At 34.8% G+C, this 288,358-nt stretch overlaps 2 protein-coding genes across 3 annotated transcripts; both read left to right on the forward strand.

Annotated features, from left to right (window-relative positions):
• Nucleotides 1-17,128: 17,128 nt before the first annotated feature.
• Nucleotides 17,129-171,655, forward strand: LOC138714925 (toxin Tbo-IT2-like). 2 transcript variants are annotated; one of them, XM_069847211.1, is made up of 3 exons: nt 17,129-17,328; nt 166,497-166,560; nt 169,395-171,655. In XM_069847211.1, the coding sequence occupies exons 1-3, from the start codon at nt 17,244-17,246 to the stop codon at nt 169,558-169,560; spliced, it is 315 nt and encodes a 104-aa protein (XP_069703312.1). In that variant the 5' UTR covers nt 17,129-17,243; the 3' UTR covers nt 169,561-171,655. The 2 variants fall into 2 exon arrangements, with proteins under 2 accessions (XP_069703312.1, XP_069703313.1); XM_069847212.1 differs by having other exon boundaries at nt 17,130-17,328; nt 169,422-171,655.
• A 74,900-nt stretch (nt 171,656-246,555) lies between these two features.
• On the forward strand, nt 246,556-260,140 carry LOC138714926 (tubulin alpha-1 chain-like). Its single transcript, XM_069847213.1, has 4 exons — nt 246,556-246,702; nt 249,372-249,594; nt 257,060-257,361; nt 259,161-260,140. Exons 1-4 carry the CDS (start codon nt 246,700-246,702, stop codon nt 259,983-259,985), a joined length of 1,353 nt encoding a protein of 450 aa, XP_069703314.1. The 5' UTR covers nt 246,556-246,699; the 3' UTR covers nt 259,986-260,140.
• The last annotated feature ends 28,218 nt before the right edge of the window (nt 260,141-288,358 follow it).

The raw sequence follows: 288,358 nt of genomic DNA on the forward strand, positions 1-288,358 counted from the left end.
ACACGTTCTATTCTTCTCCATATCTACATTTAAAATGTGTCTAATCGCTTCCCTTCACTTCGTCGTGTGCATTAGGGAGTCATGCCACGATCTAGCTGGTGTCTAGAATGACGGATTGCCTGTTTGCTGATATCGGATGTCGGCATGTCAGATGAGTACATCCGGGACTATTCCTCTTGTTGAGGTTACTGGAGGCTTGATGATGAAGGCATCAGCTTAACACATTTGTTATGATCTTGTGTGCTCGTTCAATGTTTATATTGATTTTTGTTGCGTAGGTGAACTGTAGATTTTTTAATGACACTATCAAGTATTTTATGTATACCTCTTTGGAATGTCTCTTGTACATATTAGCTTGGCTTTTACGTGAATCGGACACGGCACGAGTCCGTATACTCAACCCTAAAATTGACAAAGTATCCTATAGTTAATAGACTAACTATACATAATTTGAATTAGTAATGGAAATTACGGGAAAACGGCTGAACGGATTTTAATGAGTGACCCCTCATTTTCATGCCTGGCATCCAAAGTTTTTCGGAAAAGTAGTAGTTTTCAGTGAAATGTCAATTTTCCTACATAATTTTCCTATTTTCCAAAATCCATCTGTTGTCAGTTTTGAGAACTAATTTTATTCAATCACGGCCGACTTGATTGAATTTATGAACAAAACACACACTACAATAAACAATAGGCTATTACACGAAGGCCATGACCTGCAGGATTGCCGACATATTTAGAGCTCAATTCTATTTGTTATTAAAAACTGATTCTGCAATGTATAATTTTCTGAGTACAGCTCTGTATAGGATATTCAAATCTACGAAACTTGAGGTGGTTTGATGACATTATTATCATTAGAAATTAAATATTATTATAGCTAATATCATGATGCGTCTATTTTTCATTAATTGTATATAATATTGATGCTATATTGATGACATGAAAGTGAAACGTTTTGAGGTTACGTAAGTAAATGTAGAGAATATCTTAATTTAGATCTTCATTTCTATAATTTACTGAGTGACTGCTATATAACTACAAAACTTAAGTAAGATAATAATATTGTTATTAAAAATCAAATATTTGTATACTTATTAACCCAGTGGGGTTGGGTCTTTTTCATATACTTAATGGCGATGTAGTGTAGATATTGATATGTGTCATTGTCTTCAGTATTGGCTCGAGAGAGCGCAAAAATTACAGTTCCTAAGGAAAAATAAAAATGTATTAGGCCTACTTACTGATAAAATAAGAGGCCTAGAAAATTTTGTAGTCTCCAGATCATTTCAGCAAGATTTCTTAGTAGGATAAAATGATTTTACACTCTACATTTCAAATTATACATGCAGCAGCTATACGAAAATGCCATTTTTCGAAAGCTTAGCAAACCTGACATTTTTTTAACTTTTGTCTACAATCCACAATGACCTGAAATAGCTACTGCTATCGTCCTGACATTGATACTTGCGTTTTCGCGTTGAAACTCAAAAACTGAAGTTGGATAGGTTCAAGAAAAAGTATTTGGCCTAAAAAAATCCATTCAGAGGGAGTATGTTTCATTATTATGGAAGCAAATAACCATCAAAAAGACAAGTATTCTTCATTGAAAATAAATCTGAAAATTTTTTATTTTAACGTCTAACGAACTTAGTTTGCAGGAGCATTTACTGCACAAGCCACTAGTATGCTATGATTTTAATAGAACAATGGAAAAAAATTGGTAGGAAAATTAAAATTTCACAATACTAAGTTATAATATTGTACAACACATAAAATATGGACATTGCGATAGTTGTTTTCTTTATGGTCCGATAAGGTTTAATAAACTAGTGTGAGAAATGAAGCTTTGCCAATTTAAGGGTTAAGCACGGTTTGGCCTACTGTGCGCCCTTGTATGCGGTGATTGTCCAAGTTCGACAGGTGGCCTGGGTGGGTCATCCTGTCTCAGCCCCTGATAGAGCCAGATTCTGTTCACATACAAGTAGTCCCAAATCCTTCCTATAATATAAGCATCGGAAACCGTACTATCCCTAAGACTTCACCCAAGCCTATTTTTACTATTGTAGGCGATAGATGAAATGAGAGGGAGGTGGAGTGTGTTGGTGGAATGATAGAGGGAAACGGGAGTATCCCGAGAAAACATCTGCAACGTTGCTTTGCACACCACAAATTTCATCACGACCTGGCCGCGGATCGAACCCGTGCCTCCTGAATAGAAGGGCAGCGCGCTAGCACTATAGCCACAGAAGCGGCTCTTGTACATAATTATATTATGTCTGAAAGAAGTAAATCTTAAAAAGTGATGTAGTGAAGTTTATCAAAGATGATCTTAGTGATAGTATTTTTATTTTCTATAGTTTTTTTTCTGAGTGTTGATTGTGGTTAAGAAATGAATGATCAAACTAAAGTGAACTAGATACTCATATCAAGAATTAATGAGATTAGTATAATGAAGTGTATTAGATAGAAAAAAGATCCCAATGAGTATAACCGAGTTAGATGTAATGTAGAAAGACGGAATTATATATAAATTTAGTTAGCAAGATTAGAATGCTGAAAAGAACGTAAGTGTGGAACGAACAGATGGTGGACATTTAAATCGATAAGAAGAAATTGACTGTTTGGAGTTAAGTTAATAGCGAGAATAGATGAGTTATTAGTTTAACAGGCTGTCGGGATTGCATGCTAATTGTAGGTATAATATGTAATAGAAAGTTATGGTGAAACCCGTATACATAAGTTGTGGTACACCATAACTAATATGAATGTTGATGACAAATAAATATCTATTCTAATATTCTATTCTAATATTGTCTAATCTATTTTTGTCTCAATTTTCCCGTTCATGTTTATATTTCTGTCTATTTGGGGCTATGATTTGAGGTGTCGGATTCCAAAATCCTTCTTATCTAGGCTAGCTTCTGTGATGTTCCATAAACCACAAAAATATTTTTGTAAGGTATTTTTTCATAACATAATTAAGAAACGAGGACGGGTTTTTTTAAATTTCCTATTTGGTGTAAAACTTTTTTTTGTATGTAGAGAGCTCATGGCAATAGCAACTCAGCCAAAAATAAACATTTTGAAAAAAAAATATTTGGGCGCCCAGATTTAAAAAAATGTACCCGCTGTAGGATTTTACTAAAATCGATATGTCTAAGCCATTTTTAAATTTAAGTTCAAACAGTTTTTTACAATTCACTTGTAAAAGCTGTCTGTAACAAAATTTTGGTATTAGTCCCTACATCTGTAAAATAAACAATTAAACTTCAGTAAATTTTTTTATTTACTTTTTTGCAAACAGACAGGCATATTTTTTAAATGAAATCAATTAGCAAAATTCTCTTACAAAGAAAAGTTTCCTAACAGTCTAGAAAATGTGTTCAAAATTTCTTGATGTATCTATGATAGAATGGAATAGAATTTAAGTGAGGGGGGCACGGAAGGCCCAGCACTGCGACCTGTTGAGATCTATTGCGCTAACACTCGATATAGAATGAATTGCGTGCCATAGATCCCCTACGCGTACCAACCCAACCACGTGACTCCCTAACGACAGGTCCCACAGCCAACAGAAATCCATATATCATTCCTGCTTCGGCAACTTCCCCCAAGGCCCCCCTGTCGGTCCAAGGTTAAACTCCTCCCCCGAGTAGGTGTAGAGTGATCTGAAAAACCAGAAACGGGATGATGAGGAAAGGATGATGGGGGAGGGAAGGAAGTGGGGTTCCAATGGCCTGATAAAGTTACCGGTACCTGATATTCATCCATAGGATGTGAGGGAAAAACCCCGAAAAAAACCTCACCCAGACAACTCGTCCTGATCGGGAATCGAACCAGGGACCGTTAGATTCGGAATTAGACTCGCTAACCCCTCAGCCACATATCCATTTGTACCTAGCAATGTAACAAAAAATGAAGTTACCGGAAACAACAATCAAAGTGAGTGTGTGATTTAAAAATCCAGAACCCAAGAAGTTTAAAAATGGCGTCTTAACTTTAGATACTGACACAAATACCCACAAAATGTTATGCAATGTATTCCACACATATTTTAAAGAAAAACAATTTTTTTAGAAAATGTACTAATTTTTTACCAAAAAAATACCGTCCTCTCTCCTTAAACGTAGGCCTACGTTTTAAAAAAATCAATAAAAAGGAAGAAAATCAATTTGCAAAGTTTCATCCTTCAAACTTTTAAAGATGATAACAAAATATGACATAATATCTGGAAAAAAATGTTGATTGGAACCTTACACTGAACGATGCAAATTCTGGAATTGCAACTTAGAGATTTGAGGGTATCTGGAAACAAATTTGTCTTCTCTCTTCAAAAGAAGCTACTTATGTGTATGTTTCTTTCTGAGTCTTATAAAATATTAAGCTGAGAAATATTAGTATCATTACTGAAAAAGTAACGAAATATCATTATCTCGAAATCATAACTTAAATAATATGTTATCGTAAGTCACCTCTTGAAAAGAAATAAATGAAAAAATATCTCTTGAGCTGAAGGTAAGTGCAAAATGTAAAATCATCATCATCATCATCATCATCATCATCATCATCATCATCATCATCATCATCATCATCATCATCATCATCATCATCATCATCATATCCCTCACGTATTAGACCCTACAGGATCTGTTACGGTCTCATGCCAGCGCTTTCGTGGTCTTCCCAATTTCCTCTTTCCTCTTGGTACATAAGTAAGAATCTGTTTAGGCCATCTAGTGCGATCCATCCTGTCGACATGTTTTTTCCACTGAAGTCGATATTGTTGAACAAAATTAACTATAGGATCCATTTTGAGTTCCTGCAATATGTCCACATTTTTACGGTGTTCCAGCAAGGAGCAAAATGTAAAATATGAATATAAAATAGGAAATTGATAGTGCAAAATTTAACTTATTAACCCTTAAATTGATAAAACTTCATTTCTCACACTAGTTTATTAAACCGTGTCGGACTGTAAAGAAAACAACTATCGCAATGTCCATATTTTATATGTTGTGCAATATTATAGTATTGTGAAAGATGCAGTGCTGATAGCTATGAAAGTAATATAAAATTTCTGATGCAACGATTGATGCCATAGGATCTCACGTGTTAAAATCATCCTTAGCTATAATTAGTAATCATTTGTACCCAACAAAATTTTTATTGTAAATTATTTCCACGTTTTCTTATCTTAATGTATTTTCTTTTTCTTTCCAAATGTCACAAAATTGTTTTGTTTACTTATTATTCTTTATGAATTGATTAGTAGGCCGATCTATCGAACCCTTATTTAGGGCGGCTTTTGTTTAAACAAATTTCATCCATACTACTCTATTTCAATATAGGATTATGTTTATATGGAATATACCTCTGGTTAACGCTGTCGGATAGTATTTTTAATTGGTTACTTTACGACGCTTTATCAACTGCTATAGTTATCTAGCGTATGAATGAGATGAAGATGGTAATGCTAGCGATATGGATCTAGGGTCCAACACCGAAAGTTACCCAGCATTTTCTCTTAAAGGGTTGAAGGAAACGCCGGATAAAACCTCAACCAGTTAACTTATCCCAATCAGGATTTGAACCCGGGTCCGCTCGTTTCACTGTCAGGCATGCTAACCGTTACTCCACAGCGGTGGACGTCGAATAGTGTTACACCTGTTCCATATCTGTGATTTTGTAGGTTTTACCCGAATAATAAACGAGCGGACCTTATTGTTCTGAATTCTCCATCATTCATGCTTAAGACACTGGAAAAATTAAAAAACGGGCTCTCAAGTGTTGTCGGAAAAATTCGCCATTAAAATGGGACACACTCAAGGACAGGAGAACGCGAATTCGATTATGCGCACTGTTCAAAACATACAGAGGTGAGCCTGCCTGGAGGGAAATAAAAAATAGGTTGCAACCGCCAAATTACTCTTCAAGGAACGACCACTCATATAAATTGAGGGAAAGAAGACAGAGGACGGACACTGGAAAGTTTTATTTTCTCAATCGTACTATCAGGGACTGGAATGCTTTACCTGCAGACTTACTAAAGGCTTTACCAACAACCAAAAACGTATTTAAAAATAGACTTAAGGACTTTACTAATAGACGATAATTATACACAGTATGTAAAGGATGTAAATGATATTTTATTATTGAAGTGTTGTATCAGTGAAGAATTATGTTGTGTCAGTGAAGTGTATTGTGTCAGTGAAGTGTGTTGTGTCAGTGAAACGTGTTCCTGTCAGGGAAGCTTTATAGTTTATAGTGGTAGTGCAAAGTATTTGAACAGTGAAATGTTTTTGAAGTGTTAGTGAAATCAGGATAGAATCAGTGAAATGTGTCGTAGTTCCAGTGCAGTGAGTGAGTTGACAGCGAAATGAGTGTAATGTGGAAAGGTACTTGTGCAGATATGAACATATCATACTCGAGGGTTTTAGTTCGAACATAGATTTAAGATACAAATTAGATTTATTTTAAATGTTATTTTAAGTGGTCGTGCTTCATTTAATTTAGGATATTCCATATTCCTATTTTTTCGTATAGTTTCATTAGATTTCACGCATTGTATGAATCTCTTCATAAAAATTACTTTGACATTTTTGTTTGAAATGATAGAAAATAAACAGGATAATATAAATTCCTGGCTCAACATTGATATTACTGTCAATCTGATAGTCAATAATTTAAATAACTTATCATCGGTTTAGACACTTTGAAAGTATTTTTTTGTAACTTCAACTTGACAGAATTCTCACTATTTTTCAGTCTTCTCTTACGATGACTTCTCCCCTCACATTCTTACCTCGTAGGTGTCGGTACTTGAGAAGACATTTATATGCTTCCTGCGGTTCAAAGATCGATCCTCCGGTGCTTATTACTGCATGAAAATCAGTTTTAACTTTTAATATAACTTCGTTCCTTATTATTTATGAACTTCGCTCTTCAGTACATGACTAGAGTCTTAAATTCCTGGAAACCTGAATATGAAATACTTTCTTCTCCTTTGGCATTTTATCGTCGCCATTATTTGACTTTCTTTGAAATCAAGTATAGAGACATCCCTTTTCTAAGAATTCCTGTTTTCTCAATATCTTCCCAACAATTCAGAGCATTCTACGAGCATTCACGAAAATACCCGGATTTGACGCACATCTCAGTATTCAAGTATGCGAAGTACTTCGTTTTTAAATCTGTTATTCAACGCGAAATTATCCACTGTTGATAGCGTTGGTAATATTGAGGTAGTACGAGATTTTGGTAAGACAAGAACGAAGATCCGCAATAGTATTACCTAACATTCACCTTACAGAGGAGGAAACCCTCGAAAAAATATATATCAGTACAATCGGGATTCAAAATCACACGCAAGCGGAGCTTAAGTAATATGTTAAGGGGTTAGGTACAGCTTACAGCAATAAAATTTTGGAAATATCCAAAATTTTTTTCTTCCATTACTGTATATTGCACAATAAGAAAATTAGTATCTGTAAAACACTGTCCTTCTGCTATATGAAACAAATATTTTTACAATTAAAAAAAATTATTTACACTTTTCTTCAGTGATGAAGCGTTCCCACATAACTCAAAAAGTATCCAACATTATGTGATGAATTTTTTTGTGTGTATTTATGCACGCTATATATACAATATGATGCAAGATCACCTCTCTACCTTTGATAGATTGTCTGATAAAAAATAAATTCATTTAAAAAAATGGTCAAATATCAGTATTTTCTTCTAACACAAAATAAAAAAAAATTATTTATTAAGGAATGTAGTTGAAAGAGTATGATATTGTAAACATGAGTTTCAGCAATAAAATAAATAGAGAGAACATGAAAAAGTTAACAAGTTTATGAGTTATGAGGGAAATGCTTCATCACTGCACAGTAAACTGCCAACATTTTGAATTTTGAAAAAAAAAATATATAAATAATTGTTTTAAAATCGTAAACATATTTTTTCATATAACACAAGGACAGTATTTTACACATATCAATTTTAATTATTGTACAAGATACAGTAATGGAGGAAAAAAAATGTTGAATACTTCCAAAAATTTTACTGCTGTAAGCTGTACCTAACCCCTTAACACGTAATGGAGGATAAAGACATTTTGTTCTGAGATCTTTTTAGAGCAACTAAATAAAAATAGCGGACAGTTGAATGTTGTATTATTAAATTATAGGCTAAGCCACCGGCGTAACTCAGTCGGCTGAGAAGCTTGTCTGCCAATCCGGAATTTCGTTCGGGCATGTGTTCGATTCCCGCTTGGTTCTTTTTTCCGAGTTTTTCCCAACCGTCAGGCGAATGTCAGATAATCTATGGTGAATCCTTGGCCTCATTTCGCCAAATACCATCTCGCTATCACCAATCCAATCGACGCTAAATAATCTAGTAGTTGATACAGTTTTGTTAAATAATCAAGTAAAAAAAATATTAAATTATGATTGGCAACACTTGACCTTTAAGCAACAATCGGAGGAATTTGTGAAGGGAACAGAATTATTCAGCTCAGCGTACTACTGTATTCTGATAGCTTCTACATTTTATTAGCTACGGCTATATTGGACAAGACCTGAATTGCGTGGCGCATAACTAAGATTCTCGTCCTCTGCGGTGTAGCGGTTTCCTATCGTGTTTGAAATAGATTCGAGGTTAGTGGGTTCAAACCCGTCATATGACGATGGATTTTTAAGAGCTATACAAATTCTTAGCATTACCTATCCTTGAATGGGAGAGATTCTTGAAATTTACCACTTATTTCCCTCCCACTCGAAATTTCCCTCCGTTAGAAATAACAATAATTATCTTCTATTGCTGTCATCTGGAACAACGAATTATTGTGCTGTATTATTCCACAATAGATATCCGGCTTCGTGTTTATGCAACACTGAAGGAGGCGCATTCCGAACCTACATCAGCTGATTCACTAAAATTCGCTGAGTTTCCAGGTTTCGAGCAGGCAATCCCACTCGCCCCTTGACAAGGCTCACCGCATGTCGTTAGCCGGCGATCGGGGAATGCTGTAGAATGATAATGGAATGGAGATCTCACGGAATGATGTTGACGTCTAACATGGGGAAATGAGAGAATCCCGACGCCGACAGATTTAGTGTAACCACAATCTGGATGTGAAGTCTTATACATTAAGCTGCAGAATCCTTGTTTAGCCCTACGGTAGCTCAGAATTAGAGCGCGTGCTTATTCCACAAACTCGGTTCGAAGCCAGGTGTACACTACAGCTATACTTCTTACGAGAGTTGATCCCTATGCTGTAGCCTGACCCATTTATAGTTAAAAAATAAATCTTATCTCATTTTTCTACATAGTCCCCTAGTAGATTGATGCACTACTCCCAGCAATGCTCCATCACTTCTACAGCTTCCTGTAAAAAGGTTGACCAATCTCTGCAAACTGCTGGTTTACGGACTGCATGATTTCATTATTGGACGAAAACAGAAATAAAATTATCGACAAGATGTAGCCAATTTATAGAATTACGAGGTTTATTAAGGGCTTAGGTACAGCTTACAGCTGTAAAATTTTGGAAATATTCAACGTTTTTTCTTCATTACTGTATCTTGTACAGTAGTGGCAAAAAAACCAGACCGACCCTTGCAGCTGATTTCAGAGCCTTGTTCACTCCAGAGCACGATAGACTGGTAACTAAGACTTTCGTGGTTCGAATCCTGCCTGGGAAAGAAACTTTTTTTTGTTCCTTATTCAAATTTATTCCCAATACTTTTCGATTGCTGGTAAAATTCATGTTCTGGGAATAATAAGTTAACTAAGTAGTAAAATATCGCTGCAATCCAAAAGTATTGGGAATAAATTTGAATAAGGAACAAAAAAATTTCCTTCTCAGGCAGGATTCGAACCACGAAAGTCTTAGATACCAGTCTATCGTGCTCTGGAATGAACAAGGCTCTGAAATCAGCTACAAGAGTCGGTCCAGTTTTTTTTTGCCACTACTGTGCAATAATGAAAATTGGTATGTTTAAAACACTGTTCTGCTATATGAAAAAAATATTTTTACGATTTATAAAAAATTATTTACATTTTTTTTCTTTCAAATTTCAGTTCACTGTGCAGTGATGAAGCGTTCCCCACATAACTAAAAAACTATCCAACATTATGTGATAAAATTTTTTACGTGTATTTATGCATGTCATATCTACAATATGATGCAAGATTACTCCTCTACCTTTGATAGATTGTCTGATAAAAGATAAATTCGTTTAAAATATGGTCAAATATCAGTATTTTCTTCTAACACAAAATAAAAAAAAATATTATTTATTAAAGACTGTAGTTGAAAGAGCATGATATTGTAAATATGAGTTTCAGCAATAAAATAAAAGAGAGAGTTAAGAAGTTTATGAGTTATGAGAGTAAAGCTTCATCACTACACGGTGAACTGCCACCATTTTTAATTAAAAAAAAATATATATATATATTTAAATCGTAAACATATTTTTTTCGTATAGCAGAAGGACAGTGTTTTACACATACCAATTTTCATTATTGTACAATATACAGTAATGGAGGAAAAAAATGTTGAATATTTCCAAATATTTTACTGCTGTAAGCTGTACCTAACCCCTTGAAATCGGTCCAATAAGTAGGTAATTTTATCGAGTTCTTGCAGGTGGATGGAGAGAAGATGCACCTCCTTACGAATGCACGAATCTAAAATTCGAGTTTACTATTTTTTTTAGAAAGAATGACGTCAGGTAACTCAGTTGCTTAGCGACGAGTTATTTAAAACAGAGACCCTGAACGTCTTGACAAAGTACACATGTGCTAGGTTGTTTGTCTAGAACTCTAGAGTAGAGAATGATTTTTGGTGGTAGAACATCAATAAAACTGCTTTAAGTTATTCATACTGTCTTGAGCCAGCAAGCACAGACTTGGATTTGCTGCCATTGTAAACAAACAGATCAAATTTCCAATATTGACCATATAAACATGCCTACACCGTGTAATTGATATCACATTATGTTGTCATAGCTAAGGAAAAACAGATGACTTCAGCCAATGGCCATGAAACTTGTCCGTGAGCTTGAAAGACAATTGTTTTACTTCTATGGCTTTAGAATCACAAGTCGTTTTGCATTTGATATGGCAAGTATAAAAATGATTACCAATACAAAATTGTATTGAATTTCTCTTCCAATAGTACTAAAATAGTGAAGGAAATTTCACCACCATCACTATTATTATTATTATATTATTATTATTATTATTATTATTATTATTATTATTATTATTATTATTATTATTATTATTATTATTATTATGCTTTCAATTGGATTCGAGGTCCACGAATTCAAACTTGGTTGAATCCACTGTATTTTATGGGCAATGATAATCCTCAGTATGTTTCCTCCAGGAGGAGAGTAAACGTGTGGGTTCCCTGTCGTAGATTTACAGCACGATGTAAGACATTGTCGCTAATACAGGTTTTTTCTTTTTGCAAATTTCGTCGACGATTTCTAGCCCATATTTAATTATTTTGACGTTGATTAATATTTATGTCGTCAAATGAAAATGGTAATAATGATGATGATAATAATAATAATAATAATAGACCTAATAATAATAATATTTATTAGTATTATTATGAGACTGATCTACGAGCTCTCTCCGTTAAAGTAACGAGCCAATTATTATTATTATTATTATTATTATTATTATTATTATTATTATTGTTTGTTGTTTAGTCTATTGTCCGAAGACAGGTTCAAACCTCGTAAGTGATAACAAGAAGTCATCACTCATGAGGCAAGTAAGCCAGGAGGTAATGGGGTATGATGGTCAGTTCTTTTCCCTCTCCTTTGCATATATGTACATCGCTGACTAGTAACATATTACACTAATCAGACTTCAAATACATACAAAAAATTGTTCTTCCTCTCACACATATCGTCAAGTGAGATGTACTGCCTGATAATAGATGTACAGATAGCCTACGGAATTGAAATTTGGAGCGAGATTGATTACAGATTGAGCGCTAGGTCCAGTTATCATGGATGATGCAATTTTTTCATGAAATTTCAGCTAGCGTATGAGATAGGTGCCCACCTAATATCATGAAGAATTTAGGGAGCTACGATAGTAGCGAAATCCGGTTCGGCGAACCAGATAAAACAGCTGGGAGGATGATCGTGATAATCACATGACATACCCGTACTGATTGGATAACTATTCACCTCTGCTGAAGCGTGTGGACGTGAGACCAGCTGTCTGCTGTCGTGCACAGGATTATTAATATTTTGATTGTTATTATAAGTTGTTCATGTCACGGGAATAACATTGGTTTTATTGTTTAATTCTTGCCATAGGAACAGAGGTGGAGAAATGTATAGATTGTCTCATATACATACAAGCAGTTAGTTGGGAGGCCTATCTAGGTTATTGCAGGCGAACAGGTTTGTCTACAATTATTTACAGTACGTAGAATAACAGGTATCTATTGTGAACATAGTTCATAAATAAATGGTTTAAAATACAGTATTTATAACCCTTCCGATATATCTTTATCAGTGGTGTTATCAGTAACTAACGAATACGTCATGCTCTTGATAGCTGTAGAACAGAACTGGGACGTCAGCCTTGCGTGTGAAAATTCACATCAGGTGTTCAAATAAGCCCCGACACAACCCGCAACAAATAATTTCTATTACTACCCTACAAAGGCTATAAGTCGTAGACAAATATGTTCGCCTGTAACAACCTACGTAAGCCACCCAACTAACTGGTTCGCCTGTAACACCTACGTAGGCCACCAAACTAACTCTTCTGCATATGTCTGAGACAACCTGTACATGTGAGTACATTCAAAATTCACTTCACTCTTGTTCAACGATCACCATTCTTTCTGCGGCACCATGACCACCCATACTGTTAGTCTCTACTATTCAAGCGTTGTCTTCTTCGAATAAATATGAAGAAATAATGGACTGCGAAATGAAACTACACTATACAGTGTCTTTCAAATCATGAAGATCTTCATGAATTAAAACATGGGTGTCATTTTCAGACAAAATTCTGAAATTACGTGGTTAACTCCACCATTAAGAAATGAGTCAGCTTCGTTTACTCAGAAAACGTCAATGATTATTAAGTTGGAAAAATGAGGCAAAGTCATATATTTTCTGCCTGCCACTTTCTTTGAGTCCGAACACTGGTTTTAGTTTATATGGGTAGAGATTTAGATATTTCTTAGATTTCTCTAAACTGCGCTATACCTCACTGAAGATTCCTGGACATCTGACACTCCTAATTCCAAAATAATTATTTCTACTTATTTCATTACTAATTGTCTGAACCACCTCAGTAGCAGTAACATTATGGATTACTATATCTTGTCTTCCAGAGTTTACTTAGCTATAACAAAACCAGTTTCCTCAAATCCCTGTAAATACGAATGAAATTATAGGACATCTCTTACATTTTATTGTTAAGGGGTTAGGTACAGCTTACAACAGCAAAAGTTTGGAAATATTCAACATTGTTTTCCTCCATTACTGTATCTTGTAAAATAATGAAAATTAGTATGTGTAAAACACTGTCTTTCTGCTACATAAAAAAATATTTTTACGATTTAAGAAAAATTATTTACATTTTTTAAAATTCAGTTCACTGTGTAGTGATGAAGCGTTTCACATATAACTCAAAAACTATACAACATTATGTAATGAAATTTTTGTGTATATTTATGCATGCCATATTTACAACATGATGTAAGATCACTTCTCTACCTTTGATAGATTGTTTGATAAAAAATAAATTCATTTTAAAAAATGATCAAATATCAGTATTTTCTTGTAACACAAAATAAAAAAAAATATTTATTAAGGAATGTAGTTGAAAGAGCATGATATTGTAAACATGAGTTTAAGCAATAAGATAAAAGAGAGGGAACAAAAAAAGTTAACAAGTTTATGAGTTATGAGGGAAACGCTTCATCGCTGGTCAGTGAACTGCCACCATTTTGAATTAAAAAAAATAATAATAATTTCTTTTAAATCGTAAAAATATTTTTTTAATATAGCAGAAGGACAGTATTTTACACATTCCAATTTTCATTATTCTACAAGATACAGTAATGGATGAAAAAAATGTTGAATATTTCCAAAAAGTTGTAAGCTGTAAGCTGTATCTAACCCCTTAAGTGTTCTACATTTTCCCAGTCTTTGACAAAGATTCCCACGGCTTTCATAATAGCAATGTCAGTTGTATGGTCAAAATTTAATTATAGAATCATGGCTTGAAACTTCAAAATTCTAGTAGCAGTACTAATAAAATATATTTACGTTTTAATCAACAAAATTTCAAATATGGAAACGCAAAAAGTAGCAAATGAAAACTCTATTGTTTGCCCAACACAGTAATATTTTTTATCTGCCTAAAATATATTTTTAGAAAGCTTTAAAGTTTTGCAGCGAATTTTAAGAGGCCCTATATATTATAATTACATAACTATGTTATAGATCACATTATTATATACTATGTAATTGTAGTTCTGCCGTTCAGCCAATAGGAAAGACATGTACGATGGGCATGGCCACTTATAAGACTGGCCCTGTAAGATTAATCCTCTTTACCTAGACGCAAAAAGCTCTAGTCTACGTACATATAAATGTTTTCGCATTCCTCTACACATAATATGACTCGAGGATAAGTAGTGATAAAATAATAAAAAAAAACATTTGGAATTCCTGTAAAAGATTCTACACGTGCTCTAAATACATATCGTCGCGATAATGCAGACATTCCAGATGTACTAGATATGCATGCGCTTAAACACACATACATAGAGATGAAGTTTCATTCTGTTTTGTTTCCATGGAAACGTAGCGTACATGGGAGGATTAAATATGCTAAACAAAAGACATGGTAAATCGCGCAAACAGCGCCTTACGTAAGTTCATGTACTGATGATCTGTGAGGGATATTATACAGGGTAAAATATGAAACCCACTGTTACGCAATTTTCTGCTCTTTCATACATCTGGATATCACTTGGAATTTTAAGTATTTAATAAATTACGTAATTAGGCTTAAGTTCTGTGTCATAGTATTGACAAACTCTAGTAGATCACAGGCTGCACAATTTTTTTTATTTTATTGGGTTATTTTACGACGCTGTCTCAACATCTAGGTTATTTAGCGTCTGAATGAAATGAGAATGATAATGCCGATGAAATGAGTCCGGGGTCCAGCACCGAACGTTACCCAGCATTGGCTCGTATTGGGTTGAGGGAAAACCTCGGAAAAACCTCAACCAGGTAACCTGCCCCGACCGGGATTCGAACCCGGCCCACCTGGTTTCGCGGCCAGACGCGCTGACCGTTACTCCACAGGTGTGAACGGCTGCACAAACTAAGCTATATTTTGTGTAATGAAGAAAAAGAAAGTGAATAAATTATTTTCGTTTACTGTAGCATTATGTATTATCAAAAAGAGAAACTAAGCTTATATATATATATATATATATATATATATATTTTTTTTTTCAATTAATGTTCTACCCTTTCACTGCAAATCCTGCTTTCTCCATTCTTTCCTATTTTCTGCCTCCCTCTTTGTTTCCTCATATGATCCATATATCTTAATTTATTTATTTTAGTACGTTATTTTACGACGCTTTATCAACAGCTTAGTTTATTTAGCGCCTGGATAAGATGAATGTTATAATGCCGGTGAAATGAGTCCGGGGTCCAGCACCGAACGTTACCCAGCATTTGCTCGTATTGGGTTGAGGGAAAACCTCGGAAAAAACCTCAACCAGGTAACTTTCCCCGACAGGGAATCGAACCCGAACCACCTCTGCTTTCGCGGCCAGACGCGCTGTTACTCCATAGGTGTGGACCCATATATTTTAATGTCGTCTATCATCTGATACCTTCTTCTACCCCGAACTCTCCTCCCATATTCTCCACAGCTAAAGCTGCAGCTTGATGAATTGTACTGTGTTGTATTGCACGAGCACAATCACCACCAACAATATCGTGTGTGTTGCTTCATCAATTTTACTCTCCACTGTAGGTAAATTAGCCTACAACACCAGGACCTATGACGTCAGGAATTCCAAGTTAGGTTTTTACGTACGTCTTCACTTTACACCAAATGATCTCGATTGGATTTAACATTGGAAAATAAGGTGCCAACCGTAACTTCTGAATTACAAATGATAGTTTCTGAAATACAATTGACAAATCTGAAATACAACTGATGTTTTCTGAAATACAATTGATACTATCTGAAATTAAATTGACTAATCTGCAATACAAATGACAAATCTGAAACACAATTGATATTTTCTGAAATACAACTGGAAAAGGTGTAGTCGCTTCTCTTCACTTCGTCGTAATGTCCATATTTCTGCCCCTTATACAATGCTATACTCCAAACAAAGCATTTCACTAGTCTCTTCCTTAGTTCTTTCTCCAGAAATTCGAAGAAAATGCTCCTTTTTCTATTAAGACTGCCTTTGCCATTACTATTCTCCTTTTGACTTCTTGGCAAAATATATATATATATATATATATATATATATACTGTATATACATATATGGAAAAAGCCATGCAATGCTTGACTGCTATAAAAGGGAGAATTGGATGACCTAGTTGAGGGGAGTGAAATGAAAACAATTGCATAGCATTATGTTTTGGCGTAGGTAGTAAGATTGACATATCTTTATAATAGGAGGATCATAAAACGATGTTAGAGTGCATCAAGGGTAATTATTGTCACCTCCCGTTAGAACCATACGCACTAAAAATACTAGGAATAAAGCTAAAAGATTGTGAAGCCATGAAAGACACTTCTCTTGATTTTAATTCTCTCGCCTTCCGCTATAAACAACCCCGTGCGTCAAGTGATTTTCCACCCCAACCCTCGCTCAGTTAAGAGACAGACATGGCCATTATCCACATACCTACATTAATACTGTAGTATGTGGGTGTAATTCATGTTTTCTATTTTTTTTACATCAACCCTCTCTCTCCCCTAGTCATATAAGGGCGGTGCCTGCGTGACGATTGGGTGTCCGACGAGGAATCACTACGCACGCGCGTCTGTGCGGCGGGCTGCCTACGTAGGACTCGGTCCGGGGCTGCATATGGGTTCAGGGGGGCAGTAGGTTTGGAGATATAAACCCGGCACCCGCGCTCACCCAGCCGACTGACGACCGACCGACCGCCGCGACTACCTGTTGGAAGCCTCCGCCATGAGGACGCACCTACTTGTGCTGGCTTGCGCGCTCTTGCTCCTTGCGTGGCCTGCCAAGGCCGGGCCCTACCTGGACGATGGCGGTGAGTTGGACTCAGCATGTAGTTGTAACACGTTGCTTAAAATTAAGGCTGTTTTAAAGTTGTGTACAATGTCATTTATATCTCCCAGAATAATTATTTTTATCGACAAAGTCGAATTTTAAGATTGTTTCGGGCATATTGGCAAAAAAATAAGAACATGTTTTGTCTGCATGAAACAACTGACTAACAAATTGAGTGTTTTTAGTATTTTCACAAAAAAACGTTATGGATAAAATCTGTAATTAAAAGCAGACCTATTTGTGGGGAACAAATATATCGTAATTATTTATCTATAAGTTATATCTCCCAGAATAATTATTTTTGTCGACAGAGTTGAATTTTAAGATTATTTCGCTTATATTCGCAAAAAATAAGAACATGTTTTATCTACATGAAACAACTGACTAACAAATTTAGTGTTTTTAGCATTTTCACAACAAAAAAAAAGTTTTGGATAAAATCTGTAATTAAAATCAGACCTATTTGTGGGGAACAGATATATCGCAATTATTTATCTATAAGTTTTAAACGAAATAAAGTCTACATATTATGTGATATGTCGCAGCACATGAACACTTAAGCAGACAAGACATTACTCCCGTGCTGATTACATAAAAATCTTCTGCCTTAAAGTTCTATATAATATCTGCTACACATTATTCCATTCGTGGGTAATAACACGTTCATCTTTGTTCGCACGTATTCAGATCTATTACAGAACAGTTGTGTAATGGCTATATTCTTCTTATGTGGAAAACTGTCAATTGATAGGTTTACCTTTCAAGATAGGAAGTTGATTATATCACTCACGTTAACTGCATCCTCATATCTACAATCGTTGCTGTTGATATTTAGTGCACACTAGTCTGTTGTTTAATGGTTATATTCGGTTTACCTGGCGAACTGTCAATTGACGTCTAAACCTGTCAAGATAGAAAGTCGATCATTTAAATACGTTAACTGCATTCTCATATGTATATACATTCGTAGCTAATATTTAGTTTATTTTTCTCGTCTTAGTGAACTCTGACAGTCTAGCAAGGGGGTTATGCTTTTTTCCTTGTGTACGGAGGGGGAACTCGAGGGCTTGTACTGCACCCTGAGGCAAGGGGGTTGTATTACATAGGGTTGACAGGTTGTACGATTTTCATAGTCTTACGTTTACTGGATGCTAATGTGGCCTTACGTTTCTTATTCCCCTTTACAACACTTTCTTCCTTTATTTCGAATTTAGTGTTGTTAACAGTAAAAATACTGTATAACAATTTCTATTAAAACAGTATAAATTTTGACATGCCCTACAAAGAGTTTTTAATGTGACAGTAAATTGCTAAATGAAACTAATCAGTTTCAAAATATGAAAGTGTCGTTAAAAATTAGATACTAAGACACAAAAATGTGAGTCTGTGTACAATGATTGTATGTGTTATCCTTTAATATGCAATTTTAAAAAAAGAAATTAAGAAAGCATTAGTCACTAAAAGGTCGATAAAATCTTCCTTTTTATTTTGAAAAATTGGCAACCCTAGTGTTACAAAAATTAGCTCTGATTTCGTATTTACTTTTACCCCTATTAAAATTTAGACATACAGCTGACATAGCTTTCTTCTTGAAGTAGTTATGCCTTAGGAAGCAGGTTATACGTATTAGGCCTATATACATTTACTTAGTCTCGTATCTAAATTCCTGAAATTTATCTTAATAAATTGTTGGTAGCTATATTATCAATCGGTGACCTGTTTGTTGTTTGACAGTCAGCGATGTCAGTTATATCATATAAATCAACTTTATTTCCGTATCTACAGGCTATTGATATGTATTGTTTAGAATGAAATAAATTAATGTCTATTCCTGTTTTTTTGGGGGGGGGATCAAGAATGCTAATTATTTACATAGATATATTATTTTATCTTTATTCACATGTAATAACAATAAATTTGAAACTGCTGTCTGGCGACTCTCTCCGTCACGAAATGTATTTCTCTTATCTATAGTGCATAATATATTTGATTATATATATATATATATATATATATATATATACTCTGGTATCGATAGTCGTTTATATTAATGTTCAGCACATAACGTGTTTTACCCTTATATCCGTCTTGATTGGTGAACTCTTATTTGAGAACTGCACTTGAATCATGCGCAATAAAATTAGCACAAAACAAATCTTTGACGCCTAATTTTGTACAGAACAGATGTTTTACAATTGGTATAAAGTACAAAGGTCGACCATATTGTACTTCACTTTCATATGTATATTTGTGTTACGGGATATTTGGCGCTTTACTTGACAAAAAAATAAAATAAAATAAAAGGAAAACATTCTTAAACTACTAAAATATAGTAAGTTACATTTTATTAATAAAAAAACTTTGGGAAATTGTCTATAATGTCAGTTACACGAGAATATTATATTTTAATTCATTCGTGTATTATGTTGTTGTTTAGTCAACTGTCCGAAGACAGGTCTGAACCTCACAAGTGACACCAAGAAGGCACTATTTATGAGGCAACTAGGCCAGAAAGTAATGGAATAGGGTGTCCAGTTCCTTTCCCCGTCCACTGCATACATCGCCGACTAGCTACATATTACACCAGTCAGATTTCAGATACATACAAACAATTGTTCTTCCTCTGATACATATCGTCAAGTGAGATGTACTGCCTGATAATAGATGTACATTCGTGTATTATGTAGTTATGTAATAGTAATTTTTTGTTTTACTTAACTATGTTTATTTCAAGAACAGGGCAGGTGTGACGGTAGTCCCGTCATAACGGAAAATTATTATATCACAAACGATAACTATACTATCGTATATACGTTCACATTTTAATGTTTAATATAAAGCAAATATTTCAAATTATACCCACCACTATACCTAAAAAGTTCAGGGAATAAGTTATATTGCATACACTGTAGATACACTGTATCTCTCACCTTCAAGTATAACCAAAGTTATCATGAACTAGATGTCTCAGAATTATACTCCTTATAAAAGGGAAAACAGTGCAAATTGTAGAAGAATTTCATATGTTAATTTTGTTCTCATATTTCAAATTATACCCACCACTATACCTAAAAAGTTCAGGGAATAAGTTATATTGCATACACTGTAGATACACTGTATCTCTCACCTTCAAGCATAACCAAAGTTATCATGAACTAGATGTCTCAGAATTATTCTCCTTATAAAAGGGAAAACAGTGCAGATTGTAGAAGAATTGCATATGTTAATTTTGTTCTCATATTCGTGTTTACTAAGTCTAATATAAAACAAGTTCTGTGATACTTGTACTTCTCTCGCTTAGAAATTGTGCGTTGAATGGCGTCTATGTTGCAAAAATTTAATTTAGAGTATTACTAATTATTCGTTCTATTCTCTCTACGATTTCCACACGGAAGTTGTTTAAATGCTACACGTGTTCTTCTTAATAATCCCGTTTAGGTTGTCAGTTATATCTTTTTTAATTACCGGTACCTAAGCAATGTTCTTTTTTATATTTCTTCCTTTACACGCATTTAAATTTCTACATATCCGGATGACAAAAATTATATCCTAACATATAACCGGAAATACACATGAATTTACTTATAGGCTATCATATGAATGCAGGTTTTAAAATTATAAGACTTAAAAATACGTAAGTAGATTAATTTTCTTCTCATATTTTTGTGTGAAATGTTATTTAGAACATACTTTTCGACTGATACACCCATCCAGCTTAAAACATTGTTCAGAATGCCCGTCACAACAACATTTATCACCTTTCTGTCTTATTTCATTCATAGGGTATAGGTTGGAAATACTGTGATACGAGTAATATAGCGATAGTTCTTTTTGAGAATTTATTACCAATTTTACTGAGCGAGAGAAGGACCGGTTTTGTGCAGCAACTTGTCCACGCACATTCCCTTAATACGTTGACGCAAAAAACATCTTCCTCTCGCTCAGTAAAATTGTAATCAATTCTCAAAAAGAACTATCACAATATTACTCGTATCACGATATTACCAACCTTTACCCTATGTACCATTTTTAGTAATAAAACTATCTTAAAAAACCATCCTGTGTATAACAGAAGATTATTCTCACAATAAGTCTACAGAATATAATCACAGCAATAGAAACAATAGAAATATATATAGAAATAATACATCAATATAAAAATCATAATACAATCATCTTGGTGAATTCTCGCTTGATGTCTATAGTAATTCAGGGGTTGGATGCAAGAAAGGCACTTCTCTCAAATGCAAGTTGAAAATTCAAACCCGTAATAATGTGATCTATGCACGCCTTTACATTTTGGGTACTCCTAACCTCTATGATCACAGTATTGAACTACAACTTGGTGATCATATGCATAACAGATCAGAGAACACAATAAAGCATTTTACTCAAAAAGGGCACATCCTCTAAAATGCCTTTCTTGCACCCAGCCCCTAACTTAAGATATAAAGATGTTTATATTCTGTAAATTAACTTAGTTCTCATATCTGCGCTTCTGTGTATTAAATTGCAACTTATTTGATAGTTCATTCGTTCTGCACGTATGGGCGAATCCAGAAATCCATATAGAGTGTTAGTTGGGAGGCCGGAGGAAATAAGACCTTTGGGGAGGCCGAGACGTAGATGGGATGATAATATAAAGGGGGAGGTGGGATATGATGGTAGAGACTGGATTAATCTTGCTTAAGATAGGGACCGAATGCGGGCTTATGTGAGAGTGGCAATAAACCTCCGGGTTCCCTAAAAGCCATAAGTAAGTAAGTAATTATTGTATTATGATAATAAATTATTGAAATAATTTTAGTATTGTCTCTTAAATGTGCAGAAATTTGATTCCGAACAAACTTAGGCCTAACTTTTCGTTCTGCAGAGGTAGTTTAGAATGTTACATGTGTTCGCATCAGTTTCCGCACATTTAAAAGACAAAACTAAAATTCTTTCAATTATTTATTACCATAAGACGCTGCTCTCTTAAATTGACTAAGCATATTTGGAATTAAATAAATGGTTTTCCCAAAACACGCTACGAAATGTTTCATATAAAACAAATTTTATCTCGAAAAGGAAGCAAAAGTGAGCGAATATGTATTACATTTTGTTTGAAATATCTCAAAGAATAATCCCATGAAATTAATGACATTACTTGCGGTTCATCTTATACCTTCCTTAGGTGTATTTACGTATTACAGTATTATTTACCTAACCATTAGAATGGAAACAGAGGGACGACAACCTGAAGAAGTTCATATTGAGAAGAAAAATGTCTACGAGCCTACAATTAATTACGCCTACTTCAAAGAAAAAAAACCATCTTCAACATCTGGAAGTGATAGATCTTTTAATTAGGTCTCGAGATGTTATTAAAAAAATGGAAACTTTTCGGAAATAATTTGGATTACCCAACTCACTAACGGACGAAATTGCAGTTACAGTTTTTAAAAACTCTTGTCAAATATAAAGTCAATATATTCATCGTATTTCTTAATAATAAGATTTATTAAACACAATGCGTACATTGTTACATTTAATCAAAAGTTGTCTTCTTTCTTCTGTCGTATTTCTTAACAAACTTCATTTCTGACACTAATTTATTAAACCGTGTCGGACTGTAAAGAAAACAACTATCGCAATGTCCATATTTTATATGTTGTACAATATTACAGTATTGTGAAATTTTGGTTAAATTTAATTTTCGTACTAATTTTTTTCTATTTTCCTATTAAAATTATAGCATATAGCCTATTAATCTGTTGTATCCTATAGGATACTTTGTGAATTTAAAGGTTAATTGTATTTATTTTATTTACTATCATATCTCTACTTTTCCAAACAAAATTGTAGTTTCATTGTATCAATGATACCTGTGCAAAATTTTGTGAATGTACTGAGTCCTATGGAACTACCTCCGTTGGGAGGTAGTTTAATAAAAAAAGAAAAGTACCACATGGAATCTTCGTTTTTTCCGGATTAATTTTTCATTAGCTATATGTACGATTTTTACAAGTAAGTTAATTTTTCAAAAGCTATATCGAATAAATAAATATCTCTTATATAATATAATATTCATTACCCGATAATTTTTGCTTATTTGTCTTTACCATTTGCACTGTATACAATAACTGTTTGACGCCTACGCTCATATTATTTGGGGAAACTGTTTAGGATGTCAATTATTTAGTACTGGTTGTTCATTTTCGAAATGCCAGTGGCTATTTGCAGCAACAAATTACCATGTCATTCGATAACCCAAGGCTGACATGTGTAACAGTGGCTGTAAAAGCGTCACGAACAGAGTAAGACTAAACGGTTTAGCAATGTCCGCAATTAGGTAGAACGTGCTTTATAATGAATAAATGCTATTAACCAACCATCTATTAGTATTTAAGAAACTTTGCTGAATACATCCGTTATAATTGCTAAGCAGTTCGTGTTCTGCTATCCGATTAAATGCTTCTATTTTTCCTCAGACCTCCGCTACCTATAATAAGGATAGGAACAAACAGTGGCTGACTAGCCTGAAAGAGGCAAGGGCAACCCCATGTGAACGCATCATACGAATATACAGGTTGATTCAGAACTTATGTCACAGGAGACTATGCTAGATAGAGGAAGATTGTGTACCAATATGCCTGGGTTAAATCCCAAAATCTCTCCGCAGTGGATATGAAAAGAAGACATATGTCACTGTCGATAGTGATTCATCTGTCGGACGGAGACGTTAAGCCTGGCGGCCTCCTTGGTGCTACGTGCCGGCACCAGGTTTCCCCTTCTCCCTTTCTCATCTTCATCATCACTCATTCCAGACACTACACTTACACGAACACTTACGCATACTCTCACCCTAGTACACGACATAACTCTCCACAGTTACACATCATGTACAGTGTGACCAGCCGAAGTAGTGTACAACAAAATGGGTCAGTCCTGCCGCAATATGCGGAACCCGAATCACGTAAAGTGAAGTGGATAGGCATTGGATACATACATACATACATACATACACACATACATACATCATACATGATATATAAAAGGTACTAAAATTAACATTTTTCATTAAGCAATGTGTCTCCTATCTCGCATCGGTGAGGCGCTGCACTTGTTTTAGTATTTGACTGGTAGGCAATTAGTCATACAAGGACCAATGACTTGACTCTCTGCTGTCTGAGCTTTCAATGAAAAACAGCAGATAATAGCACTTAACAACAGAAGAGCTTGGAACCGACGTCCCCTTTCTTGTAAACAATACTGGCATCGCCGAAACATTGACTGGCGCATCCGTTCAAATATGCCACTGTAATAGGTATGGTGTTACAGTCATCGACAATCCGTGGAAGAAAATCATCGACTTGGTCTACAGGTGTGGCGTACACTAGGGTCTTTAACTGTCCCCACAAAAAGAAATCAAGCGGATTAAGATCTGGCGATCTTGCTGGCCATGGGACGGGAGCTTGATAACCAATCCATCTGTTACCAAATGTTGCCGTCTGCTGTTGTCTTGCAGCAAGACTGAAGTGCGCAGCAGCTGTCATGCTGAAACCATATCCTGGTGTGTACTGTAAGGGGTACCTTTTCCAATAAAACGGGCAGAGTGTTTTCCAGAAAGTCTCCGTAATTTTGCCCCTTTAGGCCAGGGGCGGGAAACCCGTAATGTAAATAGTGCAGTCTGCATAACAGCAGAAAGAGAGTGAGTCCGAATGTCTTTGTTAGCCTATCTGGCTTTTAAGTTATTTGTGCCAATAAAAGTTGTCTGACAGTAAATCTTCTGAGACTACAAAGAAGATATTATTCCAACAATATAATTCATATCTATAAAGTATGGGATTTATGAGCACACACAATATTGTAATTTATGTAAATATCTTAAATGTGGCTTATTGCCATATCTGAATGGACCCTTCAATTATTTAGAAACCATTTGAGAACCTCAAAATAAGCTGAAGTTGGTGTCAATGCCTATATACTGCACCATCATAACAAGTAAAGTTTAGAAAGAGCGCAACAACAGGTGTTATTCCTTATTTACTTTGGAGCTGTATGGTATTGTGAATAAACATTAAAAACAATAGAAGATTGACGTGAGCGTCAGCTAACCACAATGTTGTTAATTCGTTATCATACAAGCTGCAGTTGCGTTTCCATAGTCACCACACGCTTTTGTCACAGAATATTGTCCAGTGATTAAATGAAGTAATAAGGAATACTATCAGGAGATAGCAGACTGAGGGCATTAATTCACCGCAAAACAAATGACTAACTGGGTACATGTTGTAATAACGTAACCATGGCAACCACACGTTTTTAGTATGAAATACTGGTTGAAATAAATCAATAATAATGAAATATAAGTATAAAATTATCTCGCAACAGATTTACATAGTAAAACAGATATGATTAAATTATGCATTATCTCATACATTACCATAATAATAGTAATAATAGTTATATTCATCTTTGTCATTCACATCGTGAGCTGTTGACCTGTTCCAGTTGTGGGAGTTTTTGTTCTGCTTGCGAATGAAGATCTTAAATATAAACAAAAATTACAACACTAGAAGTTGAAAATTATAAATTAAGTCATATAACGTCATGATCTTGCAATTCCAATATTTTTAAATCCTTACTATTTAGAAAGAATTCTTTCCTCATCACAATTGCCAAGCAAACGGAACTTGGGTTGCCTTTCGTATTGAAGGATTAGCTATTTGATCTTTATTGTGAGTTGCAAACATTATGCTTTGCATTCGAAAGGAAATGTCCATAGATTATTTTCAAACGCGTGAGTAGTTCACAAGTAACACAGATTCCATTAAAATGGATTTATACCTTTTAATGTTTATATACATTTTTATTAATTAATTAAGGTTCCTTTATGAAAACGTTGCCAGATTTGACAAAGCATATTATATATAATTTGGAAAACACACATAATACAGTGGAAATTAAAAACAGAATTACACAAATAAAACAAGCAATAAATGTTCTAAATTCTATTTGATGGAAGAAAAATATTACACAAATTAGAAAATTACAAATAGGCTGTATACATAGTCCAAAGTATCCTAACATATGGAGCTGAAGTTTGGCAAATTCCAACTAGGGAAACAAAAAGGATTTTAAGTACAGAAATGGATGTTGTAAGAAGATCAGCTGGGAAATCTAAAATGGAAAAAATAAGAAATATGCGAATAAAAGAAATTATGGAAGTGCAACACGAGCCAGACATTGTAGATATAGCTAATATAAAGGAAAAGGTTACAGTGGTGTATGGCCATATCAGAAGAACGCCAGAACAACGATTACCAAAAATAATTATGGAATGGATCCCACCAGAAAGAAGGAAAAAAGGACGACCAAAGAAGACTTGGATGGAGGGTGTACTAGCAGCTATGGATGCTAGAGGATTAGAGCTAGGCCAATGGACGAACAGAGAGGAGTGGCGTTTGGTTTCCGGAAGACGGCGACAGCTGTTATGACACGGAATGATTAATTGATTGATTGATTGGAAACACATCTAAATGGTAAAAAGATTTACATTTGAAATGGTTAGGGAATGGAATATACCGGGTGTTTCAGACAACCCGTATCAGCCTTTTTTCTCGAAAACTATATGATACTGGTTGTTCATAAAAAATGTTGATAACCAAAACCTATCTAAAGAAACGGTTGGTGGTAGTACCATTTCCCGTAACAAACCGGAAGTAGGGGTGCCTGTGGTCAACTTCGAAATTTCAAATGAGAACATGGGTCATTGAAGGTACAATTGAAAACTACTTTTGGAAAGAAACTACTTTTACTGAAACTTTATTTCTAACTTTCATTGTTTACTCACAAAGCAACAAAAATAGTATTATTATTATTATTATTATTATTATTATTATTATTATTATTATTACTTATGCGTAATTCTTGGATTTCTCGCCAAAATGTATATGTTTATAGGTGAAAAATGTTTCAAAGAGTGAAAAGGGCTTCCCTATACAATTTTGTTATTCTACATTTAATTTGTAATTCAGTAAATATAAAATATTCTTTGTTTCTCTATGATAAATTATCTAGCTTTAATTATTCAGGTAATCTTTTCGTACTTTGATTTTATTGTAATTGTAAATTTAATACTAACTGTAATATTATTTGTAATTGTAATTGTAAATTTAATACTATTTGTAATTTTATTGTTGATATTGTTGTTGGAATCTCCTGGTAGAGGGGCAGAGAAGGCCTGACGGCCTTATCTCTACCAGGTTAAATAAATAAATACTACTACTACTACTACTACTACTACATCAAAATGTTATTAGTACCCACACATCATATAATAAAACGTCAGAAAAATTTATACGGTACCTAAGTAATACTGATTATCATAAAAAGCAAATAAAATATATATATAAACAAATATAAATAAGTGGAAATTTGTAAATAAATTCTTACATACTGTACTTAAGCCTTGCTATTTACAATAAGTTAAAGAAAACAAATAAAAAATTACTAATTTCATCATAATTACAAATAAATAACAATTTAATAAAAAATTCCAATAAAATAATTAAATATAAATAAATCAAACCCTAAAAAAATAAAATTATCTGATTTTTTATGATTATAAAAATACGTCTAGAAAACGAAAATATTTCTCTTTCGGCTTCATTTATATGTGTTTTAAATAACAGTTCAACAGAATGAACTACAAACAGTTCTGTCATTTGTATCATGATATAGTAACTGAGTTCTTGCGAAACACGTAAAACGAATAATTAGGAAGCATGTGACACCTTCGTGACAATCATTTGCTTTTGAAATTGATACATTCATAATTATTAGCATTTTAAAATTACCTTTTGATTTTGAAGGGAGTTTCTGCAGATCATCTTCATAATCCCGCGTTATCTGTCTACCTGCAAATAAAAGAAAATGTATATTATTATTATTATTATTATTATTATTATTATTATTATTATTATTATTACAGCCGTAGCCGTGTGATCACAGGCGTCATATCTTGAACTAGTGTTACAGAAAGATCACTAGTTCGATTCCTTATGGGTAGAAGAAATTTCCTCATGAAATTTTGGCCAGTGTGTGGGACTGGTGCCCACCCAGCATCGTGTTGAATCTGGAGAGCTACAAAGAGTAGCAAAGCCCGTTTTCGTTTGCGAGCAATAACGCCTGGGAGGATCGCCGTGGTGCAGTTCTGTTTCCGTAAACTTCCTTTATTTCATTTCATCAAAACTTCATTTCATTTGATCTTTGACATTTTAGTCAAAATTATCAAATTTTCACCTTCATGCTTAAAATACTCTAATGCGTTTTATTTAATGGAATATCATAACTTTTGTCCTGCGGCATTTTTAGAACCCGTGCGGGGCAGCATACAGTGCCGAACTATTCTAAAATCAGTACATGATGTTTTGTTTATATCCCATTTTCTCTCTTTCCTTTTTTTATGTGTAAAATGCTCGTTACTTCACAAATTTTGTCGTATCATATTGAAACTTTCAGGACATGCTCATAAATGTATGATTAACTGAATTTGCTATGAGTTTTAGTTTAAATTATATACTGTATAACTGAATTTTCAAATGTTACAATTACAAAAAGATAGGAAAAATTGTGAAATAAAAAATTCAAACAAAAAAATATTGCTATAACTGAAACATATTAATCGCACAACAAGCAATTGAGACATTCTCTGGAATAACAACTTAACGTACGTTACGTCGTTCTTTCCTTTTCCACTATCTAGTGAATCCTTCTTGTATTGACTCCCTCCAACAAACATAGCACCCTTTAGAAACATTTTAATGTCGATATGCGCAATGCTTTTATACGAGATCTAAAATGTTTTGCTCTAATATATTTGATATTTAAGTTTAGATTATTAATATAAATCTAATGACAAAATTCACATTACAAAAATATTAGATAGAACTGCTCTGTATCTCAAATTCTATATTCTATATTTCTAGTTACGTTCTCCATAGAATATCTTAAGTCTTGTCTGCTTGTAATAAGTACTGACCAAATTTTAATTAAAAATAAAAATTGCCAGAGACCAATACATAAAAGATAAATAAAGCTAAAGGTAGTCTATTGTGTCCCTAGAAGAGCAAAGCCTCCTGCTAGAAGGAAAACTAACTTTTCTAACGCGATGAGCTAACCCGCGTTAGAAGTTGTACTTGATTTTGTATTGAACATTATTTTTGTAGTGTTGTATGGGACGATAACAATAAAATATTATTAGTCAATAAAAACCTGTTAAACTTATATGAAGTTCAAATTTTTATTATAGCACATCGCACTCCCAGTAAAATACTGTCGTATATAGAAAAATCACATTACTTTCGTAATTTTTTTCCAACACTGTTTCACAAGTTGGATGTATGAAATTCTAATAATAAAATAGTCAGTTATCAAAGGTTTGGTACCTATTTATTAAAATATTTTTACAGCAGTGTTTTACTAGAAAATAACATATCTTTACAGATTACGATTTTCGAGTTATGAGATTATTTTACTAGGAGTGTGACATGTTAACTGTGTAAGTGTATTATAAAAATTAGTCCTCCGAGTAAGCTCTGTAGTAGCGTGTCTGCCTCCAAACTAGCCGGCCCGGATTCGATTCCCGGTGGGGTCAGAGATTTTTCTTGTACAATTTCTACTTCGGAACTAGGAGGAACGGCGGTGCACAACTTCTAATCACTAAATTGTACACCAATATGCCTGGGTTAAATCCCAAATCTTTCCGCAGTGCATATGAAGGGAAGGCACTGTTGATAGTGATTCGTCCGTCGAATGGGGACGTTAAGCCTGGCGGCCCCGTTGGTGCTATTCGACTGGAGTAGGCTACGTGCCGGCATCGGGTTTCCCCTTCTCCCTTCTTCACCTTTATCATCATCCTTACCCATTCCCTACACTACACTTACACGAACACTTAATATACACTCACCCTAGTACACGACATAACTCTTCACAGATACACATCATGCATAACGTGGCCCGCCGATGTGATGTGCAATTTGAAAATGGGTCACAGTCCTGCCTTCTATCCCCAATATGCGGAACCCGAATCACGCAAGTGAAGTTGGTAGGCATTAGACACACATACACATGATAAAAATTTGAAAAAGATTGCTTCGGAAACAAAGAAGTTAAAATTTTCAGTGCTAACCCCCTTAACAAAATTTAATTTTCATAAAATACAATATAGCACAGCATGCGTGCGAGGATAGGCGATACCATAAATGTACATATTCAGCTTAATATAAAACTTGTCTCTAAAACACGATCCTGGTCTGGAACCACTAACGTGGGAAATTAGTTTATTTCGCAGTAATAGCAGGAAAAGTGCAGGAGGCAAGATCAACTGAACAACAGATCAACAGTTAAAACTGATGAACTTTACGGACGTGTTTGAGCCATCCCTATAGTATCTCTCTGGGCTGCAGATCCAACCCTCGGGTTTTACTCACCTCATGCCTTTGTCTTTCTGGGATTGCAAGTACAATACGGTAGGCCTATATAATTCATTAGTCGCAATGCGTAAAACTTTCGTAAATAAAAAACGAAGGGATAGTCGCATCAATTTGGAGCCGTGATGCAGGAACCATGAAACCTTACACTTCAAACTAACTGTATTTTGGAGTACATTCAACTTGAGCTGCACAAGCAAATAGAATTGATGAACATTCCAAGCTGAAAGAAAAAGTGTTACAAGTTGAAGCTGGTAGTGAACTTGCAATGCTATACAGCCGAAATTCGAAGTTTCGTGTTGAAGATAGAGAACCTATTCAGATAGGAGACAAAAGGCTATAGATTCGCTCTCAGGACGGGAAATCTTCCATTTCAGCATTCGCTTTCGCTTGTTTCTTTGTCCACTGAGTGAAGCTCTCTCTTTCTAACGAATTTACGCACAAGTATTTCACACATATCTGTACGTCCTATAAAAAAGTGAATGTCGGGAATGACGTACGATTTAACTGTTACCATGGAAATAAATTAGTGGACACAGAACATGGACGTTGTTAATAGTTTTTTAAAACGTTTTGTGAAAATCGGACGGTTGTCATGTGTAATTAAAAAATATATTTCACAGTTTTCTGCCTAAGGGCAAGTCTTAAACAATACTACTACTACTTTTTAGTAGATTATTTTACGACGCTTTATCAACATCTTAAGTTATTTAGCGTCTAAATCAGATGAAGGCGATAATGCCGGTGAAATGAATCCGGGGTCCAGCACCGATAGTTACCCAGCATTTGTTTATATTTTGTTGAGGGAAAACCCTGGAAAACATCAATCAGGCAACTTGCCCCAACCGGGAATCGAGCTCTGGCCACCTAGTTTCGCGGCCAGACGCGCTAACCGTTACTCCACAGGTGTGGACTACTACTACTACTACTACTACTACTACTACTACTACTACTACTACTACTACTACTAATGCTACTATTACTACTAATAAGAATAACCGATGATCGAAATGAAAGTATCACCACCATCACTGTAACTACTATCACCATTCACCATCACCACTTTCATATGATTATTATTAAGTATTAATGGGAAATTAACATTGTACACGTCATGTAAAAGTCAAAATTTTAAAGTTTAAAGAACTAAGTTTCGGAAAACGTATTATTTCTGTTGCGATGCCAGACATCGTTGAAAATGGCAACGAAAACAAATTCAGCAACAATCATACAAAACTTGTTTCTTTTTTAGACGTTTTCGAATTGACCATATACCACACCGTTGGATTAGATGCCCTACCACCGCCAGTTACTGCGAATTACGAGTTCACGAAAAATATATTGCACGGGTTGTTTCTTGGAATCTAGATGCTGGCAACACAGCAACTCAAGCGGTAAGCTTCTGTCACGCGAAGTGTGTTAGACGATCCATTTTACTAGAAATTTGTAAGACAGTGTGAAGTATGTGAATGCAAAATTTACTGCGAAGTTTTGATGCTAGACAGATGGAGAAGTGCATCAACCTCGGTTAAAAACGCAGTAATCATAAATTACGAAACGACAGTTAAACAGTAACCGTGGTTAAAATGTAATTGCTGTGCACAATCACCGATTACTTAAACATGGTTAGCTGACACCTCATTTAACCGGAGTAAAGTCTGTGATGCTACACTGTTTCTACAAAATGACTAAAGGAAAGCATCCATACCTCTGCAAAGATAATAGTCAACGTCTGAAAACGACTGCGCTTACTCCGTTCTACATCGAAATGAACGTGTCCTATATTTTCGCGTTGCATTTGTTTGCCTTTGGGCGCTGTTATGTTTGCGAGTTGCTTTTCTTTGTTTTTCAGTCTCCATTTACACCAAGGAACTGTGCGTTATCCTAAGATCCATCCATAACTTCTCTTCGTGACATAGAGAAAGAGATATTCGAGTGTTCCCTCTTAAAATACAGAAAATATCAGTTGCATAGAATCATTACCGGTTTATAAGAGGCCGAGCCATAGGAGGAATATGACTGTTTTTGTGTTATTTCAAGTGATTCCACAGTATACTGCGGTGATTCATTTGTTGCAGCAGAAATGAAACTGTAGATTTCGATAAACGAAATCCCTTCTGAAATTTTCTGTCACTTAATTCCTCGCAAGAATTCTCTCTTTCCACTAAAGAAACTTCACGCTCATCATCATCTCTATCCAAGTAATTCAAGTACTGTACAATAATAATCGTTTTCGAAATAATAACCTGTGGATCTGGCCGCCATTTTGCTTTACTTGGCCTACTAATCACTGGTTATCTCCTTTAGCTGCTCGAATATGGCCGGTTAGAGATTACCGCGGTTAACCTCCTATTTAAATCCTAACCGAGGTCGAGGCACCGTAAAAATGCTTAACCAGCGGTTAGGTGGCAATTTTAACCGGTGATTACACTAAAAGACGTTTATGCTCGCGGGCAAGAGCCTGAGTTTGTAGGATTGAATTTCACTTCGGGCGTTGATGTCTATCAGTTGTCAATGAGGTGTTCGCCGTCTTGTTTCGGAGATCCAACTTAGTTCTGACTCCACGTCAATGAAGTCTTACATGTCTAATGTATGAGGTTGAAGTTGTCTGAAAGAAAGAAAAGATTAAACACTAAAAGGGGATAAGTTTCTGCATTTATTTCTGATGCCGTGGTGAGATTCTGATCTGGACGAAGGCATGCGTACGTATCTTCTCTAACACCTAACCAAAGGAATACAAGAAATCCTTTAAAATTTTGGAATAATTTTTGCTTTCTTCTGCTGCTGAGATTACGATAGCATTTTATATTTATCTTTCTGTCCCTCATATTTCTTTGTGACACCTACAAGACCTACTTTTTACTTTCTTACTATACTAAGCATAAAGAGAAAATATTTCGATATAACGAAAAAATTAGTCTTAAAACATTTTATTCAATATATTTTCAACAATCCTGATAGTGGAAACTGTTTTGAGTATACCTTATGTTTCTGTTTTCGCCCGGTGCAGAGATTTATCCTAAACTACTGCATAAAATTTTAAATTATCCGGAAATGGTGCAAATAAAATATAATTTGACGTAGCACTACGTCTTCCTCCTCATGGCTCGTTCATAATAAAGCTGGAACGGAAACGACAACGAGAACGAGAACGGAAATATTGTTAAAATAAATGTATTTATACGTAAGAATTCACAATTAACTATTGTGAATGCTCAAATTTAAATACATTTATTTTAACATTATTTCCGTTCTCGTTCTTTCCGTTCCCGGTTTATTGTGAACCAGTCTTCACTAGGTATGGGCGTAACTTTGAATTTACTGTCACATAAAAATGCAACACCCACTAGTTCTACTTTTATTCCCCTTGTTCTCCTTGTATTCCCCTTGTTCTACTTGTCTTCCCTTGTTCTCCTTGTATTTTTCCTTGCCTTTTACTTTTTCTCCTTGCATCCCTTGTTTTCTTTGTCTTCCCACAGTTCTCCCTGTCTTCCCTGTGTTCTTGTTTTCCTCTTGTTCTCCTTCTATTTAGTATTATTTCTGTCTTACTCTTGTTCTCCTTGTTTTTCCATTGTTCTCCTTTTCTTCCCAATGTTCTTCTTCTTTTTATTTTGTTCTTTTCTCTTCTCCCTTGTTTTTTGTATTACTTTTGTTCTCCTTGTCTTCCCTTTATTGTTTTCCTCTTGTTCTTCTTATATTCTCCCTGGTCTTCCACTTGTACTTCTTGTATTCCCCTTGTTCTTCTTACATTCCCCTTGTTCTTCTTACATTTCACTTGTCCTTGCATTTACTTTGTTCTCTTTGTAGTTCCATTCTTTATTGTATTCCCCTTATTCTACTTTTCCTTCCCCTTTCTCCTTGTTTTCCTCTTGTTCTCCTTTTATTGGCCCTTTTTACTTGTTTCACTTTGTTCTCCTTATATTCCCCTTGTTTTCATTGTACTTCCCTTATTCTCCTTGTCTTTTGTTTGTTCTCCTTGTATTCTCCTTTGTTCTCCTTGTATTTCCCTTGTACTCCTTATATTCCCCTTGTTCTCATTCTATTTCCCTTGTTCTCCTTGTCTTTCGCTCGTTCTCCTTGTATTTCTCCTTTGCTCTTCTTGTATTGCCCTTGTTCACCTTATATTCCCCTTGTTCTCATTGTATTCCCCTTGTTCTCCTTGTCTTTCGCTTGTTCTCCTTGTATTTCTCCTGTCTTCTTCTTGTATTTCCCCTGTTCTCCTTATATTCCCCTTGTTCTCATTACATTCTCCTTATTTTCCCCTTTTCCTTCTTTTATTCTTGTCCACGTTAAATTTCGACACTGAATTACCTCTCTAGTTGAAATCGTCATTAAATAAAACAACTATTACTACTAGAACTACACTACTACTGCTATTACTACAATTACTTCGGAAGTGAGAGAGAACCTTAATTTATTTATTAGTGTGTCGCAGTGACGCTCTGGAAAGTGACTCAAAAACAGACATCCTGGACTTTAAAATGCGACCACTTATCAATACTTAGAATTTATAATTTGCCACTACTCTCTCTTTCTCTTTTTTCAAAATAGGTAATATTATATTTCTATAAAGTAATTTTGGAGGCATACTATATTTCGTAAAAATCAAGAAAAAACATTTAAACCAATTCTGAATAAATTACCTATTTTGTTATTCATAAAAAATATACACACCATTAGCTTAATGACAAAATTTATCGCAAACTTGTCTGCATCATTTCCGGATGAATAGGTTGGTGGTTTACTGAACGTAAAGGCCTACATGTAAAATATTCATCCAGTACTAGTTTAATAGAAATGGCTGTACTTTTTATACAAATTTTCACAGACCAGAAGCCATTTTCCTAAAGTTTTCCTTTGTTTTACAGTTTCCTTTCTTCTGTCTCTTTTTTCCCTTAAACTAATACAAAACAGCACCCATTCCCGAGAAGGAAATTCCATAAAAATGATTATGACAACTTTGTATTCCTATCCATCGATTTGAACCCGAATCACCTGTGTAAAAAGATGTCATTACAATTCCTTCACTAACGTTGTATAGTACAAATCTTGTACCGCATCTGCAAAATCTATAAAATGTGTGTTCCGTTTTCTAGATTTGAACCTTTGTAAGAAAAGCGCGTACTAAAACATAATTCAGGACGTACCCTAGCATTAAAATTATTGGAGTAGCCACAAACCGAGTAATATTTGCGTAATTGCGTTCACCTCGATATTCAGCTATGTAATTTCGTGTCAAGGTGTTGTAAAACAAGCTTGTTGCACATGATTAAAATTCATTTCGCATCTGTTTATCGCCGCTGTTGAATCAACTAATTCAATGGTTGTTCTCTTTTGTTTTATGAAATGAATGTTCTGTACTATTCTCGACACAAACAGCATTAATGCGTTACTCTGTTGTTACTAAAAATGACTGCTAACACTAGAAACTACGCATTTCAGCATGATTATTTAGTATGCAGGGTATTTATTGATTACATCTAAAACATTAACATTAATTTTAGTTTATTTTTTTGTAAGTTTACTTTTATTGATCTGTAGAACTCGGATAGTTTAACGATTTTGTTTTAATATTACTTGGAGAGACTGTCGTGTTTTCCATCAGATTCAAAGTTCGCGGATTAAAATACGCTTACGGATTTTAAATAGCGATTAAAATCCCCAACTTGGTTTCATTCGGAAGGAAGATTACGTTAGAAAGTTTATAGAATAATTTCAAGGCACGTAAAATATTTGTGTTCTGGAATAACAAAGTTGCAGACAAAATTTGACGGTTATTTTCTCGTGCACATGAAGATTAAAATTTAAATTTTTTGAGTTATCATTCTCTTCAATCATTCTGTAAAGGGTTAATGAATTCCAAGTTCCAAGTCGAATTCGACACTACGGTTGCTATTCGTAGACATTTCGCTAGCCCGCACTACGACCGTGCTAAATTAGCCCCGACTATCGACTGGTTACTTGTACGGGATTCATATCATATCATATCGCTAATACTGGTTTACGAATACGAAATGTTAGTTCGCTGATCATCCACCGGAAGCCCGCGCTAAGAATGTCTATGACCTTACTAGACTAACAGGAATCCAGGAGAGTCATCAATGATTAACCGTAAATGCAGGATGTAAACGATATAAACTGCGAAAATTATATAGACAGTAGGCCTACATATCGGTCTACTGAACAAAATATCTAGTGAAATTTACAGTAATTATATGTTTTTAAGATTGATAGTAGTTTAATTATTTGTTTACATTTCGACTGAACGTAAATGTTATTGTCAATGACCTTGCACCCAACACCCAAGACCCAAGACATAACGATACACATCACAGCAATAAACGACTGTTTCAACGTACATAACGGGAAAAGTAGCATAAATAATGACTATCTAATCTCTTTTCCAAAAAGTTAAAATCAAAAGGCAATTTTTTTTTTCTGGGAAAATCATGACAGTTGCCGAAAAACATTTTACTTTTTTCTCCAGTAATTTATGCTCTACCACTAGTATTTTCTTTTTTTGGCAGTTTATATAATACTAATCAATCAACCAACCTTAGTTCCTCAAACTAAAAGTAGCAGTGGAACCAACGGTTCCGGTAGGCCTATATAGCCTATCGATGTAAATACGTTTTTGTTATGATAATTTAAGAAAATAATTTGTTATCAAGGACAGCCATGTCTACTATCTCTATTATGATGATGTAGTATTTAAGCTATTATTGTTAACAAACTACAAATGCTTCATATGTGAATTATAAGCCTGTATACTCTTAGATTTAGGTATGCATACATACATGCATACATACATGCATACATACATAGTGGAGTAGTTGGCGTAGCGTTGGCCTTCTATCCTCGAGGTTGCGGGTTCGATCCCGGCCGAGGTCGAGGGCATTTAAGTGTGTTTAAATGCGACAGGCTCATGTCAGTAGATTTACTGGCATGTAAAAGAACTCCTGCAGGACAAAATTCCGGTACACCGGCGACGCAGATATAACCTCTGCAGTTATGAGCGTCGTTAAATAAACCATAATTTAAATTCATACATACATACATACATACATACATACATACATACATACATACATACATACACGTACACATATACAAAGCACAATATTACGCCGAGTCTAAGAAAACATGGCATTTGACATAACTGTACACGCCTCGACGTGACAGTGTAACAAAATGACAGTTAATTCTCCTGTCACTATCGTTCAAAACACGCATGTGATGTCTTTTGTGCTTTCACTCATGTCCAACAGAGTGCTCTGCGTTAAACGGTGTACTTTCTCTCACGCTTTTGTTAACAGACTAATCCTGCAGCTGACACCATGGTTACCGGTAGTCTCTCTCTCTCTTTTTTTATGTTTGAGGCTTAAAAATGCTTAAAACTCGTTCATAATATTTAACTATTCGCAACGAAACAGGCACTAATGATTCAGCCGCAGAACAGTCAGGAGATTATTTTTCATCCTGTAGCAATATCTGCCGATGTGACGAGGTAGAGGTTCCAGATTAGTATGAAGTATTTACAGGTCACGAAAATTTTCCGATACGAAATGTTTCCTGTAGCAAAGAAATGAATATAAAAAACTATCTTAAATTGGCCACGACCTGCTCCTCCTGCATCCCTTTCTTCTGATTAATTTACTATAACTATCAAGAAAAAACTGGAGACAAGATCTTAAAATTTGTACGTGACCAGAGAATTGTTTTTTCCGTCTGTTACGGTGAACGGGCCCAACGGCTAGCACTGCAGCTTCTAATGGGATTATTGTGCCTTACAGCTCCTATCGTAGAAATGTTGCTTGTAGTTCGAACGGTCGCGCTCTTGTAGATATCGTGACTTGGCTGTGTGGTTACCATCTGTCGTTTCAGCTTGTACATATGTCTTTGGTGTTCCGATGGAGTCCCAGTGCAGTGTCCTTCGTTCCCTCAGGTTGGTGCCACCTATATGCCTTTTTCAAAATTTATTGTGCCTTTTTTATGTTTTATTGCCTTTTTTGCCTGCCTATTTTAACTGCTATAAATATCTAAACATCCGGGCTTTACGGATTACATTTTAACTTTAGTACCGTATTTGCTCGCATACTTTGCGCCCTATATTTTTGAAGGATTATTTTGAACTTCAATTTTGCTCCGTGTATTTTCCGCACACATTCTACGTACAATTTTCTTTTCAGTGTAGTATGAATTTTCCTTCCCTAAATTCCATTGCCAATACTTGCATTCCACAACATTTTTCATTCACCAGTACCCAACTCAACTACCTGCTTCACGAAGAAACCCTAAATAACGTCACTTCAACACTGATCCTTGTCCTTGTAAATTATCCCTAAGGGCAGTGACTGTGACAAGTCCGAGAACAGTAAATACCATTCGAGGTTCCAATAAACGTTTTTGGTTCCAATACAGATAATTCTAGTAGTTTTACTGTTTATCATGTATCGTGCAGTTGTCACCGCAACATGAAGAATGCATCGATCAACCACCTCTAGGCCTATAAACTCATACAATGTGCTCAATTAAAGACTACCTATTGAGAATGCTACGACTACTATATACTTTGCATTCATTATGATTGTCACATACCCAATTTAATTATTATTTATAATTCAAGATTACCAGCAGTCTTAGGGGACAAAAGTACTGTATTCTTAATTGCTATATACTTGAATAAAACCCAAATGAAGAAATCTAATTAAAAAAAAATCGCATATTTTACGCACCCAAATTTTTCAAACAGGCAGAATAGGTTAAAAAGTGCGCAAATTACGCTAGCAAATACGGTATTTAAATCAGTAATATTTTAGATATTTTATAGATAAAGGAATGTTGAGGAAGATAATATGTTGTTTACACTCCTCTATGCTGATGATCAGGTGGTAATCGCCCAAGAAGAGGAAGATATAGAATACATGATCAGAAAATTACACGAGGAATACACAAAATGGGGTTTGACAATAAACTGGGATAAAACTGAATGTTTGTGTTTAGGGGGTATGAGTAAAAATTTAAATTTGAGTAATAATATAACAATAAAATCATGTAATGGATTCACATATTTAGGAGTAAAATTTGATAATACAGAAAGATATGACAATATGATAAATTCAAGAATAATTAACGCCAGAAAAGTTACAGGAACACTAAATTCTATTCTATGGCAGAAGAATATTAGGACAAGAACAAAAATGATGATATATGAATCCGTAGTTAAAAGCACATTACTCTATGAATGTGAAGTTTGGCAGATACCTGAGCGTATGAAAAATAAGCTTCTATCTACTGAAATATATTTCCTGAGAAGATCAGCCATGAAGTCAAGAGTAGATAGGATCAAGAACGAAGATATTAGAAGACTTGTGCATAAAGAAAAAACAGTCATCGAAGAAATACAAAGAAGACAATTAATTTGGTACGGACATGTTCAGCGGATGGAAAACGAAAGACTGCCGAAAACTATCTTGAAATGGGTTCCAAATGGGAGGAGGAGAAGAAGAAGAAGAGTGCGACCGGGAGATACATGGATTAAAGGAAGAGGATGGTATTTTTGATGAAAAACGACTAAATTTTCAAAAAAAAAATCTTTAAAATACCCTTTGACATGTGTGGAATGCATTGCATAACATTTTGTGGGTATTTGTGCCCTTATCGGATGTTGAGACGTCATTTTTAAACTTCCTGCGCTATGGATTTTTAAATCACACGCCCGCTTTTATCGGTTTCCAGTAACTTCATTTTTTTTGCTACATTGCCAGACAAAATGGATATAATTTCTGAACTATTAAAGATACATGCATGGAATTTAGAACACACATTCTTTAGACTATTACGAAACTTTTCTCTATAACAGAATTTTGTTAATTGATTTCATTTTAAAAATACGTCCGTTTGTTTGCAAGAAAGGAAATCAGAAAATTGTTACTAAATTTTAATTGTTTATTTTACAAACGTAGGGACTAATATCAAAATTCTGTTACAGACGTTTGTAGAACATACTTTTGCAAATACATTGCAAAAACTGTTTGAATCTATCTTTAAAAACGGTTTAGATATATCGGTTTTAGTACAATCCTGCATTGGGTATATTTTTTTTTTTTTCAAATTTGGGCTCCCAAATAATTTTTTTATATTTTTATTTGGTTGAGTTGCCACAGCTATGAGCTCTCTACATACAAAAAATTAATAATTTACACCAAATAGGAAAAAAGTTAAAAAAATACCATCCTCTCCCCTTAAAGGAGTTAAAAACGCTATGTCACAGAGAGAGTTACAAGACGGTGATTGGGAGGACAGAAGAAGATGGCAACTAGGATCCGGAAGGCGACCCATCTCGCTGTGAAGCCGGATATATATATATATATATATATATATATATATATATATATATATATATATATATAGATAAAGGAATACTACAATTTTTAATCCCGTGATAATTTATTATTAGTGATAAAACTTGTTTAATTCCTACTACTGTATGACCATTTTTTCTGGATTAAAATATATTACAGCTGTACTCTGATAATATTAAAATATTACTTGAATTTACAACAGGCACCAAGTGACGAACTTAGGAAACACATGCGTCCTAACTCCGCCAGTTGCATCGCACTGTATCGTTTGTTTTTATACGAGAAGGATTACCTTATTCCTTACGAAATATTTATTTAAGATGCTCTTTAGTATGAATATTGCAGAGAAAATTTTTTATACATTCGAAATATGACTTCATTATCGATTTAAAAATAAATTTGCTTAAGGTGCCGAACTTAGGGAAGCTTACCTTAGGGGAGAGTTGGGTAGTATCGGACATCGTGTAATATCGGACAGTGCGTTTCGTTCATCTACCAACAGATGGTAGTACCTGAATGACATGGTTACGTTTCTGTATGCGACATCACAGAAACGTAACCATGTCATTCAGGTACTATCATCTGGTGGAAGATGAAAGAAACTCACTGTCCGATATTACCTGATGTCCGATACTACCCAACTCTCCCCTATAATTTATTTTGATTTGGGCTTTGTTGTATCTGATGACGGAAACTCTGAGCCCGTTTCACGCAAACAATGCATAATCCTCCTGAAGTTTTTCTTTTTTAAACAAACCTTGTATAATGATATCAGAACGTGTCTCTCACAGCAGCAGCTATCACGCACGGATCGTTAGGCGTTAAGGGAGGAATAAAAGCGTTGTGTTTTATTCTGCTGTATGCGTCGCTTCCCTCATTTTCACAATATATCAGTCACTGGAATCGCCACGTGTCCACTCAAATTGAAACATTCAATTGGCAAATCAATGGACGTAGTTCTTCATCCTATGAACGACCATGTAATGTTGATATAGTAATATAATGGTTGAATGAAAATAGCCGACGTACTCGGATGAAGTGTGTTCTAAAACAGTTTTAATTATCACAAATCTGTGTTTGTAGGGGGATCGATTTCACTTTCATTTGTTAGAAAGTCTGTTAGTTTACCATAAATGGATTACAGGATAATTAGAGGAGGCACCTGGTAGTGAAGTTCTCTTTAAATATTCTGTAACAGACATTTAATTTAAATTGTTCATTAGTCACACATATAAAATTAACTTAACAGGGATTTTACTTTTTTATTTTTGTACAGGATTCGGCACTTGGTTCTGACAAATTTCAGCATGCTGTTCTAAAGTTATTATAAGGTTTAGAAAATATGTAAAGGTGACAAACTATGGCTTGAACAATGCGTTTTATTGGCATGCTATTATTTTTTTTAATTACACACTTCAAGCGATCCTCTAGGTATCTCATTGTTTTGCTGCAATCTTGGTTCTGATGAGTTTTGCGGATCTCTAATACAATATGAGAACAGCAACTATTAGACGTTGTCTAGGCACTGCATGAACGGCCATTACACAGTGAACAGGTGCCCTATGGTGTGCTGTTTCTGATATATTACCACAATTTCGCAATAATTTAATCAACAGATACTGCACCAAACCTACAAAAATTAATTTTATTCTATGGTTATTATTATTATTATCATTATTATTATTATTATTATTATTATTATTATTATTATTATTATTATTACTACTATTATACACTTTGATTACACAACTTTTAACACTGTATCACTTCGGAATATGTATGGTAATACTTTCCTGTGTTAATAGTATTATTACTGTTACTATTATTGTTATTATTACTATTTATTTATTTACTTATCTAATGGTTAGTAATAAGTTAACATAAGAACTTTACAAAAACATTAAACAGAACTTTATTATTATTATTATTATTATTATTATTATTATTATTATTCACAGTTTTCTGCCCGGAGGAAGGTCTTTCACTGAAAACCCAGCATTCTTCAATTTTTCCTATATTCCGCCTTCCTGTTAATTTCAGCATAGATCTATGTATCTGAATGTTTTCCGAACTTTTCTCCCGTTCACCATCCCTTCCAGTGCATCCTTCAGCAGACAGTTTCTTCTTATCCAGTGACTCAGCCAATTCCTTTTTCTCTTTCTTCATTCATTCAAATAGCAATTTCTTATACCACTCTTGATTAAATATGACTTCATATACCAATAATTAGAAATTAATAGAAATTGGCTGATGTTAAACAAAAAGACTGAAGGTAATATAAAAAGAAAATTAACTATGCTTACGAAAGTAATAATAATAGTTGCAGTAGTAAATAATAATGATAATAATAATAATAATAATAATAATAATAAAAAATTCAAGAAAACACTCAGAATAATATCGTCACTCTACACTTCACACTCACACAATGTTCAATGACATAGAAAACTGCAGGGTGTGGATATATATGTCCAATGTCACCAGGTTGGCTTTTGACATTTCTAGTCTCTTGTGGCAGTGGCTTATTTGCAACCCACTTCTAAGGTTGGAAGGCGGAATTACGCTGCCCCGATGATATGATATGAAGTACTAGGAGAGGTCTTAAACGTAAGCCTAAACTAATTTCCAGACCATGGACGAACACGAGAACTTTACCCTTTAAGGAAAAATTCCTGTTGTAACCAGCAATCGAACCCGGGACCTCGTGAACTGTAGTCAGAAGCTCTGACCACTAGCCCATGATGTTGGTGCAGAAAAGTGTAGAAGGCAAGAAAAGTAGAATTACACTGTCGCCAACATTATAACATGGGTTCCTGAGAGGGGTGTACATGCACCCCAAGCGCAATTTAATTTATTTGTGGGCACATTGCTGGCAAAATTGGAGTGGTAAGAATTGGAAATAACGTAATAATGTTTTTATGACACAAAATAATTAATATGTATGCTGAAATCACATATCGTCACCTGAATGCAAGAACTAGATACTCAAATTTTCTTATTTTGAGATATTGCCTATTTACTTATTTATTGCACTAAGGAATATGTCTCAGTTTCTCTTACCTATTTGTTACATTGGAAAATAGATGTCGCTGGTATCGTTCGATCAGTTACCCAGTTCTTGGATTACATTCTGTGCGATTTTTGCTATGCTATAACAGAGATAACTATAAAACGCAAATTTCGAGTTACCTAGTTCTTGCATTCAGGTGACGATATGATGATATTATTGTTCAATAACTAAAGCTGGGGTGTGATTACACCCCTCATAGGGATACGAAGGTTTGCCAACAGGCAAAGCTATATTAAAATTCTATTATATGCGATTGCTAGGACTAAAACTGACATAAAATACCCTCAAAGTTGTTTTAATTATTTATTACAGATATAAAATGTAATTCAGCTTTGTTATTAATATGACTTCATATTTCAGAAATCTTGTAGAGTTTAACAAAATTGCTGTGAGCCGGTTAATAAGACTGACTTTAAAGTTAAATTGTAATAATATGTTATAGTCATAACGTGAACTCAGCGATTTTCTTAGATCGCTCCTGTAACTGCTCGAAGTTGAAGTTGGTGTACAAACAAAACCTCTGTGAGGGCGGAACCCCAATTCTGTCTGCCCAGGCTGTAAATTGTGCTCCATTTGGACCACAAAGTGCACTTGTGGGTGTCGTTAGACTGTCTCTGTAACTTCATCTGGCTCTAATATACCGAACCCAGGGGTTGGACTGGATTTGTTTCGTAGATGGTGCAGACTAAATTCTCGAAAGTCCGGGCATTGTATAACCAGCGGCTCCTTGGAGAACTTGCGAAACTGCAGCTAAAATCTTTGTGCAATGATCTGACAGAACCGCTACCTCTTTCACTTAAATTTTTCTTCATAATTATACAGTGTGTAGAGAAAGTATTGTGACGCTAAAAAATCGATTATGAGATGTTCAACAAAATATGTTTTTAGCATGCTGTCTACCTCTACGTTCGTTCATCTATTTACAGACTTTTTACTAAATAAATCAAATAACCTGTTCATACTTAGTAGGCCTACTTGTGTGTCCATTTATTCAGAAAGTATGCATATTAAATATGGGCATAAGCACATTGGAATTATTTGAAAGCTTAAGGGGATAGTTAACAAGAAATGACAACTTTTTCCCTAATCATTTTGTTTTGAACAAAATTTTGAGAGCATGTTTACTATGTAAAGAACTAACAAAATACAAATTTTGAACTCGCAAATGTTTTTGGCTTTTGATTTATTTTTTTTCTATCTTTCTTTTTTATATTTTCAAACCCAAGTTTTTAGTAGACGTTCTCAATTTTTAAGCTACCCTTTTTAGTTACATTCACAAGACATAGAGAAACATTTCTATGTACTCATTTTATGAAATATCTCATTTATTCACTTTCAAATTTTTTTACATTTTAGAAAATGTTATTTTTTTATATAATTCATGAAAAAATATCAATAAAATAAACTAACAGCATTTCTTACAAAATAAATACATAGAAAAATGCAATTACCTCATAAATATTTGCAGTAAAAAGTTCATCCAGATTGATTAATATTTGATATATAAAAGATGGTGTTGAATCAAGAAAAATAAGCTTACGGAAAACTGGATTTGAAAGTAAAATGAATAAAACATACCGGTACCTATTAAAATTCTACTCCGCTACATTCACCTAATAACTTCGGGAGCAAACTTTAGAACAAAAAGTTACTAGGTTTGTAATCAGAAATTTGTAAAAAAGAATTCTTTGGTGAAAAAATAATTTTGACAGATCTTTAAAAGCCATACCTCCTTACAGCCTTAATTAAAAAACATTTTTAACATATTTGTAGTCAGAATTGAACTAAATCCATTTGTAGTATGAAAATATACATTCTAAAGAAGTGAAATAACCAACAAAATTTTTTGGAAAATTTTCATGAATTTCGAGAGATTTTCAAATATGAAAACATGAATAAAAATTACAAATGCCAACAGATTCCTCTAATTTCTTAAAAAAAAAAAAAAAAATGTTAAATTCATGTGTCTGCACACATATCTATCAAAAGTTTCATGGTCCTATGCAGAGAAACATAAGTTTGTTAGTTTGTTAGTATTTGTTATGTAAAATAAATAAATAAATAAATAAATAAATAAATAAATAAATAAATAAATAAATAAATAAATAAATAAATAAATAAATAAATAAATAAATAAATAAATAAATAAATAAATAAATAAATAAATAAATAAATAAATAAATAAATAAATAAATAAATAAATAAATAAATAAATAAATAAATAAGCCCTAAATAAATAAACAAAAGCGAATTGACTTAGTTGGTTCTAACGAATTTATTATATAAAATACTCGTAATTCAAGGTGAGAAGTGCATGCCGTATGTAACAATAAATTCTTAGTTCATAGCAATGAGGAAAATGCTTAAATTTTATTTTTCACTGAAAATTAATTTATTTTATAACATGAAATAATTATAAAACAGTTTCATAATATTATTAAAAGCTCAAAGGTTATTCTTTCGTCATTGAAGCACAAATTTTGTCAAAAATTTATTTTAAATGTCACGTGACTGCAAAACTCTATTTCATTAGTGTGACAACAAGGAATGTTACTTCAACAGTATTTATTCGTTTAAGACATTACCACTTATTTTTTCATTGACTGTTGCGGAAAATTACTTCAGCTGAAAATTTACACACGTAAAGATCTATATATAATGTCCAAATAAAAAAAAAACACATCGTCCTATGCTCATCTAAACGAACTTACCATTTTTGTGATTAACTTCAGAGTATCTTATAATAGTGTCCCTATAATTCCTCCATCAGTACTGCTTATAGAGTTAAGCAAAATAAAGATGTTTTTAATTATCTCGTTGTATAACAATAGACAGGAAATTAATTTTCAAGAAGAGATTATGTCGGTGCCCACCATGGTGACCTTGGTGCCGCGAAATTAGGCCATCACGAAGCAGTGATCCTCTTTATAAGAAAGTTATCATAAACGAATTATCAATGGTGAATTATCAGATTGCACCTTTGTGAATCTTTCGTCAGTCATCGCTCTGGTTTCGGATGCAAGAATAATGAATAGTAAAATGCAGCCAACAGGCCAGTTAGAACTTAGGTTCCAGTTGGTATGTCTGCACAAAGTTGAATGTAAACTGTGACGTCGAACCTTTTTTCAAATACCTCACCAAAAGTAGAACTAAAATATTGTATAATATAACTTAGAAACGAAGAGGTATTTTGCTTAATTCCTGCAGGTTTCACCTTTAATTAAGCGACATAAACTCTATTTAAAATATAGTGCATGCTGACCATTGTAAGCTGATTTATTCTCTATATCTCGTGCTAGTTAAAGAATGTAAGGTTTCGAAGACTGAAGTTGCTCCATCAACAAGCTCATGACTGAAAAGTGTGACAGAGGTTTGAAACTGTGTCAGCTTTTGAAGTGGAGCTATTCGCTGTTATTGTATGATGTATACAGTATTTTAATAGCTGAGTGTTAAAGTAGGTACAGAATGCAATTATAAATGTGTGAAGTTCCAAAAAAGGGATTTGTAAGAATATGTTCGTCGATGGTTTGACGAATATTTAATATAACGATTATTTTAACTAATGCCTGATATACGGAGTGATTCACAAGGATTTACCGTCCTTTACGGAGCTTATTTCTGAAGACTTTTTAAAGACATTTTGAGCAAAAAATGTCATATAAACATAGTTCCTACTCTCAGTATTTTCAGAGTTACACTAATTTAAAATTGTTTGTAAAATACGTTTTTTTTCTTTAGTTTGAAGGTAACAGAATAATACAAATAGAGAATGAATAATTCAGAAGTATCATTTCTTTAAATGACAAGTATTATGAAGCTAAAAATGTGCTGTGAACTCCTTAGTTGCTTCGTACAGACATATTTTTCTATTTTTAACTAGAAAATTACATTATTCTTACGGTACGTACTTATCACAACAATTATTACAAATCACACCACTTCCACCGACTTGATTATTTGCAGTTCAATTTTGCATCCTAATTTACAGTCTTGGAGAGTTTACAACACATTAAAAAAAATGTCGCCGTCCGCTTGAGTACACTTGGCCGCACGCTTGTGAACGGCACTCGTCGCTCTACGTAACTGCATACGGCTATCTTTGATTTTCGTAGCGCTCGCGCTGGCTGCTGACTGCACGTTAACCAAGATTACGGGTTCACAGCAATGCGTTCCAATAACGAAACGTAACTCTGTAAATATTGAGAATAGGACCCATGTTTATATGACAATTTTTGCTCAGAATGTCTTCGGAAATAAGCTCCGCAAAAGACGGTAAATCCTCCTGAATCGCTCTGTATATTGTGAGAAATTGTCTGTTTCTTCTCCTACTAGATATTCTAAGATTTTAGTTCACCAACATTTTCATCACCAGGATATTTAAAAATTGGCCCTTTGGCTCGTTCTGCTCTCAATCGTTCTCAGGATTATGAACCTAAACTATAAATTTACAAATAGCGAGACTTCTTAGTTATATGATCGTAATTTCGCTCAACCTTCTTTAAACCAGATGGAGATCTTTCTTTTTGGCAACGTGAGATGTATATATTCGACCTACTGCTGCTCGAAATATTTGTGCCGTGTACTGGGGTGAATGCCATCGGAGAAAGCGCTGCAAGAAAATGGTTCTGTCGTTTCAACACACAATATTACGTACAAAAGTTAGTATCCATACACAGAAGATGATATTATGCGTCTGGTGGGATAAAGAAGGGGTCATCTACTACGAATTGCTTTCTAGCAATGTAACCATAACCGATGAAATTTATTGCTAACAACTCGGACGCCTTGCGGCTGCAATTGAAGAAAAACGACCGGGAAGACTGCATCAAGTGGTGCTGCAACACGATAATGCACGCCTGCACTTCGCTAACATAAAGAAATTAGCTATGCAGGAGTTTAGTTGGAAGGTGATTCCACATCCCCCATATTATCTCAATCTTTTCACATTTTCCGTTCTCTATCCAACAGTCTTCTAGGGAACGCCTTTGATAACGAAGATGTTTTACAAACTTGGCTTGACGAGTTCTTTAACTCCAAACCAGAAGATTTCTTCAGACGCGGTCGAAAAACTACCCCAGCGTTGGTAGAGAGTCATAGATAATGTAGGAGAATATATTACTGATTAATATCTGTATATGCATGTCAAATAAAAACTTCTGTCACAGTGAAAAAGCGCTATGAACTGTTTCATTAATATAATATTTGTTGTAATCTGCATTTAAAAGCGAAATACATTTTAAAAAAGTATTATAACTTGCTTCAGTGATTAACGCATGACGAATGTGTTTATGATAGATTATGCTAAATCTCGAACACTAAGGCTACTTACTATTCATAGCCTGGTTTGTTGTTTCCTGAGGAATTTTGAAACTTCGAATATTCGAAGCGAAAAATATAAATCATTTTTATATTATAATAAAATTAATGTCTTTGAAACACAGGGATCTGTGAATATACTGCATTCATCATTTCATTTCTCTCGTCATTTTAGTTAAGAAATGAAGTTTAAAAAATCGTTAACAACTGCGTTTGAGTAATTCTCAATTGTGTGATTTTCATTTCAAATAAAAATCCATTCAATATTTAATAAAACATATTACATTTACATGTGCATCATTCCACAATAAATTGACTTGTAGGTATTGAATGTTAAAAAGAAAATCGACCAATAGCTAGTTCAAGAGAAATTGCTGTACACAGATAGACGGCATGCTCAAAACTTTTCTCTTTGTATCAGCAATGTTTAAAACGTGTATTTGCGCGAAAATGTCAAAATAATTTATTTATGGCATCATAATACTTTCCCTTTATACTTCGTATATTAAATGTTGTCTATGAAAGCAGAACTTTTAAAGATTGTTGAACGAATTTTCGATTTAGTTTCCCACACTTGATAAGTTGTCGCCTGGGAACTCTCAACCATGTCATACACCCTGTTCCTGCTTTTTGACAGTTGGTTACTGTGGCAACAAGAAGTAGATATCATTTGTCAATGTTTGAGGTTGTAGCAAAGAATACCAACATGCTTGTCTTTCTCTCATTCGCTTTCAAATAACATTTGTTTCCATAGCAACTAGGATAAGGGTGTATCACGTGATCAGTGCCAGTGGATTAGGCGTTGGAAAGTTTCGCAGCAGATAAAAAAAAAGCAACGAAGACTACGTGGGAAGTTTATTGAGTCACTTCACGTTTTTCTTTCCGTAATAATGCAATACAAGTTCCAGAACTTAGACCGGCTGCAGAGTTTCTTGTTATCAGTGTACAGTATGTTTTGCGAAAGGGTAGAAAGGGAGGGTAAGAGAAGCTTACTTACAAATTTAAATTAGGTTTATAATACTCAGACGACTTTCTATGCCGCAGACTAGGGTTCAAATTCCAGCAATTTCCATTTGTGTGTATATACTGTAGACAGTTGGTTTTCACGGTGTCTTTTAATAACCCCTGCTATTAATTGAGAAATTTTCTAACATCATCCAAATTTACCGCCTCATAAGAAAGTGCTGGGTTCGATTCCCGACTCTGCCAAGGGATTCTTTCTTGATTAGGAATTGGATGGTTCAACTTATCAATAATGAACTTTGTTTCCTTGTGCTCTGGAAACAATTGAGAGTTGACGCCAAGAATGAAACCAATGCTGCCATAAGTGGCCATATTATGAACTGTACTTTGTTGTAGCTCTGAAAAGTATTTACTTTTTCAATAATGTACTGCATGCAAACCCATAAAATATCAAAACGTAGACTTGGTCTACTTGTGCTCTGAACCATCCAATTGTTCCTCGATATGTATGGCCTAAGTGTTTGTGTTGTTCTTAGGTTTAAGGATAAACAGACGCGAAATTGTGACAAAAATGGACATTTTTCTATCGCTTTAATGAACAGGACATACTTTTCTGTATTAAATACTGAAATATTTTGCTTGTCTGAAGAACTTAAGTGATCTTTAAAATTTAAATACCACATCGCGGCGCAATATGCCACTCTTCGTTTCAGTAGTCATTTTGCAGTTTCTGTGTTATAGCAATTTTCTTGGAATTTAGACGGGTAAACTATCTGATCAATGCTAGGAAGGCTGTGGCTTACTACTTCCTTATGGATACGGAGAACATTGAGTGCACTGTGTGAGATGAAATAGTAGATAAATAGTACTATACTATATAACCATTAGGAATAAAAATATGAAATTTTGCACACAAGCTTAAAACTGTATTATCTACCGGGTGTTTCAGAAATACTTTGACAAACCTTTGGGGTATGTTCCTCGCATCAAAACAAGAAAAAATGTTCATATAAACATATGTCCGAAAATCCTTAGTTTTTTTTAGTTATTAATGAAAGAACATAATGAAACATCTGTTAGATATTGTCAGCTGGGTAGCAAGTGTTTTAACTTTAATCAATTCAGAAACTCATAACAAATGTACAAATGACAAATGACTGTAGTAAACAAATCTACTTGGCAACACAATGAGTGCATGAGCAGACTTGTATCGATAACATCATTCGATTGTCTAATAAAATTAATATTATTATCGGTTACAAACTTAAGTTAAGTTGTTGGATTGTACCTCGAAACGCGTTGAACGTAAACTTTCATTGTTATGTGTTTCTAATTGATTAAAGTTCCAACACTTGCTATCAAGCTGACAATATCTAACAGATGTTTCATTATGTTCTTTCATTAATAATTAAACAAACTAAGGATTTTCGGACATATGTTCGGACATATTTCCTTGTTTTGGTGTGAGGAACATGCCCCCAAGGTTTGTCAAAGTATTTCTGAAACACCCTGTATAATTCCCTGCAATAAAATTTTGATTTGTTGATATTTGTTAGTTTTATACATTATAAAACTTAAGAAAAAAATATAAAAGCTTGTTTCGTATCTAATATTTTTTAGAAATAATATAAAGCCTAAATGAAATATTTGGTTGCAGAGAAATGTTACTTTAGGTGTTGGTAACACACGTGCAAAGTTTTAGAAAATTGGTTTAGCAAATTTTTTAGGAAAGGTACATACTTTTTTAATTTTTAAATAAAAAAATTGAGAAATAAAAACTGAACTTTCGAAATGTCTGTGGAACAATCCATAGATCTTTAAAAAACAAAACAAGAAAAGATACACGGATAAAATTTTTCAATACAATCGCAGTACCTATGCTAACTTATGGAAGTGAAGCCAGAATAATGACAGAAAAAGATAAATCAAAAGTCCAGGTAGCAGAAATGAAATTTATGAGAAGTACACTAGGATGTACAATACAAGATAAAAAGAAGAACATAGATATACGGAAGAAATTAAGGTGGAACCATTGCTGGAGAAATTAAAGAGAAATAACAGAAGGTGGTGTGAACATCTACAAAGGATGCCGAACTACAGACTGCCAGCTTTAGCAATGGGATATAAACCAAAAGGAAGACGAGATGTAGGAAGACCAAGAGCGAAATGGGCGCCGGAACAGGTTCAACATGAACCTAATCCTTGAAGTGAAGAAGAAGAAGAAGAAGAAGAAGAAGAAGAAGAAGAAGAAGAAGAAGAAGAAGAAATAAAAACTGTTATTCATAAAATTATGAAAAAATCGAAGGTAAAGAAAACCCTGTTTTAAATTAATATTTAAAATTTCAAGGTCATAGGTCCAAAAATGTGAACGTTATAGCGAATTCAGTAACATAATGTTATTTCTCATTTGTCAAAGTATTAAGAGGGGGCTGGTGCACTCTACAAAAGCCGCAGTGAATATCTCCTTATACCAGGGGTCGCTCACCACCCGATGGACTTACATCACTCTAAAAGTTATTAAATAAATTAATGTATGAGTGGATGAAAGGTAGACCTGAATAACCTCATTAATTTTAAGAGCCGGAAAATGTTATATTACTGGTTGTGCATTAGTTCTCGGAGCTGAGGAATATTCCACTGTGACGCAATAATCAGCGGGGTTATGAAACCTACGGTATCCTTAATTACAGGAGGGCAAACAGTTTTGCGACACGCATCGACTGTCAGATGTTTCGAGGGGGAGCAAGTTCTTCATTAAGCTTTGCACGCAACGTCATCACATTCAATGGTTCGGCTCATTTTGTTTTCTCGGAAAAATAAGATCCCCTGACATTAGCTGCGTTGGGCAAAACTGCCCTACGATGATACAGCTGTAGTTGTCAGCTGACGGTTTCTCACCAAAGGGAATTTGTTCGATTCCGAGCAGAATGAGAGGTTTCTTTCTTTGCTCCAGGTTGTATTGTAATTCAAGGTTTACATAATTGAGTTTGAACTCGCAAACCAATGAGGTCTGAACTGTTTTCCTCTCTAAGCAGAGACATTGAGTATTATTTATTAGATCCTTTAAAAGGTAATGCTTTGTCCAGAACACCTTGAGACTCTAAAAGATCAAATTTATATACGTCAGATTAGGATTAAGGGGTTAGATACAGTAAAATTTTGGAAATGTTCAACATTTTTTTCCTCCATTACTCTATCTTGTACAATAATGAAAATTAGTACTGTATGTGTAAAACGCTGTTCTTCTGCTATATATAAAAATTAGAATTAAAAAAAATTATATTTATTTCAAAATTCAAAATGATGACAGTTCACTGTGCACTGATGAAGCGTTTTCCTCATAACTCAAAAACCATCGAACATTCTGTGATGAATTTTTTGTGTGTATTTATGCACGTCACTTCTCTACCTTTGATAGATTTTCTGATAAAAAATAAATTTCTTTTAAAAAATGGTCACATATCAGTATTTTCTTCTAACACAATATAAAAAATATTGTTTATTAAGAAATGTAGTTAAAAGAGCATGATATTGTAAACATGAGTTTCAGCAATAAAATAAAAGGGAGAGAACATGAAAAAGTTAACAAGTTTATGAGTTATGAGGGAAAAGCTTCATCAATGCACAGTGAATTACCACCATTATGAATTTAAAAAAAATGTATATATATATATTTTTTTTCTTTTTTTAAATCGTAAAAATATTTTTTTCTAATAACAGAAGGACAGTGTTTTACACATACCAATTTTCATTATTGTACAAAATACAGTAATGGAGGAAAAAAATGTTAAATATTTCCAAAAATTTTACTCCTGTAAGCTGTATCTAACCCCTTAAAGGGTAATGTTTTGTCCAGAAGACCTTGTGGCTCTAAAACATCAAATTTATGTACATCAGATTAGGGTTAAACTAGAAGAAGAAGATTCATTCCTAAAGTACAGTATGCGCTGTTTGTGTGATATCGATCTTATATGAGTGTTTTGTGTCTAATGTTTGAGCTTATAGAAATTGTACACACAAGCTTTATATAATTTTAATTAAAGATTGGTCTACCGCTGCGGAGCAACGGTTAGCATGTCTAACCGTATCCCTCGCCGTGGCGTCGTGGTCTAAGACATCCTGCCTAGGTCTCGCGTTACGGAATGAGAGCTGGTTCGAGTCTTCATGGAGGAAGTTATTTTTTCATGAATTTTCGGCCAGTGTATGGAACCGTGATGCACTTGGGGAGTTACGATAAGTAGCGAAATCCAGTTACGAAAGCCAGCTATAACAGCTGAGAGATCATCATGCTAACCATACGATACCTCCATTCTGGTTGGATGATCGTCTATCTCTGCTTCGGCATGTGAACATGAGACCAGCTGCCGGTTGGTCGATCTGGGCCCTTAAAGGGTTGTAGCGCCATTAAAAAAGCGTCTGACAATAAAACGAGCGGGTCCGGTTTCAACTCATGGTTATGGTCTGTCCAAAACTACTTCCGACCTGAAAAATGGCGCCTTTAGCATGTTACCATGGCAACCATTCAAATCAACCAATCACGAGACACGCGTAACCATGGTAACGGGACGGTGTTGCCGTGTCTATGTTTACAAATTGTACGTGAATACCATGGCCTAGTGGTGAATACAGTGCCCGGGATTACTTTGAATTGGCTGATTAGCGCGTGCTTTGTGTGAATTAAAAATATTTAGTTGTATTACTGTTTTAGTGTATCGATAATTATTGTGTTTAAATTATATTACACGTATTATCTTCGTTGTCATTGGTGGAGTATGTGACTAGTGTGCGTCTTCTAGTTTCTGCGAGATTTTCTAAACAGGTGACTTATGCAATGTCGGAAGGAAGAAAAGGCAGGCGAAGAACAAATAATTTTGGACAAGGTGCCCCGTTAAAGGGTCAAGCGCGAGAGATGGTGTGTAATGTAAAAGAGTATTTTGAGAGGAAAAAAAGATAATGGTGGGCCTTTTTTTACCGTTGGCGCAAGTCGTATTGAGACTTGCTGCTTGTGTTAAAATTAATAATAATAATAATAATAATAATAATAATAATAATAATAATAATTCTTTTGACTCTGTTGACCCTCTATAGGGCTTTAACTTAATTTGTATTATTTTCATCAGTGTTTATATTTCTTTTTTGTATTTATATGTGCTATCTGGTAGGATGGAAGAGAAGGCCTTATGGCCTTAATCCTGTCAGATTTAATAAATAAATAAATAAATAAATAAATAATAAATAAATAAATAAATAAAAATAATAATAATAATAGACTAATCAAAATAATAATGTACACTAATTTTAATGCCTAGTGTTCAACAAATTGGTTAGAAATGTGTTCGTTCATGTCAGCCGTTCATTACTGCACTCTATCGGCAGCGGGCTCGCTTACACGAAAGATGGGCAACATGACAACACTGCTCCCCCTTCTCTGTAAGCTGTCAAGTCGGAAGTAGTTTTGGTCAAGGGTTTTCCCTTAACCCATTAAGAGCAAATTCTGGGTAACTTTCGGCGCTGTCATTATCTTCATCTCATTCGGACGCTAGATAACCATAGCAATTGATAAAGCGTCGTAAAATAAACCAAAGATAGGACAACAATGATATAAAATTTTTATGCAGAAAGTGAAACTATAACTAACTTGACGAAGGTGAGGCAGATGTGGTTATGGAACATTATCCCAAAAATATAGTTAAAAAGAAATTTCCCTGGGGTTAAGACGACTGAAGCGTATTGCTGTCTTTCTGACGAGCAAAGCCCTAGGGTCTTATTCCTCACTCGGAATGAGTAATGGCAGGCAGGCACTCATTGTGTTTAACCTCGCAATTTTTCACGACGTGAGATCGATGGGGCTGATTTAACGCTACAAATTGAGTTCGTCGACTTCGCTCAAGTTTCTTACAATGGAAAACCACACCTTCGCAACTCCACCCCATGCAAGACGCTGCGGTCATATTTCTCTCGGACACCCACCATTAATAAGAAATAGCTTGCATTAAAATACAAATTTAATGAACGGAAAGCTTTAGAAATAATACTCGGAAACTTGAACCATACTTTAAATTGGTTTCAACTAAGGATCAGTTTCAACAACAGATGTTAACACTTAACAGGTTTTTATACTATTTTAACACTGGATTTGACAAATGAGTTGATGTTAAAATGACATAACCGCCACTGTAAGCCACTTTCGTTTTTTCATTGCCTTTGAATTTTTATCTGTGTTAAAGAGGCATGTCCACCAATATCCCATATGTGGTTGGAGACATATTAGTTTCTTTGGTTTAGATAATAATAATAATAATAATAATAATAATAATAATAATAATAATAATAATAATAATAATAAAAATAATAATAATTTTTTGTGTTTTCTCACAACTTTGGCTTCATGGAAATATGCCCTTGTAACAAATTAACGTTCAAATATCCTGTTTTATCAATCGATGTTATGTTTGGCATGTTAAACTAAGTGTTAAATTAACATCTCTAGTCCCTTGTGTTAAAAGTTTTAACAATTGTTAATCGCTTAAAATGGCTGGTGCAAATAGTGCTTTAGATATAGAAATATTTTTATTTGAACATTCTTAATATTAGTTCTGAGAGAGAAGGAGCTATAACAAATATTGTTTTTAAAACCTAGCCTATCAGAAAGTTTTGCGCAGGTACACAATATTAAAGGTTATTTTTAGCAAGGTTGTGGACGAAACTGAAAAGAAATTAGAAAATAACATATGCAAATAAGCTTCTCTCCTACTCTGTTTGTACTTTTAACATCGAGATTTTATGCCACAGGCTTTTGTTTACTTAGAAACAAAAAGAGAGATTACTTGAAGGAAAAACTGAATTAAGTAGAGACAAATAGTAAGGATAAAAACATTAGAGATTTATATAAAGGCATACAGAAATTTAAGAAAAATTGTCAGCAAAGGGTAAACGTGATAAAGAGTGAGAATGGCGACTTGCTTGCAGACTTTCATTTTATACTGAACAGATGGGAAAACTATTTTGGGCAACTATTAAATGTACATAGGCCAAACAGAAATGATCGGATCGAAATTCAAATGTAAACTGCTGAGACATTTATACCTGAACCCAAACTTTCTGAAGTCGAAATTCCGATAGAAAAGCTGAAAAAGTACAAGTCTCCAGGTATCGATCAAATTCCAGCAGAATTAATACAAGGGGTGGAAGAGCATTAACTAGTGAAATCTAAAAGCTTGTACTTGCTATTTGGGAAAAGGAAATTGTACTAGAACAATGGAAGGAGTCCATAATTGAATCTATATTTAAGAAGGGGGGGGGGAAGACTAGTAAGTTTAGAGGAATATCACTTTTATTGACGTCGTACAAAATTTTGTTCAATATTCTTTTCAGAAGATTAACTCCATATGTAGATGAAGTTATTAGGGATCATCAGTGTGGTTTCAAGCGTAATAGATAGACTATTGATCAGACTGTATTCGATATTGGAGAAGAAATGGAAGTACAACAGTACATCAGTTATTCATAGATTTCAAAAAGGCGTATGATTCGATTAAGAGTGAAATTTTATATAATACCCTTATTGAATTTCGCATTGCTAAGAAGCTAGTGCAATTAATTAAAATGTGTCTCAGTGAAACGTACAGTGATATTGCTTACAGCATTGATTTGAAAACTAGAGATTAACTTGCCCCAGAAAGCTTAACTTTTAAGAGAGAAAAAAAATGAATAGTAATATCAAAATTCATAACCATATTTAGTTTGATTATGTACACACTGCTGTAATATATATGTCTTCTTACATTCAACAATTATTTTTTTAAATTTTATTAGTAATAATTTTATGAGCCTCAAAATTAGCGAGTCATGCCAATGTCATTGGTGAAATTTAAAATGTACGCGAAAACGCGTTCTTAGCAAGGAAAAATGGGGTTGAGGGAAAGTGTATGTGAGCATGAAGCCCGTTGGACTATTGTTTGACTCCGATTTTCGCCGTTCCATGTAAGGAACATTGGAGAATTTTGAAGGGAAAAGCCGAAAATGAACGTACTCTAATAGCTCTCGCACGAGGAAAGGATATGGTGCCCTATATTTACTGGACGTGAAAATGAGAGATGGCCTAAATGTGCATGGGTGTTTGTCTTACACTCTCCCTGCGATCCCATTAATCCAATATTGACTAATGCATCATGATTCCTGACAACACTGTGGTAACACTCAACTGAACCCTATTTCAAAACAGATAAAGCCATAACATTGATATCATGAGGGTAAACAAAACAGGTATAATGTTTGGAATTCTAAGAAGTGATGTACAGAATTTAATGGCTTTAATGGCACAGACTTTGCAATAACCAGAGTTCAGTTTATCTATACGAAATTAGCTAATGCAATTAATGAGTATTTCGTGTCAAAACTGTGTTAGAATCGCTTTTTTAATCTTTTTTTTTAAATTCTAGTAGATTATTTTACGACGTTTTATCAACATCTTAGGTTATTTAGCGTCTGAATGAGATGAAGATGATAATGCCGGTGAAATGAGTCCGGAATCCAGCACCGAAAGTTACCCAGCATTTACTCATATTGGGTTGAGGGAAAACTCTGGAAAAAACCTCAACCAGGTAACTTGCCCCGACCGGGAATCGAACCCGGGCCACCTGGTTTCGCGGCCAAATGCGCTAACCGTTACTCTACAGTCTGGACGTTAGAAACTCTGAGACAGTCAAAAATATTAGAAAAACAATAACATACAGTACATAATTACACAGAAAGGAAATGTTTGCTCCCACGTAATATATATATATATATATATATATATATATATATATATATATATATATATATATATATATATATATATTGAGAGCGACAGGCGATGTATACATAAAAATTATCTCTACAATCTTAAAAATTGCAATTAAATAATCCCTTTATTAAAATTACAATAAAAGATTTAAATAATACACGTAAACATAATCCATCTCCAAGATTTTTTGTTATATATAAATATGCAATGATATATAACCAAAGAAAATTGAAGCGGTGAGATCAATAACCATTCAAGTCCACTTTTGGCCATTCATTTTTTGCAAATTTGAAATTCAATTTTGGTTATTTCCACAAGTAATACGACTTTAAAAGTTGGTATACTACTTTGTCTTGATCTCTAAAACAACAGAAATATTACGTGCAAAAATAATAATTAGCTAAGAAATAAAAACGGTTTTTTGCATTTTTCTCGAAACTTGTGTAAATGGACTTGAATGGTTATTGATCTCACAGCTTCAATTCCTGGAGATGATGCAAACATCTGAGTCTCTTGAGTATAATTTCAAATTATTGGCTGATATCACATTTTGTAGTCGATCCAAAAGCAAAAAAAAATAAAAAAAAATAATAATCGGATAATTAATTAGATCTATTTAAGATGAAATACGTAACTGTACGTGTTTGGGGTGCAGTTAACCTATATCTGTATTTTTAGACACGAATTCTTGATCATTTTCAATTATTCGAAGGTTTGGTATTAATGAGAAGTTCTGCATAAATACAAAAATGAATTTCAACAAAACTACTTGCGATAGCACATTACACAGAATTAAAATTATGCCCATCTAAATATAATACAGGCTTCGACAGGAACCTCGAAGTGACAATCAGAATGTATTAAAAATGTATTTGCATTATTCTGAGATTATCTAGTTATTCACCAAATGAATTCATTAAAGGTTGTGTGCCTGAATAATGTTGGTGCATTATGGTTCATTATGGCCACATATTGAAAACAAGTATGCCAGTCACATTCAACTAAATTTCTTGGCCTAATATTTTGCACCTAAAATTCCTAGCTTACGTATAATCTGAGTGTAGATATTTCAGTCAATATATTAAACAAATGTCCTTATGCTCAAGGCTTTTGTTGTTTTTTCAGAACTATTACCGGACAAGTCAGCTTCGGTAGCGCAGTTGGTATAGCGCTAGCCTCCTGTGCTCGAGGTTGCAGGTTCGATTCCGGCTCAGGTCGATGGCATTTAAGTGTGCTTAAATGTGACAGGCTCATATCAGTAGATTTACTGGCATGTAAAAGAACTCCTGCAGGACAAAATTCCGGCATACCGGCGACGCTGATATAACCTCCGCAGTTGCGAGCGTCGTTAAATAAACCATAATTTTTTTTACCGGACAAAATAGCTCCCATTTTGCATTGACCTGTTAAATTTTATTAGCAACTTCTTGTAATATATTTGTGATTTAAGTCTTTAATTAAATTATAATGTTAAAACATGCCCAGCTATCTACAGCGACTTGTAAACAAGTTTCCCTCAAAATGTCCCAAAATACTACATGTGAAAGTATAACGAAGTTATATATGCGTAAACTTGAATCGTCATCTTTTTATTTCATAACTCTAAAAAGCATCACCATCCTTTCTTATGGAAAATCACGTTGCATGAAAGCCAATTCAGTGTAATATAAGTTGCTATGAAAACCAATCCAATAAAAATTCACTGTTGTAGTTATGCAATGTGTTCAAATTAGTATGAAACTCGGGATAATAATTGAAAATGGCCCAGAACACATGATATTGGCACATTTCGTACTTTTACGGAATGAAACCCAAAATCCTGTGTAAATTACGGGCCGTGTATGTTATTTGAAAAGTTACGAAAGCAAAGCAGATTTAATGAAACATAATATCGTAATACACGTTGGTGATTACGTGAGATGGTTCCAGCTAATACGATTGGCGACTGTCGCGCCCTCTCTAATTAGCACCTCATCACGCATGCGCAATGAAAATATTAATTAGGACCCTAGTTTATGACTCTTCATGACCAGCCTATAACAAGCACGAAACTTTCATCTCTTCACTCTCTAAAACGGAGTATTAAGTTAATTTTGAAAGAGAGAGAGAGAGAGAGAGAGAGAGAGAGGGAGAAAGATCAAATTTTGAGTTTATAGGCCATTAAGTTCCGATAATATTTTAATTCACCTTGCGTTTGTACTTAAATAAGTTGACTGTAGAAATATGACATGATGTAACAATTGCCGGAACCTCATTAAATATAAAAATGAGAATAACTAAAATTATTAAGAAATGACGACCAATTTATTTCATGCTTCACAAACGAAGCATAGTTCTTCAAGATAACAGCTGGGTTACAGGAATTAATGTCCCTGTTTTATGGAATTATATCTACAGGGTGGAAGGGGAGCGATGAACGAAAATTTAAGAGCTGATTCTACATGTTAAATACGGGGTGAGCAAAATAAAACTGCCCCGCGGAAAATATATATGAAATATATAAATTTATATGTATAGGACTGACGCGAAAATGACCCTGACAATGCAGGAAACCGTGATTTCGATGTAACAATGGGTTATTAGATATTAATTAATATTCTTCAAAGAATATTCATTGTTAGAGACCCACAATACATGTAAATATTACAGATTTTCCTGGCCAGCTTTACTTTGTCCACTCTGTATAACAAAACTTTTATTACACTTTTGCTTCGATGAAGCACAGTCAAGCAGGAAAAATATAGTCTTTGCTCAATATTTGCAGCGCTGTATTGTTGTAATAGCCCGAAAGAAATGGCTGATTTCTATACAAGCAGATACAGTAGGTAAAAATAATCTGAACAGTTAATCTTGAATCTATTTTTGCAAATTAAACCGTTTAGTCATGAATTTAAAATTAATAACTGCAAAATCATTAAAATAAATATTGCAACGCAGCGTGTGTTACCGACTGAGTACAGAACAGGTGGAGGGGAAAATAAGGAGTGCAGGCCGCGCTTGCTTAGAGTTATTTCAGTAGCCGTGATGTTGCCAAATGCTTTATGAAAACCAATGATTTCCTCTAAAACGGGGAATGTTAGAGAAAAAAACTTATTTATATTTTTCAAATCTCTCCTCATGATCTAGGCCTATTACCAGTTTCATTTTGGTGCAGAGATTACCACCCATTCCGTATATATCGTCGTTGATTTTATGAAGCCTCCTACGTGACAGTACAGAGCTACATTACATAGCAGAATCGCATGCTAGTCCACCCACTTAGTCTATCTATGTATTGTACGATTGTGTATAGCTAAACTAAAATTGAATTGGATTAATCTGCTTACTACGTATTATCTATTTTTTATATCTCAACTGACTGAATTGTTTATGCATTTAAATTAAATTCGGGAGGCGTTCCTTGGGCCTAAGAAAATATATCCGGGATTGCTCACAATTAACCCACAATACAAAATTTACGTTACAAAACAATATTGCATATATCATTCTGGCAGAGATAGAGTACATACTCGAAGTGTTTCTTATGGATCTCAATGCAAGCATATGCATGTCACATTATGAAGTGACGCACATTTTCGAATATTCCTGTCTATATCGGAACAGCGTTACGGGCGGCATGCACACATTATTCAAAAGTAGGCAGATCAAGAACCGGTTCGACGTACGTGCAGTTGCCCCCACAAATAATCAAAGGGATTTAAGCCATAGGATAGGAATCACCTTCCGAAGTTCGTCGCCATATTTTGGAATCACCCTGTAACTTATAAGTATATTTTGAAATCATAAATTCAGCATGACAGTCTTCATTTCCCATTGGTTTTTATGATGTTTCGCAAAATTCTAAAGTCCAGCTATTGTGCCAAGTAAGTTTACTCAGTTTTCCCTCACCGCAGGAGATGATATAAAAGAATTCACAAACGAGAGACATACACTTCAAAGAAGTAATTTATATGGGTGCAAGAGAGACTCGTATTCCACTTTCATTCCTCGGAATCTTTACCCATTCCATTGCCACGGCGACAAACCCCAGCTCCAATAGTTGGCTTCTTAAAAAATTCAACTCTTCATGTGTTATGAAACAGGTCATGCAGAATATATCTGGTGCGAACTGATCTTTGCGAGAAAATGTAACATAAGGAAGCTGTAGACGCTGAAGTCTCTCTCACAGTTTCCACCTTCCACTTTATTATGCAAGTCATTCATTCTTTCGCACGTAGTTTCTTCTTTATTTCAGCAGTAAAAGTAACAAAACTATTCTATCGAGATGATAAGTTCTAAAGTCTTTGTTTCTCCTTGGATTCTAGAGTTGTAAAGGAATATCAGTACTACGACATGAAATATTATTTGTGTTTCATTCTCACTCTTTTCAACTATGTACTGAAATTATTCCAAAAATTATCACTCACAAGAGGAGATTGAAGAACGGCCAAAAATTCCATTTTTCACTTTCAAATGTCATTAAATATTTTCCCTTTTTTTCTGAATTAGAATATACTATACAGTGCGTTTCAAAAGTCACGCATATTTTCTGCTACAGCTAAATGGAAATGTTTTAGAAAAACGCTCGGACACGCAAACAGTATATTTTAAAAGACACTTTTTCACAAAAACAAACCATTCTTGATATCCTTGTTGTGCGAGTTGTGACGTCATGGGAAACATTTTTAAATGACACTCTGAATTTTTCTGTACACCATCTGAAAGATTTAATTATTTTCCATGGTTACAGAAGCTATCAATTGTTTTATACAACAAACGTTGCTATGACAAATAAATAAATAGATAGATAGATAGATAGACAGACAGACAGACAGACAGACAGACAGACAGACAGACAGACAGACAGACAGACAGACAGACAGACAGACAGACAGACAGACAGACAGACAGACAGACAGACAGACAGACAGACAGACAGACAGACAGACAGACAGACAGACAGACAGACAGACAGACAGATAGATAGATAGATAGATAGATAGATAGATAGATAGATAGATAGATAGATAGATAGATAGATAGATAGATAGATAGATAGATAGATAGATAGATAGATAAATAAATTAATATTATATATAACCTTCATCGTCATTTTTAATTTATATTTGATAAGTATGTTGACAGCTATAAGATCAAGTGGTAAATGTTATGAAGTTAAGATGGCATTTATTCTAGTATTTGAAATAATATCTTATTTTAGAGGTTTATTACTCGTAGTCAGTTTTATTCATGAAACAGTCCTAAACAAATACAACTCGTAATTTTGAACTTCTCTAGTTAAATTCGTTCGTCACTAAAGTGACTCGCGGGCTGACCGAAACGTTCAAGATCATTCGTGATATTACAAATTATAACTGTATAGTACGACACAAAGCAGCCTCTCTTGTTAGGAGTTAATTCAGATGAGTATCTGGCAGCCTGGAAATGTTAATACAGCCCTTGGTTTTGACATATAATACCCCGATATCAAGTTATAAAATATAATTCTATAGAAAAAGCTGTAGTTGAGTTCTAGATAATTACTGTGAGCGAAAGTTGTATGTGTTCACAAACTCCTGGTGATAATCACGACCAACTATTAAGAGTACCCCTCATTTTCATTAACGACTGGATAATGCAACATATAACCAACTATTTCAAACGCTTATTATCAAACTTTTTGTAGTCAGCTTCAATGTGACGATTCAATGCCTTCATCTGTTTCAAAGTCGTCTACAGTTTTGTGTGGGTATCAAACAACCTGAAACAGTTGAATAAGCGAATCTGCTGATATTACAGATTGACATTTACACTTTCATTCAATTTATCTCTCTCTCTCTCTCTCTCTCGCTGTCTCTTCCACATACGGGGACTGAGTAAAAATATTTTCCGTCAAAGGAATAAAAGCTTTGAATTTTTTTTTAACATAAAGGGAATTGTGTTTTATCGCAACAACTTTGATTTTAGGCTTGACATATTTAGATAAAAGTCCGTAATTTCAATTTCAGTATGAATTTTTATATTCATGAAAGTAAAATTAAATTGCCATATCTGTGTTTGTACATAGGCTATTTAGGAAATCTTGTTTTGTACAGTTTGAGACTCGTTCACTTTTTACAGTACGATAAATTATTATTCAGATAAAATTATTTGTAATAAATTATAAAGGAAAAAAAGTTGAAAATCAAAATAAATTAGAAGAGAGCAAAATATGAAACTGAAGAAAGGCAAAGGAAGGAAGAAGGAAGAAAACAGAGCAAAAAATTTATTTTTAGAGAATCTATTATTGCTACTACTTACAATAAATTTTAAATCTTCTAAGAATAAGAATAAGAATAAAAATATCGATAAATTTTCTATTACATTCATAATTATATTCAATAAAATATGCTGGGTAACTATCGGTGCTGGACCCCGGACTCCTTTCACCGGCATTATCACCTTCATCTCATTCAGACGCTAAATAACCTAAGATGTTGATAAAGCGTCATAAAATAACCTACTAAAATAAAAATAAAATTCAATAAAAGAAATTCGCATCTCCAGAAAAAAAAATCATCTTGAAAAAAAATGAAAAAAAAATCGCAATAATCAGCATAAGAATAGCTTGAATACCTTTCTTTTTATGCATCTGAAAATAAAGCTAAATATTGCCAAAAAAAACTAAATTAATAGAAGATTAAACGTGTAAAATTCTACTCTTTTGGGAATTAAATGGTCTATTTATTTCTATGTAAATCTTTTATTAAGTTTTAGCGATTTCCAAAGCGTCCTGACTTTAGGAAAACTCCATATTGTTCAGATGTCAGCAAATATCCCTCTGGTACGGATGCAACACTACGTTCCAAGCCACGATAGAGTGGTGAATCCCGCTCTTCTATTGTTTTTTAAGTTGATGGTAGTTGTTTCCTGTATGAAACTTCCGCTGCCACATCTCGAGTGCCTCCTTTCCTTAGAATCGATTTCCTGCTTCACACTTCCACTGGATACAGCTTTATTTCCGTTGTTGTTACTCGTTTCATTTCACTCTTCCTGCTCGTTGACGTTGCTTGTGACGTAAACAGGTTCAGAGGGAAATTTAGTTTCTCTCCTTTTCTTCTGAAACACCCATATTATATGACAATGCAGGATTTTAATTGAGATTTATTATTATTACTATTAGATAATAATAATAATAATAATAATAATAATAATAATAATAATAATAATAATAATAATAATAATAATAATAATAATAATAATATGTGTCTCAGTGAAACTTACAGCAGAGTCCGTATAGGCCAAATTCTATCTGATCTTTTCCAATTCACTGCGGGCTAAAGCAAGAAGATGCACTATCACCTTTACTTTTTAACTTCGCTCTGGAATATGCCATTAGGAAGTTCAGGATAACAGAGAGGGTTCGGAATTGAACGGGTTACATCAGCTTCTTGTCTATGCGGATGACGTGAATATGTTACGAGAAAATCCACAAACGATTAGGGAAAACACGAAAATTTTACTTGAAGCAAGTAAAGCGATAGGTTTGGAAGTAAATCCCGAAAAGACAAAGTATATGATTATGTCTCGTGACCAGAATATTGTACGAAATGGAAACATAAAAATTTGAGATTTATTCTTCGAAGAGGTGGAAAAATTCAAATATCTTGGAGCAACAGTAACAAATATAAATGGCACTCGGGAGGAAATTAAACGCAGAATAAATATGGGAAATGCGTGTTATTATTCGCTCGAGGAGCTTCGTCATCTAGTCTGCTGTCAAAAAATCTGAAAGTTAGAATTTATAAAACAGTTATATTACCGGTTGTTCTGTATGGTTGTGAGACTTGGACTCGCACTTTGAGAGAGGAACAGAGATTAAGGGTGTTTGAAAATAAGGTTCTTAGAAAAATGGGGCTAAGCGGGATGAAGTTACAGGAGAATGGAGAAAGTTACACAACGCAGAACTGCACGCATTGTATTCTTCACCTGACATAATTAGGAACATTAAATCCAGACGTTTGAGATGAGCAGGGTATGTAGCACGTATGGGCGAATCCAGAAATGCATATAGAGTGTTAGTTGGGAGACCGGAGAGGAAAAGACCTTTGGGGAGGCCGAGACACAGGTGGAAGGTTAATATTAAAATGGATTTGATGGAGGTTAAATAAACCATAATTGAAGGGTTCAGAACCATATTGGGCCATATTAAAGACGTAGAAAGATGGGTTAAAATTAGGTTAGGTCTATTACCATAATTCAATGGAAACATATAGCAAGTAATATAGAGTATGCACATTAAAACTAAATGATATGTCAATCTTCATTAAACTATGGTATTCACTTACCTTTAACTCTTACTTTCTCCGTTCTTAATAAATGGCGCTTGGCCCACTATGGCTCTGAACCCTTCAATTTTTAAAAGAATAAGGAAGAAGAAAACTGAGTGAAAAATGCCCTGGTTAGTATAGATCCATTAATAAAATTAATTTGCTGGAATAACTGGACCCGGGATAGCTGGGTTTGTAGCCTGAACACGAAACCACGTTTCAACCCTTAAAAAAAAGCGACCGACGGCGACGTGAGAATTACTTCTAAATAGGTCACGACTGCTTCCTATAAAATAGTCATTGTCAAGAAGTGCTGAATAAACTTCTAACAATAAGTCGAAATCGTAGTTAAGTAAAGTAAACCGTACATTATATCCCTCCCCTGTCGTTCGATTGCCACGACCTACATACGAAAGTGCGAAACTACGACGAGTATCGGGTATCAATGTTTATTCCGCGGTGCTTGTGTTCACTCCTTTGCGCAATTTGTTGCGCTGTCATTGATTTCCGCCTTCGTCCCACGCTTTGAGTGTCAATTTCTCATTCCCCTTCCCACCACCAAGTTAGGCCCAACATGCGTATCGAATAATGTTAGCCGCAGTTTTTCTTAGTGCTCCTACGTTTTATTGGCACAGTGGTTTTAACTTGTTCTGCTTACATTAGCGTCTCTCAATCTATGGGTTGCGGACCAGTACGCGTACAGGTGCTCGAGGTGTAGTTTGGCGTACTACAATGTAAAACTTGTTGGAAGTACAAAGTTATGCCAAAGTCAGTTCCTAGTTTGGAATGACTATATTTTTTGTACATATTAAAAGTTTAGTTCCATATAGATACCATTAGGCTTTGAAGGGATTGCAATTTTTTTCGATAAGCATTTCGTTGCTATAGTAACTGTGTCACACTTAATTGTAAAAGAATACAGACAACAATAATTTTTATAGTGGTTTAATTGCCTTTACGAGTTCGTATTGGCCTCATTCAGTGCCATTACGAATGCAATAGACAATATCCCAACGCATTTAGAAGATTTCGAATATTACATGGATTGAGAAATGGACCCTGCTCTGTAAAATCTTTAATAAGTTGGTGAACAAATTTGAGGAAAACTGGTGTAGTTACCGAGAAGAAGCGATCGGGTGGTCATATTTACATTTTTTTGTTTCTTGTTTTTCCTTCTTATAATAGACTTAAATTTATTTATGAACAAATTGATATTTTTGCTTTTGCAGAATCTAAAAATTTACCGAAGTTATGACCCTTTGAAATAAGTACTTACTTGAGAATAACATTTTATTATATTATATTTACATTACGTTACGTTATGTTACGTTGAATTACATTATATTAAGCCTACTATGTTATAATTACTGTATATCGATGGTGTTTAGATAAAAACCTTATCCCACAAAAAACATCAGGAACAACAAAAATTAAATTTTAACACATTGTTATTAATTATCTTATATGAAGGAAAGTAAACATAATTGAAAAATATATATATGTTAACGTTTTAAACTAAATTTTACTAATTGCACTAATTACAGCAAAAAAGTCATATTAAAAAAATAGGGTTAAGCCGTTTTATCTAAACACCATCGATATTATATTATGTTATAGGCCTATTATATTATATTATATTATATTATATTATATTATCTCGCAAATTCTTAGAGATTCCCTGCAGATTATATACTTTCACTTATACCACTCAGAAGCCCTTAATTAAGGATATGCTAATTTTAAATAAAATCTTTTACTTATAAGTATAATTTTATAGTCATCTTCTAAGATTTTATTTTATAATTGATAATCAATTATTATTACATTATATTTTTATAACAATATTCATATTTTATTGATTATATTTGTTTGCTATTAATTTCCGGATCCTCATATTATATTATATTATATTATATTATATTATATTATACTTTAGCTAATTTAAAGTAGGTTCGAAAGTTGATAATCACTGACGTATTATTAAGATAAAACAATTTGATGAGAGGGTTTATATAAAAGAAGTAGACCTACAGATTGAAAACTGATATCACTTCAGTCAAAATCAGTAGAAGAGATCCAGTATTGTTGAAATATCAGCATTGCAACCAATTTTCATTAAGGCCTCGGACTGCCTAAAAATGGTTATTAAAAACTTGTCGAAAAATATTTACTTACTGTAAATTTTAACCATTGTTAAAAGGTTTAGACTATTACAATGCAGGGGATATTAAAAATAAATTATACTCGTATACTTGTTAATCCTACAACTAACACGAGTTTTGATCCCTATCCACTCGAATGAATTCGATAGACATATTAAGTACGACAGTGAGAGCGCAAATGAAAAAATTATTGTGTGGATATTTCAATACATTAATTTATTGTTTGCTGTCATGTTTAATGAAATATTGTACCTATTTGTGGTGATATAACAGTATTTAAATCCTTTATGGTACCATGGCTCAATGTTTCAAAACGATGATATAGAGTTTTGAAAATTAACGAAAGATTTGAAAGTTCTCTTTGTTAAGAAGTAAGTTTGCAGAAAACTAATAATACTGTTTTGTTCATAAAAGAGTGGGATTTTTTATTGAGCTTCTAGGCTACGGACGATTGTTTGTATTTGTTCTTGGTATTGTTCTGAAACACATTTCAAGAGGCATGCATATCTATTTGCGGTTACAGCGCCTCTTATCTTCAGTTTGAATTGAAAATGCGCGACGACACAGTCGCAATTCGAGTGCAGCTGCATGTAGAGGAAAGGGAAGTGAAACATACAGTCTTGGTGGAGTGAGAAATTTTAAAGTGAGAGGGAAGGAAGGCAGAAGAACCTGGAGAAGAACTATCTATCTTTTCTCTCACAGGTATTATTCCAGTTAACGCCAAGGATCAAACTCGATTTCGCAGAGCTATAAACTCGCGTTCTAGCACTAAAATGTCATTCTAAAAACATTTACAAATACATAAAATTTAAAAGATGCTAAAAATTAAACGTTTTAAGATAACCAAAAAGTGTAAAATGGTCAAAAATTATTATTATTTTTTTTGTTTTTAGATCTAAAATATTTACATTTCTCTAGGATTAATTTGATCTCTGACTTATTGCAAAAAATATTTGAAGCCTATAAGAGAGTTTTAAATTATTGATGTGAGACGCGTGTATTTAAATGGCCACACCCTCTTTCAGACTTTATTTTTCAATCCTGAAATAGTTTTAAAACAGGATTTTCTCATCATTATTCTGAGTTTTGTGTTTCAAAAATGGAGACGTCCATCTCTGTTTCTTTAAAAAAAGGACAAAAGTGAATCTTAGTTTCAAAAGTGGACAATGTAATGTTTCTTAATTTCCCGTAAACTTAATTTTTCGAACTAAAATCCAATTTTTCTCAGGATCGGTTGGAGAAACTTTGCACATACATTATTCACTCATGTCTGAATTCTGTAAACAAAAATTATTTAAATATTTTAATTATTTCATAGAAGTTCATGCCATTAATCACTGCAAAATATAAAGAAAACTACATTAATTCTTCAAATTACCAACAAAATCAAATAATTTCGAAACCAATACAGAAAAATGATTCTAGTTCCCAAATTAAATTATGTCTTCATTGTATGTCAAAAAAATTTCATTTCAAATCACTCCACTAGTTCCTGAGAAAAATTGGCATTTAGTCCTATATTTCATTGCTTTCAGTTCCTTTTCTGTAGTGTTTATTTATAAAGCATTTTATTAAAATTTTTATGCTCGACCATGCCGAAATGTAGTAATTATACACCTGGTATTAGCCCTTTAATTCACCTCATTAAAGTACACCTATTCATTATAGTTCAGTTGTTCAGCCAATGAGAAATCACCATTGTACCATTATAAAAGCGCAAGTATCGATTATTCTCGGATATGCAATCGAAAGACAACTAGCGAAAAGTCACGGAGGCTGGAAATCCAATACTGTCGCAGAAGGTTATGTTCTGTTACTATAATAATTAGCGCTAATTGTAAATAATATTCAAATAAATTCAGTTTGTCATCTCGTTTTTCAATACTAAATCAATTTACAGGTTATATCAAGACTAATGTTAATGTTATTCTCTAGATTATATGAAGGGTCAATGACATTCGTTCCTCGGAAAAAATCAATAGGCTACTTTCGCGTCTGCGCACATCTCACAATTTAGAAGGTCAGTTCCGTTCCTCACTTACATAATCATAACATGAATACTTATGAATAATTTCAAGTTAGAAATATGGTCGAGCATAAAAAGTCGTATGAAACTTGCCTATAATGGTAATTAAGATGCTCGTATGAAAATTATGAAACTCGCTTGCGCTCGTTTCATAAACAAATATACTCGCGTCTTAATTACTACCATTATAGGCTCGTTGCATAATGTACTATTATATGTTTATTAGAATATTAAAACTTATAGGTAATGTTCATCAGAATTTTCTTTATCCGTCTTAAAAATTCCAAATATATTGCTATGATAGTTCATGAGCTACAGAAAGAAATGTGCGCTGCTGTATTTTATAGTGGATTTACACTTCTCGGTTATCTAATAATAGTAAAAAATACGAAGGAAAGATAAAAAGAAATAAAATACAAAAACGAAATAGTAAAAAAGCGTATCCTCTGCCGCTTACTGACCTGTCATACGAGAAGGATGTCTATTAAAATTTATATCAAGCCTAGATTTACAGACACTTCAGAGCTAGAAATCGAATATCCAGCCACTCTGAATCAAAGTATGTTCGTCTGCTCAACGCGCAGAAAAATTGAGCTTATTTTATTTATGGAAGATTTATCAACTGTGAATAGATTTAGTTAGTAGCAATAAGCGTAAATTCTCGCAACTGTTCCATGAGGCAGAAAGCACGAGATAATGGTAATAGCTTTCCGTTGGGCCGATGCTGTGTCACTATATTACAGAATCCCTTTCCGCGTTATAAAATGCCGGCAATGAATTACTCTTCATTTATTTTCCTGGAATCTGCACATAACTGCCTTCGTGGTCGTAAATCATTAAGCTTGCGGCGAGAATGAGATCTTGCTGTATGTAGTAGGTAGTCCAAGACACTACGTTTTCTTCATGTTCTCGCACTGTTGATGATATTATTATTATTATTATTATTATTATTATTATCATCATCTTCTTCTTCTTCTTCTGCCAATACACAGTTTTGGGTTGTTTCCCGTCTGTCAACTACAAATGAAATTGGTCCGTCCAACGTCGGTGAGGTCTGCCTAAATCTCTTCGTCTTCGTGGATGGTAATACAAAAGTCTATTTGGTAAACGATTTTCAGGCATCCTAAGAAGGTGGTTTCTCCATTCACGTTGATAATGTTGGACGTCTGCGGTCATCTCCTCAACTTCCCACTGATTCCTTATGTCTTGACTCCTAATGCGGTCCCGCAAGGTAACTCCTGTCAGTGATCGTAGAAATCTCATTTGTGATGCGTTGATTCTACTTATTTCCTTTTACCGCAGTGTCCAACATTCACTGCCATATAACAGAGCTGGTTTTGATATTACGTTGTGAAATCGGATTTGGACCTCTTTTCGCATTTGTTTTCCAAAGTTCCTTACCATTTAATTTATTATATTTCAATATATTTTTATTTATGTATTTTTGATAATTATACAAAGAAATATGACTTCCTAAATATACAAAATCTGTCACTTGTTCTATTATTTTGTTATCAACCACTATTTTTGCTCGTATAAGGTTTTGCCAGAAACTGCCATTACATTATTATTATTATTATTATTATTATTATTATTATTATTATTATTATTATTATACTAATCTTATTGTACTAGTATATTATTGACTACTTGATATTGGTTAGTAGGTTAATAAGAAGTAGTTGAAATATTTATTATTAACTTTTACGTGTACTTTTGTGGAGTAACGGTTAGCACGTCTAGCCGCGAAACCAGGTGGCCCGGGTTCGATTCCCGGTCGGAGCAAGTTACCTGGTTGAGGTTTTTTCCAGGGTTTTCCCTCAACCCAATATGAGCAAATGCTGGGTAACTTTCGGTGTTGGACCCCGGACTCATTTCACCGGCATTATCACCTTCATCTCATTCAGACGCTAAATAACCAAAGCTGTTGATAAAGCGTCGTAAAATAACCTACTAAAAAACTTTTACGTTCTAACAGAATTATGAACTGCAAAAAGAAAAACAGTGGAGTGTCAATATTACAAAACTAAACATAAATATAATGCTGGCATGAAATATAGGAACTATACTACGAAAGTAACTATTGACATACCTTCATGTAGAGGTACGTGTAATGGCATAAGATAGAAGTTTTGTGGCACGAAGGTTTTAGCCTAAGTCTAGGCCAAACAAAGAATTTAGACAATCATGAGAAAGAAGTGACATTGACAAGAGAAAGTCGAGAATCGAATAAAAGAAACCAATCGTGATCGAGGTGACTTCATTTGATGAAAGATTAATTATTTTCTTCCAAGAAGACAGCCCTGGAAGGTACAAGGCTCCGAGCAGCACTACAGAACTTGTTTACAATGACGAAAATAGCTCCATTATATCACTATCTGACTCCATTACGTAGAAAGTAAATAAAACATATTGCCTTGACAACAGACGATCGACTCTTGTCAATCGATTTCATCAATCGGCAAAACCACTCGGGACTGATTTTATCCCTTAGACATACGTTCATCTTTTAGAATGATCGACATATTACTTTTGTTTTAAGTGTTAATTTGCCAAAGATGAACGATAAGTGAAATTACAGCAGAAAAGAAAACAAAAGTAAAACGCGGTCCTCATTTGATATTTTTCATTACAAATTATATTTTGCGATGTTATAAGGAACCCAATTACTGGGTAAATCGAATGCATGGCTGCGTACTGTTTTTGTTTTGTTTTCCATATTGCTCGTTACCAGGCAACGGAGTACCGGTACGTTTTCATAAATTTCTAAGGGTAAACAAAGTCCGCGGAAACACTAGATCTTTAGAATAAAGTATTATGCTGTATATCACAGAGAAAGAATATGTGAAGATGAGAGTACAAGCAACATAGATAACCTGAAATGCAGAGATACAAAGCTGAGAGATGAAATTGTAATGGAATTTCACTCGAGAGACATAGAGATTGAAGATAGAGGAAGTACAGGCGAGTTCAAACGGAAATAAACACAGTAGTTGCAATTCAGTTTAAAGATAGGATAGTTACAATTCTGAGACACAATTAAAAGTCACTGGTAACACAATTTTTTATTTTTAAACATAAATTGAGTGCGTACTGATGCGCTTGCATATTAGACCTACATTGTAATAGGCCTATATACTTACTTACTTAAAAATGGCTTTTAAGGAACCCGCAGGTTCATTACCGCTCTCACATAAGCCCGCCATCGGTCGCTATCCTGTGCAAGATTAATTCAGTCTCTATCATCATATCCCACCTCCCTCAAGTCCATTTTAATATTATCCTCCCATCTACGTCTCGGCCTTCCTAAAGGTATTTTTCCCTCCGGTCTCCCAACTAACACTCTATGCATTTCTGGGTTCGCCCATACGTGCTACATGGCCAGCCCATCTCAAACGTCTGGATTTAATGTTCCTAATTATGCCAGGTGAAGAATGGATTCGTTTTTACGGTGATGGGTTGTTAGCCCTTGTCCAACCCCCAAGCTGGAGGACCACCCCTTATCGGCTGTCCACGACTGCTTATTCAATATATTCGCAACTACCCTCCATATCTGGAGGCTGTCTCCTCTATCCGCAACCTGAGGACGCGCCATGCGGTGATGATAGGGACCCACAATACATGGAATAGGCCTATATAATAATAATAATAATAATAATAATAATAATAATAATAATAATAATAATAATAATAATTGGTTGCATGTAGTTCATACTTGGTTATTTTTACGACGCTTTATCGACTGCTATGTTTATCTAGCGTCTGAGTGAAATAAAGGTGGCAATGGCAGCGAAATGAGTCCATGGTCCACGAAATTCACCCAGCATTTGCTCTTAATGAGTTGAGGGAAACCTCGGGAAAAACCTGAATTAGATAACTTGTCCCAACCAGGATTGAACCTAGGCCCTCTCGTTTCATGGCCAAATATGCTAACCATTACTTCATAGCGATGGACTTCATTTAAGTTATTATCAGGTATTTATGGAGATTAATTTTATCATTTGTGTTTTTTAATATTGGTGTCGGCGGAGATTGTTGGAGATTGATTTGTACTCTTGGCGGAGATTAATGGAAATTTTGGAAAATACAATTATTTTGGAATTGGAGTATTAACTCAGTATGAATATTACTTTCCAAATAATTAACACTAAATATTCGTTGGATTTTGGTAAAGATGGGTATGTCCAATAGACAATATTTGTTGGATTGAGACTGTATTTAACATGCACTCATTAAAAACGAAAAAAAAAAGAAAAAAACTTGCAGGCCTCAAATTAACACTTTCAAATTATTAGTGAAATGTTGAATTCTCCATCTTTTGAGTTCGCTAATGCAATCAGAACACCTGGAATATCACGTAATGTAGCCTACTTGGATATATGAGGGATTCACAACCAGAGTGGACCAAGTCTTCTGGAATAATTTTGAGAAATTGAATCTTAAAGTTCCAGGCTCACGCTTAGCAACCTTCACCTTCCATAGGAAATGCTGCCCTCTGTGGAGTAACAAATGAGTTATAGACTTTGTTTGTTATGGCAATGAATAAATCTAAGTTTTCTTCATCCGAGATTGTATTAATCCACAAATAGACCACTGGTGGGCTTGGTGCACTCTTGTTGTGAGCCCCTCATATAACAAATTCAAGTGAAAAAAAATCCGAAAAAACTCAGAATATGAAATTCGCTATAAAACGACTCAATAGTAATAATTCGCGAATGTGTTCATATTTCGCTTTTAGAACTCTATTTCGCGATTTGTCGCGATGTTTTTATCCGCATATTATTAATCATAATCACTTAATTCGTAAAGATTAGTAAAAATCTATTGTATATCTATTATTTCGTGATTTTCGCTATCTTCATAAATACCCGTCCCTGGTTATTATCTACCAGTCAATTTATCTTTGAATTATGGAAATTAAACAAAAAAATTTACAGTAGAAAACCAATTTCTCGTTTACTTTTAGGATCATCTTCAGTCGAGTGACTTAAAATGTCTGATTTCCATGCCTAAGGTCAGAATTGTAGTTCTTACCAGTCCAACGCAAGTTTGCTGTATGCAGACACGTTGTTGGGAGCAGATCTTATCTCAGTGTTTCTATTTTCCCGATCACTATTCAACCTTCTTTCCATTCCCTTATCATCTCGATGTAATATATCTCATAATGCACAGCGGCAATGTTGAAAATTGCTGTAGCAATTACAGCGTCGCGTGTTAGACCTAGAGGAAGACGACTGATATCAAATGTTTGAGAATTAAAAATACTTGCCGTTGGGAAGAAAATATCCATACTTTGTACAACTGAAAAGTAAGAAACGCCTGTCTATTTCAGGAACCTGGAATATGAAACTGGCCCAGTAGTAGACCGTGAAAATTGGTAGTATTATCCACACTCGTTAAAATATGATATATAGGTTTCAGTGCTCCGCTCGTGGGAGTGAGGTGTGATTGTGTTGAAACAATGAAGCTGCAGGTGTGCGAACTCGTGCCTCAACAAGTTTACCGCAGGAGTACATTTTCCATTATCTTACGAGAAAGAAATGTCACGTGGGAGTTGAATTCAAACAACGCCTCCAGGACTATAAGCGTCCCACATGAACTAAGCATATACAGGGTGTCCCATTTATCTTGTGTACCTATTATAACTTTTTTGTTTCGATATGTATTACAATTTTTGTTTTTGAGCGTTGTGTTAGAACGAGGAGCTAACATGAGTGTGGAGATTTGGTGCACGTAACTACATTATGGTACAAGACACACGTGACGTCATCAATTTTTCAAATAGCACCACATACTTTAATCATGTTACATTGATTACACACATTAAGACGAGTTAAAAATGTTTTGTATCTATGTACGATGAACACTCGGTGAGATTTCTACTACAGTGGAGTCCCTTCGTTGTTTATAAATGGGGGTAATAACTATTAGCCAATCGAAGGTCATTTTATACGTTTGTACGTACTGTCTATTACATTATTAGTCTTCTGTGCCCGCCTCTACCTAGACGATGTAACCACTGCTGAACGATGAACTCAGTGACTGGTAGTCAGAGAACGTGGTGTAAGCAACAGGGTGAGTACAAACACTGTACATACTTGTCTCTAAGCGTTGGAGGCACCACGCAGCATATTCCCTACAAGTTTCAACTTAATGTTTTGTCTGAGTAAATGTATTATGAAAGGGTATCAGTCTAAATGACTTAAAAATATTTTTGTCGTTAACGTTAAAACATTTATTTTATTTAGAGAAGTTACCACTGTAATTATTTACTCTTATATTTGTATGTATTACTAAAAAGTCTTCTTATATTTGTATGTAGCCTATATGAAATTTGTTTAAACAAAAGCCGCCCTAAATAAGGGTTCGATAGATCGGCCTACTAATCAATTCATAAATCCTGATTGCGAAATAAAACTTATGGATATTTTGTCGTAGGTTTACGACAAGTACATCCTGATAGTGAAATAAATGTTGTGGATTTTTGTCGTAGATTTACGACAAGTAAATCCTGATAGCGAAATAAAAGTTGTGGATTTTTTGTCGCAGATTTACGACAAGTAAATCCTGATACGGAATAAACTCTTATTTAACTCTTAAATTGGCAAAACTTCATTTCTCACACTAGTTTATTAAACCGTGTCGGACTGTAAAGAAAACAACTATCGCAATGTCCATATTTTATATGTTGCACAATATATATATATATATATATATATATATATATATATATATTTTTCTCGTTGTTATTTATACTCGCTTTAACATCTTTGGTCATATCGCGAGTTAATCTTTGGTTGAAATCCGAAGGCCTGTGTACTATTGTTGAGACTGGTTCTATTGTTGTGGACTAGATGGCGACTGTATATGTATTACTGATTTGTTATGAATAAGATTTCGGTGATGAATGAGGCCGGTGATTTTCAGGGATGTTGTGGTCCGAATTTCCTGGCATTTCCCTTACGGTTGAGGAAAACCCTGAAAAACCTCAACCAGGAAATTCAACCCGACCGGGAATCGAACCTGGGCCCTCTGCATAAGGGACCAGCACGCTGACCCTACACCACAGAGGTGGTCTTTGCACAATATTATAGTACTGTGAAATTTTAATTTTCCTACCAATTTTTTTTCTATTGTTCTATTAAAATTATAGCATATAGCCTGTTAACCTGTTGTATTCTATAGGATATTTTGCGAATTTAAGGGTTGTTCGTAATATTTTCATGTATAAGTGAAAATTAATTTCTTTCTTCTTCTTTACTGTATCTTTTGATGTCAACGTCGAGCATAAGCAAAGTGATCACCTTATCAATAACGTATTGCATAGTGTTCCTGTAGTGGGAGGAGTCAGCTAGCTTTCCAAATTAGAAGTTTCCATAACAAAAATTTCCAACAGAGGGACTCCACGGTATATCATGTGAGATTAGCAAGGCACAGAATATTATAGTGACAATGGGCGTATAACCAATGTCGAAGCGGGACTTAATCCTATGACCGAAGCTTCTCAGCAAAGTTAAACACGTTGACAGTTTTTCATTCCCCTTCCAAAAAGGTTCCTTATTTTTGTTTTTGTGAAGCTGGAATTATAAAGCGGCTTACAGGTTTTAACAGGCGTATATTTATTAAATAATTTGGTTTCCATCTTCAGATCTAACACATACGCTAAATATAAAACCAAATGGGTTATACGTCAATTCCAATGTTTGTGTAATGGTGCCATAGCTTTTTTTTTTGTTCCGAGTTAAAAAAAGAGAATAACGACATTTGACATTTAAATAAAAGAGCTGAATGCAAAGCCAATGAACAGTGACGAACAACACAGACGTGAACAAAGTCGCAAATGAAACCGTGGCATATGAATTTCACGGCCCATTAAATTCGTCGTTTTGCAATGCTATATCCAACTGATGGAAGGGAGATATTTGGTTTTTTAAATAGCAGCACCTAAATTGGACTGGTACGGAGGGATATGGAATTATGCATTAAATTTTACAATTTTAAAAGCCGAGGGAATGAATTTGTACTTGCGAATAGAAGTACGATGGCGCTATTTCACATTACACAGTCGTCCTCTGTTGTCTTGCGGTTACACCAGATCCAAGGGTTGTGGGTTCAAATTCGGCCGTGGGAGATTGCTTTTAGAGGGTCAAAAATCCTTAGTATGACTTCCTCGGGGAGGGAAATAAAAGTTGTGGATCTTCTGTCGTAGATTTACAACAAGTAAATGATGACAAGAAAATAAAAATTGTGGATCTTTTGTCGTAGATTTACGGCAAGTAAATCCTGATAGCGAAATAAAAGTTGTGATCTTTTGTCGTAGATTTACGACAAGTAAATCCTGATAGTGAAATAAAAGTTGTGGATCTTTTGTCGTAGATTTACGACAAGTAAATCCTGTAGCGAAATAAAACTTGTGGATATTTTGTCGTAGGTTTACGACAAGTACATCCTGATAGTGAAATAAAAGTTGTGGATCTTTTGTCGTAGATTTACGACAAGTAAATCCTGATAGCGAAATAAAAGTTGTGGATTTTTTGTCGCAGATTTACGACAAGTAAATCCTGATACGGAAATAAAAGTTGTGATCTTTTGTCGTAGATTTACGACAAGTAAATCGTGATAGGGAAATAAAAGTTGTGGATCTTTTGTCGTAGATTTACGACAAGTAAATCCTGATAGCGAAATAAAACTTGTGGATCTTTTGTCGTAGATTTACGACAAGTAAATCCTGATACGAAAATAAAAGTTGTGGATCTTTTGTCGTAGATTTACGACAAGTAAATCCAGATAGGTAAATAAAAGTTGTGTATCTTTCGTCGTAGATTTACGACAAGTAAATCCTGATAGGAAAATAAAAGTTGTGGATCCTGTGAAAGATAGAGGAGAGTGGTTAAGGACTCTACACGAGGCGAAGGCCCGTCTTGGGCTGTAGAGCGGTGTAAGAAGAAGAAGAAGGAGAAGAAGAAGAAGGAGAAGAAGAAGAAGAAACAACCTAAACAATGACTTTTAGTGAATTAATTTATTTATCATTCTCTCTATGACAATCAACACATCAGGCAATAATAAAATCCTTACAGTCATTTATAGCTGTTTCATTAAAAAACATATTACAAAGAAAACACGTACAATTTAAAATTAAATTTAGACACCAGTCATTAAATTTACGTAGATAACAATAATGAAATTTAGATACTAGCAATGTATAAAATAATGTATAGCACATGAGAGCAAACAGATTTTATACCATCGTGGAAATTAGCATCCTTTGCGTCGCCTCCAAAGCTAAAGTTTCCACTCGCGGATAAAATCTAATTTTACTGTCTTATACGATAAATTTACTATTACAGTAAGATTTAAGTGTGTCTAATACACTGCCTACTTTAGTTAAGAGAATGAAGAGAAACAGTCGATCGTATTTTGAAGTCGTGTTCGGTTAGAGACGTATTTTATAGTTCCTGTCAGGGCTTGTATACGTTATAAGTTGAGGTTTGACTACATAGCTGTTGGATGAAATATACGTTGTGTGTGTTATGTGTCAGAAATTTTATATGCGAAAAAACTCGGGCGACATCGGACTTACATCAACATGTTCATGAGGGAACTGCTGCGGTTGTCCCCTCGTGACTGCAACCAGTCACACATGGCGAACTCTCAGGGGACATGATACGATAGATGGGAACAGGCACGTGGGAAATACATTCAATTGGCTCCTAGAGAATGGGCTGAAGTGAATTAATATCTAATAAACAAATAAAAACTGCAGGGTATATACTGCACTCTACAGTAAATATTTATTTATTTTAGTAGGTTATTTTACGACGCTTTATTAACATCTTAGGTAATTTATCGTCTGAATGAGATGAAGGTGATAATGCCGGTGAAATGAGTCCGGGTCCAGCACCGAAAGTTACCCAGCATTTGCTCATATTGGGTTGAGGATAAACCCCGGAAAAACCTCAACCAAGTAACTTGCCCCAGACCGGGAATCGAATCCGGGCCACCTGGTTTCGCGGCCAGACGCGCTAACCGTTACTCCACAGGTGTAGACCTCTACAGTATATAAATAATGATTTGATTAAAATGGTAGAGTTTCTAACTACAATTCAGAGGATACGTATTCGATACCCGTCTGAGAAGTGTGAACATTTTTGTCCCAAAGGGCTTAAAGAGTCTGGACTGTCAATTAAATTTGATCAGAAAAACAAACAGAAAGGTCTGTTTTTCTATATTACAGATCATTGTCAAATTGTGCAGTAATTAATTACAGTGAAGCCCCTCTGTTGGAATCTTCTAATTTGGAAAGCTGGCTGACTTTTCCCACTACAGGAATACCAGTCAAAACGTTATTGATAAGTCAGTCGCTTTGCTCATGCTTTGACACTGACATCAAAAGATAACCTACAGTAAAGAAGAAGAGAAAATGTTTATACAGCAATTAAGGTAATTGAATTGGGATAAATAAATACAATTTACTGTAAGATTTAAGTGCGTCTAATAACAAACTAATTTGTTCTGATTTCTTACCTAATTTAATCATTTAACAGAGCAGTAACTGAACGAAACTGAGAGGGGAAACCGAAGTATCTACAGTTCCAAAGCGACTTTGTGCGCGAAAGTTGTAGCAGTATAAGTATGTCCGGGTATTAATTAGGCTATCTACGCTAATCTTGGTCTTCTTTCACGAGAAGTTTTCATCTGGGTTACAGCTATTTCATGTAAACTAGAGCAGTACGAAATTCTTTTATTGGAAGGCTTCATTATTATTGCTGGAAAAACGACAGAATTTTTACATTAAATTAGCATTGGAAAAATGTTTACCCTGAGAGCAGAATAAAAGCTACATCATGCAGTTGATTTAGCACAGTTTACATAGCAAATTTTAAAAGGCAAATAGTTAATTTCTGAACCCGCCAACCTTTTTTTTTTAAATTAATCTAGTTAAGAGCGTTACCAACTTGGGGAATGTTTGCCTTATGAATGGAATCTAAGTTTGCCTTCCTCTCCCCTCCGACCTTTACAATATTTACGTGTGAATATAGCAAATGGGGTAACCTGCCCTCATTTTCCCATCGCAACAATTTTCTTGGCTTCAACAGACGAAATTAGGGCTCAGTGTAATAGCGGAAAGCTGCTCCGAGCACGTTCACAAATTCACCTCCAAGAAACTAATAAAGACACGAACACAGAGTTGCCAAGTCTCTTTCTTTAACGTTGCAACAACAGCGATTAAATTTAATGGTAGCCTTACATTGGATTTAGAACATCTCTGACTGTCTAATTAATCGTAAAATGACTTATTTTGCCTTACTTAAACATAAGAAATGTTTACTTACAGTATTTCCGGGTTTAGATCTGAGAGTATAGTATACTATACCATACATGGTCCACCGTTATGGCTGAGGGGTTAGCGAGTCTAACTCCGAACCAGAGGTCCCGAGTTCGATTCCCGGTAAGGACGAGTTGCCTGGGTGAAGTATTTTCGGGGGTTTTCCCTCACTCCAATGGATGAATATCAGGTAACTTTATCAGACGATTGGAACTCCACTCATCTTCGCCACTTCCTTTCCTCCCCCATCATCCTTTCCTCATCATCCCGTTTCTGGTTTTTCAGATCACTCCCGAAGCCACTGGCTCTCTCGACCGGCCTCCGTGGAATGTAGTTAAGCGACGTTGGATGGGTTCTGCAACGAGAACCCAAGGCGGATCTACTCGGGGGAGGAGTTTCGCCTCGGACCGACAGGGGGGCCTTGGGGAAAGTTGCCGAAGCAGGAATGGTATAGGATTTCTGTTGGCTGTAGGGACCGGTCGTTAGGGAGTCATGTGGTTAGGGCGGTGCGCGTAGGGGATCTCTGGCACGCAACTCATTCCATATCGACGGTTAGCGCAATAGATCTTAATAGGTCGCAGTGCTGGGTCATCCGTGCCCTCCTCAGTTCAATTCCATTCCATTCCATCTGTGCGACAACACTTTTTTCTAAGACTGTACTGTGTATATAAGCCAGAACCTGTCAGAGGTTGCATCTATTTTGTGTAAAATGTTGTGATAAATTGCACATAGGCTATCTAGGGTACTTAAACCGTACAATGTATAAATAATGTAAACTATATTAGGCCTACTTTTCGGATATATAGAATACCTACGTACAATGCAGAGAACGAAAGTTCATCCTTTTCAGTGAATATTAAATGGTTTTATTTAAGTATTTTCAATAAAAATAAATTAGGCCTACAGTCTAAACATTAATATCATTCGTAAGATGATAAAGAAACTGAATTCTTGAAAAGCGTAAAATGTTTAATAATAAAATATGTGTCAACTTCATACACTAATTTTTCTAAAAGTATTATAACATGCATTATGCATATAATTCCAAGTTATTTTAAAAAACAAACTACGTTACTTTATCGTAGAAATCGAAAGCACTCATAGCTGCTTCAGATAGGAACATCGATCTTCAGATGTTGAAGATATCTCCTTGGTAACAAAAATTGAGTTGCTTCAGAGCCGCAGATATAGCAATGGAATCCTCTCAGTGTCCATACACGCTGCAGCTGTTTCCTCCAAACAATAAATCACAGCCACACAAATTCCCCGAGTAGACCGTCCACGCCATTGTGCAGCCACTGCGTCACCCGTTTCTCGTCTGTTATCACGGCTCTACATCTCGAGAGCGCCTCCAATACGCAAAGTAATTTGTAACGTTAAATCTGGGTATGAATCAGATTAGGTTGCAAAGCACAACGACATCCTTTATTCAAGATGCTCTGAGTCCACGTTTTCTAATGGTATGAATTTAATTTAGTTCGGGAATTTAACTGCAGACGCAATTTGCACTGCGGAGCACGTACTCAAATCCCAGGGCAGTACTGCTGTGTTCAAACGTTCGCCATAAATGGTTTTGCGTTCTTAATCTCTATAGAGCCAGTAATGACAATACGAGAGCATAAGATAGTTATCTCTGCTATTCGTGTACCATGTTGCCATGGTAATTGTTCACTTCCTATTTTTATTTGTAAGGTGAGTCTACTCCTTTGAATAGCCTATAGCAAGTTCGTAGCTTTGCCATCTATTTTAAAGCTAGAGATGATAGATTAAAAAAAGAGCACTTTAAGAGGACACTCAACTATATTTTGGAACTTTTTTCCTATTTGACCAATCTTTTTCAAATTTGGAGAAAAAGTTTAATATACACATGGAAAGTAACATGCAAAATCTCAGCTCATTAGATCCAATACTTTTCAAAATAAAAAATATTTCAATTTTTAATCAATCATTAATTGAAATATCACTTTTAATTATCATTTTTTTATTTTTTGGCTTTGTGCATTTGACTGTGACTTCTCAATGAATAGGGGAAGAATTCTGGGTATTGATTTAGTTCTGTCACGTAAATTGGTGTAGAAATTTAATTTTTCATTTCTATGACACTTTTTCTGCAATTTTTAAGTTGAGTGTCCCCTTAAATATTCAAATTTAACATTTCATAACATGTCCGCTGAGTTATCTCTGTGGTAGTGTGTCTGCTTCCAGACTAGCCGGCCCGGGTTCGATTCCTAGTGGGGTCAGAAATTTTCATGTAAAATTTCTACCTCGGGACTAGGAGAGATGGCGGTGCGCAACTCTAATCACTAGATTGTACACTAATTTGCCTGGATTAAATCCCAAAATTTCTCCGCAGTGCATATGAAAAGAAGGCATGTCACTGTTGATAGTGATTCGTCCGTCGGACGGAGGCAGTTCTAGTAAGGGAAAATTCGGCTACAAAACAATATAAAAATGCTTGCTTTGAAATAGGGTTCAGATTAAATCCTAGGGTGTGGCTTCCGTGATACTGTGCATATTTATATGTCGGTACTATACATATGATTAATCGATTATCTCTGCTGTAAAGCTCGATATTTTATCAAAATATCGAATTTGTATCGCCTCATTAAATACTGGCATAAGCCGATTGTTCGCTGGTTAACTGGAACAAAATTTTCAATGACTAAACACAAAGAGAGGAAGATAAGAGTGAAATAGAAATCTGATTACAAATTATCGCGGCAATAACAAAATACAATAAAGTATTACAATACATAACTGAACAATATTACGATATCAGACGATAAATGTTTGCGAACTTGCTATATATGGTGCATACAATACCTTATTGTCTAGCGGAGTGTGCTGCAAAGCTTGAAATATACTGTAAAGATTCTAATAATTTTCCCTCAGTCATATACAGGGCTTTCATTTCAAAGCGTCCCAGTCCCAAAAAAAACTACTTATTTCACTTATATTCAATTTATCGAAAGACACAATGAGATATTGAGGGAGAAGTTTAAATCCAGTGTTAATTGCATTTCCCGCTCTCCCTTTTAAATTTCCCCTTTCAGATTTAAAATCGCATCCCTATATTTTGATACTTAAATGTGAAAGAGTATCCAATTATTTGTACATCTCATTAATTCGTTTCACATCTTTTTCTCTCCAACGTCGCCTAGTAACCTGGATTATTGTTATTATCGGTTGTAGGATAAAAACACAGTTTATTTTGGATAATTTCCTAAATTTGATTGATCAAATTTACTAAATTTAATTTTTAAAATGCGTTCCTTAGCATAATATCAAAATCATTAATAAATAACGTAAATCTAAACTTCGGCTTTTATTATTGTCAATTCTATTTAAATTGTTAAAGAATAGGTTTATAATACACAACCATAATATTTCTCAATATTAGCTAATTGCATCTGAAATAACCTGTGATCAACAAGACTTTTTTGCAAGATCGTGGTTTTTTGTTCTATTTACAGCTATTATTGTTAGGCTTTGAAAGTTAGAATTTCCACACAGAAACTTGTTGCTAGGGAAACCATTCTTCATAACATAGAACTATACTGAAATAGACCCATTACAGTGCATTTATTGTTACTTAGTTACCATTACAGTATAGTTTTGCGAAGAATTTGGAATAATATTGCTCTAAAATTTCAATGCCAAATATATTGTATTTGTAATTTTAAAAATATGTTCGTGTAAAAATGTTGTACAATACACGTTTGTGAAGTGCATTACAAAATCTCGGAAATTGAAAAACTCGTTCTGCTCGTTTTTCAATCTTTTCCTCGATTTTCTAAAAAGCGTTTTCCTACTTTATATCGTAATATAGCCTCCACATGCCATGCTGCCTGAAAAACCGAGGAGTTCTGCTACACGTGAATGTCCGGTTTTTTTATTACAGGATGTTTCATAATTTCTATTACACACTACTAGGGATGTAGAGGGTAGTTGGTATATAATGTTTTGATGTGGAACCCATGTCCGGAAACGTACCGTTTCGGTGCTACAGGGATAATAAGAATGAAGATCTCAAACCTCCCGCTTCGTGGTAGGCAACCCAAATTGACAAAGAGCTACGTCTTTTGTCATCTGATGCCACATACATTTTGCTTACAATCTGACGTACTGCTTCGACTTTCACTTCACTTGCCATTCATTTGGTGAAAATGGTACATCACAGGATGGTTGCATACACGTTACCAATGTGGTTTCAACGTGATGGCGCGCCAGCACACTTTTCACTTGCAGTCCGACAACATCGCCACCAAACTTTCGGGGAAAGGTGGATAGGTCGAAGTGGACCAATTGCTTGGCCAACGCCAGATTTAACTCTTCTCGACTTTTTCTTTTGGGGCCGCATGAAGAGTGTTGCTTATGAGACCCCTGTACAATCGGAGAAATATCTAAGTGCACGAATTTTAGCTGCGGCAGAATAGATTCAGCACACACATTAAGTATTTTTGAGCGTGTGTATGGGAACATTCTTCACAGATATAATGTGTGCAACGAACGTCATGGTCACCACTTCGAACAACTCTTACAGTGCACGCAGGTAAGAGCTCGTTGACCAAGATGAAGCGGAAGATTTGAAATTGATTCTATCTCGTCATCACTATAGCACTGAAACGGTACGTTTCCAGACATGAGTTCCGCATTAAAACTTTATCTACTAGTGTCCTACAACTCTTAGAAGTGTGTAATAGAAATTATGAAACATCCTGTATAAACACATATGAATGGTGTCAAATATCTCATACATAAAAAGTAGGAGAAGATGATACATAAGTTAAGTAAATAAATGAAATAAAATTATAATTATATAAGTGAGACAAAATATAATTATTGACTAAATTAGAGATAATTAAATAAGAAACGACGCAAAATTATGTAGATGAATGTACAGTAGTAGCAAAAAAAAAAAAAAAAAACAAAAAAAAAAAAAAAACGGACCGACCCTTGTAATTCATTTCAGAGCCTTGTTCATTCCAGAGCACGATAGACTGGTAACTAAGACTTTCGTGGTTCGAATCCTGCTTGGGAAGGAAACTTTATTTTGTTCCTTATTCAAATTTATTCCCAATACTTTTCGATTGCTGGTAATGTTCATGTTCTGGGAATAATAAGTTAATTAAATAGTAAAATATCGCTGCAATCAAAAAGTAATGGGAATAAATTTGAATAAGAAACAAAAAAAAAGTTTCCTTCCCAGGCAGGATTCGAACCACGAAAGTCTTAATTACCAGTCTATCGTGCTCTGGAGTGAACAAGGCTCTGAAATCAGCTACAAGGGACAGTCCGGTTTTTTTCCACTAATGTACGAGTATATAAAATGGCAATATATGAAGAAATGAGCAAACAGTAGAGGAAAAATTTTACCAAGTAAGCAGGTGAAAAAAATTAATGAGAAAAACAGAACTGTATGACATTAAGAACGCAGGATTGCTCAACCTTTCTAAAATAAAAAAAAGTATCTTCACCCTTAAGTACCTGACGTCAGGTAGTGGGTGGATGAAGGATAACAACCAGACATCAAGCCACGTGGGGTATCGATTGGATACTTTTCAAGCATATTGATTGAGAGCTGGAGGGGTTCCACGGAGGTCTACCGCTGCCACTTTGACATTCGACAACTGTCAAGACTTCATCCCACCACTGATGGCATTCGTGAATGACACATCAATTTTTCATGCAATTTGAAACATACAAAGCCAAATCCTTTCCATTAGCGCTCAAGCGAGATCGCTCGTAATTATTTTCACTGAGATTAAATATTAAAGAGAATAGGAAGCACGTGTACCTTGCCATTAGGAAAAATTTTCCTTAAAATAGTTTCATTGTTGTGAATGTATTCAAAGTACATTATTTCGAAAGTTTGACCTACTTTCGTCATCGCATCAGGGGGAAGGCACTTACAGAACGAGACAGTGTACATTAAAGCGGTAAATTGGTGTAGTGAATCTGAAAGAAAAAAAAACACGACGTTTTGAATATTGGATAATAAGTTTTTGGGAAGAATCATTTCATTGGGACACCCAGAAAATTGTAATATTCAAGCCTTAGAACTAACGATATTTCAACAGATTTGCCATCGTCATATGAAGAGTGACTTTCAAAATGGTGTTGAGTCAAAAAAGTTATTTTTTTCAGGAAACGTGACTTTTTTTATAAATGGAAATATCTTGGATATACTGAAAGGAGACTTCGGCAATTAAAACATTATAGAAAGTGAGCTTTATTGATAGAATTTAATTTTTGGAAATTGATATTGTGCTAGGTAGCAATGCTGTTAAACATTTTAATATGTTCCAAAATATGCTAAGTCACTTGACTTATGTAGGGGAGAGTCGGGTAGTATCGGACATCGGGTAATATCGGACAGTGAGTTTCTTTCATCTATCACAAGATGATAGTACCTGATTGACATGGTTACGTTTCTGTGATGTTGCATAGAGAAACGTAACCATGTCATTCAGGTACTACCATATGGTGGCAGATGAAAGAAACGCACTGTCCGATACTACCCGATGTCCGATACTACCCGACTCTCCCCTATGCTTATTTGAACATTTTTGATTACATGTAAAACTGAAAGTAGACAACGTCTTAATAATAATCATCACAAAGAAAATAATATGTTTATATCCGATGCTACATAAGAGTGTCAAATAACAGAATCTATAATATTACCAATGTCCACTTTGAAAACATGTTGTTCACTAATTATGTATGTTTATTTTAACATTTTACATTACAAGTAAAACTGAAAGTAGGTAATGTCTTAATAATAATCATCATTTTAATATCACATCACAATGACTTAGCACAGTTCGGAAAAACTGTGAGCTTTTAAGGCGACTAACACGGAACATAACACCGTTTGGAAAGTTTCAAGTCTATTCCTATATAGATGTGCGGGAAATAATAGCGTTAACCTATAAAGTAATTGATTTACATAATACACGTCACTGTTCGTTAACAGAAAACCACAATTTAAGTCACACAGAGTTAGTGTGCACTCAATGTTGGTTCCTTGACGGTTGTCAGCCCACTTTGAGGTCTGTGGATATAGAGGGAAAAGTTGGATCGGTGTCTGGTAGAGTTCCCGGGTAGCTCAGTTGGGAGAGCGTTGGTACGTTTAACCAAAGGTCCCGGGTTCGATACCCGGCCCCGGAACAATTTTTCCCTCAAAATTATTAAAAAAATAAATTGTTTTTAAATGACTAGGACCGTTTGAAAAATCACTCTTCAAATGTGAAAGACAAAAAGTCAATTGAATAGCTGTTCCCATCGCATCAGAAGAAAGATACTTACAAGATGAGACAGTTATAAATTACACCAGTAAATTGGCATAGTAAATCTTCATGGGCTGTCGTGCCTCGGATAAAAAAAGGCCCCCCCGCGCTACAGATCCCCCTGCGTGCCGCCACCGTACTCCCCTAGCCTGCATGATCATTCTATCTTTCCGTGTAGGTCTCACCGCGGTCCCTCGTCCCCGTTCCCAAGAGCCCACGGTACATAGCACTACCAACAGCAACGAATGACCACATATCCACGAGGTCCAAGTTCGGTGGCGACCCACAGCCGACTCTACATCGGATCAAGCCCGAAATCTAGGAAAGAATCGGAGAAGAAGAAGAAGAAGAAGAAGAAGAAGATGATGATGATGATGAAAGGGAAAGTGTAATCATGACGACGAAATGAGTCCGAGGTGCAACGTCGAAAATTACCCACTAATTCTGCTGCAATTGGTTGAGGGAAAACCTCGGAAAAAAACTCAATCAGGTATGTAAAGGCCCATTCACAAAGAAAATTAAACATAACCGTAACATAAACACAGAAATTTGCGCCCAGGCTACCAAATGGGATCATTCACAATGATTCACATAAGCATTGACATAAACATTACCGTAAGACGTTAACATGAAAGTTTGCAAACTCCAAACTTTCATGCTTATGCTTACGTGATTTGCAAACAGAACATAATCGTGGAGCGCTGAAGTATACGACAGAATATGAGGAAATGGCGTCGTTGTTATGTTTCCATGGTTGCCAAGTATGTTTGCGGTTATGTTTATGTTCCCATCGTGAATGATGCTATGATTTCTTGATTTTACCGTAACGTTTATATTCTTAAGTTAACGCTTACGTTATGTTTAATTTTCATTGTGAATGAGCCTTAACTTGTCCCAACCTGGATTTCAACACGGGCCCGCTCGTTTCACGGTCAGACGTGCTAACCGTTACTCCACAGCGGTCGATATAACCGGTAGATACTCCGCCACCCATAGCACGCACTCGGAAACGATTACAAGTCTCTCAAGGAGGTTTATGATAGAAAAATCGAGTACAGGTTGGCTTTCTCGAGTACTACTGCTTTTCTTGCCATTCTTATAATATGACGATTTCATTCGTAGTCCGAATAGCATACAAAGTTTAAACAGGATGTTAGAAATGAACTGAAACACAAATTATAAGCTAAGATGGGAATCTCTACTAGAAATACAACAGAAACGAAGCTCCTGGCGCAGAACGTGCCTGCATAGTCAAGATGTATGTCCCCAATGTTCTAGAATCTCTCCGAAGGACAGTCTTATTAAAGAGCGCTTGGGGAGCAAGATAGTCACTGACAGGTATGCGATCCCGGGCTTATGTCACGCTATCTCGCCGTTTTGGTTGTTGTTCTTTAGAGCCTCATGTAGAGTATGTAAATCAAGTTCCCAGAAGGTACGCGCAGAATGCCTCAAACTTGGAATTCGTTTAGAGTCATCTGTTTTGTATGCAAGTCCACATAACGTTCATGTCGCTGCATCGTGTAACTTTCCAGGCGTTGCCAGGCAACCCACTCTCTAAATTAGTCTCCAAACACCCAGCGCTTTCTAACCCAGCTCTGTACTATCACCACCACACCATTATACCATCATTATCTTTACTGAAGCTTAATTGATAGAATTTCTAGATATAAGTTCAAAGGAATCTAGTTCAATTCCCGGCACAGAACTGTAAATTTATTATTTTAATAAGGATCTGGGTATGTGTCTCTTTGTCTTTATCTTTTCTGCGTTGTCTTGGAGATGATTATCATATGACCAGGCAGCGCATTTTCATTCCCAAACAAGTTAGAGAAGTTATCGGTTAGTACATCCTGGCCTTTCAGAGTTCAATCTCTGACGCTAAATGCTCACGTCAGGACGCTACGAAAGGTATAGTTCAGTTCATAATAATAATAATAATAATAATAATAATAATAATAATAATAATAATAATAATAATAATAATAACAATGGATGATGACAACTGTAAATGGGATGCTACTAAATTGAATTGAACTTTTTTACCACATAAACGCACTGAAACTTCGAAACTAGCGCTCTAAAAATATTAGTGCTACTTACGATAGAAAATATAATTAGATAATAATACTGAACTAGTATATAGAATATATAATATACAACATAATAGTAAACATGATGCACATTAACTGTATATATTCTATATACAATATATGCAATTAATTCCTGTAACAAAATCAGTTCCGTTATGGTGAACAAAACATATATTCTGAGATTATGAAATTCATATCTTTGACCATAATTATCAGCAAAAAAAATTGTTTAATTTAAGAAAATGTTCTTCTTACTTTACATGACGTTACAGGGACACAATATTATAATAACAAAAATCAATATATAAATTATCAATATTTATATTTTACACAATATATACAAATAATTCATTTGTCAAAATCTATAGGCTACGCGTTGCAGTGAACGAAAACATACATTCTGAAGTTATGAAATGCAAATCTCTTATGAACGTCATATATAATTTGTTTAAACTGAGAGAATGTTCTTTCTACTCACATGACATTACAGGGGAATATTTATAATACATTACATCACAGCACAGATCATCATTTCACATAAATCATAGTAAGTTTTCATTTCTTATGCTGAAATAATCCTTCCGAAATTCGAATATAACCAACTGTAATGTAGTAGGATTGTTTAATGTTGGAAAATAAATATATCTGTAAAAGATATACAAAACTTTCCAAAATACAGTAGTTATTTTAATTCTTACGTAATATACATAATGAGAAATTGTGTACCAGTTGATGACACTCATTTTTCTGATTTGAGAAGACACCTCAATTACTTTGTTCTAAAGTTGTATTAAAAACTGAGGAGAAAGAGTAAGGCCTTGATATTCATTTCCTCGGAGACGCGAAATTGGTTTTTTCATCTAATCATAAAAAACATATATTTCCTCACAAGATATCGACACTATCTAAAGTCTCACATAACCGGAAATGACGTAGCAATCAGTGGAGATGTGGTTTCTAGTTTCGGTGTAAAACAGATGACCCGGGGAGCCACCCTCGGGATGAATGTCACTCGCGTCAGACCTCATTACAGGCTCGAAGCGACAGCGCATTCTGGTATCACATTTCCTATTCCCCAGACTCCTTAAAAAACAGCAATTTTCCAGTTCTGATGATACTCCAATACGGGGGCCATGGAAAATGCATTACCCTTCCCTGTAGCTCGACTTGACCGCGTGTGTTGCTATGGTAACGAGTCCTGACCACTAAGAGAAATCCGTTGTATAGGTAGGATTCTCTTTTTTCTTTGCATACTACGACATTATTTTATTTGCGCTTTGTACAGTTTTATTTTCTTTTGTCTTCCTTCACTTTTTTCTTTCTTTTAATTTCATTTCTCTCTTTTTACGCTTTCCATTTCCTACTTTGTTTCTTTATTTCTAACTTATTACCAATATTAGCTACTGTTGTTTCTTTATTAAAATGTTACGTAATTTTTATGTAGAATTCTATTCTTTTTGTTTATTTTTATGTTTTATTTGTTAGTGGTTTATTTTACCCTACTGATTTTTTATTTCATTTTGTTTTCTTTTCTTCACTTCTGTCTGCGTGTTTATTCATTTCTTCCTTTGCCTTATATCTTCTTCCAGTTATTTTAAACGTTTTCTTTCTTCATAACGTTGTCCACTCTTTCATTCTTATTATTTTCTTCCATTTTCTTTTTCTCTTTCTGTTTATTTCCCCTCTGTTCCTTCGTTTATTATTAATGTAGCTTCATTTTATTTTATTTAACCTTCTCATTTTCAGTCATAATTTGTTTTTATTATTCCTTTTCAATAATTTTCTTGTTTTTCTTCATTATTTTCCTTCTTTCTCTCTCGCTTTTTTTACCCCACAAATCACATTTATTCCTTAAAAATCCCACTTGAACATACGTGTAATTTTATTATTATTATTATTATTATTATTATTATTATTATTATTATTATTATTATTTTCAATTTCTCTCTCTCTCTCTCTCTGTTTACTTCCCCTCTGCTTCTTCGTTTATTATTAATATAGCTTCATTTTATTTTATTTAACCTTTTCATTTTCAGTCATAATTTGTTTTCATTTATTCCTCTTCAATAATTTTCTTGTTTTTATTCATTCATTCTTCCTGACTCACTCAATGACGCAATACACAATCTTAACGAGGACCTTGAATCCATATCTGCATGGGCCAGAAAGTTTGGTTTGACTCTCAATGCAAGAAAATCACAAGCAATCCTAGTGGGACACCAACGTCTATTATGCAACATTACTCCTGCTCTTCCAGTCAAGTTAAACGACACAATAATCCCTTTTGCTTCCTGTGTTAAAAAACTTGGAGTTTACTTTGACACGCATTTAAACTGGAATTATCAAGTAACCCATATTATCAAAAAAGTGCTTTCCATACTACATTCCTTAAACAGCATTCGAAAATTCCTCCCGCTATCACTCAAGAAAATACTAGTGGAAACACTAGTAATGCCTACTTCGATTATTGTGATTCTCTACTGACCGACCTCAATGTCAACCAGTCGCAAAGATTACAACATGTTCATAATTCTTGGGTTCGCTTCGTCTGCGATGTCCGTCGCCTGACCACATTACCCCATCCTTCCAAACTCTAAACTGGCTACGGCTTAACGAACGTAAAAATTTTCATTCTCTTGTTCTCCTTTTCCAAGTCCTTCACACCTCTACACCTACCTACCTTGCCTCCCGTTTCAGTTACCTGTCATCATATCATAATCTCTTCACAAGCACGCAAAATAGCCTCATACTAGCCATACCAACACATAAGACATCATCGTATTCATCATCATACACAATCTTGCTTTCGCTCTTGTGGAATACCCTACCCAGTGACATCAGAGACTGTCGGAATTTAGTAGCGTTCAAAAGCAAACTTATTAAGCATTTTCTTACTGCGTAGAGTAGGTTTAATTTTTACTTAGTTAATAAAAAAACTTTTCTCTCTTTTTAATTTTTACAATGAACTGTCTAGCTTTTATTAGTATGTTAATCTTTTAGTACTTTGATTTTTATTGTATTTGTAAATTTAATATTAATTGTAATTGAATCGCCCCATGCAGAAAGGGCTTCAGTCCATTAGACCAAGTTTTGAGAAAACTAAAGAAATCATTCTGTACACTGTATTCCTTTCAGCATAGAACTCTGAGCCTGACGCTTCAGTTTCTAACTTTCCAAGCATTGGACTGAATACCTTTCTGCACAGGCCGTTGGAGCCACCCATAAAGATATGATTTCCATCGATATATCGATTTTTTTTTCTTCAAAATTTGTGACTGAAACCCTTTCTGCATGGAACGATTCAATTATAATTGTAATTGTATTCTTAATATTGTAGTTGTAATCCCCTGGCAGAGGGGAAAAGAAGGCCTGATGACCTTATCTCTACCAGGTTAAATAAATAAATAAATAAATAAATAAATAAATAAATAAATAAATAAATAAATAAATAAATAAATAAATAAATAAATAAATAAATAAATAAATAAATAAATAAAATAAAATAAAATAAAATAAATATTTTTCGTCTTCCTTTCTCGCTTTTTTTACCCCACTAATCACATTTATTCCTTAAAATTTCCACTTGAACATGCATGTAATTTTATTATTATTATTATTATTATTATTATTATTATTACTATTATTATTATTATTATTATTATTATTAATATTTTCTTTCAATTTCTCTCTCTGTTTACTTTCCCTCTGTTTCTTCGTTTATTATTAAGATAGCTTCATTTTATTTTAATTTAACCTTTTCATTTTCAGTCATAATTTGTTTTTATTTATTCCTTTTCAATAATTTTATTGTTTTTCTTCATTATTTTCCTTCTTTTTCTCTCGCTTTCTTTACGCCACAAATCATATTTATTCCTTAAAAATTCCACTTGAACATGCATGTAATTTTATTATTATTATTATTATTATTATTATTATTATTATTATTATTATTATTAATATTATTATTATTTTCTTTCAATTTCTCTCTCTCTGTTTACTTTCCCTCTGCTTCTTCGTTTATTATTAATATAGCTTAATTTTATTTCATTTAACCTTTTCATTTTCAGTCATAATTTGTTTTTATTTATTCCTTTTCAATAATTTTCTTGTTTTTCTTCATTATTTTCCTTCTTTGTCTCTCGCTTTCTTTACCCCACAAATCACATTTATTCCTTAATTTGTAGGTCTACGGTGTGCTGCTGGCGGTGTCAATGAAAGTCTGTTCTGCTCATAACGCAACCAATACCACATAACTATGGGGTAGTACATCGACTCTTGTTCATGAGAGACGAAATTTTACTCGACGAAACCACAGATAGCTACTTGTATATCGGCTCATCGTCATTTTATTACTTTCGTATTGTTGTGCCATCATCGTCGTACTTGACTCCTATAACTTGTATAGTTGACACCGTCGTTCAATAACGTACCTCCCTACGCATCAAACTGACGACGTTGAGTAGCATACGTTCTACCTCGAATGCTCTACATTCCGTTTGCTAACACAACACTAACTTATTTATACATCCACTTGATAAACTGCTGTGAACTGTAATGCATGCACGTGGATGCGAGTACAAACTTTAGCTTACTAATTACAAGTAGTGAACTGGTATGGCACATTACAAGAGGGCTGATGAAACGTAATCTGAGAGTAATTTCTATCTTCTGGTTACAATACTTGCCACTGAACCAGAAGTTCATGTCGGGGCAGTTTATTTTTCGGACTGTTTTAATTCCCTGAGTTTTATCAGTTATTATCATCATCCTGTGAGGAAGTTCCCGGTATTGCTACTCACAATTTTAATATTAGGGTCAAGTAAGGCTAATATGATACAGTAAAAAAAAGTCTAGTTTATTTGATACAGACTTTAAAATGTACCAAATGCTCAGTTTGAAAATGTTGAAAACTGTGATTATGGAAGTACATTTTAGGCTCTTTAAGGGGCAATATTGAACAAAGTTTAGAAAAATCATTATCAGCCTCATAAATACATTAAAATAAAAGGCAGTTTTGTGTGTTGAAAAAACTTTGATGTTTAGGCCTACTCTGTTACTATTGTTATTGCTCTTGAATGAATAAAGATAGAATAATTTTTAAACTTTCCTTTTACTTAGTATAGTGTCTGCTTCATTTTCTTCTGAAGAAAAACAGTGAATGGTGATCAGTCTAGCAGTAATTAGTGTGTGAATGAGAAGGGCTGTTATGATACACATTTTAGGGCTTTATGGTACGCTAGAAGGGCTATTATACAGTGCGTTTAGAGATACAATGAACCTCGACTGGGCGAGAGTTGCCGCATCTACTGCCAAATACTGTCTACTCTATCTCTAAACGCACTGTATTATTATATTTACAAGGAAATAAATTTACCAAGTTGGTCAATTTTCTCATTTAAAGTAATTTATTACCTCTCTCTTGGGGGATGTTTGAACTGACATGTTGACATGGCACCTACAATACAGTACAAGTTAAAATATTTCACATATAGACTTAGTTTTACTTATTTACCTAACAATTTCAGCTTAGTAATCATTTTTCATACTGCTAAACTGTAAAACAACTTCGGACAATATGTACATTCATCATTATTCTAAAAACGTATTTTAATTTATTTTAGCAATACAAATTGTATCATAATTTTCTCAATCTATTTCCTTACAAACAAAATTCTTTGAACATATTGTAATTTCCTAGCATTGGCAGTAAGTGTTAAAATTTCAGTAAATTGTATAAATTTTTATGGCAAAAAGGTCATTACAAAAACTGTTAAATCTTACTCAATTTTAATGTGATTTCTGTCAAACTTTTACACGTGATACATTAAGCATATGTGTTGTCACAATAGCCTTACTTCATTGCTCTGGTGATCGAGCACAAATAAATGAAGAAAAAGTCAAATAATGTTTTTCCGTAACTGCCAAGGTTTCTCCAGAAAAAAAAAATGTGTTTCGTGAATCTAAATGTTTTAAAAATGAGAATAGACAGTCATTACTTACTCTGCCCCATGCGTACATTAAAGCAGTCGTTTGTTTCTCTGTTGTGTATTGGTATGTGTTGGGCGCAAGGTCGTTGGAAATGGCATTCAGTTAAAGTCGAAGTGTAAACGAATAATTAGATTACTATCAATCTTAAAAAAATGGTATTTCACCAATTAAAAGTAAAATTATTAAATATAATTAAATTTCAATATATATTTTGTTCAGTAGATCGATATGTACTGTATATATATATATATATGTATATATATATATATATGTATATGTATATATATATATTGTCACGTATAACTTTAATCATAACATTTTCCATGTGTAGCTGTATCAAATTAGAGACGCAGCTTCGAGTCCTGGAAGAGCTAGACAGCTAGTGCGTCCACCTCTCTCTCCCACATCCACCCACACGCGTCGAAATGTAAACATTACTTAGCTTAGTGTTGACGCAAGGGGCGTGGCCGCGCGTAACCATAGTGATCGCTCGCACTTGTTTCTATTACGTCAATTATTCAGCATTCTTAAATACATATGATAAACAATAGGCTACACAAACGTGCAAATGCGAGAGAATTCAGGATGTGTTGCTATGCAGATTTACCACCCAAGGGCTATTGTTTCTAGAGTTTAGTAAATACCAACCACAGTGTTTGTAAACGTGGTTTGATGGAGAGAACAAACTGAAAAGTTCGTGAAAGTTTTAAAAATGCTTCCGGGACCAATTTGAGACATCCAGAAACAACATATTTTCTAGGATTTTTTCCAAGAAAGTAATGTTCGTTCTCCTTTTTTCCTTTTATCTATATAGCATTTTAAATAATAATAATAATAATAATAATAATAATAATAATAATAATAATAATAATAATAATAATTATTATTATTATTATTATTATAATAATAATAATAATACTTATTTACTGGCTTTTAAGGAACCCGGAGGTTCATTGCCGCCCTCACATAAGCCCGCCATTGATCCCTATCCTGAGCAAGATTAATCCATTCTCTATCATATCCCACCTCCCTCAAATCCATAATAATAATAATAATAATAATAATAATAATAATAATAATAATAATAATAATAATAATAATAATAATAATAATAATAAAAGGCACAACAGCCCATGAAAGACCATGACCGACCAGTCAACTGCTGGCCTCACGTACACTTGCCGAAGCAGAGGTGGACGATCATCCAACCAGGATGGAGGTATCGTGTGGTTAGTACGATGATCCCCCCAGCCGTTATAACTGGCTTTCGTAACCGGATTTCGCTACCTACTTCAGCTTCCCAGTGCATCACGATACTGGGTGGGCACCGGTTCCATATACTGGCCGAAATTTCATGAGAAAATTTCTTTTTATGGGCATTTAAAGGGCTGTAGTGCCACGGATTATTTTATATTAGTTTATTATAACTAACTAAATAACTCTGTTAATAGAATCCATGAGGGGGCCCTTTTATTATTTATGGAATAGTCGCGACAATTAAATCAAATTGCATACTACAATAGTCTATTTTCAATATTATATCATTCACCGCTGTGGAGTAACAGTTAGCTTGCCTAATAATGAAACGAGCTGGCCTGGGTTCAAATCCTGGTTGGGACAATTTACTTGGCTGAGGTTTTTTCCGGGGTTTTCCCTCAATCCATTAAGAGAAAATGCTGGGTAATTTTCGGCGCTGGACCTTGGAATCATTTAGGTGGCAATATCACTTTCATATCATTCAGACGCTAGATAACCATAGATGTTGATAAGACGTCATAAAATAACCCACTAAAATAATATTGTATCACACACTCACACCCAATTTCAGAATTTTTATTTGAAAGATACTTTTAAGTTGGAATGAAAGAGAATTTCTGGAGGAAGGCACTACAATCCAGCACTGCGATCTTTCACGATCTATTGCGCTAACCCTCAAGCTAGGCCCATTCACAAACCCACACCGGCTGAGTACATTAAGGTTCACTGTGTACCCAGGTTTCGAGCAGGCAACCCCCCCCCCTCGTCCCTAGGCCAGCCCCCTCCGTGCGTCGCCAGCGAGCGTTCGGAGAATGCTATGGAATGATGAAAAAATAGATAAATATTGACGGAATGGTGTAGATATCTAATATGGGGAAACGGCAGAACCCTAAGAAAAACTCCAACTGCGACCTTGTCCACCACAAGTGTCGTTATGGATTTTTCAATGAAAAATTCCAGGCCTGGCCGGGACTCGAACCTGGACCGCCTGTGTCATAGGCAGAAGGTCTGACCACACAGTCACCACACTTAATCAATGTACAAGCCTTGTCATATTTGGAAGGTTAAAGATATAGCTACACACAAGTCTGTGCGGTGTAGCAATATTTGGCAATTGGCCTAAATGGAAAGATATAAAGTAATGCTCGGTAGAACTTCCAAAACAAGAGTTTGCAAACGACAGCTTGACTTACGACGCAGCAGGACTTCAAGCCTCGTATCAGCAACCATTTATAAAAAATTGCTGGCAGTTAGTTCTACCACTGATTGTGCGGTGATCCGGAATTACAGTATGTTAGATTTATGAGTTCCGTCCGATAAGAGAAAATGATCAGCTTCATTATGGGTCGTAAAAAAAAGCCAATCCAACAGGGGTTGGAATAATTCAGGTGCGGAAGATCGACGATCAGGCCAGTCTCATCGTTGATATGTGACATAATAATAATAATAATAATAATAATAATAATAATAATAATAATAATAATAATAATAATAATAATAATAATAATCAACTTTTGTATCCCTGTGTCATGGAAGTCTGCCGCCTATGATCGGAACCAGTGTGTGACAGCCGTCTGCACCTGTCTGTTGATCCCACGGAATGACAAATGTCTTAGTTCCGGTGGGGAATATCTGTGCCAATATATCTTTCCATGAAATTGTGTTTCCTTTCTGTAAACGGTCTCAGGGAAACTTACTTTCTTGACGGCCTTCGTAATTACGTTCGAATGCCAAAATGTGTGTAAGCATTTGTTTTGACATTATTAACATGGTGGAAGGAAAAAAATAACTTTTTACCTGCCCCATGAGAATGTTTCCTTGTTAGGTATAGGCCTACTTGTCGACATTTAAACACGTATCTTTGGCCGAGAAAGTTAATTAATTTAACGGTGATTTGACTATTACTGTAAGTTGATAATCTGACGATCATGATCAGTCATTCATATTCATTCATATCCTTCTGTGCCCTTAGGTCGTCTTTCACTGCAAACCCAGCATTCTTCAATCTTCCCTATTTTTTGCCTTCCTCTAAGTCTCCACAAACGATCTATACACTACATATTATCTTAATGTTGTCCATCACCTGATATCTTCTTCTGTCCTGAAAATTTTTCCCGTTCACCATTCCTTCTAGTGCATCCTTCAGCAGACAATTTCTTCTCAGCCAGTTACCCAACCAATTTATTTTTCTCTTCCTGATCATTTTCAGCATTATTCTTTCTTTACCCACTCTTTCCAACACAGCTTCTTTCTTATTCTCTCTGTCCATTTCACACGCTTCAGCCTTTTCCATATCCACATTTCAAATGCTTTCAGCCGTTTTTCTTGACTTCGGTGTAATGCTTATGTTTCTGCTCCCATACAATGCCACAATCCACACAAAGCATTTCGCTAGTCTCTTCCTTCGTTCTTTTTTCAGAGGTCCGCAGAAGATGCTCCTTTTTCTATTAAAAGCTTTCCTTGCCATAATCATGATCAAATTATTGATAATGATAATATGAAATTAATGTTATAATACTATTAATATATTCGTTGTAAGAGAGCTTAATTCAATTTTCTTCAGAAATTTACGGTTATTTGAGTGACCGCGATCCACAATTTGGAATTCATTTATTTTTACAATTACATTTAATAGTTTCAAACTGTCTGGAAGCGGGAACACTGTTTTTTGTCTGTAGACTGTAAGAGTCCGGCTCTAGAGCATCTCATTTGTATTCCACTGAAATTTCGGAAGCAGGCAGTTCTGAGACAGCCAGAAAATTCAATCTTTATTGGCCATTTGCGTTTCCTAATGGAAACGCATGTTTGGAATATGTAATACGACCGACAGGCACACGCATATTTCCATTTACTTTACATTAGTACAACTAATAAGGGAAATTTTCATGTATGAATGTAACACTGGCAATATTAGCAGTAACAGAATATACCAGCAAAGATTATAATACAAAATATATACCGGTAATGCAATACTTATTTTGTGTAATGAGAAAGTTGAATGAAAATAGAAATGTAGATGTAAGAAATTTGAAAAAAGTAACAAATTTCAATAATAGGCCTACCAATAGTAAACAAGACGAAGAGTTACACAAAAGAGGGCCAATATAAATTTGGAGAAATTAATTCTGCCTGATAAGTGATAACTTATAGTTTTATAACAGAATTCAGAAAAAAAGTTTTACCAAACAAATACCACAGTAAGAAAACAGTCTATTGAAGAACGCAAGATGTAAGAACAATATAAATTTTTTTACGATAAAAAACTAAAATATTTTCACCCATGTTTTATGCAATACGAGCAGGTTATAACATTATTACAGTATTTATCATACATTATAAGCTATATTAATTGAGAGTGTCCACACCTGTGGAGTAACGGTTAGCGCGTCTGGCCGCGAAACCAGGTGACCCGGATTCGATTCCCGGTCGGCGCAAGTTACCTGGTTGAGGTTTTTTCCGGAATTTTCTCTCAACCCAATATGAGCAAATGCTGGGTAACTTTCGGTGCTGGACCCCGGACTCATTTCACCGGCATTATCATTTTCATCTCATTCAGACGATAAATAACCTACGCTGTTGATAAAGCGTCGTAAAATAACCTAATAAAATAAAATAAATTAATTGAGGGGTTGGGTGCAAGAAAGGCACTTCTCTCAAATGCAAGTTTTGAGAAAATTGATGTTGAAAATTCAAACCGTAATAATGTTACCTATGCACGCCTCTACATTTTGGGTACTCCTGACCTCTATGATCACAGTATTGAACTACAACTTGGTGATCATATGCATAACAGATCAGAGAACACAATAAAGCGTTTTACTCAAAAAGGGCACATTCTCTAAAATGCCCTTCTTGCATCCAACCCCTCAATTAGGCTTTACAATATTAAAATATAAAATTATTATTATTATTATTATTATTATTATTATTATTATTATTATTATTATTATTATTATTATTATTATTATAACGGAATGGTTTATCAGCTTTGTGCACATAGCGAAGGTTATACCAAAATACGATCGTTGCTTAGCGACATGGGTGAATGGTGAAGTTGCCAACTGTCTAGCGATATCTATACAGAAGACTGACAAGAGGAACGGACTTCCTTTGTTTCCTCTAGAGCAACCTCGTTATCTTGCAGAACGCGAGAGGACAAAACGCTGTTACCATGGTGATGATGATGAATGATATGCGTTATTATAACTTGAATAGTAAAAATAAAGATGAATTAGAAATAGTAGCAGTATTAGTAATGCGAATAATAAAATCAACACAATGTCAGTGTTAACGACAACAATAACAAAGAAAATAATGTATAATATTGATCTGACGGAAATAAAATTAGAATCCTGTTAACAGGAATAGCAATAACAACAATACCAATAATAATGACAAAGACAACGGCTATAAGCTAAAATAATTAAAATACTAAATAATAAATAACACGATTGAGAAAGAAATAAAGGAGTTAATAAAATAATAACATCAGTCACCTGAAATACAAATGTTCTGTCAGAAATAATAATATTGCAGGCAAGCCATATTCCAAAAAGACGTCCTTAGTCTTAGATGAAAGCCTAACTGACCTGATAGCGGGAGATTGTCTTAAAGAGCCGAGACTAAAGTAATACACTAAATGATAAGATAATTTATTAATAGTTCACAAGAAAATATTACAGACACAAAATAATTATAACTAATTTAGACATCATTCGTAATTAAAAAAAAAAGAAGAAAAAAATAGAATTTAATAATGATCGTACTCATTTCTCGTACTTAACGGAGTTGTTCACATGCCTGGAAAGTTGATAATACCACATGTTGCCTGGTTGATATACAAACAATATAAAAACAATGCTGTAATGGTCATTTACCGTACCGCACACTAGTATTGTAAGTACAATGATTTCAAAGGGAACCTTTATTTAGAAAAATTAAAACTGATATTACAGTTTGTGCTGTTACTGAACGTTACGGGAGCAGTATTGTCCATCTTTTGAAACGTAAATTTCTCCAGACGTTGATGGTACTGCTATCCAAATTTAACTGCCCGAATAAACATGTGTGTGTATCTAATGCCTACCCACTTCACTTGCGTGATTCGGGTTCCGCATAGTGCGGATAGATAGCAGGACTGTGACCCATTTTCAAGTTGCACACCACTTCGGCGGGCCACGTTATGCATGATGTGTATCTGTGAGGAGTTATGTCGTGTGCTAGGGTGAGTGTTATATATGTGTAGTATAGGAAATGGGTGAAGATGATGATGAAGGTGAGAAAGGGAGAAGGGAAAACTCGGTGCCGGCACGTAGCCTACTCCTGTCGAACAGCACCAAGAGGGCCGCCAGGCATAATGTTACTAGAATTTCAACATTCTTTGTCGTCAGTTGCTTAGCAACGGCAATAAGTTAGTCAAACTATTCTAACTCATTAAAAATAATTTTTCCCTTGAAATGATTCGAGTCTGCTTCATAGCGAGCCTTATCCGGAAGTTAGGTTTGCATATTCTAAAGTCAGTTGCTTGGCAACGGCAGTGAGTTAAGTCACACCATTCCGACATAAGTTGTTTAACAACGGGTCAGGTGAAATAGTCTGCAGTTGTAAATACATACTTATACAGACATAATAAATTAATGATATGTATATTAATAAAGTAATAAAGGGAAATAAGCTAATCATTAATAATACAAAACATAAATTTCATTAGATTTATTTCGCTCTGAATCCTACTCAAAGTCCTTACAAATAATAATTAATTCGTTAAAAATCGAATTATCACAACAACCAGTTGAGAACATTATTATATCCTACATTTTACGCAATGACAGGGATCTTATGAGTCTCTGATGACATTTTTTTTCTTTGTACAAATTGCTTTGCTTCACTTCTTTTCTTTTCCTAAATAATTCGGCACTGGCTCTTGTTTTTTTCTAAAGCCAGTTAATCCTCGCCATACTCCTTTCTCTACGTTTCCTTCCACGTTCTCCATTGCATAGTTTTTTAACCTTATTTTTCTTGTCGAGTCTGTTACTTTCATTGTCTTAAGTAATTCCCCTGTCCTATTATACTTCTATTCTAGCTTCTCACGCTTTTTACTACATTGTTAAAATACTCGTACATCTTTGTGAAGTGCTTTCCTGACACTTGTTATGAACACTCTATCACACAACTCTGCACAAAAACTGATAGTAAAATTAATTGAATATACTTGATTTATAATATGAACATAATACTTAAAATGACTTTCTATATTAATAGAAGTTGTGAATTGACGCAGACACTTTTTACTAAATCCCTTTATGCCTTAAGCCATATCTCTGATGTAACTAGGCCGTAGGCACCTTTACCTAATATAGGGATCAGGTGCCTGCATATACACCCGTCTGCCATTTTTCCCCTTTCCAAAGCCTCCTTCACGGACCTTAATTCCTTGTGGATTACAAAGCCTCCTTATATAAACATCTGCTACCTCCTTGCGATGTTCTCTTATTGAAGATACAGTTGCTATGGTAACATTGTTCTATTTGTTCAGCTCAAGGAAATCACAAATACACGGTCATATGCAATGTTTGCTTTAGAGATAGGCGGCTTAACAAGATTTCCCGTTGGGTAACTTACCATACGTATGTGGTTACTATGGATACGTTGTTTTAGCACCAATTTATACTTTGTCAATATTTGCCACTGAAACTTCGGGATTTCTGCAGAATGTTCTAAATTACGTTTCAATAAAATAATATCTTGGGCTTCATACAGGGTCGTTAAATAACCTACTGAAAAAAAATTCTATAAATTCGTCTCTGAATAGCATTTTTAGTTCATAAATTTTACACCCATTTTTTGTTCCGATAAGTTTGTTAATTTATCAATGTTTTCCTTAAGTTTATGACGGACTTAAGGAAAACATTGATCGATTTTTAGTTTAAAAATGTGGTAAGTTAAATAAAATAGTTATTCTAAAATTACGACACCTTATAAACAATAATGTTTTGAATTTAGTAAGTTCAAAGATTTTATGGCACTCTGTAATATCTAGAAGTTCCCTTTCGGTATTCATCCATGACATGTAAGCATTTGGGAATCTCAGGGTGGAGGCTTCGAATGGTGAAAGAGGTGTGTGATTACTGTCCGTCTTTTCATTGGAAATCGATCCGGATGTGGGGAATCCAGAACTGTTGCCTACCCAGCGTTGAAGAAAAGCGTTACCCGTGCGTGAACCACAAGAAAGAAAACGTCACTAACAAGTAATTGGCCGTTAGGAAGTGCGCTATTTTTAGCGAAATCCTTACTGAGTTGTAGGGTTTGAAAAGTGAAATGAATTATAGGCCTACATGGGGTTTAGAAGTAGACGGTCGGCCATTTATTAAATTATTTATTAAAATGATGATATCATCAGGTCATCGAAGGCGTTCTGGAGCCTGAAGTTCATATGGATGGACAAGACAATCAACCGCAATCTCAAGTTCGAGGCACTAGAGACATGTTTTGCTATACGGCTGCCAAACTTGGACACTGTCCGAGAGACAACGCTCAAGTATACAAACATGCCAGAGGAAGATGCAAAGAAGTAGGCATCACGCTACGAGACAGAATGACAAAAGAAACACTACAAAGACTGACGAACACTACTGACGCAGCATAACGATCCAAGGCAACGAAGTGGACCTGGGGGGGGGGGACACGTGGCGAGACTACACCAGACAAGATGGACCCATGCAGTCACGATGTGGGACCCCTACGTCGGAAAGAGAGGACAGGGAAGACCACGGCTCAGATGGTCTGACATGTTTACTAAAGAAGCGGGGAAACAGTGGTCGAGGACAGCAAAGAACAGAGTTTTGTGGAAGGATAACGTAATCGTGTTAAGATATTGTAAATAGTAAAGTCAGTGAAAGTGTGAGATAAATTTTGTAAATAGTAAAGTCAGTGTTGAGAAAGTGTCAGTTAAATAGTGTATATAGCAATCAGTGTTTGTCAAAGTGCTGGTGTTAGTATTATGTGGATAGTTAAAAAAAATGAACAAAGAATAGAGTGCTGAGACTAATTAAAGTTTAACAAGGTTATTAGCCATGTCATAAAAGTAGTATACACGACAAGCTCGTCTGGATTGGCTCACCAAGCGAGTACACTTGAGCCATACCTGTCGAGGGGGTTCTAACCCCATCACAGGAGGCCTGTGCCCAACATGGGACATCATGGCTAGCATTCATTCATTCATTCATTCATTCATCCATTCATTCATTCATTCATTCATTCATCATCAGGTCTCTATCTGCCATACCCTGAAACACTCCCTCTTTTCAAGACATGCCGTATGTTCTTGTCGCTGGTGATGTTCATTCAAACATCTGCTAAGCCATCATTCATTCAGCATTCTCACCAGCTGATCGCAGGTGATATCTCCCTGATATTTCCTTTATGAAACTAAATTGAGTTCAATCCAGTAATAAATAGTGAAATTCGGTAAACTGTATTTTTTTTAATTTTCTTTATTCTTAATTCTCTGAGACATAGTGGCAGAGTTTACAGCTACCAACTAGGTATAACAGTGTCCAATTCCCGAAGTGGAAAGTGAAAATTTATCCCCTTTACAAACTGTAAAGCAATCTTAATGGATCTGTCTACTGTACCAGCTCCGACTGCACTATAGCCATTTGGCTTATTGTGTTAGCCCTTGACCAGTGAAAAAGAATGATTATTAATGATTATTACAATGATTATTAGAGGAGAAACATTCGCTCCGACGCCGGGGACCGAACCCGGGTCCTTGGGGGAAAGGAACTGGTCACTCTACCTCATTATCCCTGGTCTAGTTGCTTCATGAGTGATGCCTTATTGGTGTTACTATGAGGTTCAAACCTGTCTTCAGACAGTTGACTAAACAACAAACAATAATCCAGGTCCCAAAAAGGGTTCGGAGCAGCTTGGTGTCGGCACACCGCACGACTGGATTGCCTTGATAAGTTTACAATTAAAGTACACTCACAGACTTCGAACGACAACCAAGATTTCAACAAAGTATTAGACATTAAATGTCCTTGTACACCCCAAGTAGTTGAAAAGACGTCATCAAAAATTTAATAACGAAGAGTAGAGGTTGATGGCGTCATTAAGCACGAAGACGCTCAGATCCGTCCGTCTGTGTGGCCACCCGGAGTGGCGTTAAATGGGAAGCTGCCTGTTGCATCTGACACGAACTCTCTCGAGTCTTGTTCTCCTCCTCTCCGCTAGAGTCGCATAGGGACCTGGTATTAAATTATTACCACGCACACACAGACAGTTCAGATGTGCGCAGTTTCTTTGTGGTGGTCTGGATTTTTATGTGCTTTCTACTAACCATTAAGAAATAAAAGCTTTAGGGCATAGTTACGTTATCAGGATTCTCTTCCATTCTTTACCATTATGTGAAGTGTAAAGAACACCTGTGATGATGCAAGAAATAATCTTGGAGATTTTCACAGAAATAAACATTTCTAACATTCGTCATTCTTTAATTCGTAGTGTTGCAAAACTCAAAATTTAACATATCCCTGCAGCTATTTAAAAAAACAGCTACGGTGTGGATTTTCTCTAAAGATCACCAGTATTTTTACTACACCAACATAAAATAATACACACACACACAATGTGTGTCTGCGTATAACGGGAAAATCAGACATGATAGTTGTCTAAATACATCATATAGTCATAAAAATGCAATAGGACTGTAGTGAAAATGCACATTCAAAAGGAAAGATAATATAGGAAAGAAAATTAATAATTTAATACAGGGTGATTCTCGAGGATTTATCGTCCTTTACAGAGCTTATTTCTCAAGACATTTTGGGCAAAATAGTCATATAAACATAGTTCCTATTCTGAATATTTACAGAGTTACATTGATTTAAAGTTGTTTCGGAAAACGTATTTTTTGACTTTCTTTTGTTAAATGTTACATCACCTCGTTAACATATTTCAGCCTGCTATTGGCCACCTTCAGAACTGGTTGTTGTTGGTCTTGGCGCCTTTTGTTTCCTGTGAGGGTATGTTTGTGTAGTGTAATGTGGAGTAGTGTTAAAAGTAGTGTAATCAAGATATATTGAAGTTATTTGTAACATACGTTTTTTCTTTAGTTTGAAGGTAAAAGAATAATACAAACAGAGAATGAACAATTCAGAAGTATCATTTCTTTAAATGGCAAGTATTATGAAGCTAAAAATGTGCTGTGAACTCCTTAGTTGCTTCGTACAGACATCTTTTTCTATTTTAACTAGAAAATTACATTATTCTTACTCTCTTATCACAACAATTATTACAAATCACACCACTTCCACCGACTTAATTATTTGCATCCTAATTTACAGTCTTGGAGAGTTTACAACACATTAAAAAAAATGTCGCCGTCCGCTTGAGTACACTTGGCCGCACGCTTGTGAACGGCACTCGTCGCTCTACATAACTGCATACGGCTATCTTTGATTTCCGTAGCGCTCGCACTGGCTGCTGACTGCACGCTGACCAAGATCACGCGTTCACAGCAATGCGTTCCAATAACGAAACGTAACTCTGTAAATATTGAGAATAGGACCCATGTTTATTTTACTTTTTTTTTTTTTGCTCAGAATGTCTTCGGAAATAAGCTTCGTAAAGGGCGGCAAATCCTCGTGAATCATCCTGTATACAGGGTGGAAGTGAAATAACCTTGCAGATTGAAAGGGACGATGGGGTACACTTAAATGAATAGAAAATCTTGTCACGTTTTGTGATTAAATGCACGGTTAATTAAAAAAAAATAATATGTTTTCGCGGGATATCAGCCGAGTTAAGATTTTGGAATGCTCCAAGCTTTCGACTGCTATCTCTGCAGCCATCTTCCCTGAAGATGGCTGCAGAGATAGCAGTCGAAAGCTTGGAGCATTCCAAAATCTTAACTCGGCTGATATCCCGCGAAAACATATTAGCGAACCAACGCCGAGAAAGCCTCAAATCATACAAAAAAAAATAAGTTTGAAGTTTCAGCAGTCCGGCAACATCGCCGCTAACACACTCTACTCGTGATAAAGATGTAAGAGATCAACTAACTCGGCGTATCTAGGTAGGTGAGCTGCTCTCTGCTTCGACGTTGTCACTTGTTCGCATCGTTCAGAGGCTTGAAATTAATTACATGTTTTTAAAATTAGATTTACACGAAAACCTATATTACGTTTTGTGATTAAATGACGGTTAGGCTAATTAGAAAATTAAGTTTGAAGTTTAAGCAGTCCGGCAACACCGTCGCTAACACACTCTACTCGTGATACAGATGTAAGAGGTCAACGAACTCGGTGTGTCTAGGTAGGTGAGCTGCTCTCTGGCTCGACGTTGCCACTTGATCGCTTCGTGCACTGGCTTGAAATTAGAGGTTTTCAAAATTAAATTTATACGAAAACCGTCCACGCTATTGAAATACGTCAGAGGGATAAATTATTCTTAATTAGATTTCCTATCGATATGGGAAAAAAATCACGATCCTACGCAATAGTTACTGAATAAGAGATTGTTAAACATTTGGGATTTTTTTCTGAAAAATCTATGAACTTTCCACCAATATGATATCGACCATGTGTAAGTAAAAGGTCTTATCTCACAAAATAACAATTTTTCAGAAACAGCTACAATTAAATTTTAGCACGTAATATTATTATTTACTTTATATGAAAGAATGTAAACATAATTGTAAAAAAACATATCTTCACGTTTTGTAATTAAATTTTAACTAATTATACAAATTAAACCAAAAAGATCACATTTAAAAAATGATGGTTAAGCTGTTGTACCTAACACCATCGATATTATAGTTTTTTGTTACATAATAATGAGCTATTTGCTCTGAAAATCTGCAAGCCTATTCACTTCCACTCTGTATATGCTTATTTCTTTGCTATTAATATCCTTAGTTTCATCGTCAGGAAGTTTATTTATCCATTTCCTTAAAAAAACTCATTTCTACTATATATCGCAAATTTTTTTATATTAATAATATACCTATCGTGGCATTTATAATAAATAAAATATAATAATATGAATCACTGAATAACTACAGGCCTACCAGATGGCTCACCACTCTCAAAAACTTCGTATAGTCCATTGTAAAAATATATTGCAAATACATAAATATCGCCTTAAAGTATTATTTTAAAGATATGGATTTCCTATGTCGAACAGTAAGGGGTATGAGTGAAACCCGGCGCTAGTTCATCTACTGTATATAAAACCGCCAGATATGTAGCCAGCCGCTGATGTAATTACTCTGTCGCTAACAAGGACACGACAACGCCAAATTTAGAGGAAAAGCACTGATTTTGCAACACTGTTAGTCCGTCTCTTTGTCTGTCTGCATGTGTCGAAGTATAGCCAGTTATGCTGGTGTATAAGACAGATTTTATTCATAATAATTTTAATATCTAGGAGTCAAGTAATCAAGGTTACAAACATACAAAAATGAAAAATACAATCACGTTTACTGAAAAGTCAAAGTAGCTCGGTTAACGGTGATACTAGGAACTACAAGCTTTCCCAGCTTCTCTCGTGCTATTATCCTTTGTACCTTTTCAATTTTGGATGTAGATATGTTGTAAAATGAACCTAGAAACACGCCTTTGTTTTTAAACGTAAATCTGAATCACCCTGTATAAAGAAGGAAACTTATTGTCTATTCATAATCTAAACTAGATTCCCATAATCTAGCGAGTCACGATGATACAAGTATATTAATTGTTTATGTTGAAGTAATATCCATACCAAATAGTTTGTTACAGTAATAAAAACACCTTTTATATCTGTTGACATTTCAAGTCTAGTTATATCTGCAAATAGACTTGTTAATAACACTGAAATATCCGTAATGCGGAGCTATAAAGGCACTCCATGTTTGTTTTTATTGCACTTAAAATTGACTGACAACGCTCGCTCCAATTAAAAACCTGTAATGTAAACACACGGAGTGCTTTTATTAGTATCACATCATATCTGAACCGTGGCATTCAATAAGGGGTATTCTGTAGAATATTTACACTACTGCAAATACATGGCTGCAAAGGATGGACTTGTCTGCATCATCATGTGATGAATAATGTACACATTCTAATTGGTCAAGCGATTTATAAAAGATTACATCATATTTAGTCCCAAGGTGGCTCGGTGGTCTAGACCTAGACCTTTGGTCTGTCACACAGGTGACCCTCCAGATCATCTAAAAAGGACGAATAGCGAAATAGGGAGAACTCGACACATCAAGATCTCCCTAAAATACAGGGCTGTATTCATAGACATCCTTAGGGCGGGCTTCCGGTAGATGATCAGTGAACTAACGTTTTTCGTATTCATAAACCAGTGTTAGCGATATATGATATGAATCCCGTACAAGTAACCAGTCGATAGCCGGGGCTAGTTTAGTACGCTCGTAGTGCGGACTAACGAAATGTCTATGAATAGCACCCACAGTGTCGAAATCTCTCCGAGTTACATCTTTATTTAGATGACGACAGCACACCCGAAACAAAGATAATAATTGTTTGACGGTAATCACTTTGGCGTCTTTCCTAACATTTGAAATGTATATACAATAATTTGTGCACCTACAAATATCACACACATCTCGTCGAAGTACAATAAACTAAAGATGGTATAGGTACTATATTTCATGACCGAAAAGAAAAGTGTAACTCACACTGATTGTGTTTATTGCCTTCTGTGAACATGAAAAACAAGTTGAAACCACCAGATTTACTTACACCAGCGGTGACCAAAACTCGAACTGCAATGATTACATGCGACAGACGCCCTATGAAGTAAGGAGACGGAGGAAAGGTACTTGGCATGAAAACTACAACCAGTGGTGGTTCCTGTACTAATATCTTGATCAATCCCGCGGATAAAAATCTCAAGCTTTGCTGTATCAGTAATGTCACTGCTGTCATCAAGAACCAGTGAATAATATACGATTTTTCTTGCTTCTTTTTTTAACCTCCTTCTTGAATATAATCAGGAATTTTCTAAATTCTTCTCTCGATACTTGGTCGAGAAATTCGTATTTTTCCAAAATTAAAAACTTCTTATGGATAAGTTATCTAAGCTATTTTAATCATTACTCTTTTGAGAAATTCTGTTCTATTAAAAAGCTTTAGAGCATGAGATATTTCAAACCCTATTAGGTAGCTGGCTTCCTTACATTTATTTGTCATCTTTCTCTTCCTGGCTATGTCAATTCCTGGCGTTTAACAGTTCGTTGGCACATAATATTGAAGCAGTTTTTCTACAGTATTATTGTTAAATGAATAACTAATAAATAGTTACCCTCATCTAAAGATTAAGAAGATTAAAATTAAGATGAAACCTAATAATTTTGTCCTTCTAAGGAGAAGATCTAAAAAATATCAGTATTCATACACGTACAGAAGAATTATAGAGACACATACTTAGTGGTCAGTAATAATAATAATAATAATAATAATAATAATAATAATACATTATTCAGCGTCGCAGTTAATGTTTCTAGATACTCCTAATTCAATCGTTGAGCAAAGTAAACATATTATATTTTCTCCGACAGAACAACAAAAAAGTTCTCATTCTTTACGAAACCACTTCTTACTGCTTGTAGAGACAGAGTTTGTAGAACGACATGATACGCCACTGCTTGCCTTCAGTACGTGAATGAACCACACAGCAATGTACAGAAAACTTCTCGTACCCGTTTAAATGTCTGTGATTACACATGTAATCACGACACCCGCTTTGGTCACCGCTGAATTACACAGAGATCAAGTAGTTCGAACTTTTTTTAGTAGGAACAATGCTTGCAATGGCTACTTTTCTTAAAAGTGTCGAGAGCTCCCAAATGTCGATGTCACCCAAAAGACCCTAAATAATAATTCCTTGAATAATGCATGAGTTAATAATTGAAAAAAAAATTGAAGAACCTATAGAAAAAATATCTGACAGTGAGGTGGGGATGACTGCGTGAGGTCGGGGTTGAGATGTGAGATGATTATATTTATGGTTAGTGTGGTGATGATGATAATGATGTTGGTGGCGAGATGATGAAAATGTTACTACGTCTACGAAAAGCCAATTTCCATTGTCGCAGACACGCCGAGTCTATTAACGCAGGCTAATTAATCAGTTTCACGCTCATAGATCAAGTTGTTGTTTAATTAGGAAGTGCAGTGTGGTCGAGTAATTGCATCACACCCGCAAGCAATCACTCTGTTGTTTACAGTCCAACAGGTAACCTAGAGACTATCGCCATGGTGACGGCCTCATTTGTTTCTGTCTTCGTTTATGGCTTCAATGTCTCATTATGCGAAGTGTGTAAACATATATTATGATGCTGCGCAAAAAGGATTCGGGATTTTCAGGGATCAAAATTATGGATGGTGATTTTTAGCAATTTGAAAATAAAAATGTAGCATTTTAATTTGTCAGTTAGCGTTTTGAAGGAAAACATGGACTCTATATTAATAAGAAAGATAGGTTGTGTCTTTTGTTTGTTCTCCTATGACCTATCACTTACAATTAAATAGTATCTACTGAGATACCTTTCAGTATCTATGCTACTGGTAGGACCCCAAATACATTACAGAGTTGCTTGGGCGAACTTTGGATATTTAAGCTTTAAACCCAACTACAATTGCACGCAAACCACATATTTATTGTTTTGAATATTTTCAACAATTTTGGTATGAAAATTTTCATATCTCTCAACAACATCCCGGGTAAATGGTAGCCTATTTTTTTTGATCTCATATAAACCTTTGTAATCAGTTTATAGTACCTGGCCTGGAAAGTACTGAAGCTGTAAATTCCTGGGGATCTAGTTCATTTTTTATTGAATTGCCTAGTTGCAAAATTTCCTACCTAAAAAGTTCATATGTTTTTGAAAATCAGAAAAAATTGGTAACATATGAACTGATCATGGTCTCTGCATTTTTTAAGAACAAAAATAATGAATTAACCTTAGAAGTTCCATAAAATGTCCTCCTAGTAGTTAATTTGCAATTTTAGTGTCACATAGGGGCTTTTATAACTGAGCATATCATTACCTTTCATATTTTAAATTTTGTTTATGCATGTCTAGTTGTATTTCTTTTTGTTTCAAGAGCAAATAATATAATGGATTAACGTATACAGGATGATTCACGAGGATTTACCGTCACTTACGGAGCTTATTTCGGAAGACATATTGAGCAAAAAAATGTCATATAAACATGTGTCCTAATCTCAATATTTTCTGAGTTACATTAATTTGAAGTTGTTAGTAAAATACCTTTTTTCTTTAGATTTAAGGTTATAAAAAATATTAAAAATAGAGAATGAACTATTCAGAAGTATAATTTTTTTAATTGGCTAGTGTTCTGAAGGTAAAAATGCGTTGTTAATTGCTTTGTACAGATTTTATTTTCAAATTTTTAATTAAAAATCACATAATTCTTACGCACTTACCACAAAAATTGTTACAAATCATACGACTTTAGGAACTTGATTCTTTACAGTTTAATTATGCATCCTAATGTACAGTCTTGAAGAATTTACAAGAGCGGCGTGATTTGTAACAATTGTTGTGATAAATACGTAAGAAAATGTAATTTTGTAGTTAAAAATCGAAAAAAAAAATTCTATGCGAAGCAACTATGGAATTCACAATACATTTTTAGCTTCAGAATAATAGCTAGTTAAAGAAATGTTACTCATGAATGGTTCATTCTTTATCTGTAATATTCTTTCACCCTTAAACCTCAAGAATAATGGTATTTTACAAACAATTTCAAATTAGTGTAGCTCTGAAAATATTGAGATTAAGACAAATTTTTATATGACATATTTTTGCGCAGAATGTCTTCGGAAAGAAGCTCCGTAAGAGACGGTAAATCCTCGTGAATCACCCTGTATATTAGAGTCGCGAAACAAAGTAATATTTTAATCACATAATATAAACATAGTTCACACCTGTGGAGTAACGGTTAGCGCATCTGGCCGCGAAACCAGGTGGCCTGGGTTCGATTCCCGGTCGGGGAAAGTTACCTGATTGAGTTTTATTCGGGGTTTTCTCTCAACCCAATATATGAGCATATGCTGGGTAACTTTCGGTGTTGGATCCCGGACTCATTTCACCTGCATTATCACCTTCATCTCATTCAGACGCTAAATAACCTAGATGTTGATAAAGCGTCGTAAAATAACCTAATATATATACATATATATATATATATATATATATATATATATATATATATATATATATATAAACATAAGACCTATATCCACAAGCCACTTCATAGGCCTTTAGGAGCTGCCATCTAACGGAAATTTTTTCCTATTCATGTTACCTGTTTGACCATTGAATGAGTATGCAGTATAAACACCATCGGATGCGTAGATACGTTCGAGCAGGCGGTACATCGGACTTATTTCTGAAAACACGTGACCACAAGTACGTCACAAAGAGTTGGTTATTCACAAGCAAGCGACAGACGAAGCTGCTGGCCTACATACGAATGGAAGAGAAACTTCAATGGAGTTTGGAAGTTCATTAAAGAGGGATGCAACTTCCAACACACGCCTGAATTCTGTGTTTAGAAGCTTTAATGTACTTAATGTGAGAGTAATTAGAGGTAACTACACTCACACAAAAATCTCTTCATTGGCGCTAGAGAGATTAAGTCATTATAAATTAACTGCAAGTTTATATATGAACAAGTTACCTGTGAGAGCTAACAGACGAGCACTACCTTGAATTAAATCACTGTTGAAAGGTTTCGTCATAATCAGTGCCACATCGTAATCAGAAACATAATCACTATTCTCGTCTGAATTACGAACACAATCGTCATAATCAGTGTCATCAAAACCAGAATCACAGTCATTATCCTCGTCAATATTTATTCTACCAACGAGTGACGATGTGCGGAGTGCTGTGATTGATCCGAGCCAATAATTGAAGCGTTGAGCCCAATAACGGTCTATGTTACAATCTGCTAACTGTGCAGGAGGAACAAAAATGTTACATCCTAATTCCGCTCATAAATTTACTATCGGAAGGGCAACATACACCGTTATTCCATCAATATGTTTTGTACACTAAGCGAAGTATATGATTTTATGGTCCACACCTGTGGAGTAACGGTCAGCGCGTCTGGCCGCGAAACCAGGTGGCCCGGGTTCGATTCGGGGCAAGTTACCTGGTTGGGGTTTTCCCTCAACCCAATATGAGCAAATGCTGGGTAACTTTCGGTGCTGGACCCCGGACTCATTTCACCGGCATTATCACCTTCATCTCATTCAGGCGCTAAATAACCTGAGATGTTGATAAAGCGTCGTAAAACAACCTACTAAAAAAACGATTGTACGTTATTGAAAGTCAAAGGCCTATTATACATCATAAAAGTTTGTAACATTTTTAACTCCACAGAAATGCTACTGGGGAATACAGACAATAAACAGTTTTATACAAACAGAATATTATGAAATATACAAAATCAATTAAAAGAATTAAATTATGAACAAAATGATTATGATATTTATTTTTAAATGCTATATATTTATATGAATTAACACTATGTAATTTATTAAAATTACACTCAACGTCATATTATGAATAAACATATAATATTGATGAAATAATAACATTATTATTAGAAAATAACTGCAACATTGAGATGTAGGGACACCATTAAAATAATGAAAGTTGTAATAATAACAAATGAATAAAGAAAATTAATATTACTTGAGAAATTGTTAGAGGATGGAATTTGAACCCCTGTCCCGAATATTCAGTATCTATCCCAACAGATAGCTTAAATTTTAAGAATAAATTTTATTAATAATGAAGACAATAACAATCATAGTTTTTAAATGCTGATTGTAAGAGAGTAATACATTTTAAACATCTCGTTTCTGACATCAAGAGCAAGCTGTGAGCATATCTTATAAGAATTTGCACAAATCTGTTCTTGAAACGAAATACCTTGATGACATTCTAAGATGGCAAACTATAATGGCAGAACACAATATAGACTAACTAACACTAGGTAAAGTGTAAATTAAAATACAACTAATAAAATACTGCAAAAAAATAAGAGACAGGAACTTACATTACATGGGGGATCTTTCGCACTAACTTGCGACTTCGTCTTCCTTGTTGTATACTCAAGACCACTATACCTCGGTGACTTTCGTGACACATCTTACCTCTTATTAATATTAATTTGTCTGGATCCTTTTTTTTAGATTTATTTAGCCGGCCAATATCTACAGTAGAAATCGTCACTGTATTGCAGTCGTCCATTTTACGTAATATATCAACCGAAACCTGATACATAGAGTTCAAGTACCCAGTATTCGTAAAGGGACAAACTCCAGTGCAATAACTCCCGATACGATGTAAACAACTGGTTACGCTAGAAGTGATTAGTGACATATATCGTTGTTCCAACCAAGAAATTCATGGTTGTAACTCGAGTAGAAGCAGCTCTGTTACAGATATTGAAAAACAAATTTGGTGACAGTTGTGTAAGACTATACAGAGCATTATTCCATTAAAAAATCGATTTTGAAAAATTGCAACATAGGCCATTATTCGGCCCAGCGCTTCAATTAATAATATAGAAACTGTAGTTCACGAAAATATTCATAATACGTTTTTCATGTTGCTCCGTGATCGGATACACTGTATTTTGTGACAACGGCGATTCCTCTTATCGTAACCTGTATGGTTCTTACGTTTGACGGAGATTTTAAACATATTATCTAATATTTTATGATCTTAAAAATTGTTTTAAATACAACATTATTTTAATGATGCTTGAAGGCACCTTTAAACATTAGTTATGCCAATATGGGGCGTACGAAGTTTCCACATAAAAATCAGGACGGAACAGTTCAAAGGGTTTCGCATTTAACCCTTCGGCGGGCGGGTCTTTTTTGGTAACACGACCAGGCGCGCGGAGCACACTGTGCGCCACACAATTTTTCATTAAAAACGGCCTTTTATATTAATGTTAACTGAATATTTTTAAGAGTGTTTTTACACAATTTATTATTATTATTATTATTATTATTATTATTATTATTATTATTATTATTATTATTATTATTATTATTATATTTTATACACAAAGCAAAACTTGAATGGAGGAATAGGTGCGCGCAGAATAGGAACGTATCCCCTCCTCACACAACCGGAAAATCACGGCATGGCGCCGCGCCAGCCGGAGGGATTTTTAGTAGGTTATTTTACGACGCTTTATCAACATCTTTGGTTAAGCATGATGATGGTGATAGCAAGGATGTGGTAATAATGATATTATCTTGATAGATATATGGTCATATGATGAGATTTTATGATGGAGATGTGTTTTTTAATATATCACTTAATGACACTGTGTCAACTGTGCGATTATCTACCAAAATGTCCACATCTGTGGAGTAACGGTCAGCGCGTCTGGCCGCGAAACCAGGTGGCCCGGGTTCGAATTCCGGTCGGGTAAGTTACCTGGTTGAGGTTTTTTCCGGGGGTTTCCCTCAACCCAATACGAGCAAATGCTGGGTAACTTTCGGTGCTGGACCCCGGACTCATTTAACCGGCATTACCACCTTCATATCATTCAGTCGCTAAATAACCTAGATGTTGATACAGCGTCATAAAATAACCCAATTAAAAAAAATCTACCAAAATAAGTCGAGGAAACCTCGGAAAAAACTCAACCAGGAACAGACCCGAGCAGAATTCCAACCTACTACCTAGTGCAGGTTCACAGCATAAGTCCCGTTCGTTACCCCTCTAGTGATAATTTTTAATAGCTTATTTTACGACGCTTTATCAACATCTTAGGTTATTTAGCGTCTGAATGAGATGAAGGTGATAATGCCGGTGAAATGAGTCCGGGGTCCAGCACCGAAAGTTACCCAGCATCCCTAGTGATAAAGTTATGATGCTTATGATGGTGGTAGTGGAATGACTATGATAGTGATGGAAGTGATGAAAATTATGGTGATGACGATGATGGTGGTTTGAATTCTATTGGAGGGACGGAGCTGTGTTAAGAACTACAAAGTCTATCACAAATATTTATGCGGCCTGGTAAAGTGTTTATACCAACTAGGCACTATAAAGGGACACACCAGATTACAGCATGCTCAAAGCTCTGTAAGCAGGTTCCGGCATGGCCGTAACGGGATTTACATGCTGGAACACCTAATCTGATTACTTCTACGCATACAACGGCAGCGGTACAAACAGAGTCAATGTAAAGAGTGTTTTGAACTAGAAAAATTTAAATTCGTATCTGAAATGTTTTGTTTAATGCTAACCAAAACTTAGAAGGTATCTCGTTTTCACTATTTGTTTGAAAGATATATCTTTGTCTTTTTGTACTAAAAAACTGTAAAAACAATTACGTGTGTTGTAAATAATAAAAAGCTTTTGATTTTAACTACGTAAAGATTATTTTTTTAGTCCTACAGAATTGATCTATTATGGTAACAATGGTTATTGGAGAAGAAAAATTCGTTTCGGCGCCGGGGATCGAACCCAGGTCCTTGGTTTTACGTACCAAGCGTTCTAACTACTGAGCAACGCCGAATAAGCACTGTTACCCTAACAAATAAATTCTGAAAGGGAGGAAAAAAAAATTCTTTACGTAAATTCTTCGCTCAACAGTGCATAATACTGTGGAATCCCGGCCACCAAGTCACTCAATTGAGTGCGCTCCTTGTAGTCTATAATGGCAGTTGACTTAATATATGTCAACATATATGTCGAACATGGCCACAAAGAGAAAAACACTAGAAGAGAGGGCTTCTATCCTGTTCTCGGGATTGAACTTCGGCGTAGCTCAGTGGTTAGAGCGCTTGGTACGCAAAACCAAGGACCCGAGTTCGATCCCCGGCGCCGGAGCGAATTTTTCTCCTCTAATAACCATTTTGATTTTAAGATTTGTTGTATTACTTTATAATGCGTTCTTAATTATTGCAACTGCATGTTCCAGCAGTCATTATATAGCGTAAACAGTTTATATTAGCTATATATTGTTGCTAGGTTACAAAATCTGTATGTGTGTCTAATACTGCATATTGCGGACAGATGGCAGGACTGTGACCCATTTTCAAGTTGCACACCACTTCGACGGGCCACGTTATGCATGATGTGTATCTGTGAAGAGTTATGTCGTGTACTAGGGTGAATGTTCGTACTGTAATTGTAGTGTGGGGAATGGATGAGGTTGATGATGAAAGTGAGGAAGGGAGAAGGGAAATCCGGTGCTTGCACGTAGCCTACTCCTGTCGAATAGCACAAGGGGGCCGCCAGGCTTAACGTCCCTGTCCGACGGACGAATCACTACCAACAGTGGACATATGCCTTCCCTTCATATGCACTGCGGAGAGATCTGGGATTTAACCCAGACATATTGGTGTACAATCTAGTGATCAGAATGATTATTAGAGGAGAAAAATTCAGTGACATACAGTGACATACTAATGGCAGTTTACTTAATATACTGTATGTCAACACATATGTCGAACTCAGAGTCAGGGCACAAAGGGAAAAACACTAGAGGAAAGGGATTCGATCCGGTGCTGTGGATTGAACTTCGGCATAGTTCAGTGGTTAGAGCACTTGTTACGTAGAACCAAGGACCAGGGCTCGATCCCCGGCGCCGGATCGAATTTTTCTCCTCTAATAATCATTATTACCAGAACAGATATAGCCACCGGCGTGGCTCAGTCGGTTAAGGCGCTTGCCTGCTGGTCTGAAGTTGCGCTCGGGCGCGGGTTCGATCCCCGCTTGGGCTGATTACCTGATTGGTTTTTTTCCGAGGTTTTCCCCAACCGTAAGGTGAATGCCAGGTAATCTATGGCGAATCCTCGACCTCATCTCGGCAAATATCATCTCGCTATCACCAATCTCATCGACGCTAAATAACCTCGTAGTTGATACAGCGTCATTAAATAACCAACTTAAAAATAGATATATTCTGTAAGACCAAAAATTAATCTTTAACGTAGTCATTAGAAGTTGTGCACCACCATCTCTCCTACTCCCGAGGTAGAAATTTTACATGGAAATTTTTGACCCCGTCGGGAATCGAACCCGAGCCGAGGCAGAACGGGTTAGGAAACCTAGCTAATAGCATTCACTTGCGCATTACAATTGAACGTTAGTATCTGTCCTCCTTATACCTAGTTAGCACTGTATTAACTGTATGTGGAAACTAGGATATAAAGTCATCGTAATATTGACTGACGTAGGGATTCCGGAATGGCTGTGCACGTGAAAATAAATCAGGATTTAATGTGTCTTCGTATCGATCTAATTGAGAAGAGTCGGTGTGGACCTGTGACCTGCAGCAGACGCGAGGCACCGAAATAGCTGCATGCTTAAATATATCATCCGCTCATGAAATAAGCATCAGGTCCTGTATTCGGGATTAATGCAACGGTCCTGAATTGGGTCTAAAGGTCAATATTTGCAGCCGGTGGTCAAGGCTGTCAGACCCTCCAATAACGGTTCGTTAAACTTGAATGCAATCAGCACGGACTAATTCAAGCAGAGAGAAAAATTACTCTTGATTGTGTGATCTTGCCACTGGCGTCAAGGGAAGGTGTGACAGAGATGTTACTTCTGGAATGAATTAGATGCTCATTTATAAGATTTTAATGAAATTATTATTGAAATATAGAGTAATTCACAAGCGTAAAAATGCTAAATGCACGTCTTCAAATGCTATATACGGAGTGTACCGTAAGTAATGTCATTAATTTCAGGTGCTTACTATTTGAGATCTGTGAATACTGAATCGACGTTTACATTCTAATAAGGGAAGGGTTTCGGCTCGAACAAGAATTTTTGGTTAAAAATTTGTACAGAGGCTTACCTCACAATGGTGATGAAGTCCGTAAAAGCATTCATTTGTGTAACTCTCCGTTTGGTTGGTATTGGTCAATATACTTCTTTAAAAATGTACATGAGGATTCTCTATAAAATGCATAAAACAGCATGGAGCAGAGCAATAAGCACAACACGCAGAAGCAACACCTGAACAATCTTCTGAACCACACTCCAGTGCTGAAAAATCGAATGCTACCTGAATTACATTTTTGAAGTCCGAGACTTGTTCAGGATTCACGTAACCAGCTGACTGCCAGGAATACTGAAGCATAGGTCGGTATACTGGAGCAGACACCTGGTTATGAATAACAGAGTGCATTTTCATTATAAACACTCGATTTCCCAAGTTAAGTTCTGGATTCTCAGCAAGAGTCCTTATGCAATCTGTTATCCTCCGAGCATATATTTTGTATTGTCTAAGGAAATTGATATTCAGAGGCTGGAAATATTTAGTTTTTTTTAGGTGGAATGATCATACGTTCTATGTCCTAGCCTTGGAAAGATTAATTTATTAAGGTTGGGTCCTTGTGCGCATTCAATGACTCACACAACAGTGTACATTTTTGATTAGCTGCAATATTTCCAGACAGAACGTTGGATAAAAATGTTCTTAAATGGGCTTTAGACATTCTACCACTCGCACTAGCTTCTAGGCTAGGCTAGGGCTTACGGGTAAGGTATCCCATCCCCTTAATTTGTGCAGTGCTCTCCCCACCCCTCAACTTGTACAGTGCTCTAACAGACAAACCACAAATTACACAAACGAATGCTTTTGGGAGCTTTACACAGATGTAAAGGTGGACATGTATACACATTTTGGATACGAAATTCCTGTTCGAGCCGAAACCCTTCCCTTGTAAGATGGAAGAACAGTTGGAAGAAGAGCAGTTTGGCTTCAGGAAGGGAAAAGGTACGAGAGCTGCAGTTGGACTGCTACGAACAATCGGCGAAATATACCTAGAGAAGAATAAACAAGTGTATGTGGTATTTGTGGACCTAGAAAAGGCGTTTGACAGAGTGGATTGGAATAAACTGATGGGGATCCTGAAGAAAATTGGCGTGGATTGAAAAGAGAGGAGGCTGTTCAATAACCTTTATATGAAACAACGAGTCAAAGTCAGGATAGGAGAAGAAATGTCAGAAGGAAGTGAAATAGGGAGAGGAGTACGACAAGGATGTCCTTTATCACCTACCCTGTTCAACAGTGGGTGAAGAAAGAATGATGCTGAAGCTGATCAGAAAGAGGAAAAGGAATTGGCTGGGTCATTGGTTGAGAAGAAACTGCCTTCTGAAGGATTCACTGGAAGGAATGGTGAACGGAAGAAGAGTTCGGGGCAGAAGAAGATATCAGATGATAGACAATATTAAGATATATGGATCATATGAGGAGACAAAGAGGAAGGCAGAAAATAGGAAAGACTGGAGAATGCTGGGTTTGCAGTGAAAGATCTGCCCTTGGGCAGAATACTATGAATGACTGAATTCTTTGAGATATTTCAAACAAAAAAGTTTTTATACAATTTTGCTCGTTTCTGCTTCCTTTTCGAGGTAAAAATTGTTTTATATGATTAATCTTGCTCAGTATATTGGCCGATGGCGGGCTTATGTGAAGGTGGCAATGAACATCCGCGTTCTCTAAAAGCCATTTGTAAGTAAACGTCAATGAATAACATCTTGAAATTCATGGCATTACTTATGGTTTACCCTGCGTGTATAATCAAAAAGTATAGCCTGCAACATAAGTCTGAGACAAAAATTATGTTTGTATAGGCCTACTGTGTTTTGAAGTTAATTAAATGAAAAATATTAGTGTCAAAGCGTTTTGTTCCTATGACAACAAAATAAAAAAAAAAACGTTGTTGAATGACTGGGAAACAAAAATAGCTTATCAATTTCAATTATTACAAGCGCAAAAAATTACTTTTAGTCTAGTTGAACAATAACTAAAGAAGGATATTTCTGTACGTACTTAGATATTAAGGGTGCTATTCATAGACATTTCGCAGCACGCGCTACGAGCGTACTAAGCTAGCCCCGGCTATCCACTGGTTACTAGTACAGAATTCAAATCATATCCTATCGCTAACACTGGTTTATGAATACGAAAAACGCTGATAATCCACCGAAAGCCCGCGCTAAAAATGTCTATGAATACGGCCCTAAAGGTATAGGCCTATACAAAATAACAATTTCCGTGAACAAAGGATACGACGATACTTTCGCTGAGAAAGTTTCCTATCATGTTTATAGTTATTGGTATAATAAAATGTATTTTTTTTGCATCTTTATCTACAAATACCGTTGGAATTGCAAGCATTGTGTCTCCTGAAATTCTTGAATAATTGAATGAAAAGTCGATGTCATCAGTTGAAGGTTGCAATCTCTGAGTTCAGAATGCGATAGGGTTTCCTTCAGCATTTAGCAATTATTTACAAATTGAATTACAGCGGGCGTAGACCAAAGGAACAAGGAAACAGCATGCACTGCCATCTAACTCCTTTTCTCTCCTCCTCGTTCCTCTTCACCATGTTTGTGACGTAATTGCTTCAGACAATTAGCTACACAGTTGGGGGGACAACGCCTTTCTCACCCTCCCAACACCATCGCAACAGAAACGGGAATGTGCGCAGTTTTAAGAGAAAGAAAATGGGAAATAACGCCGGTACTATCGTCAGAATTAATGTCTGAAGTTTTTTTCCCCCTTTTCTTTGCATTTAAAATATGGCGACAGTCTAAATTAAGGCATTTGCATATAAATGAAAGATAATTGCTTGTAATTTCGTAAATCTTAGACGTGTTTTATATCACCATTTGTCTGATTTATCTGCTTATCTTTCCGTACCTCTAGCTTTTTTTCTTAGATTAATGTATACTTAGAAACGCAAAACGGTCTTTTCAAATTACTTCACTTGCTAAATTCTAAAATATATTCTACTGTAGATATCTACTTTATATCCAAGATCAATGGAAAATAGGTTAATGCGAATTTTAGTTACTAACATGTCCTGAGTAAATGATTTCATAAGAAGGAAAAAAGCCTTAGAAAAATAAAACCCTTTAAAAAAAGACACAAGATTGTTCGCATAAATTTTTGTTCAATTTTCTTTCCCTTATATTTTCCTTTAAACATTGCTAAAGTTTGTTAATTGAAGACTTCTTACTATGTTCTATGTCTAACAGATCTTGTGAGGTGTACGATTCAGGATCATTCAACAAACAATTAGGAAGTTTCGAAATAATAAACGCCAAAGAAAATAATCTAGCTATGTCACAAGATCTTCATAAAAACCTAAATCAAATTCATTAATTCACAACTTCAGCTTAAGTGAAATCAGAGTCAGCATTGACGAGAAAGGAACGTTAAACTAAAAAGCAAATGAGAGCGCGTCCTTGTGAGGTGAATTTGGGGCTGTGAGTAAGAAACTATGTGAACTCCAAGCCGGTTGACCATTTGTCTCACTCCACAGATCACTGTTTCAAAGAAGAAACTCAGAATCAGTTTTGAAGGTGAAAAAGCTGAATAGGGACGTCACCTATCAGGTAACACGTTGGGTGAGAAGTCACGGAGCATTATTAAAGCCAAAGCGTAATAGTAGTAGAATATTAGGATGGAAACCGAGACTGCGTAAGTGAAGACTTAGTGTGAACTAGGAGTTAAAACAAAGCTCTATAAGAAATTCTCAAAGGTACGAAAAATGGGTTATTTCGGACATGCGGGGTAACTGCGGTTTCTCTGCATAATTATAATAAAATTATTTATTTTAGAGTTTGTTGGGAAGCGAATTTCAACAATGACATACTATTTTATTCCTACTTTCCTGTAGAACTATATTCTTCCATTGTTGACAAATTACCGCAGTTGTATTCGAATAATTACTCACCACTCGCCAAAAAGTACCCTTTCTGATAAACTGTTGAAGAAGCACTCAGGTAGGAGGTCAAATGGTTTTGACCAAGGAAAATTGTATACATTTTTCTCATATATTTTTTCTTGTTTTCATTTAACATTTTGATTCTGAACTTTAAAAACAATATAAATGTAAGCATTGTATGAAATTGAAATAAAATTGTATTTGTGTTTGCACAATGGAAATAAAATACATCCATTTTTCTTGTAAAACATATTTTTCCGTATTTAAATGTAATATTTGGATTCTGAACTTAAAAAAAAACGAGAAATATTGTCCGAAATAACCCTCTAATTGTCAGAACTCGGACAACCTGGAAAATATACGAGTGTACGAGTTCACCCCACACTGGCAGAATTTACATTTAAATGTTTTAAAATGATAAATATTTAAGAAAATTTTTGTGTTGCAAAATGTTTGTGAGATGCGAAGGATGTTAAATATTTTTCACTGTCATTATACCGCAACAATTAAACTAGCTATTTTAAAAATACTTTTAATTTTGTCCAAAGTCACCCCATTTTACGTAAGCGCGAAAGCTAAGGCTAGATGTCCGCGAAGAGAAGTTAAAAATTCTTAAAATATAAAAGATATATTGTGAAGAACTGTATATGTCCTTGGTTAATCACATTTGTCTTAGCACCTTAGGAAATACAAGGAGATCTACAGGCAGAATGACAATAGTATTGTGGGGTAGGATGAATATTTTTGACCAGAATATTCTGACCTTTCTGACTGAAAAGGGTTTTCTGGCTTAAAGGGAAACTGAAAATGGGGAAAATTCATTACCTACGGCCGGAATATGGATGATTCAGCTGTTGATAGCAACAATGCTGGATGCCAGGCCAGCCAATTGGCTGAATCCAGCCCCGTAAACCTGTCCCGGGAGAGTTCGAGAGGGAGGGGAATACTGAAAAGGGATCGTTGTTTATTGAAAGTATATTCATTGAGTAGTTCACTTGTCAATTCACAAACTCTTTGGTTCGCTAATGCGCTTCTATTTATTTCATTATTTCACTCACTAATTAATTCTTTAACTCGTTAATTCCTCATTGATTCGTTATTCCTTCCTGAATTCCCTAACTACTGTAGATTGTTCTTTAATTTGCTGATTAGTTCGCTAGTTCTCTCACTCCTTCACTTGTTCTTACAGTAATTTAGTCATTCACGCGTTAATTTGCTGATTTGTTCCTGTGTTAAATCTTTGATTCGGTCGTTTACCTTATGTTCGTTTATTCGTTTTTTTTTTACTTAAGGCTGATTCACAATAAACCGGGAACGGTTAAAATAAATGTATTTAAATGTGAGCATTCACGATTGTGAATGGTCACATTTAAATACATTTATTTTAACAATATTTCCCTTCTCGTTCTCGTTTCCGTTCCCGGTTTATTGTGAACCAGCCTTTATTCACTCGTACCTTCATTAATTTCCTCACCACAGTAGTTTATTTCGTTTTTCATTCACCTTTTCGCTCATTTTTCACTTTCTCGTTAAATAGTTCGTTTATTCATACTTTGATTCATTCCCCAATTCATTCACTCGTGCATGTATTCGTAATTCATGCATTCTTTTGTATATTCTACAGGGTGATTCACCAGGATTTACTGTCCCTTACGGAGCTTATTTCCAAAGACATTCTGAGCAAAAAATGTCATATAAACATGTGTCCTAATCTCAATATTTTCAGAGCTACACTAGTTCGAAATTGTTAGAAAAATACCTTTTTTCTTTAGTTTTAAGGGTAAAAAGATATTACAAATAGAGAATGAACTATTCAGAAGTATCATTTTTTAACTGGCTAGTGTCCTGAAGCTAAAAATGTGTTGTTAATTGGTTTCTACAGATTTTGTTTTTCAATTTTTAACTAAAATTTATATCATTCTTACGCACTTATACAGAAATTGTTACAAATCATACGACTTTAGGAACTTGAATCTTTACAGTTTAATTATGCATCCTAATGTACAGTCTTAAAGAATTTACAAGAGTGACGTGATGTGTAAATACAGTTGTGATAAATTGTAAGAAAAATGTAATTTTGTAGTTCAAAATCGAAAGAAAAAAAAATCCGTACGAAGCAACTATGGAATTCACAACACATTTCTAGCTTCAGAATATTAGCTAATTAAAGGAATAGTACTCCTCAATGGTTTATTATTTATCTGTAATATTTTTTTACCCTTAAAACTCAAGAATAATGGTATTTTACAACTTCAAATTAGTGTAATTCTGAAAATATTGAGATTAGGACAAATGCTTAGGGGAGAGTCGGGTAGTATCGGACATCGGGTAGTATCGGACAGTGCGTTTCTTTCATCTACCACCATATGGTAGTACCTGAATGATATGGTTACGTTTCTCTATGCGACATCACAGAAACGTAACCATGTCAATCAGGCACTATCATCGTGTGGTAGATGAAAGAAACTCACTGTCCGATATTACCCGATGTCCGATACTACCCGACTCTCCCCTATATGAAATTTTTTGCTCAGAATGTCTTCGGAAATACAGTAAACTCCGTAAGGGACGGTAAATCCTCGTGAATCACTCTGTATATCTACGTCGTATATGGATCACAATTAGTCCTTTCACGTGTTTATTCTTTCATTCACTCACCCTTTACATCTTTCAGTTATACACTTATTCATTCCTCTACTCATTTCTACGTTCATTCGTTCATTCCTTTAAATTATCTCTCATTTCTTCCTTCCTTCATCCTTCCCTTCCTTTATAACGTCGTTACTCGTATAATCAAGGAGAGTCGATTTGTAATAAAACGATACGTAAGTGAAGCAATAATTAATTATATCTCCTTGTAACCAATTAAACTTAATAGTTAAAAGCATAAAACTAGACTTCATTAAACTTTGTAGTGCCTTCTCGTTCGAACGATAATTAAAATCAAATGAGGTCAAACCTAAATAAACGATAAAAATTAACATTAAATAAAATAACAAGATGAGCATATATTATATTACGGAGCACAGACCTACGATCACGGAATGCATTTTTCTCACAAGAACTTGAACTAAAAGGAAATACACGTTTTTACTGTCGAAAGGGAATGAAAAATGAGACTGACGTGCAATTTTCCGAGCCGGTTGCTGCGTGGGCGGACGCAGCCTCGGGGTATCTCTTCCGCACGCAACAAACCACTCGCTTACTCATTCTTTCATTGTGCAACTCGTTCATATCTCCATTAACTCACTCCCTCTCTCGTCTTTGCCGCACATTCTTTCAATCCGTTTCCTTTTCACATATCCTCTCATTTGTGAAGGAGAATTTGGTCGTAGATATGAAACTCTTGCACTGAAATAAAAACACATTTTGTTGAGTTTAGTTATGATGGTGTTCGGGTAAACGAGGTTAAGTCATTTTTTTCCGCAAATTAGTTTTGTTCCCCAGGTAAATAAACAAGTTAAATTCTACAAGTGGGTGTGCAAAAAACAAAATAGTACTTGAATTTAATATGTTCTATTTGTGTAGAAAAATATTGACAGTAAGGATCAGAAGTTTAATTTTCATTTATATCAAAACTCATTTTATGACTTTTCTACCTTTATCCAAACACCATACATTTGTACAAAAAAAAGAACGTTTATTTCGGTTGATGTAGTTAAAACACGAGTTCGACGTTTGGAAATAATTTTGTAACTACAAGCTGGAAGATATTAAATTAGGAACCTAAGTCCTTCAAGAAGAAATCGTTCGGAATTTCTATTTCACAGACGTAAATTTCTGGAACTTAGCTGACTGGGATAAATATCCTTATATATTGCTTAGTAGTAGTTATGCGTATTTCGGACCTTCTTATGTTTTTGAGACATTGTTTTCAACCATGAAAATAAAAAAAATAAAAATAAAAAAACAGACAATATGAAACCTGACAAACACGTACTTCTGAATTAAGCATTAAGAATATCCTATTCAGTTACAGACTAAACTTCGTCTGACTTTCTGCTGAAATGTAGTGTTAAATTTCTCACTAACAAAACGTTTTTGTTCTAGGCCGATTTAATCAGTGTGTTATTTTAAATGCTATTTTATTAACTTAAAAGAGACAAGTAAAATATTTAAATAATAATAAAAATCATGATGTCGATTATGATGATGATGATGATGATGAAATATTCAAGGAAACAGAAACGTACATTATATGCACTCCCAAGAAAATGACAGCTCATCTGTAAAGCATATGCGAATTTTTTTCCAAATGTGATACAAAAAGATGGGTCATAATATTATTATTATTTAATTGGATTGACAGGCCTAAATTTACAGATTGAAATTTTTTAAGAATTTTTTGTTAAGTATCAGGATTAAAATGTTCTCTATATTTATATGTTCATTAAGTTTTAGTGCACATTTTTGTAGGTTGAATTACAATAATAATGCAATTTAAAAAATATTAATAATGAAAGTTTTAAAATTTGTGGATATTAAAATAAACATACGATATTAAATCCCAAAGCAGTTTTTTCTTTATACATATATGATATATTACGTGCAAAATTTCAGTCCGATCAGTTTAAAACTGTAAGTACGTAAGATACTCTTTACATTGACTAGTAGGTAATTAAAAGGTAATAAATGTTAATAACTTCAGAATCAATAAATCCAAATAGTCCAAATTTGGTACAGCATTTAGGTACTGATAAATGTACAAATATTGTATAAAAATGTCATAACATAAAAACTATTAAAGGCATAAGCACCATTAAAGATAGGAATTTTAGAAGGCCGTTTATTTTTAAGTTAGAGAAAGAATTGATGAATTAAGAAATTAGAAGAAAGTTTTCAACCCCGGAGTAGAACTTATCTCATCCGCTCAACCACAATTCCTTCGTCATTGATTTATTTTTAAACTGAAAGAAAAACGCCCACGACAAAGGAAAATAAATCTTAAGATATTCTGTCCAAAATTCAGGAGGAAATAAAATATTGAATCACAACTTTTATAATCTATCTATATCCAAGGAACACTGAAGTGTTTGTGATTCGTGAGAGAGATTAGCCTCTTGGAAGCTAAACATGGCAAGTGAGATTTTCAAGAATATCATTAAATATAACTTAATATCTACTTTATAATTTTCATATTCCAAAATGGGTTAAGTGTCTCATATAAAGTTACTTGTATAGTTCTCAAATGTATTTCAGTTATTTTCATTGTCCCTCTTTCCATTGTAAGAAAGTAGGACTATTGAATGTTTGAAATTTGCTGCATAGGTTTCTATAGTTGGATTTTGATTCATATGTGTCATAGAATAAAACAATAATTATAATAAGCTTCAAACTTCCACAGTGTCATTGTTCATTACAAGTTGTAAATCTCGAGTCTCCGGTTTGGAAAGCCAACGCGATAGCCGATCGAGTTTTTAATTTAGCACCTGCTGAATAGAATAAAGCGGATGTAACTTTCATAAATGGAGGGTATTTCTATACATTGCAAATATTTGCTGGCAACTAGTTAGGGAATATAGAACTTGTGACCTTTCTCTTTGTAAACGAAACGCAACAATACTTTATTTAATTTATAATGTCAATAGAAAGTATTAATTAAATTTGAAATCGATGTGGCTGCTGTGTCTGAATAGGCTACAAATGTAAAGTTCCCGTGTTATTACCGTCCCTAACCCTAACATTCCCGCTCCTCTTAGAAACTGTGTGCACGGAAATTGGTTTCCATAATTATTATTTCTGTCGTGTTCAACCTAACACATCGCTGAACGTCATTAAATTTGTCTTTTGTTGCTTTTACCCCTGTCAATTCATTTTCTCTTCTCCTATAAATTTTCGTCTTCAAAGGCGTTAATTATTATATATATCTGTGACAGATGCCAACTTTATGTACAGAAGATCTGCACAAAGAACAATGCGAAAAGAGTAGACAGGTGTTAAAAACAGCAAGAACTGTAGTAGAAGCAGTTGTAGAAGGGAAAAATACAAGAGGGGAAAAGAAAGCATAAACAATTGAATACTAGAAGAAAAAAAAGACGAAGGAAAAATAAAAATCAAAAGAAACACAAGTGACACAGAAAATAATAAAAAGTATAAAGAGGAGGATTACACTGCAGAAAAATAAATGCAGGAAAAATACAAAAAATTCAATGTAATAATAAAAATAGTATCCTCTGATTGAGGTTCTGGCTGATATGTACAGTATATCTATGTATTATCAGGCAGTACATCTCACTTAACGATATGTGTCAGAGGAAGAACAATTATTTGTATGCATCTGAAGTTTTGACTAGTGTAATATGTAGCTAGTGGGCGATGTATGCAATGGAAGGAGAAAGGAACTGGTTATCCTACCCTATTATCTCCTGGCCTAGTTGCCTCATAAGTGATGCCTTCTTGGTATCACTTGTGAGGTTCAGACCTGTCTTCGGACAGTTGACTAAACAACAACAATAAAAATAGGAAAAGAAAATAAGGTAGTGGTGAATAATGAAAGCAAAAGAGAGAAAAGGCGATAAGAGTACAGTAAAGAAAAATAAAAAGTAACTTTGCTCTGTCTAGAGTATGCCATTAGGAAAGTCAAGGATAACAGAGAGGGTTTGGAATTGAACGGGTTACATCAGCTGCTTGTGTATGCGGATGACGTGAATATGTTAGGAGAAAATCCACAGACGATTAGGGAAAACACGGGAATTTTACTGGAAGCAAGTAAAGAGATAGGTTTGGAAGTAAATCCCGAAAAGACAAAGTATACGATTATGTCCCGTGACGAGAATATTGTACGAAATGGAAATATAAAAATTGTAAATTTATCTTTTGAAGAGGTGGAGAAGTTCAAATATCTGGGAGCAAATATAAATGAACTCGGGAGGAAATTAAACACAGAATAAATATGGGAAATGCCTATTATTATTCGGTTCAGAAGCTTTTATCATCCAGTCTGCTGTCGAAAAATCTGAAAGTTAGAATTTATAAAACAGTTATATTACCGGTTGTTCTTTAGGGTTGTGAAACTTGGACTCTCATTTTGAGAGAGGAACATGGTTAAGGGTGTTTGAGAATAAGGTTCTTAGGAAAATATTTGGGGCTAAGAGGGATGAAGTTACAGGAGAATGGAGAAAGTTACACAACACAGAACTGCACGCATTATATTCTTCACCCGACATAATTAGGAACATTAAATCCAGAAGTTTGAGATGGGCAGGGCATGTAGCACGTATGGGCGAATCCAGAAATGCATATAGAGTGTTAGTTGGGAGGCCGGAGGGAAAAAGACCTTTAGGGAGGCCGAGACGTAGATGGGAAGATAATATTAAAATGGATTTGTGGGAGGTGGGATATGATGATAGAGAATGGATTAATTTTGCCCAGGATAGGGACCGATGGCGGGCTTATGTGAGGGCGGCAATGAACCTCCGGGTTCCTTAAAAGCCAGTAAGTAAGTAAATGGCACAAATGAAAAATAAAAAGCATAAAAAGGGATCATAATAATACATAGCAGAAACAGATATAACAATAAATGCCAGAAAAAGTAAAAGACAGAAACATTAGAAAGAAATACAAGGTAAGAAGAAAATTACAAACAAAGGAATGTACAAGGAAGAATAACATAAAAAATACAGGGAAATAAAAAGTGTAAAATAAAAGAAATAATAATAGAAAGCAGAAAATAGAAAGAAATAATTACTGAGGAAAGAATGACAAGATGAAAAATAATGCATTACAGAAGAAGAAAAAGCGCAAGAAAACATAAGAATGGAAGCAAGCAAGGCGATAGATAAAAGTGTAGCAGAAAAAAATTAAAGAAGGAAGACATGAAAAGTTAAGTGAGAGGAAAGCAATAATAGTAAGTGAATAATTATAAGAAAAGCAAAGCATTAATAGAATAAAGAGAACAGAAAAAAGAAAGAGAAGCAAACTGTAGGATACGAAAGGAAAAAAATTCAATAAAATAAAAGGGAAACAGAACTGAGTACAAATTCAGGAAACGAAACAGAAACCACAAACAAAATTTTAAAAGTAGGCCTATAAAGAAATAAGTCGAGATAGGTAAGAGAGAGAGAAAGAAAAAAGAAGTAACAAAAATAAAAAAAAACATGAAAAGAATGTAAATAACTAGACTACTTTATATTGATTGCAGCTTCACACAGAATATATGAAACAGTTTGTAAGAAAATAATTTGAAAGTTGACGAAAAGTTGTCATAAATGGTTGTACCCCGAGAGCGAATTTGGGACCTCCTAAATACGAAGCCATAAACGTCCAAGCGAGGTCCATACGTTTCATAAATCATCATTAAAACCGACTGAATTGTTTGAACCTCTAACCTTTCTACCTCGTGCTCGCCTCTGTGAAAACTTGCTTCCTCGTTCGCACCAATCAATACGTATTTTGGAGGTCCTGGATTTCACATCTCTACAGTTTCCGCTCCATACACACGTTGGCCTAGCTTACAGCTGTAGCATTCTATATATTCCCTGAAGTCTTCTCAAAATCCGTTCTGGACTCTGAACGAGTTTTACTTGTCTCTAGAGACTGTAAGATTTCGTTTCTCTCATGTTAACTTCACAATATGTGATCATGTTTTTCTCAGCCATACGCAGTTCTATTTTGTATTATAGAATCTACGCTACATGCGGTAGAGTTCGCATAATGTAAATTAATAAAATTAAAAGTAATAATAACAATAAACTCTGCAGACACTTGTATAAAATCGGATAGAAGCTAGTTTCACACTTCTTAATAGATATATAATAATTTTATTGTACTGTTTTCTTTTATATGGAGGTGTGGAAACCTTCTTTCAAGAGTCATGTTTTTGTATTCATCGTTATCTAGAAAACAATTTGTTTGGCTGTCTCTGTCTAGCCCAATGGTTAAAATATCTGCACTGTGAGAAGAATATATTTTTTCTCCATATATTTAATTTTTTAGAAAAATTTCAGAGATTTTTTTTAATTTTTTAGAAAAATTTCAGAATTTTTTTTTTAAGCTAAATTAAAGATTGAGCTACAGTTTGTTGATCTTATTAAGAAAAAAGACCATGCAAAATTTCATGCTATTATCTAAAAAATTGTGGAAGATGTGATCTAAACAGTTTCGAAAAAGGCAAGTTTTGAGAAAATGGACTATAAAATTACATATTGTCGGCTGGTATTGTGTTTACATGGCATAACTTGTTCAATTTTACAGGTATCTTAAAATTTCTTTCACAGATATAAAGCTAAAAGTTCACATTAAATTACTATAAAAATGAAAAAAAAAATTATTACCTTCCACGTTATATTTTTGAGAAAATGAGCGATACTGATAGCTGGCTGGTATTGAGTTTTCGTGGCAGGAGATTTTAATGCATAACTTGGCCAATTTTTATCTTAAAATTTCTTTTGTAAATATAAGGTTAAGAATTCATATTAAATTAATATGAAAAAAAAATGAAAAACATTTTTTACCCTCGAAAGTGTATGTAACCCCTTAAAATATTGAATGGATTTTCTTCATATTTAGTAGGGCTATGTAATTAAAATCAATTTCTTGACAGAAAATGTACACTAAATAATATTATTTTACAATAAAACAAGCAAAGAATACAAAACTGTGATTTCGTCTACTCCAAATCGTATCCAATTCATTTCTCTTCCTTCTTTACTACAAAAAAGGTAAAGGTTTATCATATAACCATGTCTCCTGGAACAACTTACTGCTATACACAAGAGTTTAGTACCTATTTAAGGACTAATAATCAATTAATAATAATAATAATCATAATAGACTAATAATAATAATAACAATAATAAAAGTAATCATCATCATCATCGTCATCATCATCATCTAGTTTTAATAGATTGAGCTCTATGAAGGTTTGAACTACCTGTTCCTTAGTATAATCATGTTTAGCTTTTGTAATAATAATAATAATAATAATAATAATAATAATAATAATAATAATAATAATGTCATAACCTAAATATAATTAAATTAAACTCGATCATGATTATAACTTCAACTTGACTGCATCCGTAAGAAATCATTTAGCCTTTTCTTGAAAGTAGTTATCAAATTTACGGTAAAACGGCCTAAATAACTTGCATACTACCGGAGATCACTATTAATTACTGTCCCTACTAATTTTTTCATGTTAGGTTAGGTTTGGTTAATCGTGTAGTTAGAACTTAACGACTCTTCTATTTTACGTTTACAATTTCTACACGATTGTGATCTCCTCATGTTTCTGTTTCAGCAGTGTATCACTCATTCTGTCAATTGTACTTCCGTGCACAGTTGTTTCTAACGACAAAGTACTTAACAACATTTTTAATTCAGTTAGTCATGTAGGTATAATGGTTGAGAGTTAAAAGTGAAGTTTGGAAGTATTCTTTGTTCATATTCTATGATTTATAGCGTCCTTGGGTAGGGTGACAGACAGAAAATAGATGGCACGGACATTTGAAATGCCGGTACCTACTGTAAGTTAGTAAAAGATAAGATCTATAAGAATACAATTCCGTATTTGATAAAACTTTACTGAACATTAATAGCTTCGTGGTATGTGTAATGAGAAAGAGTACGTAATTTAATTGCATTCATCTTTTTCCCACCATAATTTCAATAACGAAATGATGTTGACTATTCAACAAGGTAATATTAGTACTGTTACCAAGGTTATGAACGCATAACAGACCTAATAATGCTCTTCTCATATGCGCCATTGTTATATCGTATGATTTCAAGTAGGCCTACCTTGGTAGGATATTTGTATTGCTACATACAGGAATAAACAAGTATTTATAAAACACTTACCCAAAGATGTTTTCCAGAAAACAGGCATCCTATAACTGGATTGAAATTTCATCCTGAACACTCATAATCTTGCATATTATTTGTAGATGAACACATTTTAACCTCACTGCAACGCAACAACACATCCATCACATCATAATTCCAACAAATTGCATCATGTAACTCTCCTATTGGCTGTCTGTATTATCTTATATGCCATCTAGTAGCGCTGTTGGAAAATGTCAGTCCACCACTTCAGTGTGCATATAAAAACTCATATGTTGTTTTTGTTAAATATACAATTCTGTTGACGATTTACTGTAAATATAATAATTTGTAATAAAGCTAAAATCTTCCCTGTTACAGGAGGAAAATTCATTTTTAGAAGCATACTTTTACAAATGTTTCATAAAATGCAAGTTAACAATTAAGATTTTATTTTGACTAATATGATACAATTTAACGAATTATATTCATTCGCGTCAGATGCAGAATAACACAATAAACATACCAACTTTATAAACCTAATGCACTCGTTTTAGCTGTGAAGAAAAGTAATAGCTACCTCCGTATTTCCTTTATTAAGAATATAATAAAATATAAAAGTGGCCTTTCGCTCACGGAACTACTCAAAGAAGACTCAAATGTGATATGACTTAAACAAAACAGTAGCTTGTGTGTCAGTTCGACTGCTCTACCTGTTGGTAACCGGCTTATGATGTGTCTGTGATTGGTCATTCGTTACTCGGGAAGCTACTGATGCTTGTCGTCAGGCTACTAGTTTCAAGGAGAAGTTGAATGATATATTTTCGTAGGGAAGGTAGAAAAACATGTGTTTTTTTATAGTTTCGTGTATAAGCTGATAGTATTCGCGAAAGGATATAACAGAGGAAACCTGAAACGAGGTGGGAAACATAGCAAACTTATCAGGTATGTTGAGAATTTGTTTGACTGAATATTATTTTCAACATTGATTATGATAATATATTTCTGTTATCACACTGCATAATATGAAATTACGTTATGTTACAGAGTTATTCCATTTCCATGAAAGTGATGCCCGTGGAGTACCACAAAATAGGGTAAATGTTATGCATAAAAAGCTATTTCGTGACACTCTCATGTCCTAGAAAATGGGAGGGAAAAGCTCTAGTAAGCTACAGTAATGTGTACGTAAATCGTTTTACCACAGATTTGGTCCACGTAAAATAATCGTTTGCGAAAATCATGAGAATTTTCTCAAGAGCAAAAATACAATAAAATGGAGTACCTAAAAGTTGATGCTTTGCCATCAGCTCACTGGAGATCTTTCTTTCGTTTTGTAGTTTATTACAGTGATTTTAAAAAGTGCTACAAAATACTGTTCCCAGCCATCGGCGTAGCTCAGGCGGTAACGCGTTTTCCTGCTGATCTGGAGTTGCGCTCGGGCGTGGGTTCCATTCTCGCTTGGACTGGTTACCTGGTTGGGTTCATAGCAAATCCTCTCCTCATCTCGCTATCACCAATCCCATAACTACTGTGTTTTTCCCATAATTACTGTGTTATTTGAACATAGTAGTTGATACAGCGTCGTTGAATAACCAAGTAAGAAAATAGCGTTCCCGTGCTTATAATTTACTCAAAATATAATATATAATTTCTGCTGAATACCGAGCAGTTATTGCAGTGTTTTGCTGTTGTGATATTGTGTTTGCAGTCATTATTAGAATTTCTTGAAACTCTCTTGCAATGTATTAATCACCTTTTCATTTATCGACATACTAGGGATGATATGAAAGTAATGCACAACAATTCCTTTACAGTGTACTGTTTTGGTTAGGAAGTTCAAAGTTGGCAGATAGCTAGCTTGGATTTTGCGCTACAGAAAGCAGTGGCTCGATTAGGTGTCACCCTGGCGAAATGAGCGGTAACTACTGAGTGAATATGGAACATATGCTAGCATCGTCTACTTGTGAAGAGCAGCGAGGTGCAGTCCGTTTTTTTCTGAGCAAAACTAAAAAGTTCGAGTGAAATCCACAGGGAAATGTTGGAGGTGTATGGTGCTAATTGTCTGGACCGTAGCAACTCTCCAGGTGGTGCAGGTTCTTCGAAGAGGGCCGAGTAAATTTTACCTATGAAACACGTTTCGGCCGACCAGTGACCGCTACAACTCTGCCCAGAAAACCGAGTTTTATGAACGAGGTGTACTGAATCTGGTGTCACGTTGGGAGAAATGTGTCGACAGACTTGGTTTCTGTGTTGAAAAATAGGTAAAACCTGTATCTTTTTTCTGTATTATTTCGTTTTGTTTACCTGTTAAATACGTTACCACGAAAAGCTGTTGTGCATTACTTTTCGATCTTCTCTCGTAGTTGTGCAGAACACAAACAGATTTTATAATATCATTTACTTTTCCTGGGGTTTGATAGCGTATGCAGGTATTTATAATTTGGAGTTTTTCAGCCACACCATTAAATGTTTAGCTTATCACCATTACTTCGTAACAATGCCATATTGCACTTTTGGTTCAGGGAAAATTCGTCTTTTACAAAAAAAAAAATTCATAAAAATAGAATGGTTCCGTAAAAGACGAGTGGCAGAGATGAATATTTTTGTAGAAGACGAGTAGGCTATATTTCCTAGAGCAAAAATACAAGACGGTACTGCATTGCTACGAAGTGGCGGTGATGTGCTGAATATTTACCTCTATAATTCTCTGTGGATATTGATTGCCTCATTAAATATCGTGACATAGGAATACTTCATTCTCATCAAAATAGTAAGGAACGCCATTGTTTTTTCTCATCGTCTGATAATTTTGGGGTCAATGGAATAAGAAGCGTCTTATTTTCAATCAAGTATTTCATTGCTGACGCAAAAACCATGCCACCATTTTTACTTCAAACTAGACGGTCCGAAATTTACAGATATGAAATGAAAATTCTAGTAAGTTATTTTCGAGATGAATCATGGGAATGGGTGATGATGATGATAATAATAATAATAATAATAATAATAATAATAAAAATAATAATAATAATAATAATAATACTGAGACAGGGAGGGCGAAGAACGCTATAAGATGATGTAATATTATGATGATAAAATAATAATATGGCAATAGAATACATTATTTCGCTACCTTCCACCTGGTTCCGCGTCGTGGCGTCATGGTCTAAGGCATCCTGCCTAGGACTCGCGTTACGGAATACGCGCTGGTTCCTCATGGGGGGGGGGAAATTTTCTCATGAAATTTCAGCCTGTGTATGGGACCGGTGCCCACTCAGCATCGTGATGCACTTGGGGAGCTACGATAGGTAGCGAAATCCGGTTACACAAACCAGCTATAACGACTGGAGGGCTCATCGTGCTAACCACACGATACCTTCATTCTGGTTGGATGATCGTCCACTTCTGCTTCGGCATGTGGTCGTGAGGCCAGGAGCCGGTTGGTCGGTCTTGGCCTTTCGAGGGCTGTATCGCCACGGATTATTATTATTATTATTATTATTATTATTATTATTATTATTATTATTATTACCTTCTACCTGTTTCATTCCTAATCATGTTAGGATTATGAACCAACATTAGACATTCATATAAGGCTAGTGAGAATCTAGTCGTGGGGCCAAGTTACCGCTTAAAATTGCAGTATTGTGTGTAGAAAAGAACACAAGACAATGAACAAATTCACTCACTATGGGAAGGAAATGTAAATCTCACTTCCCTGAAGGAAATAGAACCGGAATCCTCTGTATTTGTAGCTACAGTACATTGGCGGACGAGTGGGCGAATTTTGTTGAAAGTATTCAGGCAGATTGCAGAAAAACACCCCATAATGGACTATGGCCTTTAATGTTACATGTGCTTGTTCTGTAAAATAACACAGGAGGCGCCGACACACTCACCACAGAAACATTGACACAAAGCTCTGAGGTCCCTAGAGCCTTGTGATGTTGGGGGCAAAAAAAAAAACTGGTTTTGTGTTGACACATGCCCATCCGCTTTGCAGAGGCAGTCCGTCTCTAGCAACGCAATCCAGCGTGACCTCATGACAAACGCGTTCCTGCACGATGCATTTTGTTTAAAACTGACAGTGTGTTGTGTGGAGAATGGGTTTCTATGACTCCCGACGAGGCCACGGGATAAGATGATATTCGATCATATCTCCTTTGCAGTGTCATCATCTTGTTTTTATCATCACAGTCATAATTTTTACCACCTCCAATACATTTTAATTATTTTCATCATTTTACTGTCTTGTAATGTTCTCATTATTTCTGAAGAGGGGAAATTCCAAGATTTTTCAAAACCCTCGAACGTCAAGCAGCCTTGAATCGTCATAGTTGTTTGTACCAGACTGACCTAAGATTTTTCAAAACCCTCGAACGTCAAGCAGCCTTGAATCGTCATAGTTTTTTATACCAGACTGACCTTTTATATTTTGGCACTGTTTATTTATATGTATATATATATATATATATATGTATAAACAATCAAGTAGCCTCTTGAAACATCATCTCTACCTTTCAGTGTATAATAAACCGTTCCTCAATCTTTATTTAATTACTAGGCCCTAATTAAAAGGCTAGGATTTTTTTTGGCGTATGCGCGAATCCAGAAATGCATATAGAGTGTTAGTTGGGAAACCGGAGAGAAAAAGATCTTTGGGGAGGCCGAGACGTAGATGAGAGGATAATATTAAAATGGATTTGAGAGAGGTAGGATATGATGATAGAGACTGTATTAATCTTGCACAGAATAGGGACCGATGCAATGGCGGGCTGTGTGAGGGCGGCAATGAACCTGGGTTTCCTTAGACGCCATTTGTAAGTAAGTAAGTAAGTAAGGATTTTTTGGTATGTTTGAGATCAGGTGTACAATCTCATGTAAAAAATATTAAAGCTTTATTTAACGCTATGTTTTATGTTTCTTAGAAATACAACATTTTCGAATATCTAGCCTAAGTAATCCATTCTACCTCCAATCTTACTTTTCTGCAGTTATCGATATTTTCTAATCATATGATCGTTATAGCAAAAAACGACTGCTTGAGACAACACAGGAAAAGCAATATTTACATCTAGTCCCTGAAAAAGAGGTAAGAAACTCGCCTTGTATTCAAGGCGCGAATTCAGTTCCAACTGTTTTGTTGGACTATTTAGACTAATTTACATGAAAATAAAGTCGAAATGACTTTATTTAATTTTGATCTGTACTATTTACCATCTTCGTAAATTCTGAAACACATCTAAAACAAAGCTGATGTGGTTTTGACTCACAACCTTCATCCATGGGTTGAAAAACATTTTCAGCGCCGAGGATTGTTCTTTTGTTTTTATTTAATTCTGTTCTTCGCTCCTGCAAAAGAGAATTTATGAAAACGAAGCAGGGGAAGCGCTAGGATAAACTGCCATAGGGCTCCTAATCTGTTTAACGTGCTGTAAGGACATGATTATTTTAAATAACAAATAGGGCTATAAATTTCGCCTGTTGCCATGGAAACGCCGCATTACTTCTGTTTTATGTCTTGTCCTTATACTAATGCTATAAGAATTTAATGATATATTGTCTTCATTACGTAAGTCAAGGAAGTTACATAGCGATTCTCATTTATTTCCAACTAATTTCGAAAGAAAAAATAAAGATAATACATTTTGGCGCATCGTTACGCGAGTGGATGGTGGGGAAGAGTGCTTATCAAAATAGTGTTTTATTTAATGAGAACCATTTCAAAGAATTTTAAACTAAAGAATTGCAATATAGTTCTATTATTGAGAAAGGTTAATATTTTTGTAAATAATAATAATAATAATAATAATAATAATAATAATAATAATAACAGTAATAATAATAATAATTTTGCATTGTGATTCACCAGGATATTCACAGTAATTTACAGACATTAATTTGAGAAATGCTGATATATCGTATTTTCTAATCAGAAGATTGAGATCAGATCCCTGAAAGTCCAAATTGTAATATGTGATAAATAGATTGTTCTAACAGCTTTTCCATCAACAACTTCACTGATTCATTAGCAACAAGATTTCAGTGTCTTCAGCCTACTGAGAGAAAACGTAGCCATCAACTAATATTTCGACGGAATGTAATTGGGATCGAATTTTCGGACTTCTTAGAAGATAAGCCTCCAAGTCGGCAGTATTAAAGAGAACTTCACACAATTTTCAAAATTTATTTCGAGGGCGATTTCGCTCTACAACTCCAGAAAGTTTGTAGCCTACAAATACTTGATTTTCATATCTTGTCCGGCTGAAACCTCAGAGTGAACAATATGTTATCGGTACGCACACTTAAGAAGAAGTGGAAAGTCGCCAAATTTATGTGAGAATCAAGTAAAAAATTCACTTTCTTAATACGAGTAAACATGAGCTTCAAATGACAGGTGTCAGAGTATACAGGGTGGAAGGGAACATATTACCTTCATTCACAGAGGTAATAGATGAAGTCAGTGCGGACAAGTTTTGACAAATAAGTTTTTTGAGAATACGAAATGTAACGTGTTGCAACTCTGAAAAGAGTGGCAGTGCTTCTTGAAATCGTTGCTTCGCAGTGGGGGTGAGTGTAACTCTAATCATCCACTCCGCAAGACTTGCGAGAAGAGAATGTAAACAAAAACGTCTCATTAATAATGAATTAATGTAATAGGTTACCTTCCATCCTGTGTATACAAAAGGAAAATATTAGTGCTAGTTCTTCCAATAAAATAAAAATTGATATGCGTAATAAAATTGTGTAAAACATCGGCCACAGCTTAATGTTCAAAGAACAACACTATTTTATTTGTGTAAAAATTAATAATCAACTATTTTATTTGTTTCAGAATATTACACGCATCTATATTTTGCATAAAAATCCTAATTCTTGTGATATTGGAGACAAGGGGCAGAAAATCGTAAACCCCTGACAAAACGTTTCTCAAAATTGTTTGGTTTATCAAATATTCACAGAAACTGTTGAGATAAAACTCCGGTTTCTCGTAATAAGAAGCTAGTAACTGAGTTTACGATTCGGTATATCTTGTTTTAAATCTCCTAGCAATTTAGACCATATATTCATGGGAATATTTACCTTCTCAAACAAACCCCCGGCACGTGCGTCTATTTGCATTCCGTTTTTAGACAACTTTCCTTCCACTTATGTTTGTATAAGAGCGGACAAACAAACACTATCTTCGAGAACTGCGCGTGGGCCTAAACGGAAGCAATTCCGAGATAACAGACTCGCTATTTTCCACTTATCTTCGTCACAGTTTGTCATATTCATATGCTTCTTTTACCTAACTTACTCGGTCAGTTATAGGACAGAAATATTTCTTCCCCATTCTCCTTAGAGTTCACTTTGTAACACTTAATGTTAAAATATAAAACTTAAAACTTTTAAAGAAGTTAAAAATATATTTACCAAAGGTAGGCCTAGGCCTAGATTACCTTTTTTAAATACATTTTAATACTTTTAAAAGTTTCAAGTTTTATATTTCTTCTTCACCTTTTCCTTCTCTGTCTTCGTCTCTTCCTTCTCCATTCCTCAGTCTATGTCTCTTCTTCTCTCTTTTCTTCTTCGTCTCTTCCTCCTTCTCTATCACTTACTTCGTCTCTTCTTTCTTCTCTATTCTTCAATCTGCATCTTTTCCTTATCTATCTTTTTCTTCTTCATCTCTTCCTTCGTCTCTATCACTTTCTTCGTCTCTTCCTCCTATATCCCTTTCTTCGTCTCTTCTTTCTTCGCTATTCTTCAATCTACTTCTCTTCCTTCTCTATCTTTTTCTTCTTCGTCACTTCCTTCTTCTCTATCACTTCCTTCGTCTCCTTTCTTTTCCATTCCTACATCTCTTACTTTTCTATATTCTTCTTCATCTCTTCTTCTCTATCACTTTCTTCGTCTTCAGTCTACGTCTCTCTTTTTTCTCCATCGCCTACATTTCTTCCTTCTTCTCTATATTTTTCTTATTCACAGACGAAACTATTAAAAATGTAAATATGTTTCATCGGAAGGATTTGCAATAAATAATTAATTATATTTTAAATGTTGTTGTGTTTGCTGATATGATAAGGTAATTTTCAGTGAATCAGAAAATACATCATAGATTTCAACTAATTGAGTAGAGAAAATAATGAACGATTTTAATCTTAAAATATGTAACTAAGAAGACAAAAATCTTTGTGTTAATAATCATATCAGATGTAAAGAAGTAATTAATAATGAAATAATCGAACAACGTCTCTTCTTTCTAATGCCTACTTCATACCTTTATTTTTATTTTCTTTCTATTTTTTTACATCATTACCTTCTCCATCTTCTCCATCATCTCCTTCTTCTTTCATTTCTTCAACTCCTACTTTTTTACCATATCCTTTCTTGTCTGCTCTTAATTCATCTTCATCCTCTCCTCTTCCTTTTCCTTATTTATCTTCTCCCTTTTCTTGATTTATTTTTATTTCTTCGTCTTCTAATTTATCCTCTTTGTCACTTATTCTTCCATTTTCTAGAGCTTGAAGTTCATCCCTAGTACTGAAAATAGGAAAATAACGGATCACTTCTCTTCCAAACTGCGAACGCAATTTATTTAAATGTTCCATTTCTACTTTTCTATTCAACTGTCTTTCTTCCTGAAGACATGTTACAGCAAACCTGAAGTACTGAGTGTCAAACACATTTTGTCAACGCCTTTGAGTCTTATGACATTTCACTCCGCCTATAGTAGGTGTCGCAGGGATAATTCAATTGCGTTTCTATTTCATTCATCGCCCAGAAATTCTACTTAATTGATGTCTGCTCGTTGAAGAAAGCATTATGGAAATTACTAGTGTTTGTGTGGTAATACAGTGATGGTTGAAATTAAATGCTGATAAGAGGAAACTGTCTGACTAAAAGAGAGATATGAAAGTGGAAATATTAAAGGAGAGAAATAAAGAGAAATTACGAGATAGGTGAATTTGCAAATAGAGTAAGAGAGAGAGAGAGAGACAGAAAGGGATTAATGTTAACAAAGAAATTTAGGAGAGGCAAAATGGAATGGAATGGAATTTACGGAGGGGGACACTATGGCCCAGCACTGCGACATGTTAAGACTATTGTGCTAACCCTCCAGTGGCGCATTCCCAAACCCACATTGACTGACCACACTAAGGTTATCTGTGTACTCAGGTTTCGAGCAGGCAACCCCACTCGTTCCTAGACCAGCACCCTCCATGCGTCGCTAGCCGGCGATCGGGGAAAGCTACGGAATGATGACGAAATGGGGAATGATGACGGAATGATGTAAATGTCTAATGTGGGGAAAAACGGGAGAACCCCGAGAGAGACCCCAACTGCGACCTTGTCCGCCGGGACTCGAACCCGAGCCGCCTGCGTGACAAACTGAAGGTCTGACCACTCAGTCACCGCAGAGGGTGATAAAATTGAATGGAACAAAGATAAAGAGAGTGAAGGAAATAGTGGAAAATGGGAAGGAAAAGGGTGTTATGAAATAGAGGAAAAGGAAGGAAAAATGCAAATTCAAATGATGAAGGTGAAAAAGTAATGAAAGGAAAACATAAATTCAGATGAAAGGAAGCTGAAATAAATAAATACATATTAGAAAATTAGTGGCAACACTTTAATTATTAAGGGAAGACTCCACTGAAAATCATGAAAATTTTTCCAAATTTTTTTAGCTATTTCACTTATTCAGAATTTATATTTTCATTCCCCAAATGGATTCAGCTCAATTCTGATTACAAATACTCTTATGTTTACATTTTTAAATTAAGGCTGGAAGGGGGCGTGGAATTTAAAGAGCTGCCAAAATTGTTTTTCATCGAAGAATTCTTTTTCAAAATTTCTGATTACAAATCTAGTAACTTTTTGTTGGCTCCCTGAAGTTACTAGATGAATGTAGCGGAGGAGAATATTAATTTACATAAATATTCATTTTATTTTCAAATCTATTTTTCTGTGTTCATTTTTGTTGATTCAACATCAACTTTCTTATGCCAAATATTAATCAATCTGGACGAAATTTTTACTGAAAGTATTTATGAGATAGCTTCATGTTTCTATGTATTTATTTTGTGAGAAATGCATTAAGAAAAATATTAATAAAATAAACTAGCAGCATTAAGAAAAATATTAATAAAATAAACTAGCAGCATTAAGAAAAATATTAATAAAATAAACTAGCAGCATTAAGAAAAATATTAAAAAATAAACTAGTAGCATTACTTGCAGTAAAAATTTCATCCAGATTGATTAATATTTGGCATATGAAAGTTGGTTTGAATCAACAAAAATGAACACAGAAAAATAGATTTGAAAATAAAATGAATATTTATGTAAATTAATATTCTCCTCCGCTACATTCATCTAGTAACTTCAGGGAGCCAACAAAAAGTTACTAGATTTGTAATCAGAAATTTTAAAAAAGAATTCTTCGATGAAAAACAATTTTGACAGATCTTTAAATTCCACGCCCCTTCCAGCCTTAATTTAAAAAGTGTAAACATACGAGTATTTGTAATCAGAATAGAGCTGAATCCATTTGGGGTATGGAAATATAAATTCTGAATAAGTGAAATAGCTAAAAAAATTTAGAAAAATGTTCATGATTTTCAGTGGAGTCTTCCCTTAAGAACAATAACTTATGTATTCGCAATTGACAAAAGTAGTCTCCTCCAGTATCACATATCTACCGCCACAACTTTGGAAGGCGACAGATGCCATCCACAGCGTCACTTTGCTCTGAGCTTCTAATTAACTGCTATACATCTGTTACAATGGCTTGTCTATTTCTAAAGCACATACCTCACACAACGGAACGGTCAACACTGGAAGGTTGCTTAGGACCTTCAAATTATGCATACTGATACGTTTTATTAGTATAAGATGTGCCAAAAAAGACTTAACGAAAATAATATGCAGATATTAAAACATGTTACGATTATCGCTGTGAATCTAATAGTTGCGAGGCCTTTTTCAACGTAATGTGTGGCAAACATGAGGGAAAAACAAGGCTGAAATTCAACGTCTGTAAGCAGCAGAGTTAAATAGGTTCTATCATTACGAATTGATTTCATAGAATTAAACAAACTCATAGTACAGTGACATCAAAAACTTTTTCCTTGCATTTTTAACTAGGCCTATGTCCTTATTGTACCTGTGCAGTGTCATCAGTGTATAGATATTATATAGTATGGACACTTCGCGTAGGTACCTTTGATGTAGCAGGATTGATTTCAATGACCTTCAAACCAGTTTGAGCGTGAGATTCTGCTTTCTGCCTGGAGTTGGCACTGACATCACACCAGCTAGCAGTCGAAATATAACACATACAATTAATACATCTAGGTACATTATGTACTCAAAATAAATTGGACCAATGAAATAATAAATCCGTCATTAACTATAATGTGTAGACTCTAGAGTTCCTTTTTAATGAGAGTTGACGCGTTGATCCTCAACAACAATTAAAATATATAGCGCTGAAAATGGAAAAACAAAACTCCTATGAGAAGTAAAACCATATACCTATATTTTATTGTATGCAAATATTAAACGAATTCGATACTTAATTTTATAATGTATTATATTATTTTATAATATAATTTATTATATATTAAATATAAAAAAAAAATATTATTACAACTAGTTTGTCACTGAGAAATAAGGAAAAGCTGTTAACTTGAATTGATTTGAAGCAAAGCGTTACAGGATGTTTGGATCCTGTGTCTCAACTCCATACTCAATTATTATCTTAGCGTGTGTTCGATTACACTAACCTCTAGCGCTTGAAAGTGGAACTAAACGCCGGCGCAAAGAGAAACAAAACAGAAAAATTCGCTCAGTGTCCATTCTTTGTAATCCCTATTCGCAGTGTCACTCCTTAGCATAGCGAATACTGTCCACCTGCATGCGCTACACACGATTCGTGGGAGCTACTGTACAGATGGAGCATGCGGTCGTGCGGCTGATGAAAGTATAGGATGAGAAAAAAGTATGTCGCTGATATTGGAATAAAAATTCAGTGATACAGTGAGTTATTAAGAAATCAACAAAACACATTTTATTTTATGTTAGCAAAATCCACAAACACTTAAGTCTGGAGAAACTGAAAAAGCTATGTGCTGACACCGACATGTGGTTATGAAATAAAATTTTAACATAATTACATAAACAAACAAAATGAATCTCTCGAGATTATAAATTTAAGAATTCCATACGAAATTCCCGTTTCTGGGTACAGTCAATATCTTTAAGAACTTACGAGGATTCTTCTGCATTTTTTCTTTTACATTCGCAACTAAATCTTCTGTTAGTTTTGTAGCGTTTCCAACACACCTTTTCCGTTCTGTGCATTCGGTTTCTCTAAATTTACTAATCAAATTATTAAGATTTCTGCGGAAGTTTTCAGTGATTACACAATCAGGAAAACGAGAAACAAACTGTTCTTCACAGTGTTCAATATTATACTCCCAGTTTCCATCTCTATCTTTGAAGTATGCTTGAATAAGAAAATCTCTTTGTTGCACAGAAAAAGCAACCATGTCTTCGAAACACACTATACCACTCTATGTTACGTCGGCAACAGACACACAGCAACTGAACGTTGTGCCCCTTCAGACTGCACACAGTACAGGTAGAGCGTTCCGACGTTTACCTCGGTTTATAAGCACGTACAGTACCTGCATGGTATAGTTAAAAAACAAGGTACAATAAAAATGTAAGGAAAAAGTTTTTGATGACATTGTACATTAAATTGGTAAAGAATGTTTAATGGTCTCACAAACTAAACCTATAGCAGTATATTTTACAATAAGTACAAAAATACAATATGAAGTCCCCCCGATACAGGTTCGTCTTTCTTAGAACCTGTCACTATCCCTTCTTTCTCTTATTCTCTCCTTCCACCCTTCTATAGACATTACAGTCTCACTGAATGTAAACAGAGAACAAAATTGTGCATTGTTCATGCAGTGATGAAAGTACAAATTCTTATTGCAAATAAAATTGTTGTTACTGCATCCTACATTGTATATAGAATGTAAGGGGGATAAGTGCCATTATTTTAACTGATGATTATTTATGTCATAAGGAAGAAAAATGTCCTTACATTTTTTTAATTGCAGTATTTAACTAATTATTAAAGTTTACAATATTAGACGTTTTGTAATGTTGCTGGATAGGGAGGAGTGAGTTTATAAGTACAGAGTACAGCTCAAGCGGGTACAGACATATCGGTATAGATGCTCTGTTCTAATGCAGGAGCGGACCATGATAATACTGTTGTTCACATAAAACGAGCAGGAAAGTGCCTTAGCCGACTGAGCTACGTCGGTGACTGCGTTAAAGATAACAGTCCTATTATTATTATAATAACTGCATATACAGTATAAATGGGATTACTACCTCATAATGTACGTATACTAGGCACCACACCATCTCATACTACAAGCTTACATTGCTAGTGGAGCTGAATACTAATAATGTTCTGACTAATTTTCGGATGACCTATGTATACTGAAAGGAATAAGTATTAGATTACAAAGATAGACAGAAAAAATTGATTAATTAAAGATAAAGGCATTGAAAGATGCGACAAACAAAAGAAGTAAATGAATAAAACAAAATAAGGAAGAGCTGAAGGTAGATAAAAAGATGAGATGATTGAAAAGAAATGGAGAGAAGAATAATTTAATGAATAAAGAAAAGAGAGAGAGAGAGATTAAAGTTTATTAAATGAATAAAGAAATAAATAAATAAGAAAATAATAATAAATAATTATTGAATAGGTAAAATGCTGAAAGCAAGAATGAATTAAAGAGTGGGCGCAGAAAGGAATATAATAAAATTATAAATAAAACGCGGGAGGAAGTTAGAAGAAATAAAGGAGTGAAGATATTACGGAATGAAAGCAAGAAAAATACGAGTATGAGAATTAACAGAAGGAAAAGAGGAACAAAAAAGAAAGCTGAGGAGAAAGGAAAACGTGAGAAAGGAAGGACAGAAGAATGGAACAAAGATGAACGGGAATAATAATCAAACGTAGAACAGAGAAAGAAATGATACGAAAAATACGGAGAATTGAGGAGAAAAGAGGAAGAAGAAGAAGAAGAAGAAGGAGAAGAAGTAGAAGTATGAGGAGGGGAAGTCTATTATTTTCTGACATTGCCAATTGTCTCAGCGCTGAACGCAATGCAACCGAAGCGGAAAGTCTTTCTGTTCCCATATGTATTAAATCGATAGCAGAGTCCTGAACGCTTGGTGAGGCGGCTGTCCCCCCGTTCCTTTCAATTTACTGTCCTAATGTTTCACGGTTCCCCTTTTTGTTGCAACTCTCGCTGACATTTCCTCGAATCTACTAAATTTCAGATCCCAACTGAAATGTAATGAGAAATCGAAGTTTCCTTTTCTCCTGCCGGCGACTGGAATATAGATCAACGCGTTTTAATAGTTTCACACTAGAACGAAAAGCGCTTTCACTTGTCACCGCCTGAATTCCAAGAAAGTATCCAGTCCTGCGTCGAATGGTTTATAACAGATTTATTTCCAAAGTAACAGAAGTTCGATATCCGCCAGAATACCTGGGATGTTTCCCAGGGACTTTAAGTACTCGTAAATTGTTGCAAATGAGCATCGTGTCACACATGAACAGTCTTGTCATCATCATCATTAGGGGATTGATTTCTAGGTGCTAAAAAAGAGAGATTTAGAACTTTGAAAAACTCAGTTTAGGACTTTTAGGAGTTTATATAGAATTAACAATTAATAATAATTTTAATTGCAGTACGCATTGTATTCTTCATGTGGCATAATGAGGAACATTAAATCCAGACGTTTGAGATGGGCAGTGTATGTAAAGGGAAAATCCAGAAATGTATATATGGTCCGTCCCAGGAATCTGTGGAGTAGAAACACGAAACAAGATCTCTGCGCAAGTGGTATGTGGGAGGGTTAGGACCAATGACTGCTCTGGTGGGAGACATAGCTTGAACGAAGCGAGCAATCGCTTGCAGGGGGGATAATTTCTATCTGAATTCTACTCTACCTTCTATAACGAGCACCTTACCCCTTAGCGGACTCGAGCTGATGCTGCCCGCAATACACTTCATCACAGACTCCGCCGTCATATGCGTGAAGTTACTCTACAGATGCCTGGGACGGACCATAGAGTGTTAGTTGGGAGGCCGAGAGAAAATGATATTTAGAGAGGCCGAGACGTAGATGGGAGGATAATAATAAAATGTATTTGAGGTAGGAGGGATATGATGGTAGAGACTGGATTAACTTTGCTCAGGATAAGGATCTACGGCGGGCTTATGTGAGGGCTCCAATGAACCTCCGGGTTCCTTAAAAGCCATACGTAAGTAAGTAAGTAAATATTCAGTTTTAGGTGAAATTTATATACAAAGAACTATTGCTGACAATGAAGACTCAAATTCTATTAGTGATAGAGACTGATTGCTGATTAGTCAGTTTCATTTCGCATAAAGGGGCTGCCTGTATGCGAAAATTAATTTGTAAGCTCTCGTCTAACCTGAACAACCTCCCTTTTATGTTGCGATGGACTTTTCCAAACGAACCTCGGTTTCAGAAAATTAGGTAAAATCTTCTTTCCTCCCCTTTTAAGACCAATATGAGACGAACATGTCAGAGCAGTGTTTGACTGTAAGTGAATTTTTTTGTACATTTTAAATAGCAATGTTATAGGTTTTGGAATTTTTAATTCTTTTTTCTCATTTCTGCATTTCAGTACCGGTATTTTTATTTTAAATATACTTCACGCAAAACACTAAAAAGGCGCTTTTCAGACACAAACATAGTTTTTAGGCATTTATAGAAGTTTATGCTTTTTAGGCGTTGTAAGTGCTTATAGAATTTTAATAGTTGGGGTCCTGTGTGCATGAAACTTAGAGATATCTGAATAACATACGTCTAGAACGTAGCAGACAAAATAGTACATAACTAGAAATCCGTTCTCTAATCACCATCATCATCATCGTCATCATCATCATCATCATCATTATCATCAACATCAATGACCTAGACCTTTTGATTTGTTCTGACTCAGTTATTTTAAAATTTAATGGTTGAGTTGTTTGGACTTTTTCCATTGCTAATTTTCAAAATTGAAACACAACGTTTCGAAGAGTGGATCTCTCTTCGTCGTCAGGTGAAAACCTACTGTGAGGATCGTTAGAAACTGACTGATCGACGACCGTCAGATTGGTGCGAAATATAAAGACTGAACACACGATGTCATAAGCTGTTGTAACATGAAATATAGAGAATGAAAAGAAGAATAAAAAAGAAGAATTCCGTGATTGTAACTAAATTAATATATAGAATAATAACACCAAAGACAAGGAATAATAGGCACTAATAATCAAGAGTGGAAATAGTGAAATGATGAAACAACAGGAAATAAATTATTGAGCGGGGAAACAATTTTGAAAATTATCAATGGGAAAAGTCCAAACAACTCAAACATTAAACTAAACTATTCACCGTTGCTCTCCCCTCCCCTTCATTCAGATCAGTACTTTAAAATTGATTATTGTAGGTTATTTTTGTGTTGGACAATATTCATTTCCCCTCGCGAACCATAATGCACAATTTTGTACGTTATTCTATATCCGCCCGCTCTAGATTACAGTATATAGCTGTGTCCGCTTTCTCGTATTCTGTTACTATAGCATACCTAACATCGGATTATGTTTTGGCCTTGAAAGTTATGTTCATATACAGGCGTTGAATTGCTCAAATGCTTTGGGGATCCTCTTTGTTGTAATAAAATATACAGATGCTGACAGTTGACCATATCAAATGCCTTCGCATATTCAGTGTTGGTAATTTATGTCATATGTTAAATTCTCACTATACGTAGTGTGCAGAGAATGTATTGTGATACTACAAGATATTGTGGCGCCGTGATGGAAGATTCTGGTTGCCTCGGGAGTGTGCGCGCGCATCCAGCGAGAAGGAAGGCGCGGGGAAAAGGAACTCGAGCTTCCGTAGGCGCTGTAGCGCGGCACGGAGCGTGGGGAAAGAAGAGTATGGTGACGGCACGGAGCGGAGAGAGAAGGGGAAACGTCTCCAAGGTTCGGAAAGCCACGCGAATGTTACGATTTAGTAATAAAAGCGCAAGCAGTCTTCGGGGTCAGCCTTCAAGTCTTGGACAGCAGCGAGCAAGGTGGACCTCAGTTCGATGTGCAGTGAACTTGAGTGAGTCCGTAACTGTGGCAGCGTCCAGGCGAGTGCGACTTATCCGGAAGACCTAAGTTCGACGTGCAGTGAACTTGAACAGTGAGCTAGAAGAATTAGCCAAGGCGAAAGAACTGTGAACTGAGAACTGACAGTTTTGTTCTGCACATAGTGCTTTGTGAACATTAGTTGAAATTAGGAGTACATTGTTGTTCTTCTCAATAATACACGTGTATTGTCATTGTCGCTGTGTGAAGTGCAATAATGACTACTGTGTTGCTGTGTTGAGTGGAATACCCATTGTTGTAGGGTGAATCATTAAGAATAAAAGTCGCATTGTTGACGGGTGTGTGGTGGCTAAAGAGAATTAAAAGTTACAATAACCATTCCAAAATATTCGTGGAAATGGATTTTTGCAGCATCAAAGAGTTTTATCATGCCTCTTGTTTGTCTGTGTACAGTGATTACTCCTGAACTATTGGACGGGCATATTTAGTATCTACGAGTCAAAGACAGGATAGGAGAAGAAATGTCAGAGGGAAGTGGAATAGGAACAGTAGTACGACAAGGATGTTCTTTATCACCTACTCTGTTCAACATCTACTTGGAGGATTTAGTGAAGAACTGTTTCAAGAATATGGGAAGAGAGATAGTAGGAGGAAGAAGAATAAATTGCCTCCACACCCGTAGAATAACTGTTAGCGCGTCTGGCCGCAAAACCAGGTGGCCTGGGCTCGATTCCCAGTCGGGGCAAGTTACCTGGTTGAGATTTTTTCCGGAATTTTCCCGCAATCCAATATGAACAAATGCTGCGTAACATTCAGTGCTGGGCTCCGAACTCATTTCACCGTCATTATCACCTTCATCTCATTCAAACGCTAAATAACCTAAGATGTTGATAAAGCGTCGTAAAATATCCTACTAAGAAAAAGAATAAATTGCATACCATTTGTATACATTCCCATGAATGTATATTTATGTACATTCTCATTATTTCTCTACATAGTTTGAACTACAAATATAAATTAAATAAAATTAAGTGTCAGTATTAATTTTCTTTCGAGTAGCATGTTTCTTCCTGTTGCTCCAAGGCATTTGAATTGTTCACCTTTTCATAGGATAAATTTCAGTTTTTATATTTTCATTTCGTAGGCCTACTATGTTCTGGTCACGAGACATAATCATATACTTTATTTTATCAGGATTTACTTCCAAACTTACCTCATTACTTGCATATTATATGTGGCTAAAAGTCCATTATGTCTTCGTGAAAAATTATGGCACTCACAGATTTAGTAATGACAGATTTTTAGCCACTTATAAATAACTTAACTGTTAGGCCTACCTTACTTCACTTTCTTATTCATCATTCATCATTCTTGATTATATTGTCCACACCTGTGGAGTAACGGTTAGTGTGTCTGGCCGCGAAACCAGGTGGCCCGGGTTCGATTTCCGTTCGGGGAAATTTACTTGGTTGAGGTTTTCCCTCAACCCAATATGAGCAAATCCTGGGTAACTTTCGGTGCTGGACCCTTGGTTCATTTCACCGGCATTATCACCTTCATCTCATTCAGACGCTAAATATTCTAAGATGTTGATAAAGTGTCGTAAAATAACCTACTAAAATAAAAAAATTCTTGATTATTTATTCATCTAGATTAAATTTCACATTATAACTGCAAGTTGGAATATATAAAACATCAGAATTCGATTTCTTCCACCTTGTGAACTAATTAGTTACTTCAGTATTCCTCATATTGTTACGTCATCGACCCTTTCACTTTTGTTTTCTTTCATTAAAGAAAAGAAAACAACGGAGAGAGTACGGTACTAGTATTCCTCACGGCTGCAGCAAATAAACTCCTTTGAAAGTGATCTGGAAGTTATGATTTCGGTAGTGGTGTCATTTACACGTCCTCTCCATGTCAGAGTACTTAAAGGAATGTTTATGGAGTCATTAAGGCTTTCAAGGTAATTTCATAACAGAACACAGTAAACTTCCGCCATCTCGACTTTCACAAGAAGAGGGATAATTCAGCACAAAAAAAAAAAAAACGTGTTGAGGACTGTGTTGTCTCTTTAGGCACCAGTGTTGTCAACGTGTTAGAAGGAAAATCGCTAGAAAGGCACTGATTTGGGATCACACATTTCCTTATTATGAAATGACGCAAAAATAATTTTAATTTTGTAAAGCTGTAGGTGGAGGCGAGTTCTTAAGTACCATTGTTACTGCTACTTAACTCTTCTTCTTGAATAAGTGGTCATGCGATATCAAACTAATGATGACCTATCAAGTCAGATTTTATGTAACTTTTCATTGATCTCTTTACTACATTTTATAAAGGTTTTCACTTCCACAAGAAAATAAATCATGTCTTGAATCATTTAGTAATGTATATAACTTATAATACAGATAGACTGTTTATTTTTAATATCTTCATAGTGTGGCGGTGCAAACATTTTAATATTTTCGTGTTAAAATGGGCATAACTTAGTAAGATTAGCAACTCTTCTTTATTACGCCTCACACTTCTAAAATTGTTATGAGTGTACCTAAGTTATTACTAGTCAAGGCGAATGTTTGTGATATTTAATAATAGTAATGATCCACATAGATTTATTCTAGACTTTCTCTCTCTAGGCGCGAAATATTTAACACAAAGATAAAAGAAAAAATTAAAAGAGAAAACATGTGAAGCAATTTCTAAAGAAAGTAAAAATTAACAATAATTATTAAAATAAATGAAGAAGTTATATGGAAATATTACGAAATAAGTTTCCGCTGCATTTTCAATAAGAGTAAACAACTGATTTGGCACCACTGCAAATGACAACCGCAGTCTGTGGTATAATTAAGGTAACATTCTCGAAATATTATTCTTATACTCAACCAAATTTTGAAGGCTAATTATTGCAAATATTTTCCTTTTCACACTCAGTATCTAGGTTTTACAAAACCCTGAAAAATGGTTTTATCATTTAATTTTCCATAATATTGGGATATTATCCTTTTTCCACTCACCTGTTCATTTATTTTCTGCAGTAAAACGATAAAAGTTATTTTCGTCTAGAAATGTTCGGAATTTTATTCGTCTCCCCTCTTAAATTCTGCTCTCTTTAAGATGTATTGCGTTACACACTTCGTCCTTTGTATCCTGGCCTATCCGTCAGAGGTGTTCCAGTTAGACGTTAGCCCTCAGAGAGTTAATAACCAGAGTTATTTCACTTGTCATGAATATACGACTCGAAAATTTTGGTTTTATTTTCCGTTCGAAGAACGGCACGCCAAGTTAGAGTATTTTTATTGTTCTTTAAAATTCCTCTGCCTTTTGTCGAGTTTCAACCATGCTAATTATGTCACCATGAGATTACAGAGGGCGACACATGTCTGAATACAAAGAGAGCATGCCCAAATGTTTACGTGAATTTGTTATGACTTTCCGGTTTACAATCCTACAATTTATCCCTAGTCGTCTTGTCTTTTTTTTTATGAAAAATGACAGCTCTGTCTAGAAATGGATGTAATGCCAGTACTATACCAATACACCTGACAGAAAGTATAGAGATTTTTATATTTGTGAGGCACTTGAAATCCTGGAGGGAGGTAATTGGATTAGACGTGACAGGTGTGACAACCTCAACCGCAGTTCTGCTATAAAAATCCCTTTGTGTTACTTTGCTATAGAAAATCCCCTCGCCTCTATCCAGAATGGAAACCACGATCTCCCAGACTAGCCTTGCGGTTTCAATCATTTTGATTACGTGTTCGCTGTCCCCTATGAACTTACCTGATCAATAAGAACTTATAATTCCAACTTGTAGCTGGTTGCATAACTACAGGGGTTGCAATTGTCCACAAGACTTAATTATAACTTCACAAAGGGAGTGGTGTGACTGAAATGAAAGCGTCGCAGTGTCATATTTTCATAACACGGGTATATTTTGAAAGTGTTATACTCTCTACAACGTAGTTTATGAGGGCTACGCATTTGTTTTATGTTGTTAGGCAACGCGTGATTATTTTACATCCATTTTCTAGTTTGTGAAGTTGGTTTCTAAAGGCGCGTACACACACATACAGATATGGATATATACCGGGTGGTCAAAATGTCACTTTACATAATTTATTTTCTGTAATAGTTACTTAAATGATTTATTTTCACTTCCTTCTGTGTTTAAAGTGTTTTTCTTCTGCATTTACTCAATATTGGAGTCTGTGTGAAACACTCTGATTTACACGAAGACACAACTCAGCATCCCATTTCTAAAGTTCGAAGGCGTCTTCAATGTAATACTTCAGCTTTTCAAGGGTTTCTGATTTCCTCCCAAATACTGAGTTTCACCGCACTCCATAGGCAGAAGTCCATTGGGGCGAGATCGGGTGACCGTGGTGGCTTTTAAATGGCTGTACGCCGTCCTATCGCCCTAAGATTAAAAACTTGATCCATTTCTATTATAATGAGGAGGAACTCCATCGTGCTCGACGTAGAGTTCATTAACGTAGACCACATGCATCATGAGCCCTGATACCACATATAAGCAAACAGTAACACTAACCGCATGCTGACTATCTGCTATGCTTGGCGACATGACAGTATTTCGTTTGTTTTGTTTGTCTTTTGTTTCGTTTACAACCTGCAGAACTTTGCTTATCTATGATATGACTCTGTGTCTTTTGTTTTGTTACCAAATCTCGAAAACTTCGAATATCTATCATACCAATTTAAATGTTTGTCTTTTGTTTTGTTACCAACCTGTAAAACTTCGATTATACAGGGTGTCTACACCGAAATGCCCTATTTTGATCTTTCTCTCAATACCAAATAAATGAAGATAAGGGAATTTTATTCACAAATGTAAGTCTTATGAGATATTAAGTTTGTAACAAAAAATCACATCACTTTCGCATTAGCCCCTGCGTTGGCACGAATGATGTCTAGTCTGTATTCGAATACCGTCCAGGTCCATTCCAACATTTCCGGATTGATGGTACCAAAGCTTCTACAATCCGGTACGGAGGAACATGAGCTTCCGACCGTTTTTCTTTGCCGAGAAGACCATTATAGGAACGACGTACCTGGACTTGCTGCAGCTGTACACCTTTCCCCAGGTTGAACTCCTACAACCAAACTTGTTGTTTCAAGAAGATGGTGATTCACTCCACTGGTCGCTGGATGTACGGAGCGCATTCCCAGAGCGTCGGATAGGACGAGATGGGTCCGTGAATTTGACTCCACATTCTCCTGACATCACGCCGTTGGATTTCTTTTTGTGAGGCTAAGTAAAGGACAGGATGTATTCCACTTCGGAAGCCATTGGTATCCCTCGGGACATGTTGTAACGAACCTGGACAGAAATCGAATACAGACTGGACATCCTTCGTGCACCGCAGGGGCTCACGTGGAAGTGTTGTGATTTTTTGTTACAAATTTAATACCTCATATGATTTTTGTTTCTGAATACAATTCTCTTATCTTTATTTCTTTTTCATTGAGAGCGTCACAAAAATAGGGCATTTCGGTGTAGACATCCTGTATATCTTTGATGCCGACATTAAACGCCACTAGTAAATTACTGGCGTCAAATTTCGTACGTTATTTCCATGAACTTGCTTATTATTTACGTAGAGTGTAAAGTGACTTTCGCGCCACCTTATATCTGTTATATAATATACTTTTAGTATAAAATGCACATTACCATATCTCAGTTTGTAATCGAGAATATGCGAAGATAACATTGGAGTTTGGTGTTGTCTGTTTTTTTTTTTGTAAGAAAAGGCATAACAGCGAAGTCAATAACTAGAGAAATAAGTGGAGTAAAAGGTGACGAGGGAGGGGATCAGCGTTACGACGCCATCAGACTGGTTCAGGCGTTTCAGTGAATATTTTAACTGGTTACTTAACGACTTATCAACTGATCCGATATCTATTGACAGTGGCATTAGTGATACCGTGAACTGGGGTAAACTTGACAACAAAAAAAAAAGTTTAAATCATTATATCAGCCCTAATAATTGTGATTTGGAATTATAAAAAAAAATGCTTAAGAAATAGAGAAAAATAGTGAACCTTAAACATATATATTCAGTGTATTTGATATCAAGATTTAAATCTTTCTTTTTTCTTTGTAGTCAAGTTTACCCCAGCGGTCAAGTTTACCCCAGTTTACGTTATTTAAATGAAATTTGGCGAGATGATCTTAGAATTCGTCATGGGATTACCTGACATTCGCCTTACATCTGGGAAAAACCTCGTTAAAACTCAACTAAGTAATAAACCAGCATAAATGGGATTCGAATACTCATTGTCTATGGAGGCATTCTCTATAGTCGTCGTTTCAGACTTTAGACTTGCGCTTTAGATGGGCATAAATTTCTATTCTCGCGACATAGGTAAACATTACCGTAACACAGTGTATCACAATAACAACTATCAACGGATGTCTCTGGTGGTCTAGCGATTACCTTACTTTTTTTTAATTGGTTGTTTTACGACACTTTATCAACTACTATGGTTATTAGCTTCTGAATGAGATGAATGCCAACGAAATGAGTCCGAAGTCCAGCGCCGAAGTTACCCAGCATTTGCTCTTAATGGGTTGAGGCAAAACCCCAGAAAAACTTAAACCAGGTAACTTGTCCCAATCAGGATTTGAACCCGGCCCGCTTGTTTCACGGCCAGGCATGCTAATCGTTACTCCACTATTTATTTTATTTAACTAGCTAGCTAGCTAGTGAGTACAAATTAAAATCATAAAACAAAAATGGTTTACGTATTTAAGTTAAATTACAATTAGTTAATTGTGATTATAACATGTTGGTAAATTTTTATTTTATTTTAGTGGGTTATTTAACAACGCCGTATCAACTACTCGGTTATTTAGCGTCGAGGAGATTGGTGATAGCGAGATGGTATTTAGCGAGATGAGGCCGAGGATTCGCCATAGATTACCTGGCATTCACCTTACGGTTTGGGAAAACCTCGAAAAAAAACCCAACCAGATAATCAGCCTAAGCGGGGATCGAACCCGCGCCCCAGCGCAACTTCAGACCGGTATTAGTATTAGTATTTATTTATTTAACCTGGTAGAGATAAGGCCGTCAGGCCTTCTCTGCCCTCTACCAGGAGATTCCAACTATAATATGAAGAATAAAATTACAATTAGTATTAAATTTACAATTACAATTACAATAAAAATCAAAGTACGAAAAGATTACCTCACTAATTAAAGCTAGATAATTTGTCATAGAAAAGCAAGCGCCTTAACCGACTGAGCCCCGTGGCTGCATGTTCGTAAAATCGGCCCTAGAAATGTTAATGAATGATCCTGAGTCATGATGGCCATATACAGTAATTAAAGAGTCCTGCAACTTGTGAATCTAATGCTGATCTACAAATTTCTATAAGGACGGAAAGCCAAAACTTTGAACATATATTATGAAGGTAAACATTCGAGAACACACCCAACACAAAAGCTGCGCACTGTTTCATACACCACGACCGGTGTGGCTGAGTGAAGGTGTAACAACACAGATCATTGAGGCTGGAAACAGTTTCATAGTCGAGCAAACTGTTTGAGTCTTGGTTTTAGCATCCCTGGAGTAAATGATCGTAACGAATGGACTCTCAGAGGACCAGCAGCCACACGCGTTCCCGCTTAATGAAGGCAAAGGTCAGAAGTGTACAGCCTGCTCCAACACCCACTTGCCTCTTCAGACTAGTTCGATAGTATTCATCTCAATTAGACACACAAGACCCAGCACTGTAGTGTCGAGAGTTAATACCGACATGGAGTATCACTTATTTAGAACAAGTACTCTTCTTCTTCAAAGACGAATATTCAGCCATTTAGACCATAATATACCCTAATATCGAGCGTTCCAATCCCAGTCCAGATCAGTTTTATCAGCTGAAAGTTGCTCCATATAGGGACCAGACTTCAAAGGCAGACGATCCCCTGAGACAAAAGAGCTGCATAATCTACTCTTTCCGATAACTACAGTTTCATCACCATTAAATCGAGAAAAAATCATTCCGGCACCGGGAATCGAACCCGGGACCTCTCAGCTCTGCGCGCTGAGGGCTCTTTCCAACTGAGCTATGCGGGACACGGTCCACGGTGCCGGTCGAACTCCTCTCATTGTACTGTTTTACGGCCTACTACCTGCATTTAAACCTATGTAAGTCAATATGCAGGAGCGCATATTTAAATGACTTTATGGCCATATTCAACAACAGTTTGTGATAACTGTAAACATTTAATAAATTACATATTCATTATATGAGGTCTCTCCATCCTCATTGAATATTAACACGACTACTATGAAATAGTCAATGTGTATTATCACCGTGGATCGTGTCCCGGCATAGCTCAGTTGGAAAGAGCCCTCAACGCGCAGAGCTGAGAGGTCCCGGGTTTGATTCCCGGTGCCGGAACGAATTTTTCTCGATTTAATGGTGATAATACACATTGACTACTTCATAGTAGTCGTGTTAATATTCAATGAGGATGGCGAGACCTCATATAATGAATATGTGATGAACTACAATTTCCCTTGTCATTTCGTCGCTTCAGTTCTCAATGGTTCTATCTCAGTACTTGGACAACTGAGAAAATGTGAATTGAAGTTTGATGAGTTAATTATGGGATATTGTAATATGTTTTAATGAACTAAGTATTATAACTAAGATGTAGTTTGTAAAACACTTACAATCAGTCAATAAAAATAAATAAATGTTGCAACATAGTAATTCGGGAGCATAATTTGTGTTAGAGATAGAACCAAAAGTGGAAAGAAATAGAAATTTGTAACATTCATAAAGGGTATATCTCCAATTAATTTTTTTTACTCTTTTACAAAACAAGATTCAAAACAGTTTTCTCATAATAATCAACATAATTGCAGACATGTATTCTAACATTGATTTTAGATATTTTTTTATTTTCTTGTGATACTTTTACAGTCTCTTTTATTCGAGCTACCACAGGTGTACTTTGCAAGATCTTTTCATGATTGTGTGACACAGCTTATGCCCTTGTTTTTATGTCTTTTACTAATTTTACAGAAATTAACTGTGAATCAAAACCTAATCTACATTGAAGTTGTAAGTTTTTCTGTGTGTACAGAATATGCTTCATCTTTGCATAAGAGACGTTGGAAAATTTCATGTTAACTTTTGAATGTTGATAGTTGAAGTCTTGATACTTCATTTCATGTACCATTAAGTGAACATTCTTGGTTTTGATGCATTGTAGATTTCGTAATAGTGAAACAAAACTAAACATTTCTGTGAATCGCAGTTTTGTTTCTACGACACTGCGCACAGCATCTACCACCTGCTCTAAACCGTGGCCTGGCTCTGAAAATTTCTGTTCAATGGATTCTACTTGTCTGTTTATGTTCATAAATTGTAAAAGTGCCATATTTTTCTTCTAACTAGAAGGATCTATCTTTCTTTTTCTTGAGCAAGATGTTGTTTCTCTGTTAACAATACAGAAAAACAAAAAACGTTCAGAAAGGTGGCATGATAATAAATGGTAAGCAGGTTATGCAAGTACAATACATAAATATTAATATTTTAAATATAACTTCACTAAAACACGAAGCAGTGGATAGGGCATATTATAATTATTATACCACTGTAAGCTACCTTATGAAGTACAACGTTACATGAAGTTTACATTTACAATTATTGACACTATGAGCCACTAGATTATACATCCTCAGTTTCATTGCAATAAATTCATAAATTAACAGGTACTGTAAAATTAATGTAAATATTTATTAAAAATTTAATTCAATATGTGGAACAATACGAAACACTGTAAGAAGAAAAACAACGAAAGAAACGTAAATGAAATTCTATAAGCTTATGGCTCTTCCTAGTCTATTATATGGATCCGAAAATTGGGTACCAATAAAAAAGAACGTGAGTAGAATTCAAGCTAATGAAATGAAATTTCTTAGATACGTGAAAGGATGTACACGACAAGACAGAATTAAAAATGAAGTTATAAGGAATGAACTGGAGATTACATCACTAAATGACAAAATAGAACAATACAGAAACAAATGGTTGTCATATAGAAAGAATGCCTGAAGGAAGAATCCCCAGACAAATACTTTCATATAATCGTACATATGCATAGATGGTAGAGTCAAAGTTAGGAGATCCCTAAACAATTGTCTACATGAGGCAGTAGGTAGAGACAATGTTATAATTCTAATAGCCTTCTTTTCTAATATAAATACATTTTTATACAGCACTACCATCTCCCCATAACAAAATTCCATAACTTAAAGAGATATGAAAGTAGCTATAATAACCACTGATTAAGGTATTTAAACCAACAGACTTTTTCAGCTTCTTTTGAAGAAATATAAATCTAGAAAATTTGCTACAGAGCTCCTCATTATGTTGCACAGTGGTATAAATGAGCGTTCTATGGCGCCAAAAATACAATTTTTTACCATCGATAACAAATGACTTGAAATACTAGAATAAAACACGTCTCATGTCGTATATCACAATATTTCATATTTGTAACGCTTTCTCTATTGTTTGATCGTAAAAATAAATTATATATGAACTGACTTGCAGATAACAAACAAAACTGGGATAATAGTTTAGTAGAAATCTCCGTATAGTAACAGAGCGACACGGACAGATTGCAGATTGTACGTCAGAAATAATATTATTCTCATTAAGACGAATGTATAAACGTGTATTTCCGTTAAACTCTCTAAATCGATTTCAGGTAAAATCACTATAATTTCTGTCTGTATTTCCTATGAGAAGAGCGTAGTATAAATTTCTAATGCAATAAAGTTGGCATTGCAACTAATAAAAATCTAACCATGCCAAAGCCACCACCTTGTGGTTAAGCAGAAGCAGAGTGAATCATTAGCGATTTCTCTAACAGTTGAAATGTAGGGAAGTGCAGTTGCTAAGCAACACTCGTGGACTTGGTTTAATGACGAGTCTGTCGTTTGTTTGTTTCAGAAGAGGGGATAGAAGACTACAACGAGAATAACCTGGAACGACTATTGCAGGACCCAGCCCAGAAGTGAGTACTTTGTGTAGTGTGGGCTGCCGAGAAGAACATAGGTCGACTCACATAGGCTACTTCCTTCAAGTACAATAAATATCCTGAGTAATACTGATGAAACCTACTTTCCTTGTATGTCTAAAATGTAATGATTAGTAATCGGTAAGTTTCCAAAGCAGTTTACGTTTTAACAGGTCAATTTTGTTCCAAATACATTAATGTATTTACAGTGCAATGTAGATTGCCATACTCAGTTATTTTAAATTTATTTCACTGTAATTAATTAATAAACGATTTAGTTGTACGTAGATTTGTGTCAAACGAATTGTGTTACAATTCAAGGGTTGGTAGCAAAAACTAGATAAGTCCAAAATATTAATTTTTCAGAAAACGAAAAATCTCTCACGTTTCTCTTACAATATAACAATCTGACATATTATATATAGGTATCTCTGTATATCTACCAACTTTGGTAAAAAGTTTCACTGTTCTCTTTTATATTGTTTCTAGGAAAAGAAAACATTTGAACATAACTACTTTTTTTCCAGAAAATTTTAAATGTACACACATTAATTGAAAAAAGTATATCAAATCATGTTTAATTCATATTGTCAGCTGTATCAACAGACAAGTAAATACTTTATAAGTGTTTTATGAAATTAAAAACTTAATGTAGAAATGATTTCCTGAACAAGAAAAGCAATTTTATTATGTTTATATTTTTCTCTTCCTAAATCTGTATCCTTCAGTTTTTTCATTCTTGGCACATCAGGTATATCAAGTATATCAAGTATATAATAATAATAATAATAATAATAATAATAATAATAATAATAATAATAATAATAATAATAATAATAATAATACAATAAACTATGCTCAATAAAAATTATTATTATTATTATTATTATTATTATTATTATTATTATTATTATTATTATTATTATTATTATTATTATTATTATTATTATTATAGTTGTTTTCACACGTCTTGGAATCAGTTTCCCAACATGGTTTATATGTTCTTCACCTTTAACTTTGATATTTAATATTTCTTATTTCGTCTTGCTTATTTTCTTTCATCTTCCTCCACTTTGGCCATTTAATATTTGGATCTGGTTCATTTTGATGATCATTCATTTGTAAAACGAACCAATAACACCTTCCACACAAGTCAAATATTTAGGAATTATTATAGATCAGCATTTACGTTGGGATAAACAAATTGATTTTATGTGTACAAGTATAAGAAAGACAATTTATAAATTCATAATACTTCGAAATTTTATCACTAAGGAGGCATTGAGAATAATGGTATAATAAATTGGGTTGGAGTAGTATCATCTGTACTTAATCCATTAATTTTATTACACAGGAGGTTAATAAAAATTTGTCTAACCAAAAATATGGATTACCCAACAAATTTAATTTATACAGATTTTAAAGTACTGTATTAACTATTGAAGAAATTTATAAATATAGTTTACTAACTTATTACCAGAGAAATCAAATAAAACATAAATCTAATTGACATCGTACTCGAAGACAAAGTCTACTTTCCCATTAATTGAGCCTAAATGACATACAAGTTCAGCTCTTGAACATGGTGCTAGTTTCGGCCCAAGATTTTATAATAAAATTACAAATCATTTTCCAAATTTGAAACATTCCAAAATTGAAGCTTTTGAAAAATAAATTTATAAAATTATTCATGATATATAATATTAACAAACGTGTTTTTTTACCTTTTATTTCTGTCGACTATATTAATGTTTTTATTGAATATCACTGGCTTCTGTATGATTGTCAATTTATATTAAATGTGTTTTTCCTCTCTTTTTCTCTTTCTTCTTCTTTTTTTCTCTTGTGTGTTATTTATTGGTTTAAATTAAGTTACTTACTATATTTAGTAAACTGTCCTTGTAAGTTCTATGCTATATTATTGACTAAGACCACACCGTACACTACTCATACGGTAGTGGCTAGAAACATTTTTGTTTTATAATTTTAATTTGTACTCACTAGCTAGCTAGTTAATTAAATTAAATTAAATTAAATAATACCTACAATAACAGCTAATATGGCGATGAAATAAAATAAGACAATACTAATGCCATCTTCATGATATTTTCTAACAAGAACCGGATAAGTTTGTGACTTGTCCGTCTTTGCAAAAACGCTATATTTTCAAACACTCATTTCAATGGCACAAATCCGGTTTTTGTATAAACTTATTATGTTAATAGATGCCGCTTGAAATAAAGTGAAGAGAACTGTATTAGGCCTATGCTCAAAATTTGAATTTTTGGACTTGTCCCGTATTTGCTATCAACCATTCAATTACATTTCTCCATGGGGTAGTTGGAGTGCTTCTGCTTCCTCCTCCGTTCTGATTTCAGAATTATTGATCTTAATAATTTCTGAAGTTCAAGATGATCATTAAATAAAGGACAGTCTTATACACAATAACAAGTCAAGAGGCTGATGTGAATTACATTGCAGTTTGCCTTAACACATCAATTTGCAATACAAATTTAAATCTAGATTCATGTTTTTTTAAGCTTGAATATGAGAAAATTGTTAGATAATCCCATTTAGAATATTATGAATATTTAATCTTATTTTGCCTTTAATAAATTATTTTTCTGGTCACAGCACTTCATTGTTGCGTGTTGAAAATCATATTAGCTATGTTTACATGTGATTATTTAGTCGTCCAATTTCAAATCATTGCCTTCTTTTATAATAAGAAAGGAATAAATATCTAATATGCATCTCACAATTCGTTTATCTGAAACCAAAATGGTCACTCTGTTTCATTTCTATTTTAGATAATTCTAATTTCCTTGCAGACGATCTTCTTTAATTTACCTTTTCAGACGCGCATGCGTCAGACGGGGCGGTAACTGCGACCACAGGCCTAAAGACTGCTGCTACAACAGCTCCTGTCGGTGCAATCTATGGGGTGCGAACTGCCGGTGCCAGCGTATGGGTCTCTTCCAAAAATGGGGGAAATAAAACAATGGTGCCAACTGTCGCAGCAAATCAACATACATCTCACCTTTATAATGTTGAGAATACTGGACAAATGTGACAACGCTGCAAATAACGGACAAATGGTGTGATAATATCTCATTCTTATTTATATACCAAGGACTCTCCTGATATTGTTTTAGTTTTAATATTAAGACTGTATTCATTTACTTCTATTTAAGTAGGTCTTGATAACATTGTATTACTTTAAGGTTGTCCTAAATACTAGAAAATATTACTCAAATATAGAGGAAATTTTTTTTTCTGGCTTCATGTTATCCTCTATATCTATGTCCCTCTCTAAAAATTACTAAATATATTTTTTTTTTAATTCAGCAATGGACTTCATTAAACAAATTACAGTCGTTCAGACCGTTTGGGAAGTTCGTTGCTAAGAAAATAACGTCTAAAATTAATTTATAACTTTAAAATATCTTCTATCATTTTAAAAATATTATATTTATTTCAGGTTATCAAAATTGATAGAAAATGTTACTTCATATTTAGAAGAAAAGGTATTTTCTGCCTTCATTACGTACCTCATCCTTTCTCTCTCTCTCTCATTCTCTCTCTCTCTTTTCTAATATTCACATTGTTGAAAATTCAGCAATGACCTCGGATAAACAAATTACAATCGTTGAGACTGTTTTAAGAAAAAGCCCATTTTTAAGTCAAAGCAAAGAAACATATCTGTAAAACAATGAAACCTGGAGTTAATTTCAAGCTTTAAAATATCTTTTACTTGAATAAATTTGAATTTATTCTTTTTATGTTATATAACAATTCATTTATTTTTATACTAGATCTTGGAAGTAGGATATTATTTATTTCTTAGATAATTGATTCAAGTGAAAAGGCAATGTGAAATGGAGATCTTAAACAAAAGAAGAACGATGTATAACAAAATATATTTTGAATAACTGTGCCAATTAAAATCTTCAATTATAATAACATATAACTAAAATGTAATATGTGACATTCCTTGATCTGGTACAATGATTAACCATACAATGTAATATTGGTTATTGTAATGGTATACATAATATACATGTGTATAGAAGTTTGGATCATTGAGTTAAAATAATAAATATAAAAGAAAATATAATTTGAATAATGCAAGTGTTCAGTCTATGAAATATACAGCTGTGGAATGAAGTTATGATATCAATTCCTAGGCTGACAAATTTGCTATAACAAAAAAAATTACACTGTCTCTTCTAACAGAGACCACTCAAGTGCAAACATTAGAATGAAAGATTACAAAATAGCAGTCATATCGAAGCAAGACTATAAAATTCCTCAATCAGTACTAAATAAATATGAAAATATTATTTTTTTAAAATGTAACTATGAAATGATCCATATTTTTGTTCGAGTTTTCAAAGCTGTAAGACTTTGAGAAGGAAATGACATTGCTTCAATGTTGTAGGAACGTACCTTCGTGTAGATGTACCTTGTACTATGTCTTGGATAGAATTCTGTGCCAATTCGTAGAAGCATTTTGTTCGTCTTGTATTCTCATTGCTTTTAACCTGTTTCTTGTTCAATTTAATTTTCAAATCTCTTCAGATTTTTAAAATACAATTACAAAGCCAATCCGTTAGATTGAATCTCTCAGTGGCTTGAAAACTCCTCCTCTACATGACGCCACATATTCAATCAATGGTTCGGCTTTCCAGAGTGCAAACATAAAACTAAATCCATCCATGATCTACTTCGATCAATCACACAAAACTAAGACTAAACTTTACCATTTGGGTTTTTCGAAGTAGATCACGGATTTTTTTCAAAACACAGATGAAATAAAAAAGTTAAAAATCGGAAAATTAAAAGGAGTGATACATTACTATGACAACAGCTGCTTTCTGATTGGGGATTATCCAGCCACATCATCCAATCAGATGGCCTGACTGTTAAATACAGTTTAATACTTTTTTCTTTTAAATGAACCAAATGACGTAATAAGAGTAGTACTGTAGATGTAAATGTATATAATTTGCAGTTATGTATCCTGATTGTGTATTAATATCCTTATGTCCTATGATATATTATACTAATAAATACACGAATAAAACCCTAATTCCTGAGCACTTTCTTGTATGAAACAAATATTATATAACATTAAGCAAACCTGCACCTAATTTAGAGTGAAGAGGACGAAATGTGACCTACATTTTACTATTTCAATTATAGAAACCACTGTTGACACCATCGAAAAGTTTATCAAAAAATAGAAAAATACAGAAAATATAAAAAAATTATGTTTGTTATACGAGCAATGATGCAATATCAAAATACACTGGTCGCATGCACTTTTTTATTTGATTTTTTTCATATTATACCTAATATGGAGCATTCCAGTTTAAGAAAAAAGCATTGAGCATGTGTGGCTATTTTATCAAATGAGCAGTCACCATAGAAACGCATACCTTATAACAGAGCAACTACAGTGTACTAGGCAAAGCCACAAAATTAATACTTTTTTCTTAATCTGGAATCCTCTATAGTAACAGGTAATTTCACTTGGACTATAGATAATTCCTTATTCATTCACTTGTTAGGTGGTTACATTTGATTTGAACTAAAATTTACTTTGAAAAAAAATTATAATTATTATAATTTAATTACAGAAAAAGCAATAACAAATTTACAAACAGAAATTAAATGGAAATTTAAAATATTTGTTGCAGTCAAATTGTACCAAAAGAATTTAGAGGGGATTTGAGCAATTCCAATGTCTATACTCGAATTAAAGTCATAAAACGCAATACGTACCAGTACTTCCTTTAACACTGTATATAAAGGGACATCATTTTATTTTTTATAACATTTCTAATATTAACCTGGCTATACCTTTGGATTAACGGTACATTTCTGTTTCCATGGTATCAGGAGTGCCATTAGAGTAAACTTTCATGTCGAAACATTATAATATTTCTCTTGCACCTCCAATATAGACATTTAACGTAAAAAAAAAAACAAATTGAAGATTAATATGTTTGATATGCTTTTAAGGGCATTATAATCACATCAAATAAAAACGATTTAAACCATAGAAACGAAGGTCTAGGTCTTCGAATTTCCCCCATGGAAACTCATGTTCAAATTCCTATCTCTGGTGGAATTTGGCAAAGACGTTCAGGAAGAGGTTCCTTCGAAGAATGAGTATCGTTGAGTTTTGCTTGTTGGTGAAGAAGGTAAGTAGAAAGAACTGATATCCCTACTGTTACAAATGCCGATTAGGCCTATATGCAAAGCTAGAATCATTAATCTCCCGCTATCCTATGGACATCAATGGATTTTAATACTATCTTTACTATTTTTACTTGTCATCATTCCACTATCTGTCCTACATAATTCTCGCGTCAGTACTTCTTCCTGGCGTCTGATGTGCAGACTGCACTCTTGACACTGTTTTATCGTCTTCACTTCTTGACGTCATAATACACGTATCGAAGGAGTGGTTTGAATTTGACAATAATTATATTACCACAAGAAGTAGTACCTTAGGTTATGGTAATATACACTGTGCCCACACTAGAAATATAAAGAAATAACATATATCGTAACTTGGATAAGGTTTATTAAATAAATTTCTTCTGCTTTATATAGAGAAACTGAAAAGTTTCTATTTCCACCAGTATACACTTCAACATGAACACCATTTATAGTTCGACAGGTATCAAAACGATACTCAACCTCTCGCCAGGTGTTCACCAACATATGAGGTGTTATAAGCTCAACTGCTTGAATGATACGCTGTCTCAAATCAATCAAATTACGAACTTTTCTGCTGTAAACAAAATTTTTAATAAATCCCCACGCAAAAAGAAATTTAAAGGAATTAAATCCGGAGATCTAGGCGGCCAGGAAGTTGATCCATCCCTACCAATCCAATTTCTTGGGAAGGTTACATCCAAAAACGTTTTAACATTTCGATGGAAGTGTGGTGGAGCACCATCCTGCTGAAATGTTAAACCTGGCGGAAATTGTGGAATAGCAAAGATCTCCAGCATATCAAGGTACGTGATTTACGTGGGCATTTAGCAAATGATTCACACACCTGATCCACAGTCATTTCGGCCACATGCTTTTTAGAATGTTTCCCTGTCTTTGATATCAATCTTCCATTATCTCGTAGAGTTCTATCTTACTCGTAAATGGATTTGAGTGTAGGGGGATCCACATTCCATTCCCTCCGTATGCGCCGCTGAACACGCGTAACTGAATTAAATTCTGCAAACCAGAGCACGCATTGAACTTTTTGCTGTACCGTCCACATCTCTACTGACAAGGAACTAGACTGATAAATGCAAATTTTCATTCATGCAACAATAAGCTTGAAACGAAACATTTCACACAACAATAGCCATGCAACAATAAGCTTGAAACAAAACATTGCACACAACAATGGCCATGGAGAAGGTATGAAACGAAATCTCGGAGAGTTTTTCTATTGATTGAGCTTTATCTTAAGGGGGTAGATACACCTTTGACTAGTAAAATATTAGTGATCTTAAAAATTCTGCCACCAGGTAACCTTATGCTCTAATGAATTGAAATTTTTTATGGTTGTTGTCCATTATATCTACTATCTTATAGAATTTTAAAATTTTGAAAATAAATGTCACTAATTATAGTAATTATTCTTTAAAAAATATTCTGATCTCTAGGCCATGAAACAGTATTTTCATGATAAATTCCTTAAATATAACAATTTTCACATGTTTCTTGTTTTAAATTGTTCAAAATAACCACATGAAGAAGCTGTAATAAAATAAATTATTTATCTTTACGGAAAATATTTTTTTTCTTGGGATACATACAGTAGAACAAAAAATTCAAATTATAGCAATGCATATTTTTTTCCAAAAAATAAAATATAAAAGTAACTGCAGAGATTTTACTACGGCTTCTAGATCTAAACACACTGAACAAGCATGCAAAGTTCCATGCAGATATCTTTAAAACTTTAGAAGTTATGAAGAAAACAGTCTCAAAAAATTAAAGTTACGGGAAACGAGCGACAAACTTACCAATAGGTGGAAAGCTGTGAAGTTCTTCAAAATTCTCCTGCTGCATACACTACTCCCTCCTTATCGCTAACTTTGGCTTCTATTTCTAATCTTAGTCTCTTCCTGCACTTCCTGGCTTCTTTTGTAGCTTGTAGAGCCCTTTTATTTGCAGACTGTATCCGAGTTGTGTCCTGCTCCTCCAATGCTTGTAGGCAGTACTTGCCAATAACTAGACCTAACATTTTCATTACTTTTAATCTGGCCTTCATACCATTATTGAAAGTAATTACTGCATCATTTACAGCCACTTTCACTATTTTATGACCAGCAAAGCCTACTTTAGGACATATTTTCCATATTTTGTAATTCAGCGACTCATTGTTATTTTGTGTAAAACCACCAACACACCTCTTGAGTAAGTCAGTGGACACGAGATTTTTGAACACTGGCTTTATTGCCTCCATGATGGCTGGAGCAAGATTATTCTTGTGTTTGTAGCTGTCCACAGTTTTTTCTTCCACTGCTCGTTGGTAAGGACACCAAGATTCCAGGCCTTTTGAACAGAAATTGTGAACTGGATTGTGATCAGATGACATCTTATGATACCAGATAGCCCAAATTGCAGTTCTCATATTGTCTACTGATCCACAATTAGCTCTAATTGCATTACCATAATATACAGTGAGTGTGTTGATCACTGCATCAGTCAGTCTGCTTCTGCCACCCAATGTTTTACCATCACTCAATTTTTTCCCTTTCATTGAGTCCTTCAATTTCTTGAGGTTTGTTCTCATCCTCTTCTGCACATGACCAACACACTCCTTTTTAATGATTTGCACTTCTGGTCCATAAGGTTGGCCATCTGATACAGCTTTGTAACTCTTTGTGTCCCCATCACCGATGTAGTTTATGTATCTCAGCTTGTGTTTTTTAACACTACGAGAAAAAATCTTTTTCATGCCTTCTACTTCCATGCAGCCTGGGCTGCCATCATGGTTTATGCTGCAGTCATTTTCATGAATCTCCCACCATTCTAAATACTCTATAGTATCCGTTTTATTCTTCCATACCTCACAAGCTTTACAGTGCAGCGAGAGAACATGAGTGTCTAAAACTTTCCCACAAGTGGTTCCAATTACAGTACATACACCACGTTGTGAACTGTGGCCTCTGGTAAGCCATGTACCATCGCAACTCACAGAAACATCTCTACTGTTGGTTAGTCTAGCTTCTTCCTCTGCTGCCATACTTATAGATTCATTAGCCACTGCACTTGTTGCATCCAGAATTCTTTGATTGATCATATTATATGTAGTCTTTTCTACAGGCGGTGACAAATTCATAAGTGCGCAGAACACCTTTATGCTTGCTAAGCCCTGACCAATGCACCTCATTGCATATATAATTCTTCTATTTACACTATATACATTATTATTTTGTCCTAATTTGTAACAGTTGTCAAACGACCCTATAAAACCACACATTTTACAAACTATTCTAACCTTACAACCTAGACCTACTATATTATGTACATTAATATTTACACTGGAACCACAGACACAACGCAGGCACCTCTCTAATTCTTTGAACATAATATTTACATTAAATAAGACATTTACATCACTATATACACTGCTGTTAACATCACAGTCATCACACAACTTCTTAGCTGAAGCACTAGGTGGGTTAGATTCACCACGTGGTTGTTCATTTCCACTTTTAGCACTTACTTACTTATTGCCACGAAATTTTCGGGTCTTAGTTTTATACACTGCTTTACGTTTACCCATTATCTTACTGTTTATCTAATAAAATTAAATAAAAACATCTGAAAACACGTATTTACAAGACACACATGTATACACTGCAAGCCTCTATTTCAAAACAAACACGAGTGAGATAACCAAGCAAAGAAGAAAACAGTGTCGTACATAACTTCCTGTTCCTCAGAATGTATGAGAAATTCAACATACAGCGCCAAAGAAAAAGATTTACAGCGCTAAATTCAAATACAGCAAAATTAACTCAACATTTTCAGCGAGACGTTTGGTGGGTGTGGCAAGTCACAATTTAAAGGGACAGGGCGGATGACATCAACATACATTTATGGGCATATCTCGGGATATATTGCAGATATCTAAGAAATTCTTTCACTGATATAAAGCTGAAAGTTCATACTTTAACAAAAAAAACTGAAATTTGCTATTTTTTGACCCCTAAAGGTGTATCTACCCCCTTAAGGAATTATAATATATGGTTGTGAAATTATAAGCTATTATTTCTGTATAATCTTAATATAGATACGGTGTATTTAACACAATAAATAAGGTAAGATGTGGTATAAAGAATTACTTTTGGAAAACATTTTAATCATCTCACCAGCTCAGACAGGATAGCTGTTTGTAACGATCTCCATGGTAAGTTTTTCACCTGAAGATGAAGAGAGAGCCACTCTTTGAAACGTTGTGTTTATATTTTTGACAACTAGCAATGGAAAAAGTCCAAACTGCTCAACTATTGAACAACCATCATGTTCGGAGTAAACCATGACAAAAGTAAACAATGTTTTCGCTGAAATACACAAATAAAGACTTAAACTTTGGTGAATTCCATTCTTACTTCCGAGAGGAACGTCTCAGCTCTGAACAGTCATGCGTGTATCGATTTCCTGGTTTCATGGTCAGCATGGTGCAAGAGCATCGCTTAGGTTGGCTGGTTTATCGGAGACCGAACCCGGGACTGTTTCATCCACTTAAGCTTTCATTGGTCCATTGTGCGCCCTTTATGGGACAACTGGTCTGGATGGCATTGGTGGATCCTATACTGACAGGCGTGACATCAGACTGGTACTTTATAAACTCCAGGGCCCGAAGCCCCAAACTCTTAAATCCTGAATCGACATCAGAGACCCTAATGACTTCACCGTAGCATATTTTAATTTTGCAGATGACAGATGTAATGAGGGTAGGTGGAGAGTGTTGGTGGAATGAAAGATGGGAACGGGAGTACGATGAAAAAATCCTCTACAATGTCTGTCTTGTCACTCCCGTTTCCCTCCATCACTACGCCAACACTCTTCTTCTCTCCTCATTTATCTATCATCTGCAATAGTAAAAATAGACTGAGGTGAAATCTTAGGAGTAGTAGGCAGGTTGGCTCAAATTTTACGTTTCATTTTTTTCTGTAATTTGCATAGCATTTTATGAAATCTTCAAAGATGGTCGCTCTACGTGGTTCTTTGGCTATATGGAGAGATATTTAAATTTAGATTTCACCAAGATTTATATTTGAAATTTTGTATTATTTTGAAACGTGCAGATTGAGTCAACTTACCCCGCCCTGGAGGCAGATTGACACATGGTATGGGGTAAATTGTCTACATGTTAAGTAAGAGCAAATTACATATAAGACTAAATATTTTTTTAATTTAGAATTTATTTCTTTATACAGGCAAATGATTCAATATGATGAACGCACATAAATATATAACCATGAAGTTAAACACTCAGATAAAAGAAGAACTGAATCCAAGAAAAACAAGGTATAAAAATTAATTTTGAACTTGTAAATGACTATATATCATTGACATGACTCTGCGTGACTTGGAATTGTGGTTTTCTGTTAACGTACCCACAGTAACGTATATATTTTGCAAGTCTAGCTTTTTAGGTAAAGCTCCCTGTGAAGCAGACTTGAATAATTTCAAAGCAAAAATTGTTCCTGGGTAGCTCAGTTAGTAGAGCGCTGGTACGTTTAACCAGAGGTCCCGGGATCAATACCCGGCCCCGGAACAATCCTGAAGTGACGGCTAATATAAAGAAGCATTGTCATTTATTATGAAAACAGATTTCTGAAGCTAGGTTCTTTAGAGATTACCTTCAGTTTAGAAGTTCAGAACTTTGGTTAAAAATCCATTTTTATTCGTGAAAAACGTTTGTCTTCGAAAATGTCTCCTAAAAATAGTTAATAGAGCTTACTTGTGATAGCGGCCTTCACATATTTTTTTTAACAAATCTACCGATTTTTTCTTTAAAAAGGCAAAAGGAGTTCCCTTCATTGATCACAAATATTTTCAAGAAGAAATATAACACTGAACATGGCCTGAAATTAAAACCTTCAAAAACTGTTCCTGACATTAAAAATAGTATAACCTAGCGCCATCAAAACAAAACCCATGCTTTTCTTTAACAAGTATGGGTTAAAGCTATTTTAGTTATAATTCGTAAACCTAATAGGCCTAAATATAATTATGAATAATTCATGGTAAATCTCTACATTTCCGTTGATAGTTAGTCCTTGAGTCTTCAGAATCAGTGACACTTCGAGAGAAAATGTTTGAGAACCCCTGCTTGTAAAGAATATTAACTACTGTATTACGTTGAAAGAATATAGAAGACATAGGCCCATTGTCTATGTAATTTCATTGGGTACTCATTTCTCATTGGAACCAACCTTGAATACACCACCGCTTGTGCAATTCTTGCGTAAGGCCTGAATAATGTAATATTTCTTTCTTTCTTTCCCCGCAATGGCAGGTACTTGAATTACGTCACACATTCAAGTTTCTCCCCCTAGGAGAGACGCTTCTTACCTACTTGTAGACTCTTAGTCGCCATAGTTATGTTGCTTTTGTAGTAAAAATTGTTATATTAACGCTCATACTTTTTGGTTGAATTGAGTCATAGATAGGCTATTAAATATGGATAAATTTGTTCTACAGGCTAATTTAGGAGAAAAAGATTATACTGTGACGTTTATTCTCCTTTAACAACCACACACCCGACAACAATGTGACTTTTATTCTTAATAATTCAATGGGTATTCCACATTCAATGTTGGTTGCTTTACGATTGTCAGCCCACTTTGAGGTCTGTGGATATAAAAGGAAAAATTGGATCTCTGTCTGGTAGAGTTCCCGGGTAGCTCAGTTGGTAGAGCGTTGGTACGTTTAACCAAAGGTCCCGGGATCGATACCCGGCCCAGGAACAATTTTCCCTCCAATTTATTTAAATCAACTTTACAGGGAGCTATACCTGAAAGTTTGGTTTGCATAATACACGTCACTGTTCGTTAACAGAAAACCACAATTTAAGTCGCACAGAGTTAGTGTGCACTCAGTGTTGATTGCTTGACGATTGTCAGCCCACTTTGAGGTCTGTGAATATAAAGGAAATAGTTGGATCGGTGTCTGGTAGAGTTTCCGGGTAGCTCAGTTGATAGAGCGTTGGTACGTTTAACCAAAGGCCCCGGGATCGATAAGTGTAAACAGAAGGCAGTATAACAGCATGGATATTAACTTCTGAACAGTAAAACTTTCAACTTCAGTTTTAAGTCCGGTAGTCCTTGTCTGCCATTACTGGGTCTGTCACCTAGATTAATGAAGTCCTTCATCCACTCGTCATCACTCACTCCGTATGACAACTTAAACATAAACCTAATATCAAGTGCTTCATCTTCTGTATCAGTTTCCTCCATGAAATCTAAATAATATAAAGAGTCCTCAATGTCTGCGACTGAAACACATGCGTATTGGAATCGGAGTTACATTTGAGAGATCTCCAGTGTTTTGTTTCTAAATAATAAAATACGTGTTAGTGCTATGCAAAGGCTGAAGGACACTCTAAAATTTAATGTTGTTTTCTGAGGAACCTGTGTGAAATAAACTAATGAAAAATGTCCTTCGTAGGCTTATATGAAAAGTCCCAGAGGTGTGGCATTGTTTACCTTGTCTCATTTCTATTTTATGTTTACAATCTTTGAAATAATAAAAATCAATCTCTTCTTCTTCTTGCCTTCAAGTATTAGGCCATAAGGCCTGTTACGATCTCACAATTGAATTTTCAATACAGCTTTCTTACGACGACCGAGAGATCTCTTCCCGTTTGGACGATAGTAGGGCATGACTTCTGGGATTCTATCTCTACGCATGCGATGCAGATAATTTATCCAGTTGTTCCGATAATGTTTTACGTGATTAATTGAAGGGTTCAGAGCCATAGCGGGTCAATCACTATTTATTAAAAACTGAGAAAGCAAGGGTAAAAGTCAAGTAAATACCATAATTTACTGAAGATCGACATATCATTTAATTTTTTTATTTTAGTATCAACAGCTTAGGTTATTTAGCGTTTGAATGAGATGAAGGTGATAATGCCGGTGAAATGAGTCCGGGGTCCAGCACCGATAGTTATCCAGCATTTTCTCATAATGGGTTGAGGGAAAACCCCGGAAAAACCTCAATCAGGTAACTTGCCCCGATCGGGAATCGAACCCGGGCCACCTGGTTTCGCGGCCAGACGTGCTAACCGTTACTCCACAAGTGTGGACTCATTTAATTTTCATGTGCATAAGTTATCTTGCTATATGTTTCGTTAAATTATGGTAATCATTTAATTTTAACTCTTGTCTTCTCCGTTTTATGGCGCTTGGCCCACTATGGCTCTGAACCCTTCAATTACAGTTTCTAATTGTAATTCTTCCATTACATCTTCATTGCGTTTGTGATCCCATTTCGTATATCCCGCTGTGTATCTCATAAATTTCATTTCATTAGCCTTTATTCTGCTTTCGTCTTTCTTCCTCAATGTCCATGCCTCACTGCCGTAACAAAGTACAGGTCTCGCTAAGGTCTTGTATAGGCGAATTCTAGTATGTCTTTGTACTAGGGAAGGTTTCCTAATGTTGTTAATTATTCCCAATGTTTTGGTGTATTTAGAAATTTTCTGTGAAATGTCTACTTCATCGAACAAAGATCATGTGTATCCGAGATATGTAAAATAATTTACTCTTTCTAATATTTTTGAATCTAAACATATTTTGCTAGGTACAGGGTATTTTCCGCAGAAGGCCATAATTTTAGTTTTTTTTTCTTTCTTCATTGTCATATCATGTTTAATTTCAATTATATAGATCAATAACCTTGTTATAAACCTAATTTATTGAGACTGCGTATCGGAACGAGGGCTACGCAAAACACATTCTGATCAGTTAGAGTTGACTCGAATTTATATTGAAAGAAATCGATACTTTTTATCATCACAAAATACGCTTTCAATTCTTTCATTCTTATCTTTGATGTATGTCCAATAAAACGATGTCTCATCTATAATTCTTTCAGCAAAGAAGCAAAATCGATACTCAGAAGTGCTTCTAAACAATATACAAAGACATCATTTTATTTTTACTAACATTTCTAATATTAACCTGGCTATACCTTTGGATTAACGGTTGAGAACCGGAAACATCGTTTGCTACCCCCTATCACGACTGGAGTTAGATGATACTGGCGTAAAATGCAAACAAATCACTTTACTAGGTATAGGAGGGAAGAAAAGTAGTTCATCCATTTACGTAAACTAGGAAATATCGCGATTCTGACTTTGATAATTTTCATTAGATTTTTGTTTAATCAAAATACAGTACTGTATTAACAATAAGTGTTTTTACTCACGAACTGAGCTATCCATGCGGACGTATTCGTTATGCAGTGTATATTATATTGTCTACAGCACATTAGCTTACAATATAGAGAATGAAGTTAAATTGAAAAATAATCATAATATGGATATTTAAACACATTTTTTAAAATGGTGGTCGTTCATTTCGATACAGGCTTCAGTTCTTGTGTGCATATTATCGCACTATAGACTATTGTACCTAATTCCAATTACCAGTTTCGTCCTTCGTACTAGTAACTCATGTTGAAATAATTCTGTACCTACTCTATAAAAGAGTACCTTACGTACTGTAAATTCAATCTTCACTTCTGCCCGACCCGAAAAGATAAAATTACTCAAACATGCTATCTACTATCCGTCCAAGACCCAAGTGTTTTTGTCGCAGGGTCGTAGAAAGAGGGGAAATCACGTGATAGATAATTACTTAACGAGGCCCTTTTATTAAAGTTATTTTAAATAGTTGTATAATATTACGTAGACGCCCAATTCCTAACAGAAATTAATGTTTTCAGAAAAGACCTAAGACAGTCCAGCCACTAGCCTTTACAGGGGGGCGAGTAGAAGCGTGTGGGGGAAATCGGGACGTAGGCAAACGGATAACAGTACCTGTGCGAAAATATAATTCAATATTGAAAGCTCTTTCGTCACTGCAAAACGCGAACATATTTCTGAAACGTACTATACTCACTAACTCAGTACTGTTTACTATCACCGTAAGGCGACTTTAACTACATATGCGGCCTTGGTTCTGTGTGGAGAATGGTTGGAAGTTTACTAATAGAGGGGGTGGGAGTGCAGTACATTAAAAAACTCAGGTACAATAAAGATTGAAGTAAAAAAAAATGATGTCCCTGTAGATGGCTACGTAACAAATTGTTCTGAGAATTCGCACTTCATTAAACAGTCCTCTTAATACCATATTCTGTTCGTGTTTGTATGGTATAATATTTTTTGAGAGGTAATCAAAATTAGGCCTATGCTTAGATACGAGACTGTTCATTTCATATTTTAAATGTATAATAAATTATAGAAAATTCTTTATTAAGAATGTTTTCTGTATACCTCGGAATTTGCAATACACAGATAGAACTTCTGATAACTCACAGAATGAAATTCACATGAAAATTGTTACAATGATTTGTGTGGGAAGATCGATGATGTTCACTGCAGTTACAGTATTTTCACGGTCTTCTCTGATAACTTCATACATCGCTGGTTACAGCAGTCCCTTCACAATGGAGTTCGGGCAGTTTGTTATGTGGTGAAGATTCTTTTGTTCTCCGGCTTACGTCCTTCCTGTGAAGGAAATATGAACACACTTATGAGGGATTAAAAAGTTTAATTCTCGTTCTAGGTTTACGTGTGCCTAAAGTAAGGCGCTTAGGAAAAGTATTTTCGTCAAAGAGGGATTGGAACGGAAATGGTATAACTGCACAATGGAAGTTTCTAGATTTTCCCTTTCGCAAAGTATGATTCGGGTAAATACAGGATAAACGCTAAGACACGTTATTAGAGCCATTCAATCACATCCTTGTTGAGAGAATTCTATTAATCCTTGCAATTTTCATAGGAAATATAGGACAACTACAGTACAATCATACAATACAATTAAATACTCCCTGAATATTTTGAAAATATTTAAATAGTTATAATGTTACATTTAATTAGCAAAGTATATTAAAAGCATTATTTCTATTCTCAACCATCTTTATTCATTCATCCATTTTTAGTTTTCTGCCCAAGAGCAGGTATTTTACTGAAAACCCAGCATTCTCAAATCTTTCTTATTTTCTGCCTTCCTCTTAGTCTCCGCATGTGATCCCTAAATCTTAGTATCATCTGTTATCTGATATCTTCTTCTGTCCGACCTTTTCTCCCGTTCACCATTCCTTCCAGTGCATCCTTCATTAGGCACTTTCGTCTTAGCCAGGGACCCAACCAATTCCTTTTCGTATTTCTATTACAATTCCTTTTCCTATTCCTATTCTTTTTCTCATTCTAATTCCTTTTCCTATTCCTATTCCTTTTCTTATCTCTTTTTCCATTTCTATTTCTTTTCCTATTCCAGTTGCTATCCTTTTCCTATTTTTATTCCTATTCCAATTTCTTTTCCTATTCCTATTCCTATTCCTATTGCTATTTCTTTTCTTATTCCAAATGCTTTGTCCTATTCCTTTTCCTTTTCACTTTCCTTTTCCTTTTTCTACTCCTATTCCAATTCCTATTTCTATTGCTATTCCAATTCCTTTTCCTACTTCTATTCCTATTCTTTTTCTCATTCCTAATCCTATTCCTTTTCCTTTTCATTTTCCATTTCCTTTTCATACTCCTATTCCAATTCCTATTCCTTTTCCTACCCCTATTCCTATTCTTTTTCCTATTCCTAATCATATTCCTTTCCCTTTTTCTACTTCTATTCCAATTTCTATTCCAATTCCAATTCCTATTCCTATTCCTATTCCTATTCCAATTCCTTTTCTGACTTCTATTATTATTTTTTCCTATCTCTAATCCTATTCCTTTTCATTTTCCCTTTCCTTTTTGTACTCCTATTCCAATTCCTATTTCTATTCATATTTCAATTCCTTTTCCTATTCCTATTCTCTTTCCCATTCTTATTCATATTCCTTTTCCTTTTCCTTTTCCTTTTTCTACTCCTATTCCAATTCCTTTTCTTACTCTTATTCCTATTTTTTCCTATTCCTAATCCTAATCCTATTCCTTTTCCTTTTCATTTTCCTTTTCCCTTTTCTACTCCTATTCCAATTCCTATTCCTTTTCCTACTCCTATTCCTATTCTTTTTTCCCATTCCTAATCCTATTCCCTTTCCTTTTCCTATTCATTTTCCTATTCCTTTTTCTATTCTAATTCCTTTTCCTTTTCCAATTCTAATTCCTTTTCCTCTTCCTATTCCTATTTCTATTCCTTTCCTTTTCCTATTCCTTTTCCTTTTCCTATTCCTATTCCTTTTCCTTTTCCTAATCTAATTCCTTTTCCTCTTCCTATTCCTATTCCCTTTCCTTTTCCTATTCATTTTTCTATTCTAATTCCTTTTCCTATTCCTTTTCCAATTCTAATTCCTTTTCCTCTTCCTATTTCTATTCCTATTCCTTTTCCAATTCTAATTCCTTTTCCTTTTCCTCTTCCTATTCCTATTCCTATTTCTTTCCTTTTCCTATTCCTTTTCCAATTCTAATTCCTTTTCCTCTTCCTATTCCTATTCCTATTCCTTTCCTTTTCCTATTCCTTTTCCAATTCTAATTCCTTTAGCTCTTCCTATTCCTATTCCTTTTCCTTTTCCTAATCTAATTCATTTTCCTCTTCCTATTTCTATTCCTATTCCTTTTTCAATTCTAATTCCTTTTCCTTTTCCTCTTCCTATTCCTATTTCTATTCCTATTCCCATTCCTAATCCTCTTCCTCTTCCTAATTCTATTCCTATTTCTTTTCCTATTCCTTTATAGTACAATATAATTATACGAGTGTGATACTGGGTCTAATTTATTGAACTTGTAGTAATAACATAAATTAAAACATAATCATTAGCAATGTTTTATATTTATTATGTAAAAATTACGAATCTATATTCATAGGACTCAATCTAGTGTTTGTCAGTACAAGGAGGTAAAATGAACGGAGACAGAAAGTAAGAAAGATTACAAATTCATATTTCGTTTTTTTTTTTTTTGTATATATATCACATATAAGTTCATTTATTTTACGTGACGAAGTGTTAGAGATCTAACTGAAGGAATTAAAAAAATCTCAATTTGTTATTCAGAGCTGATTATTTAAATGGTACATATTTCTGACAAAAAATTATTGGATTTATCTGAAGTTACGACTAGCTACCTGGAATTATGAAAGCTTGATTGAATCAATATATTTTTATTATCTACTACAAAGTACTTACAAACTGCGTAGTGTCAAAAAAATTTGATTTTCCGCTATCTTTAAGAAAGGGATTGGGTTCAAAGTGCTCTTATTGTGATGGGATCGATAGTCACTACGTCTTGTGAGCCGAAAGCGTGGGGCTGGTTATAGCTGATCTCTCCTCCATTAGCTTGAAATGGTTTTCTTCGAGTGGAGATTACACAATCTGAGATGAGAAAACGGTGAAATGGAATCAGAGCAGAAAACATCAGAGAATTGTCGGGGGAGAAACTGAAAAAAATTTTAGTGACATTGTTTTTTTTTTCTATCTTGACTTCGAATACTGTTAACTGCTATGTACGTGAACCCAAAATATTTTCTTCGTGTTTTTACTCTTCTTGTATATGCTAATACCTACTTTATTTCAATAATCATTCTCAGAATCTTAGGGACATATTTAGCTAACATTCATTATTTGAGGCAACCTTCTTTTCGGTCTGTTGTAGTAGCCTTTCAGTATTATTATTCTATTCTATAAAAGAAATAGACACATTGAATGCTGTATAAAAACAAAATGTACCTGTGATTTCAACATGCATTTTGCGCTATTATGTTGAGAATGTTGTAGATGTTTCTGTAAGACACACTGTTGGTAAGGCCTACTACTGCGCTGATTGTTGTGCTGGCGCAAGCATAATGACTAAGATATAATCTGCAATATCGAAATGCATTTTGCGCTGTTCAAGCATAATAGCAAAGATATCTACAGGCATTTTATGTTGTTAGGTTGAGAATGTTGACGGGAAGAATTTTACCTTCCAACAGGATGGGGCACCGCCCACCTGGCACCGAGGTGTTAGAAACTATAAATTACACTGGGCAACAAAAAAAAAATTTTTTATGTTTCCTGCACTTCATGAGTCAATTCTTACTAATTTTGGGTTGAGAAAAACGAATATGACAATGAAAAATTTTTCTTAGCTCTAGTTTCTGTGATACACAATAGGTGGAAGTATTTCAGTTTAACGGATTAAGAGAAAACGATACATTTTAATTACGTATGCCAACAATATTGAAAGTGCATTTATTTTTTTTAATGGCAGTTACATTCTATGAGTTCTAAATTTATAGAAGAATACCTGGCAGATGGTTGGGTCTGAAGAGAATCATGTGTGGCTCATTAGATCATCGTCTTTTGGCTTGCCTCTTGTAAGTGAGTTCCGGAGCATCCCTACGCAAAGACCAGCAGTAAACCGCAAGCATTGTTTCATTCCAACGGCCCTGATATCTTTGTTCCATAACAGAAATATCGTGATGGAACCTTCCTCCGAATTCATCACTGAAAGCTCCACAACTAGGAGGGAAAAAGTCTAGGTGGGAGTGGAGAAAATGGATTTTAAGGGACATGTTGCATCCGAGTTGATGGTATTTTTTGCAGGAGCACTGTCACCAACTGAGTGTAGTTATCATCTCTTTTGTTACCTAAAAATTCATGAATAACTCCCTTGAAGGCTTCCCAAACTTCCTTTCCTTTCCCCTCCAAAACTTGGTCAAATGCAGGATCCTTTACAAGTTCTCGAATTTGTGGCCCGACAAAAATACCTTCCTTAACTTTGGCATCACTTAATTTAGGAAATTTCTCTGTTACGTACTTAAAGATCTGTCCTTCTTGGTTCATACCTGTGACAATTTTTTTTATCAAACCCAGCTTATTATGCAGGGGTGGAAGAAGAACATCTTTTGGGTCCACGAGAGGCTCAGCAACAACATTTTTCTCGCTAGGGTTATGATTTCTTGCAGGCCAGTCTGCTTGAATATAATATGATTTCCTATCCCTGTTGTCCCACATACATAAAAAGCAGCAATATTTTGTGTACCCCAGTGGTAATCCTAAGAGTACAGCAATGACTTTTAGATCACACAGATTTTCCACTTGTGTTCATGATATTCGATTGAGTCGAAGAGGGCTGTCATTTTTGCATAAGTCTCCTTCATATGAACTCCATGACCAACAGGAATAGAAGGAAGACGGTTGCCATTGTGAAGTAATACAGCTTTCAAACTAAGCTTGGAGGAGTCTATGAATAGCCTCCATTCAGTTGGATCATGGTTCAAATCCGAACATTTCATCAAACCATTAATGTCGCAGCAAACAAGATTGTTTTCTTCTAAAAAAAAAAAAAAAAAAAAAGGGAAGCAGATCCCTGTGACATTGTCTGTACTGTGAGACCCTGACATCACGTTCGAGAAGATTCCATTGTTGTAGTCTAGACCCTAGGATTTCTGCCTTCTCCTTTGACAGGTCAAGGTCTCTAATGAGATCACTCAATTCCGCTTGATTCAATCTGTGCGGTTTATCATTTTTTTCCTCAAAATCAGGGTCTTGGGATGTGGAAGGCTTGTAGGGTTCTTCTTCTTGTTCCTCACGTCTTCATTTTCTACTTCAAAGACACAATTTTCGTGGCATTTTTACAAATTTTACACTTTAAGAACACTTCCAAACCAGAAATTCTGCATTAATTACAGGAGAAACAATATGAAATTCACAGTCACAGCAACAATATCTATGTTTGAAACTTACAAATAGCTGAAGAACATTTGTGTTTTGTTATTTGGCAGGTGTGCCAACTCCCAAAACAAAATTTCCCCCAAATTTCCCCCAAACTGAAAATGTTGACTCTAAAAACTGAAATGTCACTTTATCTCCAAAGCAAGAGCTAATCTGTCATTTTTATGGTGATTTTTGAATTCAGCAGTTGGAAATACATAAGAATTAGCTATTTTTGAGCCCGAAACATTTTCATTGTTGACCAATGTTATCTGGACGAAACACTTCCACACTGTTGGATTGGGCGTGCAACACAAGACAACCGCGCACTCGCAAGAAGAAGCCCTGTTCTCACATCGTACTGGGCTGATTACCTATTTCGTTTCTTCCGAGAGTTTCTCCATCCGTAAGGCAAATGTCAGCTAATCTATAGCGAATCCTCGGCCTCATTTCGCCAAATACCATTTCGCTATGACCAATTCCATCGACGCTAAATAACTGAGAAAAAATGTTATTTCATCACATGACTTATTTTAATGTAAATTATACAGTTATAAATTTATATTTCATTTATTAAAACAGTTTTAATAAATAGAATGTAAATTTATAACTCTACAATTTACATTAAAATAAGTCATATGACGGAATAACATTTTTCTTTTTGATTTAATATTTGACTTATTGGAATTCTGCAAAAATGAACTCAAAACTGAGTAGTTGATACAGCGTCGTTAAATGCCAAATAAAAAAATAGCATTATAACTTACTATATAGTTGCATTAGAATATATTAATAGTCTAGTAATTAAATGAACTCAGTCAAGTGATCAGACCAAGCGGAAATCAAACCCACACCCGAGCAGAGTTCAGGAACAGCAGGAAAACGTGCCTACCGACAGAGCTACGTCGATAGCTATCAAGTTGTAAAGTGACTTCATTTGATCAAACAATTTAATTATGAATATTTCCCTTTTCTTCATACACGTGCAAAAGCCACTTATTAAATTGAAGTCGTCCATCTAGATCTTGCCCATTCATTTCAGGGAGTAATGTCGAAAAGTGCGACTTTCCCTTCTCACTATGTAAAATGAAATTAAAATTGGACTCCAGTCTTGCAAGAACATTGTCTCACAGTCCTCGTCGGGCTGTGTGAATTAGGGACAGGTAAAAAAAAAACTTTTTATAAGATAAAAAAAAATGCTTATTCTATTTATAGCAATAATTTCATAACTTTTAACTAGTACTGAAAATACTTCCCTGTGAATAAAGTACAACGATACATTATTTCGCACTTTTTAATGGCACTACACAAAGAAGCACTTGCAGATATTGTCAAGTCAAATTTTCTTCCTTCAAATACAATAAAATTCTCTTGACAAGAGATTGCAATCAACAGTCATTCTTACAAGTCATCATCATCATCATCATCATCATCATCATCACCACCTTCATCATCATCATCATCATCATCATCATCTTCAACTTTTCCTGCTTACAAGCAAACATTCTCATTGGGGCAGATAAAAAAGTTACTTTTATATTTATTTACATTATGGTAAACCCCCGCTTCCATAATAAAATTAAAACTTATGTATAGGCCTAATTATGTTAAAACACGAAAATGTATACACCACAATGCATGAATACCTTAAAAGAATCCTGCAGTACGCATAGAATAATAGATTTTTCCATATTATAAAACTTGTCATGTAAGTGTTTGTGTTCCAAAAATCAACTTAAAAAGTAATCAAATACAAAAGCTATGTAAAAATTGTGATTCTCACTTCTCATAATACTTGTATATTAAGATATCAATATATTCACAATTTTTATGATTTCGCTGATTTAATGATTGGTACCTCTATGCGAGAATCTATAACATCTGTACAAACAAATGACTTCCTCGCTCCGTGGAGTATGTTTGCAATGAACTGTCCACCTATGCAGCTTCGTTAATTCCGTTTTGCAGCAATTTTCTCTCCTGACTACACTACACTCCATAGAGTTGATTTTCTGTCTTCTGTTTACTCTCTTGTTATATCGCAGCGTCCATCTACAAGCCCACTCCAAGATATGGGTCATATGAGCGAGCAAACAGCACTTATGTCTCTGTACGAACACAGTTGTTAGACCAGCCGACAGTGAACGTTCGGATCGGGTTCTTGTTCTGAAAGAAAACTCTATCTTCAACGTACACAACTTGCATCATAACAAAGCCTGATTCTTAGGTTCTAACCTATTTTCTTTCTATGTTTCTAAACTAGAAATTTGAATTTAATTTTACGTTTCATGCTGAAGTAAACGAAATATGAGAATTTCATGAGCTGTAAGATTAATTTTGGAATTATGATCTAAATATCACTACTATATATAAATCCTATAAAATACGATGACTATGCGCTTAAGTGAATTTATTTGTTTGTTCATTATACATATGAAGAGCCCTCTGCAAAAAGGGGGAATGTCGAATGTATTGCATTTTGCAGAAAATGCAATTTACACTTAGACATTCCCATTCTTTGATTGGTATGCAATTCTTCAACACCATGTAGATCTGAACTATCATCTTTCTTGCAGTGCAACGGAGTGTATTACATTCTTTTCCCTTTGATATATAGTCCTGAACCTTCATCTTATTTTTCACAAATTTACGACATTCCCCCTTTTTGCAGTGGACTCTTCATATATTTACAATGTTTATTTGTAAGAATAAATTAGAAAGACATACAGCTTCGTCAATAGAATTGGAAAACACATGTCCAAAGAATGACAGAAAATCAATTGTGCATCTGGGCCTATTTCATAAAACTTGACAATTGTAAAAATGTCATTCTGACAAGTAACAAATGACGACTCTACAAATTGTCAAATTTCTGTTTCATAAAACATTCCGCCTTTCAGGTAAAATCGTGACAATTTATAGAATTGCAAATCTAGTTTTTCAAGTAAAGCTCCCTGTAAAGCAGATTTGAATAATTTCAATGGAAAAATTGTTTCGGGGCAGGATATCGATCGCGGGACCTCTGATTAAACATACCAGGAGTCTACCAACTGAGCTACCCAGGAACGTCACACGACATAGTCTCAATCTTTCCGTTTATTCCACACAACTCGCGAGACGCCAGAGACCCACATCGAATGCACACAATCTCTGTATGGCTTGAAATTGTGGTTTTCTGTTAGGCACGTTAATGGATTCTCCTTTTGATTTCCTGGTTGCAGCTCATGTTACTGCTTATAGTCTACTACTAATGTAATTCGTAATAAAATAACTAAATTATTAAAACCTATTCCCTTAAAAAAACGTAACTAATGAAAGGGTTACATTTTATTATTAAATTTTATTTTACATAAATTTTATTGTGGTAAGTACTAGCGTTTAACACTGAGTGTCTGAAGATCTGTTTTAAATGAAAACAAAGTGTAATTCACATGTTATATTTTTGCTTATCAGAGTATTCCGAATCTCACCGGACGGTGAACAACAATGACGTCACGCTGCAGCGAAATAGGAAAAAAATTGCTGGAAGGTTCGATGGCTATCATGGCGGCTGTACAAGTTGTTGTCTGTGCTACGCTAGCAAGATTTTGCGAAATTTCCGTACTGTCATCTCGTTCAAAGAAGAGAGAGCATAAATAATTTATTTCTTGAACCAGTAGTAATAACTGGTCCGTTGACATGTTCGCTCATAAGCCATTAACATATTGTTTTTACGTTGTGCTCATTACAAACAATACAGCAGAACACACCGCCATGACACAACAGTGCACGATGTCATTCGTCTGCTAATTCCCACCCTATACAAGAACCAATGAGATTCACTGATGCGGCTGATGTAGACTGGCACCCCCTCTGCAAGCTGATGGCACCGGTGCGACACCGGTGGAGCATCAGTGACGTCATCATTGAAGTTCGGAACACCGTGATGCCATCAGATTGCTCAGCGCTAAGATTCGGAATACGCTCTATGTCAGTAGGGTCAGAGTTGTAAGCTCCAAAACCGATTGTGGAGCTAGAGTCGGAGCGTGAACTTGCTTATGTCTGTGGAAACACCGGAGCACGCAAGGAGTCTAGTGGAGCGCTCCGCTCCGTTTAGTCTCTGTCTGACAACGCTGCTCTATGTGATCCCACTTCTCTCTCCTCAGGAAATGGCGTAAGCTCGAGAGGTTGTGTTTATTTGCTTCTTGTGTAACTCGCCTAAATGGGTATCCTAAGGAAGATTATATGGTGCAGTTTATTCCCATTACTATTACACCGATCTAGGGGCTACTTCTTTGGAAATAATAAAATGGTGGCAAAGAAAACTGAAGTACTTCACGAAAACCTATCATACATCGCCCTGATCAATTTACATATGTCATAATTTGAATTAAAATCTTCAGTGTGAAAAGTTCGCACTCTGATCGTTCTGGGAACGAAGAGCTTTGTATGAATTTCATTATAGCTGTTAATCCCTCGTCATAACTCGACACTCCAATCTAGTTTCAGCACTCTTCCTCGATACATTTTCGATGACCTGCAACGCATAACAGCGATATCTGTAAATTTTATGCATTACTCTTCATCTGGGAGTTCTTCTTGAATCAAATGGTCGTGCAACTCGGCGGTATGAAGTTCAGTTTAAAACTTTCCGAAGCGGACACTCCACTGTGCTTTGCCACATATCAGCGAATTCATTGTGAAAGTTTCGCTGTGGTCGACTGGAATTATCGTGTCGAAAGCTCGAATAAAATCCTGCCAGCGCAGGAATATTAAATCCTTAGCGAATTTACAAATTAACTAGGAATGCAAGGTCCATTTCGGTGTGTACGGCATTAAAGGAGAACTCCAGCGTTGCTTACATGAATTTACACTACAAATATTTCTCTAGGTAATGACACTTATATTTATGAAAATTTGCTCAAGATGTTTTTAGGCTATGTGACAGGTGAAAGGGAATCTATTACATTAATTCACAGAAGTAATAGATCAAGTCAATTCGAACAAGTTTTATCAAAAAAGTTTTTTGATAAGTCCAGTAGTTTTGAGAATAAGAAATGTAACGTGATGCAAAGCTGCAAAGAGTATCAGTGCTCCTTGAGGTTATTACTCCGCGGTGGGGGTGAGTGTAACTCCAATCATCTACTCTGCAAAACGCGCGAGAGGAGAATGTAAAAAAAAACGTCTCATCAGAAACGTATCAACCAACTGTTGATCCAGATGTAAAGTTTTAATTAATTACGCAAATTGTTTGGTTTTTAACATTCTTTAACTCTAAATGTAATACCATGAAACTTATTAAACATTCGCAATATCTGTTGGTTTCTTTGTTTTTACGTAATTACAAAATAGTAAACAATATACAGTAAAACCTGTCTGAAAGACCACCCCTATTGTGGGACCACTCCTCCTAAAGACCGATTTTTTAAAGAACCGAATTTAAAATCCATAAAACCAATATAAATCACACTCCTTTTAAGAGACCACATCTCTCTCCGACCACCGACCAGTGATTAAATAGTCATTTCCTTAATTTTACCCTTTTTAAAGGACCATACTGTATTTAAAAAAAAATTACAATTCAGTATTTTATTACATTACTGTAGCTTAAATAAATTCAAAGAAATTCGTACAGTACTAGAAGTTAAAATGATGTTTGGCAACGTTGTTAAGTGATACCGTATTCATGTTGAATGCCCATCTCTGTCCTTAATCCCTTAAGGAATACTGGGGATTGCTACGAAAAAGGTATAATGACTGCTTGCAAACGGCCTCCGAGGTATGACGAAGGGTTACTTGCACCGCTATTTAACAGTTTCTTGAAAGGTAAAATTTTTCATGCCGTGTAACGGTTTCACTTTTCGTTTTGTACATTACTTGTTAATTGCAGTGCAATAATTTATTTTTCTTTCCTCCTACCTATTTGATAAATCCGGTGATCAACCCACCGATGACGAGGATGAAGTCAAGAGAGAATTTCAATCCGAAAAAATGTGACTAGAACAAGCCTTACGTAATATTGAGTTAATTCAACAATCTGCACCGCTGAAAGACTTATGAATCGAGAACATATAAATGAACTTCTTAACATGTTAAAGAATAGTTTTGAAAATGAGATTGTAAAAAGGAAATGTAAAAGAGTAAGCAGAGTTCAATTTATGATTTTGTGAAGGAGAATCAAAGGAGGAAATTGGAAAAATAACGTAAAATTAAAAATAAAATTCTGATTTCAAACTTTTATTGTTAGCAATACTTTTCACGTTTTTATTTGATTAACATAGAAACGTTTTAACCCATTATTTGTGTAAACTAACTCCCCCTATTGAGAGATCACCTCTTTGAAAGACCAATGTTTCAAGGAACCAGCAGTGGTCGTTTAATACAAGTTTTACTGTATATTTTTATAAAACAAATCTATTTCTATTAAAGATTCTTTCACATTTGATATAAACTCAAAATAGCATTATTACGAATACACATTCTGTAACTCAATTTCCATTTAAGTTATTATCTTTCAAGAAATTAAAAATAATTTAATTTAGAAAATAAATCAAGTTTACAGTAATATTAAGTGATGTGTTAATTGTTACGTATGTACAATAGTTTGATCCGAACGTATCTGATGGGAATTTTTTTTACATTCTCCTGTCGCAAGTCTTGCGGAGTGGATTTATTATTTTATTTTATTGGGTTATTTTACGACGCTGTATCAACATCTAGGTTATTTAGCTTCTGAATGATATGAAGGTGATAATGCCGGTGAAATGAATCCGGGGTCCAGCACCGAAAGTTACCCAGCATTTGCTTGTATTGGGTTGAGGGAAAACCCCGGAAAAAACCTCGAACCCGGGCCACCTGGTTTCGCAGCCAGACGCGCTGACCGTTACTCCACAGGTGTGGACCGTGGAGTGGATGATTGGAGTTACACCTACCCCCACCGCGGATCAATGACCTCAAAGACCAATGCTACTCTTAGCTGCGTTGCAATACTTTACATTTCGTGTTCTCAAAACTATTGAACGTTTCAAAAAAGTTATTTGACAAAAATTTGTTAGCATTGACTTGATTTATTATCTCTGTGGATTTATTTATTTATTTATTTATTTATTTATTTATTTATTTATTTATTTATTTATTTATCTATTTATTTATTTTATTGCTAGTAAGTTTGAAATGAATTAATATAATATATTCCCTTCCAGCCTGTATATGTAAGAGTGTCCTATCGTACAAACATATGTTCGAGAGTCTACGTTGCGATTTTTTACATTGCGTTAGAATACTGTAATTATTCATTATAGTTGTTTCCAGTATCTGTAACGCAGTGATTTAATGCTTTGTTAGCACATAGTATCAAGAGAGTCAAAGTTCGTCGATGCCTGAATGTCTCTGTAGCAAATTTAAAGTACGAGTGTAGATCAAGTTGCCAATTTATCGCCAGCACACTACATATGGCAAGAGAAACCCCTGTGAATAAAACTGTTCCATTCTCTCTCTATGTAAAATATATTCGCTACACATCCATATATGGATGATTTAACTCCTTTCGGTCTGTTACACGTAATTATGGAGTAATATTAGTTATATCTAATATAATAAAAAAAAATGTCCACAAAAGCTTTTTGTACACATGTATTTTATGCCTACTATTAGCTACGACTGATGTTTACATCACTAGTAACTTGCATATTATGTAGAATGATTTTTGTTTAATGTGCGGAACTTGAGGTGATTTCTCACTTTAAATTGGTGATTTTCATAAACCTGGATCTTATTCTCAGCGATTTCAGGGTTATCGTTGTTTTTATACCGATAAAAAATCTGAATCAATTAAATTTAGCAAATTATAATATTCCATACAAAATTAATATCATAGTATTAAGGTGTCATAATTATTCGTCTAAGTTATCAGATTCGATGTTACTGCACGTTTCAAAAGTGGTAGACAAAAACTGACTTAATTATTATCAACGCTCGTAAGTGAACTGTACGCTAGCTGTTAAGATAAATTACTTAATATCACTTTATTGGATAATAGCAAAAAATTGTCACAAATCCAGCTTAACGTGATAATATCACATTTAAGAACTCGACAATTGTTACATTACAAAAAACCAAACAGTTCAGTAAATAAAAATTCACAAATGTTGAAAATGTGTTCAAAATGCAATTAAATATTTTGTAAAACATGGGATCTAGTTTTCAGCATTTCTTACATGAAATATAAACGTTTTCTTATTAATATACTGAAGGAAATTGAATTTAAATAGCATTGCTATCTATTTGTTACACTACAATTGCCATTTATAGCTACATTTTATATATTTTGGTTATGACATCTGTATTTAACTATTTTTCATTTTTTTATTTTGTATTTTTCATTTATATCTACATCTGTGTCTTTTATTTACGTATGTATTTGTATGTTTTTTTCTTTTCATTTTCCATTTATATTTATACCTACATCTTGCATATTATGTCTTTATCTCTTTTTTCATGTTATCTCGATTTTCTATGTTCTAGGCAAATATTCGTACTGTCTACTGTAATTGGGGCTTTGTCTTGTTATAGACATAAATAAATAAATAAATAAATAAATAAATAAATAAATAAATAAATAAATAAATAAATAAATAAATAAATAAATAAATAAATAAATAAATAAATAAATAAATAAATAAATAAATAAATAAATAAATAAATAAATAAATAAGTAAGTAAGAAAGTAAGTAAGTAAATAAATAAATAAGTAAATAAGTAAATAAATAAATAAATATTTTATATAATGATTACACACTTTTAACACTTTGTATCACTCAGGAGTTTAGTGTAATTACAACTCTTAGGTGTTAAAATGAAAACTAAGTGGTAAATTATCTAGTTGACCGATACGAATTTGAAACTAGTGAACTAAGTAATTTACTACTTAACTTTCATTTTAATTCTTGAAATTTGTTATAACTAAATTAATAAACTTAATATTTTGTAAAATTTACTAAAATCCATGTCATTATTTTCAAATTCGCGAATGGGATGTGATTTAAAAAACTCATTTCTGTAAACTTTCGTATACAAATAATATTAAAGCAAATATGAAACCCACAACGTCAATTGAAGAGTGTGATCCTAAAACGCGTTAAGCCCATTTTTGTGAAACAACTGGACTAGTTTTCGTATCCACCATTCTGTGGACTGAACAAATTTTTCAAGTGATATGCATAATAACACAACTTTTTAGACAATGTTTCCCTTTGTTTTGAAAAAAAAAAAACCAAGCTTAAAATATAATACGATGAAAGAGTATTGGAACGGAGAAAAATTCTCTCCGGCGCCGGGATTTGAACCCGGGTTTTCAGCTCTACGTGCTGACGCTTTATCCACTAAGCCACACCGGATTCCACCCCGGCGTCGGAAGAATCGCCTCAGTTTTAAGTTCCAACTCTTGGGTTCCCTCTAGTGGCCGCCCTCTGCACTATGTCATAGATCCCGGCCAACTAGTCACTCATTACGAGTGCACCTCAGCACATGTGTGGACTTCGGTCCTAGGTTCATAGATATCTATGACATAGTGCAGAGGGCGGCCACTAGAGGGAACCCAAGAGTTGGAACTTAAAACTGAGGCGATTCTTCCGACGCCGGGGTGGAATCCGGTGTGGCTTAGTGGATAAAGCGTCAGCACGTAGAGCTGAAAACCCGGGTTCAAATCCCGGCGCCGGAGAGAATTTTTCTCCGTTCCAATACTCTTTCATCGTATGATGGCTTAGAATATCTGCATGGAAATATCATATGTACTTCGGTACATTATAATAATTAAAATATAATGACAGAGGGCTCAAAGATAATCCTATATACACTATGTATGAATCATAAAAATGGCCAAATGGACTGGGCGAGATTTGGATTACACTCTTGAATTTATTCATGTGAGCACACACAGCCATGGCGAGAGTATGTTAGGACTGTATTAAAACTTGTGGTCCCGAAATGGTCGAAATTGCTAGAGTTGTTCAAAGTTCGCTTGCGTAGTTAGTTTAATTACTTAGTTCAGTTGGAACTTAGCTTCAATTACCCGATTTCAAATTACTTTAGTTTATTTTAATTATGCAGTTAAGTTTAGTAGCCTATAATCATAGATACAGAATTTCCGTTTCACTTAATGCAACTTAGGAATTCTTTACTAGTCACAGCATCAAATGGTACGATATATCCAGAGTTCCGAAACAGTCTGCCTTTTCCTTCCTCTAGATGGAAAGCAGAATGTTACAATACTAGTCAATTAGTCACTATTAATAATAATAATAATAATAATAATAATAATAATAATAATAATAATAATAATAATAATGGCTTTATTTAATCTGGCAGAGTTAAGGCCGTAAGGCCTTCTCTTACACTCAACCAGGATTAAAACTTGCTTACATAGTTGAACATACAACTGGATCGGAATTAAGTAATTACATACTGATACAATTTAGGTACATAATGAGATTAAAAGAGATAGTTGCATAAAAATTTACCTCATAAAATAAAATAAACATAGTGGAATACATATTAATATTGTTAGAATCAAATACGAATCACATAAAAACAGAAGCCGATAATTCAATAAAAAATGTACACAGTAAAAATAAAAATAAACACATTAGTATACATATTAGTATTATGTTATAATTAAGTAGGATTCACATAATTAAACCAGAAACCGACAATTGAATAAAATGTACACAAAAATAGATTAATAATAAAAAAACAACACAGTGGGTTACATATTGGTGTTAAGTGATAAATAAACACGATTTACATGATTACACTATAAAAATAAGAAACAAAAAAATAAAATAAAATAAATACAGTGGAACACATTCCATTAAATATCTGCAACGCGTTAGGTCTGGCAACTCATCATAAGGTATTTTTCTAATTTACATTTAAAAGAAATTAAAGTTCGGCAGCCCTTGACTTGAGGCGGCAGGGAATTCCAGTGACGAGAAGTAGCAACAGTGAAAGATGAAGAATAAAGAGATGATGTGTGCAGTGGTATTTCTAGCGTGTTATCATATTGTGACCAAGTATTTAAGTTATGATATCGAGAAAGACTGTGGAATCGGACAGATGAGTAAGAGGGAGTAGAGGTTTGTAGAATTCGGTATAAGAGAGAAAGGGAATGTAACTTTCTGGTCTCATTTAACCTGAGCCATGATAATTTATCGAAAGAAGGTGAAATATGATCGTAGTAGCGGACATTACAAATGAAACGAACAGACGCATTATGAACACGTTGCAGGCCTACATAAGAATTTTAATCTTCAATGTTACTTAAAAACAAAATGGAATGCAGTTCAAGGGGAGTAGGCTAATTAAGATATATACTGAAAAGAAAAACAAATCAGATATGTTTTGAAAATTAATTTTGTCTCTTTGATTTGAGTTCATTTGTCTTATTTCTTCAGGAATATTAGTCAAGTGCTTGTCGCGATACGATCTTCGGCTTTGAAACAAAATACAATAATACAAGCTACTCAATACAATTGGCGTGTTCTATTGAAATATAACTCTTAATTAACTTCTAGTTGCAGATTTGCAATGAATTCGGAACAGACTGGTCATCGAATACGTAAGTTACATTGTAAAAGAAGGGGATGAAAAAATAACAGAAAAATTCTATTTCTTAAATTTTTATTTGTCTACAACGCCAGGACATTCTTGTACACACCTCTTACTGTATAAGTTTCGCTTACAACACAATGCGCATGTGCAGTACACAAGAGCCTCTGTATATATGCTTGCGAAATTGTTGCCTACAAACAAGTGGATTCCCATCAAGACTCGCTCGAAATTTTAATTCTGTACCTGTACTTGCTATTGTTTGAGTCAATGAACTTTAAAGAGATATAGAGGTGATTATCAGATTATCAGGTGCGATGTGAGCACCCCTAAGTACTTCAACCCAAATGGGTTCTTTGTGCACTAGTGATAGAATTGGGCGCCGATCGTGCTGCCCAGTTAACCAGGCTCCATCATTCGTCACACAACGCACACCTCTTCAGCCATCGAATTTGAACACCATAGCCTATTTCTACCTCTTATGTAGATCTATGAGTCGACTAGATTTCACCACTACTGCCATCTACTAATATTTGGACAAACCGCTGGGAACATTCAACCTAGCATACAATCGATTCGGTGTCATGCTAACACAAGTGGCGTCCTATTTTTCGAAACGGATATGACAATGAAAGGAAAATTGTGGAAAGTGTTGGTTGAATGACGAGGGAAATACTGCAAAAAAAAAAAACAAACTTGGATTTGTCTATCACAAACAAATACATCTCTGCCATCGCACAGATTTGAACTTGAGTTCGCTGTCACCATACGCCAGCGCGTTGTCAATAGAGGGGTTTAGTGCAAGAACCAGTTAAGTCCAGAAAAACACTTTTGGAATAAATTCGAAAACAATATTATACTTATCTGTTTTTTGCACCAAATATTTAAAAACTGATATATTACTAGCAACAGATTATTATTGTCTAAGTAAAATTCATTAATAATAAAATACAGTATAAACAATACTTGGTAATAATTTTATTAGTAACTACCAATAACAATAATCTTAAGTACTTTTACAAGTGAATCATATAATATTAGCAAAATAGAAATTCTACTAGTCAGATTCTTGTTTCAAATACAACCAAGGTCTCTGTTGGTAACTAAGCGTATCTCATTCAGGTAAGTTCACACAACTCTCGTTCTTGCACAAAAAATGCACAATGTCGTATTATATACGATGTATACTTTAACTCATTTTTGATCAAAAGTGGACATACCTGATTTTTGCACCAAACCCCTCTTATATTGAGCTACCAAGGCGGTAATGCACTTTAGTCACTTGCTAGTTTTTTGTATGTACGTCGTTAGTGTAATATTGATTATTATGTTATATATAGTGTCATTGCATTATTTTATCTATAAAAATTTTATAACATAATTTATTATCATACTTTACAATGAAAAGCAATTTAGACAAACGTCAGGTTTTATATATAGGCGAGCCAGACAGTTGGTCTGTTCAATTTATCGTTTATTTTAGTTGAAAGAAGACAGTTGTGTATTCATACCGAACCTTGTCATAGTGCGGGAATGTACTGCTATTGAAATAAAGTCTCGAATTTTTTCTTTCTTTTCTTTCTGTGACAAAAATACATTTTGTATCTCCGTCATTTATTTGTGTGACAATGGCTTTCTAATAAGATGGAGACTGTAAAATATTACATACTTTTTTTAATTCTGACAATTTTTATATTTCACATTTATCTTTGTTTAAACATTTCATGAACAGGCGATTCATACATTTGATAATAATATATTATTATTTTTTAAAGTATTTCTATAATATTTTTCTTACGCTTTCGGGGTGAAAATAACGCAAATTTTGCATACGAAATTCAATTCAATAGCTTAGAAGAAATAGCACGATAAAAATAACTAGGCATCAAAATTTCTGCGAAGGCTAATAAAATTACCTCAGTCGAAATTCGAAATGAAATACTTTAATGTCGTAATACTAAACATACTGTGTGTAACAAGAGAAAGAAAGCAAATTTTACTATCTAATGTGCAAAGATACTGTTGCTAGGGAAAAGTAACAAACGAAGTCCTAAATGCGTTGTGAAGCTGTAATGAGATAAATATCGGTCTATAGCTAACTTCAGAACTGGTGACGTCTCTTGTGGAAAATGTGTTCAAAAGTTAGAATGGGAAAAATGTTATATGAAAGAATAAGTTAGGTGAGTCGAAGAAAGGCAAGAAATAAAGAGGAAAGGAAGATAAAAAGAGTGGAATGGTTTCCAATTTCTTGTTACGCATTTGATACCCATGGGCGTATGCAGTAAGGGGGTCTCGGAATTGAGTTATGACGACCTGAAACGGATCTCAAGTCTTCAGAGACGGAGTGGTCTACTTTAACATAAATATGAATTGGCTACAGCCCTTTCTTTTCTGTGAGTAGCTCTTCGAAGCCAGTAAGAAAAAATTATAGAATATTAAATGTATTTGAATTCTATTTGGCTCTAGAAAATTAGGCCTATATGTTTCAACTTATTTACTGATGACATACCGTAATTTCACAGTTCAAAAACACAATGATGCCAAGAAATCAAATAAAAAAAAATTAAATTACATTTCCATTATATTTAGTCGCGATAAAGTAACACTTTTTTTTTCGTAAGTGAAGTTTATTAGTAGCCTACTACTATTTTTGTCAGTGCTAAATTTGATCCGATCATAATATAAATAATTAATCATGAACAAATATTCACTGAGATCGAAAGAACAATCAATTTGAGGTTTTTAATCATACTCGTACGTTGCGATTTAATATCTGCAACGTTTTGGAACTACTTGCAGGCAATACATCTGACATGTTGTTCCATTTTGTGTTTTGTAGAGCTTTCAAAGCGAATAAAATTTAATTTATTAAGAATATATAAATTCGTTTAAATATTACCCGAAGCTTTTCGCATTCATACCTTTAAGCAAACCATCTCTAACGGCGATGTGCATCAAATTCAGTTAAAAACGTTGTAATTTTTGGTTACGAAGCCACGGCTACTTTTTAACAGTGGGTAAAAAAGTTTCTGTGCACCACTCAAAACCACCGGTTACTTACATTTTGTTACCTAGCATCTCATTAAATTGGGGTAAAATCTGTTATTGTACACTGTTTTTACAAAATAGCAAAAGGAAAGTATCCGTAGCCTACCTCTACAAATATGATAGTTAACATCTAAAAACGACTGTGTTTACTCCATTCTACAGAGTGTTTCAGATATACATTGACAAACCTTTGAGGCGTGTTTCTCACACCAAAACAAGAAAAACAGTTCATATAAACATATGTCCGAAAATCCTTAATTTTTTAGTTATTAATGAAAGAACATAATGAAACATATGTTAGATATTGTCAGTTTAGTAGCAAGTGTTGCAACTTTAATCAATTCAGAAACTCATAACAATGAAATTGGAAGCAAGAGGAGAACATTTTGAACATTTGTTATGAGTTTCTGAATTAATTAAAGTTGCTGCCAAGCTGACAATATCTAACAGATGTTTCATTATGTTCTTTCATTAATAACTAAAAAACTAAGAATTTTCGAACATATGTTTATATGAACTTTTTTCTTGTTTTGGTGTGAGGTTTGTCAAAGTATTTCTGAAACACCCTGTATATCAAAACGAACGTATCCTGTATTTTCGTGTTGCATTTGTTTCCCTTTGGGCGCCGTTATGCTTCCGGCTAGCATTTCTTTGTCTTTCAATGTTGTCAGATTAAAATCTTACAAAATGAAAAAAGAAAATGATTAGTTTTTTTTTTACCATTCATGTTGACATTTCGAAAAGTTCAATATTGATATACACAAATTTATTTATATTTCAATCAAAAATGTATCATTATTTCTTTTTCATTCATTCATAGTCTTCTGCCCAAGAGCGACCTTTCACTGCAAACCCAGCATTCTCCAATCTTTCCTATTTTCTGCCTTCCTCTTTATCTCCTCATATGATTCATAATGTCGTCTATCATCTCATATTTTCTGCCTCGAACTCTTCTCCCGTTTACCATCCTTTCAAGTGCATCCCTCAGTAGGCAGTTTCTTCTCAGCCAGTGACTACCAATTCCTTTTCCTCTTCCTGATCAGTTTCAGCATCATTGTTTCTTCACCCACTCTTTCCAACACTGCTTCATTTCTTATTCTGTCTGTCCACTTTACACGTTCCATCCTTCTCCATATCCACATTTCAAATGCTTCTATTTGCTTCTTTTCACTTTGTTGGAATGTCCACGATTCTGCCCCCCATACGATGCCACACTTCATACAAAGCACTTCACTAGTCTCTTCCTTAGTTCTTTTTCTAGAGGTCCGCAGAAAATGCTCCTTTTTCTATTAAAAGCTTCCTTTTCCATTGCTATCCTCCTTTTGACTTTCTGGCAGCAGCTGACGTTACTGCTTATAGTACACCCCAAGTATTTGAAGCTGTCCACTTGCTCTACTGCCTCATTTAGAATTCGCAAGACGTGTACCTTCTTTATTTTTCTTCCTATGACCATGGTCTTCGTCTTATTTACATTTATCTTCATTCCATACTGCTCACAGCTGTCACTTTGTTCCTGTACCATATCCCTTATTATCATCTCTCTTCTGCTAACAACGCCATAACATTAGTAAATCTCATACACTTTATTCTTCTTTTAACAACTGGAAAATGATCGGTTAGAAATTACCGAGGTTAACCTCCGAAGAACTGAGGTCGATGCATATGTTCATGCACTTCGCGATAAAAATTTTAAACCAGGGTTTAGGTGGCAATTTTAACCGGTGGTTACACTAATCGACGTTGATGCACGTGGCCATAAAATAATATTCTATATGTTTACAGTGTCCTAATATATTTAGTATCTATTCGTATTTACACATTAACATTTAGATTTTGAGGAACAGTTTTCATTCTCAAATTCTCGTAGCTAAGAGTCTCGTGTTGGAAATGGATGTGCTCCTGGCAAGAAAAGAGAAAGAGAAAGTGAGAGAGCAAGAAAGAGAGAAAAGAGAGAGGGAGGTAGAGAATCTTGTGTTATTAACAAGGCTTGCTCTTCGAGCAGGACTGAGATCGAACAAAGAATCTCCACCCCCTCAAGGAGAAGTCGTTCAGCGGACAAAGTCGATGTCGTTATCTGAGGTCACAACAATGGAAAGGTCGTCGTGAACAAGATAGCAACGTCATGCGCAGCGAACTTTTTCTTGCGGGCGTGTCCATTGTTTATGACGCCATCTAATTAGTTCAACGCCTTCAACACAGATTGCAGCAACGTAGTCTTCAAGATTATGGGAAGAAGAGTTTCTGTACCGTGTACCAGACAGAAACATGCCCTTACCTCGCCCAAAGGAGACTCGAATTCAATCCAAAACTTAAAATTTTCTCTTGTAGGCTATGCTCCTCTACATGAGCATTATTACGAGTAGATTGTTTTTGTAGAACGTTCTGTGACACGTAGTTAAATGGTTAATCAGAAAATTAAGTTGGAAGTTTCAACAGTCTGGCAACATCGCCGCTATCGCAGTCGTCTGTCTTCTCGTAATACAGATGTAAGAGATCAACGAACTCAGGTGTATTTCTGTACGCGAGCGCCTCTCTCTCTCTCTCTCTCTCTCTCTCTCTCTCTCGCTACGATGTTGCAATGTCGCATCGTTAAGTAGCTTGAAATTAATGGTTTTTTAAATTAAATTTGCACGAAAACCGTTCACGCTATTGAAATACGCCAGCTCATATGTAGAGACTGAAAGTATGTCACATGAACATGGGTCCGGAAACGCTTTATTTCCTTGTTAGAGCTCTTTTTCAACAACTCTGCTTACATTGTATGATGCGCAAGTTAGTTGGTGTGAAATGCGATCATAGCTATCGTGTAACAACAATTCTACACCTGAACAGTCTGATTTTTTGTAGACGCTCTTGTCTATCTCTGGTGTGGGGGTATTCAGAGTGATGTATCTACATTCTGCTTCTGTGTTTCCCACAGTTCTGGTGTTCAGTCCTGGGGTGTAATGTACTCGATAACTGTGTTGGCATTTCACATAAAAATAAAATAGCTTGTACATCATCCTCTACATGTCAGGAATGTTTTCCTAAACTTTTGGTATACCTTTTTGTTAGGTCCTGCACATAGGTAATTATGTAATGAAGGAATGGTCATAAAAATATAAACATAAGAAACAAGAAGAGTGCAACTCTCAGCTTCAATACCAGGATTATGAATAGAGCTATACATATAGGTCAATATCGCTGCTAATTTCTAGAGACATCTTGATAGTGTGGCAGCTGACGCTGTTAAATTACAACCTTGAGGTTATTTGAAACAACAGCATGCCGACTGCATACATGGGTAGGAGTTTTTAGAAATGACAAAAGCTTTTTGTATAATGTTGTTAAACTCTTAACAAAAAGTTTATGAAATTGGGCTGAATGTTATTGAAGACAATGTTAGTGAAATCTTGTTGTAACACACATTTTCTTAAATATATAATACTCAAATTATGCAAACTAGCTGTACCCCTGCGCTCCGCTGCACTTGTTAGAAATAAAATATAAAGTAATTACATAATTAAAATAGGACATCTGGTTCAGGGAACATTCGTGTTTGATAGAAGGATAAATCGTTTAATATGTCACTTAATTTAAATTGTATTTAAATAATTAAATGCGATCATTTTGGTCCAGAGACCACTCATTTAGTGCAATGATAATTCCTTTAACATATTTCTTAATTGTTATTACATGCAAATAATTAAAATATGATCATTTGGTTCAGAGAACATCCGTTTTTGGTGCAATTTGGTCCCATCAAAATTTTGCTTGGAATGAAACGTATCAGAAATCATTTTTAAAGAAACTTTTGTTATGCAACATTTTTCACAAAAATTAATAATAAGGGAGATATTTCGATTTATTTAATTCAGGCCCCCTTATAACCTCCCTTTTAAATAAAGTATTTTGAATGACATATAGCCTAAAATCTAAGTTATAACGAACTTAATTTATATTTCAATTTTCATATAAATCGGTTCAGCCATTATCGCGTGAAAAGGTAACAAACATCCAGACAGACAGACAGATAGACATACAAAAAAAAATTCAAAAGAGCGATTTTCGGTTTCAGGATGGTTAATTATACATGTTAACACCAATTATTTTTGGAAAATCGAAAATTACCAGAAAAATTTTGGCTACAGATTTATTATTAGTATAGATGAAATAAATCAATGTAAGTGAAAATAGATAGGAGAAATTATTGAACAACTAAAGGAATAGAAAGCATCGCAGGTATATTTATACAATTAAACTGTATTGTTACATTTTTAATTTAGTGTCCATTTTAATTATGAATTTCATAATTTTCTGTATGCATATCCATGTCTTTAATTTAACGACAAGAATGAATAATTACGTCACCAGTGCATTAAAGAAAGCAGATGGTAGTGTGACCCTGCATGTGATTCCCATGCAAACAGGTTCCTAGCCAAATGACACCTGTTGGCGAATCAGCCCTCCTACACAAAGGGGCTTGCGGCGAGCTCATGCAGGAGAACTTGATTCAAATACCGATCATGCTTCGCACACAACTGCCGGTCACCACGGCAACCAGGTGCTCAGATTGCGGTCGTCTGCAAACACAGAGAAACCGAAGAACGCCTGTAAGGTAATACCTAGGGGGTCAGTTGCGTCAGGGACAAGGACGAACGGTTAGCTGCACGAGTAGAGAGAATAAACTCGTTGGTTCATATCCCATCGAGTTGGCCTCAGTAGCGTACTTGGTATAGCGCTGGCCTTCTATGCTCGAGGTTGCGGGTTCGATCCCGGCCCAGGTCGATGGCATTTAAGTGTGTTTGAATGCGACAGGCTCATGTCAGTAGATTTACTGGCATGTCAAAGAACTCCTGCAGTATAAAATTCCGCCACACCGGCGACGCTGATATAACCTCTGCAGTAGCGAGCGTCGTTAAATAAACCATAATTGAAGGGCTCAGAGCCAAAGGCGACCAAACCACAATTTTGTATTGTTCATTATTAAGCCTTTTTTTTCAAGACTCTTCATTGTTGTTATAGATTAATGATACTTTTTGTATTTATTGAATGTAGACCAATTAAAATAAATTGTGAAACCAATCATATTTGTCAGGATCTTCTTAATTTCAACTCTTATTTACTTAATATTTGAGGAGAAAAATTCGCTCCGGCGCCGGGGATCGAACCCGGGTCCTTGGTTCTACGTACCGAGCGCTCTGACCACTGAGCTACGCCGAATTCCATCCACAACACCGGATCGAACTCTCCTCTTACAGTGTTATTTCCCTTTTGTGGCCTAACGTCAACGTATTTGCCCAACTTGGAGTTAGGCCACAAAAGGGAAATAACACTGTAAGAGGAGAGTTCGATACGGTGTTGTTGATTGAATTCGGCGTAGCTCAATGGTCAGAGAGTTTGGTACGTAGAACCAAGGACCAGGGTTCCATCCCCGGCGCCGGAGCGAATTTTTCTCCTCAAATAGTAATTGTCAGTATAACAGATATTATTCTGTTGGACCAGTTAATAACATCTTCAGTAAATTCTTATTTACTCATTTTGTAACTGTGGGTTAGTCGCCTTTGGCTCTGAGCCCTTCAATTAATTATCCCATCGATAGGCTCTAATGCTAGATTTTCAAGACTAATGCAGGTCTGGAAGTGTAAATGACTCTTGTTATACGTTTACAACACATTGTAAAATATTTTTGTTCCTTAAGAAGAGAACTTATGAATTTGGTTACAGAACTGTATCATTTTCTCTTTAACATTTTCAGGTGTATGAAAGTTAAATAATAATTTCGTCATATGAAGTTTAATTTCAAACGCACTTAGTGGCGTGCATTTGTCTTATACTTGCCTGTATTGTTTATTTCTTACGGGAACAGACAGACATACAGACATCAAAGTGCGATGGTCGATTTCTGATGAAACCTTGTTGTAAATGCGCTGTCTGAATCTGTTGCAGATATTGCTTTATTGGAGTTGCACGTACTATTTGATACACATATTTGCGTAAAAGGTTTCCTTGCGCCTCAGATACATTTCAAATTAATTTGTTTCCGTTTATCAATATATGATATCTGTGTAATTACAATTTTCAGTTATTACTGGCACAAGTTTCACAGCTTGCTTGTAGTTTAGAACAAATACCATTATATTAACTGTACATCAATAATTATCCGCCCATATCCAATTAACTCTCAGAATCTATAACTGTTGCTATGGTAGTGTGCACCGATCGGAATTGATTATAAATTACAAATGCTACAGAACGTTTCAAAATCATTTACCTCTTTTAAAAGATTGAAGAAATTTTAATTAAAAGTTGCATCGTTAGCGGAAGGGAAGTAAAGAAACTCCGAGAATTAGAATGTTGCGACTTTAGAGGAGAAAGCTGCCAATATAAATACGAGAGCGTGTATAATCTAACAAAACTTATTTAAATAAAATTGTTCTTATTCTAGCATTTGAAATATGAATATGGAGAAGGATGGAGTGTGTGAAATAGATAGACAGAATAAGAAATGACGCTGTATTGGAAAGAGTGGGTGAAGAAATAATAATGATGCTGAAACTGATCAGAAAGAGAAAAAGGAATTGGGGTCTCTTGCTGAGAAGAAACTGCCTACTGAAGGATTCACTGGAAGGAATGGTGAACGGGAGAAAAGTTCGGGACAGAATAAGATATCAGATGTTAGACGACATTAAGATATATGGATCATACGCGGAAACTAAGAGGAAGGCAGAAAATAGGAAAGATTGGAGAATGCTGGGTTTGTAGTGAAAAACCTGCCATTTGGCAGAACACTATGTATATATATATGTATATATTTTTTTTCGCATAATTCTGTGTCAAGTTATGTGTCATTTCTTGTTTTTGTTAAAATATCTGGATGAAATACCGAAATACAAAGTAAAATTGATAAACGTGTTTTTTCTTCTGCATTAGCTGAAGATTAAAATGGAAACGAAATGTATTAGGAAGCTGCTGTGTGAAAGAGATTTAGAGCACTCCAGAATCCAGTGACATGTTTTTATTTCTTTTCGCAAAACACACTCAGTAGTGCAATGTTTTCAACAAATTTAATCCGGAGTCTCTTTTAACTCAAAGTCTAAAATGAGAACACCATCAGTTGTGGGGGGAGGGGGAGCTTGCTCCGGAATGCTGGACAACATGAGACGACGTCATATCGTCATTTTCCTAAAGTTTAACATTTTGAGCGATAAGAACCAATCTAAATAAAATTGTTTTGTAGGTTGACTTTCAGAATTATATATAAAAACTAGAACTACCACTTGAAAAACGAATTGGAGATTAGGTTCTTATGTATTAGGGCGGAATATACAATAGACTTCTGCTTCGGAAATAAAAATTGGTGAATTCATTTAGAATCTTAAAGACATAGTTATAAAAATAGGTGATAATTGAGCCTTTCGTGGATCCCTAACACTGGGATGTCGGTAATTCTTTAGTGATATTCGAATATTGATACTTATCCGAAAATAAAATACTGTTTTTTCGGTATTAGTTAAATAACTATTTTATGATGTAATTATATAGTGTGTAATCAGTTCACAGCGAACAGCGGATCAGTATAGACGTGTGCGGAGGGAGCTCGGCAGTGCAGAAATATTGTAGTAGAAGCATTGACACCAACATCGCGTAACAGTGTAATAATGGCGAATATTAAGGAAAATAGTCAAGCAATAGTAAACCTTGAAGCAAATATTGAAGAAATCTACAAGAAATTGGAAACTCTACAGAAGAAAAACGACCAAATGAAAACTAAGGTGAAATATCTAGAAGATGATCAGAGAAGAAAGAACTTAATATTTTTTGGAATCGAGGAAAAGAAGAAGGATCAGGCATTGGAAACATACGAGACTGTAATGAAAGTATGCTGGGATTGGTTCAGGATTGATGTGAGTGATGGACAAATGAAAGGAGCATACAGAATCGGGAAAAATGGAAATATACCTATTCTACTGGGTGTTCATTTAAAAGTGTGTCATGACGTCATTGTTGTGAGTCAGCGATTTGAAGCGAGTTTCAGCTTTTATGTCAGAGAAGTTCCTTATTATTCAAGGTGTTAAATCTGAACTTGAGAACGTGTACGGTATAACTTGAACGTCTTAGCAACAGATGGCGGTCTGTACGGTCGGTGTGCTACCATAACCTCTTTCGAACTGTGTTTTGCGCGGGCAAGTCGTACGCAGGGCATTTGTCATTATCGGTTGCGTACGGCAACATTCCACAACGCAAATCAAATGCTCCGTGTCCATGTTGACTGTCGAAGTTAATGTCAAGAAATACGTAAGTAATCGTCTTAACCCTGTCCCCATATCCCGACAGTAAGAAAAAAACTCACCTCAGTACGTGTTTCCAAACAGTTCACATTCCTTTCACTACCGGCGTTACCGTACGTATCGGTTCGTACTCTTCAGAATGAACGCCGTAATTCGTAGGCAACTTCTCCTGCACATAGGTAATACACCTTTGCGGAAGTGTAGGAAGATTGAATTCTCTAGGCTCATCGACTAGCCACATGACGTCATACAGCGAGCCATGACACACTTTGAAATGAACACGCAGTAGTTAAATTCTCTAGTATAATGGCAAAAGAAAAAATTTTGATCAACGGAAGTACTTAAAAAAACTCTAATATTACACTGGAACGTGATTTTGAATATTTTTTAAATTTTTTTTTAAATTTTAGTAGGTTCTTTTACGACGCTTTATCAACATCTTAGGTTACTAACACAGAGATGTTAGGCCTAATCGGCATTGTGAGCCATAGTAACAATGGATGACTGGAGAACATGAAAACTTGTGCTTAATTGTAAGCCCGGAGGTAAAAAGTAAACCACTGTTTTAATCACACCCCTTCAATAGAGCTAATGTAACGTCCTTTATGGGTTTGGAACGGCTATGAATGGCTTGACAAAAACAACTTCGGAATGAATAAAATATGAGACTTGTGTACAGATTTCTATAGCTTCGTGTGGCGTGTGTGTGATACATGATTCCTCCCCTTTGTGACGTCATTTTAACGTCATATTATGAGTTGTCGACGCGAAGACGACGTAAGTTGGCAGCGATGTTCTTACGTTCATGAAGCAGGGGTATCCCAATGATGTAGCCATAGACGTGAACATAATTTATCACGTTTAGGTATTCTTTTGTTTGTTGCTACTGTGCACCAAGTATGAGCAAGTAGTATGTATTCTTTTGTCTAGTGTTTACCGTGATCGATATTCGTGCTAAAGTTCGAGAATTCAAATCGGGCCATCCACTGCTGTTGAGTAATGATTAGTATGCCTGATCATGAAACGAGCGGGCCCAGGTTCAAATCTTGGTTGGGACAAGTTACATGGTTGAGGATTTTTGCGTGGTTTTACCTCAACCCATTAAGAGTAAATGCTGGGTAACTTTCAGCGCTAGACCCTGAACTCATTTGCTGTCATTGTCACCTACATTTCACTCAGGCACTATATAATCATCGCAGTTGATAAAGCGTCGTAAAATAAAAAACTAACCGTAAAAGTTGGAATTTTCAATTAAGCATTAAAAATTATTGCAATACTTTATGCGAGAAGAAAGTAAACCTGGAATTCTAATATTGTAAATTCACCACATGTGAGAGAACCTCTGAATGAGAGGAATTTAGGCAGAAAAGTTTTCAGTTTTACGAAGTAGTAATATACGTTACAAGAGCGGTATGTTGAAGTTTTCATGTTCGAGGAAAAGTTTGAAAAAGCGAAACGTAGTTGAGCTTTTTTAATTTCCGAGAATTGAAAGAAAACATACAGCTCGTGTATCGTACATTATTTTGTGCGAAGATCGCTTATTACAGACCTAAAAGAGGAATTTCTAATTAGTTGCAATGAAATCTCCATCTTGGTTTCTGTTCAATGACGGCAAATTTGCAAAACAAATATATCTATCTTCAACATTGTTGCTTTAAAATGTTTTCTGTGTTTACTATACTCCAGCAGGCCGTGATATACGTCTGTCTTTTTTTTCCCCCAGTCTATAAATGCGAACTTAAAACAAACGGTAAGGTTATGTAATGATTTATTTTTCATTTTAATATTTTAACAATATTATTTATATAACATATTGCAGTAATAACATCGGCATCTGGAATCTTGTTGATTTTAACTTTAGTGGAGTTGTAGAGTTTACTTAATTTTTGCAAATATTTAAAAACAATAATTAACAGTGCAATTTAGGTGAAATTGCAGTGGTAAGTTTCCAATTTATAATTATTACTATATTGAACGTCTCTAAAAATAATATGTTAAAAGCCTAAAGCAGTAAAATCAATATGTCACTTAAGCGGTAAGAAGAGGGAAATTGTTATGTGTGTTAGGTTGGGAATACTGAATGTGGAATTTTAGATTTTCCGCGGATTGGTTTTGTGCGGAAACCAAGCAAATACGCACGATCTCGCACAAAAGTTATTTTCATAGTGTCTCACAAAAACTGCATATATCTCTGTATACCTTAAAGGAACAAATTGAAGAGTTTTTTGAAAAAACAACCTTAGTCCGAAAACATACATTTTCAGGAGAAACAAAAAACTATCTGGCGTGGAGATTGTTGACACTACAAGTATGAAATTCATCATGTCATTTCTTAAAGTGTTACAGAAACTTTGGAAAACTGAAGTACGAGTACATTTATAACTTAAATTGGCTCATAGATATACATGTGTAGGATGTAGGTAACTGTGGACAATGGTTGTTTGAAGAAAAAATACTTTGTTGTGGCTGAAGTATGCCTCTCCTTTAATATTACTTTTCTATATTATATCCTGTTTCTTCTCCTTTCATTGCTTTCGTTTTTTCCAAGGGGTTACTTCTGCACCAAAAGATGACTCCATAACTAATATAACAATACACGTGCCAAAATATTTTTTTCTGAGCTGGCTTTTGCCGCGTACGTAAGAAGCAGTACTGCCAATCTACTATAGTTTAAAATTGTATCGATAAATGTTTCAAGGTGATTCATGCATTCATTCATTCATAGTGTTCTGCCCAAGGGCAGGTCTTTCACTGTAAATCCAGCATTCTCCAGTCTTTCTTATTTTCTGCCTTCCTCTTAGTCTCCGCATATGATCCACATATCTTAATGTCGTCTATCATCTGATATCTTCTTCTGCCTCGAACTCTTCTCCCGTTCACCATTCCTTCCAGTGCATCCTTCAAAAGGCAGTTTCTCAATGACCACAAGGTGACATGACTGATATTTGTAAATACTACCATCGTCTTGGCTAGACAATGATTGTTTTCACAAAAAAAGTATTTTTGAGCTATGGTTGTTTAATGAAAACTACTGAAAATATCCACTCCTATAACATAGGACTATGGTGTTTTTCCCCGTAACAATTAATTCAGTAGATCGCCGCTATAATACGCTCACCATATGGATAATATCTTAAATTTGCATTTTTTGGACCATGGTTCTTTTTTTCAAAAACCCTTCATTTGTAAATGAATTAGGATGAGTTAAGTGAAACTATGTGGGTGAATTTTCAGTCTAGAAATACCATAGAGTTGGCTCAAGCAGATTTTAATGGTCACCAGACAAATCATTCCCTTGTGCCTACAGTTCGCACCAACTGGATTCGCCAAAGTTATTCAAATAATTTCATTCATTTTATGTATAGACCTCGGATATTTTAACTCAGAAAACACGTTTGGGCACTTAAAGTAGAAATCAGCATATTAAAACAGGCTTTAAAATACTCTTTTTTGTCATTTTATAGGCACATCAGAAGAGGACAGCAATGTTAGAATAGAATATCAAATAATTTCTTTTAAATGTAAATAACACTGAGCATCTCATAATATTGATGAACAAAAATGCTGATATCTCTAAAGAAGCTAATTTTAGAACCCATGTTTATTAGATTTTGTTTTCTTGGTCTGATAGATACTATCATCTCTCGATATATTTAATCCTTTTTAACACCCTGTATAAAGGCGTAATTGTCAATAGTATCACTTTTGCACATCTTACAAACCAAACATAAAAGTCCTATATCTAGTCACTCGTATTTTATGGCCAGCTTCATATTTTATCAACTCACTATGAGATAGATTGTACAATTTACATTTCACTGTTTATTCGCTACATTGTGGAAGTTTAGCAAATCGTACACCCACGGATTCACAGAAATGTATGACGATCGTTGGACGATCTGTTCCGCTTTTGTTATACAGCCACGAGAGCTTCTCTCGTTTAATAACGCGCACCAAGTGTTTACGTCACTGTTATTGATACTAGAGCAGACAATTGTAATTACCTGTAGACCGAAATCAATTTCCCGACCGGCGGTGTGGGAGTGGGCATTGTTGACGTGGACATGGAGATGCCCAACAAGTGCACAGCAATCGATTTTAGAGTTTCAACAGTTTCGTTAATTCATATTACTTTTTATATCACGAAGAATGCAGAAGAGCATTGTAACATCAGTGAAATTTGATTCCTATATTTCGACTGAAGTACTGTTCTTGCATCTAACGACTGGATATGGCATGATACTTGTATTTACGATTAATACTTCAGTGCTACATGTAACCCTTTTTTATTCGATATAGGCATTTAAGGTTATAAATTTAATTCATTGCTATTTTGTATGGTAGAAATATCAGGTGAAAAATTTATAGGCCTTCTTTAGATTCACAATTTCGTTCGAGCATGACGTAATATTTCTTCCGAAACACTTGCAATGGTGTGGTTAATTTAATGTTACACAAATCGAGGCTACAAAAATTAATTAATTTATGATTTACGTAAAGATTTATTTTTGGTCCCACAGAATATATCTGTTATGGTAACAAAGGTTTTTATTAATATACAGTGTTACTATAAGTTAAATGATCTTTCCGATTACAAACTTCAATACCTATCGTTACGAGACACTTAGAAACATGATATTGGTATCAATGGAAAGAGAAACTCAAATATTTTTTGTTATCCATTCAGTTAAATCACATGTGCTACTCTTAAATCAGTAAAAATTAGAAAACTTGAAATTGGTATCAACAGAAACAGAAACTCCAACAATTTTTAATTTTTTTCACTGGATAACATGAAACATGAAATAGAAAGAGAAACATTTGGTTCACAACCGTAAGTAAGTCACATGTGCTCAATGTGAGCTCCTTGTGTCACACGACACACATCAAGTCTGTAGTCAATTTCCTGCCATACACGTTGTAGCATTGGACCATGGCTTGATTTCCGCTCACAGATGCATCCCCTCTTTTTGAAGTCAGCGTACCACTTACGGATACTGGGCCCACTGGGTGGATCAACACGAAATTTTCTTCTACAATTGCGTTGTACAGTGACAACAGATTGGGATATGTGAAAATCTAGCACACAAAATGCCCTCCTGTCTTCGTTTGCAGCCATTTTTCTGTTATATCGTCTCCTAGCAATAAAATTAATAAATATGCGACAGGTTCACCAATATAACAAAAAAAATTTAGTTTCTCTTTCCATTGATACCAATATCATATTTCTAAGTGTCTCCGAACGATAGTTATTCAAGTTTGTAATCGGAAAGATTATTTATAGTAACACTGTATAAGTTATTATGTCAACATATATTTCGAACTTGGAGCCAGGCCACAAAGGGAAAAACACTAAAGGAGAGGGATTCGATCCGATCCTGTATATTGAACTTCGGAGTAGCTCAGTGGTTAGAGCACTTGGTACGTAAAACCAAAGACCCAGGTTCGAACCCAGGCGCCGGAGCGAATTTTTCTCCTCTAATAATCATTGTTACCATAACAGATATATTTTGCAGGACCAAAAATTAATCTTTACGTAGATTCTTCGCCTAACAGTGCATATTACTGTGGAATCCCAGCCACCAAGTCACTCAGTTGAGTGCGCTCTTTGTATAATGGCAATTGACTTAATATATTATGTCAACATACATGTCGAACTTGGAGTCAGGCCACAAAGGGAAAAACACTAGAGGAGAGGGATTCGATCCAGTACTGTGGATTAAACTTCGGCGTAGCTCATTGGTCAGAGCGCTTGGTACGTAGAACCAAGGACGGGTTCGATCCCCGGCGCCGGAGCGAATTTTTCTCCTCTAATAATCATAATTTATGTTTGCTAAGTTAAAGCCTGATGTTCTCTTGTTTGAAAAATTGTCCAAGTCTGCTAATTTCTAAACATGGTACACTGGTTAATTTATTTCTTCGTTGTTTTTACACGTTAAGTTAATTCTGGAAAAGAAGAAAAGAAGAATAATTTGATTTTTTTAATTGATGCACTTTTTTATTTATTTTTTTTGTATGTAGAAATATTAATGCTGTAACAATTTAAATTCGAGATTAATTTAAAAAAATTGGGTGCAAAATTTGGAAAAATAAAAAGTACCAGGATACAATAACTCATTAAAATGGCTACATTTCAACCATTTTTGGAGATAAAATAAAAATATTTTTGACATTTCACTCCTATAGACACTTTCTTTAAAATAAATAAATAAATAAATAAATAAATAAATAAATAAATAAATAATGATTTATTTTAACTGGCGGAGTTAAGACCATTCGGCCTTCTCTTCCACTCAACCAATATGATAGAAAATTACTAGATTGCTACGAATATAACATAATTAATACAATATAATACAAGACAATACAAGACAATACAATACAATACAATACAATACTACAATACAATATAATACATAATTAATATAATACAATGACAATTCTTTTTCTCTTAACAACACCAATAAAATAATTATGTAATAATGTCTGTAGAATAATTTTGAATATTGCTTTTAAAATTTTAAGATAATCGATTACATTTTAAGAATTAATTTTAGAGGTACTTTTATAGAAATATGGAAGGATATATTCGAAATACAACAAAACAACAAATTTATGTTACAGAGAAAAGTTTCCTAATAAGTGAAAGAATGTATAATCCAAATACCATGCATGTAGCATTAATAGTTCCGAAGATATAATTATAACGTTTTGTGTGAGAATAAAGCAAAAAATTAAAGTTACGGGAAATTTCAATCAAAGTTTAGTGTAATTTAAAAACCCAACGCACCAGAGCTTTAAAAATGGTGTCAGAGGAGCTAACAAGGCCGCAAATACGTATTTAATTTTAAGTCATACATTTTTCACGTTTCAAAGATTATTTGAAAGCATTTTTTTTTCTTTTTACAACGTTACTGGTTTTCTACCACATTTAGCCATCCTTTCCCCTTGAAAACGCTGTGCACTAGACCTTTAAAAATAGCATCGCAGCAACTGACAAGGGCGTAAATGCACATTAAATTATATCGTCGGCTTACAAGCAAAACACATTAAGTCAAAAATATTACTTCTGAAAAAAAGGTTTATATAATGTACATAATTGTGTATTAACTTAAAATTGGAAAATTAAATACACATAAAGAGAAACAACTTAATAAAAATAACATTTTGAGGATTCAGTTTTGTCAAGCGCTTTCAAAACGCATTTTTCTCAGAAGTAATATTTTTGACTTAATGTCTTTTGCTTGTAAGCCGGCGATATGTAATATATTTTTCACATATCGCAGTGTATTTTAAAACATTTTTTCTAACTCACCGGTTTTCCACCATATTAAAACTGACACCTCAACTTAAGTCTCTGTGCTCTATACCAGAAAAAAAACACTGTATAGTACTGTATATACAAAAATGTAACCCAATTCGATTCCTTTCCATAAGTTTTAACGATCTTATTAAAGGCACTAAATCCTCCGTAACGAAAGTAGGAAGACGGTTCTCTATCTTTTTATTACAAAATTGGGGACCGTAAAGGTCGCACAGCGTCAGCAAAAACATCTGCATACAAAGCATAAAACTTTGGCTAATACGTGCCATAAATCTAAAATTCGGAACTCCCAATTCTATTTCTCTCCAAAAGGAAGCAGTAAAAGATTTTATGGTACCTAGAAGTTCATTGTCCTCTTCCAGGCTTGAATATGCAACTTCAGATCCAATGACAATAATGATAAAGGTTAACTAAATTTGAATGATAAATATAATAATGGTATGAGTTAGACAAATGAACAGCAATAAAAGAAACAAAACCTCTGTTATAATTACTTTTCCCACTGCATGTATTAACTTCAGCACTGTGTGTTCAAGGAATCAAATCTCGAATCTCTATCTGTTCGTTTAAAACCGTCATCTGACAAAGTTAACTAACGTCACTACGTACTTTTAACGAATTTCTAATAACCATTAAAAAGCTTTCTGCTGAGCAAAGACGCAGCAACTTAACTACGCGACGTTATTCTCTTGTTATTCCCATCGTGCAACATTATGGCGTATCTAATTAGTTTTTGTGGTCTCAGTTTGCGAACGTTAGCTTTTTCAGAGTTAAAAAAGAGAGACGGAGAGAGAAAGAAAGAAATTGAGGAAAACTTAAAAGAAGCGAGATTTATGACGCAAGAGAAAACTGCAACAAACATCTGATAGCACTCACAGTAACGAACGGGGTTGAAATGAGCAGTACAGCGTACACGGTGTGAACCAACTCATCACTATCATCATTTATGCAGTGATTGTTAGATTGTTATTTCAAAGAGATCTTAGTAATGGAGTTTATTAATAATCATGAATTCAATGATATAAATGAAAACGAGTAAAAATTTCATTTCTTTACCTTTCATTATTCATTTAATTACTTCTTTTTTATATTTCATTATCATTTCCTTCAGTTCTTTCTTTATCCAGCTCTTCTCTTCCATCTTTGATTTATTTCTTCATCCATCATCCTCTTTTCCCTTATTATTCTTTCTCTCATCTCTTCTTTCTTATTTCCTCTCTTTGTATCTTTTATTTTTTATTTCCTTTATTAAATCCTTTCTTCCTCTCTTCTTTACTTTTATTTTTCTGTTTTTCATTTTCTTTCTTCTCGTCGTTAGTTTTTTCCTTCCTTATTGTTTTCCTAAATGTCTCTTTTCTTTATTTGTTATCTTCCTTTTATATTCCATTATTTTAATTTTCCCAATTACCGTATTTCATTCTTTCAGTTTTTCTTTATTCTCGTTGTCCTCCATTTTGTTCACAATTTTATTCCTGTATTTACTACTCACTTTCCTATTTTCTTTTCTCCTAGTTTTCGTTTGTTTCTGAACTTTCTTCCTTCCAATAATTCTTCATTACATCCTTTTTATTTCACACTATTCTTTTTGCATTCACCTCATCACTTAGTTTATTCTATTTCTTTATTTTTTTCTCATTTGTTTTTTATTTACGTTATTCGTCATCTCTTTCATTTTTCTATGTTTCATCATACTTTCTCTTTTATTTCTTAATTCTTTTTTTATATATCTAACGTCATTTTTTTATTATTCCTTCTTGTTGTTTTTATTATTTTTCTATTTTTCCTTTTTCTTCACTTCTTCCTTTCGTCCTTTCATTTATTTGTTTTTTCTTTCTTTCTTTGCTGTTTGCTCCTTTCTTTCCCCCCTCGTTTTGTTTCAGCTTTTATCCTTCATTTCTTCATTAGGCCTACTATATTTTTTTCTTTTCCACATTACCCTCTTTCCTTCGCTTTTGAATGCCTTGCTTACTTTTGTTTTTTTCTGTTTGGTCATTTATTCTTCCCTTATTCTACTCTTTATTTGATTATTATTTTTATTTTTTTCTTCTTCCCTTATTTGTATTTTTCTGCATCTCTTTCTCCATTTTCTTTATTTCTCAGTATTTTTCCTCTTTATCTTTTCCCCTCTCTTTATTTATTATTTATTTATTTAACCTGGTAGAGATAAGGCCATCAGGCCTTCTCTTCCCCTCTACCAGGGGATTACAACTACAATATTAAGAATACAATTACAATTATAATTATCTTTGTCTCTCCTTTTCTGTTCCTTTCTTTCTGCCTTCATATTCTGAGGTTTATTAAAATTGTGTATCTACTTGTGTCCTCTGCGACGCGAGAGATACGAAAGGCGGACAGAGCTAGCTTTGCTTCTGTGATCTCAAGACAGTACAGCGGAGTGCTAGTGGAGACAACCTGTTCGAGTCAATCCATGGCGCGACAGCCAATGAAGGTCCAAGGCAGAACAACCTATTGTTGACTTCACGTCCACATGCCTCAGCAAAGGTGAACGATTATCCAGTCAGTACTGGGTGACATATGATCAGTACGATAGTCCCTCTAGCCGTTATAGCTAACTTTCGAAACAGGATTTCGCTGCCTAGCATAGGTCCCCAAATGCACCACGATGCTGGATGAACACCGGTCCCATACACTGGCCGAAATTTCATAAGGAAATTTCTCCTCTCATGGGGACTCGAGCCAGCGCGCATTTCGTTAGCAAGTTCAGGCATGACGCCTTAGACCACGCAGCTACGGCGCGAGACGAGTAATGTGATGCAAAGAAGTTCAATCTTTGTAAGTAAGCGAAGTATTTAATGTTGTGTTGTAAGTCGCACATTCGTGCAAGTCGAGACTTGAATTGTGGAGATCTATTTGGGTATCAAAGCCACGTGATCTGCTTTTCCATTACTTAGCTTAGATACTCAAAAACTACATTCGAGAAACATTAACAACGCTGTAACATGAAAACTGTTGCTATATAGGGGAGAGATGGGTAGTGTCGGACATCGGGTAATATCGGAAAGTGCGTTTCTTTCATCTACCACAGATGGTAGTACCTGAATGACGTGGTTACGTAACTGTATGCGACATCACAGAAACGTAACCATGTCATTCAGGTACTATCATCTGGTTGTAGATGAAAGAAACTCATTGTCTGATATTACCCGATGTCCGATACTACCCACCGCTCCCCTACCTTTCAGTAATCCCTGAATACATTCTGAAAGGATGGGAGTTTTGACCACATTAGATCTATACGTACCCATTATTGCGTACACAACACAATTCACATCGAGAGGACAATTCCTCTCATATGTATCTAACATCTCAGGAAAATTGTTTCTAAAAGCTAAAATCATACATATGTAGTTATATAGAAGGCCTTATTTCAATCTTCTACTGTATACATATATGCAAGGTGATTTTTGCACTATCAGTTCCATCTTGGATTCTCCGATTGTTAGGAACAGGCAGTGTGTTGAACATCCTGCTCGTAATGTGATAAAATATGTTTTAAATTATTATAATTATGACTTTTATAATATGCGTTGTTGTTTTAATGCAGGAAGCTGTACTTGGTGCTCTGTCGTCCTGAAATTGAAGTTTCAACCAAATCCTCCCGGCTTATCTCTTTGCTTTGTGAGAGCACAAGAAGATGAGAAAACATACAAAATTGAGAACAAGGCAGATAAGCTCTGAATAGAAATCATGTACGTCGAAATTATTTAGACTTAATAACAGTAGCAACAATAATAACAGTAATAATAATAATAGTAATAATATTACTAATAATAATAATAATAATAATTTTTATTCTATTTATTTATTTATTTATTATTAATATTTGTGTGCTGAACAACAGCCGGAGGCCAATTGTTCAGCACAATACACAAACAGAAGATACAAAGGTGCAAAAACAAATAAATAATATCTTAAATAAACAAAAACATACATATAAAAAATTGAGAACAAGAACAGTAAATACTAAAAATCAAAACGAAACTATACCTTAAAAGGATCTAAATTGTGTCCTTGCAAATTGGCATATTTTATGCATCTACAGACTGGAGAAAGTGATTTTGAATTTCTGTTATAAAAATTTTTTTGAAATCTTAAACCTTTTGTAGGAATACGAAGGCTGATATTGTGTATGATAGACTCACAATCAATATCGCCCTTGATAACTTTGTAAAAAAATTTATAATCAAGATTTTGACGTCTAGAATAAAGGCTACAACAATTAAAATATTTATAGGTAATCTCATAATTAAAGTCAGAGGAATTGGGTATAAATCGAAAAGCACATAAGGAAATAAATTTTCTTTGAATATTTCCAATTTAACCGAATCAGTTGAAGTAATAGAATTCCAGGCTACAGATGCATATTCAAGTTTAGATCGAACAAAAGTAAAGTATAGAATTAATAGAGACTCTGGAGTAGAAAAAGAATAAGTTATAGACCTTATTAAACCAAGCATTCTTATTGAATGGTTATAATAGTACATCATGCAACGAGCCTATAATGAAGGTAATTAAGCAGTGAGTATGGATATTTATGAAACGAGAGCAAGCGGGTTTCATAATTTTCATACGAGCTTCTTATTTACCATTATAGGCGAGTTTCATACGACTTTTTATGCTCGACCATATTTCTAACTTGATATTATTAATTTTATTGTATCTGACCTGGAGCAATGTCCCGTATGTTGTGAGATGTGCGCAGACGCGAAAGTATTGATTTTTTCCGAGGAACAGATGTCCACATTGGCCTTGCTAGGCCATAAGAACCTACAGAGATAACATTGAAATAAAATTAGACATTGAAAAACGAGATGACAAATTGAATTTATTTGAATATTATTTACAATTAACGCTAATTATTATAGTAACAGAACATAACCTTCTGTGACAGTATTGGATTTCCAGCCTCCGTGATTTTCGATAATTCTCTTTCGATTGCATATCCGAGAATAATCGATACTTGCGGTTTTATAACGGTAGAAAGCTGACCTGTCATTGGCTGAACAGTTGTAACCTGAGTCGTCATTGGCTGAAAGACCTGACCTTTAATGAGTAGGTGTACTTTAATGACATGCATTAAAGGTCTGCTACCAGGTGTATAATTACTACATTTCGGCATGGTCGAGCATAAATATATTGAACATGATCGTAAAAGTATAATAATAAGTATAATAATAATAATAATAATAATAATAATAATAATAATAATAATAATAATAATAATGCTTACTTACAAATGGCTTTTAGAGAACCCGGAGGTTCATTGCCGCCCTCACATAAGCTCGCCATCGATCCCTATCCTGAGCAAGATTAATCCAGTCTCTACCATCATATCCTACGTCCCTCAAATACATTTTAATATTATCCTCTCATATACGTCTCGGTTTTGCCTCTGGTCTTCGAACTAACACTCTATATGAATTTCTGGATCCGCCCATGCGTGCCACATGCCCTGCCCATCTCAAACATCTGGATTTAATGTTCCCAATTTTGTCAGGTGAAGAATACAATGCGTGCAATTCTGCGTTGTGTAACTTTATCCATTCTCCTGTAACTTCATCCTTCTTAGACCCAAATATTTTCCTAAGCACTTTATTCTCTCTCAAAGTGTGAGTCCAAGTTTCACAACCATACAGAACAACCGGTAATATAACTGTTTTATAATTTTAACTTTCAGCTTTTTTGAGAGCAGACTGGATGATAAAAGCTACTCAACCGATTTCATTCAGGGAAAATATTGGTCTGTAGCCTGAGTACACAAATAAAACGAAGATATTAGTTATATATGTTTACAGATTGATAATATAATTTGTTATATGTACATTAATTTAAAATATTTCGACGTGTGTAACAGGCTTCGTATTGGTAGGCCTATGTTTGTTGTTCGTTAAGCGTGTTATTGGACAGATTCATAAATCCCAATTAAATTCTGGCCCGCTTGACGACCATACCTGCAGAGTTCGAACAATCGAATGAAAGGGCAAACTCACCGCCCAATTAAAGCAGCTAATAACGGGTATTGTAATAGAATGGCGGGGAATATCGGGGTCTGAAATCAATTACCGGCCTCGGTTTTCAGTCTTTATAATGATTATCACATAACATCCAACGCAATCGTAACTTCCGAAACGGATTTCTTTCCCAGCGTGTCGAGGAGTTTTATTAGAGCCTGTCAATATGAACAGACCGCCCTTCCGCCTATAAGTAATGCACAGAAAGTGTGGAGTACTTTGCCGTAGTACATGATGAGGCCGCGTGTCTGACTCAAGTGCTAGAGTGCTGGTCTTCTATCGAGGCGGTCCGGCTTTGATCCCCGACTAGGTCGTGATGGAATTTGTGGTGAACAAAGGAGATGTTGCAGAGAGATTTTCTCGGGGTACTCCCGTTTCCGTCTATCATTCCACCAACACTCTCCACCTCCCTTTCATCCTTTCATTATGTAATTTTAGATTTGCATTATTTAAATTAGGAATGGAAGATATTTAAAGTTTCATTAAATTAAGGGCATATGTACGTGAACGACCACAAATCTGTGGTGTTTGGGTAAAGGGAGATAAGTCATAAAAATGAGTTCGGAGATAAATGAAAATTAAACTTGGAAACCTTATTACAAATAATTTTCTACACAAATAAAACGCATCAACTGCTAGTATTCTTTAATTTTTGCACACTCACTTGTATAATTTAACTTGTGTGTTCATCTAGGGAGCAAAATTCCACCTGGACAAAAAAATGACTTATACCCCTTTACCCGAACACACCACAGAAATATTATCAGAAAATGCAGGCTCTAAATTTTTTAAATTTTATAAGAAAATGAACTCACAATTAGACAAAAATTACAAGATACCATAACAAGACTTATTAGAACTTAAATATCTGATTAAATTATAAAAAAGTTACTAATAATATCTTTCAAACTAGTTTTATCAAAATATGAAAAAAAATCTACAGTTACATCATTTGGTAACCATAACATTGTTATGGTTTCTCTGACATCTTTAATATTTTTCCTGCATGTAATAAACACTTATTTCTGGAACGTAGACTACTCTCAGACATGTAGAGTTGTTTATTTTAATACAATTAATTTTTTATTTGTCCTATATAAAATATATTAAAATTTACATAATGTTTTGTGACCTAATTTTTCTATTTTCAAAGAAATGAGCATTATTGTACTGTACCTTTTGCATAAATGCATGTTAAATCAGTGTACAAAATTTCAGAATTCTATCTCTAATGGTTGTGGAGTTATGAAATAATACTTACTTACTTACTGGCTTTTAAGGAACCCGAAGGTTCATTGCTGCCCTCACATAAGCCTGCCATTGGTCCCTATCCTGAGCAAGATTAATCCAGTCTCTACCATAATATCCCACCTCCCTCAAATCCATTCTTATTTTGAGGTTTCGTAACAAGCTTTTTTTACGATGATGAGTTGTTAGCCCTTCGCCCGACCCCAAGCTGGAAGACTACCCCTCATCGGCTCTCCGTGACTGCTTATTCAATATATTCACAGCTACCCTCCATATCTGGAGGCCGTCTCCTCGATCCGCAACTTGAGGACGCGCCATGACGTGGTGATAGGGACCCACAATACATGGAGTTATGAAATAATATTGTGAAAATTTTCAAATTTTGAAAAATTTAATTTAAAGTAAAAAGTGATTTCTAAATAATATTATTAGTAACCTTTTTTATACTTTTATCAGACATTTAAGTTCTAATAAATCTTGTTCTGGTACCTTGTAATTTTTGACCAATTGTGAGTTCATTTCCCTATAAAATTTTAGAAATGTAGAGCCTGCATTCTCTGATAATATTTGTGATCGTTCAAGTACACATACCCTTAAATTAATTTTAAAAAAAATAAATATATCATCTGGAATAGTAAATATGAGCTGAGGTGAAGGCTTGGTGGTAGTACGGATTTCCAATCCATCAGGCTACAGTACGATTATTTAGTTCTGACAGTCGCCGACAATGTAAGCCTGGGTCAGTCGAGTCCATTAAGTTAGCCAAGGGGTGTTCGGGTTAGTCAGTCGCTTGCGTTCAGAGCGATCGGATGTCACGCGTGCGGTAGAGCAGTGTGTTTCCAGTACAGTTAAGCTTTACTGCATTCCTTTACCGACCGCTCGCCCTTATCTCTACTCCTATTACTTCCCCTCTTTCGCGCCGCCGAGCTGTCAGGATTAAATAATCGGTCATACTCGTCTGCTGATAAGACCTCGCTCTATTAAGGGCTGAGGCAGAACAGCCTATCTATCAGCGTCGGATTCACATACACCACCCAACCACCTGTCGGACTTGGACAATCATAGCATATATAGGGTAAACAATTGGCCAAAGCAAACCTAAGTGCAGGCCTAAGAACCCATCCCGAATCCAGTCCTCGAAGAGTCAACTCAAACCAGATGTTTCCGGACATAACGTATGACTTTTTTTAGGTGCGGAAAACTCATCCTCAGAGTTTGTAGAAGTATTTATGGATTACTTTGTTTAGCCAGCTTTAATTTTATTTTATAGTAAGGGATCGTTGTATTGTTTTAGAGACATTGATTCTGTCTCCTTGTAGCTTCAGGTAATTTAATATTCATATTTGAGGCCTCTTTATACCACATATGAGCCCTTTGAGAGCAGAAGTGGTGTAAGTCAAAAATGGCTAATGTGGATTGAAGTAAACATTCTGTAAAATACAGCGCATAGTAGCAATTAATATTCAATTTATTTAAACTAATAATAGTCAGTGGATAGCTCGAAGGACATATTAATTGCCACTTTGTGCTGTATTTTACAGAATTTTTACTTTAAACCTCATTACCCAATTTTGACTTACACCGCTTCTGCTCTTAACGGCTCATACTTGTCATTTTTATGCCTTCTTTTCCTTATCTTGATATTTTTATCTTCTAAAATCCATGCTAGTATTTTAAAAATAAGATATATAATAATAATTACAGTAATTGACTTATAGCGAAACATTGTAATAATAATAATAATAATAATAATAATAATAATAATAATAATAATAATAATAATAATAGCATGATGATGATGATGATCATCATCATCATTATCATCATCATCACTGAAGAAGGAGGGTTGTTTTCAAACTCGAAGTTTGTTAAGTATAAATTCAAATGCGGGATAACCCACTCTCTCACTGAGCCGCTCAATTAACGATTAATCATTGCCACATGCCTGGGCATGTTTCTAGGCAGGATGAAGTTTGTTTTATCGGTGAAAGGTCCTGCAAAACACGTTGTATTCTGAGATGCGTAAGCTACACTCACAATGGCCCTCAGACAGAGACGGATTGCCTCCTCACAAAACATTTCACGCAAGAGCCAGACAATACTTGTCTCCACTTGGCACTAATACCACTTTTATGAAGCCTCTGTCGTCTGTAATAACGGGCTCCTCGTAGCACAGTTCCTGATTCTGAATCTATTGTTATATCATCTTCTTAACCTAAAAATCGGCAGTAAAAGATATTATACAAGTATGTAATTACAGGCCTACTCATAGCCTACGTGTGACGCTTATGCTCTGCATTAAGTTCTAAATTATTATTACTATTATTATTATTATTATTATTATTATTATTATTATTATTATTATTATTATTATTACTATTATTATCATCATCATCATCATTCACTCATTCATTCATTGAGTGTTCTGTCCAAGGGCAGGTCTTTCACTAAAAACCCAGCTTTCTCCAATCTTTCCTATTTTCTGCCTTCCTCTTTCTCTTCTCATATGATCCATATACGAGTATCTTAATGTCGTCTATCATTTGATATCTTCTTCTGCCCCGAACTCTTCCCCCTTTCACCATTCCTTCTAGTGCATCCTTTAGTAAGCAGTTTCTTCTCAGCCAGTGACCCAACCAATTCCTTTTTCTCTTCCTGATTAGTTTCAGTATCATTCTTTCTTCACCCACTCTTTCCAACACAGCTCCATTTCTTATTCTGTCTGTCCACTTCACACGTTCTATTCTTCTCCATATCCACATTTCAAATGCTTCTATTCGCTTCTCTTCACTTCGTTGTAATGACCATATTCCTGCCCCATACAATGCCACAATCCACACACAGCACTTCATTAATCTCTTCCTTAGTTTTTCGAGAGATCCGCAGTAGAAGCTTCTTTTTCTATTAAAAGCTTCCCTGACCACTGCTGTTTTTCTTTTGACTTCCTGGCAGCAGCTCATGTTACTGCTTATACTTCGTACACCCCAAGTATGTGAAGCTGTTCACTTGCTCTACTGATATTTAACTCTTACGCTGAATTTCTGAAGTCCGGAGGGCCTAATTAGTCAAATCCGCTCTTCTCACCTCCACGCTTGTGCATCCTGGGATATTTTAAGATGCGAAAGAGAGAGTGGTGTGTGGAAAGCAACAGGAAGTTACCGCATTTATCTTTCCCAAGAAAAGCTGCAAACACGGCATGATGAGTCTTTCCACGGTAAAAGATTCCGGACGTAAACTATGATTATGATTATTATTATTATTATCATTATTATTATTATTATTATTATTATTATTATTATTAATAGAAAAGCTTGGAGAGAACTGAGTTTGCAATAAAATACCTACCCTTTTGGATAACACTATGAATGAATGAATTATTATTATTATTATTATTATTATTATTATTATTATTATTATTATTAATAGAAAAGATTGAAGAGAACTGAGTTTTCAATGAAAGACCTGCCCTTTTGCATAACACTCTGAATGAATTATTATTATTATTATTATTATTATTATTATTATTATTATTATTATTATTATTATTATTATTATTATTCTGTGTGAATAGATCGTAGATAACTCGCAACGCTGCAACCCGGCTTTCGGCCGAGCCGCTAGCAAACTCCGGTTACGCAGAGATCTTGCTATCGGTGATACGCAGCGCAGTTACCTGTAACCACAAATTATTACTGTACAATATTATTAAATATAAACAGCTAAAATATCATTTACGTACCCAAACTAAGAAAGAGTTGCTGAAACTGTCTACCTTTTTCTTCCAAAAAATTGCAGCATCTGCTTAAGAAGTGACGCAACACTCGTATTTCCCGCTTGGGTCTCGTGTGCAGTGTGCCTTAAGAATCATTGCTCCAATTTCTTTGTTGAGACTGTGAAGACTGAGGTTTATGGTCACATCTTCACGGAATTCGTGGACCAAGTTAACTACATCGAGCTGAAGGAGAGCTACTTCCAGCAAGATGACGCTACAAGCTACATGTCCATGAAGTTCATAACGAGCTCGTATGGTGATTGCGTCATTTCAAAGTATCTCTGGCTTCCCAAATTACCGGGTCTAACCTCTCCAGACTCTTTCGTTTGGAGTTACTAAAGGACAGAGTGAGTGTAGCCTACTGTACATAAATCGCAGGGGACTCTTGCTCAGTTCAAAGGAAGTATCAGCACTGAAGTTAACAACAGAGGCAACCATTCGCCTTAACGAACGTCACAGAATATGGTGCGACTGGTACAGTGCTGTTTAGGTGTAGGTGGAGGACACTAACAACATATGCTATGGCATGACGGGAGATTAGTCTGATTCGCCCAAAATTACCGTATGGTTCAAAATTAAATTCATACGTTTGCTGTTTTTTGTTCGGAAGTTATAACTGATTAAAATATAAGAGTATATGTGGATCATTCTTTTTATTATTATTTGTACTACATAAGTACTTTGAGAAAATACGAGTAGTGTATTCCTAACTTATAAATGTGACTCCATGGGAAAAGAGACCTTAACTTCCACTTTCACGAAATTGATTTATGGGTGCAGTCTTACAGAGGAGAAAATACTCAACAAAATTATTTTTATTAGGTTTTAAAATTCAATATAGTGCAGAAGTTAGGCCTATACATTTTTTTTATTTTAAGATTCGAAAGTTTTCATTTTGAAAAAAAGAAAAAGAAAACAAATTTAAAGTTTAACAACTCTTAAAGTTTAGTATCCAGATCTAGTACACAATCCCAGAGGTTATTTTCTGTTCAATCCAGATTTGACATCAGAATGAAGAGTTCAGAGTCATAGTGGGCCAAGCGCCATTTATTAAAAACGAAGAAAGCAAGGGTTAAAGTTAAGTGAATACCATAGTTTAATGAAGATTAACATATCATTTAGTTTGAATGTGTATACTTTATATTACTTGCTGAATGTTTCCATTGAATTATGGGGTCGACCTGGTTGGCAAGTTGGTATAGCGCTGGCCTTCTATGCCCAAGGTTGCGGGTTCGATCCCGGGCCAGGTCGATGGCATTTAAGTGTGCTTAAATGTGACAGGCTCATGTCAGTAGATTTACTGGCATGTAAAAGAACTCCTGCGGGACAAAATTCCGGCACATCCGGCGACGCTGATATAACCTCTGCAGTTGCGAGCGTCGTTAAATAAAAACATAACATTTGACATTCGAATTATGGTAATAACTTCATTTTAACCCTTGTTTTCCACGGTTTCAGTAAATGGCGCTTAGCCCACTATGGTTCTGAACCCTTCAATTGTAATAAGTTAATTCTCTTATGAATTATATTTTTGTTTATCCTGCAAAATGATGTCTTGGAAGTTAAGGTCCCTTTTCCCATGGACTGTCACAATTAATAAGTATCGTATAGGAAATCTATTTAAAAATGAAACATACTGTATGTTGCATGTTAAGCATTGCATGAGAGATTGACATCAATTTTGGATAACTCTTATTCAATAGTACTTGGTACAGTTTGCCAGCTTTTCCGTATGTTTTTCCTTACCTCAGAAGAAATTGAATTTTCTCCAGATCTATTGCAGATAGACAAACAAAATGTTAACCAATCATGAAGCAGATCCTGCTGAGTTGGTTGATATCCTTAATAAGTAGGTAGAAATAGGGATTTTTCTCAGTTGACAATAAATTAAATACTGTAGTGATTTTTTTTCTATATGGTACTATTTTCTAAGATACCATTTGTCAGAATTTAATGAAACTTTTATAAACATTTTTTATTGGTATTCTAACATTGGAGGTGAAAACGGTTTTGACATAAAATCTTAATTATTGTTTTTTCTTATTTAAAAAAAAATAAATGTTATGTTTTATTTCATGACGCTCTCAACTGCCGAGGTTATAAAAGCGTCGCAGGTGTGCCGGAATTTTTTCCCGCAGGAGTTCTTTTACATGCCAGTAAATCTACTGACATGAGACTGTCGCATTTAAGGACACTTAAATGCCATCGACCTGACCCGGGATCGAACCCGAAACCTCGGGCATAGAAGACCAGCACTATACCAACTGCGCCAACCCGGCCGACTTTTTAATTTATTAATTAACATACTCAAAATTATTATATTAATTAATAATTAAAACAAGATAATATAGGTTTTGTCAAAAAGAAAAGCTTTCACCTACAATGTCAAACTACTAACAGACAATTTGTATAAACACTTTATTAATAATTTCTGACAAATAGTTTCTGAGAAAATTATTCTAGAAAAAAGTATTTTAAGAAATATTCACTTCAATGTAATTATTGTCAAATAAAACAAAATAGGCCTACTACATTTTACTTAATGTGGGTATTAATCAACTCAGCAGAGTCTATTTTATGCTTAGTGAAAATAGAAAAAAAATTGTCCATCTGCAATAGTTCTGGAGAAAATTTAATTTCTTTTGAGAAAAGTTAAAGAAAACGGAAGTGTTCTCAAAGAACGAATTAGAGAAATTGTTAATATTGTAATAATAATTGAGAAGCAAATAAAAGAGACAGCCGGGAAGTCCGATAAGCAATGACATAGTTGCATGTTTTCTCCAGAATAATTTCCGCCAAATAATAGATCGGAGAAGTAAGTTATTTTGAAAGGAAATGAAATAATTCCACGTGGAAATTGTCGGAATTTGAACTTGGGTCTGTGGCGTGTAGAAAAGACTCTCTTAGCATTATAGGAACGTAGTAGTTATTTACAAAAAATACTTATCTTTATGTTGTGTGATCTAGTGTTGTGATCGCAGCATCTTGTTGAGTGCCACAGCGTTATTGGAAGTTTGAGTTGCGGAATTAATCATTAGACGAGCCTTTGTGTCTGTGTGTGCGACGCAGCGAGTCTCCAAAACTTGCTCCGAGAGCACAATGAAACGCGATCTAATAGAGCAGCGCTCTGTATCCATTCAGACATGAAGTATGGGAATCAGCCGCAACTGTGCAACTGATTGAGTGGCCATCTTCTTTCTGCGGCACAAAGCGGACATTTCATGGGGGACTCTGGTCAGTTCTACAGGGTGTTCAGAAAAGTAGAGATTCAAAATATCTCTTGCAAGGTGATATTTCCTTTAATCGAGGGCATGTTCTGCATTCTGTCCCCTATTAGATTGAAACGTTTGGTTTATTGTACTCACCCTTTCTTCTTCTTCTTCTTCTTCTTCTTCTTCTTCTTCTTTTTAGTTGGTTATTTAACGACGCTGTGTCAACTACTAGGCCATTTACCGTCGATGGGATTGATGATAGCGAGATAATATTTGGCGAGATGAAGCCAAGAATTCGCTATAGATTATATGACATTCGCCTTACAGTTGGAGAAAACCTCGGAAAAAAACTCAGCCATGTAATAGCCCAAATGGGAATCGAACTCGCGCCCGAATGCAGCTCCGGATCGGCAGGCAAGCACTTTTGACACTCGTGGAAGATATTGCGGATAGAAATTATGAAGTACGAGCACTCGAACAGTAGAACAAGGACTGAACGCTGCACGGGTTTGCTCTAAATTTTGCGGAAGTTTTCGGGACCATTTCTTGAAAGCAGGTAGTGATTATTTTACAATTTGGGAAAAACAAGTAGGCCTACCGGTAACTGTTCCTATTGCTGGCAGTACACTTGTAATATGTAGGGATAAAAACTTATAATAATAGACTATAGAAAAGAATAGGTAGGCTACTAATATAAGGTATAGCACTACATACTTTTTTCCGCAGCAAAGAAAGAAAGAATAGAGTGAGAGAAAGAGAGTCGGATAATTCGCTGATCGGTTAATAGGATGACGGATAATCGGGGTTCTACTCAGTGGCGTAGCGTCAATGTAACCTAAAAAGCTCAGCTTCCCCAGTTAATAATAATTTCATAATAAACCTGCAGTCTATGGACAAAATTATTTATTAATTTTAATTGAATTTATATTTACGCGTTAAATATTGTGATGTGGCAGCTCAGGATGATTTGTGATGCAGCAGTAAACAAGAAGCCTGCACACACTAGCTTCCAAGCAGACTGGTTTCTTCTGTGTATCTCACCCCGCAGATTTTCCATCCCTTTCTAACTAAACTACCCTGGTCGCAAGGCTCGCAGGAAGCTAGCTTTGACGTTGAAAATAAGTAGTTTCCGAGTTATTGTGTCCAGTTGAAGTGTTAGTGTGCATTGTGGCTGATATAATAAATAATGAGTGAAATAACAGTTCCTGACACCAATTTACTTGAATTTTTAGGACAATTCTATTATCAAGACTGACTTACGAACAAAAGTGTGATCAAAAAAACAAATGACCGACTCCCCTGCTGTCAATGAAGGACACAACCAAAAGACAGACGCATAGTTACGTAATGATACTAATACTGTATCTATTGACCGTTAATATTGTGATTTCTCTAAGTATGACAGGGAGTGAGCTAGTGTTATACTATAGCCTACGTGTCTATTTGATGTGTAAACCGTGAAATCATATTTTACTACGTACCATTTGAGGTCATGCCTTATTGGTGTTATTTACGAGGTTCCAACCAATCTTCGACTGCTGACTTGACATTGACTACTATTTATTTTAAGACTATATTTTTGTAATACGTTTTCTCATACTGCATGAAAGACAACTTGAATTAGCTTCCCCTGCTCAAAATTTCATGCTACGCCACTGGTTCTACTGTATTACATAACTTATAATCAAAGCAACTATTCAGTGTTGTTAAATAGGTACAGTAATGGGAAGGCTAGGTCTGAGTATCTTACCTTTGCTGCAGCCTATTGGCTATAAGGTTGACAATATTGTGATTGGTAGATTACTGACGTGACGTGCATTTTGGAGGTGGTACCATTCAAAGCTGTACTGGAAACAGGTGCTTGCAGACTGGGCCTTGTACTCATGGACACACGTCTGAAACGCTAGGGAGTAGAGCTATGATAGTAAGCCACCGTTTTAGAGACTACAAGGCTGACAAGTGATTGGCAGATAACTGATATGACGTGTATTAAGGAGGTGGTACCATTCACAGCTGCACTGGAAACAGATGCTCGCAGACTGGTTCCTGTACTCAAAGACACACGTCTGGAACACTGGAGCTGGGTTGCGAAATAAGTAAATGGAAGGTTAGGCGCGAGGCGAGTAGGAGTACCTTACCTTCTCCGCAGTTTGTGGGCGTTAAAGCTGACAAATTGTGATTGGCAGACTGAAGCAGTGACGTGTACCATTGACAACTGCACTAGCAGCAGATGTTTAAACAGTGGAAATATACGCCAGAAGCACCTAAATCGTAAAATTTATATCTTCGTCGTCATCATCATCAATCAGTTCAAGCTTTGGATCTAGTGATCCGTTGCGGTCTATGGTTTCATGTCGTCTTTTAAAGAGTCTTCCAATAGATCGTCTTCCAAAGGGCAATAACCTAAGGCTGCTTTCGGCCATCTGATCTGCGGCATTCTTTCTACACGGCTCTTCTTGTTCATGTAGGAAATTAGTCCGGGTTTAACTTCCAGTTCTTCCAAAATACCTTTATTTCGTTTTTTTTTATCCCAAATTGTATATCTTGCTGTTTTCCTAATGAATCTCATTTCACTGGATGTTATTCTCTGAACACCTTTCTTCATCATTGTCCAGGCTTCATAACTAGGCAAGAGTAGGTCTTGCTAAGATATTATACACTCTCTGTCTTGTATGGCGCTGTACCAGAGTAAACTTGACGATAATAATAATAATAATAATAATAATAATAATAATAATAATAATAATAATAATAATATAATTATTATTGTTGTTGTTAATTATTGTTATAATAATAATTAACAACAATAATAATATTAATTATTATTATTACTATTATTATTATTATTATTATTATTGTTGTTGTTGTTAATTATTGTTCTTGTAATAATAATAATAATAATAATAATAATTAACAACAATAATAATAATATTAATTACTATATTATTATTATTACTATTATTATTAGTATTATTACTATTATTATTACTATTAATGTTATTATTACTATTATTATTATTATTACTATTATTATTATTATTATTATTATTATTATTATTATTATTATTATTATTATTATTATTATTATAAATTTATTTATTCTGGCGCTGTTAAAGCCTTCTCTTCCACGCCACCATAAATATGTATCTATACAAAAACTTAAACACTGTACTTCTACAAAATATGCTCACATGATGTAAAATATTTGACTCTACTGATTAAAAAAAATAACTTTCGTGTGCAATCCGAAGAAATGTTTGCCTTAGTGTTTGAGCGCATAGTAAACGTTTTAACTGTGTATCTTTTCTTTTAATAATCGTCACTCCCATACTCCTCTAGAGTCCGTCCACCCATTCATCTTAACGGCATTAACCTGTTTCCGTGCAAAAATTATCCATCCCACCTCTACAAGCTTAAACGTTCTTACTCACTTAGAGCATATTCCGAATCTCAGCGCTGAGCAATCTGATGGCATCACGGTGTTCCGAATTTCAACGATGACGTCACTGATGCTCCACCGGTGTCGCACTGGTGTCATCAGCTTCAGAGGTGGTTGCAGTCTCCATCAGCCGCATCAGTGAATCTGATTGGTTCTTGTATAGGGCGGGAATTAGCAGACGAATGACATCGTGCACTGTTGTGTCATGGCGGTGTGTTCTGCTTTAGTTCTGCTGAATTGTTTGTAATGACCACAACGTAAAAACAATATGTTAATGGCTTATGAGCGAACACGTCAACGGACCAGTTATTACTACTGGTTCAAGAAATAAATTGTTTATGCTCTCTTTTCTTTGAACGAGATGACAGTACGGAAATTTCGCAAAATCTTGCTAGCGTAGCACAGACAACAACTTGTACAGTCGCTATGACAGCCATCGAACCTTCCAGCAGTTTTGTTCCTATTTCGCTGCAGCGTGACGTCATTGTTGTCCACCCGTCCTGTGAGATTCGGAATACGCTGTTAGGCTATGGCTTTTAAGGAACCCGGAGGTTCATTGCCGCCCTCACATAAGCCCGCCATCGGTCCCTATCCTGAGTAAGATTAATCCAGTCTCTCTACCCTCATATCCCACCTCAGCTACCGGCGTGGCTCAGTCGGTTAAGGCGCTTGCCTGCCGATCTGAAGTCGCGCTCGGGCGCGGGTTCGATCCCTGCTTGCACTGATTACCTGTTGGGTTTTTTCCGAGGTTTTCCCCAACCGTAAGGTGAATGCCAGGTAATCTATAGGGAATCCTCGCCAAATACCATCTCGTTATCATCAATCTCATTGACGCTAAATAACCTAGTAGTTGATACAACGTCGTTAAATAACAATTAAAAAATACAAAAATTAAAGAGTTTTAAATTTTAAAGGGTAATCTATACTACGAAATTGGGTTGCGCAATTAAATCATGATAGGCTATTATTATGAATGTTTTCTACACATGCGCCGCGAAATTAGTAGTTTTGGCTGCCTACAAATTTAGCGACACTAGTGAAATACGTTGGTGACATTTGAGGTTATAGTTCTTTCTTTTCTTTTTAATGGCGGGTACTTGATTTAACGTCATTCACCTAAGCTTTGCTCCTCTAGGAGTGACGTGCCGAAACTGTAGATCTTTCTGATGCCGTTGTGTTGCTCTTTGTGCACCGTGGAAAGTGATCTGCATAGCACCGCACGATGATTAATGATATAATGTTGGGATTTCGGTAGGAGAAACGGGAATACCCCATGAAACATATCGCCAAGCACTGTATTTGTCCACACAACTTTCCACTTAGACCCGGACACGAATTACCACCGTGGAAAGCCGACGCTTTCTTTATCTGCTCCGCCTAAGGGTACGTACACGTTGGAGCGACGATAAACGATAAAAGAAGCAGCGATGCTACATCAGAGGGAATTGAAGCATGTATTGTCATTGAGGTGTGCATATTGGAGTAACGATAAAAGCGAAGATGCACGATAAAAGCGACGAAAAAGAAAAATTCCATTTTCTTCGCTCTTGTCGTTCATATGATCTCTGATTAAGATAATATTAATCTGTATAATTACCGGTGGTTATGAATATATCCGAATATTAATCGATTTATTATTATTTCGGCTTATTAAATTAATTATTTTAGATATTGGCAAATTGATCAGATGTGTATTTATTCGTCATATGTTATGTGATCACAAGAACCAATCAGAACACAACGAATTTATAGGCTACTATCTTTGGGATTAGAAACGGCTTCAATGTTGTACGTATTTAAGTTATATTAACCTTGAAGTTAGCAGCTGATGTTTCCTATAATCTTCTTTCATTGAGTGGATGCATAGAATATCTTCTACTGATAAGTCAAAATGTTCGCTTCCCGCGTCCTCGTTGCTCCGATATGAAGATTTGATTCTTTGATAATACCAAAGCGTCACTAGGTCATTTATTTTATCGTTTATCGTTGCTCCAACGTGTACGTACCCTAATGCGCTCAGTGTTTTCGTTAAATTTAAGAATGGGGTGGAAACGTAGTGAAATAGCCAAGCTTATAGAATGTACACCCACAAGACTTTTCTGGAGGATTATGGACATCTAATTTTCGAAAAAGGAATTGGCAAAAGCGTTGCTGAGATTTCTCCGGAGATTAAATGTAAAAGGAAAGAAGGAAAGACGGTGCATGAACTGAAAGCAACAAAATCCACTCATTAAGAAACGCCTACAGGAATGGAACTAGAAAAGTGGAACGGAGTAAAAAAAGCTCCAAAGCTTACGAGTGGGATGTTTACAAACCAAAAATTCCCTGCTTTTAGATTCAGACTCATTCATAATCGAGAGAATGGTAAAATAAACATGTCACAAACAAAGTTACGCACTTGAGGAAATTTCCTGCATGAAAATAAATTAATGGGTGATTAAGACACTTGTTTACGCAACAAGGCAAATCTTACTAGGCCTATTAGAAAAGAAGATTGGCAAACAGAAAATTATGAACAATATGCAGAATAAAAGGTGTTCAATGACAGTCATTTTAAGGAATAGAACCTCAGCATATTATGAATTGAAATCATCCGCTATTTTGTTCTTTTATGCTTCGATTTTCCAGATATAATTATTTTACCTGATACATTTTGATTGCATTATCTTATAAACACATTTAGAAATAGGGCCTACATATTTTATAGCTAGACATCTTTACATTAGAGTTCTCGGTTCCAACAAATATTTTACATAGCCTAATGTTTCTGTTACGTTTACTGTTTAAGAGTGCTTTAATATTTCAATTATTTATAAATCACTTTCAGTAATGAATTTTTGGCAACGCTATTACAAGACGCATGCTTTAACCTAACACTTGACTACTACTGAACGTAAGGTCAATGACCTCGTGAGAAAGGTCTGATGTTGACATTGACTACACAACCGTCCTCACTGCTGTGGAGAAGGGGTGGTCGAGAGCGTTGGCAAATGCTCTTGTATTCACTGCGATGTTCAATTTTTTTTTTTTTTTTTTTTTTTTTTGTGGAAACAAAATCGATTTCCCACTAAATAAGAAATAACGCAAAATGACAAAGAAAAATTCTGCTTCTTTGTCTTCAGAATTTACTCGGTGAAGTTACTGTCACTGAACACCTTCCAACTACAATTACACTAATAATGGATAGTAATGGGACGCTGTTTAATACATTCCAGCAAGTCTCCACTGGTGCTAAATGCAAACATACTGCTTCTATCTATTTTTATTATTTAAAAGTATTGTTTTTCAGTAGCAAAACCTCCCTTTTGAAACGCCCTTTTTTTTTTACGATTACTTCAAAACTGATTAGATGCAGTAACTTAGAATTATACATCGATGATGTTGAACAGCAACCTTGTATGTCAGAAAGTTCAATTTTACAAGAGAGTGAAGAAACATTTTAATATCTTGATAACGAACAAATATCTGACATAAGTTTATATTTAAATCTATTCTTGTGAAGTTTGTATCCATGCCTTGACTTAAGACGTGTTTGTAGAAGATTCGGGAAAATTTATTTAATATGAATTAAGTCAAAAGCTTATTTTCTTAATTTTTTGACATACGAAATTTTTGTTTTTTAGTTGATTATTTAACGACGCTGTATCAACTACTCGGTTCTTCAGCGTCAATGCGATTGGTGATAGCGAGGTGATATTTGGCGAGCTGAGGCCGAGGATTCGCTATAGATTACCTGGCATTCGCCTTAAGGTTGAGGAAAACCTCGGAAAAAAACCAACAAGGTAATCAGCCCAAGCGGAAAACGAAACCACGCCTAAGGGCAATTCCGGATCGACAGGCAAGCGCCTTAGGGTACGTACACGTTGGAGCAACGATAAACTATAAGAGAAATGATCTAGCGACGCTTTGGTATTATCAAAGAATCAAGTGTTCATATCGGAGCAATGAGGACGCGGGAAGCGAACATTTTGATTTATCAGTAGAAGTTATTCTATGCATCCACTTAATGAAAGAAGATATATAGGAAATATCAGCTGCTAAGTTCAAGGTTAATGTAACTTAAATACGTACAAAATTGAACCCGTTTCTCATCCCAAAGATAGTATAAATTCGTTGTGTTGTGATTGGTTCTTGTGATCACATAACATAGGACGAATAAATACACAACTGATCGATTTGTCAATATCTACAATAATTAATTTTATAAGCCGAAATAATAATAAATCGATTAATATTCGGATATATTGATAATCACCGGTATTTATACAGATTATATTATCTTAATCAGAGATCATATGAACGACAAGAGCGAAGAAAATGGAACTTTTCTTTTTCGTCGCTTTTATCGTTACTCCAATATGCACACCTCAATAACAATGCATGCTTCAATTCTCTCTAATGTAGCATCGCTGCTTCTTTTATCGTTTATCGTCGCTCCAACGTGTACGTACCCTTAGCCGACTGATCTACGCCGGTAACTGTGGTTGTTGTTCAACACTATCGATATGCTTTGTTTCGTTTATCATTTGGGTGAATGTAGAGTATCCAACGCCCACTGAACGAATATTTCACTTTTATCACTGCCAATATTGCGCTATAATCGTATATGCAAGGTAGGCTATAACAAAAACCTAAACTAACCAAACCTAACCTGCCAAAGAAGCAACAAGTTATACTAAATATGTGTAAAATTGGCCTATGTCTCTATAGTGGGCGGGACATAAGTAACATTGACCTTCGTTTCTTCTGTATAATTTATGTTTTGGTCTCTAAACTTTTCAAGCCATATTCAGAGTAGACTAACAGACTGAAAGGCTATTGCCTATTACTAATGAAGGGAAGGAACATAGGCCTGTCTCCTATTATAAATCATCCAGCAGGCTTCTCCATTTGACAGTATGAAAACACAAACACATACAAATAATAACTTTTACTGGGTGACCTTCCCTTTTTGTACAACGTTTCTAAGATTTTGAAACTTTCCCAATATTTTAAAGAAAATGATAATAATTTTATTAATTAAACAACTGTTGCACTACGAACGACTTCTGCCTCACTACACGCATTTGTAATGTTTAGGGTACGGCCACACGAGCTACATTTGTAGCAAGTTTTCTGCTACAAATGAAGCTGCCGTAATTGTCGCAAAATGGGTGGCCACACGGGCGCTACAATTACTGCCAGTTTCTGCGTTAAATGTCGCTAAGTGTGGCCACATGACATGCCACACGTAGCGACATTTGTAGCTAGTTCTTTTGCGTTTTGCAGCACTCAGCCGTAGTAGTGGAAGCTTTCTTCCGAGATGGATTATGAAGCCAAAGTCGCTTTGTGTGTGTTGTTAGTGTACATTATTACGGTCACACACAATTGTAATGCGCATGAGAAGAAAATTTATAGCAGTGCCATAAAGTTAACTTTTATTTCTGTGTCGATTTTACAACAGGCAATATTGTTCGTCAGTAACAATCGGAAGTACGGTGTGGGTGAAGGGTTTGCTGAAAGGCTGTATGAAGACCTAATTTCTCGTGGTTCTGCAGAAGGGTCATTGGGATTGTAAGACAGATTAGACATGCTCCTCCCTTTTCAATACATGAATTTCTGAAGCATCTTCAAGTAAAAAGGAGTTTTAAACATGACCCAAAACACAACTCAAAGAGGCAATTTGTTTGTAACATATTTGAGAGATCTGTCTTGTAAAAGAATTGTGTTTTTTCTTTTTACCAAATGAAGTCGCTGTGAAGGGTTTACTGGAACGCTATTGTATAGATTTTATTATTAAAGGAAACCTTTGGTCGAAAATGAAAGAAAAAAATGTGTACTCTCAAAGAACGGTATTTTGAAAAGAGTATAAGTGAACACATCTATCATAAAAGTTCTCTTTTTCTTGGTTTTGCAGAATGCTTATTGGACGTTGCGGCAATTTAAACCTGATACTTATATCCCAAAATACAACTCAAAGTGGAAATGTCTTTATAAACAATACTGATTTGTGAGGTCTGTCCTGCAAAAGAATTGTACGTTTTTTTTACGAAACAAAATTGCTGTGAAGGGTTTGCTAGAACGCTTTTGTATACATTTTATTATTGAAGAATTCTTTAGGTCGAGATTGAAAGAAGAAAAATGTATGTACTTTTTAAAGAAAGATATTTTGAAGAGAGTTAAAAAAATAGGTCAACTCAGCTGGACTATACATAAGCGAAGCAATATTTATCGGCACCGTATTGTTAGTAACAAAATATGTCATATAGGCCTATATTGGCATCGTATTGTTATAAATCTGTCATGATAATAATTTCCCATCTAAAAGTCAATCTCCCTCTCTACTTCACTCCCTCATAATCACAAGTTAATTCTGTTGTTATGATTACATATACATACTGAGAATTTCAATCATTAAAAAAAACGGGTTTTCCTTCAAATTTGAGAATGTCTTTCTCCCATTGTAGGGCTACATCTTATCCAATAGAAAACAGAGTTTACGTTCTCTTAAACATGATAGATCACGTTTCTCAGATTATTACATTTCGGGGGAGGGGGAAACTGAAAGGTGAATCTTAGGATATGTTACAGCTTCATGTCTCATAAAGTTTTTTACCAACAAAAGACAATTTTAACGCTAAAAGATAAGCGAGGTGGTACAAATTGCGATATCTTATAGCTAATTCGAGAGACTAATTTCACTCCACTCATCAATGTCACTTGTTTTATTTTTAAATACATTAGGCGTGAATAAAATGCCAAGGTGTTGTATGCCTGGCTGCAAATTAAATTACCAGAAGGGAACTTATTGGCGATATTTACTTTTCCTTCTGGCGAAGTAACAAAAAACAGGAGTAAGATTAAGAAAATAGTATTTAAAATTAGCTTACGCGTGTATCCATAAGCATTTGTAAACTTACATTGCCCTAAATTATTGTAATTCTCTACTGTAAAATGAATAACTTTGATTTGTTATTTCACTCTTTTTAAAGTCTTAATATGTGTCCTTTACATGACATTTGATTTTCGCTTTCTATCTCATTCCTAAAAAATTTAAGCATAAACATTCATTTTACACGGTTGTTTGTACTTTTATTACAATATTTTTGTTTTCTTTTGCATGATATTTATTCTTTATTTATTGTCAGTTAGTAGATAAATGTCTTTTGACAAATATATTCTTTGACTCGCTGAGTCTCTTTTGGGAATTACTAAAGCGGAAATAAATATTAATATAAATTTAAAGTTTAAAAATATGGATTTTATAATAAGAAATTCCCAGTAACTAACAACAATGTTAATTCGTTTAAGGTGGAAAATTATTGGTCACGAATAGACCTAACATGTCAGACGGCGCCAAACTTGCTACACTTACTGCTCCGTGTGGCCGCTTCCATTTAACTCAATGCGGTCTATAATTCCAGCTACATTTGTCGCAGAAAGTTGCTACAAATGTAGCTGCTCGTGTAGCCACCCATGTCGCTACGTGTAGCCACCCAACAGCAGTAAATGTCGCAGAAAAAATGGACCCGGACCCATTCGAGTTGCGACACGACCTTGGAATGCGCCAAACTTGCTACATTTACTGCTCCGTGTGGCCGCTTCCATTTAACTCAATGCTGCCTATAATTCCAGCTACATTTGTCGCAGAAAACTTGCTACAAATGTAGCTCGTGTGGCCGTACCCTTACTCCTAACAATCACGAATGAACCAACGACGATCTCTGTAACACAGCCAAGTCACTACACTCAAATGAAATAGGCCTACTTTTTCACGAGTGGCGTCTCCTTATTACAAGCACATACAACACAGAGAGTAAGATTTCTGGATCTCTATTGTCAACCCATTCAGGTGAATGTTACTTATGTCCTGCCCACTATAGGAGACATAGGCCAGTTTTACACTAATCCTAAACATTTAGTATAACTTGTTGCTTGTGTAGGCAGTCTTTTACATTAGATTTGCGAAAATTGGTTTATAGCGCAACATTGGCAGTGATAAAAGTGTGAAATATTCGGGTGAAACGAGCGTTGAGCGACTTCCGCCGATTTTAGAAGAAACCGACGCACTTGAACTGCCAACATAGAAAACAAAAAATCACACTCACTCGCTTTCACCTTCATCTTGACGGGATAATAAAAGCCTAAACTAACCTAGCTTAGCCTAACCTAACCTAAGTGCGTCGGTGTCTATTCCAAAATCGGCGGAAGTCGCTCAACGCTCGTTACCAATATTCGTTTAGTGGGCGGTGGATACTCTACATTGACCCTAATTCTTTTTACATTAGTACACGAAAGACTTTGCTTCGGAGGCTTCGTAGACAATAAACCGTATCACATCATTCAATACAAAAGGCTCTAACCCTAAACGCCTGACGTAACTTCACAAATTTCATCATCAGTTTCAGTATCTATCCACCTACAGTTCCACACGTTTACACACCTTCTTCTTCTTCTTCTTCTTCTTCTCCTCCTCCTCTTCTTATTCAATGATGCCTTATCCTCCCTTTTTAGAAGATTTTGACATCCCACTTAGCAATTTACGAACTCATTCCCATTATAAAAATTATTAACTGTTACATTCATATAAATATAAAGTAGGCCTATAATTGATAATATAAAAACTACGGTACTACAACTATTCGTTGGACTTGAATATAATGGCTGATTGTAAACTCTATTAACATAAGAACTTACCCGAAACGGATGCTTCAATTACACACACTTAGAACACATGTTGTCACTAATTATGCAACATATGACGTCACGCAACTACAAGATACACTGATATCTGACCCTACTAATAGATAGTGATCGATAATTTGTTGGTGCAAGCACAGTCTAGTAGGTCTATATACCGTCGCGAAGCTCAATACGTAGTAAATATGCAAACATTAAATAGTTGCTCACCACTAGGATCACTAATATCGCCTCATTACAGGCAATGCAAAATAGTGTCGTCACAGTCTATTCTTTCTAGTACCCTCAAAACTCAAACTTCGTGACTGTATATAGTAGACTGTGGTGCAAGTGTGGCTTCTTTAGTTATTACTTCTATGAATAGATGGCGAATATAGTCAGTGTCGCCAATCGTACATAAATATACTACCCTACTGATTGTAAAATAACACTCAGTTTAGCTGGAAACCGCTGATATTGTCAATTATGAGAATAATTGAGGAGTTTGGAAGTAAAACATGGTAAGTGACGTTATTGGGGCGGTTAAAAATGTGTCAGGAAAAATGAATATGTAGATTAAGCATAAATTATTCTCATAATTGACAGTATCAGCGGTTCCCGCAGAATTCTATAATGCGGGTATATTTATGTACGATTGCCGACACTGACAGTTATCTTCGACATCTATTCATAGAAGTAATAACTAAACAAGCCATACTTACACAAATAAATTATCGATTATTTTTATTTTATTGGGTTTTACGATGCTGTATCAACATCTAGGTTATTTAGCGTCCGAATGAAATGAAGGTGATAATGCCGGTGAAATGAGTCCGGGATCTAGCACCGAAAGTTACCCAGCATTTGCTCGTATTGGGTTGAGGGAAAACCCCGGAAAAAACCTCAACCAGGTAACTTGTCCCGACCGGGATTCGAACCCGGGCCACCTGGTTTCGCGGCGAGACGTGCTGACCATTATCTGCAGGTGTGGACTAAATTATCAATAACTATGGATTAGTAGGGATCAGGTATCTTTGAACGCCAGTGTACAATTTAAAAAGTGTAGCTCTGTTTTAAACTGGCAATTTCAATATTGAAACTTGTTTACCAAAACAAATTTATCAATGGGTATTTCTAATAGTCTATTTTTAATGCTCTGATAAAGAATAACATAATGTAAAAGGAAAGTACTTAAAATACACTTTTTGTTTACTAAAATGGACCATATATAGATGGTGACGTCATTCGAATTTACTTTACTTTTGGTATTTTAATTGAATGAAATATAATAAACATAAGTATGAAAGCGTCTACAATTTTATAGCATTATACAATACTACGTAATATATCAAATAAGTAATAGTTTTTTTCTGCCAGTTTGAATTAGAGTAGGCCTATTCTGCTTCAAGTAAGTTATTTGACGTAACCAATCGTAACGATTCGCTTTACTAGCAGCACACGGTCTGATGATAACGTAACAAATCTGGTGAAACCGTGCATTCTGACGGACGCTGTCATTTCTTATTTGTTCGTGTGTCGCCCAACATCGAGGAAGCTTCATAACCAGCTTCGACGCTTGTTAAGGCAGAACTGTAGGCTATATACATTTTTAAATTAACTTTAGTATTCTACTGAAGCAGCAATATGGTGGGTATTAACTGTGATGTGTAGCCTATATTTAGTTTAAGTAGTATTTCAGAGTCATTAGTTAAGTTAGCAGGTAAAAGTTTAAATTGTTTTGTTTAACATGTTTGCAGTAAGAAAGCTAACTTGAATTATACGTGTATTAGGTTGTATATGTGAGAGTTACAATAGAACAGTTTTTTAAATAATTTTTTGTCTTTTGGTTTAACTATTTATACATTTATTAGTTGAAGTTCTTTCTTTAATAGAGCATAAGGAATGGAACTTGACAGTCAATTCTATGTATTCTCGTAATCTTTCTTAAGGACCATCCCCTCTCTCTCCACTTATGTCCTTAATTTATACAGCAACTTTGAATTCCTGTAATATATTTCAAGTCAGGATACGCCAATATACCGATGATTTGGTATTCAGTTATACATAGTCTATATAAAAAAAACTTGAACAAATATGTGACAGATGAAACCTGTTTAAATTCTATTAATAATTTCTCTGAACGGCTTCATGCAATAGGATTCTGTATATAAATCGCTGTAAAGGTTCGTTACATACCCATACACGGAATATTTCAATATAAAATCTGACAATTTTGTGTTGTCCTACTGGTATATTTTTAGGTGTAACATTTGATGAAAACTTGATATGGTAAGTACACATTTCTGAACTGCGAGTTAAAATTCAAATAGATACAAATTTTATTATATTTAGCGGAGAGATGGTGGTGAATAAATATACAATCATTAATATTAGCATTAAGAAGGGTAATTCGGTAGTTAACGTTGGCCAATATGGCTGACATCACTGACAAGTTATATTTGGTTTGTTCAAGCTTTTGGTATGCCTACCAAAAACGTATATATGCAAGGCATTCTGAAAGCCCGAACAAACCAAATCTAACCTATCACTGATCTTCGACTATGTCATTGATGTCAGTCATATTGACTCATAGGTTGCATTATTATTGAGCTTGTGGGCAAGGGATCGACGGGGAAAGGAGAGCGATTCTGACGTGACAAGATAGCTAAGCGCGCCAAAGCTCAAATGCTTCAAAGCAGTATCTCGTGTTTTTTCTTGTTTATGTTGTTTTGAATGCATTATGCCAGGTCAAAGGTATGCTGTTGCGGTACGCAACAATTCTAAAGATTTAGAAATTAGAAAAAAAGTGGGTAATTGGATGCAAAAGACAGGATAAATTCAATCCTGATGCAAGCAGATTATGCTCTGATCATTTTAAAGATGACGATTTTGTTCCTGATTTTCGAGCAGCTTTAATGAAAATAAAGCCGAAACGACCGACACTGTTAAAGCCTATAAGTAAGTTTAAATAAATCACGTAGGTTTATATAAGTAGCCTATGTTAATACCAGCTTTATATAATTAGATTAGGTTCATCTATGTTAACCTACAAATTATTTTCTTTCCTTTGTAATCATGCTACTTATATAAAAAATACTAACTACTAGTACTACTACTAATACTAACAGTTGCATACCAAAAGAGTGGAGAGTTGACGACTGATACCAGTGATGTTTTTTCACTATAATTCTCATTATATCGATTTTATATTAACGATTTATGACATTTTGTCATTATGGCATAATCAGTGGTTTAATCATAATAGCCTCCAGTGACAATTCATTGTTGAGTTATAATGATTATTATAAATGAACGTGTTATTGACATTTCATTACCGGTACATGCCCCTTTTTCCAAACTTTAGAATGAGATATTAAAATCAATCAATGTTAGATTTTTTATAAACATACATTTGAAACAAAAACACCACCATCTTGGCCCTCTTTAAATGTTAGTACATTATTCTATCTTTTGAAGGTTTAACCATGCCATCACCAGCATGGCTAAGTACTTTCAATAATACTGAAAAATTCTGCAATGAGTTTCATGGCAAGAACACGATTAAAAAGGGGCGGAATATTATAAAAAGAACCAAAGAATATGTGGCAATGTTCGTACATAACGTTTCACGTGAAATTTTATTGTTGATTGTACGGTCAAAACTAGGTTCTTTATACGACTCTAGTATGTGAACACAAGACTGGAAACTAGCAGACGAATTGTTAAGAAATACAGAAAAATAATGCAGTGAAAAGTACAGCTTTTATATACAAGGTATAAACATTTTCAACGTATTTATTTTATTCAATGATACGTACACACTTGGTTTATATTCCTTGTAATGGTTTTTGAGGAGATTATTTTTATAATGCACGCTTATCATTGAAAATAAAGGACCAATCAGCATGGACTCTTCACCGTCATCAGCCAACTAGCTATTTGATTGGCTATTGAAAAACGAGATAACCTATTGAGAGTATAGAAGCCTTGGTTTGAACCTGATAAGCGACGCCAAGAAGGCATCACTCATGAGGTAGCTAAGCCAGGATATAATGGGGCAGGTGGCCATGAATGATTTGTGAAATCAAATTTCGAGTACGAATTAGATTTTGAAAACATTTACATATTTACGCTATGGTTTTTACGCGAGTCCTAGATTCCGTATAGAATTTTTTTTTCACATGTCGAATACCCATCCCAGCTAAATTTCGTATGTACTCATCATAATTACTATAAAAGTAGGTCCATAATATTTAATTTATAGGTTTTATGAAAATACTATATTAATTACTCTTTCGACAATTATTTCCTTCTAGCGTGAGTGTATTTCCATCCACGTTGGGCAAGCCGGTATTCAGATTGGCAATTCCTGCTGGGAGCTGTACTGCCTAGAACATGGAATCCAACCTGATGGATATATGCCATCAGACAAACCTATTGGAAACACTGATTTTAGCTTCAACACTTTCTTCAGTGAAACCGATTCTGGAAAGTATGTGCCACGAGCAGTGTTCGTAGATTTGGAGCCAACTGTTGTAGGTGAGTTGTGTGTCAACTGTGCCTGTTCTATAGCGTATTAGCATATTAGATCTGTGTGTGTAACAATGACTGTGAACCTATAAATATTCAGAATGCTGTTAAACGTTGCTCACTTGGTTTCTAACGGAGTATAACACATGGAACATTCTAAACTAACTTCAGAACGATATAGGCGATAACAGTGCTCTAAAAGCCCCTTGCCGTGGATCAAGTACTGAAAAAAGAGAGAATTTTTTAGTCTCATTTTAATTGTTTCGAGTAGCCCCACTAAATTTCGACGAGTCATTTGTAAGTGCTAGATATTTTCTTTCCAAGTTCTGGGCTACAATGTTTCGATAACACTACTAATCATTGTAATTTATATTTAAGGTAGGTTGCGTGCAAAGTCGAAACTAGTCATGTTTAGAGTGACACGCTCAATTGCACAATTAGTACAGATTATCTACTAGTATCACATTTCTTCCAGTCAGTCGTTGCCTCCTAGTATTTTGAGAGAACTCCTTAATGATAAATTGAGGAGAAATTTTGTCTGTTTTGTTAAAATAATTATATTTTTCATTATTACATTAAAAGTTTGAGGTTTTTAAAGCACGCGACCTGAAAGTTTTCTTACTAAAAAGTGGAAAAATGGTCTCATTTTCAGAAGGAAGTTAGTTTGGAATGTAAGAAGAATTCATATAAGGCATCAGCTAACTTGAAAACGTATTAAAGAATAGCCAAAAATTGGAAAGAATTGATCGGTGTAGGAAACCAAAAAGTGATTATTTACACATGTGAAATAAAGAGGCAGAAACTTCAAAATGAACATGAAATGCATATTTCACTTCATTTAGTGTATGCAAGACATACCAAAAACCTAAAAAAAACATAGCCTGTTACAGATTAGTATATGCAGGCCTGCAGAACTGTAGCTCTTGAGAGCGACTGCTTTCCTCCCCTCTTTTACCCCACTCACCTTTTCTACCTGTGCGGTCACGGCGTTCTAGTTACGCTTGGCTGCATCAACATTCATTCTCGGGTCGGAAGTCAATCATCCCCAATAGAAGTGGAGTGAGGCTGACGTCATAGTTCCCCTACTTTGCGAGTTCTGCAAGCCTGAGTATATGCAAGGCATACCGAATATCTAAAACAACCTAACCTCTCCTGTCACAGATTCGTATAGGCTATGCAAGGCGTAAGCCCACGAAAAGCCTAAACTAACTTTTATAAGCTGTCGATGTTCCTTATGTCGTTTTTGAACTTACCTTACTCCGTTGAATTCCTGTCTTCCGTGTTGCAAGCTGCGCTGTACTAGTTGTCTTCCGCTTCTAAATCTGCACCAAATCCATCTTTTCCATATTCGGGGAATATGCTTACAATGCATTTTATGAACGAGATGAACTCTTCGGCATTTAAACACACAAATGCGCGGACCTCTCATGTAGTGCCAGCGTAATTCTTACCTGGATTTATTTTCGCTGGACATTCCAGATCGTATCAAGAACCTCCCTTCTTTCTCCGGTTACATATCTTGCATATACGAAGGTTAGGTTTGGTTAGTTTAGGTTTTTATTAACCAAGTTCACGCATTTCGTGCAGTTATCGTCTCACAGCTGACAATGTAATACATAACGTACAGTTACCCTTAAAAGGAATGAGACGACTCTTGGTCGTCGGAAGTTAAAGTTCTACAGCGCGGTTCACTCGATATCGATACCATGACATATACAACAAGAATTGTTACAAGGACCACAACAAGGACAAGGACCAGAAGAAGATAGCCATTTAAGGCCACGATTTCACAACATAGCTCGAGTCACAAAATATCATTGCTTCTCTGTACCGAATGGCAAACGCCTCGTATGGGATCTACATTCTGGACTGCTGCTGTCACTGTCTTGTCTCGGTAGCTCATATAGTAGCGTGTCGGTTCCACTATATAACCGAAAGGTGTCGTGTTCGATCCCAGGTAAAACTTTTTTTATTGAGTTGTAATTAATTTCTTCAGAGTTCCTCGACTGTCTAATTTGTCGAAAAATATGGAATAATTTATGCCCAATTTCTGGGTCTTACAAGTGGGCTGAACCTCGTCAAAAAAATCTTACTTGGAAGTTAAAAGTATTCTTCCTCAAACAATAATCATAAGAAACAAAAAGAGACCTGTTAACATAAAATCTTGTCCACATGCCATCAGCTTCTATTACAGCTCTAAGTCAATCCGGCATGGATGTCACAAGATTGTGGAATAGGTTCTGATCCCCGGCGAGATATTCCCAGGTGTCAACAACTTGATTCCACAATTCGTCTCGATTTCGAGGGCGTCGGTGGGCATAGGTGGCTATTCTGTAGTGACATAAATATAGATTATCTCTCGGAACTTTTCCGTAAAAGTAAATTAAATTCACTCCTTGAAACTGACAACCTTAGTCGTAGCGTAATTTTACCACCAGCCTACAAGCTGAAGTAGCACAGCCATTGATAAAAGTTTTGTACACAGAATTAGACTGAATTTCTATTCGACAGAATCTATAATCAATGGCTTGTCTGAACATCATAAACAAATCCTAAGTGTTTCCAATGTCACTGAACAATTTCAAAATATTAATTTAAAAACTAAAAAAGGGTCGTAAATGCTGTATCTAGTGATTATTTACATTTATGTCTACAAAATGAATCTTGGAAAAACGTATATGATACTGGTACTACTGATATTAAGAGTAAATGTATTGTATCTTTCAATTAATTTCAGAATCACTTCAGAGGATGTTCTCCACTCAATGTTGTGAAAAAAACTCAAAAGTAAAAAAAATGTAGATAACGCAGGGACTTAAAAATTTCATGTATTAAAAAGAAGAATCTCTATGTAATGAGCTGCAATGTAATGATCCTCATGTTCTTAAATACTACAAGAAGTACAGTGTAATTTATCAAAAATTATGAAAGAGGGAAATAGAATACATTTGAATAGAAAAGTACAAAATTCAGATAATGCAATTAAAGCTATTCGGAATATTATTTAAGTTAAACTTGTAGATATTCTAAGAAAGAAAATATTTTTCCATTAAAACAAGTGATTATAAAGTACATTAAATTAAACACTATTGGAAACACGTAGATAAAATAGTTCAAACCAACTGAAGGGGTGAGAATGAAATAATCCAAAGCCACACTTTTAACAAAAAGTGTTTTGTGCGAGTGCATTACTTACACATATGGGAAAGCTACTAATAAAATATTGTAATAATTACTCAGCAAATGACATAGCCTAAAGACTGTAAACTTTTGTAAAAGTTTGTCTGTGTGGCTTAGGAATATTTTAAAATTTCATTTCAATTGTTAGTTTTTAATATATATGCATTTACATTGTATATGTGTGTATATAAATGCATTCACTAGATTAACGTTTATAATATTATAACTTGTAATTTTGTATTGTCTGTGATCATTAACACTTAATCTCAGGACTTTGTAAAACTCTATTTCAACGTTCCTAGCTATTTCAACATTATTTAGACAAAAAAAAATCGCTGATGTAGACTAAGAATCGAACTCGCTCTCTTCTACACAACAGGCAGAAGTCTTAGCGTCTGAGCTATTGAAACGACACGAAAGCTTTCCTTTCTGTGCGAAGTGTCTATCTAGTCATGATGGTACATTGTCAATTTAACTACACGATTTGCGTATATATTTATATTTTATTTACGTAATATCATATTTTTTGCAGTATTTGAAGTGAATTTCGGAACGATGGTAGTAACAAACCAAATAGCCTGCATTTAAGTAACTCAATATTCGTTATCTTGTGTATCAGTGCTCTGGTCTCCGATCATGCGCAGTGTCTTACATCTGAGACTTAGGAATATTCTCATCCATTTCCAGGGAAACTGTACATAATTCGTCTGAACGATTAGTGATATTAGTGCCCTTTTGTTTGAGAAAGAGTTAAAAAAGACAGGGAGTTTACAAGTACACAGTACAGCCCAAGCGGATACAGACATACCGCTACAAAACAGATGCTCTGTTCTAATGAAGGAGCGGACCGTTGTTTACATAAAACGAACAGCAAATACAAGCTTTCAATCTCATTAACAGAACTTTATGGTAAATTTTCATTTAACAATATTGGCAATATTGATCCATTTTTATTGTACGTCTAAAAAATAAATAATGGTTTTCTGCACAAAATCACACAAACTTTTTTTCTAATGCAACATTTTAATCTCTCCCGCTTCCGTAAAGCATTACCATTTTTAAACAAATTTCTGTTTGTGTGATTTTCGAAACTGGGTAAGAGACTTCTAGTTTCTAATAATCGTTGAGAAACTGCTACAAAAGTTCGCCGATTAGGTAACCTTCTTTGATGAAAACGTTGACGGTACATCCTTCTTGCCTCAGTTGAACTAAGACGATTTCCTCCATAAATTAATAACATATGATATTCCTAAACTGTGAATGAAATTGCAAGTTGTTTATCGAATACCCTATACTGAACTGCCATCCGCTCGGCAGTAGAGATATGGACAGGGAGCTTGAACTCAGCTGACTCGTACTTACGTCTGTACGGAATACTGCCTGCTGAACGTTGCCACGTCTCTCACGCCAGAATATTAACAAACTTAAGCACGCATTTTTATTTAATTTCACGAAGACGTAATAGAACACATATTTATTTAAACTAATATTAACTCTTTGCTAGATGCATCTACTGATATAATTATTTTCGAAATGTTACTAACGATATAAGCAGTAAGTTATAACGCGAATAAAATAAGAGAAGAAATATTTTTTTCTGGGAAAACTATAAAGTTTTGATCCTATGTTGTATGGACATTTTTTGATCCTGTAGACCGTCCCCGACGACTGTGAAAAGGACGGCACTTATACCCTTTACATCTGTATAAGTCAAATCAAACATCTGACGGGAACAAAGAAAAATAAGAATTTATGAATCCACTATTCCATGGGCCTATTTTCAAGAAAAGTATTACAGTACATGTAAGGCTTTTGGGAAGGGCATGGTTTAATGATCTGAACAAGGGGTACCATGCAGACGTTTTGGCGTTACTCCTGCTTGACTTCCCTCTCTTTGAATCGAGTAAGCAGCGTCACTCCCGCTTAGAGGGAAGGCAGTAATATCTGTCGCCGCAAATATCCCCGCCAACCATCCTCAGAGGCAGTACAACACGATCCTGGTATTCCTACTCTTAACTGCTGTGGTATACCTATTGATATATTTATTCAGCGAAGCAGTATACAGTTACACAAGTTGTTATTATTATTATTATTATTATTATTATTATTATTATTATTATTATTATTATTTTCACTTGCATAGGCATATTGTTTGTTTAATAGTATATTAAATTTTTGAGGATATTACATCAGCTGCTTGTCTATGCGGATGACGTGAATATGTTACGAGAAAATCCACAAACGATTAGGGAAAGCACGGAAATTTTACTGGAAGCAAGTAATGACATAGGTTTGGAAGTAAATCCCGAAAAGACAAAGTATATGATTATGTCTCGTGACGAGAATATTGTACGAAATGGAAATATAAAAATTGGAAATTTATATTTTTAAGAGGTGGAGAAGTTCAAATATCTTAGAGCAACAGTAACAAATATAAATGATACTCGGGAGGAAATTAAACACAGAATAAATATGGGAAATGCCTGTTATTATTCGGTTGAGAAGCTATTATCCAGTCTGCTGTCAAAAAATTTGAAAATAGAATTTATATTACCGGTTGTTCTTTATGGTTGTGAAACTTGGACTCTCATTTTGAGAGAGGAACATAGGTTAAGGGTGTTTGAGAATAAGTTGCTTAGGAAAATATTTGGGGCTAAGAGGGATGAAGTTACAGGAGAATGGAGAAAGTTACACAACACAGAACTGCACGCATTGTATTCTTCACCAGACATAATTAGGAACATTAAATCCAGACGTTTGAGATGGGCAGGGCATGTAGCACGTATGGACGAATCCAGAAATGCATATGGGAGGCCGGAGGGAAAAAGACCTTTAAGGAGGCCGAGACGTATATGGGAAGATAATATTAATATGGATTTGAGGGACATGGGATATGATGATAGAGAATGAATTAATCTTGCTCAGGATAGGGATCAATGGCGGGCTTATGTGAGGGCGGCAATGAACCTCCGGGTTCCTTAAAAGCCAGTAAGTGTTATAGTTCCCTTTTTTAGCTTATATTTATATAATACAGTATTATATGTTTATAATTAGTCTGATATGTCTGATTTGAGATTCTGAGTGGCATGTACAAATGAAGAAACAAAATTTTGGTCACCTGAATTTTTCAAGTTTCTGTTATAATGTACTGCGCATACTCAATAAGCACTGAGCATGCGCAGTATATTATAACTGGAACTTGGAAAATTCAGGTGGCCCAAAGTTTGTTTCTGGGTCTGTACATCTAATATCAAGCAGTATATCTCATTTGACGATATCAGAGGAAGAACAATTATTTGTATACATCTCAAGTCTGATTAGTGTAATATGTAGTTATTCGGCGATATATTATGTAATGGACGGGGAAAGGAACTGGTCACCTACCCCGTTATCTTCTGTCTTAGTTGCCTCATAAGCACTGCCCTCTAGGTATTAATTGTGTGGTTCAGATTGTCTTCGTACATTTGACTAAACAATAATAATTTGTCTGAATTCTTCATTCTTCTTTTCTGTTAACGTAAACTTGTCTTGGTTACTTACTGTAATTTATATATTATTTTATTTTACTTGGTTATTTAACGACGCTGTATCAACTACGAGGTTATTTAGCGTCCATGGAATTTATGATAGCGAGATAATATTTGGCGAGATGAGGCCGAGGATTCGCCATAGATTACCTAACATTTATCTTATGGTTGGGGAAAACCTCTGAAAAAATCCGACCAGGTAATCAGCCCAAGCGGGAATCGAACCCACGCCCAAACGCAACTCCGGATCGCCAGGCAAGAAGACTGAGCTACGTCGGTGGCTTAATTTATATCAACTATTATTATTGTATGTATTTTGTTCTGTATTTTTGACAACCCAGAATGCCTGGGTGGTTAATTTTTTAAATAAATTATATAGGCCTATAACACGATCTTAAGAATCTCAGACCAAATTAAAAATATAAAGCTTTCCCAATAACACAAAAGAACTTCACCGCTGCAGAGTAAGGATTAGCATGCACGACCGTGAAACGAGTGGACCCGGGTTCAAATCCCGGTAGGGACGAGTTACCTGGTATTCATGTGTGCAATTTAGTTACGTGAGTGGATTCTAGTGTTGCTAGTCTACAAACACTACTGATAAAGGTAGTTCACCATTGACTCCCTTTGTGTAACAACAATTAACACTGTACAAATAGGGATGGGTGAGAAAGTGTGTCAGTATCTGCGCATAAATTAGGTGACATTTTCATCCCGCTCTTTTCTTATTTTTTCAATATTATGTATTGTTCGTGCTTATTTTGCAGATGGGGTGCGCACTGGAATGTACCGCCAGCTGTTCCATCCCGAGCAACTGATCACTGGGAAGGAGGATGCTGCAAACAACTATGCCCGAGGACACTACACAGTTGGCAAGGAGATCGTGGATCTGGTGCTGAACCGCATCCGTAAACTGGCTGACCAATGCACAGGCCTTCAGGGATTCCTGATCTTCCATTCCTTTGGTGGAGGGACTGGTTCTGGCTTCACCTCCCTGCTCATGGAGAGGCTGTCGGTGGATTATGGCAAGAAGAGCAAACTGGAGTTCGCCATTTATCCTGCTCCACAGGTAACACTGCTTTCATTAGACAAGTAGTACGGTGTTGTTTCAAAACGAAGTTAATGTTATACTGTGAGTTATTCTAAAACTTCTCTCGGTAATAATGAAATTTGTATAATGTAGGAAAGAATGTAAATAGAGTAGGGGAAACACGGGTAATTTAGTAGTGTTTCTTGTACTTGCAGCATTTTTCACATGACAAATTTTCTAAAATTTATTTCCAAGTTTATAAATTAACTGGTCATAGATCAAAGAGGTGTTCCCTCTTGAGAGCTGAAAGGAATTCAAATATAAACTACTGCCGTCCACACCTGTGGAGTAACAGTTAGCGTGTCTGGCTGCGAAACCAGGTGGCCCGGGTTCGATTCCCGATCGGGGCAAGTTATCTGGTTGAGGTTTTCTCCGGGGTTTTCCCTCAATCCAATATGAGCAAATGCTGGGTAACTTTCGGTGCTGGAATCCGGACTCATTTCACCGGCATTATCACCTTCATCTCATTCAGAAGCTAAATAATCTGAGCTGTTGATAAAGCGTCGTAAAATAACCTACTAAAATAAAAATAAAAACTATACTGCCAAATTACCCGTGTCTCCTCTACAAATATTTTCAGTAATAAATATGCAAATGTTCGATTATGGGAGTTGCTTGAGATATTTGCACTATTGAGTTCTTAAGACCTGAAGAGGTTTATTTTATTTTAATCTCGTTTCTTCTAGTGTAAGTAAATTTCTTTTGTGCGAGATCGTGCGTATTTGCTTGGTTTCCGCACAAAACCAATCCGCGGAAAGTGTAAAATTACACATTCAGTATTCCCTCTTCTTACCGCTTAAGTGACATATTGGTTTTACTGCTTTAGGCTTTTAACATATTATTTTTAGAGACGTTCAATATAGTAATAATTATAAATTGGAAACTTACCACTACAAATTTCACGTAAATTGCACTGTTAATTATTGTTTTTAAATATTTGGAAAAATTAAGTAAATTCTACAACTCCACTAAAGTTACTGCATTCGTGATGCAAGTAACATTAAGGAAGCCGTGAAAAAATCAACAAGATTCCAGACTCGTCATAGACTGGGGGGGGGGGAAGACAGACGTATATCACGGCCTGCTGGAGTTTAGTAAATACAGAAAACATTTTAAAACAACAATGTCGAAGATAGATATTTTTGTTTTGCAAATTTGCCGTCATTGAACAGAAACAAAGATTGAGATTTCATTGCAACTAATTAGAAATTCCTCTTTCAGGTATGTAATAAACGATTTTCGCACAAAATAATGTACGATACACGAGCGGTATGTTTTCTTTCAATTCTCGGAAATTAAAAGAGCTCAATTACGTTTCGCTTTTTCAAACTTTTCCTTGATCATGAAAACGTGAACATACCGCTCTTGTAACGCATATTACTATTATAATTGCTTTCCTCCGCAAAAATAAATAAATTCTCATTTAACTAAATATTTCACTTTCAAGAGCTATCATTTCTGTAACTTACTATTATTCATTGAGCGATTTGTTCATAATTCTTCTATTTTTATAAGAACTATATAGTTTTCAACGAAGGAATACTCACTTGTATAAGACTATCTAAAATATGATTCATGGATGGCTATTGAACTTTATTTCAGACAGAAATTCAGGTACAAAGTTAACGTTGCGCAAAAATTTGCCTTTAAGGGATTTTTTTTGTAAATACAAGTCATAAGTCTGGCATTTTCGTGACTATGAGCGTTTTTATCTTCATAGTTCGATTAAACTTTTGTGCCCACAAAAACAGAAGTGACAAGTTTTCGAAATTTTACAGGTGTCCACTGCGGTGGTTGAGCCATACAACTCCATTCTGACCACACATACCACCCTGGAGCATTCAAACTGCGCCTTCATGTGCGACAATGAAGCTATTTATGACATCTGTCGCCGCAATCTCAACATAGAGAGACCCACTTACACGAACCTCAACCGGCTGATTGGTCAGATCGTATCTTCAATAACTGTCTCACTTCGGTTTGAAGGTGCCCTGAATGTCGATCTCGCTGAGTTTCAAACAAATTTGGTGCCATATCCCCGCATCCACTTCCCTTTGGTTACCTATGCTCCAGTCATTTCGGCAGAGAAAGCTTACCATGAACAATTTTCTGTAGCAGAAATCACCAATGCTTGCTTTGAGCCTGCTAATCAGATGGTGAAGTGTGATCCTCGCCATGGCAAGTACATGGCCTGCTGCATGCTGTACCGTGGAGATGTTGTGCCTAAAGATGTGAATGCTGCAATTGCCACAATCAAGACCAAGCGTACTATTCAGTTTGTGGACTGGTGCCCAACTGGTTTCAAAGTTGGTATAAACTACCAACCACCCACTGTTGTTCCTGGAGGTGATCTGGCAAAGGTGCAGCGTGCAGTCTGCATGTTGTCCAACACCACAGCTATTGCTGAAGCCTGGGCCCGCCTTGATCACAAGTTTGACTTGATGTATGCTAAGAGAGCCTTTGTACATTGGTATGTAGGAGAGGGGATGGAGGAAGGAGAGTTCTCAGAAGCTCGTGAAGATCTTGCGTGTTTGGAAAAGGATTATGAAGAAGTTGGCATGGATTCTGTCGAATCCGAGGAAGAATGTGTTGACGAGTATTGAATGATATAGGTATATCACGTACTAATCGTTCCATTTTTGTATTATATTTTTCTTTTAATATTCGAATGTGTGCCGTAAAATTTGTTGAATAATTCTCTTGTAATTCTATTTCGTTTGTAAGAGTATAATTTAATAAAATAAATGTTTGCAAGTCATTTCTTTTTCATTTCTTCTCCTCGAGTGGAGGTAATTGTTCAGTTTCTAACTATTCTATCATGAGATAACGAAACATTTAATGTTAGAGAGTATAATAGAAAGTCGATTATCCGAACTAATTCGGACTGGCTACAGTTCAAGTGTTCGTTTGTTTGGATAACCTAACCTAGGAGCCACAGAGTGCATAAAATTGAAAGGTCTCTGTATTTTGTTTCATTTGGCTGGCAGATGTACCGTCACTGCAGAGTGGAGTGGATGGAAGTAATATTGTAACTGCAGATTTTAACAGCTTATTTATTTTATTCATTCATTCATTCATTCATTCATTCAGTCATTCATTCATTCATTCATTCATTCATTCATTCATTCATTCATTCATTCATTCATTCATTCATTCATTCATTCATTCATTCATTCATTCATTCATTCATTCATTCATTCATTCATTCATTCTGGTGTAGTTAAGGCTATTCAGGCCTTCTCTTCCACAACACCAGGATAGCTTACTGCTTGGATAGAGTAGAACAAAATATTTAAAACCGTATTGGTCCCAAACGAGTACTTTTCTCAGAAAACAAATAATTTTACACACGAACATATAATATTTCCTCTTCTTAGAGACAATGAACGGAATTTCTAGACACTCGGTAGCTTTTGGTGTTTGACTCGGTTCCGAGCGCCTGTCCCCTTGGCCTTTACGCGCGTCCAATACCCGACATTATCAATCTGCAGGTGTGGAAACAGAAGAACGTTTTCAGAATTCAATTTAGGACCATTTCATACAAACTAAAGCGTATATAACCGTGCTTTGTTCGAATGAAACAAACACTGTTAATGAAATTTTATATCACACGATACGGTGAACTAAATACGATAGACGTACACGTTTTACATAACAAATGAACCGGCTTCTTGATTGAGTCAATGTACAAATAATTCTACCTATGATTATCGTGACTAAATTTTATGTATTATGAGCTAAAAATGACATTCACCTTATTTGGGTAGACGTGGTGTACAATATGGTTGCGAAAGCGTGGTTTACAATATTACGAAGTGTAAATCTTCCAATCTTTATCTAATAATACCTGAAAGAGACAAGGAGTAACCTATTGAACCGCGTGCCGAAATTATTACACGTGTAAGAAACCGTTACAGTAGTTGTCAAAATACGCTGAGCATAAATTTGTTTTTGTCTTCTTTAAAGGCCTCTGTGATTGGACATTGTACATTATTTCTCACACCACGCCTAAGTATCCAGAAATATCTGATAGACGCGTATGGTGCGTGGTTAAATATATATGAAATAGCAGTACTGCTTTATAAATATAGACACATAAATCTGGGCTTGGAATAACTCCATATCTAATGTTCTCTCTGACACGATTATCTGAAGATCGCGGATGTAATCAGGTCATCTTTTCAGCTTCAAAAGAAAAAATGCAAAGAGTAGTCTATCAATTAAAGGGAACAAGATATTAACACAGTCTACTATATACAGTCACGAAGCTTGAGTTTTGAGGGTGCTAGAAACAATAGACTGTGACGGTTCTATTTTGCATTGACTGTAATGAGGCGATATTAGCGAGCCTAGTGATGAGCAACTATCTAATGTTTGCATATTTACTACATATTGAGCTTCGCGACTGTATATACTAGACTGTGATATTAATGTAAGTTGCGAGGTAATAAAATAGGAAATTTATGAGTGAAGCAAAGAGAAAGAGATAAATACGTGAAGAAACAGAGGATAGAATAGTAGAAAAAAGTGATGTGTTTTAAAATACAGATAAGGGAAATGTAAACAATTAATCCAAGAGAAAATGACTGGAAATGAATGATTAAGAGTATGTAGATTTGAGAGTAGAGAAGAAAATTAATAAATAATATGAATTATTAAGGAAAGGAATATGCAATATTTAACACGAAAGCGAGAAATGGGAGAGAGATGAGAGAGAATAGAAGAGGATAGATAGGGAAGGATATATAGAAATTCAGTTAAAACACAAGAATAGGAAGTAATCAAGAAATATTTTGCAAATGAATATATTAATAGAAAAGAGTGGTATATATTAAAGGGATGGCGGATCGAAAAGCATAAATGTGAAGGTCTATCATAACTATGAATTGTAAAGTAGGCTGACAAATATATCATATCAATATAAATTGCTGATTTCCACCAAGAAACAGAAATCGTAGCCTTCAAAGATAAATTTCCACTTAGAACCAAACCACTTCTAAGGAATGATATAATGCAAAAAGTTGATACTTTTAACTGGCTGCCTAATATCTTACGAATAAGAAAGTGACAGATTTAAAATTACTAGATTCCTATGTATATGTAGAACTATTCATAGAACATTAAAAATAATAAGACAAGAATAAATACAATTTTATTATTAAAATTTGTGAAGTATTGGTATAATTTTAATATATTGCAGGAATAGCCCTGTTTTAAGTAAAACTAGAGAAGAAGGTAAATTGCAGAAATTTGATTTTTTTAAGATAGTTCCTTGAGAGGTCAATATGCATACCACAAAGTACAAAAATTGATAATTAACAACTCTAACCTTCAATGGTTCGAACATATAGAACGAATGGAAGATATTTCATAGACAAAAAAAAATGCTACAATACAAGCGAAGAGAACGCCGTTCTGTAAGGTAGTTCACCTTAGTTTGAGTCGTACTTTTTTACATAATATATCTCAAACTTTAACAATATTTTATTGTATTTCTAATCCGTTTAAATAAATCTATTGCACTATTTATATGAGGATTAAAGTAACACTGCTAAAAATTTAGGTTTACGAAAGAGTCTGAACTTGGGAGGAAGTTTCACAAGATCTGTTGAGGAATCCAATACTTGCCACGTAAGCAGAAATAAGAGTAACTGGAAATCGTCCGGGGTATTGGGAAATCTGTCCGAAGCGTCAGTATTCGATACTCGTTTCCTCTGACTAAGCGATATTCTTCCAGTGGATTGATTTCTCAAGGACACTTGAACATTCCTCGAAAAAGGTTATAGCTGCAGTCTGTTTCTGATAACAGTGCACCATGTGTGCTATATATGTTATTCTCTATTTATAAATATTTGTATTTGGTTTCCTATCGCATTGTATTTTATTTACACGTCACATTGTAATTATTGAACCTCTAATGACCAATCTTCCAGATATATGTTAGCGTATATTTTATTCAAATCCATTTAGCGCAAAAATAATGTGGTTTATAAAAGAAAGTAGTTCTCTACATTAAATATTCATAAATAATTCAACGAGAAGTATTTATTTTACCGCCAAATTTTCGAGCGATTTTGGTGGTGAGTATTTATATACTGGGTAAATCAAAACACCTGAGTATTAGTATTTATTAGGACTATTTCGCGAAAATAATTATTTAATTATAATTAATAAAAAGTATGAATGTATCTAATGCCTACCCACTTCACTTGCGTGATTCAGGTTCCGCATACTGCGTATAGATATCAGAACTATGACCCACTTTCAAGTTGCACACCACTTCGGCGGGCCACGTTATGCATGACGTATATTTGTGAAGAGTTATGTTGTGTACTAGGGTGAATGTATGTGTAAGCGTAGTGTAGGGAATGGGTGTGGATGATAATGAAGGTGAGGAAGGGAGAAGGGGAAAGCCGGTGCCGGCAGTTAGCCTACTCCTATCGAATAGCACCAAAGGAGCCGCCTGGCTTAACGTCCCCATCCGACGGACGAATCACTATCAACAGTGACATATGCCTTCTTTTCACATGCACTGCGGAGAGATTTGGGATTTAACTCAGGCATATTGGTGCACAATTTAGTGATTAGAAGTTGTGCACCGCCATCTCTCCTAGTCCCACGGTAGAAATTTTACATGAACATTTCTGACCCCGCCGGAAATCGAACCTGAGCTGGCTAATCTGGAGGTAGACGCGCTACTACAGAGCTAACTCGGTAGACTTAATTAATTATATCCTTAGATTGTGGGAAACGTCTTTATTCTTATATTGTACTTGTTGATGTTGAGTCGAGCTATGATTTTACAGAAATATCCTGGAAATCAACATCCATCTGACTCAACAATTCAGGATTTAGTGAAACAGGTGAGAAAACTGGCTTATTTTAAAGTAAAAAAGAAAGCGCATAAACTGCGTTGTAACTGGAAGAAATCTCGATGAAATAGGCTGTAGGCTAGAACCGTTAAGAAAGTTAGCTCAACAGACAGGTATTATATCCAAGACATCAGCTTGGAAAGCGACGAAATTGTGAAAACTAAAGCCTTTATAAGATAACAGTCGATCATAAATTGAATCAATCGAATCATGTTCTTATAGTTCAATTCCATCGATAGAGCTAAAATCCAGCGTGTATCTATAAATCATTTTAAAAGATGTGAAATGTGCATTAGAGAGGATGGTCGTCAGTTCCAACACTAATACAAGGTAAGCTAACAAATTACATCTGGAATGTAACGTAGCCTATATACAGGGTTATTCACGACGATTTAACGCTACTTACGAAGGTTATTTCCGAAGAAATTCTGAGCAAAAATGTTATGTAAACATTTGTCCTAATATCAATATTTTCAGAGTTACACTAATTTGAAATTGTTTGTAAAATACCATTATTCTTTAGTTTTAAGGGTAAAAGAATGTTACAGATAAAAATGAACTATTCAAGAGTATCATTTCTTTAATTAGCTAGTATTCTGAAGCTAAAAATGTGTTGTGAATTCCATAGTTGCTTCGTACAGATTTTTTTTTCGATTTTTACCTACAAAATTACATATTTCTTACGTATTTATAACAAAAATTGTTACAAATCACGCCACTCTTGTAAATTCTTTAAGACTGTACATTAGAATGCATAATTAAACTATAAAGAATCAAGTTCCTAAAGTCGTATGATTTGTAACAATTGTTGTGATAATTGCTTAAGAATAATGTAATTTTTAGTTAAAAATTGAAAAACAAAAACCTGTAAAAAGCACTTAACACTTTTTAGCTTCAGAATAGCCTACTAGTCAATAAAAGAAATGATACTTCTGAATAGTTCATTCTCTATTTGTAATATTCTTTCATCCTTAAAACTAAATAAAAATGGTATTTTACTAAATTTCAAATTAGTGTAACTGAAAATATTGAGATTAGGACAAAATGTTTATATGACATTTTTTGCTCAAAATGTCTTCGGAAATAATCTCCGTAAGTGGCGGTAAATCCTCGTGAATCATCCTGTATAAGTCGCGAGATTTTTTTTGCTTTCGTCGCAGAATCACCGCTAATTTACCAGTTAATAATAACGATTTACTTTACAAAATAAAAAAAACTGTGTAACTTTTTGTGATTACCTCAAGATTAAACTTCTTAAGCACTTGAATTGCATTATTAGAAATTTCCTTAACATAATAATGCGTTCCTTTGTAGAACGTTATTTTATTAGTGTTTTGCTTCACTTAATTTGTTAAATTGTTATGTGAGGAATGTTACGCTTGTGTACTGAGAACAGTGCCCCGTCGGTTTGCGGCAACTTCTCTGCCTCCTCTTCGTCGCGTGTAGTCGAAACAGAAATTTGCAGGCGTTTGTGTACAGCAGTTTACAGTAACGAAACGGTTCTAGTTTATGGTATCCCACCAGTACAAAAGCAGCTGGTTATAAAGTGATATCATTAACAACATTGCTCAAGTAAAATTTACAGCATTACCTCTCAGAACAGTTTATCATGTAGTCTCTACTTCGGCGCTGTCTGTTGTTAATACAAATACTAGTCCTGTTATTTCCTGGATTCACTTTTCTGGTGTGTGCGTCACATAGTATCAAATAGTCCCCAGGGACTGTTCAACACTTTAAGTACATCTGCACTCAAATTTAGACACACAGACATAGACACACGAAATAAACACTTAAATTCAAATTATGTGTTATAAAAATCTAATATTATACTTTCATTCTTACCTCTTAGGTAACAATTTACACAATTTGTAATAAGTGTGTAGTTCACATTAGTACAGAATTATTAGTAACTTATGTTATATATATTTTTTTCTTTTCACTGAAATTTATGTTTTCATTCGCATACTTAGTAATGCTATTTTACTTAAGCCTGTGGATTTTTTCCGTAACGTAGGTCACATCTTTATTATTTTGTTTTTCATTTCTCTTTACTTTATGTTGAAATTTGTTTCCATTTGCGTACAGTTTAGGTGTCTTTGTAATCTAATGGATGGAACAAAAAGGATTAACTAAAGGAATATTTAAATGGTCATCAGTTAGAAGAATATTACATAGCAGAACGATGATAAAATTGTACGAAGGCATCAAAAAGGCCATTTCTGCCAAGAGACTTAAAGAAGAAGATGCTAGATCAGTAATTCTCAGACTGTGGTCCGCGGACTTCTGAAGTCTGAGACCCAATAGTCAAGGGTCCTCAATTGAGTTCTCAACTAAAATTTCATATATTATTTCATACGAAAAATATAATGAAAATATCACACAATATCAGAAATATCTTAATTTTTATAAAAATTTTGTAACTATAACACTTATCATTAATGAAACTGATTTTTTTTGCAAAGTTGTAAACTAAACTTGAGTTTATAATAAAATTTGTAAAGCGAAAAATAAAGACATGACAGAATTGCAGTTTAATAAGAGCTTAAAGCCCAACTTGTGTTGTGTCCCTTTAAGTGTCAATTAAAGATACTTTGAGTGACAATTAAAATTAAATATGTTTGGCGAAGTCGGCCTTTAGCCTCATGCTGTCAGTAAATCAGTATATCTCTATTTTGACCAGAAATGGACATACAATATCTGTGCCCTAATCCATCGACAACCATACACATTTTACAACTAAACGTCCTGTTTCTATAAAATCGGTATTTAATTTTTAACACTCTATATTTAGGAATAAAAATTCTAAATGATGTTAAAATGATGCAAAAATTAAAGAATGGATTTTAAAAGGAAAAACTCTTATATAATCTATTAACAGCAAAAATGTTTTTAAAAAGGTAAAATTTATAATGCAATAGTCCAACGAACAGTTTTGCATGGATCCAAAATTTTGGCACTTAATACATATGCCCGCCTTTAAAACAAAAGTCACTATAAATGTAAATGGATTATTGGAGATGATCTGCTAGGATATCACTGAAGAACACGATTACAGATAACATCATGGAGACAATGGGAATTCTACTAAATATTTTGGAGGCTTTACTAATAAGACAGTCTGTATGGCATGGACATGTTATGGGAATACCTCGGGATAGAGTGCCAAATGTCAGGTATAATTGGAGTTCAACAAGAAGAAAGAGACATATGTCGACCTCGAACAACATGGAAGACGGTATTTCAGATCTTATAAAAGAAATAAATTTATTGCGTATATGACCTGTGGACAATGCAGAATGATACGTCGCTGTTTGAAGGAATCATCTTCAATATGATAATTAACAGTGATTACCAAACTATGTTATATTGATTTGATTTTATGTAATTGCAATTGTAAACAATTATATTATTATTGATATACAAAAATTCTAGCACTCCCCTGAAAGAGAGTGATCTTGTGCTCAGGGGAGGATTCTATGCATAATAAAATTGCAAATTTAAATTACAATGAATAACACCTTCAACATTAATATTCACTAATGAGGAAGTGCTTACATACATTTTTAAATTTAAAACTGTTTGAATGAAGTAGTTGAGGGTATTTATTTATTAATATTTTATAAATTTTACGATTCTAGGTCTAGGGTTCAAAACAATACAAAATTACGTGGATAAATCACAATAAATTTTATTTGAAAATTAATTTTCACTAATAGCAAAGTGCTTACATACATTTTTAAATTTAAAACTGTTTGAATGAAATAGTTGAGAGTATTTATTTATTCATATTTTATAAATTCTACGATTCAAGGTTTAGGGTTCGAAACAATACAAAATTACATGGACAAATCACAATAAATTATATTTTAAAATTAATTTTCATTAATAACAAAGACTTACATACATTTTTAAATTTAAAACTTTTGAATGAAATAAATGAGGATATTTATTTTTTTTTAAATTCTACGATTTTAGGTCTAGGGTTCAAAACAATACAAAATTACATGGATAAATCACAATAAATTATATATTAAAAATTAATTTTCATTGATAACAAAGTGCTTACATACATTTCAAAATTTAAAACTGTTTAAATGAAATAAATGAGGGTCTTTATTTATTAATTCCTTTTATAAATTGTAAAATTCTAGACCAGGATTCAATACAATACAAAATTACATGGATAAATCACAATAAATTATATCTTAAAATTTAATTTTGACTAATAACAAATAAATTTTTAAATTGTTTGAGTTAAATAGATGAGTGTATTTCTTTATTGATTTTTTATAAATTCTAGGGCCTATATTAGTATTATGACTGAAAGTAGTGCTCGTTTAACACTTGGTCCAAAAAACGTATTGTACTCATGCCTTCGGTTTTGTATTTGTGACTTTATGATCTGAAATTTGTGTGTTTTGTATGTATAAAATTTAATAATATATTGATATAAATTTCATTTTCTTTCAAGACTTTAAATTCTTTAAACAATTTTTCGGTAGGATAAGCTTTTTTTAGACATATTGTAATTATTCTTCTCTTTAATAAACCTAGTGGAATTAGGTTAGTTTTATAAGTACTGCTCCATCCTATTAATCCATATTGGACTACAGACTGAAATAAAGTAAGGTAAGCTGTACGTAATATGTCTATTTTATTTTATTTTAGTAGGTTATTTTACGACGCTCTATCAACATCTTAGGTTATTTAGCGTCTGAATGAGATGAAGGTGATGATGCCGGTGAAATGAGTCCGGGATCCAGAACCGAAAGTTACCCAGCATTTGCTCATATTGGGTTGAGGGAAAACCCCGGAAAAACCTCAATCAGGCAACTTGCCCCGACGAAAATCGAACCCGGGCCACCTAGTTTCGCGGCCAAAGGCGCTAACCGTTACACTACGGGCGTGAACGTATGTCTATTGGTAAGTAATTTCGTGACTGAACAAAATAACATAAATTTACGTAATTTGTTACAAAGATAGTTGATATGTTTGTCCCATTTAAGATGTTTATAAGTTAAGATCCCTAAGTATTTAACTTCGGAATATTAATTTATTATTGCAAAATTACAGCTAATTGCGGAACATGTGCATTTGCTTTGTTATCAGATATTAAAATTATAAACCTGGCGGACTAAGAATATTTTATTTTTACTTGAAAGTGAATTTTCTTGTGTAACCTAAGCAAAATCATTCTTACGCTACTTTGTTACACTTTCAATTAGTCGTACTTTGTATTTGAGTTTTTATTGTAATTTAAGTAACGACGCTATTATATTATTTTGGTATTAGCCTACGCTATTAATTTTTAAACTGTCATGTCTATGTAAAATAAATCTATTTAACAGAATATGAATGGAATCATTTAAGTGTGTTACACAGAATGAATTTTTATGATTTCATTATAGAGGGAGAAGTTAATGAATTATTTGTATGAAATTTTCCCATTTTAACTATATCAAACGATGTTATTGACATGACCCTAATTACCGTCATTGAAACATTGATCAAGCAAAACAAACGCACAACGTTCCCTGCTTTAATTTGATTGTTGAATAACAAACGTCGCCCTTGTCTCATAAATACTGGGCCGATGTAATTAATAGAAGGCTGTGGCCGCATTTACACTGCACAGTCAGGTTTTACATAAATTGCTAAATTAATATTCCACAACAAATACAGACAAATAAACATATATTATGAAATTGTGCGGAACATGAATTTGGAGACATGAAACTGCATTATGACTATAATTACACTCACGAGAGAACAAGTTTTAGTCTAGTATGATTCGCGAAATATTCTGAAACTCTCTTCCAGATATACTGTTTTGTTAATGGCTCTCTTTTTAGGGTAACAACAAGATACATCATTACTGAAAATTACAATTTTTAATTAAATCGCTATATTTTTATTCTAAATCCCGAATGTTTGACAAAATGCCTTATTGAATTGGCATATATCACAGTTAACTTATATGCGTTTCTAGATATTTGGAAGCAATATTTTTATTTTTCCTCTTTTGCCTATTTAAGCTCTCGGGGTCTATTTTAAGAATAAGTGCTTATTTCTTACTTTTTGTCACTTAAAAATACCGGTATATGAAAAATTTATGTATTTGCTATTTTAAATTATTCTAATAACCAATATTTTAATTTCCTTCAATTTACCTTCCTCCTGTGCTAGTGTAATGTTGGCTATCCCACAGATGTAACCCTTTATAGAGCTTATTATTTCGTCAACGCCTGTGGAGTAACGATTAGCGCGTCTGGCCGCGAAACCAGGTAGCCCGGATTCGATTCCCTGTCGGGGCAAGTTATCTGGTTGAGGTTTTTTCCGGGGTTTTCCCTCAACCCCAATATAAGCAAATGCTGGATAATTATCGGTACTGGACCCCGGACTCATTTCACTGGCATTATTACCTTCAGCTCATTCAGACGCAAAATAACCTAAGATGTTGATAAAGCGTCGTAAAATAAAAAAAGAAAAGTGTAACTCATATGCATTGTATTTATTGCCTTCTGTGAAAAGTAAAAACAAGTTGGAGCCACGAGATTCGCTTACACAGAGATTACAAACACAGTTAACAAAGATCTCCTGTAGTTCGCAATGGCTACTTTTAAGTGTCGAGATCTCCCAAAACGTCCACACCTGTGGAGTAACTGTCAGCGCGTCTGGCCGCGAAACCAGGTGGCCCGGGTTCGATTCCCGGGTGGGGGCAAGTTACCTGGTTGAGGTTTTTCCGGGGTTTTCCCTCAACCCAATATGAGCAAATGCTGGGTAACTTTCGGTGCTGGACCCCGGACTCATTTCACCGGCATTATCACCTTCATCTCATTCAGACGCTAAATAACCAAAGATGTTGATAAAGCGTCGTAAAATAACCTACTAAAATAAAATAATAATAAATAGTCTCCCAAAACGACCCTATATATTTTTTGTTAATCCAGGGAACCTGGTACAGCTTAAACAATGGTTACTACTTGAGTAACATGGAACTGGCTTCTTACAGGTATGGGTTCGGTGCGTCAGCCATCAGTCCCCCTGCAGGTCAGTGATGTGCGTCAGATTGGTAGAGGGTGAACGTCAACTGATGGGGTAAGTTTAATTTACAATTTAAATGCAAATATCGGTTATACGGCTTCTATCCTCTACACTCCAGCCTGCAACAGTTTATCTGTGGGGAAATCTACCTTCATCGTGTCCAGTATTTTGAAATAAGATTAGTTTTCCTTATCGCTAATCTATTGTTCAACTGTTTTTGAATCTGAAAGTTGAAACTTTTAAAGCCTCCAGATATAACTCATTTGTTTCTATTCACGAAGATGAATAAATTCATGTAAGGCATCGAATGATCTTCCGTCAGTAGCATTCATATAGACTATAGAGTTTTTCAAAAGTAATGCAAATTGCAATCGAAATTGAATGAGGGGATTGGAATAAAAAGCTCAGGCACGTCAAAACTTGTATTAGATACGAATATTTTTGGAAAAATAATATTGTGTGGCAATTTTTGTGCGAGTTATGACATTATTATTATTATCATTATTATTATTATTATTATTCATTGATTTACTTACTTATTTACTTATTTATTTATTTATTTGTTTATTTAATTATTTATCTATGTATTTATTTATGTACTTATTAATTAATTAATTAATTTATTTATTTATTTATTTATTTATTTATTTATTTATTCTGATGTAGTTAAGGCCACCAGGCCTTCTCTTCCACACCACCAGAAATACAAATAAATAATAGAAATAAAAAGAAAAATCACACTATAAACAAAGTAAAGGTTGCTATAGGTAATTATTTTAAAATGTTGATGACATCATAACTCGCAAACTAGAGTCGCAAAAATATATTGCTTCTACAAAAATATTCGTTTCTAATACAAAGGTTTTACGTGACTCAACTTTTATTCAAAACCCTATCATTTAAATTTAAATAGCAATTATCGTTAGTTTTGAAACACCTTCAGATCTTTGTATATAATCAGATCTATAGTGACAAACAGGCCTGTGGCTAACAAAAAAATAAAAAAATACGTTTTGTGTAGTTCATACTATAAAAAGTTTTCCTGTTTTTCATTTGTGAACTATAAGCATATTGATACCGGGTCAGACTTTTTCAATACACACGCAGTGGTAATGTATAGGGAAGTTGACACACTGTATAAATCATGAACGTTCGAGTTTAATTAGCTGTTATTGTGTCCCTATTTAGTGCTAATCAACAAAGTCAGAGTAGCCCAGCATGTTAATGTTTTACATTAACATCTAAATAAATATTATTTGGGAATTTGCTGAAATGAATGTCCACAATTCAAACATGACGTAATTTAAGTAAATCTACACTGTAACAATTAACAATAATAACACAAGTGTTAATTACATCCAGAGCGATATAAAGTTGCCGGACAACGCTGAGTCACTGACACAAACTTAGAGATTTTTCGCTAGATCTAGCGAGCTGTAGATATGATTGACTCTATAAATTAATTTTTGGCGCTTAGGGCATATTTAACGAATTTTAATGACCATAACCTATTATTTATTTTTTTTTAATTTAGCAATTTTTTCTGATACTCCAGTATTGAAATTTCTAATTCTTATTTCATAATATATCCTGTGTTTTTCTGCATATAGGACAGAGGAATTTAACATTGCCGTAAGAAACTTATGTATAAAACAATGAAGAAATAACTTAATCAGTAGACCGTGTTTAGAAATTAGCAGACTTTGACAATTTGTAAAATAAGATAACATCATTTATGGTTAGGCCTACTAAATCAAAGCTTGATGTTGTCTTGTTTTACAAATTGTCAAAGCCTGCTAATTTCTAAACATGACCCACTCATTAAGTTATTTCTGCAGTGTTTTTATACGTGAGTTTTTTTATGGTAATGTTAAATCACTAATAACCAAAAGAGGTGGCTTAGTAACGTTTGAGACTCGCATTCGGGTGGTTTCGGGTTCAAATCCCGTGGCCGGCCAATCTGACTGAGATTTTTTAAAGTTTCCTTCAGTCACAAAAGCAAATACCAGATTGAAAATTTACATACCATGATTCACCACTGCCTCAATCACCAATATCATAAACATTAATCAAAATCTATAATCAGTTCCATGAACACACGCCATCTACAACATTAAGCAATAGGAACAGAAACTGAACAAAATAACAACGGCCTACTGAAATAACCAAAGATCCTACTCACGCGATATGACCACAGATGTTAAAGCGCGTATAAATGAACGTAACTAAAAGAATCCCTATAACCTATACCCAGAAAAATACACGATAGAAACATATGTAACGTTTTATTAATATTTTAAAAATAATTTTGAGACGAAGCGCCATATTGTCTCCGCCGGATCAAATTTCAGCATATTTAAAGAACAAAACTAAAATTATTTCAATCATTTATTATCACAATACACTGCTCTCTCTTAAATTGATTGAGCATATTGGGAATTCAATCAATGACTTTCCCAAAACACGCTACGAAATATTTCAAATAAAAAAGTTTGTATCTCGAAATGGAAGAAAAAACGAGCAAAATTGTATTTACCTCTTTTTTTTAAATAACTCAAAGAATAACCCCTCCGAAATTCATGACATTACTTACAGTTCACCCTGTACAATATGTAGGTCTAACATATAGGTTCTGTGGATGTACTATCTTATAATCAGAGACCGGAAGTTTAGGCATTATGAATCATTAAAATAGGCAGGCAAAAAGGCATCATAAATGGCTAAAATAGGCAGGCAAAAAGGCATTATAAGTAGCTAAAATACGCAATAAAAGGCAATTACAAAAACCTTGCACTAGACCCACAACCTTGCACTTTCCACAAAGGGATTTCAGTAGCAAGAAAAGCATAAGTCGAATGCAAATTGAGTTTTTCGACTCATGTTGCAATTACTGTTGGAAGCAAAGAAATCTTCTTCCCAGTAGCCTTGGAAAGTGCATTTTTGTGTTTGGTTGTACTGATATGTTGCGATATGAAATATATAGCTAGCTACAACAACGTTGCAATGAAAACTGAAAGAAAAATAATCGTTAAAAATAACGTTAGACCATCACTCATTGTTGCCTTGTCAAATAAACACAAGCGATAATTAAAACGCTTACTGTCATACATTTTTGCACGACAGCACTCATTGTTGGAAAGAGAATATGAACTGACTGAAAGACATACATTCGGTGAAGTCACTTTCATTGTAGAGGTTATAGAAATAAATTAAAATATACCTGTAGGCAATTTTTAATAATAAATGAATAAATAATGGATAAATAATCAGATAAAGGCAAAAAAACATTTATTTTGTAAATTAGGCATTTGTACTGAAAAAGGCAGAAAAGGGCAACATAAATTTGTGACGTTTCAATCACAAAGTTATAATTCGTACAGATTTACTTTCAAAATGGAGATAGATTTAACACATTTAAAAAGGCATTCTGCCAAAGTTCCGGTCTCTGCTTATAATGTTACATATCTAAAGTAGAGTTAAGAATGGTAATGAATGACCTGACCCTTAAACAATAAAAATTATACGCTACTAAATACGTGGGAAATTCGCACAAGTCTTCCTTATTTTTTTGTTGTTGTTAAAATCTTCCTTTTTTTCCTAAACCAAATCTTACGACCCCACAAGTGCCTCAGCCTGTGATAGAGTCAAGTCCCATTTCGCGGACGAATAGCCTTCTAAGCCGCAGGGACCCGAAGCCTCAAGCCTTTCCTGTCATCGTCGGCTGACAGGTGGGCCATTCTGCCTCAGCCCCTGATAGAGCCAGATCCCATCTGCACACGAATAGACTGAAAAGCCCAGGGGTCCGGGAGCTCCAACTATTTCCTATATCAACGTCGGAAGCTCATAAAACCCCGAAGACTTCATCCCAGTCTATTTTTGCTATTGCAGATGATAGATGAAATGAGGTGGAAACAGAGAATGTTGGTAGAATGTTCGGGAGTACCTTGCGAAAAACCATTTTGCAACGTTCGCTTTGTCCACCACAAATTCCATCACGTCCTGATCAGGGATCGAACCAGGACTCCTGGATGGAAGACCAGCGAACTAACACTTGAACCACAGTTGGGCCGCTATGGAACGTCCATTCTGGCTCACACCTTGTGGGGTACTGATTTGAACCATTACGAAGCAATCTTTTTGTTTTACAAAAGAAACTATTTTAAATTAATTAACAGTTGGTAGACTATAAGATAGTGCTTCCCCCTTCCTTCTCTATCACTTTGGTTTCGAATAAAAGAATAATGAATAATTGAATGCAGATAACGATGTAATCAAACAGAAGGTATGTTCTGAACCACGCCCAATATAACCTAAATTCTAAATGGCTGTGTCGTACAAAGCTGTTTGTTTAGTGTAGCTTCATATCCGATTTCAGTTGTCTCACAGAAAGGAGTAAAATATACTATCATTTGCAATACAAAGATCTTTTTAATAACCGTGTGCTTTTCACTGTGGTTTACGGGTCATATAATTCATTCAAACATTTAAAAATTATAGTTCGTGTCCCCGGTCTTTAGGACTGACCATATAATGATCAAAAGCCAGAACGACAAGAACATACAGTCAGCAGACACGAAGTGAAATTAACCAATTGCTTAAATTCTTAAAGTAAAAAACAACTGCTATGTAGAAGTATCTGGCCTATTTATAGTATAGCTGAGAATTTATGCCTTTTATTCAATTTCAACCAGAAATTTTAACATGACTTGTTTTGGCACATGAAATATCATGGTAAATATATCATTATCCATCATATGAAATCCACTATGTTATGTTATGTTATGTTATGTTATGTTATGTTATGTCATGTTATGTTATGTTATGATATGATATGTTATGTTATGTCATGTTATGTCATGTAATGTTATGTTATACTGTGCTATGTTATGTTATGTTACGTTACGTTATGTTATGTTATGTCAAGTTACGTTACGTTATGTTATGTTATGTTACGTTACGTTACGTTATGTTATGTTATGTTATGTTATGTTATGTTATGTTACGTTACGTTATGTTATGTTATGTTATGTTATGTTATGTTATGTTATGTTATGTTATGTTATGTTATGTTATGTTATGTTATGTTATGTTATGTTATGTTATGTTATGTTATGTTATGTCATGTCATGTTATGTTATACTGTGTTATGTTATGTTATGTTATGTCATGTTATGTCATGTCATGTTATGTTATACTGTGTTATGTTATGTTATGTCATGTCATGTTATGTTATACTGTGTCATGTTATGTTATGTTATGATATATGTTATGTTATGTTACGTTATGTTATGTTTTATGTTATGTTATGTTATGTTACGTTATGTTATGTTATGTTATGTTATGTTATGTTATGTTATGTTATGTTATGTTATGTTATGTTATGTTATGTTATGTTATGTTATGTTATGTTATGTCAAGTTACGTTACGTTACGTTATGTCATATTACATTAAATGATGTTACGTTATGTCATGTTACATTATATGATGTTATTTTATGTCATGTTATGTCATGTTATGTTACTTTATGTTATGTTAGATTGCGTTATGTTGTATTTGTTATGTCTATGATTTGTTTATGTTGGACTTCCAAGAAGATTGCTAGAATTGATATTAAAAAGAAAAAAAAAAAGAAAAACATGGTTGGAAGGAAATGTGAAAGCTTGAAAGCAAGAAAGAGAGTGGGTAGATAAGAACGAATGTTGATTGGCTCATTCGCAATTAAAATTAAACATGAACCTTTGTTTTCGTTTGTATGACAAAGACGTTTAAAGCACCTATTATCTGACGGTTTAAATTCCATTTCTGATATGAGTTCATCTACAAAACGAAATTAAATATCATTCACCCATTATGGGATAAGAAAGAAAGATTAGACATGTGTAAAGAGCGACTGTTTAATTGTACCTGATATCTCTCTATTCATGAACACAGTTCTCTATAATGCTACAGATACTTGACACGCGACCCCTGGGTTTGCTCCCCCGTCTAAAAAGCCTATAATCCATCTACCTTCTTCTGATTTTAATGCACGAAAATAGTATTCAATCGATCACCGAGGGAGAATTCACATCCGTGCGTGTAAATCAATGCGTAAGACAGCTTACACTCGAGTGGGTGTGTGATTGGAAATCCTTGGAAACGTGCCATGTTTTCTAATTTGAATCACCTTTGATTTACAATGTTCACTGCCTGTCATTTCTGACACATGGCTCTGCCCTCATATTAAAAGCTGAGTTGGCAGAAAATGACAAATAATGATCTATTACGCCCCAGTGCTCGTTTCCCTGTCCTCAATCACCTTTCATCTTTTTCCCATTATTGTATGGATTTACTCAACCATATCTCTATTGTTCTCAACTATGGCTCAAGCGAGGTCATATCCGGTACAAATTCAATTAACACGAGTTTGAATCCGCGTGGGATGTTGAGTTTTATTTCTTTTTAATTTAAAGTGAGTATGTGACTTTTCCTTGTGCTTGTTGTGGTATTAAACGATTTTTCTTGCACCGGCTAATCACACAACTAGGGAATACAGTTACTTGTGAATGTTTATTATTGGAAAAATCTGAATAAAGAGAATTACCTCTCAGCACAAAGTATGTCCGTCTTGAAAATCTTCAACTCTGAAGGCAGACAATGCCTTAATTGTGGTTACCCTATTAATGCTTATGTTTTGTATGTAGGCTACTTAAATGACAAAAATCGTCTATAAATAGCTTCAAATAAAAATTCATTTGAAAATTCTTTCTGCCATAGCAAACGGCCTAAATGACAAAGAATACTACACAAATTTAAGGGGTTAGGTACAGCTTACAGCAGTAAAATTGTGGAAATATTCAAAATTTTTTCCTCCATTACTGTATCTTGTACAATAATGAAAATTAGTATATGTAAAACACTGTCCTGCTGTATGAAAAAAAATATTTTTACAATTAAAAAATGTATTTAATTTTTTTTTTCAAAATTCAGTTCACTGTGCAGTGATGAAGCGTTTCCCACATAACTCAAAAACTATCCAATATTTTGTGAAGAAATGTTTTGTGTATATTTATGCATGTCATATCTACAATATGATGCAAAATCACTTCTCTACTTTTAATAGATTATCTGAATAAAAATGAATTCATTTTAAAAATTGGTCAAATATCAGTATTTTCTTCTAACACAAAATAAAAAAATACATTATTTATTAAGAAATGTAGTTTAAAAAGCATTATATTGTGAACATGAGTTTCGGCAATAATATAAAAGAGAGATAATATGGAAAAGTTAACAAGTTTATGAGTTATGAGGGAAACCCTGTCAGTGAACTGTCAACATTTTGAATTTTGACAAAAAAAGAATATAAATAATTTTTTTAATCGTAAAAATATTTTTTTCATATATCAGAAGGACAGTATTTTACACATACTAATTTTCATTATTGTACAAGATACAGTAATGGAGGAAAAAAATGTTGAATATTTCCAAAAATTTTACTGCTGTAAATTGTACCTCTAACTCCTTAAATGTCTTGATGCGAAGTTGTAACAGTGACAAAGATTCAATTTGCTAATACATGAAAATGAGAAAAATTATAACAGGACTATAAAATTTGGTCTTCAGTTTATACTATATAATAGATGGTTGTTTAACATTTCAATAGAGCCTTTCAAAGCCAGAAGGACTATGGCGAAATGTTTAATGAAATTTAAAAAACTGTCTTGGAATGGTGCCACGGTTTTCAATCATCAACCAATGACGGAGAAGTTGTCGATGTTATATTTTTGTTGGAAGTATGGTACCGTTGGTTCATAGGGTAAAGGTTAGTATTATTGTGATACGAGTAATATTGTGATAGTCCTTTTTGAGAACTTATTACAATTTTACTGAGCGAGAGAAGGACCGGTTTTGTGCATAAATTTGTCCACGAAAATTCCCTTAATACGTTGATGCAAAAAACCGATCTTCCCCTCGCTCAGTAAAATTGTAATAAATTCTCAAAAATAACTAACACAATATTACTCGTATCACAGTATTATCAACCTTTACCCTATTTTAGGATCAGCACTATTTCCATCCTTTTCCTGTTTTCGAAATTCTATGAATTCTATCGCATATCATTTTGAACTTCGACTCTTTTATACTTATATTGTCATTCTATTTCCTTTTCTACGTTTATTTCACTATCTTAATGAGTGTAGTTCAGAATTTATCTTTTCATACATCCTAGATCTTATTTACGATTTTACAAAATTATGTTTTAACGTAAATTATTTATGTTCTCGATCGGGAAACTCTCTGAATCTGAGAGCTACTTTGAAAACTTTCACGTTGCTGGTAAGCTCTTAGAAAAAAGATTACTTATAATGGAAGAAACAAGTTATTACGTTGAAGAAGTTCATTTATCAGAGAGACCTCTTTGATTGCTGCGTGGACTGTTTTGTAATGGAGCTATAAATTGCTTTTCTTACAGCACTACTTCAATGACAAAACAAACAGATACTTTTACCTTTTGCGTCAGTAGAAAGCGCTTGTCCTCCCACTCAGAATGAAATAAAGGTTACACGTTTCCCGTTTCTTGCCTACACTCGTTTTTTTTAATCAACATACATACAAAAACTAAGTTAACATAACTACTATACTATAAACAAGCCGAATGATAAGCAGCTCTCTTGACAGCTAGAGAAATACGCGGTGTTCCTAGTTTATCGCAATGTTATATAAGTTATTATATCGACTCAAAGACTATTCCTATCGGGCCTGAAAAACGTCTTATACAGTGTGATTCACGAAGTTTGTGCAATATTTTAAGGACTCATTCCTGATATCATTGTGAAAAAACCTCATATGTACATGTGAATGGTTTTGAATAATTTTCAAAATAATCACGATACTTGCTTCCGTAACACAGATTCTTGTGAACATTGCTTGAGAGTTTATCACGTTTCTCCTCAGAAGATGTGCAACCACTCTCCGCTCAGCTTTTAAAAGAACTATGAAGTGGTAATAATATTAACATATTAATGACAATAATAATAATAATAATAATAATAATAATAATAATAATAATAATAATAATAATAATAATAATAATAATAAAAATAATAAAAATAATAATAATAATAATCCTGATATCATTGTGAAAAAAGCTCATATGTACATGTATCCGACATTGAATAATTTTCAAAATAACCACTATACTTGCTTCTGTAACACAGATTCTTGTGAACATTGCTTGAGAATTTGTCATGTTTCTCGTCAGAAGATGTGCAACCATTCTCCGCTCAGCTTTTAGAAGAACTGTTAAGTGTTTATAATATTAATATATTAATGACAATAATAATAATAATAATAATAATAACAATAATAATGCGTTATTTCAGGGTTCAGGGTTGCGGGAAATGACACCTATCACCATTGACTCAGTTCACAAGTTCGCAGCATGTGCCAGTCAGTGTACAACGACATCCCATGTTCATTATACGAAATGCCGCAAATTCTGTAACGATTTTAATTTTTGATCGCGAAGAATAAAATTCAATTACAAAGCATTAAATCTGTACCTTCTAATAATGCAAGAGTGGCATAATAGTTCCACATTTCGTTCTAGATAAAGAGAAGAATTCAAAACACCACAGTTTTTCCAAATTATTACAACATTCAGTTGTAACGACCGCGTATGTCACAAATATTGAAGTAGTGGTTGATATTCAACCTATTTTTTTAATTACGGAAACTATTCATCTCCAATGAAATGGTGATAAATTAATAAGCTTTTTTTCTTTCTCTCTTTGTCGGTTTAACCTTCCCTTTTCCGTCTTACACGCCATTGTGTGTAAGAAAGGGAGAATCACTAAATAACACATTAGACATCTCAGAAGTGTGGACCTCCCTGGTCTTGTGATTAGCATGGCTCAAGGCCACCGCAGAGACATCACAGGACAATCACAAGACAACAGGGAAACACCCAGTCCCGTGGACGGAAGATAAGTTTCTTCCAATTCCCACGCTGGGAATCGAACCTCCGATAGCTTGGTCTAGAAGCGCTAGCGCTATCCACATATATTCAATTCAATTCAATTTATTTGGCCATTAGACATACAGTTTTAGGCTTCGTCAGAATACATTGAAAAACATATAAATACATTTTTAAAAACACTAATAAAAGAAACAATAAACTTTAAATAATACAATGAAAACATGAAATAATTTGAAACTTTTAAATTAAAGAAAACTAACTAAATTGCAATTAAATTTATTTATTAAAATACAATTTCATACAAATTTGTGTTGAAAAACTCAGCAACAGAATAAAAAGGATTATTAATTGTAAAATCTAGTTTTGAAGCTATTGATTGGTAATTTATAATATTTACTTGGGAGCTTATATAATTTCATCCCCATAATTAAAAAGTTTGTGTTACTCTTGTGTAATCTACAATATGGAATATTAATTTGTTCACTATTTCTAATTTCATGATCATATATATTGGCCATTAATGAGTAATTGTCGATATTTTTTCGAGTGTAAAGTACTAGATCATAATATATATACAAATTTATGATTGTTAAAATCCGTGATTTCATGTTAAGAAAAGAGCATTGAGCATATGGGGCTATTCCATCAAATGACCAGTTGCCATAGAAACGTCTACCTACTACATAGCTTGTACAATGCATTAGGCAAGGCCCATAAAACCAATGCATTTTTCTTAACGTGGAATCCTCTATAGCCACAACGGCAAGTGTTATAGGCTTTATCGAGTAATATTGGGATGGGAATAGTGTCGCAGTTCGTATCACTCTGGAATACCTAATCAACAACGTTTCTTTTTACTGAACTCAGGTCCGAATACCGGTCATCTTTGGTGAAGAGCCGTCAGTTGATATACTGTAATTATATAGTTCCAGGCTCAAACCTGAAGACTCAGGCACAGGCAGCAACTGCAGGAATTTCCTTTTGCTGTGAATGATTCGTCGTAGAAATTTTGTAGAATCAGCTTATTTGAAATATGGCACGGCTTATAAATTTATAGCGGATATCTGTACCTTCACGGAAGAGTTTAGAGAATTCGTAGAATAAAGACTGGCTTCACAATAAATCGGGAACGGAAACGAAAACAGAATTAATATTAAAATAAATGTATTTAAATGGGAGCGTTCACAATAATTAACTATTGTGAATGCTCATATTCAAAAACAGATATTTTAACAATATTTCCGTTCTCGTTTCCGTTCCCGGTTTATTGTGAATCAACCTTTAGGGTGGAGTAGGCTAATTACATGAGAAAGTCTGTCCCAATACATTATTTGTCCACACTGTCAATTTGTCGTCTCCGAGATTCGAAGATGGAAAACCGATGTGCTAAGTGTATCTGAAAACTGTGATTGATTTTAGCTATTATCAACATTTTTCTAAAATCAAGTTGGGTTTTTCGGACGTTTCCAAATTCCAGGGAATCCCATGGCGAACCCTCTATCTCATTTCGCCAAAACCATCTCGGTCTCACCAATTCCATGGACGCTGAATAACCCATTTTATGAGTGAAAACAGTGCCCCGTTTGTTGCGGCAACTTCTCCTTCTCTTCAGCACTTCGGGTAGTCTAAACAAAACTTCACAGGCGATGCATCTAACTGTTAAAAATAACAAAGCAAATACGAGTTCATACTCAAATATATCAGTAAAACAAACCTTTTATGTGTAATCTAGTTACCTTATTCACTTTTAAAAATAACTTATGTCAAATGACTCCCATTCCTTTGATTGGTCACTGGATACAAGTGGCTTTTCATAGGGTATCAAATGAGAACTCGACAATTTTATGTAAGAATTTCATGTCGTTATGAATCCAACTTTTATTTCATGCAACTTGATAAACCAAAACATATTTTTCGATAAATCAACTGACATTTTTTTTGCAGTCGTTTCCCAGAACCCGAGTATTCGACGTCAGTGACTGCCTCACTGCTGAGTGGTTCGCATTTCTTGTCTCTGCAGTTCGTACTCGTTCACTTTCTCTGGAGTCCGAACAGAACAAGACTTCGAGAAATATCAGATTTCCTCAATGTCTGTTTCGATTAAAAAATGAAACCATAGTCATAGTGCGTATTTCAAATTGAACCATCTGCATTGGAAATTATGTACATGACATATACTGAATATTCTTATCATTTTTAACTTGATGTAAACTTACATTTTTTACCCATGTTCAAGACTTGGAGATATTATATATGCAGTGGATTCTATACGATTTATAAAAGCTTCTTACTCATTTTATTGATCAATGTGTGTGTCAATTTTCTTCGTGTTCTATAGAATCTAAGTTTAGGAGTGTGGAGTCAACTTTATATGTAGTTTTATTATTATTTTTAGAAAGTCTGATTTCAGATTTATTGTGCTGTTTTATTAATTTTTCTCTTTTAGAAGAAAAAGTAGGATCTTCTGCGGACTTCTGAAAAAATAACTAAGGAACAGACTGGTGAAATACTTTGTGTGGAGTGTGGCATTGTATGGGGCAGAAACATGGACATTACGACGAAGTGGAGAGAAACAGAAGCTTTTGAAATGTGGATATGACGAAGAATGAAGCGTGTGAAATAAACGTACAGAATAAAAAATGAAGCTGTGTTGGAAAGAATTGCTGAATAAAAAATGTTGCTGAAACTGAGCAGGAAGGAAAAAATGAATTGTTTTGGTCACTGGCTGAGAATAAACTGCCTGCTGGAGGATGCACTGAAAGGAATAGTGAACGGGAGAAAAGTTCAGGACAGAAAAAGATATCAAATGATAGATGACATTAAGATATGTGGATCATATGAGGAGATAGGAAAGATTGGAGAATGCTGTATTTGCAGTGAAAGACTTACTCTAGGACAGAATACTATGAATGAATGAATTATTTTTTTCTATTAGGATATTACGATGCATTTTATGCTGTTAATCGTCCTAGTTAAATTACGTATTTGAGATAAAAATTTCTTTAATTTATTACATTACTTTTGGTCAGGTTAAAGTTTGAGATACATCGAACTTCAAAATTCGTTCAACCTTAATTCTCTTTAATAACAGACTGGTTTTCAGTAACATTTTCAAAACCAGAATTTTATAAATTTTTAATCTCATTTGGTTTTGAAACACAGCACTTTTATATACACATCGTGTATATGAAATGACATATGACCTTGATGAGTTTTTCAGCTCTAAGAAGCTTATTCACAGATATATAGCTACATTACTTGAAGATAAACAATAAAATTGTAATATCTGTCTCTTCAGACAACTTAAGTCTGTTCCTTATTTATACAATTTTCTTCCTCTGGGACACTGTAATTCATTGTATCTTTTCTTTTACCATACCTTATTCTTATTTTGTCACTTTAAGCGTTTGTATTCCTTTCCATATTTCTACACTTTTATGTAGACAAAATGTTTTTAAGTTGGAAAAAATGAACAATTCGGAATTTTCAGCGAGTCGCGTACTGTTTTAGTCGGTTTTAACATGAAATAGGATTATTTGTTCGTCGGCGTACAATTTTTATTGAAAACATATGGTTCATACGCAATATGCAGGTATATATTCATGTGGGAAATGCGCATATGTTCTCAAAAATCATTAAATACAACTATTTTTCTATGAATATGTTGTAAAATTGAACGGATATAAATTATATTTACAAATTGTAATCTCCCTAGATGGAAAAAGTAGCAGAGAAACATACAACTGTTCACAGACCACCTGGAAATTCACCGAACTACAAAATACCCCATTTCTGTAATTGTTTTAATACGAATCTTTAATTAATTAAATATAATCACATTATATGTATCCTTCCATAATTACTGCGATATTTATACGCACGTTTGTTTAAAGAATATAGTTAAATTTATTCAGAATTAAATAAGGATTATCTTCCCGTCATTTTTGTGCTGGGATAACTGTACCTTACACTAAATTTTCTTATGTCGTTTCAGAGCAGTGCAGACTATAAATAGTTGTCCGGATATTAGAACTGCCGTAAAGTCGTTAAGTTTATTTCATGGGCACTATTATCGGAAACTGAATTTCATAGCCATTCTTTCTTTATTAGGTTGTGTGCTTACTAAGACACTAAATCAAATTAATGAAGAGTTGAAGTGAGAAGATCGTCGTTAATTTTATGTTTTTTTTATTATTATTTACAACTTACATTTGTTATTCTTCTTACATTATACAGGGTGTTTCAAAAGCGATGATAAAAAATTTTGGGATGAGAAGTAAAAACGAAGAAAAGCAAAAAGGTTTCAGTAAAACCGTTCACGATATAATGCCATTTTCTTGCTGGTTCGGGCTGCCAGTGAACCGAGCGCCTTGATACAGTAAATGGCAACAATCATGCTTCGTATGTACGTCGCACTCTCCCCATCCCACTTCCTTCTAAGTATGAGAAAATATCTAAACAGACGATATGATGAACGGTGGATAGGTAGAGGAGAACCTTATCTAGATCACCGGATTTAAATCCTTTGGATTTTTGTGTATAGGATTATACAGTACAAAAAGCCTACTTTACACAATAGACATCACCACACCTGAAGAATTCCAGCATCGGATTGTAGATGCTTTCCAGCAAAATTGCTCGAGCGCATTCTTAGGTCTTTGCGGGTAAGACTAGGCAGATGCATTCAAGTGCATGGTCAGCATTTTGAACACCTGCTGTAAAATTCTTCAGTTAACATGTCCATACTATAATGTACCTTGTTTATCCACAAACTTTACTTTTCAAACAAAATGTTTCTTTTGTGTATGTTCAATCATATTTCTGTGATGCTGAAGTCAAAATTATGAATTTTAATATCTAGTGATTGATAAATTAGATAAAATTGTCACTGCTTTTGTTGGGATTAGTTCATAGTATTCAGCGAGTCCCAAACAGGACAAAGTGGTATTATCTCGCAAACGGTCAATTTGTGGACCCATGTTTATCTTCTCTTCGTTTTTACTTCTCATCTCTAAATTTGTATTATCACTTTTGTAACATCCTGTATTCTTATATTATATGCTAACTACATAGGCTTATATCTGCTAGGAAACTAAAACTGCTGTGTTAATTTATGTATGTATACATTTAGAACAAAGATTTGTTTTGGTTTTAGTTAGGTTATTTTACGACGCTTTATCAACATCTTAGGTTATTTAGCGTCTGAATGAGATGAAGGTGATAATGCCGATGAAATGAGTCCGGGTTCAGCACCGAAAGTTACCCAACATTTGCTTATATTGGGTTGAGGGAAAACCCTGGAAAGAACGTCAACCAGGTAGATTTCCCCAACCGGGAATCGAACCGGGGCCACCAGGTTTCGCAGCCAGACGCGTTAACCATTACTCCATAGATGTGGATATTTTGGTTTTATTATTTGCAGAATAACCTAATAGATATATTTACCAGTTCGAATTAAGTGAATTTTTACATAATTATTTTCCAGATACAAACGTAAATTTCCCGGCTGATTATCATTTTCCATATTGTGTCCATGCGTTATTGTTTGTAATGTTTTACTTGTAAGTTGCAGTACAATTCACGAAAATACTTTCCTAATATAAGTGAAGTTATATTTATTTTATATTCTCCTCAACATAATGGAGGCCAGGCCAAGAACTTGAACCGAATCAGTGTAATTGAGAAATGTTTATAGGTAACATTAATTATGGAACAATCGAGTGTCAATGAACTGTAACGACTGGCGTAGCTCAGGCGGTAGAGTGTTTCCCTCCTGATCCGAGCTACGTTCTGGCGTGGGATCTTTTCTTCTTAGGATTACTTGTGTGTATGTATGTATTTATTCACACTGCAATGGGTATATACCCGGTGGCAGTGTAACTAATTACACTCAATAAAGACAATTAATAATAAACACAATTAATAAAAAATACAATTAATAATAATACTAATAATTAATACTAACAATAATTAATAATAATAATAATAATAATAATAATAATAATAATAATAATAATAATAATAATAACAGGAAACATCCTAAATTAAATGAAGCACGATCGGTTAAAATAACATTTAAAGTAAATCTAATTTGTACCTTAAACCTATGTTCGAACTAAAACCCACGAGTATGATATGTTCATATCTGCAAAAGTACCTTTCAACACTATACTCATTTCGCTGTCAACTCACTCACTGCACTGGAACTACGACACATTTCACTGATTCTATCCTGATTTCACTAACACTTCAAAAACATTTCACTGTTCAAATACTTTGCACTGCCACTATAAACTATAAAGCTTCACTGACAGGAACACGTTTCACTTACTCAACACACTTCACTGACACAACACACTTCACTGACACAACATAATTCTTCACTGATAGAACATTTCAATAACAAAATATCAATTACACCCTTTAAATACTGCGTATAACTATCGTCTATTAGTAAAGTCCTTAAGCCTATTTTTAAATACATTTTTGGTTGTTGGTAAAGCCTTTAGTAAGTCTGCAGGTAAAGCATTCCAGTACCTGATAGTACGATTGAGAAAAGAAAACTTTCCAGTGTCCGTCCTCTGTCTTCTTTCCCTCAATTTATATGAGTGGTCGTTCCTTGGTTGCGTTTTCTTCGATGCTTTCCCAACTGTAAGGCAAATGTCAAGAAATATCATAATGAATTCCCGGTCTCATCTCGCCAATTACAGTCTTGGTATCACCAATTCCATTGACACAAAAATAACCTAGTAGTTTATGTAGAGTCACTAAATAACAAACTAAAAAGAAAACATCCATAGGTTCTATAAGGTTTGTTACTGGTAAAACGCTTGTGGTGGAGGTTATCTTTGAGTACTTTTGCTTTTTCTGCACTTGTCATTCACTCATTTTCTTCACTATCGCCTTATCAACACTTCCTTGTCTTTGAATAGCTCTCTGCAGTCCTCGCTCAACTTTGGACAACAAAGATTTTCACTGCGTGATAGAATGATAAACTCCACTTTTGCACTCCGCAAAGACACTGACACGTTGCCTACATGTAAATAGGCTCCTGTCGCTATGCACTAGCGTTGCCAGGCGACACGCTTTCAGCATTAT

The sequence above is a fragment of the Periplaneta americana genome, chromosome 15 (assembly GCF_040183065.1).
Source record: "Periplaneta americana isolate PAMFEO1 chromosome 15, P.americana_PAMFEO1_priV1, whole genome shotgun sequence".
Taxonomy (NCBI): Eukaryota; Metazoa; Arthropoda; class Insecta; order Blattodea; family Blattidae; genus Periplaneta; species Periplaneta americana.

What these genes read in the sequence shown, in the direction of transcription:
- LOC138714925 (XM_069847211.1), top strand. Translation starts at nt 17,244, where the DNA reads ATGAGGACGCACCTACTTGTGCTGGCTTGCGCGCTCTTGCTCCTTGCG. An exon ending in GCCCTACCTGGACGATGGCG is followed by an intron (nt 17,329 to 166,496) that starts GTGAGTTGGACT and finishes TGTTTGTTTCAG; the next exon opens with AAGAGGGGATAGAAGACTAC. An exon ending in TTGCAGGACCCAGCCCAGAA is followed by an intron (nt 166,561 to 169,394) that starts GTGAGTACTTTG and finishes ATTTCCTTGCAG; the next exon opens with ACGATCTTCTTTAATTTACC.
- LOC138714926 (XM_069847213.1), top strand. An exon ending in TTTGGAGCCAACTGTTGTAG is followed by an intron (nt 249,595 to 257,059) that starts GTGAGTTGTGTG and finishes CTTATTTTGCAG; the next exon opens with ATGGGGTGCGCACTGGAATG. An exon ending in CCATTTATCCTGCTCCACAG is followed by an intron (nt 257,362 to 259,160) that starts GTAACACTGCTT and finishes GAAATTTTACAG; the next exon opens with GTGTCCACTGCGGTGGTTGA.